This window comes from Vulpes vulpes, chromosome 14 (assembly GCF_048418805.1).
Source record: "Vulpes vulpes isolate BD-2025 chromosome 14, VulVul3, whole genome shotgun sequence".
In the NCBI taxonomy this organism is placed as follows: domain Eukaryota; kingdom Metazoa; phylum Chordata; class Mammalia; order Carnivora; family Canidae; genus Vulpes; species Vulpes vulpes.
This window is the reverse complement of record NC_132793.1, coordinates 16,272,917-16,557,610: the sequence shown is the minus strand read 5'-3', so window position 1 is coordinate 16,557,610 and position 284,694 is coordinate 16,272,917. Positions and strand designations below refer to the sequence as shown.

Below are 284,694 nucleotides of genomic sequence, written 5' to 3'. Positions count from 1 at the left end.
TTAAAAATCTTTTAAATTTTTTCGCTACAGAAAATTGTAAACATATTCAACAGTACACAGAAAATATAATAAGCCCCCACGTGCCCACCACCCAGCTTCAATAATTATCGATTTATGGCTGATCTGGTTTCAATTGTATCCCACCCACCTCCCCCTCCTGCATTATTTTGAAGCAAATCTCAAACAGTATATAATTTCCTCTGTAAATATTATGTAGCATACACTGTTTTAAAATAAAATTTTACAACCAGGGAGACTGTGACAAGCTGCAAATAATAAGGAGTTTGCCACAAGCCTGTGGGGGAGGGAGGTGGGAGACACTTTCTAATTGATTGAGAAATGCAAGTCACTACCCCATCTTCCAACCAAACTCCAGGCTGGGTGACAGTCACCAGCCATGAAGATAAGGCAGCCCTGCCTTCCGCCATCTACTGTGATCAAGGGAAATAAATTGGACAGAGCTAGGGGCAAGGAAAGGGGCTGCTTAATGTAATTCAAGACAGCAAAGGAGACAGACAATGAGTTTTGGAAAGTCATGTGAATACTGGCATAAGATGCGCCAGGGCAGTGGGCAATGCCCGGCTTCTCTCTCTAATAACCAGGGTCACAGGAAGAAAGGAGAAGCAAGCTGCCATCATGCAACCAGACCCTTTCTTCCATCTTCTTCCCTTCTGTCCCCTCCAGAACCCCAAAGACATCCCCCTCCAAATTCTCCTACCCATGGGAGAAATAAGAAAGAGAAGAGCCATGTAGGGGCTCAGGAATCGCAGTGTAAGCAGGAAGCTTCCCCAGAGGTCAGACCCAGCCAGTCCGTGGACCTGGTTGCATGGAGACAGGTTAGCTGGATTAAGGATATCGTGCTCTAACAGCCAGCTGTGTATGTCAGCTTGGCTGGGCTGGAGTACCCAGTTGACTCAGGCAATCAACGATCTAGATGTTGCTGTGGAGGTGTTTTGTAGATGTGGTTAACATCTACAACCAGGTGGCTTTAGGTAAAGGAGATTATCCTCCATGATGTAAGTGGGTTTCATCTAATCAATTGAAAGGCCTTCAGAACAAAACAGGTTTCTCGGTGGGGTGGGGGGAGACATTCTGCCTCAAGACCATGGCATGAGCGCCTGCCTGAGTCCCCAGCCTGCTGGCCTGCTCCCCAATGTCAGACATGCCAGGCCCCCAAATCACAGGGGCCAATTCCTTGAAATAAATTTAGGTATATAAGTATGTATCTGAATGTATGGATTGATAGTTCATTTATTTTTTTATTTTTTAAGATTTTATTTATTTAATCATGAAAGACACAGAGAGAGGGGTGGGGGCACAGGCAGAGGGAGAAGCAGGCTCCATGCAGGGAGCCCAAGGTGGGACTCGATCCAGGGACCCCAGCATCATGCCCTGGGTCAAAGGCGGCTCTAAACCACTGAGCCACCTGGGCTGCCCCGTTAGTTCATTTAATCCTCACAATAGCCCCATGAGAGCAGGTACTATTGTCCCTGTTTTTCGGATGGAGACAGTAAAGTACAGAGAGGTTGGGATCACTGTGAGCCTGTAGCAAGGAACTAACTGGAGCCTGGGAGCACAGGTGAGGGAGGGAGGCTTTTGCAGCTTCCCAGCAGACCTACGTGAGATACAGTCCAGTTCACCCCACTGGAGGTGAGAAGACACCTCCGGGGAAAGGGAGTGGATAGGAAGAAAACCCAGAAAGCCAAAGCAGATTGCACTTTCCAACCCCACTGTGGCAGCATCAACAAAGCCTGGAGCAATCCCAGTGAGTTATCCCACCACGTGTCTGTGTTACCACAACGAACGTCTTGGTGCAGCCCATCTTTCTGTTTTCCCCTCCACACTGTCCCTCCCCTTGTCTCCAACTCACGTGCTTCAGGAGTCACTAATTCAATCGGAGATACCTGCGTTGCTGGGGCAGAGAGAGGCGGTGAAGACGCCCCTAAAGTGGGCAGATGTTCCACGGCAGCCAAGGAGTCTGCTTCAGGAGCCACATCCACGGGTCTCTCCCTGGACTATGGTCCAGGCTGCTTCTCAGCTCCAGCTCCAGTCCGGGGCCCCAGCTGTGCCTGTGGATGTGTCCCCCTCCGCTCCCTGGAAAACATACGTGACTGTTTCATGATCCAGACGCCAGTGGCCTGACGAGGTACACATGGAGCTAACCCACAGAGATGAGTCAGAGGAAGGATTCCTTTGGCAAGACCAACCCCCCCAAGAGAGGCCCTGGGGCCTGGGGGTGGGGGTTCTCTAAATAATGGGGTCTGCCTGCTGGAGTAACTCTGCAATACATTCCAGCTTTCCAGAATCTAGAAGAGCTGGACGCCTTGGAGGCAAAGGAACTTGTTTTCTTTTTATTTTATTATTTTTTTAAGATTTTATTTATTTATTCATGAGAGACACAAAGAGAGAGGCAGAGGGAGAAACAGGCTCCATATAGGGAGCCTGATGTGGGACTCGATCCGGGTCTCCAGGATCACGCCCTCGGCAGAAGGCAGTCTAAACCTCTGAGCCACCCAGGGATCCCAGGAACTTGTTTTCTTAAGGGGAAGCATCACCTACACATGATCTTCAAGCTCATGAGAAAAGCCCAGTTTGGGGACCTCAGGGAAACCCCAACACAACACAGGCCTCGGTGAACAAGGGGAATGCAGCCCAGGAAGCTGAGGGCTCTCCTGTTGGTGAGCTTACACGCTGGGGTTGAGCTTTGGTAAGTGTTCCCTGCCTCCCCACTGAGTCCTGGGGGGGGGTGGGGGGGGGGTTGGGGCTCACACCAGGAGCTAGGGAATCCTGCAGAACTGTTCCCTTTGCAGCTTCTCTCCGCTCCAGCTTTGCCCTTAGGCTCTCCTCACCATCCATCTCAACCGTGCCCTCTCTGCGTCCCACCCAGCATCCTCCTCTCTTGGACTCGAATCCAGAAGCCACCTGGATGGGCTCATCACAGTTAGGCAGATGGTGCCACATAGGGTCTGTTAGCAGGAGGGTGTCCCCAGGGAACGGGGAGCTCCCAGGGCTCCCCACCTGAGGCAACCTGTGCCTGACATCCTCCCTCCCCCTCCCCTGGGTGTCCCCCCTTCACCTCCCCACCTCCCCCACCTCTGACATTCACAGGGTTCACCCTAAGCCAGGCACTGCTCTGGGTGCTGGAGAAACGGGGATGAACAAGACACACCCGGCCCAGGCCCTTCCAGAGAATCCAGTCTATTCATTCATTCAGCCACCAACCATTGCTAGAACACCTACTACGTACCTGGCCCCGTTCAGGTGCTAGGGACACAGAAGTGAACAAGCAGAACAAAAACCCCTGCCCCCGTGGAGTTTACATTCTAGATAAAACACTAAAGAAGTCATTACAAAAAATTTTAACAACAAATGTGTAGTAGCCGCTACAGGGGAGAGTTCAGGATGTTAAGAAAGCATGTAGGCAAATACCTCACCTGGGGAGACGCCTGGGTGGCTCGGTCAGTTAAGTGTGTGACTCTTGGTTTCGGCTCAGGTCACAGTTTCCGGGTGGTGAGTTCGAGTACCGAGTAGGCTGGTGCTGAGCGCAGAGCCTGCTTGAGACACCCTCTCCCCCACTCCCTTGGCCCCTCTCTACTCACACGTGCACACACGTGTGCTCACACGTGCACACACACATGCATGCTCTCTCTCTTTAAAAAAAAAATCTGGTGACCCCTTAGGAACCACGTTAACTGAAGTCTCACGGAGGGCGGGGAATCAGCTAGAAGGGTGAGGGTGAGGAGGAGTGTTTCCGACAGAGACTACAGACATACAATAAAGGCTAATTCAGAACTGAAGAAAAACCAGTGTGAGAGAGAGAAGGGGGACACAATCAAGCCCAAGGACAAGCCTTAGCTACTGCAGACGGCCTAGGCCTAGTGCGAGGGATCTGAGTGGACCCTGAAAACAAGACCTCAGGCCTGTTTTTTTTGTTTTTGTTTTTGTTTTTTACCATGTGCGCTAGGTGATGCAGGTCTCCAGAAAGTGTGGAGGCTGCTGCCATACAGGAGAATGAGACAAGGAGGTGATTAGCTAAAGAAAAGAAAGAATTGTTCCAGGCCAGGACATCATCTTTTCTTAGAGAAGGGAAATCAGGGTATTTGTCTTACAGATGACCTCACTGAGCTCAAGAGATTTCAGATTGACAGCTAAAAGGTCACATTGCTAGGATGGGTTGAAATTGTGATGAAGTCTTGGTTTCCTGTCCCGGGGAGCTAGTGACTCCATTTGGGGCTTTTCTGTTTTAACCAGATTACTTCTCTCAAGACCCTATCCCAAATACGGTTACATTCTGAGGTACTGGGGGACAGGATTTCAACATGAATTTCAGGAAGACCATTCAACCCATAATTCTAAGAAAAGTATGGTAGGGAGTGGGAGTTTTCATGGTCTTTCGTGAAAGGCAACTCCTTTCAACCGTTTAGGCTCAGTCTGATTGTTTGCTTGTCTGGGCCATGCTTTACAGAAAGGACAGTGTGGTCGGAGACTCCAGTTCCCAGTGATGAAGATCCAACCCCACAGACCTTTCTGCCTCAGACCTCAGCCAAGGGAGGAACTAAAGTTTTCATATTCAAAACTGGATTTGCCTTGTGGGGGGTGTCAAGCCAAAAAACAAGACGGACGACCAAGCCAAAGATCAGGAAAAGGAAGGGTTTTACTCGCAAACAGTAAAGGGGGGGGATACTTTTGGGGGGGGTATTTCCCAAAGCAAAGTCTCCTTGAACAACAAAACTGGAGAAATTTTACAATGGGATGTGTCTGTATTCATGAAGGGGCTCACCCAGTGGGAAATTCAGCATGGAATTGGGGTAAAAGTCATCTTAAGAGGACAGAGTGCAAGTCAAGTCGTGAACACCCAGCAAGGGTCAGTATCATCAATTCTCTGGCTTTAGTTGGTCGGTATCTGAATGCTCCAAGGGGCTTAGATCCTGTAGTCAACTCGAGAATGTGCATTAGGTCAGTCTTTACTTCTGAGCCAACAGCAGGAGATATACCACTGATTTATTGCCCTGGATATGATTAGGCTATCTCCTGGCCTGATATGGGATGTGTGCCCTTAAGCATTCTTTTGTTCCCCTAAAATCATCATGTGCTGGGGTCTATTCTTCTGCAATTTCAGCTTTGTCTCTTCTTTCTTTGTCCAGGGACCCCTAACTCCTTCTGCTCACAGGCTGGGCTAGCTACAAAACTTTCAAACCAGTGAAGTCTAAGGAAGCAGAGCAGATTGTCAGTTTTCCAAATATGTCTGGAACTTTATCTACCTTCTGACTATCTCCTCTCAGAGGTCCTCGGATCTGGACCTCAGTCACCCAGGAGACTTTTTAAAATACAGATTGCCTGGCCCTACTCTTGGTGGCTCTGTGGCAAGACCTCGGACCTGTAGTTTTACCGTGTGCCCCAGGTGATGCAGGTCTCCAGAAAGTGTGGAGGCTGCTGCCATACAGGCCCTTTCTTCCACTAAGCCTGAAGATAAACATGTCCTCAGGGCTCTGGAACCCAGCGGTTCTGATCTGTGGGAAACTGGCACAATTCCTAGCCCTTGATTATCTCACTAAATTGTCGAAAGATGGATTCTGATTTCCATTTCTATTCCTGCCTCTCAGCTCTGATTACTTCAGCAAGAGCCTTTCAATTGCCCCATTCTTTTCTTTCTTAAAGAACAGCCTCTAACTTCAATTTATATATATATATATACAGCTATTTCCCACATTCTGGAAGCTTTGTGCTTCCCTTCCTACCTCCAGGAAGAGTTTAGGAAAAGATTTTATTTCTCCTCCTTTTGATTCCTTTAAGTCAAGAGAGACAGCCTCACATCCCATTGATCAAACCTTTTTTAATGTAGTTAGAGATGGCCACTGGTGAGTAACTGAGCTACCAATTTGAATTGGCCCCATGGCTGATGCTGGCGGCTCCCTGACCATGGACCTCCACACACCAAAGGCTGCTTAGGGCAAACCCAGCAACTCACCTCCCATGGCTGCAGGTACAGGCAAGGCCAGCAAGCAGCACAAATCAGAAGTCTCTAGGAGTTCCTATCCTCAGAAGCAGCCGCCAACCAATTGGCACACCAGGGGTTGGTGGATAAATGCACCAGCTTTCCTGTTTCTCCCCTGGGATGACTCCAAGGTACATTCTACACTGGATCCCAGAGTTCCCCACCTGAAATGAGTAGTGGTTGCTCACAGTGGTAACCTGTCCAAGGACACATCCCTTACTGACCTCCTGCCCTTCCCTGTCTCACGGCCTCCATTCCCTACCAGGGGTTTTCTGGGATCACCTCCCAAGGAAATGACTTGTACTCCAATCTTTGTCTCGACCTCTCACCAAAAGGAACACAAAGGAAGACAGGCACTATCCTAAGCTGTTCTTCTTGTGCTAGATCACAGCTCTTTCTCAAGAACTCAAACCCAAGACAGTACTCTGCTTTGAATTTTATTACAGGATATTTAAGGTACAACATCAGAGACCATAGCAGGTCTTTTTCTGGCCATGCTAACTTCAATCCTGTAACTCAGTCTGAATGTTTGTCTAAGACTTTCGACCAAATGGGGCTTGAAGTTCAAATTATCAGCACCCACAAACTCATTTCAACCAACAAAGACCAAAACAGAATTTCTGGATATGGGATTGTAAAGTGGTGCATCCACTTTGGAAAATAGTCTGGCAGGTTACCATATGAGCCAGCCATTCCATCCCAAGGTCTATACTCAAGAGAACTGAAAATCTATGTCCATATAGAACTTGTACATGAATGTTCTGTACCAAAAAGTAAGAACACGGGCAGCCCCGGTGGCTCAGCGGTTTAGCACCACCTTCAGCTCAGGGCGTGATCCTGGAGACCCGGGATTGAGTCCCATGTCAGGCTCCCTGCATGGAGCCTGCTTCTCCCTCTGCCTGTGTCTCTGCCTCTTTCTCTCTCTCTCTGTGTATTCTCATGAATAAATAAATAAAATCTTTTTTAAAAAAAGTAAGAACAACCCAAACACCCATCAACTCAGATGATGAATGGATAACACGTGGTCTACCCATACAATGGAATGAATGCTAGTCATCCAAAAACGAGTGACGTGCTGATGCATGCTACAACATGGATAACCCTTGAAAACATCATGCTAAGTGAAAGCAGCCAGTCACAAAAGGCTACATAATGTATGATTCAATTTATATGAAATCTCCAGAATAGACAAACTCACAGAGACAGAAGGTAAATGAGTGGTAACCAAGGATGTATGAGAAGTGACTGCTAACAGGTACAGGGTTTCTTTGAGAGGTGATGAAAACGTTCTAAAATTAGACACTGGTGACGGTTGCAAAACAACTCTGTGAAAATGTAAAAAACCATTGAATTGTATTCTTTTATGAGATTAATTTTTATTTTATGTGAATTATAATTAACAAAGTGGTTATGTATTTAAGATGGAGTGTGTGTGTGTGTGAAGACCCTTTGAACCTGTACCTCTAAATTTTGTACAACTTTCTAATTTTCCTGAAGTATTTTTTCACAGCCATGTTACAACCTCAAAAGAACATGAAACTAGAAGTCTGTCCATGAGTCTTGGTGTTGGCAAAACTAAATTCCAAGCAGAGGCTGGACCTGTGAGTGCCAGCGGGCAGCAGAAAGGACACAGCTGGATCTGGGTGCAGATCCTAGTGCAGCCACCTGCTGCTTCTGTGAGCTCAGCAGGTGATGCCTCATACAGGGTTTTAAAAACATTAAATGAGATGAATCTATATGAAAATATGTCTCAGCCAGGCAGAAATGAGTCTTCTTAAAGCAACATTTGGGAGAAAGGTTGCTCACCCATTTGCTCATTCAAGGCATCTGAATCTTGACCACGAGGACCAGCTGGCTCAGATGTCCCTCTGTACCAAAGCTGGAGGGACTCTTTAACCCAGGGATTTTTAAGGTCACAAAATAATTCATTCAAAAGAACCAAGGTCATTCCCTGGGGTGAGAATGTAATTAATTCAGTATGTAATCTCAACATCATGGTGTTCAACCACCTATAAAAATCTTGAACAAAGTCTGCAAAATCATCCCCACTTCACAGAAAAGAAATAGAGTCTTGGAGAAATCAAATGAGTGACTCCAGGTCAAGCAGAACCTGGTATTGCTGGGATTTGAACCCATATCTTCAGCCATATACCACATACATAGGCAGAAGTCAGACAGGGCCAGAGCTTGTGTGGAATCAAGCTAAGCAAATCAAGGGAGCAAGCATGAGGAAAAAGTCAGGGCTACATCCAGAGTTGCTTCCTCTACCAGGGAGAGAGTGAGCAAGGACACCTGAAATGACCATTGGAGGGAAGCCTAGAATGACCAACCATTCAGATTGGGACCAAAGAGCAAGTTTCCCATAGAATGCACACAATAGCCCTGCTCTGTGGTGATCATAAAATAAGTGTGTGCAGATGAGGAATGACATGACTCACAAAGACACAGAGCTTGTACCTTGTGGAGGAGGTGGGGGCAGGATTCAAACCTATGCCTATATGACTCCAAGTCCTATGCTCTTTGCCCCTTGATACCTATTTGGTAAACAACTTAAAAGAAAAAAAAAATTTTGAACTTAGATGGAGTGGAAAGGACTGGAGTATGGCCCCAAAAGTAGCAGTTGCTTTTCAACCTGTAACTTGTCTGTTCTTAGCTATGATGTGGAAATAAAACCCATGCCATTGAGTTACTATAAGGAGTAATGAGCTAACTGACATAAAGCACCTAACAGATGCTTAGCACATAGTACATAGCCTAAGTGTTGACTCCTTTTCCTCCATAGGAAGTTTGGTGGTCTAAAGTTAATAGCCTGCCCCCCAGTATAAATGTAAAGACAGAGAGGCACTGTTGCAGCACCCAGATATTACAAGACAGGGTAGGCCCTTGGGGAACATCCAATCTTATCCAGTAGATGACAGCCTGACAAACTGAGGCTCCAAGAGAGGCGACAGCTTGCCCATGGTCATCCACCAAGATGGTTTGGTCAATCAGAAGAAGAGCTATTCCATATTCCCAAGACTTCCCTCAACTATGGGGAGCAAAAATAATTTCTCCCCCAGTAATCCTTGTCAACACTTAATAAAAACACTTCTCTGGCATAAATGTTAAAATTGCCTAAATATGGCTAACTCTTGGATAATGCTGGTTAATCCTGGCTAATGTTTGATTCTCTAAAGCATCTTTTCCCATCAATAAACTTTTTTTGTGGGAAACTCTCATTTGCCTTGTGTTTCTTATGGAAATGTGATTTGTACATACATCCTTTCTGCATAAATATTTAGCTCATCATTGTGCTGCACAAATTCCCTGCAAATTAGGTGGAAATCAGCCTCAGCTGACAGAAGCATCTATACTCATCCAGGGGAAAATCATTATTATTTAGAACTTATTAAGCCCCAACAGTAAGTACTGGATGGGCCTAGGAACTTCAATAAATATTGAATGCAAATGTAAGCCAGATGCTTGAGCTGAGATTGTTCTTGTAATTTCTGCCCTCCAGGTAACAGCAAAGATTGAGGAAAGAAAATGGGTCACAGCTTGGCTCTGCTAATTGCAAGCTATTTCAACCAGAGCAAATCACTAAGTAACCCCTCATCTATAAAATGGGTCCAAATACCCCGGTCTCATAGGGTTTTTTATTATAAAGATTAAATGAGATTGTATGCACCAAATACCCTGCATGAGGCCTGGCACATAGCAGATGTTCAATAAATGCTCATTTCTAACAAACTAATGAACCCTAAGAGGGCGAGTGGAATAGCTCACAAGTAGGTAGCTCACAAGGTGGTTACAGTTGTATCCTATCCCAGTGCTGCAGACATAATTGCTCCCATCTCAACTATTTGAAGGTTACAGTTAATTCCACCAATATGATATAAAACTAAGTCAAGAACCAGTTTTTAGATAGCTTGGAATATTTATACAAATTGCATCATTAAACGTTGTAGCCAATGCTGTCACTGTCCTGTCCTTCCCCCTTGGATGTTTCATTGTGCCCCAGTGATTTACATCTGTCAGAGTCTGTATCTCTGTGCCTGAGGGCTCTGGTTCCAGAAACCATGGGAAGCTGCCTGCTACCATGTGGCAGACCAGATGTGCCAGGGAATGGACCCTCCCGGGAGTTGCCCTGAACCAATGACTAGTGGAGGTGTATAAATACCCCAAGTCCCTCACCTCTGGCATGTGGATCATCACGAGACATGTGTTTCCCCACATCAACCCTCACAGTTGCTGATTCAATAACATTGTATTGACTTTTCTTCCCTGTTTTGCTTCCCCACCTGTGTGACCCCCCCAAGGAAAGTTTCTTCACTTAGATCTTGTCTTACAATCTAGGAGAACTCTGAAGGAGTTTAAGACATGCCACCCCCAAAGTATGCTGCTCTGGCATATGGATTACTTTGAGCTGAGGATATTTGAGAACTAGCACATGCAGAAAGGGTTCTCTGATTCCCCCCACCCCACCCCTTGTATCTAAAACCAGACCATCAGACTTCCTGTGAGAGGGTTGCCCTTCCTGAACCAGAAAGAACAAAACATCCATATCATCAGAGATTGGGAATCAACACTGAAATAGATCTATAACAGCAAACACATTAAAATAATCCTTACCCTCCTCTAGTTTCCCCCATACATCTTCTAGCTACTACCCCACTTAGGTAACCCCTAGTCCAAACCCCTTTGTCTTGCCATTTCTTCACAAATTTATCATTTCTTTGTCTAAAAGGTGTAAGAGCTCCCTATTCTGGTCACTTGGTCAAGCCTTCATTCTCTTGTGAAGGCCCACACACATGTGTAAACACAATAAAACTTGTACACCTTTCTCCTAGTCTATCCTTCTTAGGCCAGCCAAAGACACTAAAAGGGTAGTGGAGAATTTTTCCTCCCCTACGACCCAAACTAAGTCATGTCTGTGCCAGGTTCTCAGTGCTGGGCCCAAAGCTCATGATCAAACCAAGTACAATATGGTAATAAAAATAGCTTCCATTCCCTGGAAGCCGGCCCTCCAGAAGTCCAGGCTCATATACCCCATTGCATACAGCTAGAGGAATTGCTCTTTTCAACCGCAAATAATAATAGCAACAATTAACATTAGTGAATGCTTACTTAGTGCAAGGTACTGCTCTGATCTGTGACTCCCCCGCCTAAAATCTTGCACTTCCAATGGGATTTAGGATAAAGCCTCCAAGTCCTTGCTTGATCCTTTTAGAGCCCTCTATGATCTGGCCCTTCCTTTGCACCACTGTTCCTTCTCTCACCATTTCCTCTGACAGATCAAATCCCAAAAGGTCTCTTCTTGACCAATAATTATTGAACAATTTTGGGGTCAGTTTTCTGCTTTTATCTTTCCATGGAAAACAGAGATAAACACAGCCAATGATTCATTTAAGCAGTGAAAACAGATTTTATCAGTACCTACTGACAGGAGGGGAAAGTGCTGAGCTCTATTCTGATCTGTGCAAAGGTGACTGGACATATAAAAGGAGAATGAGAAAAAGTGGGAAGGGGATGTTGGTCTATGTGATACCCACCTGAGTTTGCCAACTGGTGCCTGCCAAAGTCAGGTTCCTACCCTCCTACACAAGCTGGGAGATAGGGGCCTAACTCCAGGAGTTGTTTGAAACAAAAAACAAATTCACTTGGCAGCCTTGATTTTTTCTCAAGCAGTCAGTTTCATGGGTCTAGGGTTATGCTAAGGATGTGTCCTTCAACTGTTATAAATTTACAAGCCAAGGTTGAGGCCTAGTCAAGAAAAGGATTCAGAGGAGTTTGGTTGGACCTTGGTCAAGGAGAGAATCTTTGTCAGTGACATTGAATAGCCATCTGTGCCAACTCCCCATCCTCACCCTCAACTGTTCTCACCCACCCCAACTGCCACCCATCATCTTCCTAGGTCCTTAGTCCAAATCCCTTCCCCATCAAGAGGAAGGCTTTCCTCTTCTGGGCCTTACTGGGGCACCTGCAATGATGAGTATGAGATTAAGGGTAGTTCTGTTTATCCTTTTTAATAATCCACAGGTTCTTCAGAAGGAGACCTCTCCCCCCATCTCCTCCAAGACATGGTGCACAACCCAAAATACAGTAGGTGCTCAATGAATGTTTGTTGAGTTAATTAATGAAGCCCTCCAGTCTTAATCACAAATACATGGGATGCTTCCTTCAAACCACCACCACCCCACCCCTGGGACCTGCAGTTGATTGGACAATTACTTCAGTGCTGGAACAAATCACCCTCAGGCGCTCGATAAAACTATTCAATGAGCGTTGCTGACAAAGTTGCTGATTGTACTGCTTTGACCCTGAAAGTAATTACATGCACCAGCATCCATCTGCCGGTGGGGTGGCCTAGAAGGGGGTCCTCACCTCCATGAAGCTGTCTTCTAAATAAACTCAAAAGAGCATACATCGTCACTTCCCCAGGATCACTGTCACTTGTTAGGAAATCAGAGGGCAAGTAAGAAGAGCAATCTGCAATACAAGCATCTCCCCAGGCCTCAGCTATGCACCCTCCATCATCTCCATCTCAGATACCAAACACTGTGAACCCCCTCCCCTCTGAGAAGTCAGCAGGCTGGCCCTGATCAAATGACTGCTCTGCTCTCAGCCCATCACTATCACTTCCACACACCAGGCATAAAACACTGGAAGTCAGCCTCCATGCTTGTCTCTCATCACCTACCCATCTATCATCCACTCTTTCCACAGCACCTATTGTTCCTAGTAGATGAAACCCGTAAGTGCTGGGTTTACACTAATGAACAAGAGAGGCATGGTCCCTGCCTTCTTGGAGCTCACAGTCTAGAGAAGGAAATGGGAATTAACCAAATAGACACACAATATGTTCAAGTTAAATTTAAATTAAACACATGTATTATTTGCTGAGTTCTTTGTCAGGCCCTGTAGGAGAGGAAAGTAGCAAGGGGTAGGAGGTCATTGACCAAGATACCTCACTGTTCCCCTCAGCTTGACTATACTCTAGACAGTCTCCTCCTGACTATAGGCCCCTGACTTCTCTTTTTTTACAGAGTTTACTTTAGAAAACTTTCAATTGTGAGTTCTTTCTCTGCTGCTTTGGGATGTAAGTCTTCTCCCAGCCACCTGCCAGTTTTACAAGCCTGTTATGTCTTTCCAAAGGACCTGGGTGCCATCCTTCAGAAATGAAATCACTAAGAAAGAGAATGCCCCATCATCCACTCTCTGGAGAAGGGTAGGAGCCTAACTTTGACAAGCACCAATGAGCAAACACAAACCAACGCCCTCCATTACTTTTCCATTACCTTAAAAACCATCCTCCCTTTTGCTTCATAGACTTGAGGGCCAGTCTCTCTCCCCTATTGCAATAGTCTTACATGAAATCTTACTTGACTCTTTAACTCCGTCCAGTGCACTGTTTCTTTGGCATCACATAGAAATGAATTGGACATGGATGCTGCCCCCAAAGAATTTAAAGTCTGATTAGGAAGATAAGTCAAACCTTTCAAAATTGTAGTAAATTCTATGAAAAAAAAAAACAGAGGAAGCCATGAGAGGTTATAACAAGGGAAACAATTCAGATAAGCAGGGGAATCAAGGAAGAACTCTCTGAGAAGTGATCACTAAGCCAGGACACATGGTCTAGGCAGAGGGACTAGGAGCCATCAAGGCCTTTGGATTAAACATTCAGCTTCAGATACATTAAATCCCTGTCTCCATCAAGCTCTGTTGTATTTGCACACGTATCTCTTCTTTCACTTACCAAAGCACAGCTCTGACTGTGGGCTCCCCCAGCTCGGCAGTTGTCCATGAATCCCAGTACTGCCTGAAGGAAGTTCATAGCTCTTAACTTCCATAGCTTTAGGGCCAGACTGTGTTTGATCTGGCTACTGTTACCCCTCCAACCATGGGAGAGAAAGCATCTGAGAGAAACACAAGCTTCCGGGAGGTGACAGAGGAGGGAGCTTCTTGCAGAGGCACCCCGAAGGCAACCCAGAAAGGATGAATGATTGAGAGTCAACTCTCACAGTTGAAGGACTAATAGGAGGAAAAGCTGTTCTTTCCCAGTGGGCCAAAAATCCAGTTATTTGGCCTTATTCTGTGACATAGGACCTTAAGCAATAAAGAAACACAAGATCAGTCACTGCTGAGCATATTTCTGAAGCAAAAGACATGCCTGGTGCCTGGCTGTGCCCTGGGATTTCACTAGCCCTACAGCCCTTCCGTCCTCCCATTTCCAACTGTTCCTCCACCCCTTCTGATGGAGAAGGAACATAGAGATCCCCTTTCCACTGGGATAGGGCTGGGGACTTGACGCTATTGCATTTGGACACCCAGAAAAGCCTGATTTCTGCCTCTCTGCAGGATTCCTCAGGGAGCTCTCATCAGAGAAGAGTCACCAAACAGGGCACACCCTGCTCCGCTGTGATGAACTGGACCTCTGCCCGCTCCACAGAGCCCAGAACTCCAAGGACCCAAGGCTGGACCCCAGCGGTCAGGCTCACAACTGGTGGAAATTCTGCTTCCCTTAAAGCTCTAGGGACAGTGAGCTGGCAGGGTGGGCAGACTGGCCTGGAAGCACCCCTCAGGAAGGAAGGGGTAACTTCTGTGCACAACCCATGTGACCTCCTGCACAGGTCCCCATGATCCAATCACTGTTGCAAACTGTCACCTATCAGATAGTGGACTCCTCCTCCTCCCTGAAGGTAGCAGGATCACCTCTCCATCACCTCTGATCCTTCCTTTCCAGCTATCTCATCCTCCTGGCCCTGCGTACAGGATTGTCTCAGTCAGACCTTCCTCCTGGGTCATGCTCTCCAACCCAGGGCCAAAGCCTTTGTCCCTTCATCCCCCAAACACCATCTTTTCTTCACCTCTAGGCCCAGTACCTGCTTATATCTCTGAGCTCTTGCAAGGGCCCAAGCACTCGGCTCCTTCTCTGTCTAGGAGCTTCCTAAAGCCAGGCCCACAGGCCAGCAAGTGTCTTGGCAGGGACTCTTGCTTCTGTGATGAGCTCTATCTGCATCCCATCAAGGGCGATGAGTTACTGTGGAGATGGGAGCAGGGCTTTCTTCTTTAATCCAATTAAGCCACATGCTGACTGTGATACTTTTCTCCACTATCTAAGACAGCAGGTACCTTTGCAATGACTTCCCCTCTGCTGAGGCTGCATGCCAGCCACTGGAGGCCGGGAGTCTCTGAGAGATACTGCTGAGGCTGTGGAATCACAAAGGCAATGTGATGGGGGAGGGGACAGGCCAGGGAGGTAGAGGACTGACCAAGGAGCACCTGAGATGAAGATTGGCCAGGAGTGTCAGGGCAAATCACATCTGGGAGCCAGCTGAGATGGGATTTTGTAACCCCCTGGAACCTGTGAGTATGAACTTAACTGGAAAAAAGGGTCTTTGTCAATACAATTAAACATCTTGAGATGAGATTATCCAGATTACTTAGAACGACCTAAATCCAATAACAAGTGTCCTTTTAAGAAATACACTGAGAGGAAAGGAAAAGGCCATGTGAACTCAGAGGCAGAACCTGGAAGGATGCAGCCATGGGCCAAGGAACACCAACAGCCACCAGAAGCTGGAAGAATCGAGGAAGGATTCCCCCCTGGAGCCTTCAGAGGGAGCAGGGCACTGCAGTGCCTTGATTTCAGACTTCTAACCTCGAGAACTGTGAGAGAAGAGATTTCTGTATTTTAACCCACCCAATTTCTGATAATTTGTTACAGCTACCACGGGACACTGATATAGCCACCACCTCCCATCCCCTTCTTGGTTAAGTGTTACTCCTGGGGTCAACTCGACAGCATTTCCAGCCTGCATCACCAGAAGCTGAGTGCCCTCCTGCAGCCAGAGAAAGACCTCAGGCAGAGAGACAGCTGTGCTTGCAGTAGGAGGCCATCCTACATGCAGCAGTGCCCACTGAAATGGCAGGTGACTTCTGGGGTAGAGAGAGGTTGGTGGGGAAGGAGGGTACTGACAGCCCCTCCACCCAGTGGCTGGATTTGGATCTGGGTTACATCTGGTCCATCTAACTATGCATCAGGAAGCAGGCTCCTCCTTAGAATCAGAGCCTCAGGTGGGAAAAGAAACTCACATTAGGATGTGCCAGCTGTGTGGCCCCATCCACATTCCCTCATACATGTCCTTCCAATGCCCCTGTAACATACAGAGGCCAGAATAATGGCCCCCAAAGAATTCTGGTCCTAATCCCCAGAATCCCCATGAATATGTGGCTCACATGGCAAGAGGGACTTTGCAGATGTGATTACGTTGAAGGTCACGAGATAGAAGACTGTCCTGGATTGCCCAGGCGGGCTCCAGTGTGAAAGGAGGCAGGAGGGTCTGGGCGTCAGAATCAGAGGTGAAGATGCTATCCCGCTGTCTTTGAAGGTACAGGAAAGGGCTGGAGCCAAGAACTGCAGACAGCCTCTAGCAGCTGGACAAGGCCAGAGGAAAAACTCTCCTACAACCTCCTCACACCTTGGTTTTAGCCTGATGAGACCCATCCCAGACTTCTGGCCTCCAGAGCTGCAGGATAATAAATTTGCATTGTTTAAGCCACTGAATTTGTGGTAATCTACACAGCACAAGGACACATGCATTTCACAGACATGAAGAAACCTTGAGATAAGCCCATGGGCTGTGAGGAACAGGATGGAGCTAGCCTCAGAGGCTCCCCCGGACTCAGCAGGACACCCTTTCGGAGATGTTGCTCACCACTGTGTCTGACTCCAGCAGAGTCCTCGGGGCATGGCAGGTCACAGGTGTCGTCCACCTCATTTGATGGAATTGTGTTACGTTGCTTTGTACACTTCATCACACCTAACAGTGTTTTGCACAGACTAGTTGTTTAAAAATACTTAATCAAATGGTTAAATGTTTGGTCAATTGAGTGAATGAAACCGTTTCTCCTCGTGGTTCACTCCTTTGCTCTCTCTGCTTCCTCCTCCCACCCCGAGTCCAGCCACCTGCCTCTGAGCTCATTGCCGAGAGAGGACACAGGACGTCCTACCGGCTGAGTGGAGACAGAGACCCCTGCCTGCCTGGGTCTCCACAAGCCCTTGGGACAGAAACAAAATGTTTGAGAGGAGCCTGGCCCCAAATGCCCTTCTCCTCCCCACCAGCCATGCAGATAACTTCCTCTGGGACTGAGAGAGAGAGGCCTGCACGATGCAGTAGGGAAAGGGTCCTGCTCCCCAGGGAGGCGGCAGGAGCCTGGGAAAGGAAGGTGGAGGGAAAGACAAGTCAGGGGGCTCTAGTAGCCTAGAGTGCTGGGCCCCCCACGTGTGATGGGGTATTTAAGATAGAATAAGGCAGAGGCACCTGGGTGACTCAGTGGTTGAGCATCTACCTTTGGCTCAGGGCGTGATCTCAGGGTCCTGGGATCGAGTCCCACATTGGGCTCCCTGCAGGGAGCCTGCTTCTCCCTCTCCCTATGTCTCTGCCTCTTTCTGTGTCTCTCATGAGCAAATAAATTCTTTAAAAAAAAAAAAAAAGACAGAACAAGGCAGTTTTTGGGTAACATGCTGAGTGCTCTATGATTGTCATCAGAGCTGGGGGCTAGGCCAGCATGATCCCAGGGTAGCAAGTGAGGGAGTCTTGGACTGGGCCACCAAAGGCAGTCCTCTCCTGCTAAGGCCAAGGAGGCAATCTGGTTGGGATTCCAAACCATAAGGACACCTAAAGGTGCCAGCTGCTGGTGGCTGAGCTGACCCTACCCTGCGGAGACCAGCCACAAGCTCCTACCTGTCTCTGAGGTGGCATTTGGGTCTCAGAGGCAGCTAGGAGCACTTGCTTCTCATGGTAACCCCAGCCTCATGTCCTCAGCCAAGGGAGCAAGGGGGAGGGGGGGCCCCAGGAGGCAAGGAGGGGGGTTAGCAGTCATCAGCCACAAGGACATCCATGCCCCCGGAACAGGCTTCTCACGAGGGTCCCTGGCAGCAGTGTGGCCACAGTGACAGGGGGTCCTTCCATACTCCTCCACACACACACAGGATGGCAGCGGGAGAGAAGAGAAGCCTCCTGAAACAACCAAGGAATACTTTAGAGGGGCTTTATTACCAGCAAGAGGCCCAGAAGGGGCTGACACTAGAATGATTTCATTGTCTGCAGAAGGGGTGATCTCATTTCACAGCACTGGAGAGAGGTTTTCGGGTTACATTTGTGATAAAGCATCTTATGGGGAGGAAACAAAATGAGAGTGAACTTGAATGTAATAATAAGCAATGTTTTTGAGTTTTGTATCATGAGCAGAATTGGACCAACGCAAAACACAAACCAGGAATAATAAGCCCTCCCTCTCCGGGTCAACCTGTGTATTAAATAGATATTGTGCACAAGCAACCCACCAGAGCCCATTATACAGTCAGTATAACTACGTAGGAGAGGATCATTTTTTGACAACCCCCCCCCCTCCGCTCTACAGCAGAATTACTTCTGGTAATAATCATGGAATAACCACTAATAATCTCTATTTCCCTGACTCACCCTTTAGTTTTTAAAATGACTAACAATCGTCAACTTACATACAAAGGAAAAATTTTGATGTTACACATGTTATTCAGATTCAGTAAAATATGTACTGTAGGAATTAAAATTTGCACTTGCCAAGCGAAAATTTTCCCTCTCACAGTGCACAGCCCATTTCACCATTCTAAATCTTAAACATGAATAAAAGCTCCCAGTGGTCCTACAGAATGATAGAATCAGTCACTGAAGAGCCCTTCATCATTTAATTACTGAGCTATCACTGCTGATATTAAGCCAACTGTTTAAATGCAGGAATATGCATACCGCAGGCATCAGAGACCCGAATTGAGCCCAAAGTAAACTTAGATGATTCTGGGTCATAAGGTAATTGCCCTCAAAATGGACATGTGGAGCTGAGCCCATGTATAGAGGGATGACTGTAACAGGGACTTGTTTGAATTAGCGTCTGTATAAAACACAATGTTTAAGAAAGGGTGGTTGAAATATGCTACTTTGAAGCTTACACCTACATTATTAAAACTCAACAGTGAGCACAGCCATTGAGATAGTAGATCAACTGAATATTTCAAGGAGAAGGAGTGTTTCACCATCAATATGGCTTGGAATCATTATAGTTTTTATATTTCACTACAGATAATGCTCCTTGTTATTGCCTGTACCTCGGGCAGCACAAACCTCCTCATACACTGTTGGTGACCGGAGCCCCTTCCAGTCTTCAGGGGATTTTCTACTTCAAAAAGTGAAAATAAGGCACTTAGGTGGCTCAGTCCATTAAGAGTCTGCCTTTGGCTCAGATCATGATCCCAGAGTCCTGGGATTGAGTCCCACAACAGGCTCCCTGCTCAGCAGGGTGTCTGCTTCTCCCTCTCCCTCTGTCCCTCCTCCCCACTCATGCTCTCTCTCTCTCTCAAATAAATATATAAAATCTTTTTTTTTAGTGAAAATAGGTGAATCCCTGGGTGGCTTAGCGGTTTGGCGCCTGCCTTTGGCCTAGGGCGCAATCCTGGAGTCCCAGGATCGAGTCACACGTCAGGCTCCCAGCATGGAGCCTGCTTCTCCCTCCTCCTGTGTCTCTGCCTCTTTCTCTCTCTCTGTGTCTATCATAAATAAATAATTAAATAAATCTTAAAAAAAGTGAAAATAGTTCACATTTATTGAGTGTCTGCCATTGTTCTAAGAGCTTCACATGTATTAACTCACTAACCATAAAGTGTCATCACTCCCATTTTACAGATGACAACACTGACACACTCAGAGGCTTAGGTATGGCATATGGAAGTACTTTGTATGCTGTACATGCCGTACAAATATTACTAGGTTTGGCAGTCATAACAGTAAAGATTTCATACATTCGGTCATGATACTGGACCAGAAATATCAAGGAGAAAAAGGAAGGTAGATGTTTATGAGGCTGTTAACAACCTGGACAAAATTCCACAGCCAGATTCAACAGCGCCAACATTCTGTTACCCAAAGGGAGCCTGTGAAGACAGCAAACAGTGTGACCGTGTTTCCTGATGCCAAGCAGCCAGGTGCTAGAGAAGAAATTCAGCTCACAATCAGGGCAATTGTGAAGCTGCAGAGAAGTGGCCTCAGTGTTCCCCAGGCTCCCCAAGTCCCACACCCCAGAGCAGGTTGCACAGGGATTGTTGGCTCTGTAGCATAGCCAGAGGGGGGAACTGTGAGCAGCAAGTCACCACAAAGCTGTCCACAGAGAGGCCAAACACAACCCTTGGGCTAAGTACAAGGTGATCTAGAAAATCCACGAGGAAAAAAATAATAAATAATAAATAATAAATAATAAAAAAAAGAAAACCCATGAGCCTCTCAATAGAGGCAGAGAAATAGAATAAAGTTCTTCTTTACAAAAGCACATTTAGTGCACACATAGGGTAGGTCCATCTTGTCCCTTGTTGGCTTTCATTTATTTAATGCCCGGCCCCTAAAGCCACTCTTCTCTGCCCACTAGTGAGTACTGCATAGAAACAGTTACTTAGCAGGATGGGGGTGCAGAGAGAGGTAGCCACGATGAGGACCAGAGCTAGAGGCCCCAAGCTACCTACAGTTGACACTGGGAGCAGCTAGGCAATCCTGAGGTGGGGCTCATCCTGGAAGGTCACACAGGCCACCCTTCCATCGAGCACTAGAGTCGTCCTGAAGTGGTCCTGCTTGCATGTCTCCAAGGACAGGGCCCTCACTACTGCTCAAGGTAGCCCATGGACATCTCAGATGGTGAGAAAAGGGAGACTATTGCCCAAGTGCTCCATGCTGCCCCCTGTCTCCATATGCAAGCCACACCTGTGGTGGGGAAGGTTTTTCCAAGAACGTGCTTGCTGAAGCACCATGTCACCCACCATGACCCATCCTCCCCAGTCAAAACTGAATCCTCCTTTTTCCACATGGCCCAGGCTTTGTTATCGGCACCCACATCTGTCTGTGTTTCAGTCTGTTTTATAAATACCTGCCTCCTCCATTTGACTGTGAGTTCCTTGAAGGCATAAACTGAGGTTTTTTTCCTTGACTTCTGATCCAAATAGATGCTTCAAAATCCTTTTGTTAAAAAACACAGTTCTTGGGTCACCTGAGTGGCTCAGTGGTTGAGCATCTGCCTTTGGTTCAGGTCATGATCCCACGGTCCTGGGATCAAGTCCCACATTGGGCTCCCTGCATGGAGCCTGCTTCTCCCTCTGCCTGTGTCTCTGCCTCTCTCTCTGTGTCTCTCACAAACAAATAAATAAAATCTTTTTAAAAATGCAGTTCTTTAACAACGATCACCAAGTTCCCTTGGCCTACTTGTGCTGGCTCTCTCTCTCTCTCTCTCTCTCTCTCCCAGCCATGTAACTAAACCAAAGAGAGGGCCCTCACTTCTGGGCTGCGCATACCCCACAGGGCCTCAGTCACCTCACTTTACATACTCTCATCCCAATGCAATTCCCATTTTCCCTCCACCCCCAGAGAAGGGGAGCTCAAAGCAATGGTTTTGGGATCTCAAGTCAGCTTTCTTATCCAGTCCTCTGTTCCCTGGTTCTCAAACCTGACCATGCATCAGAATCCTCTGGGGGGCTCATTACATCACAGATTGCTGGACCCCACCTTCAGAGTTTCCAATTCAGTGAGTCTGGCATAAGACTTGAGAATTTGCACTCTAACAAGTTTTCAGATCATGCTGATGCTTCTGGTCCAGGGATCTCACTTAGAAACATGGCAGCACAGCACTTCACTGAGGACAGTCCTTGAAGGACACTCCCAGCCAGAGGAATGGCTTGCATGTGGGGTAGGGGTAATGGAGTCTTGGACAATATTCTCCCTTTCTCACCATCCAAGACGTCTGCAAGCTGTTTCAGGCAGCACTGAGCACCCTGGAGGGATACAAGCAGAGACTATGACTATATCACACACACACACACACACACACACACACAGAGCATTTCCACTCATGCTTTATCTAACCTGTGTTTGTATGCCTCCAGCAACAAGATGCTCACTGCTTGTCAAGTTAGACTATCCTGTGTTCAGTTATTTCTTACGTTGAGTGACTTGTCACCTCCTACCTCAAGTTGCTAAATAATATAGGATGCCCAGTTAAATTTGAATTTCTGATAAGCGCTGGCTAACTTTTTAGTGTAACTTATGTCCCATTCAACCGTAATTATTTTTGTTTGCTAAATCTGGCAACCCATACTCTTACCCATCAGGTCTCCAGGTACCTGAGCTAAATGCCTGTCAGTCCTGAAGCAGCCAGATGAGCGCAGTCTCAGATGAAGCCACTTCCTCTACTTCTCAAACACCATTTAAGCCAAAGCCATAAGCAGAGTCAGCCTTAGGAAACACACTTGGCCAGAGCTGTGTTTGGAGCCCAGGTCTTATAGCTGGTCCAGGGCTGGGTTGCTGTTGGGAAAAAAAAAAAATGAACCTTCCACCTGGGCTCCCCACGTGAGGGCCTCCTTGCCTTTGAAGCAGATTGCCAACACCTGCTCATCCATCCACAGCTACACTGTAGGCAAAAGTTAGAGCCTAGACTAAAACCTGCTTCTTCTGCTTTCCACGCAGCAGCCTTTTCACTAATTCAAGAATCATTTACTACGATCACCCCAGGATCTCTGTTAAGTGGCGGAAGGGTCTTCCTGTGCAAGTCTTGTCATTTTAAAACTTCACATACCATGGATCTGAAGACTCCTGCCCGCTTTGTGATATCCCTCTTAGAGACCATCCAGCCCAACCACCTCACAGAAGACCAGAGAGAGAAAGGGACCCACCCGAGCTCAAATTCAAGTTGACAGCAGAGCTAGATAAGAACCTAAGGCTCCTGATCTGAGTTCAGACCTTGTCCTACCCTGCCAGGACTCCCGCCAACCAAAAGGGAACTACTGGCAAATTAAAACCGCAGAGGTATACCATTTTTCTCCCAGGGAGCTAACAACAATAAAAAATTCTGACAATATCAAGCGTTGGAGAGGATGTGGAGAAAATTGTATTCCCCGATACTGCTGTTAGGAATGTAAATCGTTAGAGAGACTTTGGAGAGCAATTGGCAACAGCTAGTAAAATGGAAAGTGCACGTACTGTACAACACAATGATTCCACTGCCCGTGACATGCCCCGAAGAAACACTGCCACATGTGCCGGATGAGAGCCAGGGCAGGGGTGCTTATTGCAGCACGGTTTGTTATGGTGAAAAATTGGAAACAATCTAAATATGCACCAAGGTGAAAACGGGAGACAAAACATGGCCTCTCCACACGACAGACTACCTTGCAGCAGTTAGGATGAATGGATTAGAGAGAAATTTTTCAACAACAATAGAGGTCAAAGGTAACCTTATGTGAAAAAGCCAGGTGTAAAGGGACCCAGAGAAAATTTATGTAAATATTGAAATGCACTTCCACGAAACAATGCCATGTCCCTATTATTTATAATACATCACATATGTATATAAAAATACAAAGGTTTCAAAACAATTTCTTTTAAAAGGCTTGCCCAGAAGGAAACACAGCTATTCACGAAAGTCACGATAGCGGTTGATTCTTGGGAAAGGGGTAAAGAATAAAATCTGAGGATGCCAGTCAAAGGGTGCTTCAACTTTGCAATGTTTTATCTTTCATTAAAAATATACTTGAAGTAAATAAAACAAGACGTTCACAGCCATTATCCCAGCAGTAAGCATGCTAATTCATTACTCTTGTATTTTTATTTTGTTCTAATTTCTCAAAGAAAAATAAAACACTATTCTGAGGCACTGCTCTGCTCCCCACCCCCAACCTACGTGACTGACCAAATGCAAGTTTCTCAGATTTCAATAATTCATGGCCTGAGGCAGGGCGTGAGGGCAGAAGGGTTCCGTCCTTATGGGAGAACTGAAGAATGTACTCAGTTTGGGCTAAAGTCTCCCTCCCTCCATCCTGACTACAGATGACCTTGAGTTTGAATGAAAGGAGTGAGGGTTTAATGTACTGGATGCTTCTCCCAGTCTACTTTAGGGAGATGGAAGGAAATGCTCACCCGGTTCAATAATTTATCAGAACCTAAGCACAATGAAATGAAGAACCTTCCATGGGCATGGGCTGTGAGTCCAGCCGCAGCTCTCCGAGACCACTGTCTGGTTGGTTTGAAGTGAGGGGCTCATCTCAGCTTGAGGATGGAAAGGGGGAGCATGATCCTCATTGATGGGAGAGGTAAGACCCTGGTAAGCACACAGATCACAATGGGGAGCTCGTTACACAGAAGTCTTGAGTCAGCAGGTCTAGTGGGAGGGAAGGTAGGGACCTAAGGGCAGTGCTGAGATATTGCATTTCTATCATGATCCCATGTTGTTGGTGTGAGTGGTCCACAGGCCACACTTGGAGTAGTGAGTCTCCGCGCTACCCACTGGCTACTGCCACTTGCTCCTTCTGCTTCATCATCCTACTTGCAAATAAAAGCTTGAGCAGGGTGTCTGATGGTACTGAGGGTCAGGAGAACCAGAAACACCTAACTCCTGCCTTCAGTCCCAAGGGAGATGGCTAGTGGGGAACCAGAGCACCCCTTGTTAGAGGCCATGGGTTCTGTGAAGAGAAGAAGGGACATGGTTGGAGCACAAGGCTTGGCTGGGGTGACCAACTGTCCCAGTTTGCCAAAGATTTCCAGGGCTAAGACCAGAAAAATCTCAGGCAAACCAGGATATGTTGGTCACCCTAACAAAACCCCACTTGGAAGACTAATTCATGGTTATAGAAATGAGAAAGTGGTTCTCTCTGGGATGAGGAGGGGATGGAGGATAAATGGCTCATCTGGCTCAGCTGCCATCTAGATGGCTACCTCCCACCCCTACTCAGGTCACTCCTGGCCATTGGGCCACAATCATTGGCTTTTTGAGGCCTGGGTCCCAAACAGCCCTGGTTATTCCTATCTGGAAAAAAAAAAAAAAAAAAAAAAACTAACACCTTCTCCAGCATTCAGTTCCTGAAGGAAGCTGGGGGAGATGTGGGGGGAAGAGAATCTTTCCTGAAATAAAAAAGGCAAACCTAAGTTTAAATTCTAGCAGAGCCATCCTCTGTGAGCCATGTGTCTCAAGGCCAGCTAATCCACCCACTGGGTCTCAGCTTCCTCATCTGTGAAATGGGGATAGAAATGGCTTCACCTCACGACTGTGGTGAAGATTTAATGAGATAATATGAGAAAAGAGTCCAGCTCTCAGATGGGCAGCCTGTGGTCACTGTTTCCCAATCTCTCCATCCCACAGGGTTTGGTGGCACCGAGGGGGCCATGCATGAGCGATAACACTTGCTCAGCAGGACTCTTCCTCCAGCTTCCATCTTCATGCTTCTGCTGCCCTTCTGTTTCCAGGAGAAGTGTGAAGGTCTCAAGTCCCATCAGCTGTTCTTGTGATTCAGCCTTGGGCAGTAAGTGCAGAAATATCACAGGCAGAGCCTGTTCCGGTGACATTTCAAATCCACAGTATCTTTTACGTCCCCTTGCAGGCTGTGTCTGGTCAGCATCCATTGCTCAAAAACTCCATCGGGGCATTTCTGTCTCTGTTTCAAGGGTACTTACTCATTCCACTTCCCCGGGGGGAAGGCGCTTGAGAACAGAGCACTATTCCATGCCTAATCTGATTTAATCCCCCCAGCCACACTGCCAAGAAGGGAACAAATGCTCAGAGAGATCAAATCAACTGCCCAAACTTACCCAGCTGGTTTATGGAAGCGACAGGATTTGAACCCAGGACCTCCTGGCTCATGAGGAATTCAATTGACCACACCTGTCACTGCCTTGGTCATTACCACCACACAGCTTCTGGCTTTCTCTAGCCTGACCTACCTTCCACCACACTCCTCTTTCCCATACCTGCTCCCTGTGCCCTCAGGAACCCCTCTTCGAAGTAAATAAACTCATGTCCACACTCAACCATTTCACCAAATGCTCAGTAACTACCCCTTTGGTCTTGGCTGAAGTTCTATGTCCCTCAGGACCCCATGTGCCCTGCAGCCCTCTCCCCTCCTCCACGTACACACACCTTGGGGTTCAAATCTAGGGTAAGCATCCTCCCTGTTCGTCACCACCACTCCTGGGCGAGGCTTTCCTGCCCCCAGGTAAAGCTGTTTCTTCAAACTCTCTCCTTCCCTCCTCATCGCTGCCATCCCTCCTCCTGAAGACTCTCTCCTCTCCCGCACAGACTCAGTCTGCGTCTCCACCCTAAGTCCTGGCGCCTTCTAGAACAGGGTTTCTCAGCTGTGGCACTACTGACATTTTGAGCCAGATAACTCTTCGTTGTGGAGACCATCCTGTAGGAAGTTTAGCAGCATCCCTGGCCTCCACCCACAAGAGGCCAGAAGCACGTCCCCCCAGTTATGACAAACAAAATGTCTCTAAACATTGTCTAATGTCCTCCAGGGGGACAGAATCACCCCCAAGTGAGAACCACTGGTCTAGAGCAACATCAGCATCTGGACCCGAGGCCCAGTGCCTTCAACCACTCCAGTCTGAGCAACACCACTTCATTCTGTTCCGTTCCTCTCCTGGAGCAACCACCTGCCTTCTCCACTGCCCAGAACCACCCGGGAAGCAGGGCCAAGTGTGAGGACTGGACCATCCTCAGCGACTCCAGCCTCCTTTCTAGCACTTCCCCCAGTCTGAAATGAACTGTGATTTGTTAATATTCTTTCCCCTTTGCCCATTCTCCTTTCTGCCCCTTCCACTAGGATACAAATTCCTTGAAAGCAAGAACCCAACTACTCTCTTCACTGTTCTATCCCTGATACCAGCAGAGGGCCGGGCACAGAACACATTTATGGAAAGAAGGAGGAATGGAAAGGAGGTAAGGAAGGAAGAGTGGGGTGGGGCAGAGGACGAAAAATAATCCCGAAGGGGAGAACACTGCAGAAGGCAGGAGGTATTGATCAGATGTAGCAACAAGAGTCAAATGTGACATCTGTGCCTTGAAACAATCTGTAGCTAATAAAAAGGATAATGTATCTCTAGATTCATTGACATGGAAATATCCCTAATAAAGCTGACTATTTATATGCCCATCTGTGTATTTATGCCCAAAGAAATATCTGAAAGAATGCTCACTAAAAGGTTGAATATTTTTATCTCTGAACAATGAGATTTCAGGGGGAATTTTGCTTTCCCCTTTTTTTTTTAAAGATTTTATTTATTTATTCATGAGAATACATAGAGAGGAGAGAGAGAGGTAGAGACACAGGCAGAGGGAGAAGCAGGTTCCACGCAGGGAGCCCGACATGGGATTCAATCCCGGTCTCCAGGATCAGGCCCTGGGCTGTAGGCAGCGCCAAACCGCTGAGCCACCAGGGCTGCCCCCTTGCTTTCCCTTTTATTTCAATTTCCTACAATAAGAATTATCCTTACAAAAAAAAAAAAAAAAGAATTATTCTTCCCAGCAGAAAATTTGATAAATCATTGTTTTCAAAAAATGTATTGTAAGATGGGGAAAATCTCATAGTAAAAGTTTAGGTGGAAAGTGAGATATACAAAGAAGTTGCTTACTGTACATGATCTATAGCCCAATTAGAACAGCTTTTTAATTTGTGTATGGAAAGTACTGAAAAAAAAAGCGCAGGAGGAAATCCACCACATTCCAACAACAGCGGTTCTGAGATACCAGTGGCAGAGATAAGATCCCTTTATCATTTCTCCTTTACATAAAGTCTTCATTTTCCAAACCCTGTAGTGCAGCGCTGTCCAGTATGGTAGGAAGTAGTTACTGGCACTTGAGATGTGTCACACATGATATGACCGAGGCCTGGATTTTTTTTATTTGATTTTATTCTTTGAAATTAACTTTTCCATAGCCTCACATGCCTAGTGGCTACTGTATTTGTGAGCAGAGCTTTAACATGAGCAAATATCTTTTATACTTAGAAAAAGAGCACTGCATGTTATTTCTAAATTGATAAATAAAAACTCAGAACAGAAAATCCAAATGCTACCCCAATGTCTGGCCCAGTTCCAGCACAATGCTGTGTTCTGCATCTGTTTATTATAAGATCTGAATGCCCCATCCAAACTTTCTTGGCAGATGTATCATTTTTTTACACTTTTTAAAAAACTGAAGGATGATTTCTTCATTTCTTATTCAGTATTTGAAAGTGAGGCAGAGTCAATGAACTCACACATATTCCAGAAACTGACTTCCTCAGACCTTAACAGAAGGTACTTAAGTGCACAGATGTTTGCTGGTTTTAAAAAGAGGCCTTTGCTGCGTCTGAAAAAACATTCTCCCTAATTTTTCGCTCAATTTGTTTTAAGTTGGTAATGAAATCTGTGAATCTGCGCTCCCTTTCTTCAGGAAAAATGGAATTTTGATCTCTTTTAAAAATCAGAACGCAAGGGGATAATGGAGAAATCAGTCTCAATGGCACATTTCGTGTTCGTTTCAGAGCTGTGATGTAAACATGATGATGCTACGCTTTTGGGGTCTTTGAGATTTTTGCCACAAGCACAGCAGCTCAGGTGGATTACTGCCTAATGCATGCTTCTTTGGTAGATTTTTGTTAACAAATTGCATGTCTGCTCGTTTGAAATAAAATCATGAAGTTTGTTAACGTCTTTGTATGAAGACGGTACCAATTCTGCTTGCCCAGGGGAGGAAGACTTTGTACTAATCACCCCATGCTCTCCTGCAGTAAAGAGCCAAAGGAGCGACAAAAGCGCACATCGAAGGTGCTCTTACCATGTGGCGACTAGTCACACGCAAAAGAGGTTTGAATAAGTGTCTGCTCTTAGAGGCCAGAGTAGAGAACAGAGGGAAGTGCTGCTTGGCCTCTGGTTTCACGAAATAAATCATAACGAAATAAAGCACTGAACATTTGTGTTGTATTCACTATCTTAATGCGTGGACTTCTGTAGATTTTGCATTCAAAGATGCAGGACAGGCTAATGAACAAAAAGAAAGTCCTCCAAATCGCACCACCCAGAGACGAAAATCATCCGCTTTTGGAAACCATTCATCCACACCTCTATTCCAGCAGCCCTCGACTGGGGGCAATTTTGCCCCCAGGGTACACTTGGCAACATCTAGAGACATATTTGGTTATCACAGCCAGAAGGGAGTGTTCCTGGCACTTGGTGGGTAGAGGCCAGAGACGCTGCTAAACATCCTACAATGCACAGGACAGCCCCACACCCCACACAAAGAATTTTCCAGCTCAAATGTCAGTAGCGCTGAGGCAGAGAAACCCTTCTTTACATATATGGATGTGTAGCTCTTGATCATTACATAATTGAGTTCACACTCTGCCAGCTGTTTGCCATCCTGCAAGAACATATGTATTGCTTCTGGTCAAGCACTGCCCATTCCCTAGAGAGGGGCTTGTTTAATTTTTTACCAGACCTCTGTAAGAGAAGGGAATATTACAGATTTTATCGCTGGAGAGACTGCAGCTCAGAGAGGTGAAGTGTCTTGCCCAAGGTTGCACAGTAGGTAGTCGCAGTACTGAGTCAGAAGTCCAAGCCTGAGGGATTCCCAACCCCACCTTTCCCACCATCTGCAGCTTTACTCCCTTTTTCACCCCAGGATCCAGTTTACAAAGGACTGAGAGTAAGACCCTTGAACCATTCTTCCAGAAGCTAAAGGAGACAGGGCTTTAATCTTAGTGCACATCGTTCAAGTGATTCTGTTATCTAAATCCTCTCAATAGTCTAATTTATATTTTCATCAATATGATCTGTCAAGAATTAAAAGAACACTTTCGAGTTCCTCACTAGTTGCTTTTCTGTCAATTTCTAGTTGGCATGTCCAACTCCATTTCTGTATATATTTATAAGCTACATTACATTCATAGCTGTCATCTTGGTTGTGGATTAAACCCTCCATCAGTTTGTCAAGTGACCTGCTTAGTCTCATTGAATAATGTCTATCTTGAATTGTTCCTCTTTTTTTTTTGAGAGAGAGGGTAAGCAGGGGATGGGGCAGGGGGGAGGGAGAGAATCTCTAGCAGACTACACACCCAGCACAGAGCCCCATGTGGGGCTCGATCTTTCAACCCTGAGATCATGACCTGAGCCTAAATCAAGAGTTGGACTTTTAACCAACTGAGCCATAATTGCGGGGGGGGGGGTGACAAATCTCCCTTCTTCTCCTAGCAGTGTTGTGATCTCTGTCTTCTTTCTGTCTGCATTTGGTTGGTGTATCTGTGATTATTGTGCCTTAATTATTCAATTTCAGGTATGTGCGTTGATGTTGCATATAGTTGGATTGCAGTTGAATTTACCCAATCTGAGAGTCATTTTCTTTAATGAATAGATTTTTTAAAATTTATACGTACTTTTGTAACATATCTTTGATCTTTTTTTTTAAGATTTTATTTATTTATTCATGAGAGACACAGAGACAGAGAGGGGCAGAGACACAGGCAGAGGGAGAAGCAAGCTCCATGCAGGGAGCCTGAGATGGGACTTGATCCCAGGACTCCAGGATCACACCCTGGGCTGAAGGCGGCACTAAACCGCTGAGCCACCTGGGCTGCCCCATATCTTTGATCTTAACTCCATTTTCTTGTTTTATATTTTATATACTTCTGTTCTATCTTTTTTCCTCATTTTTCCTACCTTCTGCTAATTTGGTAAACAGAATAGTTTTAGTTGGCTGTGGTCTGAATGTTTGTGTCCCCTCAGAATACATATGTTGAAATCCTAATGTGATGGCTTTAGGAGGTAGAGCCTTTGAGAGAAGCCTAAATCAGGAGGGTAGAGCCCCAGGGGAACGGGATCAGCGCTCTGATAAAAGAGACCCTGCAGAGCTCCCTGTCACCGTGTGAGGACACAGTGAGAAGTCTGTCCTCCACAACCCAGAAGAGGCCACTCACCAGAATCCCACCCCTGCTGGCACTGCGATCTCTGACTTCTACCTTCAGAACCATAAGAAATAAATGTCTGTTGTTTACAAGCTACCCAGTCTGTGGCATTTTGTTATAGCAGCCCAACCAGACTAAGACTCGTTTTCTAATTTTTCCTACCTTATGCTAATTTGATAAACAGAATGTTTTTAGTTCTGCTCATGATTATTTTTATATCTTTAAATAACATGCTTTAACTTCCATGTCTGAAGATTCTAAATTCAGAAACTAAAAAAATAGCAGTTGATTCCCTTTCTGAGAGATAAGAAAATCCCTTCCCTCCTGCATCCTCACTGTCTCTTCACCCTCTGCTTCTGGTCTTCAGTGGTAGGCTCTGGCGGGGTGGGGGGGTTGTCTTGGTCCTTTTTTAGTACAATTATGGAGTTATTTTTGTTATGTATATATTTTCTAAAATTATAATAGCTACATTCTTACAAAATTGTATTTAAAATTACATCTTATAAAAATTTCATAATTGTCCCATGGTCAATTAATTTAATTTTACATAGAAAGAGTTACAAAATATTACCACCGTGCAGTGCAACAGTTTTCCTTTCCAGGAATATTCTAGATGCTTTTTTCTCCAGCTCCTCGTTTCAATTCAACTCTTGGTTGACTGAAGCACATTTTCAAAATTGCTTCCCACTCCCTTCCTGCTGCCCTGCCCCCAGAAGGACATACTGATGATACACTTCCTAAACCCTCGCATATTTGAATCACATGTAAATATCCACCACTATAGGGCATTTCGGGTGCCATCTTTTTTCCTTCAGTTGCTTCCAATGCTTTATTTTCTCCCAGATTCCAGAACACACTATCAGAGTGGAAGAGCTAAGGCCACCTGATTTTTATTTTCTTTGAAGGCCACCTGCTTCTTCTGCCTGAATCTTCATCAGAGTTTTTCTTTATCCTTGAAACACAAGGGTTTCATCCCAGTATGTGTTTTATACTCTTAGTATAACTCTTAGTTTTGTTTTTTTTTATCCCCATTCAGTTTACTTAGCAACCCTTTTTGAGCTGGAAATACCTATCTACCTTTGCTTTGGGAATCTTTTCTTTTATTTCCTCTTTGAATATTGTTTCATTGATACTTATTCTACTTCTTGCTGTCCATGAGCACAAATGTCCCTATGCCAGCTATAGACTTCTTCCTTCTCCAGATCTCAGTGTATGGGTCAGGATCAGGGCAGGAGACTAGAACTATGCTGATAATTCAAGTAACTTAATGTGAATAATTGTTAAGTGGTGTAAAAGAACTAAGTGCTTGAAAAAGGCAAAAAGAGAATATTATAGACCTAGCAACTCCAGGGAGTAACTACCACCTTGAGGGCTGGGAGAGCAAAGGGAAGAAGTTGGTATTACTAAAACTTAGTTTGGAGGAAGGGCTCTGCAAGCTTGAAGATCAGCCCTCTGAGGATCCACCCCTGCTGAGCTGTGCTGATAGCTCTGAGCTCAGGGATGGGGCCCTTGAGGTTGGGAACAGAACTTATGTTTTCTGTGCTCTAAGCCAAGCATCTAACGTCCCCTGCCAAGGCCTGGAACCATGACAGGTCCTATACAGAGATACTTCGAGGCCACGATTCCCAACATAGATGCACATTGAAATCACCTGGGGAATATTAAAAAAATAATGATGCATGGATTCTATCCCTTGAAATTCAGGTTAACTGGTCTGGATGCTGCTGAGAATTGAATTTTAAAAGCTCCCCAGATGATTCTAATGTGTAGCCAAGGTTGAGGACCCCTGGCCTAGAGTTATCTGTGCATAAGACCCGTTACCACCTCTGAGAAAAATGGTAAGATTCATGTTCACGGTCCTGGTTCTATGGATCGAATTATGATAATCACCTAAGAAAGCTTTTTAAAACAGGTGATGCCTCTCCTTTCCCCACCCTGCCCTCAGAAATCCTGATTTAATTCATTTGAGTTGGGGCCCACATTAGAATTTTTAAATCCCAGGGAGTTATAATGTGCAACCAGGGGTTAGGTAGAGGAAAGACCCATAATGCTTATTTCTCCTGGTGGGAGTTTTGATGGCTAGATAAGACATCATAAGGAGGCATAAATTTCTAATATCATGTTAGCATTGAGAATGCTAGGTTGCTGGGAGAAGTCTAACAATTAGATGACTTTAATAGGGAGCCTCTTCACTATGACATGTCAGAAATGGGGATAAACTCAGACACACACAGTGAAGAGGACAGCATTAGGAGAAAATTATGAATACAGGATGAAAAGATAAATTTCAACTTCCTTTAATATAATCGCAAGTTGGCTTTGGGCCACATTATCTTCAGTCAGTAGTTTTTGGAGCAGCAGCATTAGCATCACCTGCTATCTCACTAGAAATGCCAATTCTTGGGCCCCACCCCAGACCTACTGAGTCAGAAACTCTGGAGGTAGGGCCCAGCCATCTGTGCTTTAACAAGTCTTCTAAATGATTATCATTCTCAAATTTGAGATTCAGTTTCCAAAGGAGTGACATCTGGAAAAGTCACACTAGAAAAAAACAAAATGCTAAAATGCCTGTGTCCTCCTATGTCCCAGAAGGGAACATAGGTACCTTCAGTATACACTATAGAGAGTAGCCTACCCTCCCTCTGATAGACCAAATGCATCACCATAGCAATGTGGATGCTCCTGGTGGGTCTCAGACATTCCCCACAAGAAGATCTTTTCTTAATAAACTGAAGAATTTGTACAAAAAATCAGACTGCTATGCCCTTTGTCCTTTGCCTGCCTATGACAACCAGTGCCATCTCTTTGCCTTTTCCTTTGGCATGCTGAGAACTTATTTTTGTCTAATCCCACTATATCCTCTCAAATCAGTGCAGAGTCCTCCCAGATCCTGACAACAGATCAGCTGATGGTCCTACTGCTGTGAATTTTGTTCCTTTAGCAATGCTTTCATTAATGCCTCTATCAAATTTGGATTTTGGAGGGCCACATCAAACTATTGACACTAATTGATCTCAGAATAAAATAAAGCTCCTGATTTATTTTCCATGGGTAATTCTAAGCTATGTACTTTCTGTACATTTCAGCTACTTGATAATTTAGATTCAGGTATATAACCTCATAACATCTCCTGAGATATTAGCATGTCATTGTTTCTTGATTCAACTGTGACCAGCTAGCAGACTTTGTTGGTATTGAGGTGACCCACTGTTCTGGTTTACCTGGGAATGAGGAGTTTCTCAGAAGGCAGAACTTTCAAGACTAAACCCAAGAAAACCCCATGGAGCAGCTTTTAACCAGTAAAAACAGGATCTGGTGGGTAAACCAGCAAGCTTGCCTCTTGGTGAGAGAGGTAGGCAGCCTCCAAGACGGCTCCCCATGACCCCAACTCTTGGCATTGAGGCCATTATGTGATCTCCTTTTGAGGGTGGGCTAGACCAAGTGACTCAATTCTAATACAGTAAAGTAATGGGTTATCACCTCTGAGATGAGGTTACAAAAAGACTGAGACTTCAAACTTGCTGGCTTTCTCTCTCATTTTCTCCCTTGCTGTCTCTAAGAGAAGCCAATTGCCATGTTGAAAGATACCCTAAAAACAGGTCCACATGGCAAGGAATTTATGTCTCCATAACAGTTGTTATGGATCGAATTGTGTCCTCCCCGCCAAAAGAGATATGTTGAAATCCTAATCTCTAATACCTCAGAATGTGATTTTATTTGGAAATAGGGTCATTGCAGATGTGATTCGTTAGATGACATCATACTGGAGTAGAGTAGATTCTTAATCCAATAGGGCTGGTGTCCTTAAAAGAAGAGGGGGGACATGAGGACACAGACATACAAGGGATGAAAGTCACATGAAGGCAGAGGCAGACTGCAGCTGTAAGCCAAGAAATACCAAGGATTGCACCATCACCAGAAGCATTACCAGGCTACCTTGAATATACCATGAATTTTTGTAACCTTCCTCGGGTCCTTTGCACAAGCTACCCCTCTTACTATGTGTCCTCTCCATTATCTTCCCCCCTTTCCTGCTAATCCTTCCATTTCCCCTGGGTGACCAACCATCTAGGTTTGCCCAGGCATGAGGAGTTTCTTGAGACACAAAACTCACAGCATTAAAACCAGGAAAATCCAAGCTAACTGGGATGAGTTCGTCACCCCAGCTGAGATGCCTTTCTTTCCACAACAGCTGCTTAGATTCCAAGGACAACAAATATCTACCTGAGGAAGGCTCTTGCCTGTTCCACTCCTGCGGTTTCTCCACACTTTCTACCTCAATCAGCTAGTCACTGAGAGCTACTGTTAATTAACAATGTATTATAGACCAGAACTAATTGCAATCAATATTTTATTAATTCTCAAACAAAAGGTTGTCTTCAATTAACCAAGTGTGAAAAAGTTGATTATTGTGGTTTGCACATACGCCCATAGTCACCACCACCAATTAGCAGGCTTGTGCCCCAAAAGCACTCATTAGCGCATGCAATGATGACATATCAACAAAAATAAACAGCTATGCTGCTGTGGCATTGCTTTTCTAAATTCCACCAAGGACAGGGAAGGCAACACAGTACTATTTATGAGGAATTGTAAAAGCAATTGTTACACATTATGACATGAAACACAACCACATTTTCAAAGTGTTTGCTAACTGTGCAATCTTCTATAGGAGAAGTACCATATCTGGAGATGCCACCATATTTTATATGCCGTTGGCATGCCATGAATGTTTGTTAAATAAAGTTGTTGAATGTTAGAGCTACAGAGGTTCTCAGAACTAATTCTGTGTGATCATAAGCCTCAGAAAAATGAACTCTTTGCCAGAGTAGCACAGCTGTGACATAGAACTAGGACCAGGGACTCATTCTAGAACATGAGTTCTCAACCTCAGCATTGCTGACATTTTGGGTTGGATCTTTTTTTTTTTTTTAAGGTTTATTTTTTATTTTTTTGAAAGAGAGAAAGAGAGTGCAAGCAGTGGGGAGGGGCAGCAGAAGAGGGAGAGAATCTCAAGCAGACTTCCTGCTGAATACGGGGCTTAACCTCACCTGGGGGTCAACCCCAGAACCTTGAGATCATGACCTGAGCCAAAGCTAAAAGTCAAATGCTTGCCGGACTGAGCCACCCAGGCATCCTGGTTTAGATCATTCTTTGTTGTGGGGGCTAGGATGTTTAGCATCCTTGGCCTCTACCCACTAGATGTCAGTAGCAGCCCCTCACCCAATCATGACAACCAGATTATCCCCAGACATTGCCAAATGTTCCCTGGTTGGGGTGAGGGTGGATTGGGAAGGGGAGCAGAATCGCCCTTACTTGAGAACCTTTGTGAATGTAGACCTGTGGTTCTCAAAGTGTGATCCCCAACCAGCAGCATCAGCATCATTGGAAGCTTGCTAAAAATACAAATTTGGGAGGCCCCACCCTCAACCCATTTACTCAGAAACTCCGGGGGTGGGTCCTAGTAGTAAGATTTCTAGGAGGCTCTGATGCTCCTTCAAGTTTGAGACAGTGGTGTCAATGGTATCTTACCTTCACAAGGTGAAAGTTTTAGGAGTGAAAGTTTTCCTCGTCCCTGTTTCATAGATGAGGAAACTGAGGCAGAAGAGCTCCTGTGCCTCTCCCAGGCTCGGATTTCCTCCTGACTTAGTAACAGCAGCAAGAGATTTGAACCTCACTCAGTATGACACCAGGGATCACTGTTTCCGCTCTACCATGTCTCCTTAAAGATGGCAGCAGGGAGTGATAGAAGCCTGGATTAGGATGCCATCTGTCTCTTTCAGACCATGAGCAACACAAAGGCCAGGCCACCAGCCCCAGACCGCTTTGTGGTTGCTGTGTTCTTTGGGGTCTAAGGCAATGAAGACAAGTGTCAGAGCCTGGAGAGGCATGTAAAACCTGACTAAAGTTACTGAGACCAAACTGAGCACCCGAGGAGAAAGGCACTGACAGGTATCTCCAGACCCTCTCCCATGTCAGCATTCTGAACAAACTTGTGTTGAAAATATATTTCACCAACCCAGCTCACCAATGGTCTTTTGTGGGAGCCTTTGCCACCATTCCCCTGGCTACTACAGAAGAACCATTTCATATAGTGTGACCTCACTCCCCTGACAGCTGGGTACTTGCCCTAAGTTGAGCCCTTCCCTGAGATTTTGCACTTGGCCCTAACTGAGAATTGAACTTACCCCTTCCTGGAGATTGAAACAGTGATATTTCAAGTTCTGGAGCTAATGGGCTTCATGTGTTCTACTACTACACTATTACTAGCATGTAGGTGTCATTCACTTACAAACAAGGAGACCCAAATCAAATAAGCAAGACTTAAATACAAAAGAGAAAATCCCTTTTACAACCAGGACTAACCAAAGGGGAGGGTAATATTTTTCACAACATTCAGGAGACAAAAGGGAAACATACTACTGTAAACTTCACCTGTAATTCAGGGAGGTTTGTTCTGGAAAGTTCCCTCCTATATTTTCCATGGCCTATGGTTTCTGAAGATGGTTCAGATGTTCCTGGAAAAAACAGACTCATGACAGACCCCTTGGCCCCAAAAGTTATCCTTGGATCTCCCCAACATCCCCAGCAGTGATACTTAGACTGATAGCAAAATTTCACATAGAAAGGAGGAAGGGAAAATATGAGTCAAAGGGACTACAAGTTACAAAAGGAAGAAAGCTGGTTCAACAGATGAGGAAGTACAGGAGTGATGGGGAAATCAGAAGCAAAATATTTGCTACAACAGCTATGACTCCAGGCATCTCTGCTTCAGTGGGAAGCCTAAATTCACCCTCTCCACACCCAATATGCACATTTGTATAGCCAACAACAAAAAGTGTCTGTGGCAGAGAGACATGGCATCAATGATTTTTGCTAGATGGTAGGATGAAGGGATGGAGGATGGATGGATAGGTAGATTGATGGATGGATGGAGGGTGGGTGGATGGATGGATGCATGGATGGATGGATCCATGGAGGACGGATGGATGGATGGTGGATGGATGGATTGATGATGGATAGATGCATGCATTATGGATGGATGGATGGATGGATGGATGGATGGTAGATGGATGGATTGATGATGGAGGGATGCATGGATGATGGATGGAATGGTGGGTGGAAGGATGGATGTACGGATGGATGAACAAATGCTGAATGAGGGCATGTTAAAACTCTAGAGGCAGAATTAAGAGCACCCAGCTGAGGTGAGGCAATACATCAGGCTGATAGATCTCTTGGGTAATGGAACAAGTGGCTGTGAGTGGTGTAGAGAGAATACTGAATAGAAGGACAAAGACTGGCCTTTGCCCTGACCTGCTGTGTGACTCTGAGCCACTTCCTGCACCTCACTGAGTCTCATTTCCCCATGAACACAAATATATAGGGCCGTCCTCGCTCTCCCTCTCTCTGGTTCCTTCCATCTCCCAGATCCGAGGAATCTTCATGAGGTTGGGGTGTCCCCAAACTGTTAAAGCAGATGCATGTTCCAGGCCCTCCGCAGAGCAGGTCTCACTGCCCATCTGTCAGTCCTGTTTACAGAGCGACACCAAGATGGGTGGGCAGTTGGGAGGTCTCCAACTTCTCTGAGAACATCTCTGCAGATGCTTCTGTAAAGGGTGAGACGTGGGCCTTGTAGCAAGTGAGAAGTTTGGAGTGCTGCCACTCGGTCCTGCCTGTCCCCACGCTCACCAGCCAGGCACCATCCCCTGAATGCAAAGCACTGATCACTCCCCATGGGCGTTCTGGGTCTTTCCATGAGATGAGGGGGCCCTGGCCCTGCCCAGGTGTCAAAGGATACTTCCTAGAACCATTGGAATGATGGTGTTGATGAAAATGGTGCAACCATACAGCCTGTGGGGTAGTACCCCTTTGTCCCAATTTAGTGTACTTCCTGCTACCCACTGCCCAGGGCACCGTCAAGTCTCTTTTACAAAAAGATTCCTCAGTCCCCATGTAATCAGCTGACACAAATGTATACTGGTGAGGGGCTCTCAATTCTATATTCTACATTCTCTTGTAAACCCAGCCAGAACATCTTGGTGCAGATCATTAACAAATAATTTCCTTTTATCACCAGTCACTATGTCCTAGGTGCTGTGCCAGTGTTCTTCAATTTAATGCTCACAGTGACTGTGCAGGAGGCAGTCTCTCCCCAGTATAATATTGAAGAGTAGACTGAGGCTCAGAGAGGCTGTTAACCAGACCAAGACACATCATGAACCAGTGGCAGGATTGAGATGAGAATTTTGGTGCATATGCAGACCTTGTGCCCTGACCGCTGGGCAACACTGCTTCCCAGCACAGCCCAGAGCTTAACATCAAAGACCCTCTGGCTGCAGCCTCACTAAACCTTTTGCAGTCTGGCATCTCCCCATACCTCTGTTCACCCCCTTTCGTCTTCTCTAAATACTGCAGGCTCTATTCATGGGCCCCCTCTGCCATGAAGACTTTTTAACCCTTCCAAACCCCCAAGGTAAAATGAACTCATCTATTCTGCATGACCCCATTGGCCATGCAGGTACACCTATCACAGGAAACATTTCCACCATTGTGTGTATGCCAATCTCAGCCTTCCGGCTCCCCGGCTTCCAGGAAGTATGGTCCTTGCCTTATCCGTTTGCTTGCCCAGGGTCTAGCTCAGTGCTAGGCACATGGAAGGTCTCAGCAGATATTGAATGAAGAACCAAATGGACCAAAAAACCTTATCAGAAATCCAATTTCAAGCTAGTCAGGAGAGCAAGTTCCGAAGGCAGGGAGGCCTGGCACATGGCACGGGCTTGCTCATAACAACTTACTTCATGATGAAAGAAAAATGAACAAATGAATGATGAGCACGGCTGAGCACTGACATACTGATTCTATTGAATCAGGCAACCAGATGCAATCATAGGATTTAGAAATGGAAACATCAGGTACTTTCTAGTAAATTGACCATTAACTCTAAGGTCCCTATTATAAGCTACATGTCTGTGCCTCCTTACCCCTAAGTTCATATGTTAAAATTCTAATCCCAATGTGATGACATTTGGAGCTGGGGCATTTGGGAGGTTTGATCATGAGGGTGGAGTTCTCAAGAATGGAATTGGTGTCCGTATAAGAAGAGGGCTGATGGCTAGCTAGTTCTTCCTCCACCACCGGAGGGTACAATGAGAAGCTGGCAGTCTGCGACCCAGAAGAGGCCTGTCACCAGAGCTTGACCATGCTGGCACCCTGATCTCAGACTTCTCAGCTTCCACAACTCTGAGAAATAAATGTCTGTTGTTTATATGCTGCTCAGCCTATGGTACTTCATCATAGCAGCCCAAATTGACTGAACCATCTCAGAGTAACTTTTTAAACCTTAAACCATCCTTCTGAGACAAGAGGCCTTCAAAACGCAATAAGAAAATAAGCCTCCATTCAAAAGCTTGACAATAAAAGGATATTAGTCACTCCACATTGCAACCAGACTTGGCCTAATTCTGGAGGGCTAATGAAATCCTCAAAATAAAGTTTGAACATATAAAGTCTTTTTAGAGTAGAGTTCCCCCAGAAGGGGCCCTGAGACCTGGGTTCAAGTGCAAGTGTTTCTTTTGGGAGGCAGCCCCGGGAGGCACCAGCAGGGGCAGGAGAGGAAAGACAGTGAAGGGACAGAAGCCAATGAACAGTGTGTTATCCATCCAGTTGTCACTGTGGACAGCCAGAGCTTGCTCCTACAGGGGCCTCTGGGAGACAATACAGACTCACCTCTGAACTGACCCACCTAAGGGCAAAGGGAGCTGGGTGGTTATTCCCCAATTCCCATCCACCAAGCCTACTCCCAGGAGCATTTACCCCCCGCATCTCCAGCCTGCCCACGCATCCAGGCTGATAGCCCTTGAATGGAGAGACGCCAGTGCCTGCAGGAGGACAACCCTCAGTGTACTCAGGGAACGAGTCATCCACACAGTCTGCTACAAAGCCCAAGGGAAGAACTGCACATAACAGCAGGGTTGGTCTCCAACTGACAAATTAACAGGTATCAGAACCTCATGTAAACTAAGCCAGAAAGTAGGGCCCTGAGACAAAAGGAAGCTCTGGGCAGAGGAGAAGCTAGAACCTTCCATCTGCCTCCTCTCCTCCTCTCTTTCCTTTGGAGCGTACATGTCTGCCTTTCGTCTGCTCTCCCTCCCCGACCTGGAATCTATTTTCTCCTCAGGCTTCCTTCCTCTTCCCCCTCAATATCTTCCACCCACCCCTCCTGTCCCTATTTTTCCCATCTCTTAAGAGCCCATAACATGAAAGCAAAGTATCTTGCTTAATATTTGTTTACTTGGGAACAGTGAGTTTTATGTACACTGTTCTTAATTAAAATCTCAGCAAGTTTCTATTTGTGGATGGAGAGGCATTCTGCCCAAGAAGGGGGGCTTTGAAATCTTGGCATCTTCTTACCCATGCACCCCCAGCACTTGGAATGAACACTTGGGATTTCAGCCTTTCATTTGGGGCCCATGAAGCTATTCATGTTCTCAGCAACACCAATTATTGGCAATTTCACTGTGTGAGGGAAGTGAATTTCCTTCCAGACATGCTGTAGTGGCGCTTCATCACTGCTTCATCTGTGTGGGTGGCCCGTTAGATAAATGCTCATCCGAAGTGTCAGGCAGGGTATCTATAGTGAAGCACTTGGTCTCCACCCAAACCATAGTCTGGAGTAGCTGCTCTTCCTTGTCATTTTTGGGGGTCCCTGCTAAAGGACTGCATCAAGAAAGGAAGTTTCCCATTGTCTTCCAGACTCCTCTTCCCATCCAATTCATTCTCTAGCTGCCCTTCCTCAAGATCACTCAAGTGTCACCTCCTCCGAGAAGGCTTCCCTGGCTTCCTCAAGCTGGCAGGCATTCTCTCCTCTATGCTCCCTGAACTTCGGACTACTTGCTTACATGGCATGCCCCAGAGTGTAGTGTCTGCTCACCAGGCTGTGGGCCCATAGAGGACAGAGTCCCCATCCTGGTCAGCTAGTCTCACTGGGGATTCAGCAAAGAGTACAAGCTTGGTAAATGTTAGATGGATGGATGAATGTGATGGATGAAATGAATGCTGGGACTTACTAGAGCCTGAGGCCAACTTGTAGGAAATCATGGGCTGACAGTCAGTGAGAAATGTAAGGAATCCAGAGGTCAGGAAGCCCAGTGTTTTCCCCCCTGGAATGGGAAAGGAGGGCAGAGGACTAAACCTCTCCCACATGGAACCAGGAACCATGGAACCAACACTCCACTACTGTTGATTTTACACATTGAGGTTCTGGAAATGGAGTTCCACTTCTTTAAAAAGTTGGAAAACTATCATTCTACAGTTCCAACTGCTGCATTTTTTTAGAGGGAGTATGACTTAACTCCAGGGAGGCTGGTCTGGAACCTAGATTTACTGACTCCTGGTCCAATGCTCACTCAGGTCAATAGGACAGCCAAGCCCACTCAGAGATGTGGGTTTGCTTTTAAGTGGGGGTCTTGCACCTGGAGGCCTAGACATAGGGGACATCCCGCATCCCTGAGAGGAGAGTCTGGGATGAGGAACAGCCAGCAGTGGAGGTGTGGGGCAGCAAGGCTGATACTCCTGAGCAGAGTGGGAGTAGGAATGAGGCCTCCAGGTGTGGCTGAAGACCAGAGGGGATGGGATCAGGACCTGAGATCAAGGCAGGTAGGGTGGGAGGGGACCCGAGGCCAGGACAAGGCCCCCCTCCCCCTGCCCAGGCAGATGGACCAGGGGTGGCCACAGCCCTGAACGATGGAGGTCAGGAGGTCAGGAGCTGCTGGGAACACGCAGGGAAAGGGGAAAATCCACGTTGGACCCAGGCTCCACCCTCCCCACACCTTGCCCTGTACGGAAGAGCAGAAACCCCAGAGGCCTCTGGGAGGCTGGGGATGTTGAGGGCCTTTCCAGTGGCTCAGAGCCCTGGAGCAGCAGCCAAAAAGCAGAGGGGTGGCAGCGCCATCTCCTGGCCCCTTCCGGGAGTGCAGCTCACGCCCAGCCAGCCTCAGGCCCCAGGCAGTAGAGGTTGGGGGCAGAGGCGAGGCTGCGCTCAAAGAGCCGTTTACTGTTCCTTTTTCTGCATGTTATTATGGAAAACCTCAAACATATTCAAAAGTAGCGAGGATTGTAGTCACGAAGTCCCAGATACCCATCACTCTACTTCCCCAAATCTTACCCTTCTTCCATTTGCCCCTTCCAAATTATCTCAAAGCAAATTCCAAGCAACACATCATTTCACCCCTAAGTGTGTTCTTATGTCTCTCTAAAATAATTAAGTACTTTAACAATGTAACTGCAATACCACTATCTCACAAAAAAGTAATATAATTCCTTAATAGCAAATATCCAATTATCTCATGAATTCATAAATGTTTTTCTACAGTGTATTCAACAGAATCCTAATAAAGTCTACATATTGTAACTGGTTCAATGTCTTTTGAGTCTTTTTTTTTCCCCAAACAACAGCCATTTATTATCGCTCACTAGTCTTTGAGTTTTGACTAGGCGGTTCTTCTGCCCCACATGGTTTTGGTTGGAACACTTCGCTACACTCAGCTGGGGTACCTGAGTTCTCTTTCCTGGGGTCTCTCCATTTGGCTTTTCTCCTTAGCAGCATAGTGAGTGGGAGGTTTTTTTTTAATCTATAGGTTTCTCTCCCATTTGGGGTTTTTTGTGGGGTTTTTTTTTTGGGGGGGGTGAAGGGTAGGTTTTGGTTGGTTTGTTTTACTTGAAGTTCATTTGTTGAAAAAACCTAGTCATTTGTCCCAACATTTCCCACAGTTGGGATTTTGTTGGTTTCACCTCTGTGGTATCATTTAACATGTTCCTCAGATTTCTGAGTTGTAAATTTTGTCAGTTGAAATTGAATCCAGAGGTTTATTCGGATTCTATCCTGATCTGTTGTTCAGTCTGCTATCAGGAGGCAGGTGGCATCAACTGATTTCTCATCTCATGATGTCAGCAACCACTCATAATCATTACCTAGGTCTGTTATTTCACTGGAGATTGCAGAACTCTGTTATGTTAATTCCATCATTCACTGTTTACTTTTAAATCCAAAATTCATTATTGATTCAGAATTACTTCCCACAACGAAATGGGCTCCTTGGGAGAAAATCCACTCCTGGACCCTGGGACAAGTCTTCCTCTTTTTCTAGAACTGTACCATACAGTGAGGCTACTGAACACTTGAAAGGTGGCCAGTCCAAATTTGAGATGTGCTATACATGTAGAATATATTTCCAGTTTCAAAGACTCGGTATGAAAAAGTAATGTTAAATATCCCATTCATAATTTTATATGATTTGAATGTTGAAATAATATTTTGAACAGATCGGGTTGAATGAAACACGTTATTAAAATTTTTATTTTACCTGTTCCTTTTTACTTTTTGAATGTGGCTCCTAGAAAATTTTAAATTATATACACAGCTCACATTTATGGCTCACGTTCTATTTCTGTTGATAGCGCTGGTCTAGGATCTAGTTGTCTCGGTGAATTCATTAACTCTTCTTTGAGCTCTTCCTATGTGTCAGGCACTGTTCAGAAAATATGGCAGTGAACAAAATAGACAAAGCTCCTGCCCTCATGGGGCTTGGATTCCAGAAGGAAGAAACATACAATTAGCAAATCTCAAGCACACCGGGTGGCAAAAAAAATCCTGTTGAGGTCAGGAAGAGATTAAGGGGGAGCTTCTGCTAAGGAGATCTTTGATCAGGAAACCTAAAGAGACAAAGAGTGACCTTTGTGCACATATGTGTGAAGAAGTCCAGACAGACCTTGAAGGAGAAAGGACAGATCTTGCAAAACCAATGGAAGGACTTTGATAAGGTTTTATCTTTCTTTTCTATTCTAGGAATTCTATTCTAGGAATCACCAGCTTGGAGCCAGGCCTTTTCACTATTCTGGAAGTAGCAGCCATACCCTCCCCATGTTTACAAAAACCTCTATTGACATGAAAGTCTCTTACATCTGTTTCTATTTGGCTCTTACTGAAGACTGTAGGCTCATGAGGAAAGGGAGCCTCATACTCCACTGAATGGATGAGGAATTGGGCCTCAGAGAGGTGACATGATTTGCCACAGGTGACACAACTATCAGTGGTATTGGAGGGGTTGAGTCTCAACAGTGGACTCCATGTGCAGTGCTCCTGCTACTCTACCTATCATGGAATTTAGAGTAGATCTTAGGTGTATCAGTCTATCACTCATACCTATAATTGTTTGAATGTTTCTTCAATGATTGCAATTTAGGCTATGTCCAGTTTTTCTGCTGGTGTGACAATATGGTAGTGAGCGTCCTGGTACTGGCAATGCAGTGCTCAAGGTCTGAGCTAGAATCCCACCACCATTGTGAACAAAGTTACTAAAGCTTGCTAAACATCAATATCCCCTTCATATAACAGGGTAATAATATCATCATCATGAGATACTAAGTAAATGATTGGATGGATGAATAATGATGGTGGTGGTGGTGATAATGATGATGATGATGATGATGATGATGGTATGGTGATGGTGGTGATGATGGTGATGGTGGTGATGATGATGGTGATGATGGTGATGGTGGTGATGAAAATGGTGATGATGGTGATGATGATGATGGCAATGACATCTGGTCTACCTGCCAATTATGTTCCCTATTAGGTGTTCTGGTTTACATGCCAGGCTCTGGTGACTTTTGCTGGTCTGAGGCAGCATCTCTGCACATAGCATATCCTGGGACGTCCAAGAAATTTAACCAATTTAGGCTCAGAATTAAGCCTCTGGTGAACTCACCCAGGTCCTATGCTCTTCTCTATTTACACTTAGTTCTCTGAGTACCAGCTTTAAATATACTGATGGCTCCCTGGTTTATCTGTCTACTTATGAATCTATCCCACAGTGGGATAGATTCATACATCCATCCTATTCACTCAGTCTTTAAAAATACCCCAAATCATCTCGGATTCTCTAGTCCGAGTTCTTACCATCTCTCTTGCTCTTCCAACTTCCTTATTGAACATTTAACTTGTTTGCATTAAATCTTCCTGTTTATGGTAAATACTTTTCTTTTTTCTCCTTTTTAAAAGTTTTTATTTAAATTCTAGTTAGTTAACATACAGTGTAATTTAATTTCAGGTGTACAATTCAGTGATTCAACACTTATATACAACACCTGGTGCTCATCACAACAAGTGCCCTCCTTAATCCCCATCACCTACTTCATCCTTTCCCCCACTGACCTCCCTTCTAGTAACTACCATGTGTTCTCTATAGTTAAAAGTCTATTTCTTGGTTGTTTCTTTTTCCCCCCTTGTTTTGTTTCTGATAAATACCTTTTAACCTATGCATTTCCCTCTAGATACTGCTATAGTCTATTCTCCCAAATTTTGACATGTTGTACTTAATTGCTTAGTTCCTGTAATTTCATCATTAAGCCATAGGTTACTGAGTAGTATATTAGTTTCCGGATATAAGAGAATTTGTCAGTTATCTTTGTTGATTTTATTGCATATGGTCAGAAAAAGAGCCTAATTGTTATTGATCTTTTGAAATATATTTGGCTTACTTTAAAGGTCAATTTTTATAAATATCCCACATGTGCTTGGAAATATTGGCTAATTATAAGATTAAGAGTTCTGTGTATGTGTATTAGCTTGCTGATTATTTGTCTGCTTGATTGGTTTTTGTGACAGATTAACTAAAAAATAAATTATTTATTTATTTCTCTAATTCTGCAAGTTGGCATTTTATGTATTTTGAAGTTACATTTTTTTTTTTAATGAAAATACATTCTCCTGGTGGTTACTTGAAAATATGTTATGGCACTGTGGTTTGCACTGGATTCTGTTTGTCAAATCTTAGGGCTGCTACTATTAGTGTTACTATAGCTTTCTTTTGGTTCATATTTGTTTGATATATACTTTTTAATTATTTTATCTTTAATCTCTACATCCTTTTAAGTGTTTGCTTGTAAATAATATACTTCTGGATCTTGTTTTGCCTATCCAAGCTTAGATTCTCCATCTTTTGATTGGTAACTTCAACCTATTTATCTTTATTATGAATAGTGTTATATTGGCCTCATTTTTTGCTGTCTTATTTCGTATTTTCCATTTATTGTGCTTTATTTTTGTTTCTCTTTTTCTCCTTTGTTGTTTCCTAATTTTCTTTTGTCCACCAGCTGGTGAATAAATAAACTGTGGTACATCTACACAGTGGAATTCTACTCAGCCATAAAAAAGAACAGACTACTGATAAATGCAAAAACCAAGCAACTTTTAAAAGCCTTGCTTTTAAGTGAAAGAAGCCAGACTCAAGTGTTTCCTTTTATAAGACATTCTGGAAAAGACCAGATTTTAGGGACAGAAAATAGATAAGTGGTTGTTAGAGCTGGGAAGTAGGAGGAGAGGTTGACTTGAAAGTGCCAAGGGGGAATGTTTTTGGATGATGGAGATATTCTGTATCTTGATCTTCATCATGGTTTCATGGTTCTATGTATTTGTCAAAATTCATAGAAATGTGTACTTCAAAAAAGGTAAATTTTACCAGCAGAAATTGGGGAGGCCCTGTCCTGCCAGCAGTGTGACAGGGTCAATTTCAGGACCTCCGTGCCTCTCTAGCTTTGCATACACACACAGAAAATCACCCTTAGACTCTAGAAACAGGACCTCCATGCCTTGTATCCTACCTTACTTTTTTTAAGATTTTAAAATTTTATTTAGAGAGAGAGTGAGTGAACACCTGGGGGAGGGGCAGAGGGAGAGAATTTCAAGCAGACTCTGTGCTGAGCATGGAGCTCAACATGGGGCTCAATCTCACAATCCCAAGATCATTACCTGAGCCAAATCAAGAGATGAAGGCTTAACCGAGCTGCCCAGGTACCCCCTTGTACCCTTACTTTGGAGGGACATTCTCTGGCCTTCCAATGGCCAATGTTCCCTCACAGGATAAGTCTAAAGGAGCAAGAGAATGTGCCTCCTATAGCCCCCACCCTTTCCTTGGTCAGGCTGCAGTTCCTCAAGACCCCAGAATTCCCTGCCTAAATGCCTATTTCCAGGACCTACTGCAATTCTTCTCTGGGTCCTTCCTCCTAGGGGTGGACTGTCCCCATTGTGTGCACTCTTAGCCTCAAAAGGCCAGAAGGAGGTTATTTGCAGGGGGATGAGGAGGTGGGGAAGATTGGGACATGGAGAGTGGAGTGATTGCCCTCATGGAGACCCCTCTGGGTCAAAGCAGGTGCTAGGAAGAGAAAAGGAGGCTCAAGACCAGAGCCTCCATTTGTATTTTGCCCCAGACCTCTCAAATGCTGGGCTTGCACACAAACATCATAACACTGATCCCTACCCCTCCCCTTTCCCTGTGGGGTTGGTGATAAAACATGGGCAGCAAAAACAATCATTGCTGGAGGCCTAATTATGGCAAGCAGCCTGGTAGTGCTGTATATAGACTCTGCTTTGGGGAAAATGTGCTGATTTATGCAGTTCCCAACATTTAAAGGTGGAGACCAGACTGTGGCTGAATCAGATCTGATCACTCTCTGGGACAAATTGCACCCTGAACCGCTGAGCACAAGTTTGTGAAGGATCGTCTAGCTCTCCTTTCCCTGCCTATACTGGCTTCACCTGGGGTTCTGTGGGTTCTGTGAGCCAAAGTCTCAAGTTGGCCCACAGGTACTGAAGTCTGTCATTACGAGCACCTGCTCTGTGCCAGCCTCTAGGGAAATGGAAGCACTTCAAACCAAGGCCTCTGGGAGTTCAAGCCTAGTGAGCTCAGACCCTCTTGGCATGAAGGCTGTCCAGCTGTGAAAGATTATATAAATGGCACCAAAGCCCCCTCCCATCTCACACCTGCACCTTCTTGCTCTGTTCCTTGGAATGCTTTCCCACTCTTATGCGGGGCTCAGTCAGATGACTTGTTTTGGCCTATAGGGTATCAGCAAATATGATGCAAGCAAAGGTTTGAAAGGCTCTTGGGCAGTGGGGCTTGTCCTCTTTAGCACCCCTTGGAAGATACCATGTGAGTATTCAGGCCAGAGAATGAAAAACAGTCCAGGGCCATGGGGAGAGAGAGCCCTGACCATCATCTCAGACATCCCAAATGAGGCCATCATAAGCCAGCCAGCCCTGGTTAGCCACGGGCATGCTGCAGATCGCAGGTGAGCCCAGCCTAGTCCGGAAGACCATCCAGCTGAGTTCTGCCCAAACTGCCAAACTACAGACCTTGAGTTCAATGGATGGTGGTTGTTTTCAGCCCTCCACAGCAAAGGAGAGGGCTGAGCCAGACATAGCAGGATGAGTGGGATTTACCAGGTGGATAAATGAGAAAAGGTAAACCAGGCAAAGGGAACAGCATAAGCAAAGGTATGTGGGCATGAAGGACTCTGTTTTTAGAGAAGGGAGTCTCCCAAGGGTAACTAGTCAGAGGGTCTCCGGACAGAAGGGGCTGGAGAGTTAAGCAGACGCCTTGCTGAAGGGACCTCAGTGCTAAGTGTGGGAGTTTGGACTTAATCCAGAGAACAGTGGGAAGGCACTGGAGGAATCTGAGCAAGAGGAGGCCAAGGTGAGGTATTTTGCAAATGTCACTTTGGCAGCCATGAGGGGAATCAGATGCCCACCTTCCACTTCCAGCAAGGGACCACCAGTACCACCAGCCTTTATAGGGTGTCAGGCAGTAGCCATTCCTCCTTCCTCCCCTCACCTCTGGCCTCAGACAGGAGCTGTTGCTGAGGTCCCAAGACAAACTCATTTGAAATAAACCAAAAGAAGTTTCTGGAAACTAATTTCCATGTCTGAGATAACAGCAGTGCTGCTTCAAGGTTAGTGACAGGCACACTGGAGTCTCAGAATCAGCAACAGGGGGACAGTTGTAGATAGAACACAGCTTCATAAAATCCTTCCTTTTTGGAGTTGGAGGGCCAACTGGCCCAGCCCCCTCCAAAGTAGGTCCCTATCACACACCCTTTTTTACATACCTTCAGTGACAGGGTGCTCAGCACTTTGCCTGCCCAAAGTTCTTCATCTCAGGCTTGTTACACTCATGCCTCCTGCCTCTGCCCACAGCAGCCTTCAGGGGTGACAAGATGCCTACCCAAAACCCCATTTGTCTTTTCTCCAGCTTGTACATGATTCTGGAGGGATTTGACTTGCACAGGATGGGAAGGAGCAGCACTTATTCATCCCCAAACCACATTTCTATCAGTGTAGCTAAATAAGCTTTCATGGCCCTCACATCAGTCCACCCTCCATCGCCTCCAGGATCCCCTCTCCAGATAAGGTAGGGGTTTGTATATCCTTCTATTATAGCTGAATTGCAATTCTTTACCTACGTGACAAGATGATTAAAAAACAGACCCTAGAGCAAATTCATCTCTGTCCCCACCCCACAGCACGAGGTCTGCAGTAGGGCCTCATCAAAGGTCCCAAGACAAATGTCTGCAGAATGACTGAGCCTATTCCCTAGAGAGTAAGGGCTACTGGATGGATCCCAGGGAGCAAAACAGCCTAGTCCTAAATATACGGGCTTAGGATCTTCACTGCTTGGGTTCTAGTCCAACGGCCCACCCCACTTAGGCCCACAGTTCCCAAACAGTGTGCCAAGACACCCCTGGGCACTGCGGCAAATGCACAGAGGTAAATGGGTTATTTACACATTAGAGAGAAACACAGCGATGTGTGTTGGACACCCACTAACTACAGCTCACGGTGGTCACAGTGTCAACACTAATTTGTGCTACATTCCCTCTAATGACATCACATCTTTTCAGAGCCGAGTTTTCAGTGATTACAGGGATAAAAAGCAAACACCATGTGAAAATCAATGTAGAACAAGAAATGAGGACAGCCACATGCCATCTGATTCTAAGTTCTGAAAAGTTGTGCAGTGCCTGTTAGGCACACATATCCCATTGCTACATAATGTCGATTATTTCAGATGGAATAAAATTGTTATCTTTCAATTTATGAGAGTTATTTTTTCAAATGGCTACTAAGCTGTTATGACATAACTGTTTTTAAGTTGTTTGGACCTAACTACTTCATAAACAAGGCTACTAGATGTTTCTTTCGGCCTCTGGGCACTTGAAAAACTTACTGAAACGCTAAGATACTGGGAACAGAGAAATTGTGGGAATCTCTGTGTTAAGCAATTTACTTGGTCCTCAGTTCCCCTAAGTATAAATGGGGGACCACAATAATATAAGGTGTTGATAGGATTAATTGAGGTTATATGCAGTATTTGGAATGGTGCTGGTATGTGACAACTGCTGTATACATGTTATTATTACATAGGCCACATCAGTGGTTGGCAAGATTATAGGGGAAATGTGTAAAACTCAACAGAAATCTATTTTCTAACATTCTCTTCTTTGGGGGGGCCCAGGTGGCTCAGTCAGTTAAGCATCTGCCCCTTGATTTTGGCTCAGGTCATGATCTCAGCATTGTGAGATCCAGCCCCTGCTTGAGATTCTCTCTCCTCTGCCCCTCTCCCTTCCCTCTTCTCTCCCTCTCTAAAAAAAAACAAAAACACAAACCATTCTCTTCTTTTTTTTTTTAACATTCTCTTATTAATAACCATATACCATGTACTTTGACATTCATTACAGAGAGCACTGAACTGGGAGTCAGAAAGAGATGTGTTCTAGCAGCAGCTCAGCTTTGAAACCCAGAACAAGGCACCTCTTTTCCCTAAGCCTGTTTCCTTCTCTGTATGTTACTGGTGCACTAGAGACCTGGAGTTGAGGGAGGGGGAGTTAAGACTCTTTCTCCAAGTGTACAAACACCTACAGGGACCAGACCACAAATGAAAATATACCTCCTGTACAATAAACAGTGCAAATATCAGGAAGTGGGTGATTAATAGTGCACAATTGATATGCTAATTACCAACCATCCTTATTAGCTTGTTGCTGCAAGATCCCCCAGGCCCTGGAGGCTGGAATCTGAAAGAAAAGAGTTTCTCAGCTTAGTCTGAGTTGAAGGTAATTAAGCACGTCAGAGCTACAAAACCACATGCTTCAAACTGATTCAGACCTTTCACTAAATTAGACCATCTCAGAATGTGTAGGAATAGTGAGGTTTTGCCAGCTGTATAATCAGTTCCGTATTCAATTCCTTAAATAGAGATTTATTGATTAGCCAACCTACTGTTTTTAAAATGTAGTTTTGCCTTTGAAAAAAAAATAAATAAATAAAGCTTTCCTTTAAAAAAGATCTCAGTTTTCATCAGATCAAATTTCCTTTGCCTTTTGCCTCTAGGGTTCCTTGAGATTCTGATTTTTTTTTTCGAATGCTAAGTTATTCCTTTATTAGATAGTCATTGAAATCGACCTCATTCCCATAGAGGAATGATTATGGGCACAGAAAATGCATTCATTCCTTTTACAAGGCTGGTGGCTGACAGAAGTGATTCTGCTGGTGGCTTCAATGGAAATGTTGCGTTTCATAAAACCAGCACTGAGATTGTTATAAAGCTGATTTTGGCATGTTTTCCTAAATTAAAAAAAATGAAAATGGAAAAAAATGGTTTCTCTTGCATGAGGGCTCTACATGTAGAAATAGGACTTAGAGATCTAAACTCCCCCTACCTGCCCTGCTCCCCAGCTAATGAAGATGGGTGTCACTTTCTGACCTCACACCCCTGCTCCCTTGCCTCTCAGGTCTGTCTCTGAGCCTGGAGCAGAAAGCAGACTGACCCACCGTTCCCAGATCCTCCCTATGGGCACAAGATATCATGACCTAAGCATGGTTCGACTCCACAAAACAAATGTTTACCTTTTTGGCTTTTAAAAAATTGCTTTACCTCATCCCTGAGACTGATCCCATGACCTCAAGCACACCTCTGGTAGAAGGGAAGGCCTCCCACAGGTAGAGAGGGATGGAGTCAGGACCAAAATCATCCTTTCCACAGGCTGCTAGAACCATCTAGCCCAGGTTCAACCCTTGCTCTGCCACTTACTAGCTGTGTGACTCTGAGCAAATCACTTACCCTTTCTGTGCTTTGCTTTTCTCATCTGCCCAGTGGAAGTAACAATTGAGAATCAAATGACAATATTTGTCAAGTGCTTAGAAAAGGGGCAGGCATGCATTAAAGGATGAAAGAAAACTGCTGGGGTTTTGTCTTGTGTTTGGCCAAAAGATGGCCTCCTGCCCTTATGCAGCCCCTCCATTCTTGTCCTTCTGCCCTCCTGCCCACCCTGCACCTCCTCCACGCCTACACGCTTGCACACCTGTACCTCCTGCACACCTATACCTCCTGCCTTCCTGTCCACCTGCACTCCTGCCCTCCTGCACCTCCTCCACTCTTACACACCTGTACCTCCTGCCCTTCTGCACACCTGTACCTCCTGCATACCTGTACCTCCTGCACACCTGCCTTCCTACACACCTGTACCTCAGGACAGTCTACTTCCCCGATGAGCTCACAGCTCACATTCTAACTTTCAGCCTCTCCTGCCTTCCACTCCAGACAAAAGTCTGTCAGGCCTTGACATGGCTCAACAAACTTGACTTGTTCTAGTCTGTCCTCTTATCTTTTCCACAATGACTATTTCAGACCCACCTCTCCCACCAAACCTCTGACCCTCACTCTCAGCCTATTTTTCCATCTTCGTAATGAAAATAATGCCATCAAATAGAACCCCCTCAACCTCCTTCCATACCCCTCACCCTGTCCTGTCCCCGGCCACGTGCCCTAACTCCCCTACCCACCCACCTCCCTGCCAAAGTGGAAAATATCCCATCATTTATCCATCTGAGGCTGGTTCTCATCCCTGGTAGGGCCTGATACCACAGTTGTGTGGGTTGTGCACTGCACAAGAGCTTCCTGCCAAGGTGCCAGTAGGAACTAAAACCCAACTCACCTTTCTAAGTCTCGCATCCTTGCATGAGATGTCCAGATAGGCATGGCTTTTTTAATTCATCCACCCAGAGTGGCCCATTTTTCAAATGTGAGCAAAAATATCATAGGCAAGTGGGAACCTTGCCCCTGAGCCCAAAACCAACACCCCTGCTCTTTCAGAGCCCTTTCTCACCCAATCACCTCTTTTTTTTTTTTTTTTTTTTTTTTTTTAATGAGAGTCACAGAGAGAGGGAGAGAGGCAGAGACACAGGCAGAGGGAGAAGCAGGCTCCATGCACCGGGAGCCCTACGTGGGATTCGATCCTGGGTCTCCAGGATCGCGCCCTGGGCCAAAGGCAGGCGCTAAACCGCCGCGCCACCCAGGGATCCCCAATCACCTCTTTATTATTAGCCTCTCCCTCCCTACCAGTTTCTAATGTTGCTTTCAGGGCTATCATGAGCAGAGGGTAATGTTACAAAAAATTGGCCAACACTTGGAAATGGGGCAAAGAAATTACCGTGTTCCTTCAGTGCGGGTGTTGCCAGGCAGTTCCCTCACCTCCCATTATCTGATTTTCTAGGGACTGTGCTGTCCAGTACAGTAGCCGTTAGCTTTATGTGGCTACTGAGCATTTAAAAGGTGGTTAGTCTGAGTTGAGATGTGCTGTGTCACATACATACTGGATTTCAAGGACTTAGTACCAGAAGAAAATTTCCTTTGTCCATTTTCATCAGGAAGACATAAAAATTACAATTACACCTAATATTAGAGCTTCCAAAAGCATCAAAATTTAACAGAATCTAACACTCCTTTCTCAGAGACTGATGGAACAACTGAATTTTTTCAATCATTAAAAATGTAGATGATTTGAACAATCTATAATGTAAACCACCTGATATAATTTGTATTAATAGAATACTATACCCAACAATAGCACAATACACATTTTTTTCAAATGCTCATGGTACATTTACCAAGATAGACTGTATCCTGGGCCATTAACCAAGTCTCAATAAAATTAAATCGAAGTAACATAGAATACATTTTTCTGACTATGACTTTTAAATTTTAAATCATTAGCAATTTAAATGACTGAGGGAATGAATGAATAAAATTATTAGCAATTAGATATATAGAAAAAACAAATGTTTGGATATGAAGCAACAAACTCATAATCATTGGGTCAATGAAGAAATCATAAGGGGAACTTTAAGACAGGTTCATATAAATAATAAAAATACATCAGAATTTGTGGAATGCAGCTGAAGCAGTGTTTAGGCGGTTTTTCAAAATCTAAATATTTATGCTAGAAAATAAAATAGATGTAAAATAAATTACCTAAGTTTCCACCTCAAGAAGCTAGAAAAAAAAAAAGCTAGAAAAAGAAAAACCAAGCAAACTCAAAGGTAGTAGAAACAGATTTTTTTTTAACATTGCAGAAGTCATCAAAATAGAAAATGAGCAATAGAGTTAAATTAACAAAGCCAAAAGCTATTTCTCTGAAAAGATTGATAAAATTAATCAACCTTAGGGGGCACCTGGCTGGCTCAGTCAGTGGAGACTACAACTCTTGATCTCAGGGTGTAAGTTCGAACCCCACACTTGGTGTAGAGATGGTTTAAAAATCAAATCTTTAAAAAAATCAATAAGCCCTAGCTTGACTAAAGAAGAAAAAGAACACAAGTTACCAATGTCAGAAATGAAAGAGGAGACAACCTTACAAATCTTACAGATATTAAGGGAATAATAATGGAATATTATAAATAAGTTTATGCTAAAAATTATTTTTACAATCTACATAAAATAGGCAAAGTCCTTGGAAAAAAACAACTTACCAAAATTGATTTAAAAAATAATAAAACAGAAAATCTAAATTGCCAGAGAGCTAATAATAAATTGAATCCATAATCTAAAGCCTAACCACAAAGAAACCTGCATGTGGTTTCACCAGTGGGTTTTATTAAAAAGTTAGAAAAATTTAGAAATTGGAAAAAGAGAACGCTTCCTAATTCATTTTAGGAGACCAACACAACCCTCGTGACAAACCCTAAAAGAAACTATGGGGAAAAAATATCCAGACCAATCCCCTTCGTGAATACAGACACAAAATCCTTAATAAAATATTAGCAAATAGAATTCAACAACATATATCAAAAGCAAAAGACATCATAACCAAGTTGGGTGTATTCTGGGAATCTAAACTTGGTTTAGCTTACATAGAGCCAATCAATGTAATTAACCATATTAACAGACTAAAAAAATTACTTATTTAAGTAGATGCAGGAAAATCATTTGAAAAAAAATAAATCAGGGACACCTAGGTGGCTCAGCGGTTGAATATCTGCCTTAGGCTCAGGATGTGATCCTGGGGTGCTGGGATCGAGTACCCCATTGGGCTCTTCTCAGGGAGTCTGTTTCTCCCTCTGCCTATGTCTCTGCCTCTCTCTCTGTCTCTCATGAATAAAAAAAACTTAAAAAAAAAAAGGAAAAGAAAAAATAAATCAACAGCCATTCATTAAAAGTTAAAAAAAAAAAAAAAAGGCTTCTAAGGGTGCCTGGGTGGCTCAGTCGGTTAAGTATCTGCCTTTGGCTCAGGTCATGATCTAGGATCAAGCCCCGCATCGGGCTCCCTATTCAGGGGGGAGTCTGCTTCTCCCTCTCCCTCTGTGTACTTTCTGTCTCTGTCTGTCTGTCTGTCTCTCTCTCTCTTTCTCTGAAGTAAATAAATATATCTTTAAAAAATTAAATAAAAACTTCTACATCAAAAACCACAAAACATTACTGAAAGAAATTAAAGAAGACCTAACTACATGGAAAGGCATACCAAACTTATCGATCGGAATATTCAACGTCTTTCAGATGTCCATTATCTATACATTTAATGCATTCTCAACCAGAATTTGATGAGTCCGTTGTGTAGAATTTGACAAGCTGATTCTAAAATTTATGTGGAAATGCAAAGGACCTAGAAATATCCAAACAATCTTGAATAAGGACAAATTGAAAGGACTAAGCAGCCTGACTTAAATGGCAATGTACTATGATGCCCCAGTAACTGAGGCATTGCAGTGCTGGCAGAGGGATAAACACATCAGTGGAACAGAACAGAGAACCCAGAAACATATCCTCACCTACAGCTTCCTTTGATTTTCGGTGAATGCACCAAAGTTATCCAAAATGAAAAGAAATGTGTTGTTTTTTTTTAAGATTTTATTATTTATGAGAGAGAGAGAGAGAATGAGAGAGCAAGCATGGGAGGAGGAGCAGAGGAAGAGGGACAAGCAGACTCCCTGCTGAGCAGGGAGATGGATGCAAGGCTTGAACTCAGGACCCTGAGATCATGACCTGAGCTGAAATCAAGAGTCAGACACTCAACCAACTGAACCACCCAGGTACCCCTATCTTATAAAACTAACCACACACCTACCCTATGATAGCCATCCCACTCTGGTGCATTCATTTAAGAGAAAGGAAAGCCAATGTCTAACAAAAGACTTATATACAAATGTTCACAGCAGCTTTACTCATGATAATCAAAAGTGGAAACCAACTCAGAAGAATGGATAAACCCACTGTGATATATTCATAAAAGAGAATAGTACTGAGCCATGAAAAGGTACATGAATATAAATAAACCTCAAAAATACTATGCAAAAAAAAAAATACTATGCAGCATGAAAGGACACATTGGTAACTGATTTCATTTACATGAAATTCTAGAACAAACAAAACTAATACAGTATAAAAAACCCAGAGCAGTGCTTTTATTCAGGAAATGGGATAGGGGTTGATTGAGAAGGGGCCTGAGGGAACTCTGGGGTAGATAGGAATATCTATAACTTAACTGGGACTTGGGATATATAGCAGCATGCATTTATCAGAACCCGTTGAAAGGTGCTCTTAATTGTACAATCTACTTTATAAAAATTGTATCTGAGGGGATCCCTGGGTGGCGCAGCGGTTTAGCGCCTGCCTTTGGCCCAGGGCGTGATCCTGGAGACCCGGGATCGAATCCCACATCAGGCTCCCGGTGCATGGAGCCGGCTTCTCCCTCTGCCTGTGTCTCTGCCTCTCTCTCTCTCTCTCTCTCTGTGTGTGACTATCATAAATAAATAAAAATTTTTAAAAAATTGTATCTGAAAAGAAATCTATAAACAAATATTGAAGCTAAAGTTAATAATATGCATGCTAAAATGTTTAGAGGTAAAGTGTACTGATATGCATAACTTCCTTTGAAATGCACCAAAAATAAGATGGATTAATGAAAGATGATTTAGCAAATGATAGGCAAATACAACAAAGTTTCATTGTAAATACAGGTGATGGAAATATCAGTGTAAAATGTATAATCCTTTCAACTTGTTCATATATTTGAAACTTTTTATAATAAAGTTTTAGGGGAAAAAATACATATATTTATATTCTTCAACTCAGCAATTTCATTCCCAGGAATCTATCCCATAGAAATAAAAATACCAGTCTATGAGAATATATGTATAAGAATGTTTATTGCAATGTTGTCTCTAGTGAACAAGAACTAGAAATGAAATGAATATCCATCAGTAGGGGTTCACCTCAATAAAGGGCAGCACATCCATACCATGGACTATTACATGGCCATTAAAAAGAATGAATCAGAGGTGACAATGAATCAGTCAGTTAAGCACCTGCCTTCAACTCAGGTCACAATCCCAAGGTCCTGGGATTGAGCCCCTTGTCAAGTCTCATGTCTGGCTCCAGAGTCAGTGGGGAGACTGCTTCAAGATTCTCTCTCCCTCTGCCCCTCCCCCTACTCACTCTCTAAAATAAATAAATATTTTATATATATGTATATATATGTGTATACATATACACACACATACACATATGTATACACATATATACATATATATTATATATATATGGTGCCTGAGTAGCTCAGTCAGTTAAGTATCTGCCTTCTGCTCAGGTCATGATCCCAAAGTCCTGGGAAGCAGCCCCAGTCAGACTCCCTGGCCGTGGGAAGCCTGCTTCTCCTTCTGCCTCTAACTCTCTCTCTCTCAAGATAAATAAAACTTTTAAAAAAAGAGAGAGAGAGAGAGAATGAATCAGAGCTCCTCCTGATAGTGTAAAGGAATTTCACTGAGATACAGTTGACGGAGAAAAGCAAGTGTGAATACGATCTTTTTAAAAACAATCACACACACATACACACACACACACACACACATACACACCCTGCATGGGATTACATATGTAAAGAGAAAAATATAGAACATATGTTAAATGGTTAACACAGCTTCTGAAAAGAGAGTAAAATAAGCACTTGAGTCCTGATGTGGAGTTAAAGGGGGAAATCTATGGTAAAAACAACATGTGTGTGATCCCATTTCAGTTGAAGTTTCTATATGGATGCAGTGTGTGATACCCAAAGAGATGCATAGAAGGCTGGGCGCCACCATGTTAGCAGTGGTCATTTCAGGGTGGCAGGGCCCCAGATGACTCTTCTTCCCTTCTTTTTGTTGGAAGGAAGCAAAGCAGGGAGGGAAGGAGAAATTTGCTATCTACACTGTTGCTACATCCTCACCTCCTATTCACTCCTCAAACCACTCAAACCCCTACTCATGCCATGTCCTCATATTATGTGACCTCCCTGAGCATTTTACACAGTTGACCCTGTCTCCTTGAAACACTCCCTTTCATCAACCTCCATGACACCCCTCTCCCCACTCCTGCCTCTTTGGTCATCATTCCTCAATCAATTTTGTGAAATCTTCCTTTTCCCATCCTTCCCACCATCCTCCTCTGGATGTTGTCCTCAGACCCTTCCTTTTCTCAACTTAATTGCTATCTATATAACAATGTCTCCGAAGTATCCTTCTTGAGCTCTGACAAGATAGCTCTATTTTGATGTCCCATGGGTTCATCAGACTCAGCACAGCCAAAATTAACTTTATCATCTTTCCCCAAAAAAACTGCTTCTCATCCTGCAGGTGGATCTCAAGAAACAGCAGACATGGCTGCCCATACAGTGGCTCAAGCCATAAGCTTGGGTGTTACTCACTCTCTCTCAGCCCCACAGCCAATCAATCACCAAGTGCTATCAAGTCTATCTCTTGGGTTTCTATCCCATCCATCCTCCTGTCTGCCCCTCCACTTGGTCCAAGTACCATTTATCTCTCTTCTAAATGGCTGAAGCTGCCTGTTAACTTTCTGTTCACTGCCTCCCATTCATCCTCCAGAGAAGCCAAAGAGATCTTTCTAAACCACAAATCTGATCCTATCACTTCCACATCGCTTTCTACTTAAGACTCTGAGGGTTTCCCATTGTTCTCAAGACTAAGCTCAATGATATATTGGCTTAAGTATATGTTCAGCCTCCACCAAAACTCACCACTTCCAGCCCCTTGCCTCTGTCTTCACCTCGTACTTAAGGAGGGAGAGTATTGTTGTGGTCAAGCTCAAAGTCTAGGGGACTAAGCTAGTGGATGGTGCAGATTGAAAACTCACCTTTGGCAGAAGTGAGGATGTCTTTCCCTCCTCAGAAAACTATTTGCTAGCTGGCTAAAGAAGTCAGAGAGGGCAGGCTGCTTCTCCTAGGGTGACAGCCTGCCCTCTCATGCATCCCTCTGTCACTCCCAAAAGGTCAGGGCTTGGGTGGGGATTGGGGTATTGACTATTGTGAAGAAAAGCCTGGAGAAAAGCCAGATTTTCTTTAGCTTTCAAAAGTTTCGCCCCCTCACCTTCTTATTAACATCCCCTATTTTAATTCCTGACCCCTCAATATCAGAGCTTGGGACCAAGCCCAGAGTATTCCTTTGCTAGGGACTGTCCTCTACACATACACAGCACAGCACTGGGCACGATAACTGTTTAATTAGATCTTATTAACAGAGTGTACAAAACACCTTTCCCCCTTGGATCTGAGCTCATGAGCCAGCAGATGAGTCTGAATAGGCTGCAAAAATTGAAGTAAGGAGAAGGGAGAGTGTGAGGCTGGTCAGAGAGGCCCACTCCCCTTAGAGGTACCCCATAAAGTGGCCATGCACTACCTTCAAGGTCCACCTGCAGCTTAGGTCCTGGCCCTGCACATCACTCACTGTGTCACCGTGGCCTCAGTCTCCTCCTGTGTGAAGACAAGGAGATGTACCCAGAGCCTGGCAAATGGGTGGTGGGCATTACAGGGCTCCTGTGTGAGTCTAGCTTTCCAGAAGATCCCAACTTGAATGCTTCCTAAAGAACAGTGGGCCATTCTCTTTCTCTAGTAACTTCCACATTTACATATAAATTGCTACCTAATGGCTCTGCCCTCCTTTATCTTAGCTCCAGGTTCTAATGAGCTGGAAAAATGGTCCTGTGTGAGGAATAATGAAGCTTCCAGGCTGAGGAAGAAAGACAGTGGTTCTTCCCTCACTGTGCGGTTGGGAAGGCAAGAAGGGAAGAAAGGGGGAACCGATGCCCCTTCCCCATTGGGACACATGTCCCCATGTCCCAGAGAAGAGGAAAAGAGCATTTTTGTATCAGTTTTCAACATAGTAGAAAATCAAGCATGAAAATATGTGAAATCCACAACACAGTTTGTGAAAAGTGAGTCATAATTCTATTTGTTCTGCGTGGTGTGCACATCGCAAATTTTTCATCCAGACAGAAACTAAAAATAAAGATGAACCAGGAGCGCCATCTGGGGTGAGGTCTGTCACTACTTCTGCTGCTCAGATTCAGAGATCTCTGCAGACCTGTGGGGATATGGAAGAGATGGTATGAAGTTCCTCCCCTCCAACCCATACACACATACATATGCACACCCACACATATGTGCATGCACAGTTGCACACATACATATACGTGCATGCACATGCACACACCTACCTATATGCACACATGCATGCATACACACACACACACACACAACCAGGTGCCCAGCCCCTCTTAAAGTCATTTCTATCGAATCTCCACAGCCTGTGAAGTTCAGATTCCCATTTAGAGATTGAGGAAATGAAGACTCCCCTAGCTAAGCAACGGACAGAACTGGGATTCAAACCCAGGTCTGCGTGATTCTAAGTCCCAGGCTCATTTACATTTCACCACTGAATGTGGCCACTGGAGCAGAGGTTCTTAACTGAGGTGGGTGGATAGAATGCAGCAGCTCCACGGATGAAAAAACTTGCATCTTTATTTTCTCCCTACTTCTAACCAAAACTTAGCATTTCTTCCGAATCTGAATGTGGCAACAAATCTGTACCTGTGACTTTGTCACCAATGGAATCACATTTTCATATATTTCATATGTTGCTGATATCTCAAAATGTCACTTATGTTTATCACAATTTGAAAATGTCAGTAGTTATTAGACCTACTGCAAGATCTTGTCATTTCATGTGTTCACAAAGAAGTGTTGTGGTAGCCAGGTGGCTCCCGGAAAATAAAGCTCTGCTGTGCAGCATTTGCTAATTCCCATGGTGTAAATAGTTCTACCACTGCCAATTTCAAGGATGACTATGTTTAACAATTGGTTTGCAAATTTCCTGAAAATTTAATGATTGGTGCTTAAAAGCAGGGACAAGATGGCTCCAGCACACCACTGGCAATGGAGTGGGTTTACCTGGGTTTGTCATCCTCCCTATAAGTACTTGTCTTTCCTAAAACTCCCTTTGGCCTTTGGTATAGTAATGTCAATAATAACAATAATAGATTTGAAATATATATATTAAATCCTTAGTCTAAGCACTTAACATAACCAATATCATTTAGTCCATCAACAACCCTTTAAGACAGATATTATTGAAGTGGCCCTCAGTGGAAGCAGGGAGATGTGATTTTACCCCTTAGGGACATTTGGCAATATCTGAAGACATTTTTGATTGTCATAACTGGGTTCACTGCTGGCATCTAGTGGGTAGATGCTGCTAACTATCCTATAATGCATAGGACACACACACCACTCAACAAAGAATTATCTAGCTCTAAATGTCATTAGTGCTGGGGAGTTCAGAAATCTTGCATTACTATCAGTCCCATTTTTGAGGTGGGAAAACTGCAGCCCACAGAAATTAATGTGCCCAAGTTCACAGAGCTATCATACAGTAAGTTATCTGCAAATTCTAATTTCTACTCCCTTACTGCCTCACTAGATATAGGGAAAGGAGCTTACTAGAAAGAAAGCAGCCTGCTGGGGTTAGTCTTGGCAATGGGTGCCTCACAGAGGCTCAAGCACTATATGTTGGAGGATCTAAGCCCAGCTGCTTCTAAAGAGAAGGAGACTTGACCCCAGAAATGATTCCCAAGGTGAGTCAACCAGATGGCCCACTGGGCTGCTTGCAAAGTTCATTTAAGATAATAAAATGGACAGGGGAGGTGAGGATCACTCTGCCACAAATATGTACTAAACATCTACTATGTGCCAGCACTACTCTAGGTGCTGCAGATAGCATAGGGAACAAAACAAAAGTGGCTCTTTCTCTCATGGAGTGTACAATCTGAAGGAACAGAAAAATAAATTTTAAAATGGATTTAAAAATTACAGTTCATGACAGATGCTATCAAGGAAGCAAGTGAGATGCTATGATAAATAATTTTAGGAAGACTTTCTTTAGATAGGGTAGTCAAGGAAGACTTCCCTGAAGAGGTGACATGTGAGCTAAGACTTGAAAGATGAGAAGCCAGCCATGGGAAGAGAGGAGAGAAGAAGCAACAATTCAGAGGGATTAGCAGGAGGTGATGGGACAGAGGAGGGAAATAGGTTGATGTGTTCTAGTCATCAAAAGGAGGTCACTGTGACTGGGGCACATAGGACAGAAGGGAGGAGAAATTCAGGACCTAAGAGTTAGATATCAGCAGATCCAGCCACCCTTCTGTGTGGAGGACTCAGGACAGGTCTGACAAACTAAGCCCCAAGCTCTGAGGACTCAGCAAGTGCATAGACCTGGGGTGTGGGGGAGGGAAACTCTAGGTACCTAGACTGGCATCTGGCACATTCTAAGAGCTCTCTTACCCAACTTTCTTAACCCTTAACATGTTTGCTAACCAAGGATTCCCAGATGCTGGAACCCAGGACCCAAACTCATGAGTGTGTTTATGTGTGTGTATATGTATATGTGGGTGTATAATAATAGTGATTACCAAATAGTCAAATGGCATTGGGAAAATCTTCAGCTCCAAAATCAATCACAGCACTAGAAATCAACACACTTGGCTCGCTGCTGAGAAACTTGCATTAGTAGTCATTTGTGGGGCACTTGGGTGGCTTAGGCAGTTGAGCGTCGGACTCTTGGCTCAGGTCATGATCTCATGGTTGTGAGTTCAAGCATCGCATTGGGCTCTGTGCTGAGCCTACTTAAAAAAATTCATTTGTGTAGCCACAGCCCACTTATGCCTAATCACTATGCTGTTCAATAGCAGCAGGATGGGCTGGTGCTCCAGAGCTGAGTGAACTTTGCTGAGCATGTTAACAAATTTAGTACTAAGTTCTGTTTATGGAAGCCCAGAACTCTGGAACAAGGAGGCTCAGCTCACAGGACAGGGGACAGCAGGAGGCTGGGGAGGCAGGGCAGTGGAGGAGGGAGAGGAGGAAACAGGCACAGAGTGAGCCTGCAGTCTACGCCAGCTGCTCTGCAAAGCCTCACTGCACCCCCATTATTCTATTGAATGCTCGCAACAATTCATGTGGGTCCTATTTCCCCCGTTTCCATTCCAGGATTTTAGACTCAAGTCCAGGAGTAGAACCCAGGGCCCCCTCTTCCTCACTCAAGTTCCCACCAGAAGTTGGGATTTCACTGCCAGTGATTCAAGGACCTACTTTATCCACTCAGAACTTAAATAAAAGAGCAGAGCAGTTCCTTAAGCCTGATGTGGGGAGGTAATGTGAAAGGGGAGAACTTGCCAAAACTCTCCAGAAATAGTGAATGCCCAGGAGGTGAGCAAAGGTATTGAGAACTGGGGAACCTATTTGCCTGCATAAAAGAGATAATGTTTTTGAAACTATCAGACGGATCCATCTATACTGCATCTTCATGAATCATGATGTTCTGTGTCTCCTTACCCCACCACTCCTCGACCCACTGGATCAAGGACATTTATTACTTTTAAGAGGAGTGCAGAGACCATCTGCAATCAAAAGATCATAGTTTAGCTTTGAGGCTATACAGAGACAGTAGTCTTAAGACCTAGCCTGAGAGAAAAAAGTTTCTTAATTCCAGAACCTACCCTACAAATTAAGGGAAGTGTGGAAGTCTAAGCCCAAAGTTAGATAAGCTGTCATGTGATAGGATTAGGGAAATGAGGTCAGGGAGGTGCCCATCCTGTGAGAAGATAGTGGTCTCTTCCAGACCTGGGGGTGAAAACAAGAAAGAAGGAGACTCAGAGAGAATATGAATTAGAAAAAGACACTGCCTGGTGTCAGAGACTCATGCCCCTACCTCCCTCGAACTCAGCCCCAAAAATGGGAAGGTAAGGAAATTGCACTCCCAGTAGGGGAGGGAAAAAGACAAGATCAGAGGGGTCATTGCTTCACTGAAGCTCTAAAAGGACACTGTGCCTTTTGATTCCCCCCAAGCCCACTTGGACCAGCCAAGATAGTAAAGAAATAGCAGGAGGCTTCGGGTATCTGTCAGAACACCATCACAAAAGCAGAGCCTCTGCAAGTTCTACAGGAATAAGGCATTTCATGCTCAAGGAGAACTTACATGGATGTGGGAGGACCTGGACCTCGGGAAGGAAAGGAAGGGAGAGGGCCAGAGAAATAGCCACTATCTTGTCTGCCACAGCACTGACCTGAGTGAACATATCATAGTTTGCAGAGAAATACAAGAAACCATTCTTGTCTGCAAAGGGAGACCACAAATGGGGACCTCTTTTGTGCAGGATTCATGGCAATGAAGATGGAGAAAAGAGAGCAAATTTGAAAGATGCATGGAGGTGGGTCTGAAAGATCATAATGGTGCAGCTGGGGATAGTGCCAGAAGGAGCCCCAGATTCCTGGCTTGAGCCACTGAGTGGACTAAGTGCAATCTACCAAGATAGGGCCAGTGTAGGGCCAGGACTACGGTGAGATGAAGTGCTTGCCTCAGCCACCACACACAAGGGTGTTGCCAAAAACCCTCAGTAATCAAGATAAATGTTTTAATGCAGTAATTTTTAATCGAAATTAATGCAAAACAAAATCCATGATGAACACGATCGGTATTACTGATTTTTCCTTTTGCTTTGGGCTTCAATATGGCTCAGCTTAAAATTTAAAATTCAAGTACTTTGTTCATCATGGATTTTTTTTTTGCATTCACTTCTTTTTTAAAAAAATACTTTATTAAAATTATTTGACAGCTGTGGGGTTTGGTGCCCTCTTAAATGTTGAACCACTTGCTCTAGTTCCAGCCCTGAGGAGCGGGTCTGAGAAGAGGTCAATTAAGATGCAGTCTTGGATGCATGCTGGAATTAAATGGGATGGCAGATGTTAAGTGCCTGGACCAGAGTGGGTCTTCAGTACATGTTGTAATGGACCCGTTGGTGCCTGGCTTGAATCATCCAAGGCCTTACCATTCCAGGGACCCCAGCTGTCAATGGGCATTCCTGCCCCAGAACTGTCCTGGCCGCCATGTAAGATATGGCAGGAGGCCTGGGTAATGAACACCCCTATGGCAGCCCTTAACCAACCATCCACTGGAGCCCGTATGTAGATATCCCAGGTCCCTTGGCTCTTAGATGTGTTAATTTTGAGATTAGATAGATAGATCGATCGCCATCGATCACCATTTCCAGAGTCCCCAGGGGAGATTAAGCTCCATCACCCACAGTGTTACTGGCTTGACAACACTCATCTAAGCTCTGTCCCCACCCCCACTTCACTTCCCTACCTTCCTACTGATGTTTCCCAGGATCACCTCTCAAGTAAATTTCATGTACTCCAATCTTTTTCTCAGGGCCTGCATCTAGGGCAACCAAACCAAGACAAATGTGTGTCTTTCCTTCCCTTGCCCTTTTCTCTGTGGAAACATAGAATGTTCTGCACATACTCAGAAGTCTCAGCGTGCCCTTGAAGGAGAAACCCCTGACTCCAGCACTCTCCCTGGAGGGAAGTCAGTAGGGGTAATTATCAGCCAGCACTAGGAGGCCTCCATCTAAAATGGGCTGTCTGTGTTTCTGTAATCTCTGCACCTAGAGTTGAAAAATAATTGGCAGACACCTTTCCTGGCCATTAATTCTTTACAGCAGACACTGAGCCCTTAGGGCAAAAACTGATTGTCTGCAGTTACTGCCAGCCTGGCCCTGAATTCAGAACAAGGAGCGTGACTTTCCTCTCACCCTCTCTACAGACAGTCTTCTCTTTCCTCCACCCACCCCTGAAGCCCAAGAAAAGCTGTTTGCGTAGACTGGAGAAGACAAGAGCTAGCCCTCAATCCAGAGGCATGAGACTAAGGGTTGAAAGCCGTGGTGAAAATCATGAAACGTGGGGACACGATTCACGCTTTCTTTTTAGAGAATATTTGTCCAGCCTCTGCACTTTTCCCTGCCATCACCAGCGATACCCACAACGATCTCGTGCACCAAGTACTATGTCTCTGCCAGTTTTATAGGCTCAGAGGCTCAGAGAGAGGAAGTTAAGTGATAGAGTTTCTCCTTGTCCAAACTGCAATCAGGCTCCTCCAGACCCTTTTTCCAACTAGGCCCTGACTTCGGGGATTCTATGTTCATTTCCGTTGATACATATAATCTTAGCAAGAATCCTGCTAAAGTTGAACAGGATCCCTCACCGTTAATATCTTATCCTCCTCAATGTCCAACTACATCCCCCATCCTCCACCCCCCACCCCAGGTCTGGCTAACCACCCTGGCCTGCCTTCAGCAAGAGTCCTGTTAGCTCACTTTAACCAGAATCCCCCTTACTCCTAGTGTTTCCTTTTTTTTTTCTTTTAAGATTTTATTTATTTATTCATGAGAGACACAGAGAGAGAGAGGCAGAGAGAGGTAGAGAGAGAAGGAGGCTCCATGCAGGGAGCCCAATGTGGGACCCGATCCCGGGACTCCAGGATCACACCCTGGGCTGAAGTCAGGCGCTCAACTGTTGAGTCACCCAGGCGTCCCTCCTGGTGTTTCCTCTTAGTAATATCCCATCCACTGACCACCCCTTGCTCTTCAGCTATAAATTACTTGTCCTTGTTGTGTTGGGAGGTGACCTCAATTTCTCTCCCCTACCACACACCCCACACCAGTCACCTCCACACCTACCCCCATGCGCCCCCTGAATTAAGTTTAGTTCTTAACAAATGTCATGAACAATTTTCCCTCCAAATAGGTCACATAAGGAAGACGTTGATTTAGACCCCGGTCTGTTTTTGATTCCAAAGGCCTTTTTCTTCCCTGTGTCATATGTTGTCTGTCTTCCGTAAACATTTCTTGAGCACCTACTACGCGCCAAACCCTATGGTGAGCCCCGAGGAAGACAGAAAAATAGTAAGAAATATTTTTTTCTGGACCCCTGGGTGGCTCGGTGGTTGAGCATCTGCCTTTGGCTTGGGTCATGATCCCAGGGTCCTGGGATAGAGTTCTGCATTGGGCTCCCCACAGGGAGCCTGCTTCCCCCTCTGCCCATGTCTCTGCCTCTCTCTGTGTCTCTCATGAATGAATAAATAAAATCTTTAAAAAAAATTTTTTTTCCTCCAAGAGGGAGAAATAAAATCTTCTCCTATTCTGCCCATTCCCTACCCCAGGGGTCAATGCCTTTTTTTATAGTATTGACAGACAGCCACAGGGGGAGATTTGAATAGGTACCCACAAAGCCAGACTATTGACTGCCTGACCCTTTACAGAGAAAGGTTGCCCTGCCCTGGTCTACAACACACCAGGCACTGAAGATACACTTACTCAACTCAACTCAACTCTAAGAGGCTCTATTAGAAACGACAAATACGGGATCCCTGGGTGGCGCAGCGGTTTGGCGCCTGCCTTTGGCCCAGGGCGCGATCCTGGAGACCCGGGATCGAATCCCACGTCGGGCTCCCGGTGCATGGAGCCTGCTTCTCCCTCTGCCTGTGTCTCTGCCTCTCTCTCTCTCTCTGTATGACTATCATAAATAAATAATAAAAAAAATATTAAAATGTTAAAAAAAAAAAAAAGAAACGACAAATACCCACCATTTGCTTCAACGTGGATGGAACTGGAGGGTATTATGCTGAGTGAAGTAAGTCAATCGGAGAAGGACAAACAGTGTATGTTCTCATTCATTTGGGGAATATAAATAATAGTCAAAGGGAATATAAAGGAAGGGAAAAGAAATGTGTGGGAAATATCAGGAAGGGAGACAGAACATAAAGACTCCTAACTCTGGGAAACGAACTAGGGGTGGTGGAAGGGGAGGAGGGTGGGGGGTGGGGTGAATGGGTGACAGGCACTGAGGGGGACACTTGACGGGATGAGCACTGGGTGTTATTCTGTATGTTGGTAAATTGAACACCAATAAAAATTATTTAAAAAAAAAAAACTCTAGGAGGCTCATCCTACGATTGATTACATCCATTTTACAGATGAGGAATGAGGCTCAAGGACAGGAGATTTGTCACACTGCTGGAAAAGTATAAAGTTGGATAATCCCAAAGCCCTCCACACTCCCCTTGTAGATGTCCCTTCCCTGCTCCAAATCACGTCCAAAATGTTAATAGTCAAAGTTTTGAAACACTGACAGTGACACTGGAAACAGCCCACAACCCCACATCAGGAGTGAGCCACCCGGCAGGAGACTCCACCAGACTGATCTCAGAGCTGCAGTCCGTCTGGTCTCCTATTGGATGTTTTCCTCCAGCTGGATCTAGAGGCCTTTCATGTGATAAACAGGCATTCATGTGCTAATCTGCAATCTGAGGCAGGGTAATTATTTCTGTTGGTTATATTATGGAACCTTTGTGGGAAGGGCAGAGTGACAACCCTGAGGGAAGACGACTAGGGGGCCAGCTGGAGTGGGCTGCACAACAGAAGTGGCCCCAGGTCAGTTGACTAGAAGCGTGTATCCATAAATTCTGATCAGGAGAAGATGCTGTGAAAGCAGAATTGCAAGGAGAGGCAGGTTGAGCTGAGTTGCTGCTCTGTTATCTCAACACTCCCCTCCACAAGCCAAAGTTGAACACCTTTGCTGGGAATACCTGCATTTCTCCGCCCAGGGCTTGATTTCTAGCTGTAGGAGACCTTGGCCACACGAAGCTGGAAGTAGCCTCGACCAACACAGCTGGCCCACTGATACATAGATAATGCAGCTTCCTCCCGCCTTGGTCTGAGGTGTGTTCTGCTGGCTCCCAGAGTCCCCAGGGGACGTAAACTGCAGACGTCACCACTGTCATCAGCCCAATCATGCACCCTTTCCTGGCTTTCTTCCCTTCCCCGCCATGTCTTCTTCTCCCAGAGGACAGGAAGATTTCCTGCGACCACCTCCCAGATAAACTACTTGCACTTTCATCCTGTCTTACGATTTGCTTCCAGAGGAATCCAAACCAAAGTAAGCCCCAAGAGCTCATCATGCCTTCTCACTTCAGCTTCTCATATGACTGATCTCTACCTAAGCCCTGGGAGCTAGGATCAGCTAGGATCAGTTTTTCAGAGGTGGAGACTGAGGTGCTCATAGAGATTAGGCAGTCAGAACCCCAACCCGCCAGAGATTGGCAGGAGCCAGAGGCTCAACAAAGGTTCCTGGTGGGAAGGGATTTGAGCTTGTCTTCTCAACCACAGATTGAAACTGTTCCAGACCCAGGCTGAGCCCCAACTTTACAGCCTATTCTGCTCCAGCTCCTGCTCACCTCTCCCCTATAGCCATTCCCCCAGAATCCTCCATCAGTGAAAACAGCTGGAATGGGGTCAGAAGTTACTTCTAGAATCAACGTGTCATAAAAGATAGAGAACTCAGAGTTCTTAGCTTGTAACAAGTCGATAAAAATGATCTCCATGGCTACCTTGGGGGAATAAATGGTGTGGATTAAATTTGCATTTATTAAACAGTAATAGCCAACATTTATTAGTGCCTACTGTGGTGCCTCTCCCAATCAGATGGGGACTCCCAAATGTAGGGCATGGGCAGTGAAAGCCACCCATAGCAGAACAAAGGAGATAGAAGTTTACTGAACACTCGGCAATGGAGGTGAGGGGACAGGCCAGCAGAGGAGAGGCCCCAGCAAGGAAGGAGTGGATGGGTCTTTAAAGGAGGGTGTCTCTAAAGAAGGGTGAGGAGGTGTGGGAATGCATGGAATTTCCCTTTTCTGTACCGGTGCCTGGTTGTAAGTAGCCCATTGATCAGTTAGGGCCCTGACTGATGATATTGTGAGGTGGGTCCTGATGGTCCTGTCTGGATTCAGCACTGGGGGTCACTGTGGGCCCTTTTGTCTTGTTCTATATTTCATTGCTCAAGTCTGTTGCCTAACAGCAGCCTCTATACCTACTATGTGCTAGGCGCTATTCTAAAAGCTTTACAATAATATAACTTTTTAAAATGCTCACTCTTGGGGTGCCTGGTGGTTCAGCTGGTTGAGCATCTGTCTTCAGCTCAGGTCATGATCTCAGGATCCTGGGATCAAGCTCCCCCACCCCCCCTTAGGCTTCCTACTCGGTGGGGAGTCTGCTTCTCCCTCTACCTCCACCTGATGCTCCCCTGCTTGTGGTCTCTCTCTGTCAAATAAATAAAATGCTCACTCTTTGAGACAGAAACTATTATTTTTTTCCATTTTACGAACAAGGAAACCCAGGCACAGGTTAAGAAATGTGTCTAAGGTCACACAGCAAGCAGGTGATGGAACTGGAAACAGAACCCACGCAATCTGGCTCCAGAGATATGCTTTTAATCCTTGTTAAAAGATGGACAAATGCAGAAACTAATAGAACATTGTATGTTAATTATATTCCATTTTTCAAAAAAAGAGTAAAAAAAACGAATGAAGGCATATTAAACACTGTAAGAGTTTGAGTAAAACCCTATTTGAGTCTGGCAGCATGAAGCCAACAGTGGTTAGGGGTGATCCTCCCACAGGTTAGACTGGAAGACATACGGAAAAGGTGGGGAAACAAAAAAGGAAATTATTTGGTGGACAGTAGCCTAAAGCCTGATTGGCTTTCTGAGACAGCTGTTCCCTAGTGTTTACCTCATTTGGGAACGCCTTCTTGACTGTGGTTGGTTATCCTTTGGGTTTCGATTTCTTAGCCTTAATGTATTTACAGGGTTGGGTTTTGGTTTGCTCACATGGGCCACCAAAATCTTAGAGCCACTTCCAACATAAACTCCTGCTGAATTGATTTAATACCACCTCCATTAACCTGTGCCTGTGGCAGAAAGTGAGGCTACAGATTGTTCCTTTGTAGTTCTGAGTAGTAGTCCATTTTGCAAATATGCCACCTTTTGTTTACCCATTCACCTGTTAGATATTTGGGCTGTTTCCAGTTTGGAACTCATGGCTAGAGCCATGAATATTCCTGTCCAAGATTTTTCTGGTTTGTGCAAAGGTTTTCATTAATTTATTTTTAATTACTGAGTAATACATGAATGCATTTTTCTTTTCTTTTTTTTTTTTTTTTTTTTTAGTTTATTTGAGAAAGAGAGTGCATGAGCAGAGGGAGGGGCAGAGGGAGAGGAGGAAGGAGCTCAGCCTGGGGCCTGACATGGTGTTCTATCTCACAATCCCAAGGTTATGACTTGAGCCAAAACCAAGAGTCAGATGCTTAACCAACTGAGCCACCCAGGCATCTCAAAAGCATTCCTTCTCTTATCAAAACAATACAGAAGGTAAGGCAGCCTGGGTGGCTCAGCAGTTTAGCGCTGCCTTGGGCCCAGGGTGTGATCCTGGAGATGGAGACGGAGACGGAGTCCTTCATCGGGCTCTTTGCAGGGAGCCTGCTTCTCCCTCTGCCTGTGTCTCTGAGGCCTCTCTCTCTGTGTGTCTTCCATGAATAAATAAATAAAATCTTAAAAAATAAAATAAAATCTAAGAAAACAAAACAACACAGAAGGTAAAAAAGCAAGGCTCCCTCACATCTTGCATTGGCAATGCTTCCCAAACTTTAACATGCACACAAATCCTCTTGAGAATCTTGTTTAAATGTTCATTTTGATTCACAAGGTGGGGTAGAGACTGAGATTCTGTGTGTCTCACAAGCTCTCAGGGATGCTGACAGGGGCGGGGACTCCCCAGACCACAATTTGAGTAATAGAAGGGCCCAAGCCAGTATTTCTCAAAGCATGGTCACCTGACCATCTGGATCAAGAGTCACACTGGAAGATGCTGAACATGCACATTCTGAGGCCCTGCCCTGCACCCAGTGACTATTCCTCTGAGGGGTGGAGCTCATATACCTTCATATTTAAGTGGTGCTCGCCAACGTCTGAGGACCACTGCTTTGGGTGTACAGTTTTCAGAAGGGCTGATTGGGTCTGTCTTGTTCCTGGTTAGCCCCCGAGACTAGCACAGTGCCTGGGCCATGCCTTTTTTTTTTTTTTTTTTTTTAAGACATATTTTCTCTCACTCTGCTAGGATGTGGGTTCTACACCCTGGGCACACCCCTGGATGCTCTCTGGGATATTGCAGTTCCACCTGACCCTCCGTCCTATGATATTAGAGGGCCACCATTTGATGATGCAGCTTTTGCTGCAGAATAAAGGCTGTAGTGATAAGCATGAGCATGTGCAAAGCATTCAGGAATATGTTTCAGCCTAAACTTGTCCAAATAACAACATGTAGAACTAATGATGGGTAAAATGTCTGCAAGCCACAGCCCAGTGTCTGGCAAAAGAACAGAAACCCACAGGCACCAGCTCAGGGGGGGGGAGATCTGGGAGGAGAGCCCAGCATTGCCTCCCACTGGACTCTGACAAGCATCGAGACCACAGTATACCCTAAAGTATGCCATGGTTTCTGCAGTATTTGTCTTCAGAGTTTCCCCATGGCCTCATGCTCTTCACCTGACCTGTGGCCAACTACGACTTTCCTCCTCAACACTTCTGTCTCCCAGCTGCCCCAGGAACTGAGCCTATCTGCCTATAAGCACTGAGTTTCCATTCTGCTACCTCATCTATTTCCATTCTCAAGGCAAACAGTATTTGCCACAAATGGGCTATTCCAGAATCCCAATTTGGTTCCATGCAGCAAGAGAGGTAGGGCTGAGTGAGGAATTACACACCAGCCACCCCATCTATGCCAACAGCTCTTAACTGGTGTGGAGAATAGCAGGCAAGTGCAGGCAAGACCAGGGGGGCAAGGTTAGCTCTGAAGGCCACAGCTGAAGAAAGCCACAAATGAGTCTGACCACAGGCTGGTCAGCAACAGCCAGGATGACAAACAGACTTGAAAGCAGTTCCCAGGAGAGATGTTTGGAGGACTGCAGGCATTCAGCCAGAAGAGAGGACTTGAACATCTGGAAGACCTAGGTGTGGTGGTCATTTGAACAGCCTCAGGAACACAACCAGGACCAGTGACTAGACAATTCAAGGGAGCGATATTTTATTCTCTATAAAGAATTTACTCAAAATGAGAGATGTCTGAGAATGGACTTGGGTGTCTTGTTAGGCAGTGAACTCTCCATCACAGGAGACATTCAAGTAAGGGCCAGAAAACCTCTGGGTGAATAAGGTCTTGACAATCAGAAGATTTAGATTCAGGGACCTTCAAAGACCTCTCTCTGAGCTTCATTGAGACTTAGATGAGGCATCAAGTGGAATTTGTCCATCACTGTAGTCAAGCCAGTGGCCACCAGATGGCAACAGAGCCCCATCTTCCCAGTCAAGGAGCGCTTCGTTTTTAGAAACCTAATTGGAAAACAAAACCAAAATAAATAGTTAACTGATTTAGACAAAATGACTCTCATAGGCAAAGATTATGAATCAAATTCTCAAAAGCTTTAGTCCTCAACACAACCCAGAGGGCTCCAGGTCAAGTAAGTTACAAATTTTTTTGAGAGTGAGCATCCTTTTTTTACAAAAATTTCCATTGGAAAAAAAAAAATTTCCATTGAAGTACAACAAACATATAGTAAGGTACACAAATCATAAGTGTATAGCTCAATGAATTCTCACAAACAGGGCACACGTGTGTAACAAGAAACAAAGTATTATCAGAACTCCAGAAGCCCCCTTTCTAGTCACCATCCCCCATCTGACTTCTAAATCCATAGACTAGTTTCACTTGTTTTTCAGTTTTACAGACAGGGAATCAGATGGCATGGATTTCTCTGGGTCTTGCTTAGACGGTTACGGGATGAGATCCACTGATTTTGCTGTGTGTTGTAGTTCCATCTTGTTGCTGTGCAGTAGTGTGTGGTGTGAATAAACCACAACTGATTTGTCCATTCTCTTGTTGATGTGCATTTTAGTGATTTCCAGTTTGAGGGCTGCTATATATAATGCTGCTATGAATTTCTAGTACATTCCTTATGAAGAGCATATGTACACATTTTCTTACTGAATTACTAGGTCACAAGGCTAGATGCTAGCTAGCACACTTTCAGCCTTAGACAGCTTTAGTAGACATCACCATACAGTTTTCAAAGTGACTGCACTGTGACCTTCCCACTGACAATGTATGAGAATTCCTGTGGCTCTCTGGCCACACCAGAATCTTTGATCTGCATAAGTTTGGGTGAAAGAAATGGGGGATCTGGAATGAGCATCCCTGCGGATGGTCTGAGCATCTGGGCAGCAGACGTGAGTGGGCTTGAGCCAGAAGGAAGAGGAATCTATCCCATCAGCACGCCCTGATGAGCCCTTCAGCAATGGTATCTGCGGAATGGAGAACTTCACTCCTCGAGCTCAGAACAATTGCCAGAGCAGTGTTCTCACTGAGCCCTCACCGCATGGCTGGCACTTTCCTCAGCGCTGGGGATGGAACAGAGAGGAAGCAGACATCATACCTTTGCTAACTAATGAAGCTCACGTTCTAGCGGGGGTGGGCATGGACAGTAAATAAATGTATGTAAAGTAATGAAAGTTCTGTAAAGAAAAATGAGAGTGTAGAGGAGGAGTGCTATTTTATTATTTTTTATTTTTAAAGATTTTACTTATTTATTCATGAGAGACACAGAGAGAGGCAGAGACCCAGGCAGAGGGAGAAGCAGGCTCCATGCAGGGAACCCGACATGGGACTCGATCCTGGGACTCCAAGATCACGCCCTAGGCCAAAGGCAGGTGCTAAAGCACTGAGCCACTCAGGCATCTCCAGGAGTGCTATTTTAAAATGCAGACTACAAGGTGATGCACCTGAGCCCTATGAGGATGTCTGCTATCAGATAGACAAGAGACAACAAGCCTTGGTGAGGACACAGACAAAAGGGCACTCTTTGCACTGTTGATGGGAAGGCAAATTGGTGCAGCCGCTGTGAGGGTGAGAAAATGAAGAGATTTGGGTCAAATGGTACAAACTCACAGCTATAAGATGAATAAGCCCTGGGTATCTAATGTACAGCATGGTGACTATAATTAACAATTAATAACACTGTATTAACATTGTATTAACAACTGGAAAAATGTTTAGAGTGGATCCTAAGTGTTATCACCCCACACACAAAAATGGTAATTACATGAGAGGATGGAGGTCTTAACTAACCTTATTGCAGAAATAATTTTGCAACATATGTGTTGAAGCATCACATATTCTCCCTTAAACTTACATATGCTGTTTGTTAATAATATCCCAACAAAGCTGGGGAAAAATAAAATATAAAAGTGTAAAATAAAATAAGTGGTCAGAGTAATGATAAGTTGAGTTTGAACAGAAACCAGATAGGAGGAAACAAACCACAGGAAAAGAGAGCTGCAGGTACAGGGAGCCATTCAATGCAAAGGCCCTGTGGTGGGTGTGTGCTTGGCACATTCAAGGCACAGTAAGAGGCAGGTAGAAGGAGTTAGGAATGCTGAGAGAAAGTTAGCAGAAATATGATTATGTCGGACCTACCCTCACTGATGCTCAAAGATAACCACAAACCCAACCCAACATGTACATATAAACTCATAAAGTGTTGGGGCTTGAGGGGTTGAGGTGGTTATTGTGGTTTATTTAAAATGCAATCATCCATATATTATCACTAGCCTTTCTTACTTAACAATATCATAGGTATCTTTGTAAGTCCGTAACAAGGATTGGGGTAGGCAAACTTTTCCTGTGAAGATCCAGCTAGTAAATATTTGAGACTCTGTGGGCAGACAATCTCTGTTGTAGCTGCTCAATACTGCTGCTGTTCAGTCCAGAGCAGACATGGACTACACCTGAGTGAGTGCGTATGGCTATGTTCCAACAGAATTTTACTTACCAGATAGGTGGCAGGCCAGATTTGGCCTAAGGTGGTGGTTTACAAACTCTGACACATAGCTGCCCTGTTATATTCCCAATGCCAAGAGCAGTGGCTGGTGCATAGTAGGCAACCAATAAATATTTGCTAAATGAATAAATCTAATATTTTTTTTAGTGGTTACAGAGTATTTCATTGCTAGATTATCATCCTAGGGCCTAAGATTTTACAAACTAATCCTCTTATCAAAAAGATTTCTATGCGGGATACCTGGGTGGTTCAGGGGTTTAGCGCCTGCCTTCAGCCCAGGGCCTGATCCTGGAGATCCAGGATGGAGTACCACATCAGGCTCCCTGCATGGAGCCTGCTTCTCCCTCTGCCTGTGTCTCTGCCTCTCTCTCTATGTCTATCATGAATAAATAAATAAAATATTTTTTTAAAAAGGGAGCTTGGGGGATCCCTGGGTGGCGCAGCGGTTTGGCGCCTGCCTTTGGCCCAGGGCGCGATCCTGGAGACCCGGGATTGAATCCCACATCGGGCTCCCGGTGCATGGAGCCTGCTTCTCCCTCTGCCTGTGTCTCTGCCTCTCTCTCTCTCTGTGACTATCATAAATAAATAAAGATTTAAAAAAAATGTTAAAAAGGGAGCTTGGATTATTTTGGCGACAATTCAATATTGCAGTTGGAAGGTATCTTTAATCTCATCACTTCTGAGGCTCTTTCAATCCTCTGCTTCCCATCTCTTTCAAACTATGCCCCTGAAAATTTCCATTCCTGAATTGTATCTCTGCAGCAATCCCTGCTACATTCACTCCACTCCATGTAAACACACTTGAGTTGCCATGTTCACCCAAATCCATTTGGGATGACAGCTTCTGGAATGTTAAAATTTTCAGACATTGTACAGCAAAACTTATCAGAATCCAGTTTATACCCACTTCAAATCACATAGTACTTGGAACTGAAAACCACAGTACGTGCCCTAAACTGTCCTTTACAATCTGAATAATTGTGGATTCAAAGTTATAAACTCCCTTCTGGAGCAGACTAAGGTCACTCTCTCTCTTTCTCCTGCTAACAGATTTCTGCAGTTACCTTCACAATTTTAGAATGAGCAGTAGAGTGATCTTTATCTGCCACAATTGTACATATCTAAAGAAATGAGCTCCTATGCTATACATACATCTATCATTTCTCCTTTGAGTTGTTCTTCCAAAATATCAACAGAGGTGAATTAGGACATCAAGACTTCACAGAAGGCACAGATGGCCCAACACTCCCTTCAGTGATGATACTTGAGACTGTCTCCTCTTCTGTAGCTGGTGCATTAGGGTTTTTTTTGTTAAGAGTAGCCAATGGTGGGGGGATCCCTGGGTGGCTCAGCAGTTTAGCGCCTGCCTTCAGCCCTGGGGTCCCAGGATCGAGTCCAACATTGGGCTCCCTGCATGGAGCCTGCTTCTCCCTCTGCCTGTGTCTCTGCCTCTGTGTGTGTGTGTGTGTGTGTGTGTGTGTGTGTCATGAATAAATATATAAAATCTTAAAAAAAAAAAAAAAGAGTAGCCAATGGGGGCTGGGGTGGTGCCTGGCTGGCTCAGTTAGTGGAGTGTGTGACTCGATCTCAGGATCTTGAGTTTGAGCTCCACGTTGGCCGTAGAGGTTACTTAAAAAAAGAAGAAGAAAGAGTAGCCTTTGGGCTCTGGGAAGAGAGGTGACAGGAAGCAGAGATGACATCAGCTGCATCTTTCTCTTCAGGCACATGAACTACAAAGAGTGGAGGCGACACTCCATTCCCCATCCTTTAATAAGTACTACACCATTACCTTCCCAAAAGTAACGTTCAGTCCAACCAGCACTGTATCAGTGCCATTTCCTAATTCACCTCTTGCCCATGATGAATTTTAACGATTTAAAAAATATTGACAATTTGATGAGTGAAAAAGTCTCACTGTTCAATTCTCTTTTCCCTGAGTATATCCCACGAATTTTTAAAGATCTACCTTACATTGTATTTATGGAGCTTTAAGCACAGACAGTAATAACCTTTACCACTAGATGCCAGTATTAACACTTCTCCTCTGGTTGGACAACCAGCTAGTCTCCAGACTTTGCCAAAAGTCCCCTGGAGAGCAAAATCGCCCTCTTTCCACCAGCTGAAGAATATCAAGGTTGGACACTCAAAAAGAGCTGGAATATTCGGGAATACCTGAACAGCCAGTGTTATCTCACTGATACTGTCTCCTCTCTTGGCTTCTGTGACCCGGTGCTCTCCGTTCCTTCCCCACCTCTCTGCTCCCTCATTCCCAGTCTCCTTTCCTGTAGTCAAGTCTCAGAATACACGAGGGCCTTCTGCTCTCCACTTAAACTTACCCCTTCGGAGTTTTCATGTAGTTCTCTAGGGAATCCCTGGGTGGCTCAGCGGTTTGTCTCCTGCCTTTGGCTCAGAGCGTGATCCTGGATCCCGGGATCGAATCCCACATCAGGCTCCCTGCTTTTCCCTCTGCCTGTGTCTCTGTGTCTCTCATGAATAAATAAAAATCTTTTAAAATAAATAGGGCAGCCCAGGCTGGCCCTGCGGTTTAGCGCCGCCTTCAGCCCGGGGTGTGATCCTGGACCTCAGGATCGAGTCCCACGTCGGGCTTCCTGCATGGAGCCTGCTTCTCCCTCTGCGTGTCTCTCTCTCTCTGAATAAATAAATAAATCTTTAATAAAGACAAATAAATAAGCAACTCTAGTGATACACTAAAAAAAAAAGATGTAAATTTCTGCCACATAGAACAGGTGCCTTCCCACCTGTTGGGGGAAGAGATGGCGCTGGGACACACCGGACTCTCCATCCCAGGGAGAAAAAGAGCGCACGTCTGCTGGAGGGCTGTCAGGTCTTGCTCGACCTTTGGGGCCAGAGGCTCTCTTTGCGAGCACGCACGGCGAGCGTGGAATGACCACGTACACAGGAATCTACAGGTGACCCCAGCGGCCAGCGCTCCCAGCCGCGGGGCGGTCGAGGCTGATAACGGCTCTGAGTGAAGCCACCAGGGATGGAGGCCAGTAGGGCTGTGCGCTCGCAACACCATCCCGGCCGGGCCACCGCGACCGCGGAGCTCCAGCGGGCGATCCCGCGAAACCAGCGAACCAACAGTATCGGAGCGCGCGCTCCCAGCCAAGCGGAGCGTGAACCCACGGCGGGGGGGGGGGGGGGGGGGAGGAGCTGCCCCGCTCTCAGGAGCCAATCAGAGGCCACGGAGGCCTATTACGACAACCTCAGGAACCAATGAAAAGCGAGAGCCCCCCCCAGCCTGCCTCCCGAGCGCCTGTCCCGGGAGGATCACCGGAAGAAGTTTTTTAGAAAGTGCAAATTAGGAGACAAGTCCGTGGCTCCGCGGCGGGGCGCTGCGTTTACAAAGATGGGTGTTGAGAACCGTGTGAGCGAGCAGAACCGCGCCTCCCCGAAACTCGCGGGCGGTGGGATCGCAAGTCACCCCCAAGCCCAGGGCTCCAGCGCGGGAGGGTACGTGCTGCGCGCTGACGTCACGCGCCGGCCCCGCCCCCCGCCCGCCCGCCCTTATAGCGTAGCCCTGGCGCGCGCGCACCATTGTGTGGCTGGACTCGGCCGCCGCTGCGGTGTGAGGCGCGTGTTCGGGCTCTCGCCGTCGCCGCACCCGCACCGCGGCTTTCGCCTTGCGGCCCGCCGTTCGATAGCCAGCCTCTGGGGCCCCTGCCCGCCACGAACATGCCGCGCGTCTACATAGGACGCCTGAGCTACAACGTCCGGGAGAAGGACATCCAGCGCTTTTTCAGTGGCTATGGCCGCCTCCTCGAAATAGACCTCAAAAATGGGTGAGTCGGGCCTGGGCGCCCGCTTCCGCCCGCAGCGCCCTGGGTCTGGCGGCAGCGGGGCCCGCCGGACGGAAGAGGGCCAAGGCCGCGGCGCCGCGTGGCAGGGCCGCCAAGATGGCGGCGGCGCGGGGCCGCGGGAGCGCGCGCGGGGGGGGGGTGGGAGCGCGCGCGTGCGCGGCCCCGGCCTAACGACGCCCGCCGGGCCCCGGCCCTCGCACCGCCCCCAGGTACGGCTTCGTGGAGTTCGAGGACTCCCGCGACGCCGACGACGCCGTTTACGAGCTGAACGGCAAAGAGCTCTGCGGCGAGCGCGTGATCGTGGAGCACGCCCGGGGCCCGCGCCGTGACCGCGACGGCTACAGCTACGGAAGCCGCAGTGAGTCCCACCCCCCGCGCGCTCCGCGTCCTTGGGACCCTGGGGGGTGGGCGCAGGCCAGGGTGGGCGGGGTGGGGCCTCCCAACCCGGGCAGGCGTGGCGACGCGGGTCCTTTGACTGCAGTGTCCCCGGGCCCCGCTGCCTTCACGCCTGCCCGGGGCAGCCACGGGACGCCGGAGCGCGGGGATTGGGTTGTGGGTTTTGCCTAGCGAGGGTTGGGGTGTTTGGCGGGGGGAGGGTTCTTTAATTTTATCCTTTTAGTTTTTGGTTTTTGCTAGGTTGGGAGGGGGGTGGTTTGAGCCCCTGTCAGCACTGTCGTGGGCTCTGCCCACGGAGGAAGTGAGGCATGGTTGTATTCGTTGTATCCCCCTCGCTTACCTGACAGTGCCTTAGCTAGAAACGTGAATGTGTTAGCGTAGAAGTGTAAGGGCAGGCCGGGTGGAGGGTGGGGCGGGGCGGGGTGGAGGGCTGGGTAGGGTCAGGGGAGGGGTTTAAAGTTTAGGTCTTAGAGTTATTAAAATTGGCGGGGGCCAAAGAAAATTTCGAAGTAATGTGGTATAGTACCACAAAGTATACTTAAATAAGCTTTATGCTATATTTGAAATAGTTGGGGCATGTTCTTGGGAGGAGGCGGGAGGGGTTTGGTTATGTGAAATGTTTGATGTTGAAATTGTTGCATGTTGAATTCAAACTTTTTAACAAGTCCTTGATGTTTCAATTTGAAAGTGACCAATGGGGCTGAGGCTGTGTCCACTGAGGCTAAGATGACTGCCTTTCCTGATTGGCCTTGGCTTTTCCATACATTGTGTGACCCTTGCCCTATGACCCTTTGGCTGACCTTACCGGAAGCCATGACGACAGCAGCCTTTTGCCATTAGACGCAGGGTGATGGTGAGGATTCCAAGGGTTAGACAAAACTGGTTAATCTGAACTAGGTGACTGTTACCTTGCGTGTTTTGTGGCCAAACCACCACCAAAAACCTCACACTGTGATGTAAGTACTTAGTGTAACTAGTAAACATTTTTGTAAAATGTAGAAATGCATGTAATCAGTTAAGTTTTATATTTTACAATGTTCTGTAAAATAAAACTTAGCGAGGTAAATTGAATAAAGGAGCAGTCACTCTCTAACAGATTGTAGGAGAAGTTTAGTTGGATTTAGTCTATTTGACTTGCCCTTAATTTAATTTATGGCAAATCACAACTGTATCGAAGGTTTAGCAATATAATAGCAAAGTCCTACTCCAGTAAATAAAAGTTGATATGTTTGTACTAACTTTCAAAAAACATGCATCCCTATCATTACAAAGCATCTAATTATTCTCTTCATGTGATAAAGGTGGTGGAGGTGGATACAGCAGTCGGAGAACCTCTGGCAGAGACAAATATGGACCACCTGTTCGTACAGAATTCAGGCTTATTGTAGAAAATCTTTCTAGTCGTTGCAGTTGGCAAGATTTAAAGGTATGTGCTGTAACTTGAGATAAAGATGATACGGCAGATGTTTAAAAGTTAGGCCTTTGTTTTACTTTATCTCTAAGAATCAAGTACAGTATGTAGATCTCTACATTTCTAGGTTTAACCCTTCTTGTTGCTCTTTTAGGATTTCATGAGACAAGCAGGTGAAGTAACCTATGCGGATGCTCATAAAGAACGCACAAACGAGGGCGTGATTGAATTCCGTTCCTACTCTGACATGAAGCGTGCTTTGGATAAACTGGATGGTACAGAAATAAATGGCAGAAATATTAGGCTCATTGAGGATAAACCACGAACGAGCCATAGGCGGTCTTACTCTGGAAGCAGATCAAGGTAATTGAAGAATTGGGAGAGGAAGGAAACAGTATCTGCCAAGAGCAAAGAAAAATCAAATGGCAGTATTTGACTTGATTCTTAGTTGAAATTAGTTCAATATTTAGTCTTTTTTTATAGTAAACAATTACATTTTGTGTATTTTTTTGGTAAACAACATAAAAGAGCTGTGAGATGTATTGAGATTAAGATTTTTGTATTGTTTCTGGTTATAGGTCACGGTCTAGAAGAAGGTCACGAAGTAGGAGTCGTAGGAGCAGCCGCAGTAGATCTCGAAGTATCTCAAAAAGTCGCTCCCGGTAAGTAATAAGTTGTAAGGTCATTTTTCTGAATGTTACTGCACTTGTATGTTCTGCCAAGGTACTGAAAAAAAATCCGGCTCTTCTTGTCCAGATCCAGGTCTCGGAGCAAAGGTCGATCACGTTCTCGATCAAAAGGCAGGAAATCTAGATCAAAAAGCAAATCTAAGCCCAAGTCTGATCGGGGCTCCCGTTCGCGCTCTCGAAGCAGATCTAAGGAGTATGAGAAATCTCGAAGCAGGTCTCGCTCTCGATCTCGTTCCCCCAAAGAAAATGGAAAAGGTGATATAAAGTCAAAGTCTAGATCAAGAAGCCAGTCTCGTTCAAATTCTCCCCTTCCTGCTCCACCCTCAAAAGCACGTTCTGTGTCCCCTCCACCAAAAAGAGCTTCAAGATCCCGTTCTAGATCTCGTTCAAAGTCCAGGTCACGGTCCAGATCGAGTTCCAGAGATTAACCTAGAACTCTACATTCTTTGCACACTATTATGGAACACTTTCCTACTTGCTTAGGCAGTTACTCTTCCATGTTTGTACTTGGCCTCTTCTGCAAGAGGAATCTCCTGAAAATGGGGGCACACAGAAATTTGATTTGTGGCCAAATTTGATGGAAAAAAAAATGAGGTTCTAAGGAAATGGTGGCATGAAGACCCTCTCCCTTCTTTGTAGAATTAAGATAACTTTGATTTTATAGCGTTTGAGCTAAAATAACTTTTGTAAAGATTAAGCTCATTTAGATTTTTTTTAAGTATTTCAGCAGGATCTGCTGCAGGGGTTTTGTTGTTTTGTTTGCTTACTTTTAAATTAACCGTTTCAAGCTTTGAATACCTAAGGCTTTAGAGGGAGATCCCGATTTTCAATTATGTTGGCTTTTTATAAAGCTTGAGTTATGTAAGATTTCAATAAAAATTTGCTACCAAGATGATTGCCTTATTGAATAGGTCACTATCAAATTCCTTTAAATATTGATAATTTGCTTTTTGTGAAAACAAAATGTAAATTCTACGTAAATGTAAAAGAAGGCAAGCCTCAGACCAGCAATAAATTATTCAATTTGGATAACATTTTGTGCTGTTAATCAAATTTGCCAAAGTCCTATCTGCCCCTTTGAGTTAAGTTAAAAATAAAAAGTATTTTGTAGTCAATTACATGATTTTGCTTAAATTGGTAGATTTTAAATGAAACTTTTCAAACAAATTCGATTGAACTCTTGAAGTAGTTCTTACAACTTGGGATCCCATTTAGCCTAGTTATCCCACTTTCTGGAAGTGGTTAGTGTGATAAGTGTTTTGTTAGAGTATGGTTCTATGGTCTTTAATGTTTGTTATATAAAAATGGAAGTAGCCTTTCTTCAATTGGAAATTTAGCATATTCTTGTTCAAAGTGGAAAAGCAAATACTGCATTTTCTAAGCTGGCAGATCATTACATTTAACAGGCACTTATCAAGTTGCTTGGTAAATCAATTGCTGATTAAAATTCTACCCAACAATCAGTCTTTGTAGTTGATGAGGTTATGTGATAATTGGTTAGATCATTCTTGTAACTTTTCCAACATATGGTTGGTTTGAAAAGAATTTACATGGGTAAACCCTAAACTTTCTGTACTTTCTTATGAAGTGTAATAATATGCTGTGGAAGCCAAATTACACTGCAAATTCATAGGCGTTACTGGGTAACCAGTTAGTTCATATATCTATAGGCCTCATTAGTGGAAATTGCAGTTTAAGAAATGAATTACTTTATCTTTTGTTCAAGTACTTTAATTTCATTTAAAAGCACTCATTAACCTTGGTTTGAAACCAAGATGTAGGTTGACTCAGCTTTTTTATTTTCTAGGAGCTGTCACTGTGAGGTATCAAGGGCTGGGTTGTACTATATAGGAGGGCATGGTGGTACGGTGTTCATCATGCCACAGGTGTGACTAGAAAGCATGGTAATCTAGAGTTGGTTTGTGGGTTCAAGTATTCCAGAAGGCACCTGATAAAATGAGGATGCTTGAAAAAAAATTGAGTAAAAGATTTAAGGTGTCAGAGTAGTTTGGCATACTTGATAATGAGTGAAAAGACTTGTTTTTGAGAAATTTTTGGGCTTCCTATTATAAAATCTTAGAGCTTACTGTTAGGACTACAGTGCCCCAAAAGGTTGATGCTTCATCCATGACCTTATTTTCTTCTAAATGTAAATATTCATCTGAAAAATGGGGTTTTTTGGATTTGAGAGTAGACACTGGTGTCTGCAATCCTAGTTCATTATTTTGCTTTACTTGAAAGAACAGAAATTACAACTCTTACCTGAAGAGGCGCATCTCCAGCTGCCTTTCAAAATTTGGTTTGAGAATTGGCTTTGACCAAAGTTCTCTTGTTTTCAGGGAAAAAACAAAAGCTTTTAAAACCACAGCCTTTTAAAAAGGAAGAGGGGGGAATATCACAGTGTGAAATTTGACTTTGTAATCATCCTTCAACTGGGTTTTCTTGTGTTAGTGTAACATAACATGATCATAGGCAGGTTTTGTCTACACTGTTAGCTGCCCCCAAAGTGGGTATTTGGTAGGTAAAAGCCTGCACCCATAAGTTTTCTGATAATAGCAAAGACCAACTTACTGAAATTCTAATCCTAGTCCTTACCTGTGGACCTCTACATCATTAGATATGCTAAAGCACTAGAACACCGGCCTACTTGAGAACAGAGTTGACTGAAATGTTTAGTTCCTTGCTAACTTTGGAGTAGAATCTGAGAGTCTACAACATGCCACGTGTACATCTGTGGCTAGAGTATGAAACTGAGAGCAAAAAGAAGCAAGCAGCATCTTGATTCCCCTTCCTTTACCTGATAGTGTTGATTGACACGCCATAGTGCCTTTAAGGCCAGTTTGAGTCCTACCAGTTCCTGTGATTTATGTTCCAGTCCTGTGTTGTTAATTACCTTCATCTTGGTATCTTCCCCACTTTGTTAACCCATTTTTTGCTTTATTTCCTCAATAAAATGCTTACTGAGGGAAAGGCTTGTTTTGAATTTATTGTGTATTCCCACTTAATGCCAGATATTTGGCAGATGGTTTTTTGAACTAAACTTGCCACTGACAAGCCATTCCTGACTTGCATAGGAGAAAAAGGTCTTGTTTTCAGTTCCTCAAGACCTGTGTTGAGGATCAGCATAGTGAATGGTTTATCTTTGGCAAGTCATTAACTGTTGTGCTTGAATGTTACCCATTAAACGGTAAGAGTGAGCCAGGAGTTGGGATGGTAGGGTGCCTGGCTAGCTCAGTGGAAATGTGACTCTTGATCTCAAGGTAGTAGGTTGGAGCCCCAGGTTGGGTGTAGAGAACACTTTAATAGTTTTCAAAAAATAAAGGTTAATATGTGGAAGGTACTTAGAACAGTGCCATAATAAGAACTATCTGCTACTGTGAAGGATAAAGCATACTAAATCTTTTTTGTCTTGTCCCGCTTTTTTTCACATTAAATTTATTTACCTGTTATAACAAATTGAACATTATCCATAACAGTTATTTCTCAGGAAAACTAGGAAACTTTAATCACCTTTTCCTTCACCTAATTTCCTTAATTTAGACTTTGAGCACTCTAAACTTTGGCAGTTCACGTTTAGGAAACTTCACATTTGTATTTACCTTACTTACGGAAAATGTTTATCCGACTTTAATTTCAGTCCTATGGCAGTTGAATGTTTTGTTCTTATGTTTTGACTTAATTTTAATTAAGAAAGTAATATATTCTTGAGAACAAAGTATCTTTCCTTAGAGCTCACTGATTAAGGTGGCTGCTGTTAACAGTACCTGTTTCTGCCCAGACTTTTGGTCCTAAAACCTATTCCTTCCAACAAGCTGTTCTTACCATGAGTGGTGTTCTGCAACTTTTTACTTAAAACCTAGAGATCTGCTATTTTAAATTCCTGAGTAGTATACTCCTGAGTGGATATATATATAGTAGGTACGTTTTTTCAGTACCAACATTGTTCTATCAAAGTAATCTCTGGGCTTGTAACTAAAATACTACAATCTCTGGGCTTGTAATTAAAAATACTACATTGAATATTCCTATCAAACAATAAGAATATAGAGTTTTTACATAGTTTAGTACCTTGTGATTCTCAATTTACACATTAAAGTTTGAATTTAAGGGATCCCTGGGTGGCGCAGCGGTTTGGTGCCTGCCTTTGGCCCAGGGCGCGATCCTGGAGACCCGGGATCGAATCCCACGTCGGGCTCCCGGTGCATGGAGCCTGCTTCTCCCTCTGCCTGTGTCTCTGCCTCTCTCTCTATCTCTCTGTGACTATCATAAATAAATAAAAATTTAAAAAAAAATTTAAAAAAAAAAGTTTGAATTTAAGGCAATACAAAGTCTTGAATAAGATGGATCTATGTTAGGCACTACATATGCTTCTATTTGCTAAAAGGATGAGTTGATGGGATTGTGCATTTGATCTTCTAGGTCCTCAATAGCTTGTTTAGATTTGCTTGATGATGTTACAACAGCCCACAGATGGGCCCCCATTAAAGTACTTAATAAGTGATCAGCTTTTTTTTTTTTTTTTAAGAATTATCTATTTTATTTTTTAAGATTTTATTTATTCATGAGAGACCAACAGAGAGGCAGAGACCCAGGCAGAGGGAGAAACAGGCTCCATGCAGGGAGCCTGATGTGGGACTGGATCCTGGGACTCCAGGATCACACCTTGGGCCAAAGGCAGGCACTAAACCACTCCATCCGGGGACCCCAAGAATTATCTCTTTTAGAGCATGCACGTATATGTGAGGGGAAGAGAAAATCCCCCAGCAGACTCCATGCTGGGCGCAGAGCCCAATTTGAGTCAATCCCAGGAACCTGTGATCATGACTTGAGCCAAAATCATGAGTCAGGGCGGCCCAGGTGGCTTAGTGGTTTGGTGCCACCTTCGGCCCAGGGCATGATCCTGGGGACCTGGGATCGAGTCCTGTGTCAGGCTCCCTGCACGGAGCCTGCTTCTCCCTCTGTTTCTGCCTCTCTCTGTGTCTCTCATGAATAAATAAATTAAAAAACGAATCCTGAGTCAGCCGCTTAACTGAGCTATCCAGGTACCTCAGTGATTAACTTTCTGGGCTTAAAGAGAAAGAATGGGGATCCCTGGGTGGCCCAGCGGTTTGGTGCCTGCCTTTGGCCTGGGGCATGATCCTGGAGTCCCAGGATCCCTACATGGGGCCTGCTTTTCCCTCTGCCTGTGTCTCTGCCTCTATCTCATGAATGGATAAATAAAATCTTTAAAAGAAAAAAAAAGGAATCATGGTTCCTTCAAAAGTCAGAAGATAAAATATAAAAGGGTTTTAACAGGCAAAATTCCACCTTTGACCCCTTGGAGGAAGCCAAAATGGCTAGTTTTTTGTGCATCCTTCTGGAGAGGACATCTGGAAAAATAGATACTCCCCAGATAGTTTTAGCATATACTTGAATTTTACAAGGGCAAGTAATAGTATTGCAGCTCTTAACACTAGGAAACGATTTGTAATTAAATCTTTGTTTACTGTTAATGTCCATCTATTTATACTTATTTTGATTATTTCTTTTTAAAAAAATTTATGTATTCATGAGAGACATACAGAGAGGCAGGCTCCATGCAGGAAACCCAATGCGGGACTCCCGTCACGCTCTGAGCCAAAGGCAGACGCTCAACCTCTGAGCCACCCAGGCGTCCCTATTTTGATTATTTCTAAGGAAGTCGTAGAATTAAGATTTTTAAGCAGGGGTAGGATTTAAATCCTGGTTCAGTTCCTAGAAGTCCTAAAGCGTTAAAAAAAAATGTGTTATTTTGATAATAGGAAAATCCCCTACAAAAAGCTGTATATCGTCTTCACGCTCTCTTAATTATTTCTATAATTGTTTCATTTACATATTTTTTTCCTCAATCATGAAAGTAAGTCTTGCTGTTTTATCCCTAAAACCTATTTCCTAGGAATGGGACATTCTCTTCATGTAATTACAGTGCCTACTGAAAATAGCATCAATAAAGTAGTTTCTAATCCATGGTCCATAGTTCTGTTTCATTAATTGTCCATCAATGTCCTTTATATTAGCCAGGATCATTTGCCACACTTTGTTGTCTGTTCTTTGGTCTCGTTTAATCTGGACCAGGTCCTCAGCCTTTTTCTTGACTGTGTCATTTTTGAAGAGTAGAGGACAATTATTTAGAGAATTTCCCTCATTTGGGTTTGCCTGATGTCTTCTCATTACTGCATTTTTAGCAGGAATATCATGAGAATGAGACAGGACTGTCAGTGCATCATGTCTAGTCATTTTGTAATAACCTGTAAATTCGTATTTCCTGTGAGAGTCGTAAATAAGGTTAAAGTTCTTGTTTTTAGGGAGAGAGCCAGTCATTTCCAAATTTAAGAGCTGCTGAAGGGAGTTCTGTTGGCACTAGATTGTACTCCATTACCATTCAAAGTAGGAGAGTGGATAAAAGATCAAATAGAAAAGAACTCTGTCCTAATTCAGGAAACAGCGCCCTCTAGTATTGTGGGGATAAATGCTGTTATCAAAGCACTTGGCAGTCACTCCTTAAAGATTAGCTGCTCTTAGTAAAACATTCTATAAATCGCCAAACCTTAAAACTCTTCTAGCCAGTTGAGGAAAGGGTAGACAAAGCAGAGTTGCTGAATATGGTGCTCAAGTATTAAAGTGGCCACTACTATCACTATTCTAAACAGTCTTGAGTGTACTATTTAAATACATTGCTGTTCCTTTGATTTTACAAGATTGTAGACAGCAGCTAGAAGAATAGTATGATGAGCCTACTGGATACTACATGCTTCCTCTCCAGGTAATTTTGAAAGAACCCTAGACACTCAAGCGGAAGGTAGTTCACTGTACACCTCTAAAAGACATCTTAAGTCTCCTTAATCTCTTGTTCTTTGCAGTATATTTGTTGAAGGTCATGAGTAGTTTCTCAGTCTTGATTTTGCTAATTCCATCCTCCTGATACCATTTAGCATGTTCTAGACCTGAGAACAGTGCTTCTCAAATTGTGCCTGGACCAGTAACCTCAGCATCATCTGGGAATTTGTTTAAAATGTAGTTTCTTAAGCCTGACCTTAGATCACTGAATCAGAAACTAAGTGGAGCCCAGCCACAGGTGTTCCAAGTGATTCTGGTGCATGCTCAAATTTGAGACCCATTTTAGAGGCTTTTATCAGATTCTGGTGGGGGGAGATGTTCTTCCCAAAAAATACACGGGTATTTTTTATCATTGGCAGCCATTGATGATCTTTGCCTAGATTCATTAAACCATGAACCCATGATTGATTTTTTTATATATAAATTTATTTTTTATTGTTCAATTTGCCAACATATAGAATAACACCCAGTGCTCATCCCGTCAAGTGCCCACCTCAGTGCCCGTCACCCAGTCACGCCCACCCCCAACCCCCCCGCCCACCTCCCCTTCCACCACCCCTATAACCCATGATTTGAAACACATTTTTCAGTCCATGGCAGTTTTCCTTATTGGTGTTACCTTGTTCTACCTTTAGTCAGTGGAAGTCCATGCAAGTTGCCTCTTGAGTTCCTTCAGAGCAGCCCTAAAATAATCTTACCCCAGTTTCCTTGCTTTCTAGTATGGTATGATTTTCAGGTTCAACTTTCTAGTCCCACACCTGCTCCAACAAGCCCTGGTTATCTGTATTGAAAGGGTATTTAGCAAGCACAATCTGGGCCCTTGGGTGTTCATTGCTTCTAGTTGGGTCTTTCTCAGTCCCCTTCCAGATCAGACTACTTTCTGCTCTTGTGAAGGGCTTGCATGCTAAACATCCCCTCAGCTGACTTGGTGCAGCAGTGAAGCCACTAGCCATCTCTCTCTTCTTCCTGTATTCTGGTTGGTCAGGGTCCCTCTTACAGAGTGAAGCCTGCTAGTAAGAGACAGCATTACAGAGAAACTTTACTCAGAGCAGAGCAAGTAGTGTGTGGACACCCTGCCCTAATAGATGTTCAGCTGAATTCTGGGTCAGTTCTGGCAAAGGAGTGAGGAAACTTTAACATCCCTGTAAGAACCTCTTCTGCTTCTTCAGAGAGTTTAAAGCAAATAATGTGGCCTCTTGCTCTGGATAACAGGAATAGAGGGAAACTCAGAGTCTAAATTGCAGTGTGATTGTAAAGTACACAACAGCGTTATAATTGGAATGAGGAAATAAGATCTTAACAGCTTTCGTCCACCTTTGGATGACATTCTCCTGCAGACCTAGTAAGAACTCAAGCATGGATAGCTGTGGCTGTGACTTAGTAATAAGCTGATCAGCGTAATACCCTGAGTCATAATGTCCAAACTCACATTCAATAAACACTTATTAAAGGCCTTGCCAGGGGCGCCTGAGTGGCTCAGTCGGTTAAGAGTGTCATTGGCTGAGGTCATGACCCCAGGGTCTGGGGATGAAGTGCTGCATCAGGCTCCTTGCTCACCAGGGAGCCTGTTTCTTCCTCTCCCTCTGCCTGCTGCTCCTCCTGCTTGTGTTCTCTTTGTCAAATGAAGAAAATCTAATAAGTACATGCATGCCTTGCCAGATTCTTTTGTAGATCCACATATATTTGTATACCCAACCCTCCCTTCATTAGCAGAATACCTCCTGTCCCTTGATTTTGGCCAGTAGAACTTTGGCAGGTATGACCTATTTAGTAGACTAGATATTACCCTCCCCTCCCCCAAAGATGCCTATCTTTCAACCCTATAACCTGGGAATATATTACCTTTCGTGGTAAAAGGAACTTTGAAATGTGACTAAATTAAAGTCACATGTTCTGGGAAGACTATCCTGGGTTATCCTTATAGGCCCAGTGTAATCACAATAGGAAGCTTGGGAGGTAAAAAGGTCAGAAAAAGTTGATGTGAAAACCAGCAAAATCAGATTAGAAGATACTACCCTACCAGCCTTGAAGACAGAAGGGACTGCTAGGCAATAAAAGTAAATTCTCTACAGCCTCTGGAGGAAGCACAGCTCTACCCACAGCTTGACCTTGTGAAGGTCCTCTCCAGGCTAAACCTCCCCTCAGCTCGTTTGGACTTCTGACCTCTACAACTGTAAGTACATTTTTATTTGAAGCCACTAATTTATGGAAATTAGTGCAGCCATGGGAGACATGCAGCATGACTACAGGCTTAAAGAGTACTGGCACACTAGGCTTGGTCTTTGGCATCTCAGCCATCACCATGAGAATAAAAGCATCAGGCTGTTAGTCCTAGGAGATGAGACAGGTGGGGCCAAGCTGGCTGTTAGCCTCGGCCACCTACAGCTTAAAACAGCTCACCCTAAATCCACCAACCTGCAGATGTATGAAAAAGAAAAACTTAGGAGGTTATTTCATTTTTGCCTAACAGATAAATACTTGACATTTGGCCCCTCCCATACCACCACCCCTCCATTCTCTGCCTGTTCTAAGCCCCAGGGAGCTAACTTCCATTGGCTCTATCCACACACTGCTTTGCCCTTTGATTTCTGATTAGGTTCAGCCATTAGGGATCTGCAATAGGATATGGGAGAAATTAAGATTGGAGTACTTTGGGACACCTGGGTGGCTCAGCGGTTGAGCGTCTGCCTTCAGCTCAGGGCGTGATCCTGGGGTCCTGGGATCCAGTCCACATGGGGCTCCCTGCATGGAGCCTGCTTCTCCCTCTGCCTGTGTCTCTCATGAATAAATAAAATCTTTTTAATAAAAAAAAAAGATTGGAATACTTTCAACAACTCCCTGTGCAGTTCAGGCGGGTGGTGGCCCTCATCGGAAGGGCATAGTGCCTTCTACATGTTGTTCCTCTTTAAGCACTGTCTCCCCAGCCCCCGTGGTCTTTTGTTAACAATTGTGATTTTCCAACCACCTGCCCACACCTTTAAAAACACCATCTATTAAATTCTCTTCAAAGTGTGTGCTAGGTTTCCTGTCATGACCCTAATATAACAAATATTTCCTATTTCAATAAAGTATAAAACCTTACACTTACTTGATGTTGCTCAAGCAAAGTTGTAAAAGTTGGCTTTTTTCATTTGCTCATCAAAGCCAGGAAGAGGTTCTTGAGTTAACAAGTACACCAAAGAACTTTATTTTTGCCTCTCAGTAGATAAACTTCTAAGGGCGATACCCACGCACTCTGCCACCCCCATAATGGCCAACATTGCCCAAGTACCTGCCTTGTATCAGAAAGCCAATGTAATGTGTTCCTTAAGTGGAAGAAGGGAGATTGGAAGGAAGTCCCTAGCAACCCCATTCCAAACAGCTGATTATGGGATATGAAGTGCTATGGACTGAATGTTCATATCTCCCCCTAAATTCATGTTGAAGCCCAATCTCCAGTGTGATAGTATTTGGAGGCAGGGATTCTGGGAGGTAATTAGGACATGAAGGTGGAGCCCTCACGAATGAATTAGCACTCTTATAAAAGACCCCAGAAAGTTCCCTTGCCCCTTCTGCCATGTGAGGACACAGCAAGGAGATGGCTGGCTGTAAAGACAGGAAGTAGGCCTTCACTAGACATGAAATCTGCAGCACCTTAATCCTGGATTTTCTGGCCTCCAGAACTGTGAGAAATAAGTTTCTGTTGTAAGCCATCTAGTCTAGTCTATGGTGGTCTCTTCTAGCAGCCCAAATGCAGTAGGATATGTAGGTGTCTGATAAATGAAATTAGAAGATGGCCTGGAGCAGATAGAGCCAAAGCAAAGCAACATAATGGCTTGTACAGAGACCTCAGGTTCTTGGACCACCTTTCCTGAGTGATGTTTTCCCCCCCACTGACAAGCTAATTCTTTGAGAAGAAAGTCCTTGGTACTGGGAAATAAAATACCTTGAGACCCAATTTGGGCTTCTGGCCTCCGGAACTACAAGGTAATAAATTTATGCTGTTTTAAGTCACTAATTTGTTCAACAACAGAATATGAACATATCTTGATTCTTTTTTTTTTTTTTAAAGATTTATTTATTTGTTTATGATAGACATAGAGAGAAGCAGAGACACAGGAGGGAGAAGCAGGCTCCATGCCGGGAGCCCAATGTGGGACTCCATCCGGGGACTCCAGGACCGCGCCCCCTGGGCCAAAGGCAGGCGCTAAATCCCTGAGCCACCCAGGGATACCCGTGATTGAGTGATTCTTTTTTGTTAGGTTCCTCAGTGTCTTCCTAAGTGGAATTTTACCAGTATGTTGAGGACAAGGTTCCAATATTTAGCAGCCTGGAGTTAAGGGAAATAGCTGAGACTCTGGCCCTCACTGAAACAAATTCTAGCAGTTACAAACATAAGGTTTCATTCCCAAAATCAAATAAAAATTTTGTCAATATCTGATGTTCTGGGTAATGTAAACCCATGCCCTGGGGGAGAGCAGGACCTGAAGCTGATTCTATTTGGAAACTTGGGTCTCCCTTGCCTTTCCCCCTATGGAGCCCACACCTGGAGGTGTCCAGTCTATACTGGTTTCAGTTTCTATTCCCAGTATCAACTGGACTTAAGATCCCATCTCCTGCCATTAAGTGTGCGATGAAACCGAAGTCCCTATGACCACCTCAGGACAAGCCAGACACCAGGCCACCTCCCTCCCTATTGCTCTGTTTCCCTCTTTTTGTTTCTGACTCCTGCTGGTTACCTTTTCTTGCAAATTCAGCCATGACTTTACTCTTCTTCCTTTGCTTGCTTTTTTCTTGTAATATTTTACACAGGATTTTGGGGGTGTTTATGCTAGAAGGGGCTCCCTATTAGTAAAATCTGTCATGTTGGAACCAGAAGTGTTTCCACACTGAACACAAAGGGCACATTTTATGATTTTCCTAAAATACATAGACTGCCCCAATGGTGAATTAAATTCTGTAAAAATAGGTGTGGGCTGCTTAAAACAGTTTTCCCAGTGCTTCTATTAACATTTCAAATTTAGACCCACTCAGGTAGAAGATTAACTTGGAGAAGACAACTGAGAGCTATTGAGTTGCAGAAGAGGGGTCTGTCACCAGAGGGAAGAACTGGACTTGCTCCCATGCTCCTGAGAGCATACTGGAGCAGCAGAACAAATGCTGGCTATGAGAGAGACAACTTCCCCCAGAAAACACCAGCTTAGAAGGAGCTCTCCATTCCTGACGTCCCCATCAGGCAAGCAAGACCATCGAAAGTATCAGGACCACCTGTTCATACTGTTAACCGGCAGAACAATCATGTCTCAGCAACTCATGTTGGTTGGTTCCTACATCCTGCTAGCTCAGATTCCACTTGTCTGTCTGAATCACTGTCTGCAAGATGCATTTGTAATTGAGAAGCCATGTGTTTGTGTAGTTTCATCACTTTCTTGTAATCCGAACACCTAAAATAAACCTTTTGGAAAATCTAGAACAAGCAGTCTGGGTAGAGAGGAGAGAAAAAAAAGAGTGGATGGTTGTGTGTGTATCGGTGTGTATAAAGAGACTTCCATTGTTATGGCAACCAGCGTCCTCAACTGATGCAGTTCTGTTCCCAATAATATGAGACGTGATTAAAAATTGACATTGCAGCAAGGAAGAACACATGTAATGCGTTGGCGTGGCAACCAGAATAAAGTCTGCATAAATTTAAACCTGACAATCAGAATTTGGGGGAATTTGCCTGCAATTAATTAGGAATCCTTTTTTCATCTGAACTGGAAGTGGGAAGCCTGGAGGTCTGACCCGTGGCCATGACCTTAGGTCAAATGGACCTCAGTGTCCTTTTCCGTTAAAATAAGGGATTAGGTTAAATCTTTTCGGCGGCGGGGGGGGGGGGGGGGGGGGGGGGGCTCGGGTCTAAGCTATACTAAGAGTTGCCCTGTTTTCATCCGCATGCAAGATATTGTTAGCAGGTATTTATTGAGCACCCACTCAGTGTCCAGCTAGGCACTAAGGATACAGAAACTCTTGGAGCTTGCAGTCTTCCAACCTCTCCAATCACACAGATCTATGTGAAGCTACAGCTTGTGATGTTTGTAAATAGGTATTTTGTGCTGTAAGAACCAGCAACAGAGAAATGACTGACGCGCAGAGAAGCAGTGACTTGCTCAGGGCAACACGACGGGAACCGTGGCCACGAAGTAGGTAAGTCTTTACAAATGGAGAAATGGAGCGCCAGGAGGATACGGTGATGTCGTCCGGGTCACACCTGCAGCCGTGGCCATAGGGTCGTCTAAACGCAGGCGCGGCTGATGCTGCCCTTTACGCCTGGTGGGGTCGGAATCGGAGCCCCTTCGCGGGGGGCGGGGGGTGTGGCGGCGGCGCGGGAAGGCGACCGGGCCGCTGTGCGTGCGGGAGCGCGGCCCCCTCTTTTGTCACTGAGCACGCAGCGGGGGCCCAGCGGGCGCTCCCTCCGGCCCGGCGGGTCCCGCGGCCCGCGGCGCGCTGCCGGCCGTGGATGCATCTCCACCCGCCTCGCCCGCGCGGCGGCCCGGCTGCAGGGGGAGAGGCCCCCGGGCCCCCGCGGCCCGGCCCGCGCCCCGCGATCCGGCTCGGCGCGCGCTCGGCGCCCCGCGCCCTGCAGGGAGACGGGCCCGCCCCCTGTGCGCGCAGGCGCGCGGCGCGCGGGGCTCGGGAGGCAGCTCGGCGCCGGGCGGCCGCGGGCGGGCCTCGCAGGTAGGGAGTCCGCGGCGGGGATCGGCCCGGGGTGCGGAAGGCCGCCCGCCCGCCCGCCGCCCGCCCGCCGCCCGCCCGTGCCTGGTGCCCGGTGCGCGGTGCCCGGTGCGCGGCCCGTGGCGAGCGCCGCCGGCGGGGGGCGCGGGCTGGGGAGGGGGCGCGGGGAGCGGAGCGGAGGGGTCCGCGCGGAGGGGCGCGGGCGGGGCGGGGGCTGCGGGGGGCGACCGCGGGCGCGGGAGGCGGCGGCTCGGCTGGTAGCGAAATGCAGTCGATTAAGAGTTTTTCATTAATACGACGGAGGGCGTAGAGGGCGGGCTTCGGGGTTTCTTGGGAAATGGGTCATTTGGCAAACTTTCTTTTTCCTAGCGCTGATTTCCGATTTTTGTAACGGGAAATGGGATTATTACTATTTTGCCACAAAGAGAAAGAATAAAAAGAATTCCGCCATTTTGGGTCTTTAAAAAAGTAACCGTTGCGCGGAGCCGACGGGCCCGTGGGCGCCGCGCCCGCCGCCCTGGGTGCTGGTCCCGGAGGGTCCCGGCCCGGAGCCCGCCCGCCCGCCCGCTCCCGCCGCCCGGCCGCCGCCGCGGGGGGCAGGCCCCAAGTTTGTGGCGCTCAGTGGCGCTGGGGGTCTGCGTGTGTGTTGGGGTGCGCTCGGGGCGGGGAGGTGCCTGGGCGCCAGCTCCCCACCCCCGACACCGAGAGCCAGGGCTTCGGGGGAGCGTCTGCTGTATTCGAGGCCTTGAACAGCAAGCAGCTGGGAGGAACCTTAGCAGAGAAACGACGAGAAGATAAACAGGGACATGCTCGTTCAACAAATATTTACTGAGCATATGCTATGTGCCCGGCAGCCGCGCTGGGCCCGGGACCCAATGGCTGTTTTAGGTCAGGTTCCCTGGAACCAGACTCGGAGAGGGAGATGTGGGCGCAGGTTTACTGGAGTGCCCTTGGGAATATCACCTGTAGGACAGCGAAGATGGCAATGTGGTTGGCAGAAGTTGGGGCAGCCAGTGTAGTCCCAACAGAGGCCTCAGCCAGTCCCAAGGGAAGCTCTGGAGGCGACAGGGCCCTGCTGAGATACACCAAATTGAGGCCAGGGGGGCGAGGCCTTTATTCCCCTTATCAACTAGTCAGACAGGATGGCTGCTTCCAGGAGAGGGCACTTGGGCGAGGCAGCTCCCCTGGCTGAGGGCAGTTCCCAGGGAAGCTGACAACCTTCAGGGCAGCAGAGATGTCCCACTTTATCCCCTCCTCGCCTAGCCTCTGAGCAGCACAGCCAGGGAGATCGTATTTTAATCCCAAAGGCAAGAATGGCTAGACCTTTTATGGATTCAGTACCATCGTTTCTTATTTTGTTGACTACTTTTTACTCCCAGCTCTCTGATTCATTCATTTGGTGACGGTGACGATTTGTTGAGTGCAGCCTCTCTGTCAGGCTTTTTGCACATCAACTGCTTTGTCGGGTCTCATGGGGGAGACAGACAAGTTAATGCATAGTTAGACTGTGGTGGAGTGGAGCACAGCCCAGGGGATGATTAACTTTGGGGGTGGATTCTGGGAAGGCTTCAAAGAAGAGGTGTCACTCAAGGCGGATCTCGGAGGATGATTAGGATTTTTGCAGACCTATGGGATGTGGAAAGGAACAATATACGCAGAGGACACATTAATGGGTTTCTGAGGGTGTGACCAGGTTGTAGGGATAGGAGTGGATGGGTTCCTGGGACCTGGCTTAGGCCTGGGAGCCATTTGAGACTGGTTGTGCCACTGTGTGTGTACCAAGTGAGACAATGTTTATCAAAATGCTGCTTGAGCTGGAAACACAAGGGGAGGCAGCAGGAGAGGAAGAGTGAATTCAGATCACAGAGAAAGCAGTTATAGGCCTCAGAAGAATGCATGGTCTAGCTGGGGAGGAAGAGCACAGAAACAGTAGGTGCTGCTAGCCAGAAGCCCGCAAGTACTTGTGTTGGGTCCCAACATCACAGATGCACTGGATCCTCTTTCTTCCTGCATATTCAAGGACTTGTCTTCTAGAATTATTCTCTTCCCCCTGCACTGTCCGTTTTTTTCCTCTCCAGAGGCTCATTTTCATCAGGTAAAAACTTGCTGTACCATCTCCTATTTAAAAACAGACCAACAAACACCCACACCCCTTCCAGTGATGTGAGACCACATCACTCTCCAAACATGTCCCCCAGTTCCATGCTCTCCTCCTTCACAGCACAACTCCTTGAGAGAATTGCTCATCCCATTGTTTCCACTTCCCTTGCTCCCATTGTCTATGAAGAGCAATCCTTTTTGTCAGTTTCCCCTGCTAGAACATAGAGTCTGTAGCAGAGGTATTTGTTTTGTTCACTGACAAATCTGCATTGCCTAGAATAGTACCTAGCACATAGCAGGTGCCCAACAAATACTGAGCTAATCCATGATCTGTCTCTAGAACCTACTCAGATCTGTTTTTTTGTATCCACAGCTCCTCAGAAGTGGCTCCTGTTAGGGTTTCTAAGGACCTCCTTATTGCCCCAGTGGTCAGCTCTCAGCCCTCCCCTGACTTGATCTGTCAGTGGCATTTCGCACCATTGAGCAGTCCCACTGTCCTGAAAACTTCCATCGTGTGTCCTCCAGAAGCTCAGACTCTTCTGGATCCCCTCTGACCTGACAGCAGGCTCTTTTACCAGATCTTCCTCTTCCCAACCTATAAATCTTGGTGAGCTCCAAAGCTCCTGCCTTTTTCTTTATACTCAGTTCTGTGGATTTAAAAGCCAGCTTTACACGATGGCTCTCAAATTTACATCTCCAGCCCAACGTTACCCCTTATTTCTCCAATATTTGCTTCACGAGAGCACTCTGTCTTGTTTGAGACTGTATTCCCAGAGCACAGAATGGAGCTGACACTTTGTTGGCCCTCCAGTGTTTGCTGAAACAACAGACTTGCACAGCAGGGCAGTCCCCTCAGCCAGCCTTCCTGGACACACCTGAAACATGTGAGAGGTTTTGAAACAGGAACAGAGTTCTTCCAGGAGTAACCACACACTCACTCTTAGTGACTGCCAAGGTTTTGAATAAAGAGATTGACTCTGGGATGCCTGGGTGGCTCAATGGTTGGGCGTCTGCCTTTGGCTCAGGGCATGATCCCAGTTTAGGGATCTAGTCCCACATCAGGATCCCTGTGAGGAGCCTGCTTCTCCCTCCGCCTGTGTCTCTGCCTCTCTCTCTGTGTGTCTCTCATGAATAAATAAATAAAAAATCTAAAAAAAAAAAAAAAGATTGGGTATTTAAAAGAACTTAAAGTGGTACATCAGCTGTACAAAGCAAAATAATTAGAATTGAAATTCAGGGAATTCTACTTTATAAAATTCTAACGAGAAACACCTTGGTTTGAGTGTTGCCTTCATTAATCAGGTTTTCTACTTAGCCTTTGCCTTCCTGATTATGTATAATATAAAGGATGGACTCTATATTTTAGGGAGGAAAAGCTGGAAAATAAATGTGCACAAGAAAGACCAGCAGGAGGGAGGGGGGTTGGAGAGATAGCAACCTGTCCAAGCCGACTTTGCCAGCAAGCAGCTTCCACTTTATCGTTACCCACCAGAAGCTACCAAACCCCCTGGAATTTCTGTTAAAAGGGAGTAGATTGGTGTTTGTTGAAGGCCTGCTGCTACCAAGACCACATGTTTTTCCCATGTGATCTTCACCAGAACGCTTTGAGGTAGATATCATTACTGCATTTATTTTACACACAAAGAAACTGAGGCTCAGGTCGGGTAAGCTACTTACTCAGCATCAGAGGTGTTAAGTGCTGGAGCTGAGATTCACACTGTCCTAAGTCTGTCTTGAGCAGAGTCCATGTTTTCCTTTAACCTGTATGCCAGAAGCCATTTTCAAGTATTGCTAACACCTTAAAGCAACCAGGTATCAATCACACATACAGAGCTTTTTATTAAGTTGAAATTACTGAAATCCAACACATTTATTTAGCACCTGCTGTGTGCAGATACTGTTCTAGGGGCTGGCTATATAGCAGTGAACAAGACAGATACAAGTCTTTGCCTTCATGGAACTTCCATTTCAATGGGGATGACCAATCAAACTCTATTAAGTAAATGAAGATTGTTATTGGTTATAATGAAGGATGCAATGGAAATCAACACAGTAGTAGGATAAGCAGTGGTGGAGTGGGTGAGGGGTGTGCTGCTTTAAACCGACTGGCCAGGAAAGACCTCTTCTGAGGTGACCGCTGAACCAGGGTGTGGAGGATTGGAAGTGGACAGCCAGGCCAGAGCTTGGGGAGGAACATTCTAAGCAGAGGGAAGAACAAGGATCAAGGGCTCTGAGGTGGGAATGTTTGTTAATCAGTAGAAGGAAACTAGTATTTGTTGGGGGTGGAGAACAGAGGAAGAGTGGTGGAGAATGGAGTCCAAGAGGAAGACAGGGGTCATATTCTTTTTTTTTTTTTTTTTTTTTTAAGATTTTACTTATTTATTTATGAGACAGACACAGAGACACAGGCAGAGGGAGAAGCAGGCTCCATGCAGGGAGCCTGACATGGGACTCGATCCCGGGTCTCCAGGATACCCCGCTGGGCCAAAGGCAGGTGCTAAACCACTGAGCCACTGGGCTGCCCCAGGGATCAGAATCTATAGGGTAAAGCACTTTGACAAGGGCAGTGGACAGCTATGAAAGAATCTAGATAGGGAAATTATGTGATTTGGTTTACATTTTTTAAGCTTTCTCTTACCAGAGAGTAGACTGTGGGGGGCAAAAGAGGAAGAAGGGAGATGAGGTAGGAGGTGGTTTCTGAAGTCCAAGGAGAGCTGATAGCAGTTGGGACTAGCATGGCAGCAAGGAGCTGGACAGAAGTCAGACTTTGAGATGTGTTTTGAAGATGCAGCCGACAGGCCAATTTTAATATATGTTAAGTTTTACCGTCCAATACAGTGACTATGGGCACCATGGCTATTTAAATTTAAGATTGAAAAATTCAGCTCTTTTACACGAGCCACTTTTCGTAACCACATGTGGCTAGTGGCTACTCTGTTGGACAATGTAGGCATGAGACATTCCCATCATTACAGAAAATTCTCCTGGACAGTGCTGGTAAGGCATTAGGACAGTGGCCAATACATTTAGGGAGTTAAGTAAATGATAAATATTAACTATACTTGTTATGTCATTAGTTCTTTTTCTCCCCATGTATTTACTTGCTCAGCCACATCTTTATTAAATACCTCTTTTGCCCTTGCTTTATTATACTAAAGTCATGCACTACCTGGGTTCTCAAACAAAAGAATGTGATTGCGGAGGATCACCTCCCAGGAAAATGGACCTTACGAGTGAAAGAGAACCCGACCTGATACTTGAGGGCTCTAAACCCCCACAGGAAGAAGAGATTGATTCTCGTGGAGCTGGGGGTAGGGGTTCAGAAGAGAGGAATTTGGACTTAGCCTGGGCTACCATGACTGCTAGCCAGATAGAACCTTGACCTGAGACGTACTCCCCAGAGTCAGTTCTGTATATCACAGTTTACAGAGCACCCTCACCCATGCCCATCTTCCAGAGTCTGGGGGAGATGCAGGGCCTGGCAAGAGCCCTTGCCTGGGTGACCTGGTTACAGCCAGGAGCCAGACTTCATGTTATTCTCCTAAGACACCCTGCTTTCCTTAGGGCTGAGGGTTTCGTCTGCAGGTTGCCAGCATGAGGGTGACCAGCTCCTCCTCAAAGCCCCCTCCCTCCTTGATCATCGTGGGGGTTGTGTTCAGCTTGCAGGCCTACCAGGATGGAGGGGAATGCTGAAATGGAGATGCTGAGGACACTGAAGGGGCCCTCCACAGGAGAGGTCAACGTGCACCTGGTGGCCAGAGACAGCCCAGGTTCCGGCTCTCACCTGCCGGCTACCGCCTTCATCATCCCAGGTGGGCCAAGCCAGGGGCCCCGGGGGGGCGGGGGAGGAGCATCCCCATACCTGCCTGAGCAGGTGTGGATCCCGGGAAGGACGTACTTTCACCTGCCTACACACATGCATGGGGCGGGGCCACGAGGCTCACCTGTGCCATGTCTGTCTATTTGTTCGCAGCCGGCTCAGCCACCCTTGGTCTGCCCAACAGTGCCCTGGATGTTTCCTGTTTTCCGCGGGAGCCGATCCATGTGGGCGCCCCGGAGCGCGTGGCGGGCAGCCTACCTGTCACGGCCACCGTTCTGCCGCAGCTGAGCGCGGAGCCTGCGGCCAGCGCCAGCGCCAGCGCCGCCACCGTGCGGCTCCTGGAGTGGACCGAGGCCACGGCCCCGCCTCCTGGGAGCGGCCTGCGGGTCGGTGTCTGCGGGGATTGGCGGGGGGCGGGGCCGCGGGGCGGGGCTAGCGGGGGGCGGGGCCGCGGGGGCGGGGCGGGGCGGCGCCCGCGAGGAGGCCCCGGGGGCGGCTCCGGGTGAGGGAGTCGAGCGGCGTCGCTTGCGTGGAGGCGCTCGGAGCCTGGCGGGCTGCTGGGGGCGCGGCCTGCGCGAGGCACCCCGAGCCGAGCCGTGCGGCGTGAGGCGGCGGGCGGGGACCCTGCCGCTCGGAGGCGGGCCGAAGGGGGCGGGAGTCCCGGCCTCAGACCCTCCCACGCTCCAGTTCCGGATAAGCGAGTACGCGCCGCTGAACATGGTGGGAGCGGAGCAGCCCCCGAGCCCCGAGCTGCGGCCGGAAGGTGTGGCCGAATGTGAAGACCGCGAGGCCCCGGCGGGAGGTGGCGATGCGGGCACCCAGCCGCCGGGTAGGACCCCGCCGCCGGGTAGGACCCTCCAGGCCCCAGGCTGGGGCCCTGCCCGGGTGCGGGGGGCCGGGCCCCCTGAGGGGTCCCCACGGGCGGGGCGCGTGTTGGGGAGGGGAGGATGGGTGGCTGGCCTGGGTTCTGCAGGTCCCCCCAGGGGTTGTCCTGAGGGGAGAAGCCCGAGGGGGCGTGGGCTCCGAGGTGGGCGGAGCCTGAGCGTGGCTGTGATGGACGCGAGGCCTGAGGCCCCTCTGGCCCCCACAGCGGACCTCCCCCAGGATCCTCCAGAAGACCCTCCGCAGAACCCCCCGGAAGAGGAAGGCACCTGTCAGTGCCAGGAGTGTGGACCTCAGCAAAGTGCAGGTCCAGATGCTGCTTCCTCCAAAGATGACTGCCCGCAGCTGTTCCAAGAGCGGTGAGGGGGAGGGGATCGCACCCCGCTTGCTCTGCCTTGGGGTGGGGGGCATTCACCATCCCTGCTCAGGGCCCAGGAGAGGGACTGGGTGGTGCAGGGTGGAGGTTCTCTCTCTCAGGCCTTCTGTCCCTCAGGTCAGTCATAGTGGAGAACTCCTCAGGCCAGAACTCCTGCACCAGCACTTCTGAGCTTCTCAAACCCATGAAGAAGAGGAAGCGCAGGGAATACCACAGCCCATCAGAGGAGGAGTCAGAGCCTGAGGCCCTGGTAGGAAGAGGGCAGTGGGGAGGGGAAGGGGAGGCTAGAGGCTACATGCCGATGCCCACTGTCCTCTCCGTTAATCCAGGTGGTAGGGCCAGGCCAGAGGAGATACATGATGAGTCAGTCATCGTATTTTAGGGTCCCATTTTGATCCAGGTCCTGTACTTGGTTAGAGGAAAATGATTAAATCACCCTTTTGCTTTTCTGGGGCTCCCATCTCTGTCTAGTGTCAGGGCTAAGTCACATTCACATAAACCGGTACCCAAGTAGATGTGTAGGCAGATGGAAAGCTCCATCACTGGATCCAGTCTCGAGGCCAGAGGCAGAGCATGAAAGTTCCAGTGGGCAAGTAAAATCAACACACAGCAGGTCTGAAGAATGAGGAGGATTACAGTCAGACTGTGTAACTAGGGGCTGTATGCTCATGTGAGTTTGCACCCACGTGGTAGGAGGTTGTCTGCTGGAGCTGTGTTCCTGCTGGTAGCCTAGAAGGAATTCCACTTGGTTGGGACAGTACATCATGTGACCAAACAGCCAGGCAGGGGCCTGGAATAAAGTCTGGGGCTTCACCTCAACCCATGAGGACAGGAATCAGGCTCGCCTTCCTACAGGAGAAGCAAGAAGAAGGAAAGGATCCAGAGGGACAACCGACTGCTAGCACCCCAGAAAGTGAGGAGTGGAACAACAGCCAGCCTGGTATGGTGGCCTCTGTGTATATGTGTGTGTGTGTGTGTGTGTGTGTATGTTGATGTGATCAGTGTGTATACACTTTTGGAGGTGTGAGGCTGAGAGTAAGGGTTATGTATGTGTTGGTGTGTTGTACATATATAGATGAGTATAAATTTGTGTGTGAGAGAGAGACAATGTTTCTGGTTTATGCGTTAGCATATGTGTATTTGGGGGAAATATATCATGTATTTGTTTATCCTCTGTTATCCAGTTGTGAATAGGCCTCACTCTCAGGTTCAGAATCCAAAGATTAAAACAGTTTTTGGTAGCACATGGCATTGCTTCCCTTTGGTGGTATGAGCAAGTTTGTACTGGTCATTGGACTGACCTTGCTAGTTGAGGCCCCATTCTGGCCTTTTGGTTCTAAGAAAGGGAACAGAGGCCATTCAATAGTCAGTTCTGGCCCTCAGGCCTTCTCGAATCTAGTCAACTATTGCTATCTAGTCAACTATTGCTGACTAGATAGTCTAGACTAGATAGTCTAGTCAACTATCTAGTCAACTATTGCTAACGTTTATCACACTTGTAATCATCTAGGTACTCTATAACAGCTTGTTGAATGTCTATCTTCCTCCCTCAAAACAATTTATTTTATTAATCATTGCATCCCTGGTGCTTAGCTCAGCGACTAGTGTTGAATAGACTCTCAAATGTTTGATCAGTACATGAATGCATGAGTTGCATGTTGGTAATTCCTCTCAGACCATGGCTCAGTTGCAAGAATCTTAGAGAGAGCCAGAGGGTGAGGTGAGTTCCTACGACATTCTGCCTTGATGGATCCAGTACCAGCCAGAGGAACCCAGTCTGTGTCCTGGGCTTCAAACTCTTTAGTGCCTGTTAGAAATTTTGCTCATCACAACCAAACCAGATTTTCATTACTGTCTCTCACCCAAGGCTCTCACATCAGAAGCAAAAGTATAGCTCTCATAGGAGACAGTGTCTAACCACTCAACTGCTTTGTCTTACTTAGGGAAATAGATTCATGAACCATCATTCTTTTAGCTGGGTCCTGTTGACCAGTACACAATTATCTTTTGATTCATACCTTTTGCCATCTCAACTGTGAACATAGGTGTGTCATTGGTTTCTGGATATTTCCCCCTTTTGTCTTTTTTCCTTTTTTCAAGGGAAGATACTCTATCCGTTGACAGAAATTTGCATTTATGGCTAATTTTTTTTCCACTTGTTTTTGGGGTATTTTGGCAGAAGAATCTAGCATGAGGGATGGAGGTAGCAGGGTTGCTTTAGTGTCCTATGTGTGGAAAACCTGTGTTTATAGTTTATGTCTATACTCTGTTTGGCAGTTGGATGGCTAGCTGCTGGGTTCATGTTGTAAGGGAGGACATATCTAGTTCTGATGGAATGTTCCAAGAGTTTGAGAGTTAGAGCTGTTCAAAAAAAAAAAAAAAAAAGTTAGAGCTGTATAACTCATGTATGTACTCAGCCTCTCTCTCTCTCTCTCTCTCTCTCTCTCTCTCTCTCTCTCGTATGTATCTGCTTTGTCTTTTCAATGACCGCTTTGTGTGAGGATTTATTTTCTTACCATGGTAAAAGTCTTCACAATATATTTAGTCATTAATAGCAATTCTGATATTCTTGTGTCACCTCTCATTCTGCCCACATCCACATCAGGTATCTGTGGTGGCATTCTTCAGGGTCAACTTGTTAGAGCCTTTTCAGATTCAGAGCAGTCCTCCAAGCATCCTGTTCTGTCTCCCTATAGTTACCTTAGACATAGATTTTTGCCCATTCTCTCTCTCTCTCTCTCTCTTTTTTTTTAAGATTTATTTATTTATTTTAGAGAGTGGGAGGGGCAGAGGGAGAAGGCCAGAAAGAATCTAAAGCAGACTTCCTGCTTTAGATTGGGCAGAGCCCAATACAGGGCTCGATCTTATGACCCTGAGATCATGACCTGAGCTGAATTCAAGAGTCGGATGCTTAACCAACTGAACCACCCAGGCACCCCACATTTTACCCATTTTTTTTTTTTTTTTTTCATTTTTACCCGTTCTTAATTGGGTTGTTTATCTTCTTATTGTTAATTCTTTGTATATTCTGCATATAAGTCCTTTGTCAGTTGTATGTGTTACAAATATTTTCCCCTAGTCTATGGCTTGCTTTTTCCTTTCTAAATGGTGTTTTTTAAGGAGGAAAATGTTTTCATTTTGATCATGCCCACTTTATCCATTTTTTGCAGTTAGTAATTCTTACATATCTTTACAAAGTACAGTTTTTTTAACAGCTTTATGGAGATGTAATTGATGTACCATGTAATTCACCCATTTGACTTGTAGGATTCAGTGGTTTTTAGTGTATTCACAGAATTGTGCAGCCATCACCACAATTAATTTTAAAACATTTCCATCATTCCAAAAAGAAACCCTGTACCTATTCCCTCCAGACCACCCATCTTCCTGTAGTCCTAGGCGACCCCAGGTTTATTTTTTGTGGATATGGATTTGCCTATTTTGAATATTTCACATAAATGGGATCAGATAATAATACATGGCCATGTGTGACTGGCTTCTTTCACTTAGCACAGCATTTTATTTATTTATTTTTTAAAGATTTTATTTATTTATACATGAGAGAGAGGCAGAGACAGGCAGAGGGAGAAGTAGGCTCCACACAGGGAGCCCAACATGGGACTCGATCCTGGGTCTCCAGGATCAGGCCCTGGGCTGAAGGCAGCGCCAAACCACTGGGCCACCAGGGCTGCCCTAGCACAGCATTTTCAAGGTTTATCCACATTGTAGCATGCATCAGTACCTCATTCCTTTTTATTGCTGAATGTTATTCCATTGTATGGATGCATCGCACTTTATTTTATCAATCAGTGGGTGTATGGGTTGCTTCCACTTTTTTCTCCTGCGGGGAACCTGGTGTGGGACTCAATCCCAGGACACTGGGATTGTGACCTAAACTAAACTAAAGAACTAAAGGCAGATGCTCAACTGCTGAGCTACCCAGGTGGCGCTCATTGTGGTTGTTGATTTGCATTTCCCTGATGGCTAATGATGTTGAGCATCTTTTCATGTGCTTATTGGCCATTTATGTATTTTCTTTGGAAAAATATTTATTCAGAGCCGTGCCACTTTTTAATTACATATAAGAAACACATTTTATATTAAAATATGAGGAGTGCCATATGGAATTGGGCAACAAATTGTTGTGATTCAATGTGTGTGTGATTCAATATAAGTCATTAATCAGTATATCTCTTATAAATGCCTTCTTAATCAAGGTCCCTAATCTAAATTTACATTCAAAATTCTGTGAACTGTTTATTTTCCTGGGGAGATGGTCCATGGCTTCTGTTAGGTTTTCAGAAAGGTCCATTTATACTTACTAGAAACTGAAGGCCAGGTAAAGAGTAGACCATAGCATTATGGAGCCCAGCCTCGTGAGTTTGGTGTTCCCAGGCATGGATCCATATAAGGTATATGTTGAACACAAATAGCGGTCTCTTGATTAAGTTTTCTGTTTTAAAATGAACTGATTATGAATTGGCTAGCCATGCTGTGGAAGAGGTGAAGACAGACATATATCTGTAGCAAAGGACCCAGCACATGGCTGGCACCCTGCTGTTTGTGATTGGTTATTCCCGAACCATGGCATTCTGCTCTTCTCTTTACATTTTCTGCCTCTACTGAAGACCTTGTAGTGAAAAGTCTGACTAGAACCAATAATTTGCAGATTATCTCTACCTAAATGACTGAAGCAATGCTGAAGAAACTTCCTTTTTTTTTTTTTCTGAAGGAACTTCCTAAGAGAGTGAACAGAAAAAGAGAAAATGGGAGGGAATGACTGTCATTCCAGGGATTCACCACTGAGTAGCTGGGTTTAGGGGAGGGAAAGAAGAATCACTGCCAACAAGAGAAGAGGAAAATCCAGCTAAGAGAGCTCAGCAAGACGAAGATGCTCAGCTGGAAGGGGAGTTGTAGCACATGGAGATCAAGAGAGTTGAGGAATGAGTCATTGGACTGTGGCCCTGGGGTCTCAAGAGAACAGTTTCACTAGTGTGCAGACGTAGGCATGAACTGAGTGATTAAGAAGGAAATGTATCAGAAGGATGTAAAGTTGTTCATAATACTCCCCTTTTTTTAAAATTTTTTTATTTATTTATGATAGTCACACAGAGAGAGAGAGAGGCAGAGACACAGGCAGAGGGAGAAGCAGGCTCCATGCACCGGGAGCCCGACATGGGATCCGATCCCGGGTCTCCAGGATCGCGCCCTGGGCCAAAGGCAGGCACCAAACCGCTGCGCCACCTAGGGATCCCTCCCCTTATCTTTTTAAAGTCTGTGGGATATGTAGATATTCTCTTTTTTATTTCTTTAATACTATGTGTGTTTTCTCTGTTTCTTTTCTTTCCAGCTTTATTGAGATCTAAGAGTTCAGGGACGCCTGGGTGGCCCAGTGGTTGAGTGTCTGCCTTTGGCTCAGGTTGTGATCCTGGGATCATGGGATCAATTCCCATATCGGGCCCCCTTCATGGAGCCTGTTTCTCCCTCTGCCTGTATCTCTGCGTCTCTCTCTGTGTCTTTCATGAATAAATAAAATCTTTTTTAAAAAAATAAGAGTTCAGACAAGCAAAACACAATAGACACACTTAGAGGGCTCACAGTCTGGTGTCAGGGAGAGATATATGAACAGGTAGTTATTATGCAATAGTAGAGTAAGTGTTCTGTTTAAGGTATGTAGGTGCAAAGGACTGTCACGGAACAAACTGCCTCATGTAGCCGAGGAAGGCTTCATGGAGTAGATGTGGTGACATTCTATCTATGCATGCACCCACACATCCATGCATCCAGGCATCCATACATTCAGTCATCCATACATCCATGCATGCGTATATCCATCCTTCTAGTCATTTATTTAACAAACATTTGGTGGTCATCTTTCTTTGTAAAACCTTGTGCTAGGTGCCAGAGCTGGGTCTTGAAGGATGAAAGAGGATAGGAGGATGGGACAGGGTGGGGGCAGGATCTCTGAAGCAGAGGGTTTAGAATGTGCAAAGGCACAGAAGCACACAGGGGCATGGAAATGCATGATTAGGCTAGTTCATGGAGACCTTTGTATGCTGCAGAAAGGTGTTTTGAGTTTTTGTATTTTTTTATTGTAAATCAGAAGCCATCCTAGACTTTAAAGCAAAGAAATAAACCAGTTTTATTTTAGAGCTATTCTGGTAATAGACTGAATCTGAGGCAGAGAGGTCAGTCCAGAGGCTCTTGGACCAGGCCCAAAGCAAAATGAACAGTGAGCATGGAGAGGTGGGGATAGATTCAAGAGCCAGCTAGAAGTTGGAGTCGGCAGGACTCAGGGACTAAAGGATCCTAGGGGAGAAAAATGAGACATAAAGGATCCCTCCCAAATTCCTGGCCTATGTGGCTGGTTGAATAGATGCTGGTACCACAGACTGAAATAGACTATCCGAGAAGGCCACAAGCTTTGGTGGAAAAGTTACAAGTTTGGTTTGGGACAGCTTGAGCTAGCTGAAGAAAGTGCTAGCCAAGAGCTTCTAGTCTAAGGAAGCAGGAATAAGCAAAGGAACACTTCTGGAAGTCAAGAGAGGATCAGGGGAGCCTTTGGGTGGCTCAGTGGTTGAGCGTCTGTCTTCGGCTCAGGGCGTGATCCTGGAGTCCCAGGATCAGGTCCCACGTTAGGCTCCCTGCATAGAGCCTGTTTCTCCCTGTGCCTCTGTTCTCTGCCTCTCTCTCTCTCTCTCTCTCTCTCTCTCTCTCTTACTTGAATAAATAAATAAAATCTTAAAAAAAAAAAAAAAAGGATCAGTCCACAGGGAGACTATACCATACCTTGGGACACACTGTAAAAAGGTGCCCTTTCTGAGTAGACCCAATGAGAAAAAAGGCAACCTTTCTTTGTAGTAGACTCAGCCACGTGGCTCGGATGCAGGTTTCACTCAGGAGAGAGGATAGTGGGAAGTCATGTGGTGTAGGTTGGTGTGTCAGTGTAAGTTTCTGAGAGAGTCTGATGACTTGGTTGATAAGTGAATGAAGAAAATCCTTGCTTTGGCCCAGCCGGGTCAGATGATTGGGCTCTGGAGGCTCTCAGTACAGTGACCAGGGAACTTAGGCAGCTCCTAGGGAGATGCTTCTAGCCACTTAGGTTCCAACCAAAGAAAAAAGCGTCTTCCTGAATCACTCCACTGAATCACTTCCTGACAGATCACTCCACATCTGAATGATCTAGGGCAGTAGCCGAGTGAGCCACAGCACGGCTGAGGAAGACTCCAGATAAGACAGGCTTAGTTAGAGCTCTAGAAAGACCAGAAACACAAGACCAGTACTTTGCATTGTGTGAGGATCTTTTACTCACAGCATCTCATTTACTCCTCCCAGTGACTTTCTGGTAGATGCAGTTGTCTGCATACTGCAGATGACAAAATTGAGGCATAGAAATTACTAGAAGAAGCTGGAAAAGAAAAAAAAAAAAAGAAGCTGGAGCTGTTTACCCAAGGGATATGAATTGACTTTGGCAAGAAGTTGCCTCTTCATTATCTATGGCTGCTCAGGCTGACCTTATGAGCCTAACCTTACATGTTGCCAGGTATTCTAGTTTTTAAAGGATGATTCTCTTCAGTGCTGGAGGCCAGGTCTCCATCACAGCTAAGCTGAAGTTCCTGCAGGGGAATTGGTCTCCCCTTCCCCAGGACCTGGAGACTCCAAGGTCTGTAGGCCCTGACTGTAGTGTGTGCACACGTGTGTGTGTGTGTGTGTGTGTGTGTGTGTGTGTGTGTGTGTGTGTCTGGGAGGGCCATAGAATCCATCTCTATTCTGTGGGCATGCTGAGCACACATACAGATATTCATGTCTCTCTGTGTTGAGAGGAATAAAAATTGAAAAACAAGAGTTTCTAATTTCTTTGTGATCTTGCTCCTCCATTTCTTCCTCCTCCCATGTTTTCTCTTTCATTTCTCTTTTCCTCTTCTCTCCCATGAGCTTGGTTGGCACTGCAATTAAGTCCTCTGGCTCAGGACTTGTCATTCAGCTTTGTCAGAGAACAGGGTCCCTCTGTGGCTGAGATTTTGTGACCTCAGTTATGCGCTCTACAAATTTTGCTGACAGTGGCCTGGGGATGAGGGTGGGGTAGACAGGATTTGCTGCGGCCTCACTGGAGACTGAGGCTTGCTGGAGGTCAGAGCCCCTGTGTCTGGTGCCATCTTCGCTGGGAGCGCCGGGGGCAGCATGCAATCATAGACAAAGGTTTGTTTTGGAGGTAAGGTAGAGTTGAGTCAGGGACACTGAGAAGAATAGTCTATCAGGAGCAGTCCTGGGGTCAGTTTGTCTGTCTCCTGTCCACAGCATCAGGGGAGAAGAAGGAAGGCTGGTCATGGGAGTCCTACCTCGAGGAGCAGAAGGCTGTCACTGCCCCTGTCAGCCTCTTCCAGGACGTGAGTCGGATAATTTCTACCTGGGAAGAGCTTGTATACCCAGTCCAGGAACTCAGCGCCACACTCAGGCCTTCTGGTGTATTGTGTGTCTGATATCCCTCAAAACCCTGGCAGAATGGAAGAGGGAGAGGCTGGTTAGGGTCCCAGAGAGAAAAGGGCCCACTCTGAGAGGCTTTCAGGATAGGAGGAAGTAAAGAGGTGGGAGTTGTGAATCCTGTACCTTCTACTCCGTTCTGTACGCTGATCTTCCCATGACTTGGGTGAGAGGGAGCCCCAAGTCCAGCCCTGACTTAGCCCACATTTTTCAGAGGACCTGGGAGCTAGTCTGTCCTGTTCTGGATCCCTCCACTAAAGATCCCCAAATAAGTGACCCCTTCGGTCATACCAGGCGGGTGGGGCCTAAAGGCAGCTCCTTCACCCCAAGCTCACCAGGCAAGGATAAGGCTGGATGGAGGCTGGGTCCTCTCCAATCTGTGCGTTGACAGTACCAGGCAGTCACTCATAATAAGAATGGCTTCAGACCGGGCATGAAGTTGGAAGGCATCGACCCTCAACACCCGTCCATGTACTTCATCCTCACCGTGGCCGAGGTGAGCTGAGGCGTGCACCCACATCCCGGCGCTGTCTCTCTTGGTAGACTGATGGGGACGGCTGGGGGCACTGAGGGCCTGGCTTAGATGAGGGAGACACTTCCCTGCCCTCAGGAAGTACATAGTCTGTAGGGGGTTATGGTGAGACACACAGAAAGCTAAAAAAAAAAAGGAACTCAAACCAAAGTATTGGGCATGATGACATTATGGAATGGTGTATCCTTCAGTGCTGAGGGAGTCTGAGGAGGAGAGATCCTGAGGGCAGGGATGATGGTGTGTGTGTCCACCCAAGGTCTTGTCCCCTAGGGGCTCACTGTGAGAATCAGCGCGATAAACACATCAGTGACATTCCATGGTGGGGGGTGAGAGGGGGCAGGAGGAGAGGTGTGAGCAGAGCAGCACCAAGGACGCAGGAGGAGCTTCTAGAGGAAAGGCCTCCTGCCAAGTCTTGAGGGATAAGTTGTGGATAAGTAGGGAATTCCAAGCAGAAGCAGAAAAGTATGGGGGCATGGAACAAGGCGCCAAGTTCAGGGAGCTGCCATCAGCTTGGTGAGGTCAGAGCAGTGTGTGAGTAGAGAGCCTTGAGAGATGGTAGCAGAAGGAAAGGTCCTCAGGGGCCCTGACCAGGTCTGAGCCTTGGTAGGTGCCCTTGGGGTTCTGATCCAGAACTCAGGGCTCAGGAGTATGTGATCTGTCCCCAGTGCAGGATGGGAGAGCATGGAGCCAGGTGCAGGATGGGGGAAGAGTGGTGGGTTGGGGAACCTGCTAGCATTCAGGACCCTTGAGACCACCATGCTGGGCCAGGAGAGGTGGGGGAAAGGGAGTGGGTGGGTGTGTGCTGGCATCAGAGTCCCTGTGATTCCCCGTCGTGGGGTTAGGTGTGTGGCTACCGCCTACGTCTGCACTTTGATGGGTATTCTGAGTGTCATGACTTCTGGATCAATGCCAACTCCCCTGACATTCACCCCGCTGGCTGGTTTGAGAAGACTGGGCACAAACTGCAGCCCCCCAAAGGTAAGGCCTAGCTGGGTTGCTCAAGTGAGGCAGCGAGCCCTCAGATCTTCCCTTCCTACCCATGGGTCCCCTTCCCTATTCCCCATTCCATGACTAGCCTCTCTTCATCGAATCCCACTATGACTAGGCCCCAGGGCTTTTGCTTTGCCCTTGCCCTTTGAGTGTCTACCAAAGTTAGGTCCCACCTCTGCAGGGTTTCCCTGGGCAGCTTCTTGAGGGTTGGGAGGTCCTTGGGCCTTCCTCAGTGTGGGGTGTCCTGGCCACGGCCCAGCCTCTGTCTGCACGGCACTCTCTTCTTCCCCCCTGAGGGGCCTAGGTTACAAGGAGGAGGAGTTCAGCTGGAGCCAGTATCTGCGCAGCACAAGAGCTCAGGCCGCCCCCAAGCACCTGTTTGTGAGCCAGAGCCATGTGAGTGCCCCTGAGTGGACACCCACCTTCTAGGACAGAAGCCCTGTGGCTGGCCAGGCTGACTCATCAGAAGAGAGATCACCTATCAGTGCTCTCAGCTTTATTTTGATCTCTTATCCCAAAGGCAAGGGGCGTTCTGGGCAGGCCAAGGGCCAGAGGGGAGCTGGTTATAGGTTCCTCCCAGTTTTCCCCGCCACCCTATCACAGAGCACCCCCTGTGAGTCCCTGGCCCACCATCACCATGCTGTGCCAACAGGGGCACCTACTCGCCCTCCGAGGTCTGGCTCCAGGGACCATACCTACAGCTTCCCAGGTGGCTGGTGGCATTCTGGTCTTCTATCTGCCCATGGGACAGGAAATGCAGACTTCTAAGTCAGACTGTGTAAACTCTGGTCCCACCATTGACTAGCACTGTGGTCTTGGGCAAATTATTTTATAAAATGGTCATGATCATAACCTCTCCATTTCGTAGTCAAGGTCATGAAAGGTGATAGCTTTTGAAGCTCTTGCCTGACAGACACTCTTCCTCCCCTCTCGCCGCCTCACGGCAGCTCCTCCTTCCCCAGTGCCCCACCATTGACCCAGCTACCTCAGTGTACACTAGGCCAGGCTTGTCTGGGGAGGAGAGGCTCTCTGGGCGAATGTGTAGCTTCCTGCTTGTCACTCATTTTCCACCACAGTGAGGTGTCTTCTGAGCACACCTTGGAGGTCACAAGTTCCCAAGTGTCTCAGGGCTGGGCGTTGTGACACTGTCCTGGAGAGACCCTCTTTTTCCCCTATCCTCCCCGCTCGACTCCCCTACCACAGGCATGTTTTCTAGAGAAACCACTCCTTCCTGTGCCAGTGGGTTCTGGGTTAGTGCTAGCCAGCCTGGGCCTGGTCATGGCAGCCCTTCTTCTTGCCCCCAGAATCCTCCACCCCTGGGTTTCCAGGTGGGCATGAAACTGGAAGCTGTTGACCGCATGAACCCATCCCTCGTCTGTGTGGCCAGCGTGACAGACGTGGTGGACAGCCGCTTCCTGGTGCACTTTGACAACTGGGATGATACTTACGACTACTGGTAGTGTATGGGCCCAGACTTGGCCTGGGGGCGAGGGGGAGAGGAGGTGGCAGGAGCGGGAGGCAGTACTTTCAGACCTCAGGCACTACGGAGCCCCTTCCTGGTCCTGATGTTGATAATTGCTCCAGGGCATTGCTGACTGTCCTGTTGCTTTGCTCTGTATCATAAGAAACACAATGTAATATTAAATGTTTCATCTAAAAGTACCAAGATTAGGATTAGGACGAGCAAACCCCCATGATTCATGATTTTCCCTCAGATGCTATGGTAGTCCTAGAGTCTAGCTAATGCTGCCATTTTCTGACTTTTTTTTTTAATCAGCTGTCTGTGTAGCAATCACTAAGTAATAGAATGAGGGTGGGCACTGAAGCCATGCGGTCATAGTCCTCAGTGTCACTCGAGACAGTGAAGTGTTCTTGGTTTCAGGTGTGATCCCAGCAGCCCTTACATCCACCCGGTGGGCTGGTGCCAGAAGCAAGGAAAGCCCCTCACCCCTCCACAAGGTGACCCTGCACCTGACAACATGCCCTTCCCTGGGCCTGGCCCCACAGCCCCTCCTCCCTTCTCTTACCACTACCTTGTTAGCTGGGTCCTTAGGATCTGGGTAAGGGGACAGATGTGTCCTAGAGCCTCATCTTGGCTTGGGAGTTGAGGAACCTTTGATGTTAGGAGAGACCTGTCAACCCAGGACTGTGTTGAGGTATAAAGGAAGAAAGTTAAAGGACCCCTACTCAGCACAGGAGGAGTCCAAAGCAAAGAAACCCTGTCCTTTCCTTTTGGAAAGTTACAGCGGCCCATATAGAGTTGTTTCAGATGGGGCTGGGGTTGGGGCTGGGGCTGGAGTAGCAGGGCCAAGAAGGGGAATGGGGGCAGGCTTCCTAGACAGCCCTGTGAACTGTGTGGGGGTGATGTGCTTGGCTCTGGCTAGCACCCCTCTACCTCAGGCGCCTCTGCCAGCAGCTGGCTCTGGTGGTGCTGGTTGGGGATTCTCCAGGCTCCCAGTCCTGTCTGGGGACAGAGAGCGCTCCCCTAGTGTGCCGGGGTGCCTAGACATTGTTCTCATCCTTTCCTCCAGACTACCCGGACCCTGATAGCTTCTGTTGGGAAAAATACCTGGAGGAAACTGGGGCCTCTGCTGTGCCCACCTGGGCCTTCAAGGTGGTGAGTCAGCTCTCTGCTCCCAGAGCTGACCTCTGGGAAGGCATGGAGCATTCAGCCAGCCAAATGGAGTGCTCCCGCTTTGGCAGGCCACAGTTTCTGAGGCACAGCACTTGAGCTCTCTTCTTGGGGCCCCAGTTCTACTGAGCTGGGCCTTGGCCTGAAGGCTGCTGTCCTCCTGCAGCGACCCCCACACAGCTTCCTGGTCAACATGAAACTGGAGGCCGTGGACCGCAGGAACCCAGCCCTCATTCGTGTGGCCAGCGTGGAGGATGTGGAGGACCATCGCATAAAGGTGGCTCCGGGCCCCTTGGGCAGGGGGAGTGGACAGGCTGTTTGGGCGCGAGTTCTGTAGACTGGATAGAGGTCAAGGGCATGGCATAAGCCAGAAATAAGGGAGGCCCAAGGTTGTAAGGAAGAGAAGTCTACACTCGCTGCAGGTTGTAGGGAAGAAAGGTCTGCACTTGGAGCTGAAGATCTTGGGTCTTGCTCTAGCTTCATCTGTGACTTATATTTGTGGGCTTGGACCAGTCATTTCTCCTCTCTGAGCCTATCAGATGGGCCTAATGACCCTTGTCCTGTGCATGGACTGATGGGAGATGCCAGTAACTTAAATGAGTGAAGCTCTCAGAAAATATGGTGGCTTAGGCGGATTATTGTGAGGCTGGTGTGTTGGTTCTTCCAGTCCAGGAGGTTGCTTCTGACAGGCCCCAGGGATAGGGAGAGCCTCTTGGAGTCTGGAGGACCTCCTGGCTGAGCTGGGCTCCATGAGGAACACCTGACCTCCAACAACCTTTCCTCCCCAGCTCCACTTTGATGGCTGGAGTCATGCCTATGACTTCTGGATTGACGCCGACCACCCAGACATCCACCCTGCAGGCTGGTGCTCCAAGACAGGGCATCCCCTGCAGCCTCCTCTCCGTATGTACCCTAAGGGCACTCTGACCCTTTCCTACTGATGTCCGACCCTGCCCCATGAGCTCTTACCATCCCACCCCTCTAGCTTGCCCAGGGAATTCTTTTTTTTTTTTTTTAATTTTTTTTTAATTTAATTTTATTTATTTATGATAGGCACACAGTGAGAGAGAGAGAGAGGCAAAGACATAGGCAGAGGGAGAAGCAGGCTCCATGCCCCGGGAGCCTGACGTGGGATTCGATCCCGAGTCTCCAGGATCGCGCCCTGGGCCAAAGGCAGGCGCCAAACCGCTGCGCCACCCAGGGATCCCTTTTTTTTTTTTTTTTTAATTAATTTTTATTGGTGTTCAATTTACCAACATACAGAAAAACACCCAGTGCTCATCCCGTCAAGTGTACACCTCAGTGCCCGTCACCCATTCCCCTCCAACACCCGCCCTCCTCCCCCCTTCCACCACCCCTAGTTCGTTTCCCCGAGTTAGGAGTCTTTATGTTCTGTCTCCCTTCCTGATATTTCCCAACATTTCTTCTCCCTTCCTTTATATTCCCTTTCACTATTATTTATATTCCCCAAATGAATGAGAACATACACTGCTTGTCCTTCTCCGATTGACTTATTTCACTCAGCATAATACCCTCCAGTTCCATCCACGTTGAAGCAAATGGTGGGTATTTGTCGTTTCTAATTGCTGAGTAATATTCCATTGTATACATAAACCACATCTTCTTTATCCATTCATCTTTCGATGGACACCGAGGCTCCTTCCACAGTTTGGCTATTGTGGCCATTGCTGATAGAAACATCGGGGTGCAGGTGTCCCGACGTTTCATTGCATCTGAATCTTTGGGGTAAATCCCCAACAGTGCAATTGCTGGGTCGTAGGGCAGGTCTATTTTTAACTCTTTGAGGAACCTCCACACAGTTTTCCAGAGTGGCTGCACCAGTTCACATTCCCACCAACAGTGTAAGAGGGTTCCCTTTTCTGCGCATCCTCTCCAACATTTGTTGTTTCCTGCCTTGTTAATTTTCCCCATTCTCACTGGTGTGAGGTGGTATCTCATTGTGGTTTTGATTTGTATTTCCCTGATTTGCCCAGGGAATTCTAACTGTCATGCACAGGTGGGCTCTAGTGCCCACCGTGAGCTCTGGGATCCCCCATCCCCCTGCCTCAGTGCTCTCTGCTACACTGACCTGTGCTTCTGGCTACCCCAATTGTTGGGTTCAGAGTGCTGAGATGTGCAAGGGTAGGCTCACTTAGCATGTGCCTGGGAGGGAGTTCTCTCAGCATCTAGCAGAGCTACACAGAGCAGACAATATGTTTGCTAAGGAAACAGGGTTCCCTTAAGTAAAAAATCCTGGTCCCCGGAGGTGGGATGGGAAGTCAGGTCATTGGACCACTCAGCTCCAAGTCACATGGGGTGTTGATCCTTCTTGATTATTCTCCAAACATGAGTCAGGCCTAAAGAAAGTTACCAGAGAAAGAAACAAGAAGGCAGACAGAGTAACATACTTGTGGCTGATGAGGCTTCTAAGCTACAGCTGTGCCCACACCGACTCTGAGTTGATCTTCTCCCTGAGGGTTTTCCTCTCAGAGACAGAGGGCGGCCTGGGGTTTCAGCAAAGGGTATGAGAGCCAAGCCCTTATTCCCCAGAGAGGGGCAGATACACAGGAGCCAGAAATGACATCACAGCCTAGGTGAGGGCCCCTTTATCTGGGGAGCTAGCTTCTAGTACCGACTGACCTTCCCTGCCCTCCCCCCCCTAAACCCTGACCCAGGACCCTATGCTAACTCTCCTTCCTGCTCCCCCAGGACCCAGAGAGCCCAGCTCTGCCTCGCCCGGGGGCTGTCCCCCTCTCAGCTATCGCAGCCTGCCACAGACGAGGACCTCCAAGTACAGCTTTCACCACCGGTGAGTGAAGGGCTCCTGCTGAGAGACCCTCGGGCATTGCTGGGGGTGCAGGATGCTCTTTCACAGCTCCAGAGTGCTGCCAGTCAGGCTTCCCAAAAACACACTCTCCGAATGGGGCTTGTTCTCCATCGGGAACAAGCAGATTCAGCCCAATATAAGCCTTCTTCTTCTTCCTCTTCCTAGGAAGTGCCCGACTCCTGGTTGTGATGGCTCTGGCCATGTCACAGGCAAGTTCACAGCTCACCATTGCCTCTCGGGCTGCCCGCTGGCTGAGAGGAACCAGAGTCGGCTGAAGGCGGAGTTATCGGACGCAGAGGCCTCGGCCCGTAAGAGGAACCTCTCGGGCTTCTCCCTAAGGAAGAAGCCTCGCCATCATGGCCGGTGCGGAGGGCAAGGGTGCAGGGCCTCGTGTCCTCTTGGGCCAGGCCAGGCACTGATTCCCTGCCACGGACCCGGTCCCTCTCTCTCCAGGATTGGACGCCCTCCAAAGTATCGGAAGATCCCACAAGAAGATTTCCCCAGTAAGTCCTGACTCATCTACTATCCTGTGCCCTCCACCAAGTGTTCCCAGTGAGTGCTTAGTAATTGGTGGAATTGAGTCACCGGGGGGACCCAGAGGGGCAGCCAGAAGGGAGGCTGCCTCTTCTTTTCATATATGCAAAACATAGAGCAGTGGCGATAGCACAGGAGCCACCTCAGATTCCAGTCCCACTTCACTGAGACCCTGTCGTGAGCCTGCAGGAGACATGGAGCCTCTTTGGGCTTGGGCTCTCCGCTCTGCGGCAGGAGGGTGCCCCCCAGCTCTGCTCCTCTCAATTTTTGGCCTCCTGGAAGGGAGGCCTTGGCTTTCATTTTTTAGCTGTATGACCTTAAGCAGTCACTTAATATCTCCGAGTCTCAGTCTCATTTGAAGACACGAACAATATTTCCGCCAGATGTCAAGTACCTGAAATACTAGCACTTAGCAATACTGTTTACTGAGCACCTACCGTGGGCCAAGCAGTGTTACTGGTGCTTTCCATACACTGTTGCCAACCCTCACAGGTATCCTGTAATGTGGATACCCTTCTATTCTTCTGAGAAAAGAGGAATGGGAACTCAGAGGGTGAAGTCACTTGCCTATGGTCATTCGCCTAGTACGGGGCAGAGCTGGGATTCAGACTCAGGTCTGACTTGTGCTCTGCACTGCTGGTGTAACAGACTGGAAACGCCTAACCTGAATGTCATTTGACCCCTCGATCTCCTTTGTCTTAGCTCAGGTGCCACAACCAAGTACCACAGACTTGGTGGCTTAACCACAGCAATTTATTTTCTCACGCTTCCTGAAAGTCCAAGATCAAGGTATCCGCAGGGTTGGTTTCTTCTGAGACCTCGCGCCTTGGCTTGCAGGTGGCTGCTTTCTCGCAGTGTCCTCACATCGTCTGCCCCCTATGCATGTGTACCCCCACTGTCTCTCTATGCATGTCCAACATTCCTTTTCTTGTAAGGACACCAGATTAGATGAGAGCCCACCCTAATGGCCTCATTTTAACTTACTTACCTGTTAAAAGACCCTGTCTCCCAATACAGGTGACCCTTGAACAACAGGGGTTTGAACCACAAGTGTCCACTTATGTGTGGATTTTTTATAGCACAGTACCATAAATGTATTTTCTTTATGCTTTTCTTGTAACATTTTCTCTAGCTTTATTCTAGGAATACAGTATATAACCCATATAACATACAAAATATATGTTAATTGACTGTTTATGTTATTGGTAAGACTTCTAGTCAACAGGCAGCTACTAGTAGTGAAGTTTTGGGGGGAGTCAAAATCATACGTAGATTTTTGCTTGCATTGGGTATTGGTGTCTCTAACCCCCACATCAAAGATTGACTCTGCAGTCTCATTTAGAGGTACTGAATGGGTGAGCAAGGTGGGGCCCAGATGAAGCATCTCTCCTGCTAGACTTTCAGGGTTACGGCTTCAAATATGAATTTGGGGGGAACCCATTTGAGCCCATAGCATGCTCCCAAGGAGGGACACAGTGACTGAGGCTCCACTGGGTGACATTCGCCTCACATCTTCAGCCCCTGGTATAGGGCCTGATACACAGCAGGAACGCTAGGGTTCTTGCCTTAGTTGAGTTGAATGCACATTGTCTTAGGGCTGGAAGAGACCATGAGAGATCACCGGGTTCATTGCATAGTTTGTGGGCAGGACTTAAGCTAGTCCAGTTCTTCAGGAATAGTCTCGGCAACCTGGACAGTATATAGCTTGATGGTTAAAAGCACAGCCCCAAAGTCAGATGGCCTTTTATGGACTGTGAGACCTTAGGCAGGTGACCCCCTCTCTAAGCCTCCACTTGCTCATCTGTGCAACACTGATAATATGTCCACCTCAAATAAGCCTCCCAAAGGCTTAAATGAGAAAGTCAGATAAAGGGCTTAGTACCAGTACCTAGTAGTATTGTGAGCCCTGTCTGTGGCTGACCTGCTCTTGCTGCCATTCTGTACTCCTCTTGGTGGAAACAGAATGCACTTCCTGCAGCTTCAGGCTTGAGTGAGGAGGTGCTTGGCCAACCTCTGGGCCCTCAGTATGAGGACTCTTGGGGATGGACTGCAGTGAGCACCTCTTCTACCCTACCCAGGGATACCTGGCCAGCTTCCCTTCTAGGACCAGATTCCGGCCACCAGAGGGCGCCTGCCTCTGTGTTCATTCCAGAAGTATCTTGAGAACTTGAGAAATTTAGTCTTTCCAGAGACTGAGGCTGTGGCCCAGAGAGGGTGAGGAACGACTTACCTGATGATGATGATGATGATGATGATGATGATGATAATGCTATAGACGGAATGTGTCTCCCCACAAATTCACATGTAAAACCAAATCCCTAACGTAATGGTATTTGGAGGTGTGGCTTTGGGGAGGTAATGAGGTCATGAGTGTGGAGCCTTCACAAATAGGATTAGTGCCCTTCTAAAAGAGACCCTGGAGAGCTCCATAGCTCCTTCCACCGAATGAGGACCCAGCGAGAAATTGACTGTCTGTTAACCAGGAAGTGGACCTCCACCATATACCAAATCTGCTGGTGCCTTGATCTTGGACTTCCCAGCCTCCAGAACTGTGAGGAATACATTTCCATTGTTTATAAGCCAAAACAAAACAAAAAACCAACAGCTTCTGACCTGCCCCTAGTTGGCTTGAAGTTCGATAAGACATACTGACTAGAAGAGCTCCCATCCTGTGCTCTGGGGAAGAAAGATAAGGAGCAAAGCTCCTACAGCCTTCTGGCCTTGTCCCCTGAGACTTCTTACCTGGTACGTGGAGAACTAGGAAACTGGACTTCAGAGACAGGAAGCCAAACCTGAGGCCAGGAGATGAAGTGCTAGTGGTGGAAGCTGTTAGGGGAGGTTTTGCCTGTGTCGCAGGCAAGGCTGAGAGCGAGCTGAGCTGTGCACAGTAGCAGGCTCCTTGTGGTGCTGAAGGCTGGGCTCTTTGGGGTCTGATGAGCAGAGGTGGCAGCAAGTAGGAGGAGCTACAGAGAATAGCACATGGGGCTGCTAATACTAGGATCCCCAAGGCTCTGAAGGCAGCAGGGAAAAGGCTGAGGCTATGGACCAAAGGATCAGGGGAGGACAGTCTGTGACGAGCTGGGGTGAGGGGCAAGGGGCCTGTGAACTGCAGCCATGTGTCTAGAACTAATGCCCACTGAAGAGAAAGAGGCAGCTCCCTTGGACCCTTGGCAGATAGAGGCAGGGCAAGTCCCATGGGACACTGACCACGTGGCCCAAGGCCAGCCAAGGCTGGGAAGGTAGGCAGGGGCCAGGCTTGTCAGCGGCCAAAGGTAGTTGACCTGCAGGCGTACGAGTGCCAGGCCTGGCCAAGGGGAAGGCCCAGCAGAGCAGCGTCACTCATGAGATCATAGAGCAGCCGAGGCTGGAGGCCGGGAGCCAGGCCTGCAGGAACAGATCAGGAAGCAGAGGGGCAGGCAGCATGGAGTTGGCGAGTGGGTCAGGGATCCCCTTCCAGATGCCAGGGGGAGCAGACCAGGCTGGGGTGGGAGCAGGGGAGAGGAATGGAGCTGGAGGCAGTGGCAGCGACTGGCAGGGTGGGTTCCCACACAGAATCACCCTGATGCCATGACAGTTGGTCAGGGCTCAACGGAAGAGGAGGGCAAACCAGATGGGCTTCTGCTGCCAGGGCTGAGCTTGTTGCCTGTTAGAGGCCATTCTGATGCAAGGTATCTAAAGAATGGTCAGAGAATGGTGATGTGGCCTCAGAGAAATGGGGCTGGGGTCTGTCTTCACAGCTAACTCCTGAGAGTCTGTAAAGCAAGGGACTCCCTTAACCGGGAGGAGCGAGTGGTGGGTGAGGAGTCACGTCTCCCTCCCTCTTGGCTCTGCAAGACTCTCAGAAGGGGGCCTTGGTCCTCCCAAGTGGTGTGGGTCTGAGCTTAGTCCTCGACATCAGTGTGCCAGCCTCAGCCTCTGCCTCTGCCTCCAGCACTGACTGCCGATGCCATGCACCAGTCCCTCTTCATGTCAGCCCTGTCGGCTCACCCTGACCGCTCCCTCTCTGTGTGCTGGGAGCAGCACTGCAAGCTCCTGCCGGGAGTGGCGGGCATCTCGGCCTCGACAGTTGCCAAGTGGACCATTGATGAGGTGAGAGTGAGGACCTGTCCTCCTTCCTCTCCCCTACTTTGGCCTCTTTCAGCACACCCTGGTGGGAGGGCTTAGGAAAGGCCCTCTTCAAGCAGAGGTGGACACTGCTCCTGACGCTATCTGCTGCTCATCCCTCCTATCCACGGTCCCTCTTGGGGCCCAGCAGAGGCTGAGAGACGGTTTGATAGACCTACCCTGATGGATGGGGAGAGGGATGTGCTGCTAGTTTGCATGAAAGTCTAGCAGGAGAGATGCTTCACCTGGGCCCCCCCTTGCTCACCCAGCAGCAGACACACAAGGATCCTCTTAGGCTAATAAGAAAAAGCAACACTGTCAAAGCCTAGAGAGCACCAAGGCCACATGGGCCCACCTTTCCCCTACACTCCCAAGTCCCTGTCCCCTTGGCAACATGTCTTCTTTGGTTTCCAAGGTCTTCAGCTTCGTTCAGACCCTGACCGGCTGTGAGGACCAGGCACGACTCTTCAAAGATGAGGTGAGGTGCAAGTGCAGAGTGGGGACAGAAGGGTCACTCACTGAGACGACAGGGAGCAGATGCCCTCGCCAGCGCTGCCCCCTGCTAGGGAGGGCCCTCTCTTATCTTGCCTGCGGGAGACTGGTCATAGTGACCCACGTCTCTGGGAAAAATCTGGTATGGACCGTGGCCCAGCTTGCCAACCCTCTGTGTTCAGATCACCTCAGGCAGGAAAATGCCTCTTGGAGACAGGGCTCCATTCCCTCCTCTGCTCTCTACCCAGCTTGTTTTCCAAACCTAGCTCACTAGGGACAGTAAGTTAAAGTGTGTCTTGAATGGCACAGGTATGCCTTTTACTGCAGGATCCTAACATATGCTTAATACCAAGACCCAGAAGGTTACCAAGGTTACGAAGCAGTGAGTTGTACATAAAAGAACCCTAGCTTTACATACAGTGTGGGTATGATTCCCAGTTCTGCTAGTTTACTATGGGCTCTTTACTATGTCTTAGTCTGCATCTTCTTATCTATAAAATGGAGATAAAACAGGTATAATGAGGGTTGTAATGATGACAACCTTGCAGGGCCATTGTGAGCATTGGAAATGAGGAATGGCTCATTGGGCCAGAATGCCTAGGATAATTATATCGCTAGCCTACCATAGAATAATCTACAAATCATATCGCTATATAAGAATGCCTGGTACAGTGGGGGCTCAGTGGTGGTTCTGACTCTCAACAGTCATCCTTAAGTAAAAAACTTTATTGTGACTCTCCTAATTTACACAGTTTGAAAGTGGAAGGGAACTTGGGAGTTTGTTTAGATCTTCCTTCCAAAAAATACATGCATGCATCCCCCTTCACCAGGAGAGCGGAGTCTCAGCTCCTCCTACATGCCCCCACAGGTCAGGCGCCCATGAGAAAGAAGTCTGCTCCTCTTCCCCTAGAAGACTCTCTTTTTCCAGACCCAGCACAGCCATTTCTTCCTAGTATCCTTGTGTGGTGGCGCTCACAGTCTACCCCATCCTGGGCGCTTGCCTCCTGGGCTGGTGATCTTACTGTAACATATGTGTTCAGAGCTGTCCCCCGGTTTCAGATGCCTTCTGACCAGCACAGAGCACACTGGTTGTGTTCTCCCCTACATTCTTTTTGGTTTTGTTTATAAAAGGAGCAGTTTTATATATAGTTTTATAGAGCAGTTTTAGATTCACAGCAAAATTGAGAGGAAGGTGCAGGATTTCCCATATACCCCCCACTCCCTGGTTATCGATTGCACTCACCAGAGTGGCACATTTGTTATAATTGTTGAATCGATACCCCAGTGTTTTTTAACAGAGATGAACATGTACATGGAGCAAAATGCCCACATCTTAAAAGTACAGTTCCACAAGTTCTGTGAGACATATACACCCTGTTCAAGATATAAAACATGTCCATCATACCAGAAAGTTCTTTCTTGGCCCCTTTGTTAGTCCCTGCCCTCATGGGCAAGCCTGTCCTAATTTCTAGAGCCATAGGTTTGTTTTACCTGTTCTTAAACTTGACATAAATGGAAGTGCAGCTTTTATTCTTCGGTGTCTGTCTCTTTTCACTCAGTGTCATGTTTTCGAGGCCCGTCTGTGTTGTCGTGTATCCCAGTAGCTCGTTCATTTGTACTGCTGAGTGGTGCTCCATTTTATGAGGAGCCCACAGTTCTGTTAATGGGTATTTGGATTCTTTTCTCTTCCCCTACATACAAACCCTAGATTTTTGTTCCTCAGCAAAAATGAAGTTTGCACTAGCTTCATGATAGCCACATCAGACCAGTTTGGAGGTCAGGGAAGTCCCCAAGTGCCTTTTATATCAATTATCCATTACAGTCTAATTACACTTTCCAGTTTGTTACTTGTACCACTGGGTTTTATTTTTTTTTTATTAACCTAATGTAAAACTTTACATTTATCCCTATTAAATGTTATTTTGTTGATTTCATAGTCTCATTGTTTTAAATCTTGATTCTGTCATCTGTGGTATTAGTAAGCCTTTCCAGTCTCATACAGCTTGTCATTTGATAACTAAGCCATGCCTTCACTGCACATGTTTAATGAGATAGAACCATGTGGTGCCCATTAGAGGTCCTCCCTCCATGACAGCAGTCATAGATCAGTGCCTTCTGAGTGCAGTTGTTCAGCCGGCCACAGAAGCACGTGACACTTTTTCCCTCCAGCACTCTCCCCATATCAGAAGAAGGGCATCGTGTGTCCCCCCCCCCCCCCCCCCCCGCCGCCGCCCCGGCAGAGCGTCTGCTGCTTATCCCCAATGCACCATGGTCTGTGGTACAAGAGCAGTGACCAAAAAGGGCATAGGGTGACCGCCAGCATAAAATGGAGTCTTGGTGGGGAATAGGACTTTTATGAGGGCTGAGGATGACCTTTCCAAGGGCATCCGCTCCCCTGGGATGAACCCTGCTCCAGGGAGCGGCCTTTGTCAGGCTGGATAGATGCATTCAGACACACAGGTGCTGGGCAGTCATTAGGGGGATGTCTCATGAGTGAGAAATTAGGGCAAAGTGGATGGATGGCCTTGTGGGTCGTCAGTCTGTCCAGTCTGGTGGTCATCACTGATGGTCCTAAAGAAGGTCTGCCTAGATTCAGAAGAAATCCCTGTCTAGCCCTCTCTCCCTGCTAGTTAAGGATAGCTCAGAGGTGATAGTGTGGATGTCACTAGCAGCTGCCCGTTGCCACGCCCCTGCCCTGCCCTGCCTCAGGGCTCTGTGGAGGAGCACCAGGGCAGGGGTGTTGAGGCCAATGTCAGGGAGGGCCTGCAAGACATTATGCACCTGCCACCAAAGTCAGACTGGGCAGCAGAAAGAGGAAAAAGCATGAGTGTGAACATGGGGGAGCCAGTTCTCTGTCCTTCTCTGTCCCCATCGCTATCTTCCTTTTTTCCTTTCTCCCGCCTCCTCTCTCCTTTTCCTTCCTCTTCCCATCTCTGTCCTCCTCCCCTCCCCCCACACATCCTGAACTCCGATCTCGTGCTCCCCTGCACACCCCACCTCTCCTCTCCGTCACCCCTTCCCATGGCCCTCTCCGCCTTCTCCGCTTTCCACCTCCCTCCTCCGACCCCTCAGATGATTGACGGCGAGGCCTTCCTTTTGCTGACACAGGCGGACATTGTGAAGATCATGAGCGTGAAGCTGGGGCCAGCCTTGAAGATCTATAACGCCATTCTCATGTTCAAAAACGCCGATGACACCTTAAAGTGAGTGGCTCAGGGCTGGGCTCACTGCCAGCCCGAGCTGGGCCTCCCTCCGCAGCTGATGCTTCTTTCCTGACTTGAGTTCCTCATATCCCACCCATACCCCCACCACCCTCTACATCTTACCAGGGGGAGGTCCTCCTCCTCTTGGCTCCTTCCTGCGAGGTACGTGGGAGTCCTTGCCCCTCCTGAGTCCTGGGCTCATCTGCCACCAGGCACACCAGTGAGGGTGTGACTGGGCTGGGGGAACATTACTGGTGGAGTGGATTGGAGGGGCCCTGCCTCTGGCAGCCCCACATCCCCAGCTGACCTGTTTGATCACCAAAGGGTCTTTTTCTTAGTGGTTAAGGACAGTCTGGTAGAATGGGAGTCCTCCGGTTGGAGGCTCATTTCTCTTGGGCCTCTCTCCGTGCTTTTCTTTCCTTGGCTCCGACCCAGAAGTGACCCAGCCACAAACATATTTACTCATTCTGATGTCTGGTTTCCTGGGCAGGGCCCCCAGCCATGGCCCACCCAGACCCAACTGGCTCCTCCCCATTAGATGGGTGAGCTTCAGAAGCAGGTTGTCGTAGGATCCGCTGGGAGTCTCTGGCTGCTTTTCTCCCTTTTGCCCAAAAATGGGGGATTCTGAGCCAAGATGCCTGCCTAAGCATGCCCCGTTCTGGATCAGCTACCATTTTAGTGGCCCATGCCAAGCCCTGTTTCCAGCAGAGTAGGTGGTGAGAGCCTGTTTTACCCATGCAGAGAAGATCCCCATTCACCCTTCCTATATCAAGTGTGGGGAAAGGGTATGTCAGACAATCTTGGATCTTTGGCCAGAGGGGCAGCTCCAGCAGGCATGGTGGCCCTTAAAGCTGGGCTTAGCATCCTTCCCTGCAGCCATGGATCTCAGCCAAGGTAGTGCCCATGGGGTGGGGACCCCATGCCTGCCAGGCCTCTTGCCATGGGAATGTGCTACTCTGTCCAGCACACGTACCTCACAACATCACATTCGACTTGTCCCTTAAATGTCTTGCTCTTGAGGAGTCTTACGAAGCTCACTTGAAATTGGGAGTTGGGAAAGTGAATTCTTCAATCTTTTTGTTTGCTGCGTCCTGTAAGCCTTTCTTAACTATTGTCCATCTGTCTTGCACTGCCAGCCAGGTGCCTGCTGGGGCTCTGGGACTTCAACCTTTTCTGTCCAAGTAGGGGCCTAGGCTTCACCGAGCCACTGCCTAACCAGCCAGGGTGGGGCTGAGGCAGAGGGCCCGGCAGCAGCTGGCTGCATGTGGAGGTGAAGAGCAGCTGCCAAGGCCCTGTGGCCCCAGGTGCTGACACAGGCCCACAGGGTGCAGAGCCAGGCCCCTTCCCTCAGTCACGTGATGTGTTTGTGCACACAGTGTCCTCAGAAGTGTTTGACAGGTGCATCCATGAGGCTCAGTGTTGGGAAAATGTCAAGGGCTATTGTTAAAATACAAAGCTTTATCTTTCCCATAGAAGTGGGATACCCAAAGCTCTATTGATTTCCTGCCACAGCCCAATAGGGGACCCTGTCTCACCTGGGCCCAAACAGCTTTGCTTTGTGCAGGGGCAGCCATCTAGCCGCCCCGCTGAACTCCTGCAGGGCTTCAAATGTTCCTTCCCTTTTGGCCGGTAGGGGCAGCTCTGAGCACACAACCTCCCTGGGCAGAAAGGCTCGGGTTTACGGAGATTGCTTTGATGCCTCCTTGGCCAAGAGTAAGGAGGAACAAGTAGGAGCCTCTCCAACTTGGTCACTGGGGTGATGGCAAAACTCACCAGCTCCTTGGCCTTGTCTGTTCCTCTTGGAAACGGAGGAGAAACTGGCCTTGTGGAGTGAGGAGAAGGCAGCAAGCATGTGCGGTTGTGCTGCAGGACCTCCCCACGCCTAAGGAGCCAGGCAGGGACAGCTTTGTGGCATGGGTCTGCCAGCCACACTTCTAATGCTGGCCTGCTGGAAAGGCAGGATGGACTAAGGGCCTGGAGAGAAGGGCACTCAGGCCTCCGAACTTGGACACCTTAGCACTTTCTGCACCAATGTCAAACTGTGGCAAGAAACCATAAGAAAGAGGTCCATCCTGTCCGCAGCTGAGATCTCCACACCTGAACCTGGGGGCACAGTGGAGAGAGGGACTTGGCATCAATGATGCGCCATGTGCCTCTACCCTGCCCTCAGTAGCAGATGCTGCTTACACTTTGGCCCAAGGAGCTGTGCCCAGCCCTTGTCTGGCCAGGGCTTCGGTCTATGAGGACCTTTCTATTTAGTTTCTGAAGCAGAGAGAATGATCCCAGAGTTTGAAAATGAAGCCTGTTTGCACTTTCATTCACATGGCACTTTTGTGGAATTGTTTTTGTACTCTCCGTGTGGGGATGCCTGTGTGTTCTTTCAGAGAATCCTCTGGCTTAAGGTAAAGTGACTCTTGACTCTTGAGGGAGAAAAATTTATAAACTGTGGTGTTTTGTCAGTGTGTTGAAACAACATAAATAAACTTGGAACATCTGGATGATATGCAGTCAGAGTCTGTTTCTATTTTCTTGGTAAAACATCCAGAAAACACAAAATGAATAACAATAGGGCCATTACTGAAGAGAATAAAGCATTCTCTTTTGTAGTTAAGGGGGTCCTTATTCTATTTTAAAGATAAGAAACAAAGGATAAAGATAAATGCGTATACTTGTCTACGCTGAGAAATAGAAACAATGGGAACCCCCTGAGAACAGTGTGCAAAGGGCCTGACCCTTGACTATTTATAAATGGACAGGGGCAGAAAATTAAATGAAGCCCTCCAGTATTTAAAATAACATCAAACTTTCAGGTGGAGAAGTGTCAAGCTGAACAGTTAGACTTCGAGTTTCCCAGATATTGGGAGCAAATGGAAAAGTGGCAGAAATGCTGTTTGATCCCATAAACCCCTTTCTTGTCAATATGCTTCATTTCTTTGCCCTGCTCTTCCAGACTACTCAGCTAGAATACCAACCGTGGAGCTGTCCAAGCCCATCCTCTCCACCTCTACCAGAGGTGCTCACCTGGCTAAGCGGATCCGTGCTATGGTTGATTGAGTCTCTGACTTCAGTGTGGACCCCCAGGGCTGCCTGGGAAGCAGCAGCTGGGTTTTTTAAGGAGTTACCTCTGATTTCCCATTTCACGCATCTCCAACCTCCTGCCCTATTACCTTCGGTGTTGTCTCACTATACGTGTTCATCGTCTATATCACAGAGAAAAATGGAACTCCTCAGAAGGAATACCCCCATCTTCCTGCCACCTCATCTGCCAGCCTCCTCCCACCCATATCCATCCTTCCTTCTTTCCTTACTCATCACAGTAGAGGCATTGATCCTTCCACCTGTAGAAGCTATTCCTCCACCAGCTATGGCTGTTCTAAAAGGAAAAGAAACTGAGAGGCAAGAAGGCTTTTGGAAATTTAAAATTGATTGCAGAGATAATTCAACACATGGGTTGAAAGATAATGTGGATATTGCCCAGAAAGTAGAATAAAAAGACAAGCAAATGAAAAATAGGAAATAATAAGAAATTAGAGGACAGCTGGAGGTCGAATATACAACTAACAGAAATGCCAGTAAGAGAGAATACAGAGGGCAGCCCAGGTGGCTCAGCAGTTTAGCGCCTGCCTTTGGCCCAGGGCATGATCCTGGAGACCCAGGATCGAGTCCCACATCAGGCTCCCTGTGGAGAGCCTGCTTCTCCCTCTGCCTGTGTCTCTACCTCTCTCCCTCTCTCTGTGTCTCTCAGGAATAAATAAATCTTAAAAAAAAAAAAAAAAACAGAGAAATTATATATTTTTCAAAAACTTAAAAGAAAGTAAACTTCACAGAGTTGAAAGATACTAGTCTCTAAACTAAAAGGCTACACACTGCCCAACACAATAGGTGTAGAAGGAATGACACCAAGCTACAGTATCATGAATATCAGAATAATGAGAACAAAGAAGATTTAAAAGCTTCCAGAGGGAATAACAAGTCTCATCCAAAAGAACATGAATCAGTAGCACTGAACTTCTCAATAGCAATAGTAGAAGCAAGAAAGTGAAGCAACACCTTCACAATTCCAAAGGAAAATTATTTCCATGCTAGACTTCTGTACCCAGCCAAATTGTCAATCAAATGTGAAGGGAAAACATTTTCAAACATACAAAGTTTCAAAATTTTATCACCTGTGAACCTTTCCTCAGAAAGCCACTGGAGGATGTGTTCCATCAAAATGAAAGAATAAGTCAAAAAAGAGGAAGAGGGATCCCTGGGTGGCGCAGCGGTTTGGCGCCTGCCTTTGGCCCAGGGCGCGATCCTGGAGACCCGAGATCGAATCCCACATCAGGCTCCCGGTGCATGGAGCCTGCTTCTCCCTCTGCCTGTGTCTCTGCCTCTCTCTCTCTCTGTGACTATCATAAATAAATAAAAATTAAAAAAAAAAAAACCAAAAAAACAAAAAAAAAAAAACAAAAAAGAGGAAGATCCTAAAAATGTAAGGGTAGTTTAAAGTCAGGGGGCACCTGGGTGGCTCAGTGGTTGAGCGTCTGCCTTCGGCTCAGGGCGTGGTCCCAGAGTACTGGGATTGAGTCCCGCATTGGGCTCCCTCCAGGGAGCCTGCTTCTCCCTCTGCCTCTCTCTGTGTCTTTCATGAATAAATAAATAAAATCTTAGAAAAGAAAAGAAATGTAGTGCACCACATCTCTAGAATGAAAGGGGGGGGGGGGGACATAATCTCAATTGGTGCAGAAAAAGCATCTGTGAAAATCCAAAACCATTTCATAGTAAAAACAGAAAACTAGAAAATAGAGGGAACTTTCTCAACATGATAAAAGGCATCTACAAAAAACCCACAGCTAATGATATACTCAATGGTAAAAGACTTTCTCCCTAAGATTGGAACAAGACATGGAAACCCTCTTTCACCACTACTTTTCAGTATTGTATTGGAAGTTCTCGCCAGAGCAATTAGATAAGAGAAATAGATAAAGGGCACCCAAATGGGAATAGAATAAGTAAAACTACCTCTATTCATGGATGGTATGATCTCAAAAATCCACGAACAATCTGCTAATGCTAATAATTTAAGCAAAGTTGCAGGGTATAAGATTAAGACACAAAAATCAAGTCACTTGTGTTTCTATAATACCCGGAACAAACAATCCAAAAAAGAAAGCAAGAGGGATCCCTGGGTGGTGCAGCAGTTTGGCGCCTGCCTTTGGCCCGGGGCGTGATCCTGGAGACCCGGGATTGAATCCCACGTAGGGCTCCCTGCATGGAGCCTGCTTCTCCCTCTGCCTACTATCATGAATAAATAAATAAAATCTTTAAAAAAAATAAAACACAACAACAAAAAAAAATAAAAAAAAAATAAAACAAACAAAAAAAGACAAAAAGGAAAGCAAGAAAGCAATTCTACTTACAACAGCATCTAAAGGAATAAAATATCTAGGAATAAATTTAAAGAAAGAGGTGAAGGGCTTATATACTAAAAGCTACAAACCATTACTGAAAGAAAGAAGATGTAAATAAATGGAAAGACATCTGTGTTCATGAATAGGAAGACTTAAGATGATTAACATGTCAACACTACCCAAAGTGACCTACAGATTCAAACCCTATAAAAATGCCAATGGCCTTTTTTGCAGGAATGGAAAAGCTTATCCTCATATCCATATGAAATAGCAAAAGGACCCCAAAAGCCAAAACAGTCTTGAAAAAGAACGAAGTTGGAGGACTGAGATTTTTAACCTCAAAACCTGCTACAAATACAAAGTAATCAAAATAGTGTGATAGAGGCCCAAGGACAGACATAAAAAGCAACTGAAGAGAATTGAGAGTCCAAAAATAACCCCAAACATCCATGGCCAATTGACTTTTTGAAAAGAATGCTCATTTAATGGGTAAAGAACAGTCTCTTCATCAAATGGTGCTGGGATCGCCACATGTGAAAATAATGCAGTTAGATCCCTTCTTTATACCATATAAAAAACAAACTCAAAATGAGTCAATGACCTAAATATAAGAGCTAAAACTGTAAAACCCTAAGAATAAAACATACAAGTAAATCTCTATGACTTTGGAATTGACAGTGAAGTCTTGAGGTGACACCAAAAGCACAAGCAACAACAACAAAAAAAAAACAAGTTGAAGTTCATCAAAATTAAAAACTAATGTGAATCAAAGGATTTTATCAAGAAAGTGAGAAAATACTTGCAAAGTATTTGCAAAATACTTTGAAAAGTAAAAAGGAGAGGAAATACTTGCAAATTGTCTATCTGACAAGGGTTCAATATCCAGAATATATAGCTCTTAAAAACCAAACAACAAAAAGACAACCCCACCACCACCAAAATGGGCAGAGGACTTGCCCAGACCTTTCTCTAAAGAAGATGTACAGATACCAACAAACACATGAAAAGATGCTCAGCAGCATGTGTCATTAGAGAAATGCCAGTCAAAACCACAATGAGCTAGCACCTCACACCCACCAGGATAGCTGTCCTCACAAAAGTGGAAAATAATCATTGTTGGCAAGGGTATGGAGAAACTACTGGTTGGAATGTAACAGGCTGGAAAACGGATTGGCTGCTTGAGAGGTTTGCTTTCTCAAAAAGCTAAGCCTAGAATTACCACATTACTCAGAATTCCCACTCCTAAGTATATATGTGAAAGATGTGAAAACAGATACTTGTTGCCAGTGTTCACTGCAGCGTTATTCACAATAGCCAAGAAGTTGAAAGAACCCAAGTGTCTGTCGACAGATGACTGGGTAGACAAAATGTAGTCTATCCATACAACAGAATATTATTATTCAGCCGTAAAAAAGGATTAAACAACATGAAAGACCTTGAAGGCATGATGGTAAGTGGACTAAGCCAGGCACACAAAAGGACAAATAATGCATGAGTTCACTTATAAGAAATATTTAGAATAGGCAGGTTCATAGAGACCGAAAGGAGGTTGGAGGTTACCACGGGCTGGGAGGAGGGGGAATGGACCTGCAGGTGTGAGAGGGAGGGTGTGTGCAGGTAGGGGAAATGGTGGGAGTGTGAGCGGGGGACCCAACAAAGCACAGAAAGTGAGCTGAATGTCAAGGTGGAGGGAATATTCATGGAGGTGGGTTCCCATTGGTTCAGGCTCTGGCTCCCCTTCTCATCCCTGAGAACATGTCTTTTTGTATGATGTTTTGCACCCAAACATCAGAGTCCAGCCAGCCAGCGTCAGAGGAAGGGACCAGGAGGGTGGCTGGAGAAGAAGGAGGAAGAGGAAAAAGAGAAGGAGGAGGATGGGGAGGAGATGCACCTCTGCAGCCTTGCTTCAGGGGTGGCCTCGCTTTCTGCAGCATCATGGAGGGGAAGGGCAAATTTAAAGCACTGCTGATAGCCATGTTGGTTGGTACAACTTTTTTTTTTTTAAATTTTTTTATTTATTTATGATAGTCACACACACAGAGAGAGAGAGAGAGAGAGAGAGAGAGAGAGGCAGAGACACAGGCAGAGGGAGAAGCAGGCTCCATGCACTAGGAGCCCGATGTGGGATTCGATCCCGGGTCTCCAGGATCGCGCCCTGGGCCAAAGGCAGGTGCCAAACCGCTGCGCCACCCAGGGATCCCTTTTTTTTTTTTTTTTTTTTTTTTTTTTTTTTTTTTTTTTTATGATAGTCACACAGAGAGAGAGAGAGAGAGAGAGAGAGAGAGAGTTTGGTACAACTTTTTATAGTACTTTGGTAGATAGGTCAAAATTAACCCAGCACTCCCCACTGCAGGAGTTTATCAGACAGAAGCAGGAGCCCAAGGCCACAGGATATTACTACCATGATGTTCTCCGCGGCTTTGTTGGAATTATTGTGAAATTGGTAGCAGCCTAAATGTCCAAAAGCAAAGGGACAGTAAAGAGGGAACAGAGACGGGGAAGTTAATCCCATGTTATATAATATGATGCAGATATTTAAAAAAAAAAACTGAATCTCTCCGTGTTGGCATGGAAAGATGTGCGTGAGAGAAAGTGAGTTGCTAAACAATAGGTATAGTGTGGCCCATTTTTCTGGGAAAACAGTATGAGATCTGTAGATTGGGTGGTAGACAAAGGTCTGGAAGGATGGTCCCTGTTTAGTTAATGGCAGTTACTTCTGGCAATGAGACTGAAGATGGGTTAGAAGAGAAGCTTTCATTTTTATTCCACATTCTTCTGTACGCTGGCCTTTTTCACTACGGTTTATGCAATACCGTCATGGCAGAGTTTAAAGATTGGCTTTTGGAACACAGGGGAAGAGGAGCCTGGTGGAGCTGAAGCAGGGCAGCTCAGGAAAGGGGCAGGACCCAGGGCTTGGCCCCGATTTGCTCTGTGCACTCTGGCCAGCCTGGGCCCTTCTTCGGACAGAGGCCAAGTCTTTGCCCGTGTGCGTGTGTCGGTGGAGGTGGGGAGTGGGGCACGCAGGGGTCCTCCAGGGCACACTAGGATGATTGAGAAGTTGCTGATGTCCCAGTGCAAAGGCAGTGGAGGAGGCAGCGTGAGAGTCAGACCCTATTGCAGCGGGCAGGGACTCTCCATCTGGACAGCTTGGGGTCAACCAGGAGCAAGCCTTCCTTCTGTGCGAGCCGGGCAGGGCTGAGTCCTGGTTCCTGAGCCAGGGCTGTAGAGGGCAGCGAGGAGCACAGGGCTCAGCTCAGCCGTGGTTCTCCTCCCAGGATGGTTCCCCTGAGCGGAGCTCAGCACAAGAGCTTGCTGGAGAGTCAGGCAATGAGACTGGCTCCGGACAGAGGGACCCATCCATCCCCGCAGGTGTCCAGGGAAGTGCCAACTTCAGAGGCTGGCGGTGCTGCCCCTGGAAGGGCCAGAGGGGACAGTTGTGGGACACAAGCCCTTTCCATGGTCTGTCCTCTGGGCACTCTGGGATTGGGGTGGGATTCAGCTGATGGAGTCAGGGAAGGCCGTGTGGGACATCAGCATTGGGGCCGGGCCTGGGGGGCAGGGTGGGAGGCACTTCAGAAAATGGAAATGTGACAGTGTTGACAGGGACCTCAGAAACCCTGCCTGTGAGGTAGGACACCTGCCATCCTCACCAGCCCATGTGACGCTCGGGGAGCTGGAGTCGCTCACCCAAGGTCACACAACTTGAATTGTGCAGTAGCTCTTAAAGTTCAGAGGGTCCCCTGGGCAGGGCCCGTCTAGAAGCCAGTGGGGACAGCCAGGCGTCATGATTCAGGGCCAGGGTTAATTAGTAACCAGAAGGCCCTGCAGCCACCTCCCAGCTGATTTGGGAGCCAAGCGAGTGGGTGACAGGTCGCTCCTGACTGGGAAGGTTGTCCTGCGCGTCAGTGCTGGGTTTTGGTTCAGAGGGACCATGCAGAGAGGCAGGAGGGCAGAGCTGTTCCCTGGGTTGCTCCCCAGGGCCTGAGCTGGGACCCAGAGTTTTCAGGTGAGAGGCTCAGGCATGAGCAGGACCCCTGCCGGCCGGCCTGTTGGGCTGCCGCACTGCCTTCCTTTCGGGCTACCAGTCTCCTCCGTTTCCTTCCTAGTACCCTCTTCCCTAATTCCCTTCCTTCTTCCTTCCTAAGTGGTTCTGCTTCCCTCTCTCCCTCCCTCCCTTCCTGACTTCTTTCCCTCCTTCCCATCCTTCCCTCTTAGTTACCACTCTGCCTCCTGAGCCACCTAATCTCCTTTCCTCCTAACTAAGACATTCACACCCTTTCTTCCCACTAACTTCATTCCTTCCTTTTCTAAATTTCTAACCTCTTCCTGAAATTCCAGGCCATGGGCTTTGGAGTCAGACTGCCTGGGTTCAAATCCAAGTTGTATTGTTTATTAGCTCGGTGTCTTGATTAAGCCACTTCACCTCTCTGTGCCTCAGTTTCTTCCCCCTTAAAGCAGGTATAATGATGGCTTCTAACCCCTGGTGCTATGGAGCAAAATAAGACCAAGCTGGCACTTGGTTGCTCTGTCATTGGTATGTCATTGGTGTGAGCTAGGCAGGCAGGCATGTAAATGAGTAAATTACAGTAGGGTGAAGACCGGTGATACAGCAGCAGCGGACACAGAGAAGGGGACATGAGTTTATGGAATCGGGGGCAGGAAGTGGTCTAGCAAGGCTTCTGGGGAAAGCAAATGAGGGCAGATGCAAAGGGCTAGCTGAGCAGACCAGAATGGTCAGGTCAGTGCTCCAAGGAGAGGGAACTGTGTAACCCCAACCCCCGCTGCATTCAGCAGGCCCAGGGAGGTGTGAGCAGGTCTGTGTCGTGATGGGGCAGAGACATGCATGCCTAGGCTGGGGCAATCAGGAGGAGGGTCAGGATTCTGGGCTTAGGGAGGAACCTGAACCACGTCCTGGGAGTTCACAGGGATCTCTGTAGGGTCTGAATAATAGAAGGTATTGATGCCCAGCCTTTGGCCAGAAGATCAGAAGATAATGATACAGGCCAAAAAGAAGCATAGGAGCTGCAAGCTTCTCAGGTGTAGGAGTCCCAGCCAAGGTGATGGGAATATGGTGGTGGGCAATGCACATGTCAAAGTTCTCCTCAGGCCTTAGTACCTAAGTATTAAGTGAACATTAACACCTTGAGACATTTTACACAAAGGTATAAAGATAAAAATTAGTCTAACCCACTGTCACCTTGGGTCATAACTGTCCAGCCCTTTTTGGTGACTATGCACAAATGTATATGTGCATGGATGTCTTTATTTTCTTATAAAGATGGTATCCCTGGTACACCTACCATTTTGAAATGTCCTTTTTTTTTTTTTTTTTTGCTTGACATTATATCCCACATATAGTCCCATTCTGATTTACAAAACCTTATTAATCATTTTTCAATTGGGCAATTTTCCATTTTATATATGTACTATCACTGATCTTATCAACTCATTCCTGATTCATTAGTCAAATATGTACTGAGCACCAATCATATTCTAAGTCTTTAGGTGCTGGGGATTCAATAGTGAACAAGAAAAGTCTTTGCCCTCGTGAAGCCAATGTTCTAGTTTAAGACAGAAAATAAAGAGTTGATAAAGTGCCAGAGTGGTATGTGTTACGAAGTAAGACACAAAGTAGAAAAAGTGGACAGGGAGTGGGCAGAAGTGGTGTTGCACAGTGATCAACCATCCTGCTCTGCCTCAGGACCGAGAGTCTCACATCCCAGGAAACCCTCGGTCCCAGACAAACCAGGTCAATCAGTCACTCAGAATCAGAAAAGGCCTCTCTGAGAGGTGACATTCGAGCAGAGACCTCTGTAATGTTCATGGAAGCCAGCCATGCAGAAGTCTGGGGAAGAGCATTCTAGACCGAGGGGAAAGCAAGTGCCAGGAGCAGGAGGCTAGAGGGCACCCTGTGTGTTTGAGCGACAGCAAGAATGCCAGAGAGGTTGGAGTGTAGCAAGAGGGAGAACACAGGGACTGAGGTGGAGACGGTGACAGGAGTCAGGTCACACGAAATCTTGCAGACCGTGGTAGACTTTGGATTTTAATCCTAGATGTGATAGGAAGCAACTGGAGTTTTTGAGCAGCCAGGTAACATGATCCAACTTCCTGAGTGGAGGAACACTGTAGAGGGTTACAATAAAAATCAGCAGACAGTAGGGAAGCTATTGCAATAACCCATGCAAGTGGGGACAGTGGCTTAGGCAGGGACATTGTAGCAGCACTGGTGAGTAGCAGTGCTTTCTGGATTCAATTTGAAATCTCATAGGATTTCATGGTGGACTAGAGGTGGGTGAAGGTGCCATGTTTCTAGATTGAATTCCAAGTTGCTAGCTTGAACTTTTCAGCGTGGGGTAGAGAGATGACTGAGGGAGGAATGGGCTTTTTGTACTTTTGGACTTGTTACGAGTGAGGAGCTCCCAGGCACCCGACCAGTGAACTGCCGAGGGAGTGGTTAGATATATAAACCCGGATTTAGTGCAGGACAGAGTCAGAACTAGGGAGGCAGGGTTGGCAATTGTCGAGCATTACTGGTACTTAAAGCCACGGACCCACTGTGATTGGCTCAGAAACAAGTGTAGATCAGGGTGTGAGGACTGAACCCTGGCACAGGCCCAGAAGTTAGTGACAAAAGAAGAGGCAGATCCAGCAGAAGAGATGAAGAAAGAGCAGTTGGTGAGGTGGAAGGAGAACCAGGAGCCCCAGGAGCCAAGCAGGAAGGAGGGGTGGGGCCGAGCAACGGAGCGAGCTGGGGCCAAGCAATGGATCGCTGGCTCTGGAACGCCGGAGTCACAAGCCCACGGTCCTGGTGGGGTGCTGGGGTTGAAGCCTCTTCGGAATGGGTTCAAGAGAGAAAAGGAGAAGAGTGGAAACTGAGTCCAGACAGCTTTTTCAAGGAGTTTAACTCAAAGGGGGGACAGAGAAGTGGAACCGTACCTACAGAGAGATGTAAGGTCAAGGGAGGGAGCCTCACAGCCAGCCAGTGTCCTTGGTCCGAAGTGCGCCAAGTGGGGCATTTCAGGGATGATTACCGTCACCGTCACTATTATTCTCCTGTTCTAAACAGTGCTGCTGAATAAAGGCCCCATCGGGGTCTTGTTATTGAAAAGAAATGTCCTTGTTCTGGGTATGTGTTTTGTCAACATGACATCCTGCCCATCTGTGTGTTGGTTCAACATTTCTATTTTGTTGAAAGATGGAAGGCTCTGATTTTGTTCACTTGGGTTTGTTCTGCTGCCACCCCCAAGTCCCCTGCTCTTCGGAGCCAAGAGAGAACTCCTGAGGCCACTGGGCTCAGCTCCCTCCCTGGCCAACCCTCTTAGCCCCAGCCCCCACGGATCCCCCCACTGTGGTGAATTGCAGAGGTCTAAGTGTGGCATATGGTAGCCATACAGAAAGTTCCAGAAAGGCAAGGACTGTGTCAGGGCCTTTCAATTCATTCATTCCCCAGAACACCCCTCACGAGCTCCTGGGGAGAGGAAGGGACCCCAGGAGTACCTAATTATTGCACCATGCAGTCAGGCCTTCATGAGCCAGGGTGCTGGCCGGGACCTTGACTTACACAGTTGGAGAGCTGTGGGCTCACCAGTCCTGCCCTGGAGACAGTGGGCCAGAGCCCTGGAGAGGTCAGCAAGGAAGAGCCCCAAGGGCCAAGTGCTCAGCAGTCAAGGACTAAGGCTGGCTGGACTGGGCCGGACACCTGTGCCCCGAAACACCTGTAGATTCCTGGAAGACAAAGTGCTCTGAGCTGCTACAGTTGAAGTCTCTGGAACCTTATGGTGGTCTGTCTACACCAGGCCTGGGTAGGCCCTAGGGAGCAGGCCCCCACACACATACACACACTGAAATACACCAATATTAACAGACACACAACAACCTATATCTACACATGTGGTTACACATTTATTAACAGACACCTATACTCATCTGCAGACACACATGTAGACACCCACACGCAGGCTCACACGAATGCGTGTAACACGTGAACATATATAAAGACACACTGGCACGTTGACTCAGTACACAGAAGCCCATCTGTACGCACAGTGAGAACAGTTACAGATGCATAGACACACTGACAAGATTAAATACACGGGGGACACCTGGGTGGCTCAGCAGTTGAGCGTCTGTCTGCCTTCAGCTCAGGGCGTGATCCTGGGATCTGGGACCGAGCCTCCTTGTGGGGAGCCCGCTTCTCCCTCTGTCTATGTCTCTGCCTCTCTGTGTGTCTCTCATGAATAAATAAATAAAATCTTAAAAAAAAAAAGATTAAATACATGGTCACACTGAGGCACACAAATAAGCAGAATACGTGCAGTTGTCTGCACATGGACTCACACACTGACACAAAAGCCTTGCCATGTGGGGATGTGCTGCTATAACAGACACACAGAAGCTCATCTGTGCACGCAACACCTGTACACACACGCCCCCCACACTGCCTGAGCCACACATTTGCACACATCCTGATGGCCCCAAGCGTCAGCAGGGCATTCCTGCAGCTGTTGCCCACCCCCTTCCACTCACCCCCAGGGGCAGGCGATGTCCCCGAGGGAACAGAGGTCTCTGGTCCCGTCTTAAGCTCTGCTGGGTCCCCGTGACATCACCGGCCCCCCTAGCTGCTGCTGCTGCTGCTGCTGCTGCTGCTGCTGCTGCTGCTGCTGAGAGTTCTGAGCTGGGTGCTGGGGCCGGGCCGGCACCAGGCACAGACACTTCGGCCCTTGTTGGGAGAACAGAGAGAGGCTCTCTTGTCCACGGCCTGACCCTCCGGCTCCAACTGCTGGTTCTTTCAGTGGCCTCTCCTCAGGCTGCGCAGGTACGTGGGGCTGGGGAGCCAGGGCCTGGCGAAGGGGTCTGCAGGGTCAGCCCAGCAAGGGGGTGTGGCAGGCTGTGGGCCCTCTGGGGGCCACAGACCATGGGCACTGCCTGAAGCCAGGCTGCACTTCCTCCTCAGGCAGTTCTGCAGCTCATTCTCTCAAGACGCCACAGGGCTGGGCCTCTTGGAGCAGCCGGGGATGGGGGATTCCCTCCTTTCCCCTGTGGTCACTTTGCCAGCACCTGAGAAGGACATGGGGTGGTTGCTCTAGGATCCTCCCTTGGAAAGATGGTTGGTTTTTACCCCCGAGAGGCAAGGCTGCAGCCCAGGCTCCACAGCAGGTCAAGGCTGCGGTCTTGGAATGTACGGTAACCACAGCCTCCATGAGCAACTGGCTTACTGGGTTCTTAGGTGGGATCTCAGTTCTTAGCCTTGGCCTTCCAAGCAGGAGTGTGCTGTCGGTATCCTGAGCCAGGGCCTGGACACACCAGCCTCCTTCACCCTGCAGGCCAGGAGCAGGAAAGACACTGTGCTCCTCGCTGCATAGACCAGCTGGTCACACTTTTTTACTGTTGGATCTGACACAGACACTAGCCAGGCTTGGGTCATCTCTTCATGGCTCTGACCCAAGACCCCCAGGGCAGCTGCCATTCCAGAAGCATTAAGTGGAAGTCCTTGTGTCGGGGAGATAATAGTCAGTACAACACAGATCCCAGCTCAGGGCTTTCCACAGGAATTCAAGGTTGCAATATGCCTGTCTGGGAGCCTGTGGAGACCAACCTTCCAGCCCTGGACCTCCCGAGCTGCCCTGGCTCACAGGGGTTTTGCTGTCCTGGCTGTCCCCAACCCTTGAAAAGATTCAACCTGGGAGGGATACTCCTGGCCATGCTGGCTGGTTCTCTCTTGAGATGTTTGATTAGAGAGGTTGGGTCCAAGGTGTGCCAGTTCTTGTCCCATGCAGGGGTTACTGGCCTTGGGTAGGAGATGCGCAGACTGTGGCAGGTGCATGGGGTTGGGGGGGGAGCAGAGAGTGCAGGAGTGTGTCTAAAGCCCTTCCTTCCCCAACAGCAGTTCTCTCGTGACTGGTCCCCCTGTGTCCCTACAGCTCACCTGATCACTGTTACAGAATGGACTCTAGCCGGGCAGGGACCCCTAGCCCTCAGGTGAGTGGGTCTCCTTCCCCCACCCACCACCAGGGGGCTCACTTCCTCTGCCAGGGGAAATCTGGAAGCACAGGCCAGCCTGGTGGGCCCACCTAGAGCAGGACTTGAGGGCCGACAGGGACAGGGGTGACCCTGAGCTCATGGAAGTGGGCCAGTGGGCCGTTTGTATGGTAAACAGGGCACAGAGTTGGGCAAGAACTTCAAGAAAATGGGGTGTTAGGAGAAGCAGATGAGACAGTGAATGGTTGGTAGACAGGTGGAAGGAAGGAAGGAGGAAACAGACAGGCTAGTAGAGAAAGGAGCAGGACCCAGGCCATGGGATAGGGGGCTGTGGAGGATCCTAACACACATTACTGCTGATCTTTACTAACTTTTCTGTAAATGTCTTTAGCCCTCAAGGGCCAATGGGAACATCAACCTGGGACCTTCAGCCAACCCAAAGTGAGTTCTGGTCTCTCACACAACTTCCCTCCCTGGCTCCCTTCATACCTGGCTCCCCTCTCCTTAGGAATAAAATCCAAGCTCTCTGGTCTACCTTCAAGACCCTCTGCCACCTGGGACCCGGGACGGTCTCCCAACTTTATCTCCCACTAATTCCTCCCCCCTTTACTCATGCTGAGCCACATGCCTGAAATGCTCCTCCAAAGTCTGCATTGTTAGTATTCCCCACCCTTCAGGCCCTTCTCAGGCTTAGGGGCCAGATCTCTTGTCTTCTTATGCAATTGTGTCTTGTCTTCTCCCCAAGTTGCCCGTTGGTTACTCAACTGTGGATCCCCAGGGGCAGGGGCCTGTCCTACAAGCCCTCTTGGCTGGGAGAACATGGCATGCTTCAGTGGTGGTGAGGAGGCTTGTTTCTTGGAAAGCTCCCTCTCTTCCCCAGCTTCAAAGTTAAACAGAAGCCTGGATTTGATCTCAGGAGCCAGGTTTCCCAAGTTCACAAATGCTGACCTGTGTTCTTACCCCTTCCCTGCAGTGCCCGGCCCACTGACTTTGACTTCTTGAAAGTCATTGGCAAAGGGAGCTACGGGAAGGTGAGTGACACAGTGAGGTTGGGAGGTCTGGATCTTCCCTTCTCTGGGCCTCTTCTACCCCTTGCCTGTCACTGGCATGTGCAAAGTGGGATCTCACAACCTGTGAAACCATGAATGCAGGGCAGAGCTGGGGGCTGATTGAGAAATCCGAACCTCAGAGGAGTTGTCCCCTGTGGGGCCTTGCATTTGTGCTTCTGCTCAGGTCCTACTGGCCAAACACAAGTCTGATGGGATGTTCTACGCAGTGAAGGTGCTGCAGAAAAAGTCCATCTTAAAGAAGAAAGAGGTACCAGAGTTTATGCTCAGGCATTTCCCCTCTTGCTTCTCGACACCAGCCTAAGGTGGTTTCCCAACTCTGAAGGACCCCTGGAGCCAGGTGTCACAGTGGTCATAGCAGAAGACCAGGGGCAGCTGAGGGTGCTGAGCCTTCTCAAAGAAACTGGGCCAACCAGCTCACCCATCGGGCCTTTGGGAGGGCCCCATCCCAGCCCTCTGCCTTCCCCTGGAAAATTCAGGGTTCTGTGGTAGATAAGCCCTCTGCCCTTTCTAGCTGCCAGCCTCCCTTGTCTGTGTGGTGTTGGAGGCACACTTCATACTCTCCAAAGGCCCCTCAAGCCATAGCCATGCTGGAGTTCTAGATTCTTCAGCTGACTTGAGTCTCTTTAATTCCAACCCCCTGGGGGGGATAGAGCAGGTCCTGAGAGAGAAATGAATATCAATCAGAGGACTCAGGCAAGGGAATTAATGTTAACAAGGACATCATGAGGGCAGATAGGGAAGGTCTTTATGAAGGAGGTGGCATGGCAGCTGGCCTTGAATGTAGGGCATCCAGTCAAGAAATACAGTATGAACAAAAGCACAAACGTAGCTCCTTTTATGCAGTAATCACATATGCTTTTCTTATCACTCCGGGGGAAGGGATAGAGGTTCCTGACCTGGGGGCCAGAGCTGAATCTCCATGGCTGGGGACGAGGCTGACCATTCACTGTCCTAGCCACTGGGCAAGGAGCCTGGCTCTGAGGGCAATAAGGAGCCACAGTGGGTATTTGGGCAGGGGCACAAGAAGGTCCTGAACAAGGCACAGCCCCCACATGTGAGGCCATGTGGGCTGTGCCAGGGTAAAAGGGGGCTGTCGTGGGTTGTGATGTGGTCCCCTGCCTATGACTCCACAGCAAAGCCACATCATGGCCGAGCGCAGTGTGCTGCTGAAGAACGTACAGCACCCCTTCCTTGTGGGCCTGCGTTACTCCTTCCAGACGCCTGAGAAGCTCTACTTCGTGCTCGACTATGTCAACGGGGGAGAGGTGGGTGGACCCAAAGGGAGGCTCCCCTGGACTGGCTCTTCCATGCCCATTGTGTGCCAGGTTCTGGATTGATCGCACCTCATCCTCACAACAGACCCATTTTGTAGCTGAAACACCAAGGCTCAGGAGGTAACTCACTTGCTTGAGCCCATCCAGCCTGTACCTGACAGAGCCAGGATTTGAATACAAGTCCATTTGGCTCCCGGCCACAACATTTCTTGACTGCCCCCACGCAAAGCTGCCCAGACTCACTTCAGTGCACGTGGGCAAGGTCAGTATTAGTGGAGCTCTGCAGTCAAGATTTCCAATGCTCCCATTTTATACCACTGGGTAGGGGTGATTGGTCCCTGTGGCAAACAGAGACCTGAGGCCTCCCGGTGACTAGAAGCACAACGGGGGTAAGCTGGGTCCCACTCTGGAATTCACTCTGTCTCTCTGGGCAAGTGACCACAGATTGAACTCCTGTGACCTCATGACATTTGGCCTGATGCCAAGAGGGGAGTTTTTGCTCTGGATCCCTAAGTCCCCTGGTAGAGGTAAAGGCCTTCCCAAGGACAAGAAAATAGACCAAAACAATTGGCCCACTGGCAGATCAAGGCTGGGTTCGGTTTGACAACTATGAGCATCTTATTGCCCAAGTGGGCAAAACACATCGTTGAATGACTGGGGTTCAAATAGCAGCTCTGCCAGTTATGAGCTATATGGCCTTGGGCAAGTCACCTGGCCCCTCCCAGTTTCTTCTTACGTGAAACTGGCATCATATTTGATACCTTAGAGGTAGTCATGAGGACTAAATGATATAAGATATATGAAAGGGTCTGCTTCGAGCCTGGAACCCAGTAGCTGCTCAATCCATGCAATCAATCTCTCCTGCTAACACTTTGGACACCCGCAACTGCTCTGTAGGGTGTGGGACAGCATCCCCCCCCCCCCCGCTCCTTTTTTTAAAGTAGGCTCCACACCTAGCACAGAGCTCAATGTGGGACTTGAACTCACAATCCCAAGATCAAGGCTTGAGCTAAGATCAAGAGTCAGAGGCTTAAAAAAAAAAAAAAAGTCAGAGGCTTAACTGCCTGAGCTCCCCAGGTACCCCAAGCATGATCTTTCCATCTGAGTACACTGCAGCTCAGAGAGGGGGTGACTTGGCCAGCTGCCCCATATCCTGCACTCCAGGAGCTGGAGCGCCCCACCTTGAGACCCTCTCTTATACACCTCCCCCCTTCCAGCTGTTCTTCCACCTGCAGCGGGAGCGCCGGTTCCTGGAGCCCCGGGCCCGGTTCTACGCTGCTGAGGTGGCCAGCGCCATCGGCTACCTGCACTCCCTCAACGTCATTTACAGGTGAGGCCCACCTGTGGCTCAGAGCCAGGCCTGGCCCTTTGCCACAAATGCCAGGGGTTGTGCAGACCTCTAGGTCCTGGTGAACTTGGTCCTTGGCCTGAGGAGGACAGCCCAGCAGTGGGAGCAGAGTGGGAGCTTCCTTTCTGGGATGGAGCGCCCATTCTCCCTGGGCTCTCCCTCTACATTTCTGTGAGCCTCCATGAATAGTCCTCCTGCCAGGACCCTGGGTTCTTGCTCTCCTCACTAAGTGGCTGAGACAGCACAGTGGTCTTTTCTCTTGTTTTCTGCAGAGACCTAAAACCAGAGAACATCCTCTTGGACTGCCAGGTTGGTGTATGTGTATGCATGGCTGCACGTATGTGCTGTGTGCTTATGAGTGTGAGTGTGTAAGCATTGTACATGCATGCATATGGGTAGGGATGCATTCAAGTATGCGTGTGCCCATGTGCCCATGCACACACATGTAAATGTATATCGTGTGCCCATATGCGTGCATGTGTGTGTATACGAGGTCTGTGGGGGAGGGGTGGAGGCAAGTGGATGCTCTTGGACTTTGTAGTCTCTCCATGTCTTAGACTGGGTTCCCTGGAAACAGATGGGGTGTTGAGTGCAGATGGTTATTGGGGAATACTCTTAAAAGATCCAGTTTTAAGGGGGTGAGGAGGCAGGATTCGGCAGAGGAGGGAGCCCACCTGCATCGCGGTTGCAAATGAGGAGGCCTCAGCTGATCATCCAGGGATGAGGAGGGCTCAGGCTGGGATGACTCTTCAGAACTGTTCCAAATTGAGGCAAGGAAGTGAGGCTTTTGTGCCCTCGCATTGACCTGTCCTTCGTTGTGGATTTCCCCTTGGGAGGGGCGTAATTTTGAGTGAGGGTAATGTCCCAGAAGTGGGAGGATGGACATGACAACTCCTAAAGAGGGGATCTGAGCAGAGCCCCACAGTATCCACTCACTCCACAACCTCTACCAGCCACCCTCCTGCTCAGCTGCCACGAGATATGGTGCTTTCTAAAATATCAGCCCTCTGTCAAGGGAGCCACCACCACCAGGGCACTCCAGCAAGGACATTCATGGAGCTGCCACTGTTGTAGGGCATGGGTCTGAGTCTGTGATAAGCTGGGGAGGGGGGCAGACAGTGGAATGCCCTCTCCCCACCTTGTCATTTGTTCTGCTCCTGGCTTCCCATCTAGGAGCTAGAGGTCTCTAAGTAGAGCCTATAGCCTGTGCCAAAGGCCTAAGGCTCCACAGATGCTGCCCTGGGGTGTGGCATCTGGGCTTTGGGGTTAGCCCTGGCCATACCTTTAGCTTAGACCACCTTCCAGCCTCCACCCACCCTCCTCTGCAGGGACACGTGGTACTGACGGACTTTGGCCTCTGCAAGGAGGGTGTAGAGCCTGAGGAGACCACATCCACATTCTGTGGCACCCCTGAGGTAAGCCAAACCTTGTAGGAGAGGTCAGAGGTCAGGCCATGAGTGGTTGAGCTTAACCTCCTGCTTAGAGCCAACCCCTTACACCAATGTCGGGGAGGCTCACTCCGGTCCCCCAAGCCCTTGCCCTGAACTGGCTGTGCACTCTACCTTGGTTTTCTCATCTGTGTAATGGAGGCAGCAGTTCTGGGGGCTGGTGCCAGCCAGCAGCTGGTAAAGCTCTGCAGCAATGCAATCCTACAGAAATCGAAATAGCCATTCCGACCATATATTCAATGTAAAATTTCCCAGCAGCCACATTTAAAAAGTAAAAAGAGGGACACCTGGGTAGCTCACTGGTTGAGCAACTGCCTTCAGCTCAGGGCATGATCCCAGGCCCGGGGATGGAGTCCCACATCGGGCTCCCTGTGAGGAGACTGCTTCTCCCTCTATGTCTCCACCTCTCTCTCTCTCTCTCTCTCTGTTTCTCATGAATAAATAAATAAAATCTTAAAAAAAAAAAAAAGTAAAAAGAAACAGGTGGAATGGGAACCCTGGATGGCGCAGCGGTTTAGCGCCTGTCTTTGGCCCAGGGCGCGATCCTGGAGACCCGGGATCGAATCCCACATCGGGCTCCCGGTGCATGGAGCCTGCTTCTCCCTCTGCCTGTGTCTCTGCCTCTCTCTCTCTCTGTGTGACTATCATAAATAAATAAAATTAAAAAAAAAAAAGAAACAGGTGGAATGCATTTTAGTAATATATTTTAACTATCCCAATATACACAAATATTGTCATTTCTTTTTTTTTAAAGATTTTTTATTTTATTTATTCATGAGAGACAGAGAGAGAGAGAGAGAGAGGCGGAGACACAGGCAGAGGGAGAAGCAGGCCCCATGCAGGGAGCCCGATGTGGGGACTCGATCCTGAGTCTCCAGGATCACACCCCTGGCTGAAGGTGGTGCTAAACTGCTGAGCCACCCAGGCTGCCCAAAATATCGTCATTTCAACATACAATCAATATAAAATTACTGAGATAGTTTATTCTTTTTTTCTAATTAAGTCTTTGAAATCCAGAGCATATTTTATACTTATAATTCACCTCAGCTGAGATCAATCTCACTTCAAGTATTCAGTAGACACCTGTGATGAGTGGCTGCCATATTGGACAGCCTGCCCTACAGGGTGAAGTTCATGTGCAACAGAAGGGGTTGGCCTGACAGTTAAGATGAGGGCTTGCAAGTGTAAAACACTGGTTCACTCCCGTCTTCCAGTTGCCAAGAGCCTGGAGGGCTAAAATGTGTGGGTCTCAGCAGTAATTCATACATGTCTCTATGTCCTGCCAAGGCCTCCCTGTAGCCTTGTGGTTAAAACCTTTCCTTGGACTCCCACCAGTGTCGACTCTTGGACCTTGGACTCAAAGGGGTTCCCAGTTCACAGATATCTGGGTGGGGGCTGGGAGGCAGAGGTTGCAGGACTGGGAAGCTGCTCCTGATCTGGCATGAGACAGGACTTTTAGCTGCTCTGTTCTCCATACATTTGAAAATCTGGATCTCAGATCTCAGCTGGGACTCCTCCATCTGATTTTGGGGCAGCTGATGGACAGGTGATCTCTCTGAGCAGGAGCCATTGTCTATGTCTGTGTATGGCAGGGTGTCCGCTGGACAGAGCTGGTATCCCAAAACCTGACAGCCCAGCCATCCCTTCCTTGGGCATTGCCAGGGGTGAGGAGTGGGGCATATGACACCCTGGATTATGTAGGAGACGTATATCCCCAACATGTCAGCTCTTCAATAACTCAGCTCCTGTGATGCCAGGAAGCACAGACAAGAGTACCCATGGCTGCTCCCATTGCTCCAGGCCTACAGACATATTACAATCACATAGATTAGCACATAGACTTAATATAGCCCCCAGGGAGGGATCCTGCAAGCCCATTTTATGGAGGAGGAAATCAAGGTCCTCGAAGGTCATATGAGCCCTACATAGGGCTCAGGTCTAGGTAACTTCCTGCCCTTCTTCAGACCTACAGAGTCTCTCAAAATGACCACTTTCCTCAGTGGCAGAGATGCCAGACTCAGGGGTCACCAAGCCATTGGGTTTGGCAGAAAGCACAGGTCTGCCTCAGGTCCTCTTTTTGTTGGAAGGCACAGCTCTGTGGCATGCATTCATGTGTCATTATGAACTCAGGTGTCACTGCCTCTTTCCTGATTCCTGATTCCCTATCCATTTCTGTTACTGAACTTTCCAGTACAAGTATGTGCCACATTTGCTTTCACTTCACCATTAGTCTCCCCAGTGCACTGTGAGTACTCACAGGGCTTTCCTGTTCCCAGGATACCAATTGGATGCTTTTGTCCAAATTATATAAAGGTACTCCCTTGGGCACATTAAGTAGAAAAAGGTACTCTATTAAACATGAATAAAGTTGCCAGATATAGCCCTATACTAGGGTTATGGCTTGGTGAGTTGATCACAACCAGGCTTGCATCTCCCTATATCCTTTTGGCTGGCACTTTTTTTTGTTGTTGTTTTAAGATTTTATTTGTTTATTCGAGAGAGAGAGAGAGAGAGAGGCAGAGACACAGGCAGAGGGAGAAGCAGGCTCCATGCAGGGAGCCCGACGTGGGACTCGATCCCGGGTCTCCAGGATCACACCCTGGGCTGCAGGCGGCGCTAAACTGCTATACCGCCAGGGCTGCTGTATGGTGCACAACATATACAACTGTACAAGGCAGTCCTGCCTGATCTCCCCTATGTCCCCAGCACATTGGCAAAGGGTCATGCACAGAGCAGGCCTTTACAAATGGATGCTGATTGAACATATGCACAGCCAAGTGAATATCACAGTAGAATCAATCCCTGGTGATCTTTTCTTCTGAGTGCCCTGTTTATAAATGGGAAGACTGAGGCTGAGTGTCTTTCAGATAAGTGTGTTTCTCCACAACAGTACTTGGCCCCAGAAGTGCTTCGTAAAGAGCCTTATGATCGGGCGGTGGACTGGTGGTGCTTGGGGGCAGTTCTCTACGAGATGCTGCAAGGCCTGGTGAGTGGGGTGTGGCCATCTGCAAGGGACATGTGGCTCTAGGAAGAGACAGGGGTGGATCTCTCCCTTGTGTGGCCTCCTCAGACTCCTCGAGGAACTGAATGAGCCATTTTTCTACCCAAGCTCAAAAAGATGATGTGAGGATTATGTATATTTTTTCAATAATGTTAGTTCAGTGCTTTACAACACACCATCTCATATGTTACTCCTCTGACACCTAGAAATGGCTTTTGGAGGCTGCCACTATGGGAAATGGAGTTGTTCTTATTTACTGAGAGGGAAACTGAGGCCCAGAAATGTTAGACTCACCACAGCCTAGGCGTTGCTCTGGGGTGGCTTTGCCAACAGAGTGTGGGGGGTATGAAAGAACAGGCTCTATGGAGTCAGGAAAAGGAAAAGCCAGAGGAAGAGGTGGGATGAAGAGCCTCAGGAAAGAGTGAGCTCTGGGCATGGTTTGCGGCCTGGTTCTCTTCCTGGCCATGTGGCTTAATCCCTCTGAGCCTTGTCTTATCCAACAAATTACTGCCTGTCTTTGAGGAAGACTGTGAGGCTGGGCTGGAATGGTGACGGGAAAAGTGTTTACTTTGTAAAGTGAAGAGTTGGTGCCCAAGCTGGGTTAAGAGGGGTGGGAGAGGGGATGCTCCTAGGAGGTCCCTTCTCAGCCTTCCCAGCAGCCCTCTCCCGGGTGCCGGAAGCCAAGGTCTCTGTCTCTCTCCAGTCTGCAGTGTGAACCATTGCACAAGATGCCGTCTGGCCGAGTCTTCCATTACCTGGCTTTGCTCCCAGAAAGGTCTCTTTTGCTGAGACCTTTCTCCCCTTTAGCATGAATGAGCCTCCAGCTTCTCTCTCCCTCTCTCATCAGCCACCGTTCTACAGCCAAGACATGTCCCAGATGTACGAGAACATACTGTACCAGCCACTACAGATCCCCGGGGGCCAGACTGTGGCTGCCTGTGACCTCCTGCAAGGCCTTCTCCACAAGGACCAGAGGCAGCGGCTGGGCTCCAAATCAGACTTTGTAGGTGAATTGGCAGTGGAGCACTGATCCCTGATGGGGGCGCTCTGCTTCCTGCAGCCGTAGCTTAGAGGCACAGTGATGTGTATCCCCCTGCCCTCTAAAACCAGGCATTGCTAGCTCCTTTACTTAGAAATTCGCGGCTGCTACTGCTTAATTACTGCCTTCAATCTAGTTATTTTATTCGACCAATATTTACTGAGCAAGGCACTGAGCTGGGTTCTAGCAATTCAATGCACTGGGTCTTTGCCCTTATTAAGTTGATTGGGGGAGGACAGTCAACAAACATTATGGTATATAATTTTTGCAGGTATCAAGAAATAAGTGAACAATGAGCCAAAATAGACCATAATGGGAGGGAGTAAATTTACACTGGTGTGGTGTGGGAGATCCGCTCTGAGGAGATGACAATGTGGGGTACAGCATGTGCAAAAGTCCTGTGGCAGGAATAAGAAGAGTGGTACATTTTGGCAGATTTTGAGCAGGGATGTGGCAAGACCCAATTTCAGTCTGAAGAAGTTCCTCTGGTTTCTGTGCAGAGAGAGGACTGGACTTGTTTTTTTGCCAGCACCAGGTTGGGCATTTGGGACATAAGAGATGAATAATTCACTGTCCATTCCTGTAATGAGTTCATGATTTTATAAAAATTAAAGTAGCACTTGAAAAATAATCTTACATTCACTATTTAACAAAATATCATTTGAATTTATAAAAGGAAGACCGTAATACGTTTCTCCCTGGAAGTTAGCTTTCTCTTCTTGTAGAGTGGCTGTGATGTACAGACTATGAGACAGACTACCTGGGTTCAGATCCTTCCTCCACCTTACTAGTCCTTCCTAGTTGTAGAAACTTGGGCAAATTGTATAACCTCTGTAAGCTTCAGTATGTCCTCTGTAATAATAGCACCTGGCTCACAGCTGCCATAAAGATCACATGAATTAATATATGCAAAACACTTAGGCCAGTGCCTGGCACATAGTAAGTGCTTTTTAAGTGCTTGTGCCTACAGCCCCGCATGCCAGAAACCATGAAGTATAACAACATTTGGCACATCCAATGCATCCCTGGCCAGCTTAAAGAGGGGAACTTTCATGAACACTAGTCCTCTTCTAAAAAAAAAAAAAAAAAAAAAAAAAGACTAATCCCCTTCTTCCAAGTGGAAATTTGCATCTCAAAAACATATGTATGATTTTTCAAATAAGATATACATTCCTATAGATCAAAATTCAAGGGATATTAAGAAAAAGTTCCTCTAGTCACTCAGATCCTTAATGTAGAGGACACCAGTGTTATCCATTTCTTGGATACTCAAGATATTTTGGATCTGGCTTTTCAACAAGCACTCAGGACATGGAGGGTGGTGGTTATGATGTAGGGAGCTAGGGAATCATTCCTTGCAAAACACAGATAGAGGGTCCTGCTGGAATAGGAGGAACTTGATGCTGACATTGGCTTAGATTAGGAAAGATGTAGTGAATCAGGCCCAGGGCTGAGTCCTAAATTTTGGGTCTCCAGGAACGTATAGCTCTTCTTGGAGGTTTACTTCCCTTATCTTCCTTATTGAGTTGATGTGGTCTATTTCTCTGGTTTGAATTCCAGAAGAATTAAGATGCACTGAGGCAGGTGGGTGGGGTGGGGAGATCCCCTGGGAACCTCAAAGGCAGGTTCTGCTATCTTCTTCACTGGTATGCCACCAAAGTGTCCCATGGTGTTGGTAAAGAATGGGCGCTCGGTAAATAGTTGAGGAATAAATGAATGCTATGGGGAAGAAGGGCTTGGGTTCTAGGTGATGGAGAAGGGAAGAGCCCTGGCTGCAGAACAGCTCTTTGTTCCAAGAAACCAGCTGGGAGTACTTTCCTAGTAAAGGTTTGAGGGCTTGACAGCCAGTTGGCAGTACAGTTGGAGCTCGCAGACATGGGGGTCAGGGGGTGAAGAGGTGGGGAGGAGTGTTATGAGAGGGCTCCTTGTGATCACCACCTTCTTCCAACAGCTTGAGATAAAGAACCATGTATTCTTCAGCCCCATAAACTGGGATGATTTGTACCACAAGAGGCTGACTCCACCCTTCAACCCAAACGTGGTAAGATATCACTCACTGTGTACCAGATTCTGGATTTCTGGGGCTGGTGGAAGCTTGGAGGGGATCTGGGCCAACTCTCTTTCTACAGGTGGGAAAACCAAGGGCCACATGGTAAGCTGGAGGCAGAATGGGGTCTAGATCCCAGAAGTCCTGACTGCCAGTCCAGCTCTGTGTGATGAGCCATGCTGCCGGCCACCCCCTTCATTTTTAGCACCAATAACCCTTATTGCAGAGTCCTTTACACTCTTTAAAGCACTCTGTAGGGACACCTCGCTGGCTCAGGCAGTGGAGCAGGAGACTCTTGATCTCAGAGTTTTATTTATTTTTAAAGATTTTATTTATTCATGAAAAACACAGAGAGGGGCAGAGACATAGGCAGAGGGAGAAGCAGGCTCCATGCAGGGATCCTGACGTGGGACTTGATTCTGGGACTCCAGGATCACACCCTGGGCCGAAGGCAGGTGCTAAACCACTGAGCCACCCAGGATCCCCTATAAGTATCATTTTAAATGGTTACATAATATTTCAATCCTCTGTGTTGGTGACATAATTTATTCAATCATGCTCCTAATGGTGCATTTAGGTTATTACCATTCTTTCTTTATCATAAAAGTACTAATGAACACCTTTAAGTGTGTATCTTTGCCCAGAGTTCTGATTATTTCCTTAAGATGGATCCCAGGTAGGGAATTACCAGGTCTAAGAATGTGAACATTTTTAGTTTAGTTTTTTTTTTCAACTTTAAGTACTCTCCTTGAACTCAAGACCCTGGGGTCAAGAGTCACCCCCCCCCCCCCCGGAGTGAGCCAGCCAGGCACTCCCTAGGCTCTTGATTCCTGCCTTAACTGTGTGGTGGGGAGTAAAATCAACTTCCTCCCAGCAGGGTCTGCTGGAGATTTTTCATCTTCCTCTCTGCAATCTGTGCAGTTGTTACTGTTTGTAACTGCAATTTTTTTAGGTAAAAAATGGCATCTCATATAGTCTTCTATTTCTTCTATGGTGAAGGTGGTTAGTGTTTAATCAGTGGTGTTAATGAGTGCTAATATTAATTAGCAGTGGGCATATATGCATGAAAGGAGCCCCCTTTGAAGCAGACATTAGAGGTACTTTCACCAACCTACAGAGTGGCAGTGTCAAGCTGCTCCCATCCATGTAGTCTGCACATCTCAACACTGCCAATATTTGCTATTTACACCTTGACTTTTGCCAATTACCTGCTTGTGAACCCATCTTGGAGTACCAGATTCTTGACAATACTTGTCAGATAGGATACACTCAGTCCAGGTAGCTGAAAAGTGTCTTTCTCTGGGGGTGTAAAAAAGACCCTGAGGATAATATTGAATGTACACCCTTGAGGAGAGAATAACACAAAAAATACTAGACAGTGAGGTAATAGAATGAAGTGAGTGGACTTTAAAGTCAGACACACTGGGGGTAGGGACGCCTGGGTGGCTCAGTGGTTGAGCATCTGCCTTTGGCTTGGGGTGTGATCCTGAGATCTGGGATTGAGCCTGCTTCTCCCTCTGCCTATGTCTCTGCCTCTCTCTCTCTCTCTCTCTCTCTCTCTGTCTGTCTTTCATGAATAAATAAATAAATCTTAAAAAAAAAAGACATGCTGGGGGTAGATTCCTGGTTCTGCCACCTACCCCTGTGAGATCTTGCATAAGTATCTTTAGCATCGATATCACTTGTCTTGTCTAGGACCACACAGATAACAAGAGCCAGGGCCAGGATCTAGATACTATGGTCTTAGAATTCTGAACCCTGAGCTGGGACCACTATGCCCTGTGACCTTTTTGAGAAGCTAGAAACCATGGTCTGTTTGGTTACATAACATAAGACTTGCATACTCAAGCCGATAAGCAGATGCTTCCATTTGCTCATCTGCTTACTTCAGAAAACCCAGGTGGCTTAGTATTCTCCAGAGACTGTGCCTTCTTCACAAAGAGGCTGATTCTGTTAGCTTGTGGTACATAACAACACTCCCCCCACCCCTGCCCCAAACTGGGTGGCTAAAAAACAATTCTGTATTTCACCCCAGTTCTGTGGGTCAGTTGGGTGAGGTTTTTGGCCTGGGCCAGGCCAGCTGGTCTCTGCTGGGTTCTCTCATGTCAGTGGTATAGAACTGCCTCACTCAGATGTATGGCAGTTGGCCAGCAGCCAGGGCAACTGGGTTCTCCTCCTGGGGCCTCTCATACTCCAGCAGGCTTGCCTGGCCATATGGTGGCCTAGGGTTCCAAGCTCAGGAGGGGACAACCACCCACAATGTGTGATTTTCAAGCCTTTGTTTGCTTCACATCTGGTAACGTCCCATTGTCCTAAACAAGTCAGATGGCTAAACCATAGTAAAGGTGTGGAGAGAGATTCCACCTCTCGATGGCAAATGGAGGATTTGTGACCATTTTTACAACCTCACACACAGGTCTTCCTCCAAAACTTCAAAACCGTGAAAGCAGCCAGCCAGTTACCCTATTTTATCTTCTTCATAAGGAATCAACACCCCGGATAGCCTATTTGTCTAATTATCAGTCCTCTCACCCTTTGCATAATTTAGGCTGCTTGAAAGCAGGACTCACTCTATTTTGTTCTCCTTTATTCCCAGTGCCATGAACAGTGCCTGGTAGGCATTCAGTAAAATGTATGTTGACTAGACTTGCTTGATGGTTGGCATGGTGCAGGCAGGGTGCCAGGTTAGATATGTGTTTAGTGGGCCACATGGAATAAAATGACTACTGTAAACACATGCGTAAGTGGCAGCCAAAGGCAGGTGCCCACGAGGCACTTGGAGGGGAGGCCTGACATCCCTCTCAGGATTTGTGGGGTCTTCCAGTAGCTCTGACCCCCCTCCCCATGTTTCCATCTCACCGTTGGTCTCTATTCACAGGCAGGACCTGCTGACTTGAAACACTTTGACCCAGAGTTCACCCAGGAAGCTGTTTCAAAGTCCATTGGCTGCACTCCTGACACTGTGGCCGGGAGCTCTGGCGCCTCAAGTGCATTCCTGGGATTTTCCTACGCACCAGAGGACGAGGCCATCTTGGACTACTAGAAGAGAAGCGCTCGTGTAACTGCTGAAGACAGCTGGTATCTCTAAGGAATTACCTTCCTTACCCTCTGCTGCTAGTAACAGAGACTCAAAGTAACAATGGCTTAATAAGGTTGCATATATTTTTCCAGCACATAAAGGAAGAATGTTGTTAGGTGGTCCAAGGCTGGTTCAACAGGTCTTCAGATAATCAGAGGCTTTCTATATCTCTGCTCTGCCATCCTTGGCAATTGGTTTCCAATATTAGGATTGCTGCATTGCCACAAAGTGGTTACTGGAGCTCTAGCCACTGCTTCTGTGTCCTGGGCGAGGAAAAAGGACACAAGGAGGACAGAGCAAAGTAGCACCTTTACAGAGCTTCCCCAGAAGCCCCCACCAGTGGCTTCTGCTTGTTAGCCACCCTCCCTACCTGCAATGGAGGTTGGGATATGTGGTTTATTAGCTGGACACATGACTACCCCTAAAAACGTGCGCTCTATATTAAATGCGAAGGGGGAAACGTTGGGTAGGCAACCAGCATTTCTCTCCCAAAGGACCTCTTGGTGTTTAGATTTTTATCTTAATGTGTAAAATGAGAGATGTAATAAGCCTATAGGCTATTCACCCAACATGCTCTTCTTTTTCTCTGTTGATGGTATCTTTCTTTGTTGTGGGTGGTATTGGGCATTTATTAGGTTTGTTTGCCTGGCATCTGAACCCTTTCCTATGTCCAGAAGATCTCCTAGCTCATGAGGCCTTGATGAGGGGTAGTAATTACCTCTACTTACAGTAGCTGAAAATGCTAGATACTGACTTTCCCAGTATCCTCTGCTGCTAGGGCCAGGCATGTGGCCCAGGGATGCACCTGTACCAGATTCTGACTCAAGAAAGGGACTAGAAGCTTTCATGTGGTATCTGTGTAACAGTACCCACAAAATCAAGTAGGTTGGATCATGTGGCCTTATTTCAATGGCAAAGTGGTCTTTTTTTTCTAAAGATTTTATTTATTTATTCATGAGACACACACAGAGAGAGGCACAGACATAGGCAGAGGGAGAAGCAGACTTCCTGTGGGGAGCCTAATTCAGAACTCGATCCCAGGACCCCAGGATCACGCCCTGAGCTGAAGGCAGATACTCAACCACTGAGCCACCTAGGCATCCCAAAGTGGTTTTTTCCCCCCAAGAATCTGTGGTTCATTAGCTACTTCATGGCAGGCTTGTGGCTTTTGGCTTGTGGACAAGGAGAGAACTTTAGTGTGTGCTGACAATTTGATTGCCTTTTCCTCTTAACCCCACTCTTTCTCTTCCATTTTTTTTTTTTTTCTCAGCTCCCTGCCCAGGAGTAATGGGGGATGAAGCTGGAAGACCATGGAAGACACACCAGTGGCACTAATACTGACCAACTGGAGATCCAAGCTGGGTCAGGAAGAGTTACTGTTATGCTTTGACATGTGCTGAGAACTTTCAAAAAAACAAAACAAAACACTCTTCTTTGGTTTCCATCACAACAGCATCTGTTAACTGACAAATATGGAACATGATGAAGGAGAGGCCCAAATTCCCCCAAATTCCCAAAGCAAAAAGTGAGAGTGTAATTGTCAGAAACGATAGTACTGTCAAAAGTACACAACCCACTATGGGTTGTGAAACACGCAATGATTCTATTGTTCTAAGACTAAAGTCACAAAATTTTCATCAGGATAGAAAATAAAAATGAAGAACTATGATGTTGATCATACTTCATCTATGTTTATTAAGCATGTTCTGATCTTTACATGCATTATCTACAATTCTCACAATAAATCAGCATTTAGAAATTATTAACCTCACTTTACAGATAAGAAACATTCATTCTGAGAGATTAAGCAACTTGCCCAAGGTCACCAGCTGGTTCAAGGCACAGCCGGGAATTGAACTTATTAGCTGCTGATTGTAAAACCGGTGCTCTTCCACAGGCTCCAGTAGTGGAAGAAGCGCTCTGAGCAGGTGCTCCTTTAATTTTCTAGCAAACACTGACCCTACATCAGGCAGAAGGAACTCCAGACCTGTCCAAACCCTCAAGTGGCACAGCCCACGCCCTCTGCAAAAGGAATACATCATTTCCATTTTTCGTGATTTTAGGCCAAAATACAGCATCCTCTCGAAGAGAGTTCTCACCCCCTTCTCCACTTTTCAGCTTTGCAGTGACAGGAGTTGTGTACAGGTAGCAAGAGTTGTGTGTTTCAAGCTCCTAAAACTCCTACTACCGTGTCCGTGTTGAAGATTGGAACAAACCGAGGTGTAAACCCGCATTGCCGGATGGGTCTGCTCCCGGGTTTGAAGGGGGCGAGGGAATGGCACTGCGGTCCGCAGGCTCTCAGAGCAGGCAGGGCGCTCCCCTGGAGCGAAGGGAGGCCTGTTTGTGGGTACCAGCGCTTCCGAGACGCCGAATCCCTTCTACACAAGGCGCGGAGCTGCACACGCAGGGTCCGGAGTCCGGACACGTCCAGCCGGTCCCACCCGCAAGGCTCCACCCCCCGTTCTTCCCCCCGTTCTTCCCCCCGTTCTCCCCGCCGCTCTACGTCTGCGCCTGCGCCTGCGCCTGCGCCCCTCCGTTCTCTCCCCTCCCCCCCCCGTTCTCCCCGCCGCTCTACGTCTGCGCCTGCGCCTGCGCCCCTCCGTTCTCTCCCCTCCCCCCCGTTCGCCCCGCCGCTCTGCGCCTGCGCCTCTCCGCTCTTCCCCTCCCCCCCGTTCGCCCCACCGCTCTACGCCTGCGCCTGCGCCTGCGCTCTTGGGGTCGAGGCTGGGGCGTCCCCCACCCCCACCGGAAGCCTCCATTCTTCTCCCTCGGGGTGGAGCGAAGTTTGGGCCCTAGGGTCCTACCATTCTTATTAGTCTTTAATAATACTTGATATTAAGGACGAAACAATACGGGCTTGTCTTTGGCATAGAGTTAATTCATGTTCTGTTTGGATTTACCCCTTATCCGACATAGTGGTACAGCCCCGGGTTAGCCCCGCCTACCGCCCCCCAGCCCCGGGGCGCCCAAGGCAGAATGACGTCTTCTGTTGTGTCGTCATCACGTTGCTCCGGGGGTGGGTCCAGCTCCCAGTGCGCGCCGGCCCGACGCACCGCCTCGCCTGCGCCGTTGCTAAGAGACCTTGGATGTCTGGCCGCGGGATGCTGGGCGGCGCCGGGTGAAGATGGTGGTCACTGGGCCTCAGGTAAGAGGGGCTTCGACTGTGATGAGCCGGCCGGGTCGTCGGGGCGGCCTGGAAGCTGGCGAGGCGCTCGCAGGCCTGTTCCTTGGGCCTCCGGGCCAGTCTTGTGGAAAATCAAGGTCCGCTGGGGCCGCCGATACAGGCCCGGATCCCGAGCCTCACACTGGGTTCAAAGCCGCCTGCGACTGGGCGGAGTTTTAGTCATGAAAGAACATTGGACCAGGAATCCTAACATCTTAGTCTCATCCCCTTTTCCTAGGAATCCTGCTTCTTGGAATTTGTCCTACAGCAAAAATAACGGCAAAAGCAAAAGTTTGTAAATTCCAGTGTGTCTGTGATGGCAAAAGCATTGAAAAGATGCCCGTAAAGGCGGTGGTTGAGTTTATTATGGCACAACCACGCAATAGGGCGTGCAGCCACTGACCTGACCATGAGGACTTTTCTTTCAGGAAACTAGGAAAGGCTGGATACAGTATTGTATATACACACTGGGAAGACAAGCGTATGCATGGATGGTTGGAACGTGAAAAGATGGTGGTGTTGTGATCATTAGCTTTTTTATTTTTTTTTTAAGCTGACAAAGTGATTTTCAAGTTCAACTGGAATAAAAAAATATATGAGACTAGGCAGAAAATTCTAATAAGTAAGGGTAATAAAGAGGATTAGCTCTGCAGCACCACCAGATAGTATAACATATTATAAAGTTGTAATAATTAAAATAGTATGGAGCTTACATGCAGATAGAATGTAATGGAATTCAGGGACGCCTGAGTGGCTCAGTGGTTGAGCGGCTGCCTTTGGCTCAGGTCATGATCCTGGGGCCTGGGATCGAGTCCCACATCAGGCTCCCTGCAGGGAGTCCGCTTCTCTCTCTGCCTCTCTCTCTGTGTCTCTCATGAATACATAAATAAAATATTTTTTAAAAAAGAGAATGTAATGTAATTCAGAATAGATGCAAATACAAATGCTTATAAGGATTTTTTTTTTTTATGTAGTCAAGGTGGTATTACACATCATCATCGACAAGGTGGTTTGGTGTCAGGCAGATTTTGTTAGTAATTAAAAAACAAAAAAAACAATAATGAAACCCATTTTGATCACCAAAACAAATTCCAAATAGGTCAAAATTTAAATCTTAAAAACTAACATAACAAAGTACTAGAAGAAAGCATTGTTGTATGTATTTGTAATTTAGCACAGGAAAAACTCTTGTAAATATGTCATGCAATCCAGAAGCCAGGAAGGAAAAGATTAATACTTTTGACTCTGTAAAATTTAAAACCTGTATGTCCTGCAAAATTCCACCAAACCAAACCCAAAAAGCTACTCGAAGTTAAGTCTAAAGACAAGTTCATTTATGAAAGTATTTAATGATCAGTTAGAAAAATATTCAACCCAATGGAAAAACTAACAGAACATGAGCAAGAAAATCAGAGGAAATAAAAGTGGCCAATATGCGTAGTGAAAGATGGCTATATTAGTGATTTGAAAGTGCAAATTAAAACAGTGAGGGCCTGGGTTTTTTTTTTTTTTTTTTTTTTTTTTTGTGCCTATTTTATTAGTAAAGATGAAAAGGATTGGAAATAGGATTATATGGAAACAAATGCATTAGTGTTATGACTAATGTTATGGAAGTAAAAAATACAATTTTTGGAGGGCAATTTGAAAATAATTTACTTAGCCATTCATCAGGTAGGAATTTATTCTACAAATATGGAAGGTGCAGAAAAACATCATGTTTAAGAATGATGTTTGTAGCATTGTTTTCCTAACAAAAATTTTGAGGAAAAAATGCTCATCTATACAACTGGTTAAATTATGGTACATCCATAAATGCAATTTGTGCAGCACTTTTTAAAAACGTGGTAGAGGGATCCCTGGGTGGTGCAGCGGTTTAGCACCTGCCTTTGGCCCAGGGCGGGATCCTGGAGACCTGGGATCGAATCCCGCGTCAGGCTCCTGGTGCATGGAGCCTGCTTCTCCCTCTGCCTGTGTCTCTGCCTCTCTCTCTGTGTGACTATCATAAATAAATAAAAAAATTAAAAACGTGGTAGATGCATATGTTCTGACATGGAAAGATAGAAGGTTAGGTGAAAAAAATTTATTGCAGAATAGTGCAAATGATAGGATCCTATATCATAAAAAATTTTTAAGTTAACATATGTATAAAAAATCTAGAAGACTATATACCCCACACTTAATAGTAGTTAGCAGTGAGAAATCAAGTGGGAAGCATGGTCTAAGGGCATAAAGGTTGGGTGATGGCCAGGTAGGGTTGTGAGAACCGGTTGGTGGGAAGGCCGGGACAAGAAATGAGCCAAAAGCCAGAGTTAGCCTTATGTTTCTGTAGCTGTGATTATGCATTTCATTCTCAACCTTTGAGAATCGTAGGGTTTTCATAGTTAGGTTGCAGCTGTATGCCCTCTCTTGATAAATTAGAAGAGTATTTATTCCATTTAGGGTCTTTTGTAATATTTTTTATTGTTTCTTTTTTTTTTTGATGCTTTCTTTTCCCCATAAGGTAACCATGGAGAAAGAGCTTCGGAGCACCATTCTTTTCAATGCATATAAGAAAGAAGTATTCACCACCAACAATGGCTATAAATCCATGCAGAAAAGACTTCGGAGTAATTGGAAGATTCAGAGGTGACCATGTATTTGTTTTCCCTTCTGAATAATGATAATAATAACCTGCTGGTAATATTGGAAAGTCTTTATTTTCTTATGTAAGTGATTATTAGGTAGGAGGAGTTCAATTTAAAGATTGTTCAAAAATGACTCAATGATTATAAAAACATCTCTTTTGAAAATTGGCAATTAGCATATTAAGTTGTCTCTCACATAATAAATCAAAAAAGTATCCTTAGTATACATATATAGCTTTTTTGATTTTAATTTTATTTTTATTTTAATTTAATTTTATTTTTTTTTTAAGATTTATTTATTTATTTATTCAGAGAGAGCGAGAGAGAGGCAGAGACACAGGTAGAGGGAGAAGCAGGCTCCATGCAGGAAGCCCGACGTGGGACTCGATCCCGGATCTCCAGGATCACACCCCGGGCTTCAGGTGGCGCTAAACTGCTGCACCACCGGGGCTGCCCTATAGCTTTTTTTAAAATAAGATTTTGTTTATTTGAGAGAGAGAGCATGAACAGGGGGAAGGAGAAGAAGGAGAAGGAGAAGCAGGCTCCCCTGGGCTCGATCTCAGGACCCTGAGATCATGACCCCGCTGAAGGCAGAGGCTTAACTGACTGAGTACCCCGGCGCCCTCATAAACAACTTTTTAAGAGGTTAGAGTCTTTCTCCCTATTTTAACTTGGTCAGTACTTCAGTTTAGGGACAGGAAAGATGAGAATACCTCTGTCTTTGTGTGTGTAACTGGTTATTCTCAATGGGTAAGGATATGTAATCATACCAGCTAATTGGCAGAGCTGATTGAATTAGTAGTTGGAGGACTCTGTACTCTTGGATGGTTTAATTTGGTCATCTTGGCCTATAGGAAGTATTTGAGCAGAGGATGATCTAGGATAAGCCAATAGAGGGGATTCTCACTTTGGGAGAGAGGCTGCACCAGGTACCTCTAAATTTCTTCATTTCTGGGTCTCTGTGGCCTATGGTTCCATATAGTCTAGAGACTAAAATAATTCATAAATTGGCTTAAATTATGGATCTAACTTTTAAAATCATATTTCTAGCTTAAAAGATGAAATCACATCTGAAAAGCTAATTGGAGTGAAACTGTGGATTACAGCTGGGCCAAGGGAAAAATTTACTGCAGCTGAGGTAAGAAATATCGAAAAAGAAGAAATGCAGTAAGATGGTTAGATGTGTGGGCTCTGAAATTCTGGATTTAAAATCCTCTTTACCGGGCAGTCCCGGTGGCGCAGCGGTTTAGCACCGCCTGAAGCCTAGGGCATGATCCTGGAGACCTGGGATCGAGTTCCACATTGGGCTCCCTGCGTGGAGCCTGCTTCTCCCTCTGCCTGTGTCTCTGCCTCTGTCTCTCTCTCTCTCTCTCTCTGTCTCTATGAATAAATAAATAAATTATTTAAAAAAATAAATAAAATCCTCTTTATCATATACTGTGTTGCCTTTAGGTAATCACTTTCATCTCATTCTTCATCATAGAGTTGTTGAGATCATTAACTAAGATAATGCATATAAAGTGCCAGACACATAGTTGAGGCTAATTAAATACTAGCCATACTTATTTGCCATATTTTTGCTTTGAAAACAGGAAAATTCCTTTTAAAATGAAGCTGTTTTTAATTCTGTTTCATAGAATAGACAAAAAATGATAAATATAAGACTCAGACAAGTATTGGCAGAGATGTAGAGAAATTGAAACCCATGTGCACTATGGGCCGAAGGGTAAAATGGTGCAGCCATTATATAAAACAGAATGGCATTCCTTCAAAAAATTTAAAGTAGAATTAACATAATGATCCAGCAATCCCACTTCTAGATATAGATCCAAAAGAATTGAAAGCAGAATCTCAAAGCGATATTTGTACATTGATGTATATAGCAGCATTATTCACAATAGCCAAAAGGTAGAAACAACCCAAGTCTACCAAACAGGTGAGTGGATAAATAAAATGTGGTAGATACATACAGTAAATGATTATGCAGCCTTAAAAAGGTAGGCAGTTCTGATATATGCTACAAGATGGGTGAATATTGACATTAATCCTAAATGAAAGGAGCCAGTTACAGAAAGGCCAATAATATATGATTCCATTTATATGATGTACATAGAATAGTGAAATTCATGTAAAGTTAGAATTGTGGTTGCCAGGGGCTAGGGCGAGGAAGGAAATAGGGAGTTGTTTAATAGATATCGAGCTTCAGTTTTGCAAGATGAAAAGAGTTCTGGAGATGCAGGGTGGTGATGGTTGCACAATAATGAAATTGTACTTAACTACTGAATTGTCTGCTTAAAAATGGTTAAGTTGGTAAATGTTATGTGTACTTTACTACAACTAAACAGAAACCCCAAAAGATAGCAAGAGCCTTTCTAGTAGAGACTTGGAAGTGCTTTGGTTTTCAGGAAGGGATGTGGGGAGTAGGGAGGTCAGGCAGGGTCGGACCAGTGTGGTCCTTAGATGGGGGCAGTCCTGGGTCTTCTGCTCTGACTTGGGGTGGGGACATAAGGAAGATGTCTACAGGGAAGCATTTCTATTATTTTTTGTTGTTGTTGTCCTGACTGCAAGGCCACCTTATCTGAGAAGAGCATCAAAAGAGATACAACTGATTAGATTAATTGAGAGAAGGAGCAGGAATTCCTATTAAGAACATGGAGGTGGCAAGCTGCCCCCACCCAGTGAAAGCCTGAGGGAAATGGACACACAGTGGGCAGTGACCTGCAAAAGAATACTATATTCTTTGTTGGTTTTTAGCCTCACACTCCAATAGTTTCTCCCCTGCTACCTCCCTTCTCTGCCTAGTGAAGACTGAGAGAGGTGACCCAATCTTTGCTGAGAAGCAAGCAGCCTCAGGAAAGCCAGAGCATCTGGAAGGAGGGTTAGAAACTGGTGCCTGGTCCTTTTCCCAAGAGGGAATGGGCGCTAGGTCAACCTAACTTCAGGTTCTTAGGGATGGAAGGCAATGTCTTCTAAAAGATAGAATCCCTTGAGAGGCATATTTATCCTAATAAAATGTTCTCCCGCCATACCATACCCTGGCACCATGCCTTCTCTTTAGAGGTGGAGTGAGGTAGGAGAGAAAGGCAGAAAAACTTTTAACTTCTAAAAACCAACATTCCCTTGTGTTTTTATTCCACGAAGCTGATCCAAATGATCACCAGAGGTCTTCCTCCTGGCAGAGATCACTCCTTCCTGGGCACTGTTGCTGGCTTCTTAGGATCAGTAAAGGGGTTAGTTCACCCCACACAGACTATATGAACCCTCTTTGATGTTGTCCTCCAGAAACTTCTATGACAAGACATCACATGTGTGATATTAGATTTGAGAATCAGGGGCGCCTGGGTGGTTCAGTTGGTTAAGCATCTGCCTTTGGCTCAGGTCATGATCCCAGGGTCCTGGGACTGAGTCCCATGTCAGGCTCCCTGCTTGGCGGGGAGTCTGCTTCTTCCTTTCCTTCTGTCCCTCCTTTCTGCTCGTGCTCTCTCTTAACTAACTAAAAAAAATTTTTTTTGAAGATTTTTAAAAAAATTATTTATTTATTTATTCATGAGAGACACAGAGAGAGAGGCAGAGACACAGGCAGAGGGAGAAGCAGGCTCCATGCAGGGAGCCCGATGTGGGACTCAGTCCCAGGACCCTGGAATCACAACCTGAGCCAAAGGCAGATGCTCAACCGCTGAGTCACTCAGGTACCCCAATAAATAAAATCTTAAAAAAAAAAGATGTGCGAATCAAGCTAGAAGTTAGACTGAATTTAGTTTTACTTTGTTCCCACCTCAGCCAAGTTGGCTTACACATTTGCTTGATGATGGTATTCACTTACCACCAGTTAGCCCAGACCATACTTCCTAACCCTGTCAGATCAACACCTATATTATTTTTTTTTTAATATTTTTTTTCTTTATTTATTTATGATAGTCACAGAGAGAGAGAGAGAGAGAGGCAGAGACACAGGCAGAGGGAGGAGCAGGCTCCATGCACCGGGAGCCCAATGTGGGATTGGATCCCAGGTCTCCAGGATCGCGCCCTGGGCCAAAGGCAGGCACCAAACCACTGCGCCACCCAGGGATCCCCTATATTATTTTTTTTAAAGAGTTAATTTATTTAGCTTATGTGAGAGAGAGTGCAAGTAGAGGGAGAGGGAGAGAATCTTAAACAGACTCTCGCTGAGCACAGAGCCCAATGTGGGGCTGGCTCAATCCCATGACCCCGAGATCATGACTTGAGCTGAAACCAAGAGCCAGGTGCCTAATTGACTGAGCCATGCAGGCACGACTATCTATATTATAAATGTACCTTTATTCTGAACTGAAAATCCTGGTTATTATAACCCACCACCATTAAAAAAAGTGTCTTAACTCTAATGTAAAAAAGGAAAGGGACGATGACTTATAAAAGAATATGTGTACTTCACATTGTCATTGTTTGGGCATATAAGCACTAGAAGAATGTATATTTCCATTTGTTAATGCTTGAGCATACATACACTAACTAGTGCACTTCTTTATATTTGACCTTTTGAAAAAAGGCTAAAAATAGGTATGTAGGCTCTTCATGAATGAGACAGTCTTGTGCAGAGTCCAAGATCCGTGAAGTTATATCTCATTTGGGAGCAAGCCCCCTTGGTGATGTTAGTTGTTATACTATGTTTTCCACATTTAGGGGCTGGAGGAGAGAAGGATAGGGAGTGTGCCAGAGAAAGAGGCTTTGCTGTTAGCAGAGCTGGTCAGGCCAGTGGTTTCCAAAGTGAGATGTATATAGTGAATCACTGAGGTGCCAGAAGGAAATTTTATTTTTCGTATCTTTATTACCCTTCAAAATTCTCCTTTTTGGGAAGATATTTTATAATTATATAAATATACATAACTTTATTTACGTATCAGAGTGTGTGTTCACATACTTTTCTGATGAGATGCTTGAGGGAAGTTGAAAGACTATTGAAAGACTATTGGTCTAGACCACTCAGCCCAAGTTTTCTCAGGCTGGGTCAACGAGACCAGTTGGGAGATTTTTTTCCCCTCCCCAGCTTTGTGAAAGTGAGACAGCTTCCCAGGAAATAAGCAGATAACCTGCATTTCTCACTGCGCATTGATCAGTCAATGACTGGAACAGAACTCCTCCCTGGGAGTAGTTTGCTATGCCTTCATCCTGATGTCCTTGGCTGGCAGTGAAGGGAAGATGTGGTCTGGAGCAATCGTTTTCAGTCAGGGCTGATTTTGTCTCCGCTAGGTTGAGACTGGGACTGCTGCTCAATGATCTGTGAGCTTCCTTTAGTTAGTGTTTCCAGTTTTGGTTTGCTTTCCAGATAGACAATGTGGAAAATGTCAGTTCAGTTTGAGTATTTTGGAACTTTATGCTTAAATACAAGGTTGGAAATCTACGTTGAGAGTAACTTTTATATTATCTTATATACATTTATATTTACGTGTCTTATAGATTCGTGTATTTTTCAGCTAGTTAAGGACTTTCAAGTATATTCATATATTGTTTTTTTCCTTTATGTAGTTTGAAGTCCTGAAGAAATACCTTGATGGAGGTGGTGATATCCTTGTGATGCTAGGAGAGGGTGGGGAATCCAGATTTGACACCAATATTAACTTTCTCCTAGAAGAATATGGAATCATGGTTAATAATGGTAATTATTATTATTATTATTATTATTGTTATTATTTTAATAGAGGCAGTTGTTTCCTATTTATTATTCATATTGTAGCTCCCTGGTCCTAATAGTACAATGGAAAGAGCCCTGGGCTGAAGGTGCATGGTCCAGCATTCTGACCTCAGTGGTAGTCTGAGCTTTCTGGGGCTAGGCTTCTTCCATGTATAAAATGGGAGGAATTGGAATAGAATCCCAGGGTTCCTTGAGGGGCAAAGTTTATATGTGTTTATAATATCAGACTTACTTCTAGTCTAATATGCAACTTCCTCCCTTTCTCCCTTAAAGATGCTGTGGTTAGAAATGTATATTATAAGTATTTCCATCCTAAAGAAGCTCTAGTTTCCAACGGAGTACTGAATAGGTAAGCATGTTGAAAGCAGAAATGTTTTATAAATGATTCCTTTTATAAACGATTCCCTTCCTTTTTTGCTCTTTTGTTTTATTTTACTATGTTAAAATTTATTTATTATAATACTTCTCATTCTTCAAATTACATTCCTTCTATCTTTTGAAATCTTATTCCACATTCATCTTTTTTGTCAGAATGCAGTTGCAAGTGTAGAAAACCCTGTTCTCTCTATGGGAATAAATAATAATGAGACTATTGATTCACGTAATTGAAAAGCCCAGATATAGGGCAGGCTTTGAGTGTGGATTGACTGAAAATTCATGGTGTTGTCAGGGCTCCAGTTCCATTGCTCTGTAGTTCTCTTGGCCTTGCTCTCCCGTTTTAGCAGTTCCCAAATTTATATCTGCATGCCTCACTATCTAGGACAAGAGAGCCTTGCTTGATCTCACCATTCCCAGCAGGAGTAGTCCTGAGATTTGCTGTTTGGCTGGCCTAGGCCACATGCCCATCCTGAACTGGTCCCTATGGCAGAGGGCATAGTATGCCCTGATGGTATAGCTAGGTCATAGTCTCTACCCCTGGAACCTGGAGTGAAGTCAATTTTTTCTGTTTCATTAGATCTTAAAAGATAAATTAGGGCTTTGGAGAAGTAGTAAATGAATACATGAGAGAAGCAACATCAGGTGTCCTCTGTGAGCTTTTCCTTATATTCAGAATTTTTCATTTCACACTTGAATTGTGTATGCCAGGCATACTGCTGGATCTGATGATACAGAGTCTGAAACATAGGACTAGAATGTGGTTCTAGTCTAGAATGTGGTCTAGAGGGATGCCGGGGTGGCTGAGTGGTTAAGCATCTGTCTGCCTTTGGCTCAGAGTGTGGTCCTGGGGTACTGGGATTGAGGGTCCCCGTCCCCCCGCCATCGGGCTCTCTGCAGGGGACTTGCTTTTCCCTCTGCCTATGTCTCTGCCTTTCTGTGTGTTTCTTATGAGTAAATTGATAAAATCTTAAAGAAAAAATAGAATATGGTCTAGGATATTGATCCTTTCCTCAGGACTCAAAGAACTGATCCTCATATTAAAATGTTAACTATTGGGCAGCCCGCGTGGCTCAGTGGTTTAGCGCCACCTTCAGCCCAGGGTGTGGTCCTGGAGACCTGGGATTGAGTCCCATGTCAGGCTCCATGCAGGGAGCCTGTTTCTCCCTCTGCCTGTGTCTCTGCCTCTCTGTGTGTGTCTCTTATGAATTAATAAATAAAAAATCTTTAAAAAAATAAAAATAAAACAAAATGTTAACTATTGCAAGCTATACAAAGAGGTATAGGTGTGTAGGTGTACCTTTATTTAAATTTTAAGAATTATATTTTGAACAAATCTGCAAAATCCTTGCAGTTCATATTTACTATTAATATTGGAGTGTGAAATTCCTAAAATTTTTTGGTTTACTGTTTAAATTTTTTTCTTCAAGGGAAATTAGCCGAGCTGCAGGGAAGGCTGTGCCTGGAATCATTGATGAGGAGAGCAATGGAAACAACTCTCAGTAAGTGTGTTTTCCAAGACTACCTAAAGAAGATGTATTTGTCATTTTGAAGAGTTTTCTTTTTCAAAGTGAAAAATTTTCATTTCTGATTATAAAAGTTATTCTCACCAAAAAAAAGAAAAAAAAACTATTGGAACAGTTCAAAAGGAAGAAAATAGAAGTTCTCCACTGTAAATGCATGCTCTTCCCCCCCCCCCCCAATAATTATTCTTAACAGTATTTAGATTTCTAGATTTTTTTTTTTAAGATTTTATTTATTTATTCATGATAGTCACAGAGAGAGAGACAGAGAGGCAGAGACACAGACAGAGGGAGAAGCAGGCTCCATGCAGAGAGCCCGACGTGGGATTCGATCCTGGGTCTCCAGGATCGCGCCCCGGGCCAAAGGCAGGCGCCAAACCACTGCGCCACCCAGGGATCCCTAGATTTTTTTTTATATAAAAATATAGATAGGCACCATATCCTTTTAAATGACTAAATTGGAATTCTCCTAATTTATCTAACCAGTCTCCTATTGTTGAACATTTGGGTCATTTATGATATTTTGCTTTAGTAGTTAAACCTAACATTTATTGAGCACATACCGTATCACAGGCGTGTGTGTGTGTGTGTGTGTGTGAGAGAGAGAGAGAGAAAGAGAGAGAGAGAGAGAGAGACAGGCATTTTTACCTCACTTAATCATCGCAGTAACACACCAAGGTTATAGATAAGATAACAAGTTTAATTGCCCAAGCTCACTTGACTAATAAGTGTCAGAACTTAGTTTCAAACCTAGGCAGTCTGGTCTGGGGCCTGTATTGTTATTCTGCTCCATATTGTTTTTATAAACAGTTTTATACTTGTTACTATAAATAAAGCACATAGTGAATGTCTTTGTACAATTTTTGTGCATTTATGCTAATATTTTAGTAAGGCTAGATTCTTTTTCTTTTTTAAAAGATTTTATTTATTTATTCATGAGAGACACACACACAACACAGAAAGAGAGGCAGAGACACAGGCAGAGGGAGAAGCAGGCTCCACACAGGGAGCCCGACATGGGACTTGATCCCGGGTCTCCAGGATCACGCCCTGGGCTAAAGGTGGCGCTAAATCTCTAAGCCACCGGGGCTGCCTGGTTCTTTTTTTTTTTTTTAAAGATTTAATTAGGGCAGCCCAGGTGGCCCAGCGGTTTAGTGCCGCCTTCAGCTCAGGTTGTGATCCTGGAGACCTGGGAGTGAGTCCCATGTCAGGCCCCCTACAGGGAGCCTGCTTCTCCCTCTGCCTGTGTCTCTGGAGTGTCTCTCTCTCTCTCTCTCTCTCTTTCTCTCTTTGTGTGTCTCATGAATAAATAAATAAAATCTTTGAAAAGAAAAGAAAAGGAAAGAAAAGGAAAGAAAGAAAGAAAGAAAGAAAGAAAGAAAGAAAGAAAGAAAGAAAGAAAAGAAAGATTTAATTATTTATTTGAGAGACACAGAGAGAGAGGCAGAGACATAGGTAGAGGGAGAAGCAAGCTCCATGCAGGGAGCCCAATGTAGGACTCAATCCCAGGACTCCAGGATCCCACCCTGAGCCGAAGGCAGACGCTCAAGGCTCAACCACTGAGCCACCCAGGGGTCCCTAGTAAGGCTAGATTCTTAGCATTAGAATCTCTGAGTCAAACGTTTGTTTTCCAATTGTCGCATTGCCAAATGTGGTATATTGCTAAATTGCCCTCCAGGTAGTTTGTAGCACTTACTGTCCCTCTGAACTTGCTCCCTTTTCTTCTCTTCTCTTGTCAGCAGGGAGTATTCTAGTGTTATCTCTTTTTTTAATTTGCATTTATTCGATTATTAAGTGGGATGGCCTTTATTTTTTATTTTTTTAAAGATTTATTTATTTATGATAGACAGAGAGAGAGAGAGAGAGAGAGAGAGAGAGGCAGAGACACAGGAGGAGGGAGAGGCAGGCTCCATGTCGGGAGCCCGACGTGGGACTCAATCCCAGGACTCCAGGATCGCGCCCTGGGCCAAAGGCAGGCGCTAAACCGCTGAGCCACCCAGGGATCCCCTGGGATGGCCTTTAAAGTCTATTGGCTGATTGTATTTCTTCTGTGAATTTCGTGTTCACTATTTTTTGCCCATTTTTCTATTAATGGTTTCTCTTTTATTTATTTATAAGACCTACATGTGTTGTAAATATTTTTTCTGGTTTATTTTTCTCTTTTGAGCTATTTCACCTCATAGGAGTTGAACATTGTAATACATTAAAGCATATTATAAAAGTGTAGTAATGAAAATAATGTGGTACTAATGCAGAAATAGTGAGAAATAAGTAGATTAGAATCAGACTCAACATATATATATGAAAGATGAGGATTGTTTATAGTAAAAGTGACTTTTCAAATTATTAGAGAATGGATGGCATAATTGTGACTAATCATTTCAAAAAACATTTTCATTTCGTAGCACACTCCTAAAATATATTTCAGATGGATTAAAATTTTAAATGTTAAAAAACTGAAACCATAAAAGTACTAAAAAATAGGTGAATATTTTATAATCCTTAAAGTAGGGAAGATTTTTCTTAGGATGAAATCAAGGGGGGGATCCCTGGGTGGCTCAGCGGTTTAGCGCCTGCCTTTGGCCCAGGGCACGATCCTGGAGTCCCACGTCAGGCTCCCAGCATGGAGCCTGCTTCTCCCTCCTCCTGTGTCTCTGCCTCTCTCTCTCTCTCTCTCTCTCTCTCTGATAAATAAATAAATAAATCTTAAAAAAAAAAAAAAATCAAGGGAAAGTCATAAAGGGGAAAAACGTGTAGCAACATACATCATAGAGTTAAACATTTTTGACATTCAAGAATCATAATCTTATTTATTTATTTATTTATTTATTTATTTATTTATTTATTTATTTATTTATTTAAAATAGGCTCCATGCCCAGTGTGGAGCCCAGTTTAACTCTTTTTTTAAATAAAGTTTTTAATTTTAATTCCAGTATAATTAACATATAGTGTCATATTAATTTCATGTGTACAGTATAGTGATTTAGCACTTCTTTGCAATCCTTGGTGTGCTTGTTGATAAGTGTCCTCTTTAATCCCCATCATCTGTTTCACCCATCCTCCCACCACTTATTATCTAATTCTTAAGCTTTGTGTCAGCTTATACGGTTGGTGTAGGTAAAAGAACTGTGGACTTGGAGGTAGAAGTTTTTATTTTCATGTCTTACTTGGCAGGGTGGCCCAGGCAAGTTACTCTTAGCTCCTGTTTTGATGTCTGTGTAATGAAGACAAAATGAATCTTACATAGTCGTTGGGAAACTCCAGTGAGGCCATACTTATAAAAGTGCTTTGCAGGCTACATGACATAGTACCTTACCTGCTTTTGTGTTATTACGTCCTTGGTAATTGTGGTGAAAGGCAAATAGCTGGTTGATTGTTCCCTGGGTCATCCTGGAAGCAGCAGTTTCTGGGTGAGCCTTGAGATGTGGAGAACTAGTCCTGCTTTGTGTTTTGAAAAATCTTGACCTGTTGAAGTCTGAGGTTCTTATTTATCCCATTTTCTCTCATGTCCCTTTTCTGTCTCACTCAGCTGTAGCCACACTGACTTTGTTTCAGTTCCTTAAATATGCTAAGCTCATTCCCATCTTAGGGCCCATACATATGTGTTCCCCATCCCAGGAATACACTTTCCCAGCTATTCACCCCCTCCCCCCTTCTTACTCATTTACATGTGGTTTGGAAAAATCTGCCTTATGCTTAAAGACTTATCAAAATGTCAGTCTGATTGGGACTCCTGGGTGGCTCAGTGGTTGAGCGTCTGCCTTCAGCTCAGGGCCTGATCCTGGGATCTGGGATCTAATCCAGCATTGGGATTTTTGCAGGGAGCTTGCTTCTCCCTCTGCCTGTCTCTCTCCCTCTCTCTCTCTCTCTCTCTCTCTCTCTCTCTGTCTCATGAGTAAATAAATCTTTAAAAAATATCAATCTGATTGATTTCTTAGTGATAATAAAAGAAATAGAGGAGTGTAAATAATAGCTGACAGTTTTCATCATATGACTCAAGTGTCCATTCTCCCTCCTTGAGGATCATCTCCTTGGAGTGCATTCGGGGAAAGTGCGAGGCCCTGACATCCATGTAACTATTTCTCCCACATCATGTTTCTTCCTCCATGGCAGCTGCTCATTTCTTTCTGCTTCTGGTCTGGGACCATGGCCTCTAGTCCCCTTTCCTGGGCTCTTGCTGGGGCAGGGCAGAAGGCAGAAGAGGGAAAATAGAGAACGTGGGGCAGGTGCCATTTCTCACCCACGATATGGCACAGAAGTCAGAGAAGTAGGTTAGACTTGACGGAAGTGAGGGGGAAACTAACTCTGGAAGAAAATCATTTTAAACTTAGGATAAAAAGAACTTTCTCATGTTCTAAGAGAAAGGAAAATTCACATTGTCTTTAGGGAGCTCTTCATGAGTGCATCCTCCCCATACTAGTTTCTAACTTTTTGCTTTGTTATAAGATCCCTGTTTCTCTCCATTCAGAGAACACTTCTTTCAGTTACCTTTGCAGAGCTCCATCTTTGTTTTTTTGTTTTTGTTTTTGTTTTTTTTTTTTTAGAGCTCCATCTTTGAATAAAACCTTAGCCCCTCCAGCAGAGCTTGGCCACACCCCAGGGTCTGCACCCCACCCTTACCCCTCCATCCCACACCCTTTTTAGGAGTCTATTGCTAAGTGTTTGTTAAGTTTTTTTTTTTTTTTTTTAACAGTGTATTGCTTTATTGAGGGGGGGTTGGGAGGCAAGACACCATGGTGAGGAACAAAATCAAATAAAGGAAGTACAAGTACAGGAAGCAATAATGTTAAAATAGTAATACACAAAATGGATAACTGCAATCATTTTCTTAAGAGGACTTGACTTGTGGAAGATAAACTTTAATTGCTGTTGCAAAAAACATCTGTATGAAGTAGAAACTGGTTTCAGTAATATTAGTAGAGAATATGTTCTAGAAAGTGGAGGTAACTGGATGTGGGGAAGGAGTGGGGAAGGAGACCAAGGCAGGCGTATATAGAAGTGTCCCATGTCAGGGCTCTATTTTTTTTTTTTTTTTTAAGATTTTATTTATTTCTTGTGGGGAAGGAGTGGGGAAGGAGACCAAGGCAGGCGTATATAGAAGTGTCCCATGTCAGGGCTCTATTTTTTTTTTTTTTTTTTTAAGATTTTATTTATTTCTTCATGAGAGACACACTGAGGCAGAGACATAGGCAGAGGGAGAAGGCTTCCTGCCAGGAGCCCAATGTGGGACTTGATCTCAGGACCCCAGGGTCACAATCTGATGCTCCACCGCTGAGCCAACTGGGCGCCTCAGGGCTCTATTCACATAAGTACTCAACGGGTAATGTGGCCTTTTAATGATAGCCATTCATATCTGGAGATGATACCATTCAGCTTTGGAAGGAAGAGGAAAATGTTTACCTGGAAGACATTGTCATACAGAGCAGGCTCATTTATAGCTCTAGTTCATCTCTTAGATGAGGGCCCCTCTTCTTCCTCCTCCTCCAAGGGCTTTCTTCAGTTCTTCCAATTACAATCATTTACACATATGACTGTAAGCTGTTAATTTGCATTCAGATTTTTTAAACACTTTATTAAACTAGTAGTTAGAGTTATACCAAATTTTGAGTCAACAAAGCTTAGAGAAATTTTGTGGATTTTATTTTTTGTGTTTACGATGAGATACCACCTCACACCTGTCATAATGGCTAAAATTAACACACAGGAAACAACAGATGGTGGTGAGGATGCAGAGAAAGGAGAACCTTTTTATGCTATTAGTGGGAATGCAAACTGGTGCAGCCATTCTGAAAAAACAGTATGGAGTTTCCTCAAAAAGTTAAAAATAGAACTACTTTATGACCCAACAGGGTCATGCACTACCAGGTATTTATCCAAAGAATACAAAAGTGACTGATTCAAAGAGGTGCTGGTTTCATGACACTCAGTGTGGCAGTCTGTTGTTTATAGCAGCATTATCAGCAATAGCCAAACTATGGAGAGAGCCCAAATGCGGTCGATTGACCAATAAATGGATAAAGTTGTGGTATATATATGTACAATGGAATATTGCTTGCCATCAGAAAGAGTGAAATCTTGCTATTTGCTGTTGATATGGATGGAGGTAGAGTGTTTTATGTTAATAAGTCTTTGAAAGAATGCCAAATACTGTATGATTTCACTTATATGTAGAATATAGGAAACAAAACAGATGAACATGGGAAGATGAAAAAGAGAGGGAGGCAAACCATAAGAGACTCTTAATGGTAAAGAACAAACTAAGGGGTAATAGAAAGAGGTGGGTGGGGCATGGGCCTTAAGGAAAGCCTTGTTATGGTGAGCACTGGGTATTGTATGTAAGTCCTGAGTCACTAAATTCTACTCCTAAAACCAATATTACACTGTATGTTAACTAACCAAAATTTAAATAAAAAATTGAAAAAAAAAAAAAAAAAAGGAGTAAAAGACATCCTTATCACCAGAGATAGGGACTTTGAATTTGAGAAAGCTATAGAAATAAACTTTGCTACGTTTTTTTACTATTCTACTACCTCAGCCCAGATTCCACTTAGAATTCCTTATTAACTAAAGCTCCCAAATACCGGTTTTCTTTATCCTGTCAATTCCTCACACATTTATTGTCTCTGTATAAAAGGTATAAAAACCTGCCTGCCTTGGTCATTTCTTTGGGTCTCAATTTCATTATTGAGCCTCCTTGTGTATGTAATAAAATTTGGATTTTTACTCCTGACCAAAACCCCCCCAAAAATTGTGTTTGATCTTGAATTGTTCAAGAAGCACTGAAATTATCTTTAAAATTTTTTTATTCATTTTTTAAAAATTTGAATGTTTCTTTAATTTCTTACAGGGCTCTCACCTTTGTCTATCCTTTTGGTGCCACATTGAGTGTCATGAAACCAGCAGTGGCTGTTCTGTCCACAGGCTCTGTCTGTTTCCCACTTAACAGACCCATTCTGGCTTTCTATCACTCGAAGGTACAGCCTTTTTTAGATGTGGGTGTATACATTATTTTTATTATTGAAATAATAAAAACTGTTTCCAGAGGGGTTTCATATGTTTTCTCGCTGGTCTTTACAACAGCCTTGTGAGGTAGTATTTTAATAAATTATGCTTTATTTATGAGGAAACAGCAAATTGTCCAGTAATCAGTGGACTTAAGACCTAAACCTAGCTCTTATCATTCTTTTTTTTTTTTTTTTAAAGATTTTGTTTATTTATTCATGAGAGACACACAGAGAAGAGAGAGAGGCAGAGACACAGGCAGAGGGAGAAGCAGGTTCCATGCAGAGAGCCTGATGTGGGACACGATCCCGGGTCTCCAGGATCAGGCCCTGGGCTGAAGGCAGCGCTAAACCGCTGAGCCACCGGGGCTGCCCTAGCTCTTATCATTCTAAATCCAAATCTATTCCATGGTAGCATGAGGCTACCTATATTATAACTGTCTATGAGTACAGACTCTCACCCTTAGAGTAAGAGAATCCATTCAGGGAAAGGGTGAGTTAACACACTATACCAAAATGCACAGAATTGTGCTGCTGTTAATTTAGTTTGTCCCAGAGCAACATATCAGAAGACTAGTTGCTCAGTTCTCATCTCAGAAACCCCACAAAATGTGGGAGCAGGTGGTCTCGGAGGACATAGCCCCCTCTCATTGTGACCCTACTTATCCACTGCCAGATGTGGGACTTGAGCTCATGATCCTGAGATTAAGACCTGAGATCAAGAGTTGGATGCTCAACTGAGTGAGCCACCCAGGTACCCCATCCACTGCTTTTTAATTCATGTTTTGCTGAATTCACCTTCATTTGTCTACCAAGACTTATAATTCATGACCTGACCTCTCATTTTTTCTCTAGTTCTCACATCTATTTTTCTTCGTGGGATTTAGGTATTACTTTTTCTTTTTTCTTTTTTCTTTTTTTTTTTAATTTTTATTTATTTATGATAGTCACACAGAGAGAGAGAGAGGCAGAGACACAGGCAGAGGGAGAAGCAGGCTCCATGCGCTGGGAGCCCGATGTGGGATTCGATCCCGGGTCTCCAGGATCGCGCCCTGGGCCAAAGGCAGGCGCCAAACCGCTGCGCCACCCAGGGATCCCGGTATTACTTTTTCTTCCCATATTTAAAAGCTCTGACATCGTTTTATTAGGAAGTAGATAAATATCTATGCTGTATTTGAAAGATGATATTTAGTTATTATGGTATTAGTTTCTCCCCAAAAAACTGGAAATACTGTTTTTAAATTAGAGTAAAGTATTAAATGATTCAAGATGTGGAAATAATTGGTTTACATAAAATGTCAGTTTTAGTCACAAAAGTAATGAGACAACTATCCTAAGGGGTCTCTGGTAGTGTAATACTAGAACTATAATTATTTTTAATTTTTTATATTTTTTTAATTTATTTTTTTAGAGAGGATGGGAGAGGGAGAATCTCAAGCAGTCTCCATGCTCAGCATGGAGCCTGATGTGGGAAGGGGCTCGATCTCACAACCCTGAGAGAATGACCTGAGCTGAAAACAAGAGCTAGATGCTTAACTGAGCCACCAAGACACCCCTATTATTTTTTAGTTTTTAACTGTGCACAGAGATTTTACCTGGCTTCATCAGTGGATTTTTATGAAACATCCATTAGGTACAGAATTCTGTACTATGATGATTCTCCTAGAACTCCTGAGATTATCATCTGCCCATTGCCTAGCTATTTAAAGCCTGTTTTCTTTTCCTAAGAAGCTTTTATTTTAAACATTTTATATATTTATTTTGAGAGAGAGAGCACCTATAAGTGGTGGGAGGAGCACAGGGATAGGGGAGACTTTCAAGCAGACTCCTTGTTAAGCACAGGAGCCTGATGCAGGAGATCCCAGGACTGCAGATCAGGAGATCATGATCTGAACTGAAATTAAGAGTTGGATGCTCAGCCATTCAATTGACTGAGCCCTCCAGGCACCCCTCCTAACAAGCTTTTAGTCTTGCCTTATAAACACAGTCTTTTAGAGAGGTGTTTGCCTATCACTTTTAAGTTTGTGAAATAAACCAGTGATGCCTGAGAGGGCCCACTCCCACACTCCTGGAAACCCCCGGTGGGATAAGGCTAGCCTGGGGTTGGGGTGTGTGCTCCGCTTCCTTGCCCTGGGCCATTGCCTTCTTGGGCCTGTCATGATCCTATCTAGGTCTTAGTTTGCTAGGATAAGCTCATTAATACGGAAAGAACAAAAGCAGTCCATGGTATATATATTATTATTTAACTGAAATAAATTATAGACAAAAGCTAGAAAAGGAAGCTGAAGACAGTGGTAGAATCTCTGTCCAGAAGAAAAGGATTAAAGAAAGATCTATGGGGCAGCCCAGGTGGCCCAGTGGTTTAGCACTGCCTTCGGCCCAGGGGGTGATCCTGGAGACCCGGGTCGAGTCCCAGTCAGGCTCCCTGCATGGAGCCTGCTTCTCCCTCTGCCTGTGTCTCTGTCTCTGTCTCTGTCTCTCTCTCTCTGTCTCTCATGAATAAATAAATAAAAATATTTTTTAAAAAATAAAGGAAGGTCTATAGTCTATTTGAGATAAATGAGGTAGGGGAAAAAAAGAATATTAAAGAAAAAATATAGACCTAATTGTGGAGAGTAGTGAAAATTCACTTCTTTACTTACATATGTGGGTTCAAATCGCACGCTTGAATTCATTCAGCACTCTTCATCGTTCTGTGGGATTCCACCAAATTCCCTTCCTGTTCTCAGTAACTGATGTGCTTTCAATGGTTATGTTATGCTAATAGTGTTATTTTTCCTGTGAACCATTTGCTTTTAATGTGGCACAAGTCACAGTTTGTTTTGCAAGTCTTGTTTTATTTATGGAATTTGTGTATCTCTTGACATCTCTGGCTTGAGAATAATCCATTCCTAGCACATCACAGCAGTGCCTATTCTCTGTATGTGGTGTTGCTAGAAAAACTGAATTTATTTTTCGTTTTAACGTTTCACTGTTTTTCTCATTACAAAAGTAATTTATGCTCTATTATAGAAAAATTGAAAAATACAGAGATGAAAGGGGAAAAAAGTATCTCTCAGTACAAAACTGACATTTTGATCATTTTTTTCCATTTTTTTCTTGCAGCTCATGTTTGTTTATTTGCCTCACGGTTTAAGTTAGAGTGGCTGAATAATTTATGGCTTCCTTTTTTTTTTTTTTTTGACCTCATGTTAACAACAACGACAAAAAGCAACAAAAGCACCTCATGTTATGACAGAAGCTTTCTTTCAGGTTACTGAAAACTCTTTATAACATAACTTCACCACTGGAGGAGGTTCCCTTATTCTTTTTTTTTTAACTTTTTTTTTTTTTTTTAATTTTTATTTATTTATGATAGTCACAGAGAGAGAGAGAGAGGCAGAGACATAGGCAGAGGGAGAAGCAGGCTCTATGCACCGGGAGCCCGATGTGGGATTCGATCCCGGGTCTCCAGGATCGCGCCCTGGGCCAAAGGCAGGCGCCAAACCGCTGCGCCACCCAGGGATCCCGGTTCCCTTATTCTTAACTACTTTTTCTGTGGCTGAACATTTCAATTTATTTCTAACTTTGTGTGATTATGACTGTGAAATTGTCCATAGAGTTTTGTATGCTTTGTTGATAACGTTGACTGTTTCAGCAATGTGTGAAAGAACTTATTTCACTGAAACCTGGCTGACGCTGTTTGCAGTCATCTTTTTCATATTAATCTAATAGGCAAAAATACATTGTTTTGATTTTTTTTATTGTTTTGATTTTTTAAATTACTAATTAAATGTTTTTCTTGTTAACTAGTTATTTCTTTTGTGATTTTTCTTTTTTTTTCCATTTTTGAGAGAGAGAGGAGAGGGGCAGAGGCAGAGGGAGAGCGAGAATCCATGCTGGGTATGGAGTCTGACGTGGAGCTCCATCTCATGAACCCGACATCATGACCTGAGTCGATGTTAAGAGTTGAACACTTAACCCAAGCGCCCTCTTCTGTGACCTTTCATGCTTGGGGATTAGTTTTTTATTTGGATGTTAAGTAGTGTCTTTTGATTCTCATAAAATATCTTTAAATCTTTACAGATTACCTTTGTATAATCTTCATTTATAAGTTAACTGGGAAAATGCTGTAGAACCAATTCACATTGCTTTTGTTAAAGTCAAATAGAAAGTTATAGAAGTATCTAAAATGAGAAGCAGTTGAGAATATGGTTGCTATCATAGTTGATATTTCTAGATCTTTAAAATCCTGATGTGAATTGGCACTTAGTATGGATAGTTGCTCGCATGATTCTGATGATAAGTTTTTGGGGCCTAGGATGCATTTTGGGTGGTGCATTTTGGGATCTGAGTATCTGACACTGCTTTTTCATCAACAGAACCAAGGTGGGAAGCTGGCAGTCCTTGGCTCATGTCATATGTTCAGTGACCAATATTTGGATAAAGAAGAAAACAGCAAAATCATGGTAGGTTCTTCTCTTTCATTACATTAATGTATATTGTGTATGATTTTCATGTTATTAAAAAAAAATACTGCTAAGGTAATCTATTCATTTAAAATCAGATCTTCGGGGATCCCTGGGTGGCTCAGCGGTTTGGTGCCTGCCTTTGGCCCAGGGTACCATCCTGGAGTCCTGGGATCGAGTCCCACATCGGGCTCCCTGCATGGAGTCTGCTTCTCCCTCTGCCTGTGTCTCTGCCCCTCTCTCTCTCTCTCTCTGTGTGTGTGTCTATCATAAATAAATAAATAAATAAATAAATAAATAAATAAATAAATAAATCTTTAAAAAAAAAATCAGATCTTCAGGGACATCTGGCTGGCTGGTTCAATCAGAACATAGGACTTTTGATCTTGGGGTCATGAGTTCCAGCCTCACATTGGGTATAGAGATTACTAAAGAAAAACAAAACCAAACAACAACACCTCACAAACTTTAGAAAAATAAAAGATAAAACCTGCTCTTCAGAACTCATTATATGTCTGGCACTAAGAATACAGTTGAGTCAGGAATAGGGCCTCATTTGAAAACATTTATAGTACATTGAGAAGCAGCATGAGAGACAGAGATGTAAATTTAGAAGGATGTGGTGAATGTTTTTAAGCATGCCATCTTGATGTGGAAGCCAATCCTGGAGGAGAGGTGAGGAGCAGGCTCAACCAGGGCCTCACATGTAAAGCCTAGGAGCTTGAACTTCCTGCAGAAAGCTATGGAGAGCCCTTGTAGAGTGTCCAGCAAACTTGGGCATAGTCAGATCTGTGTTTCAAAAAGACTCCTCTCTTAGGCATGTGGAAGGTGAGAGGGAGGAGGCAGCCTGGAGCCAGTTAGGAGGTTGGCAGAGTCAGCCATCCAAGAGAAGATGGGGAACTGAGTGAAGATAGTGAAGGCAGGAATGAGGGAAGGGACCAGCTGGCACAAATTGTATTGGGAGCGCTTATGACAGAACTGGTCACTGGTTGATGTGGGAAATGAGGTGAAAGCACTGCAGTTGCCTATCAGCATAATGTGAAGGAAACATGTCTTTTGAAGAATGACAGATGGCACATACCAGAGCTGGACATTGGTGTGATTCTGGTGACTCACTTGCCAGAGAAAGAAGGTCCTATTGAACCTTTTCATTAATGAACAAATTCCCTCAGCCCTTTAAGGCTGTATTATATTGAGAGATTGATTAAGATCTTGTTTCTGCAGAATCCACATGAAATTCTAGTGTCCCTAGACACATTCTAGGGGCGTCTAGATAGAGTCTACTCTGCAAATTTAGACTGTCATCACATTTAAGGAGGGGTGGTTTTGGGAATATGAGCAAGTTTTAATACATTTTGGCCTGTAATTAGAGCTGAAAGTACCTTAAGATAAATGCTCAATTTCCAATAGTAAAAGTGGCATTAGGGTTAGGAAAACTTTGACATTTTCATATGATTTCACCAAGACAGAAGTGGCTACTGTTTTTTGAAACACTGCTGTATAGTATCCTTCCTTTTATCATTTTTTCCTGATTGATTTAATTTTCTAGTTCTGCCTTGGTTTTCTCAAGTAACCAAGTGTCTAATTCTGTGTTTATCTTTTAAACCCAGGATGTTGTTTTCCAGTGGCTCACAACGGGAGACATCAATCTAAACCAGATCGATGCTGAGGACCCAGAGGTAGGGACTGTGAATCATTAAAAAACTTTAAAGGCAAAAATTTGGGTTCAGTCTCTCAGCACCGCTTCCAACAGTTTCAAAGGCATATGTATCTCTTACTTTATCTGTAAGACAGATGGAAAGAAGTGATGCTTTGGGAGGTGATGAAGGTCACATTATAAGAAATAATAAATTATGCAATTGGTTGGGATGGGAACCTCATTCTATGTATATGCTCCCTGGGCAAACTTTCAAAATCATTATCTGTAGAGAAGTAATTCTTTCAGAAATATGAAGGATATAAAAATAAGTTTTCATGAATAAACAAAGATCATCAGAATTTAAGTTTTAAACTATAATTTTGGTGTTTTGAGGAACAACAGTCCTAAAGGCATTAGGATCCTACTTATCAGATGATAGTGAGATCAGCATGGGATTAGGGCCAGTAACCTGCTTCCAAGTCTTGTTCTACTCTGACCCTTGGACCTTAAGCAGGCTATTTGTGACCTTTTTTCATCCTGATTTTCTCATCTGTGAAGTGGGAATACTAGTACCTGTGCTCCCTGTCTCACAGGATGATTGTGAGGCCTCATTTAGTAGAAGTATACTTACTTGTTAAATTAAAAGGTGTAGGAAGTAATATAGCTGTCAGAATTTTTTAAATTCTTATATTTATTATATACAGGCCCCATGTATCATATACCTTCACATAAATCAACTTATGCAATCCTGACAGTAGCCTTGGGAAGGAGAGGGTCTTATTCTCATTTTAGAGTTGAGGGAATGGAAATTCCCCAAGATTGCAGTATGCCCAAAAAACAATTGACTGCAGAGTTTGCCCCAATCCAGCTCTCATTCAAAATCTGCTTGTTCTATAATTGCTTCTCTTTCTTTCTTTTCTTTTTCTTTCTTTTTTTTTTTTTTTTTTTTTTAAGATTTATTCATTCATTTGAGAGAGAGAGATATCATGCACAGGCGAGAAGGGCAGAGAGAGAGAGAGAGAGAGTCCTAAATAGACTCCCCGCTGAGCACAGAGCCCCATGCAGATCTCAGAGACCACAACCGCAGCCGAAATCTAGAGTCAGATGTTAACTGACTGAGCCACTTGGGCGCGCTGCTTCTCTGTGTCTTAAACTCTGAAGTGTCAGGAAAATGATTTCCTTGCTGTGGGAAACAGGGAGTGGGTGAGAAGAGAGTCAGAAATGGTGGCCTACTGCCAGCTTCCTCCGTCAGCTGAGGATGTGGCCTCCCCAGGCCTGACTTGGGTTAGGAAACAGGAACCCCATGTCTAAAATATCGCCTCATATGGAAACATGAAATGTATATTTTGCTTAAATTCCTCCTGAAAAGTGATGTAAGCCCCCCAAGTAAAAGAATTGGAGGATAGTCAGAATTCGCTTTTCAGATCTCACAGGATCCAACTCTTGAGTGGATGGTGACCTTGTCAGCTGCCAATCCTAATTAGCCTGAGGGGAGCCAAAGGAAGCAGCGCTAAGACATGAGGCATCTGCTCCTGGTCTTTGTGGCCGCCTTGCTCCTCCCAAGTTTCTGTCATTCCTATTTTCTAGGTGAGGAAATGGAAGTAAGTACACTCCTCAAGGTCCCTGCCAAGATTGATACCTGGCCAGTCATTCATTACTAATGTCTGTGTTGGGCTGATTCTGGAGACTGTGCCTTTTCTGCCACTCTCTTGTTTACTGTGTTCCACCTGTGACACCAGACTGGTTCAGAAAGGAAGTGTCAGTAGGGCGCCAGAGGAGGGTGGTGCTTCGCTGAGGCCTTTCTCTAAAAGCACGTGATTTCGTGAATCTTCTGCACAGGAGACCTGGTGCAAATGTTGTGTTGTAAGGCTTTGGAAAGGAAAATGCTGGACCCAGTCACACCACAAAGTAAGAAATTCTGAAAATCCAGAGTTCCTATGATTTCAGATCAAATTTTATGTTGGAATGGGTTTCAGACCCAAATGGCGGTTGTTTCAAATGAGACTTTATAAAATGGTAGCTCAGTAGAGAGCTAAGAGGATTTCTGTGACAAGTTTTAACCTCCAAATCTGCCAGGAAATCATGAAAAGCAGTGATCTTGGGGGAGTACTCTTATGTTTCTGTTTGGATGTCTAAGGCCTTGATGGTTTCCTGAACTAGGATTGTGCAGACATGTGAACCAGCCTCAGGACCTTTGGGACTGCTGGGCTCTCACCTTACCCATCTTTCTGCTGCACTTGGGTGTGTATCGTGACACGGTTCGCACCTCTGCTGCTGTTCTCACCTTCAACCCCCATCTTGTTAGTAGGGTGAAGCCTCTGACACAGACAGATATTGCAGGGAAAAGCAGTTGTTTATTTATATTCTTTTCCTGTTTCTTAAATTAAAAAAAAGTTTAAAGATCAGGGAAGGTTTTGACTCTTGGGATATAGAAAAAAGTGAGTCTGTCTGCATAGACTTATTTCTGTGATGCTCAGGCATGTCTCCTCCCATGCTGGCAGTGGAAGATGTAGAACATACTGTCGCAGGGACCTCCAATTAGGAATAAACTTCATGCATTTAAAGTTAAATGTAGGGCAGCCCATGTGGCTCAGCAGTTTAGCACCGCCTTCAGCCCAGGGCATGATCCTGGAGACCCGGAATCGAGTCCCATGTCGGGCTCCCTGCATGGAGCCTGCTTTTCCCTCTGCTGTGTCTCTGTCTCTGTCTCTCTCTCCGTGTCTCTCATGCATAAATAAATAAAATCTTTCAAAAAAAAAAAAGTAAAGTTAAATGTACTTTTTGAGTAGGTAATGCATTCGCAGTTTGGAATTCAAAAGCATACACATTGCCTGACTACTTTGTTCCCCTCTCCAGTGACAGTAATCTTAGCTGTTTCTTGTATGTTCTGACAAAGATATTTTATACATATATAAGTAAATAAATGTGTGCATGGATCTCATTCCCTCTTGTTTTGCACAAATGGTACTGTATATACTATGTGTGTTCACCACCACCTAATTTTTAAAATTCGCAATATGTCTGAGATGTTTCCTTATTTCTAAAGAGCTTTCTTTTTATTTTTGTTTGTTTTGTTTTTTTAAGACTGTATTTTCCATTGTTTGTACTGTAGAATATTTAACCAGTCTCCTATTGATGGACGTTTAGGCTTTCCTGGTCTTTTACGGTTACGAGCACAGAGCATGTGTCATCATTAAGGGCTCTCAGCAGTGCTGGAAGCATGTCCTTGGCTAGGTGAGAGGGGTTGGGATCTAGTGTCTGAGTGGAAGGGTCATCTGTTCTGGGCTCATAGGCCGTTCACACCTGTAGGAAGAGAGGAAGCCAAGTGTCTGGCCTCGAAGTTGGTGGGTGGAGTCAGCTGTAGTGGGAGCTTGTGGACTGTCATTTATGATTGTTTCTATTTTCTCACTGAGGTAGAAAATAAGGTCATCAGCCCCAGAATTAAGAAAGGGAAAGTTGTTTGAGATGGCTGAAGTGACAAAAGGAGGGCATTGCCGAGAATAATGACTGCTGAACACTCAAGATCAGTGATCATGAAATTAAAAGGAGGCAGTCAGCGTGCTTGTTTCTCCAGCTGTGCTCAGTACTGCATGAGGAATTACAGAGTTGGATTTAGCCAGCATTGCAGTTTAGCCAAGTGACTTTTGTTCCTCTTTTCACATGAAGTGGCTTATTTAAGGTTTAGTTTCTAGTGACCAGGAACAGATTTAGATGAAATTTTTACTCTTGCTGTGCTGTGTGAACCCTCTTGTGGCTTTCAGATTTCTGACTACATGATGCTGCCCGACACAGCCACCCTGTCAGAGCGGCTTCGAGTGTGTCTCCAGGAGGGCGATGAGAATCCAAGAGACTTTACCACTCTCTTCGACCTGTCCATTTACCAGCTGGATACCACTTCCCTCCCCAATGTCATCAAGTCAGTACCTATACCTCTCGGAGCTGCTCTGCACTCCATTCTGAGCATTTGGTTTAAAAATGTGAGCCTGGGGACAGAGGTTAGGGTCATGGCATATGTGGTATGTAAAACAAGTTCTCAGATCTGTGATGAAGTCGACAGAGATAGCTGGGAAAATTGGGGTGGGAGGTGATGGAGAGGAAACTGCCAGCAATTGTTAGTCGCCTGTTGTGTTCTAGGCTCATATTAGGCACTTATGGTGACCAACTTGTTCTGGTTTGCCTGGGACTTTCCTGGTTTCAGCACCCAGGATCTCATGCCCCAGGAACCCCCAGTAAACTGAGTTGGGTGGGCAAGGTGGCCTGCAGGGACCACACATTGTTACTTCACTTCATATTTCATTTGTCCTCTGAATCACCTGCCACATTTTCACCTGAGGAAGGCAGTTCAGGGGGTCAGGTATTCTCCCAAGGTGGGAGCCTGAATGCTTTCCAGACCTGGGCTTGTCCCTCTTTGATTGCCTGCTCATCATTGTCCATTCCTAATAATAGGCAGAGACACTGGCATGGCATCTACGTCTGGATGAACCAAAGGCTGAGTTCAGCCTTCCGGCTGCTCTCTTTATGTTAAAGTTCTCCAAATACTGACTGAGCTCCTCCTGTGCCAGGCACTGTGTCCAAAGTTAATGGTTTTTTAGAGGTGATGGATGGAGGCTGTGAGGCAGGGTTACCATATTGATACTAAGTGTGAAATAAAACCTGGAGACTATGGCCATAATGAAGAGAGAATTTGACTCGGACTCTGGTGATCAGGGAAGGCTTGATGAAAGAGGGGCTCTTTTAGCCAGCCATTGATTATCTCAACAAGCGTTTCTGGGGGCCTGTGTTTGCCTGGCATGATGCTGGGTGCTGCACCATCAGGGGTGCAGAGGCTTCAGGAGTTGGCAGGGATGCCCAGAGAAAGTTGGGCAATGAGTTGCTTCTATGAGCAAAGCCCGCACGTATAGGTGTGTCCAGGTAAGTTTATTCCTAATTGCCCTTTGAACTGCATGTAGCATTGGCTTCCAACGCCAACTTAGTAATAGTTGAAAACTTGGTCCTCTGAAGTCCCCTGCAATAATTTGTTCTGTGTTCTCCAGCCAGCACTTGAGACACGCCTGAGCATTACAGAGCCTGAGCATTACAGAAACGAGAAGCCAGGGCAAACAGCCAGAGGCTCAGGGCAAAGGCTGGATTTGTGAATGGATGCTAGAAAAGACCTCTAAAAGAGGGTCATGATTGAATCTGTGTTTTCTGAAACCAGACAAAATGATACCTTGTAGCAGTTTATACAATGAATGTGAAAATAGAAAAAATAGAAGTGAAGAAACCAGCTAGGAGACTGTTAACAGCAGATTGGAGGCTTGAGAGGCGGGATGGTGGGAGCAGTCGCTGTGGTTTCAAGAGATGTTTGGTAAGAAAGAATCAGGAGCCTTGGAAGTCTATATGGTCAGACCAGAGACAGGGTTTTCCCCCTTGGGAAGCTTTGCTCCAGGTGGAACTGCTGCGTGGCACTCAGGATGTGGGGAGAGGAGAGAGAAATGAGTTCTGCTCCACCTCCATCTGATGTGGCTGAGAGGTTGCCTGTGAAGAGTGCAGGTGGAACTACCAGTATAGATGCTGAAGCAGACTAGATAAGGTGATTAGAGAAGTGGGGGGAGGGGCTGGAGATGCTCAGGGACAGCACTGGAGTGGGGTTGGGCTAGAGACTGGGCCTCACAGCTGCCCTGGCTTTTGAGGCAGGAGAGGAGGCGGGCCTTTGCCAAGCTAGGGAAAAGCAGTAGAAGGGCAGGGGAGTGTGAGCCGCAGCAGAGTCCCTCGAAGCCAGGGGACGGAAAAGGACTGGAAAGCAGGGCGGTCTGGAGATGGGCCTGGGGCTCTTCCTCCTCTGTAGTCTGTGCTTTTCTCAGAATAACAAGGCACATCAGGCTGCTACACTAGCCAGTTACAGTCAAACCAGCTTCAGCCTTTAGCCTCTGTGTCCTTCTCTTCTGATGCGGTTTAGATCAGGTCATTGTGACTGTTCTTCAGCGTTGAATGCAGGATTATTTTAGTTATTTTAGTGCCAGCAGAGTCAAGTAGTAGATATTTTGGAGCTTGGAGGACTCTTTTAATTGTATTTGTCTTTCATTCCATAGCAAAGGACAGTAGTTACAAGCCAGTTTCTATATGGTGCTCCTAGGTAATCGTATTTGCCAGTTACAACTTTTGAATGCAGTGTCTTTTCTCTGAGTAAAAATTCAATTAGTCTTTATTTATGTCATCTGTAGAATGTTATTCTGAAATAACTTCATTTGTCCTGTTATGCCCAAGATTGTGAATCCGAGAAACCACCAAGGAGTCGACACTGATGCAAATGCACGAGGGTTTATTTGCAAGCTCGAGCTTGGGTCCAAGAATACCCGACACAGCAGAGCAGGGACTTGGACCCCGAGGCTAAGAAGCATAGCAGTTTTTTTTTTTTAAAACATTTTATTTATTTATTCATAGAGACACAGAGAGAGAGAGAGAGGCAGAGACACAGGCAGAGGGAGAAGCAGGTTCCATGCAAGGAGCTTGATGCGGGACTCGATCCTGGGTCTCCAGGATCACGCCCTGGGCTGGAGGCAGCGCTAAACCCACTGAACCACCAGGGCTGCCCAGCATAGCAGTTTTATAGGGGCCCATGGCCAATGAGATTGTAACACACACAGAAATTTGCACAGTCACATAGATCCACACGCAGGTGGCCAATTGAATTACATTTTACCCTATAGTATCCACCTATTACTCTGGTCAGAATTGGCGCGTAGTTTTGGTGGGCAAAAGGCAGGGTTACACATTTTTTTATGACCTAGTTTCTGGTAAGGGTATGCTCAGCGGCTTGACTACGGTGGGGGTGTGCCTTAAGCAATAAGCCAGTTTTTGGTAAGGGTTATACATGAGATGGTGGGTGTAGCACGAAATGTAGTTAGTCCTGCTCTGCTTGTCCAGGGGCAGGGGATTTTTGTTAAATTTCCTGGGTCCCACAGTCCATCTGGTATTTATTGATGCCTGTAGGGGTGAGATGGAGACAGTGTGGAGTCCTTGCCTTCTGGGTTCAGGGGCTGATGATTTGGGGACTGAGACCCAGAGTGAGGAGTGAGGTGCTACAGGTCAGGCCAGAGTGTTTTGGAAATAGCTTTCCGAAATTAGGTTTTCTTGTTTTATCTATTTATTCATGAGACACAGAGGGAGGCAGAGACACAGGCAGAGGAAGAAGCAGGCTCCTCACAAGGAGCCCGATGTGGGAGTGGATCCCGGATCCCAGGATCAGCCCTGAGCCAAAGGCAGATGCTCAGCTGCCGAGCCACTCAGGCGTCCTGGGTTTTCTTGGTTTTAAGATTAGTTTCTCCACTCATCCCCTATCCCCATCAGGCATGCACGTTGGTTAATAGGAAGATTTGGGCAGTTGATGAGCTGAGCAAGAAAGGGAAGAGGCAACGGAATTTGTTTTATTATTCACACGGGTCTTCAGTATAGCTGACTCCATCTGGGGACAGAAAGAAAGTCTTGGCTGGGATGGCAGAGGCCAGGCTTGGCAGCAGGATTCTTTGTGTGCCAGTGGTGGTACCTTTAGCTTAGATACTGCCCCTAGCGACATTCTGCCTGCAGTATAGACCAAGTGCTTGGTTCCCTGGTTGGCAGGGATTGGCTGGCTCAGAGTTCCAATCTTGCCATTGTCCCTTTTTAACCAGGTGACCTTGGGAAGCTATTTCATCTCTATACCTCTGCTTCCTCTTCTATAAAAGATTATACCCACTGTCTAGGGTTGTTTTGAGCATTAAGTGAGATAAGTTTCAGTGCCTAGCACAGGGTCAGGCATTATATGTGGCATGTAACAGGTACTCATGTAACTAACTGTTCACTCCATAGGGATCTTCTGCACTGCTAAGCTTTTCCCCAGGCACCTGGGAATAGTGGAGGAGATGATGGCAATAAGCTCACCGAATGGCTTTCTGTGGTCACAGACCTCTTTCCTTTCTAAAATCACCCATCCATAGAAGCAGGCATGAACTTTGTTCACACCTGTTGGCATTTCCTTGTTCAACTTAATTTTAAAAGGTCACAAATGGGGGCTCCTGGGTGGCTCAGTGGTTAGGCGTCTGCCTATGGCTCGGGATTGTGGTCTCAGGGTTCTGGGATCAAGCCTGGCACCTGGCTTCCTGTTCTGCAGGGAGTCTGCTTCTCCCTGTCCCCCTGCCCCTCCCTACCATGTTCTCTCTCTCAAGTAAACAAAATCTTTTTAAAAAATAAAAAATAGGGGCAGCCCTGGTGGCTTAGCGCTGCCTTCGGCCCAGGGTGTGATCCTGGAGACCCGGGATCGAGTTCCACGTCGGGCTCCCCGGTGCATGGAGCCTGCTTCTCCCTCTGCCTGTGTCTCTGCCTCTCTCTCTCTCTCTCTCTCTCTGTGTGTGTGTGACTATCATAAATAAAAATTAAAAAAAAAAAGAACTTTCCCTTCAGTTCTCAATATAGTCATACCATATGATACACTAGAGAAGATTTATGAAAGGATCATTACATGTAACAATGTATTTTGTGTTTTTCTACGAAAGTGTTGAACCACCTGATTTGATGGAAAAAAGCACAGTGCAGTCAGTTAGATTTGCTTTGCCACAGTGTCTCACTGACCCCTCCTTTTTGTCTTCTTATTAACACAGGGCCCATGAACAGCTGAACGTGAAACATGAACCTCTCCAGCTCATCCAACCTCAGTTTGAGACGCCACTGCCAGCCCTTCAGCCAGCGGTGAGTAGGTGTGCCTGGGGGATCCTGCTACAGAACCCAACTCTTTGCCCTTACCTTGCCAACTGGGCCACCACATGGGTCTTTCCTCCAAACGTGTATACATATGTATACCCTAAATGTATGGCACGTCTCATGAAATCATGTTTCTCTGGCTCTGAACTTGCAAAGACCAAACCATTATTCTGTAAGGCCTTCCACTGGTTGTAGCTCCCAACTGAGAAATCAAGAGCATGGACTTTTGTGGCTGTTAAAAGCATTTCCCACCTTGTGTAGTTGGAAGGCATATATGGTATGAGAAATCCTGGGTGAAATGGAGGAAAGGCTGTGCACTGCTGCTTTCTAGCTAGCAGGTGCTCAGATTCATAGCACAGTCTGTAGCCTAGGGGTGGGCACACGTGCACAGGTTACTTTCAACATTCCAGTCAGCAGGAACTCAACTTACCTTCAAAACCATCCTATCCCACCACATTCTGGAATGTTATGAGCTGCTTGGCTTCATTTTGGTAGCTTTTGAAATTGGCCATGGTGGAAGATTTACATTGCAGAAAATGACAAAGGCTATAGAGCAGGCCTATGTTCTATTGTCTTGGAAACTTGGAAACATTTCTCAGCACACCACTGACTCATACCTGCAAATTCTGGCACCAGGTTTAGCACTTTCTACATGAATCTACATCTGGTTCCCCAATTTTTGTCCTTTACGAACTCAAGGTTAAATGAGAAACACATTGTACAGTCAAGTATTCAGCACAAATAAGCCTAATCAGCCCCAAACTTTTGTCCTTGCTCAAGTTAATGCACACTGGTATGTCAGTTTGATTGATTTAGATTGATTTAGCAGTGCTTTAGTTTAATGCTGGCTCTGCTTAGTTGTTTATAATGGACTAGTTGTCTCGCTTGATATGGTCTAATGGGTTAGGGCAGAAGGAGGTGATGGGCATTTAGGTGGTTCATCCCAGGGAGGAGCTGAGTTTGGCCTCTCGTTTCCCTTCCATCTTATCACTGCCAGTTATGGCACGTGTTCTTTTATGAAAGACCTTATTTCCTTTCAGGTTTTCCCTCCCAGTTTCAGAGAATTACCACCTCCTCCACTGGAGCTATTTGACTTAGATGAGACGTTTTCTTCTGAGAAGGCCCGCCTTGCTCAGATTACTAATAAATGTAAGTTTGGCAAAGTTTTTGTTTGTTTTCTTTTGTAAGTTTTACTTAATTGTGAACTTAGGAGATTTTTCATGAGAGAAAGCTAGAGTTTGTTCAGGGAGAATAAAATATGAATGGTGGTGTAAAATGATAGTTTCTGTTTGTTTCATGTAAGTGATGTTGATTGTTTTTCTCGGGCCAGTTCAGTGAGTTAGAACATGGTACAAAGCAGAGGCTGAGGGGGCCTGGGTGGCTCCGTGGTTGAGCAACTACCTTTGTTTGGCTCAGGGAGTGATCCTGGGGTCCTGGGATTGTGTCCTGCATCAGGTTCCCCCTGGGGAGTCTGCTTCTCCCTCTGCCTATGTCTCTGCCTCTCTCTGTGTCTCTCATGAATAAATAAATAATATTTATTCAAAAAAAAAAAAAAAAAAAAAAGCAGAAGCCAAGGTCTTACCTTTAATTGCTGTAGGTCCTTAGTTGTGTCCTATTGAGTAACTGGAGGATGGATTCTGACCCTGGCTGCCACTTAGCAAATCTAGGTCATTGGTCATAGGAGCAGTTTAAATAAGAAAACTCAGTCAGGGCCAAAAGAATTATAGAGACTTCAAACTGGAAGGGATCCTGGAGAGAGTTATGTGTGCCCACCTTGATATGTGGATCATGAGGTGAGGTCCCAGGCCACACGGCTGTATGGTGAGTGGTTCTTCTGACTCTGGGCCCACTGCTCCTTCTGACATGCCTTGCCTCCTACATAGCAAATGGGCCTGTGCACATGTGCTTAGAGGCATAAAATTAATCCATTTTGAGGCAGTGACCCTACTCCTGGGAATCTAATCTAAAGAGATGAATGAAGGTAGGTATACAGATGACTGCATATTATTTAAGATTGGGAATCAAAATTATTTAAACATTGGGCTTAATGTTCACTAGCAGAGAAATGATAGTAAATTGTGTCACATTCATTCAATGGGATGACATGTCAATTATATTTTTATTTTTTTAAAGATTATTTATTTATTTGTTTGTTTGTTTATTTATTTATTCATTCATGAGAGACACAGAGAGGCAGAGACATAGTCAGAAGGAGAAGCAGGCTCTCTGGGGAGCCCAATGCGGGACTCGATCCCAGGACCCTGGGATCATGACCTGTGTCAAAGGCAGACGCTTAACCACTGAGCCACCCAGGCACCCCACAACATGTCATTATAAAAAAGGTTTCTGAAGTCCAGACAGTGACCCACACGTCCCATTGAGAGTGTTTCTGGTTCTAAATCCCAAGACAGGGACAGCCACTCTTGCAATGATACTTTCATCCTGCCTGTCCCCCATGCCTTGGCCCCGACCCAGAGAAAATGCCTGGGTGTGACTCCAAATTAAGTGAGAATCTTTTTTTTTTTTTTTTTTTTTAAGTGAGAATCCTAAGTGAAGGAAGGCAAGATAGAAAATTGCATGTTAAAAAAAAAAAGGGATCCCTGGGTGGCGCAGCGGTTTAGCTAGCGCCTGCCTTTGGCCCAGGGCGCGATCCTGGGGACCCGGGATCAAATCCCACGTCGGGCTCCCGGTGCATGGAGCCTGCTTCGCCCTCTGCCTATGTCTCTGCCTCTCTCTCTCTCTGTCTGTGACTATCATAAATAAAATAAAAAATTAAAAAAAAAATTGCATGTTCAGTAGGATCCTAAGGATGTGAACATCTTTATGTGCCCACAGACCAGGAAGGAGTATGCAGAAATGAAAACAGTTCAATGTAAAGCACCTTCACTGCATCTCTCTTTTGTGTCAGGCATTGTGGTAGATGCTAAGCAGTCAAAAATTAGCAAGACATAGTGATTAAGAATAACAGACCTGGAAAAAACAAAAAAAAGAATAACAGACCTGGGATGCCTGGGTGCCTCAATGGTTGAGTGTCTGCCTTCGGCTCACGGTGTGATCCTAGGATCTGGGATTGAGTCCCACGTGGGGCTCCTTACAGGGAACCTACTTCTCCCTCTGCCTATGTCTCTGCCTTTCTCTTTGTGTCTCTCATAAATAAATAAGGTATTAAAAAAAAGTAACAGACCTGTGAAGGGTCAGATGCTTTGATCCAACATATGTTTCTAGCAATTTATCCTATAGAGATCCTTATAGAAATGTGAAACAAAAAATATAGCTATAGAGATATTAATTGTAGCCCTTCCCCCTGATCATGCTCTCTCTCTCTCTCTCTCACTCACTTTCTATCTCAAATAAATAAAATCTTTTTTTTTTTTAAGATTTTATTTATTTATTCATGAGGGACACAGAGACAGAGAGGCAGAGACTTAGGCAGAGGGAGAAGCAGGCTCCATGCAGGGAGCCCAATCTGGGACTCCATCCCGGCACTCCAGGATTACGCCCTCGGCCGAAGGCAGTACTAAGCCACTGAGCCACCCAGGCATCTCTCAAATAAATAAAATCTTAAAAAAAAAATAAATAAGAAATAAATGAAATACAGTGTTAATAAATAAATCAAATATATCTGTTATAAGAAAGATACAGAGCATAAGCTTTGACTTGAGATGTCCATGATGTTAAATGATGAAAGCAATTTACAGAACTATTATAGTTTGATCCCATTGTTTACACATATGTAAATATGTAGGTGCACATGGCAGTAATTACCTTAGGTTGTATTGGTGGGGACAGAGTTAGAGCAGGAGATTTGTAGCTATATGGTTTGAATATTTTAATAAAAACTTACATTTCTATCATAACCTTAAAAAATATACATCAGAAGAGGAAACAAAGAAAAGAATTATAGTCTAGTATAAGAAGGGATGTAATGGCTATCCATCTTTGATATTGGGCTGCTGGGGATGGCTGCACAGAGATACGGTATGGATGGAAGTATGAGTGTTTTTTTTCTTTAATTTCCTTTTCTATAATATTGCTTTAATAAATGCTATTTAATACCCATATGCCCTTCTCCTAATGGTCCTTGCTGCATTCAGAAAAAATGGTAATTTGATTTCCTACTAGTTCTTCCTGTTCTTTGTAATGTAGAAATTCTGGATCTGGGAGTAGGAGAGCCAGAACCAGTCCAGCTTTATTTCAATTACAAGTGTCACATTTTTGTCCTAATTTATAAAAGCAGCACATCAGAGATCTCTTTAGTTTATTATTGTTTAAATCCTGTGGTCACATCACCCTAGGAAAAGGTGAGTGATGTTGAGAGGTATAGGAACCTGACAAAGGCATACCTAAACCACAGTGAGTCTGAACTGGGGGAAGGATGGGAAATAAAGGCTCATCTGATTGCCACCACTGTGCCTAGGTACTGAAGAAGATCTGGAATTCTATGTCAGAAAGTGTGGTGACATTCTTGGAGTAACCAGTAAACTACCAAAAGACCAACAAGATGCCAAACATATTCTTGAGCATATCTTCTTCCAAGTGGTGGAGTTCAAGAAATTGAACCAGGTAGAGTCTAGAAAGCCCACTGAAGTGGGAGCCCTTTCAGTGGTGGTATCTTTCCTAAACTGGACTTCTTAGGTTTTATGCCATCCATTCATTCTGCAAATACTCATTAAGTATCTATTAGGTAAACAAAACAGACAACAATCCCTGCACTTATAGAACTCATGTTCTAGCTGGAGGAACTAGACAGTAGACATAAATATATAAGTAAATCATATAATATATAGTATAAGATGATGGCATTAAAAAGGTAGAGCAGGGATCAAGTGTGCTGAATGTGGCAGTTATTAAATAGGGAGGGTGGTTAGAGTAGGTCCCACTATAAAGTTGACACTGGAGCAAAACCTGAAAGTGTTGAGGGATTTCACCATGCCGATAGTTGGGAGACAAGTGTCCCACACAGAGGGAAGACCTGTGCAAAGACCCTCAGGCTGGGCTTTCCCTGCCTGACATGTTTGAGGCATAACAGTGATGTCAGTGTGGGTAGAGACCTGGGAAAAGTATAGAGAAGCTGGCCACAAGGTCAACACCTTATGTCAGAAATCATCTTTCTGGATTGAGGACCAAGGACTTTAAAATTATGTCTGGTCTTCATTTGGTTTATTCAACCAGTTGGTAAATGGGCATTTATATACTACTGATGGGAGAATAAATTTGTCTCACTTTTCTGGTGATCTGTTTTATAATATTGTTCAAAAGCCCCGAAAATGTAGGTACCTTTGACATAGTAATTCTAATCCTTAGCATTTGTCTTAATAGTATAATCCTAAATGTGTATAGATTTACCAACCAGGATGCTCAGTGTAGTACTGTTTTATTTTTTTTATTTTTTTTTATTTATTTTATTTATTTTTATTTTTTTAATTTTTTTTTTTAGTACTGTTTTAATAGAAGAAAAATCTTCATCAGTAGGGAACTGGTTAAGTACCTAGGGTGTAGCCATAACATTAAAAATGTTCAGAAGAATGTTTAAGGACTTGGGAAGAAGACATTCAGGATATAGTAAATGGGGTTGCAGGGGCAAAAGTTATAAAACAGTGTAAGGGTCCATTTTTCATATATATGTGTATGTACATTCATACCATATATGCCATTCAGTCATTCCACATACATACATACATGCTTAGGATTTTAGATGCTGAGTGGAAAGGTTAGATACTCTACTGGCAGGGGCTGGCTCTGCTGGATACTCATGGTGCTAGATGTTGAGGGCATTGGAGTGAACAAGATGGATGCAGCCTTTGCTGTCTCTTTCTGAGCCACGTTCTGTAGGGGGGACAGGAATATTATAGGGGAGTTGCAGTGCTCGAGATAAAGTGCCATCAAGGGAACCCAGAAGGGAGTTGATGTAACTGCTGGGGCACTGAAATGTGGGATGGGGCTCAGGTACATTCTCAGTACTTACCTTACTGGCAAGGCAGAGACAGCCCCTCAGTCCAAGGTAAGAAGTCTTCTGCGGTCTTTGCATTGGTGCCTTCAACTGTATTTGCTCCCTACTCCTTGTGGTGGATGGTGGGCAGTAGTCAAAAGCCCTGTCCTTAGAGTGAAAACTTGGATCCTTCAGCTGGATCCAGCCTTCAAGCCAGAGATTACTTATGTGTTCCAATTAATGATGATTCAGAATCTTAATCACAGTGCAAAACACCAGAGTTCACATCTCATGCTTTTTACTGAAATACTAAAATTCTATCTTATTCTCTCATCCAGGAACATGACATTGATACAAGTGAACCAGCATTCCAGAACAATTTCTGAGAATCATGCCTCTTGAAGCATCTTCTGCCTAATTCTCTTTGTAAACTATTTTTGAATTGTTTTTCAAATCCTTACAAAATTGTCTATATACTCTTTACCCCAAGTTATAGGCCTGTGCATCTCCTGTAGTGACTACATAGGTATAACATGTCTAAAAAGATCCTTATGTAAGATATGTTCCATTTTTAAAATTAAATCTGACTGAACCTGTACTTTTATAATTTGAGTCTTGCATTGAAGTCTTTTCTTCAGACTCTAGTTCTGAATTTGAGTCTCCTTTATCAAAGGCATAAATGTCAAGCTTATGAATATTGTTGAGCTTTTGGACTAGCTCAGAAGGATGTAAAACAAACTTAACCCAGTCTGTTTGCCCATGTGCCTAATGAAAAAGGTAAAATAGTAGATCAGTACCTTCCTTACATGGATGACTTACCTCTTCATCTCCCAGCTGTCCACAGGACACAACCATTTGGAGGCTGTCGGCTCTACCCACACTTTGTCACCCTCCTCTGAGCTCCTGAAGCACTGAATTCTGTCATCATTTTGGGTTATAATGTGATCATCTGTCCAAGGACAATGGGAGACTGACTGTACCTGCTTGAATGTGGGGCAGCTGAGGTGGATATGTATAGCAGTCTACTGGATATATTGGGAATCAGCGTTGGGGAACCCTGAAAGCCAGATAGAAGATTGCAGAACTACTGCCAGTGTGTAAGGGATGCAGTGCAGTGGAAACAGCTTAGCTTGTGGGTTCTATAAAGATGGGAACTATGGAAGGAAGGCCATGAGAGGGTGTGATATAACCTCAAGAGGAAGTAATGAGGATGTGAACTAAAGTGCTGTTGTAGGAGAGGTGGCATTTAAAATTTTTTTTTTCAAAATTTATTAGGGAGAGGGAGAGAAAAATTCCTAAGCAGACTTTGAACTGAGCACGAGCCTGACTGGAGCTCACAATCCTGAGATCATGACCTGCTGAAATCAAGTCAGACACCGGAGTCACCCAGGTGCCTGGAAAGGTGGCATTCTGATAGATTTGGTACAATGATTGAGGGTCAGATAGGCAAGATTTTGAGCCTAATATCCTGGGAAGCAATAGAGCTACTGGAAGATGGGGAGTCTGAGGGGCGAGCTGTTTTGGAGCATACAAGGTCCGGTTGAGATGATGGCCATCATACCAGTGGAAATAACCAGTAAATAGAAATTTCTGAGGTTTAGAAGAGAGATCCAGTCTCAAGATCTTAGTTCATATGCAGTTGATAATTGAAGTCATGAGAATAGTCTATCAAGGAATTAATACTTTTATAAATTTAAAAATCGGGGATCCCTGGGTGGCTCAGCGGTTTAGCTCCTGCCTTTGGCCCAGGGTGCGATCCTGGAGTCCTGGGATCGAGTCCCACGTCGGGCTCCCGGCATGGAGCCTGCTTCTCCCTCCTCCTGTGTCTCTGCCTCTCTCTCTCTATGTCTATCATAAATAAATAAATAAATCTTTAAAAAAAAAAAAAGAAATTTAAAAATCTTGGGAAAAAAGGCTCACATCCTGAATTTCAAATGATTTATTCATGTGAAAGCTCTGTTCACAGGCTTCCATTCTCTCACACACTCAAGCCCTATTGTAGGGCTTATTCAAAGTAGCCAAGGCAGGGGATCCCAAGGTGGCTCAGTGGTTTAGCGCCTGCCTTTGGCCCAGGGTGCGATCCTGGAGTCCTGGGATTGAGTCCCGCGTCGCGCTCCCAGCATGGAGCCTGCTTCTCCCTCTGCCTGTGTCTCTGCCTGTGTCTCTGCCTCTCTCTCTCTCTATCATGAATTAAAAAAAAAAAAAAAAAAAAATCAAAGTAGCCAAGCCAGAGCCATCTTGGGGGAAGGGGGAAACCACTTTGTTCAGAGGACAGAATTTGAAGGCCTGCTGAAAGAAGACCAGTTATAGAACAACAGGAGTGTTGTGACAATGTATTTGGAATACATTCCAAAATGTATACTCAACAATTATCTTCCAGCCCATATCCTTTTCTCTTAAACTGTGGGTTTGATGCTCCTGCTCTTGAGAGGTAAGGTCTATGTTCCTTCCCTCTGAATTTGGCACTGTAGTGGAAATGACACTATGTGACGTCTGAAGCTAGTTCATTGAAGGTTATATAGCTTTTGCCTGGTTCTCTTGGGACACTCACCTTTAGAGCCACAAGCCAACAACGCAAGAAGTCTGAGGCCACTTGGACAGACTGTGATAGGCCATGTTTAGGTGTTCTGGCCAACAGCTAGAGGTCCCAACTTATACAAGCATCACCTGCTAAACATGTGAATGAAGACGCTTCCAAATGCTTCTTGTCCCCAGCAAGTCACTCCTAGCCTTTAAGTTGTCCCAGCTGAGGCCCCAGACATCATGGAGCAGTTAAGCTGTCCCTGCACCTTTCTTAATCCCTGACCCACAGAATGCACAAACATAATGAATTTTAAGCCACTAATTTGGAAGAGTTATGCAGCAGTAGATGACTAAAACACATACCTGCAATTTTAGAAAGAACCTTTTTTTTTTTTTTTTTTTTTTAAAGATATCTTTATTTATTCATGAGAGACAGCAAGAGAAGCAGAGACATAGGCTGAGGGAGAATCCGGCTCCCTGCAAGGAGCCTGATGTGGGACTTGATGCCAGGACCCCGGGATCATGCCCTGGGCCAAAGGCAGACACTCAACTGCTGAGGCACCCAGGCGACCCTAAAAAGAACTTTTTGGATCTGAATCTAATCCAACTTCATTTCCCGAAAGGGACAGAGGCCCAGAGAGACCTAGGAGCAGAGGAATACTGACAGCCTACCTACTAACCTGGAGCTATTCCCATTAAACTGACGGGAGAAAGTGCTTTGAAAGGGGGCAAAGCCTGTCATGCCATGGATCATGTGGCTTTTTCCCTTTATCTATGGATGACTTATGGCAAGGATGCAGGTTTTTCCCCGATTTCTTATGGAAAATTTGAAACGTTAAAAAAATTAACATATTACCATACATGCTTTATATGTGTGTATAGTTTACTGAATACTTCAGTGTTAAATTTCAGACATTACATACTTTCTTATATACCTTATCATACCATTATATTATAGAACTATAATATAGCATTATTCCACCTTATTCATAATATAAGATAATGCTTATTCAGACGTTCCCTAATTGTCCCCAAAATGTGTTTTATAGATGTTTTTTCAAGTCAGAAGCCAGTGATAGTTCTCACATTGGACTTGTCTTTTTTTCAGGCTCTTTTAAATTTTTTAAAGATTTTATTTAAAAAAAAATAAAGATTTTATTTATTCATGAAAGACACACACACACACAGAGGCAGAGACACAGGCAGAGGGAGAAGCAGGCTCCATGCAGGGAGCCTGACGTGGGACTCGATCCTGGGACTCCAGGATCACGCCCTGGGCTGAAGGCAGGTGCTAAACCCCTGAGCCATGCAGGGATCCCTTTTTTTTTTTTTTTTTAAGGTGATTTTTTTTTTTAAATTTTTATTTATTTATGATAGTCACAGAGAGAGAGAGAAAGAGGCAGAGACACAGGCAGAGGGAGAAGCAGGCTCCATGCACCGGGAGCCCGACGTGGGATTCGATCCCGGGTCTCCAGGATCGCGCCCTGGGCCAAAGGCAGGCGCCAAACCGCTGCGCCGCTCAGGGATCCCGATCCCTTTTTTTAGTCTCTTTAAATCCCAGTCTCCCTGTGTTTTTTCCTTTCTTCTTCTTTTTTTTTTAATGACTTTTTTTTGACAACTAAATTAGGTGTCCCACATTCTGGATATTTTGATGATTTTATTATGGTGTCTATTATCCCATTATCTTCTTTCCTTCAAATGCAAAGTTAGGCTTAAAAGCTTGATTAGCTTTGAATTAGACATTTTTGGCAAGAATATCTTCTAGCTGATGCTGTGTATGTTAGACTGGTCCTCTATTAATGCAATTAAGTTCAATAGACCGGTTAAGGTAGTGAGCAGGGGTGTTTTTAAATTCAAACATGAAAAGTTAACAGACTTGAACAAGTATTTCAACTTCACTCTTAAAACACACACAGACACAAACACTCAGAAAGTGATGGTTATCAGTCCTTGCTGGTAACAGCGTAAAAACAACTGCTGGAGGTTTTATTTGTTGAACTCCAATAGGTCTCTGATCAGAGAAACAGGAGTGTCCACGCGAAGGGGAGACAGTGTTGTTGGGAACGAGGGTCTCTGCTCTCCCCAAGACCAAGAAGGAGAATTTGTGGTTCTTATGATTCACACATCTACGATGTGGCTTTTGCTAAACCATTTGTTTATAAAACCAAATATGAGAGGTTTTACTCAAACTCCGTGCCCCAATGAAATTTTAAAAATTAAGTAGAAACCCAAGTAGTGCCTAGGCACGGAACCGAGGGATGTTGAAAAGAATCCGCCCTCTTTGGCCACTCAGTTCCCCTTTCTAAGACCGATGTTACCAATTTCTCCCCCAGGCTTCCACAGAAAGTATCTTCAAAAAGAGTAACAAATCTTGCTAATACCAGGTTTTGCCACGCAGCCCACCGCCTTTATCTATCCTGGCGCCCTGCTCCCGCAGCTCACGAGGTAATCGGGGAGAGAAAGGAACTTGTTGGAGTCGCAAATGGTTACAAGCCGCGCGAAGGGATCCCGCAGCGTCGGGGGCCTGACGGCGTCGCCGCCGTCCTCGGGGAGTCAGGCCGCCGGGCCGGGCCGACCCCCACCTGGCCTGCTCCCTCTCCGGCCCTGGCCTCTCCCTTCACCCGTCCTCCGCACGACCCGAAACGGCAGGCGTCGGGGGAAGCCTCCCGGCGACGACACCCCCGACTGCGCGGCGCCGGCGGGACCGCGCGCGACGTACGAGCGCGGGGCAAGGCAGCCGGGCTCCAGGCCTCCGAGCGCAGGCGCCCCTGGTGACGTCAGGCGGCGCGACTCCCGCCATGCTCCGCGCGGCGCGGGGGACGGGGCGCTCGCCGGGTGGTCCGTCGGCCTCGCTCTCCCGGCGGCCCGGACTGCCCCGAGGGCTCCTGAGGCCGGCCGCGGCCCTCGCTCCGGTTCACAGCGGCGGCCACGGACTGCCAGCTGCACTCCAAAGCCTGACCTTTCCTCCGTCTTCACAGAAGAGGGTGGTAATGGCGCCGCACGCCCTGCGCGGCCGCGGGGCCTGGCCGGGCTGGGGAGGTGGTTTCCACCGCCGCGGGACAAGGTTTCGGCGTCCCTGCGAGTCGTCCCCGGCTCGGTTCCCGGACAAGTGGTCGCACCGCCAAAGGAGGCTAAGCTCGTGAAAGCTGATGCCCTGAAGGCCCGGGGCGGAGGTCAGGGTGTGGACTGGACGCGGCGCAGGCGAAGCAGCCCAGGCCTCTGGCGCTCATCCCCGAGGCTCCTCCCCTTACAGGAACGCTGGAAACTTGCTTTAGGTGGTTCCTAACCGTACGGGAGAGCTTGGTCCTGGTCTCGGGGAGTCGAAGCGTGAATGTCGTGCACGCAGGAGACTGTAAAGCGGTATTTATTAAGCAAAGATGCAGAGAAAGCTCAGGTGAGAGGGGCCCCGACAGGGTTGCCACTGAGGGCTTGTAGGGTTGGTCTTTTATTGAAAGCCCGCCAGGGAGCCCAGATCCTTTAAAAAAAAAATTAATTAATTTAAAAAGATATTTTGTTTTATTTATTCATGAGACACGGAGAGAGAGGCAGAGGCATAGGCCGAGGGAGAAGCCCGCCCCACGCAGGGAGCCTGACGCGGGACTCCATCCCAGGACCCCGGGATCACGCCCTGGGCTGAAGGCAGGAGCTACACCTCTGAGCCACCCGGGCTCCCCCAAATCCTTTCAATATTAATCTATTGATACCATCATTAAGTAAGGACCCGTGATAACATCTTTAATGGGCTTACTTCCTTTCTCGGGTCCAGTGATTCCTTGTTAGTCACAAGGAACTGTTTGTTAAAACAAGACCCCACCTCTGGCACCTGGGACCGGATGGTCTGGTTTATTTATCTCTGGTTTACTTTCATCTCCACATTTTCGGGATTTTTGTGAGCCTAGTTCCATGGCCCCCTGCCTAGCCTCATTTGTCCCTAACTCCCTAAGAGACCGAATTCTGGACCCATGTAGTTGCATAAAGGAGGACACAGCAGGGGCTGGCATGATCTGGACAAACCCAGGCAGATCATGTTTAGTTGGTTCCCCTCTTTTCTGGTCAGTAACCCCATACCCCTCCCTGTGATCAAAGAGGGACCTTTAGAATATTACAAATAGAACATTATCATTCATTCCCCCATAATTCCTCTTGTCCCTTTGTAATCCTTTCTCTGCAACCCATTTTTTGCTTTAATTGGTTCTGTTATGCAATTTCTACAGTTGTATGTAAATGACATCATATGGTATCTACTCGGACATAATTATTTTGGGATCCATATTGTATCAGCAATTGCTTTTTATTGTTTGGTAGTATTCCACTGTATGGATATATTTATTTTATAATTATCATTTGTTTATTCGGTCATCTGTTGATGGACATTTGGGTTGTTTCCATTTTGGGCCTATTACAAATAAAATTATGAAAAACTCGTGTGAACACATGTGCTCATTTTTCTTGGCTCCGTGTGACTGGATGGTTTTGATTTTCATTTCCCTGATGACATGGTATTGAGCATCTTTTTGTGTTGCCCCTGGATATATTTTGGAGGTAGAGTTTTGAGGGTACAGCTGATACTATTTGCAGAAAGATCAGGTAAGTGATGTGAGAGAAGACTCAAAAATGACTGCAACTCTGCAACTCTGGCCAATCCCTGAGGACTTAATATTTCTTCTTCCTAGCATGCACTGGCTGTTCCCTCTGCCTGAAGTGTTATTCCCCTTATTGGCTACCTTGCAAATTCCCAAATCACCAAAGTCTGAATAACCTTTATGGTGGGCATCCACAGTGTGCAGTTTGTCTTTACCTTTATAGATTTAATTTTCTGTTCACTCATTTCCCTGTTAGCTGATGAGCTTTTGGAGAGTTTTTGTCCATGCAACTCCTCTACCTATCAAGTAGTTCATGTGGAGAAGGGTGGAGGTTTCCTTCTGGGGTTGTGTTTCATAGCCTCGGGGACAAGAAGACAGCAGTCGTCACTGCCTTAAGGCAGGCCTGCTCAGGCCACCCAATTAAACTCTTTAAATATCCTGCTGGCTGTTGAGCTGGCCCCGGATTAGGACACCCAAGGTCATTCTCTTCCTTTGTGTCCCTTACAAATTTTAAGTCCTCCCAGTAGGATGACTTAAGGCTGGGGCACTGGGTAGTCTAGAATAACAAGGATGGGGTCTTTATTCTTTTCAAAGTAGTTTCCTCTTAAGACAGGGGCCCCTTGTCCCTGCCTTTCTTCTGAGTAGCCTTCATTATTAACGTAACACAACTAAAACTAAAGTAGTACTTCTATGGGCTAGGAATTATTCTCAATGGTTTACACATTTATTTAATCGTACAACCACCCTAGTAGGTGGGTGTAGTGATTAAGAGCATAGGCTCTCGGACGCCTGGGTGGCTCAGTTGGTTAAGCTCTGCCTTTGGCTCAGGTCATGATCCCAGGATTCTGGGATGGAGCCCTGTCAGCAACTCTGCTCAGTGGGGAGTCTGCTTCTCTCTCTGCCCCTCTCCCTCTGCTATTCGCTCCCTGCTTGTGCTCACTTCCTCTCTCTCTTAAAATAAATATAAAATCTCTAAAAAATACAGACTAGGGGTGCCTGCCTGGGTGGCTCGGTGGTTGAGCATCTGCCTTTGGCTCCAGTGGTAATCCTGGGGTCCTGGGATTGAGTCCCACATTGGGCTCCCCAGAGGGAGCCTGCTTCTCCCTCTGCCTATGTCAATGCCTCTCTCTCTGTCTCTCGTGAATAAATAAATAAGTTTAAAAAACCTAAAAGGTATAGACTCAAACTAGATAGCCTAGGCTCAGGTTTGAATCCCTGCTTTGCCATTTGCCTGGAGTAGTATGGGGAAGGGGAAGGGAGAGAGCTGGTCTCTCATTATCACCATTCGCCAAAAGAGGATTATACTAATAGTACCTCACAGTGTTGTGATGAGGAGTAAATGAATTAAAATGATTTTATAAAGCCTACAGAGGGCAGCCCTGGTGGCGCAGCAGTTTAGCACCAACTGCAGCCTGGGGTGTGATCCTGGAAATCTGGGATCGAGTCCTGCATCTGGTTTCCTGCATGGAGCCTGCTTCTCCCTCTGCCTGTGTCTCTGCCTCTCTCTCTCTCTCTCTCTGTGTCTCAATAAATAAATAAAATCTTAAAAAAAAAAAAAAAAAGCCTACAGAATAGTGGCTGGCGCATAATAAAAGCAAAGTTTTTGATAAATCATCTTCTAGTTTTTACCTATGAGAAGACAGGCATAGAGAGGTAATTTACCTAAGATCACACAACTAGTAAATGATGGGGCTGGGAATCATAACCCCAGGAAGTCAGGCTTCAGAGCCTGCACTCTTAAATATCATGCTCTAGCAATGAAGAAGGGATGTCCACATGAATTACTTTATGAAGGAAGTGGGTGGGGGGAAGACCTGAATTAACTGATGTGGAAGTTTCTGGCAGTTAAGATGTCAGTGTTCCTTTTGCTGTGGTAAATGGAAATTTGCAGCAAACGGCTAGTCTGTCCCCAGGTGATCAGGAAGGTGGCCGCCTCCTCAGATTTCAGGAAGGGGTATCTAAGATCCAAGCAGGGACTAAGAGGCTGGGATTCAACCACACTTCCCCAGGCACCTGTCTGGCAGTTCATTTACTTTCCTTTCAGCAGTCCTCCCTAGGGGGGCCTCCTGTGACATGACTCTTGGGAGGTACTTGGCAAATGGAAACTTAAAATGGAAAATCCTTGCTAGGCCTCTAGGAGTTTAAACACGTGGACCTCAGCGTGCCCATAGTTCAGAGAGGAAAACAGCAGTCCAGGAGCAGCAGATCAGCAGGTTGAGCAAATCAAGTCGTGGCCAGGGAGATTGGAATTCGGTGGGAGCGGTTGGGAAGCTTTCCGGGCCAGGTAATGGCCCACGCAAAGACAAGGAGACTAGGGGCGGGGGGGTGGGGGGTGGTGGTGGTGGTGGTGGTGGTGGTGGATCTGCTGAATCCTATAAACCTGATTATGGAGTATTTTACCCTGAGGGAGAAAAAGGTTTTAAGTTCTGGAGAGGAAAGACCGATTTGCATTTTAGGAAGCTCACTGGGGCTGCCTGCCGGGGGTTGAGCCGTAGAATTCGAGTCCGGAGAGGAAGCAGGGAGACACAGCTCTGGTCTATAGGGTAGGGGCCCAGTTTAGGGTGTGGGCTGTAGGGACGGAGGAGCGGCTTGGAGCGGCGTGGGGGCTTTTGCATGCACAGGCGGTTTCCCCGGCCTGAGTCTCCCGTCCCTGTATCTCACTCTTTCCTCCGTCTTTGCTGGGTGGGCAACTCCTGGGCCGCCCGGACCCACACTTGGCTGGCCTGGGTCGGGCTCAGTCAAATGGCGGGCGGCTCAACTCGGTAAGTCCCCGAACCAGTCGCAGCCACCGCGGACCCGCCCGGCTTCAGGATTCCGGGCCACCGCCGCTCCCGCCGGTCCCCAGGCCCCGCCCCCAGCCCGCAGGCCCCGCCCCCAGCCCGCAGGCCCCGCCCCCGCCCGCAGGCCCCGCCCCCGCGCACGTCCGCCCGCCCGCGCGCCAGGCCCGGGCGGCGCCGTCGCGCTTGGCGGGAGATAGAAAAGTGCTTCTGTGCGCGCCGGCGGCCGCCAAGTGCCTGCGAGCAGCGGCGGGATCTGTGGCTACGCTGACGCCTCCCGGCGCGGCCCCGGGGCCCGGAGCGGCCCGAACAGCTGCACCCTGACCCCGGCCCGGCTCCCGCTCCGGGCTCGGCCGGCGGGCGGGCGAGCGCGGCGCGGCCCGGGCCGGGGGGATGTCTCGGCGGACGCGCGGGTGAGCGGCGCCGGGCGGCCGAGGGCTTCCCCATCCCCCTCCACCCCGACCTCTGCCCCCCCCGCACCCACACCCCGCGTTGCCGCGGCCCCCCGGGCGGGGCGGGCCTTCCGCGGGCTTTGCCGAGTCCGGGGTCGCCCGAGGCAGGGTGCGCGCGCGGAGCCGGGGGGCTCTTGGGGGCCCTCGCTCCGCTCCCCGGGCTTGCTTGGGCCTCGGAGCCGGGGCGGGCGGGTCTCCTGGGACCGGGGCCAAGCCCTGCATGATGTCATTTTGTCTCCCGCCTAATTGCGGGGTGGGGGTGGGACGGCGGTGTCAGCTGCTAGGGCCTTTACCGAGGAGGGAGGCGACCCCTGGAGAGGGAAAGTGATTCTTCCTCCAAGCCGCAGCGAGGGAGAAGCCAAAGCCTGGAGGACTTTTAGGTCACACTTACTTGGGTTCCTTTTTGGCGGTGGGCGTTTCTCCTCAAACATTCCGGGAAGTACAGAGCACCCCAAACCTTCTCCGGCCTGAGGGGGGGAGGAGAGTCTTTTGTGTGCCCCACCCCCACCCCCCACCCCCCACCAGGGTGCCGGGCCCCAGCTTGGTTTAGTTGCAGAGACCTGTCTTCCTGTTCTATCTACATGAGGAGTTGGGGGCTGTTGAAGGTGAGGGGAAGAGAGCCAGAGGCCTATCGAGACTGCCCTGGGGCCGAGGCAGGAACTGCAGTCTCCATTTTACTTACTCTGGAGAGCAAGTGGCAGAGTGGAGCCTGGAACCTGGTCTGTGGGTCCCAGGCCTCTGTCTTACAGCCTGCCTTACCCCTGTGTGCCTGGGGCCTGACCCCTGGGAGGCAGAGGACAAAGGGGGCCTGCCTACCCTGTTCCCTCCCTGGATGGGTGCTGCCCAGGTAACCTAACGCCCCCTTCCCACCGTGTCCCCCTTCCCAGGGGGAGCGTGTAGACTTACACTCTGGCTGCTGGCTTTCCCCACAGTTCCTCTCCGCAAGGAAGCCTCTGATCCCTGGGCAGTGGCCAGGGTGCCTGGCACAGGGTCTGTCTTCCTCAGGCCACCACCATCTCCCAGGGCAGCTCTCATTCCCGGGAGTTTTCTGGTCAGGCACTTAGTGGACCCTGTTCTGATTTTGGTGCAGGAAATGTTATTACAGGGAATGACAAGTCCCAGAGAACCCCCAGATTCTCTGCCACTTTCCTCCTGGGGCTCCGTGGCTCCATGTGAGAGCTGGTCTCTGTGCGCTGGCACCCCACAGCCCTTAGCACCCCACAGCCCTCAGCTCACTTCTCGGCCACTATCTGTAACACTCTCGCGTCTGCACCAGCGCCCCACTTCCCGCTCTGCTTCTGACTCACCCGGCCTGGAGCAGAGCCCAGAACATGGAAGGGCATAGAAAGGGTGTGTTGGACCTCAGGGTAGTTGCCACCACTGACTTGGCCTCTGCTTTCTCAGCTGGGATTACAGGGTGAGGGTTGGAGGTGCAGGTCTGGTGGGTGCCTGGCTTTGCGGACTTGGCAGGTGGCATAACCTCCGTTAGCCTCAGTGTCCACATCTGTTAAAGTGGAGAATGGGGATGCGTGTGAAGTAGATGGTTAGCTCCATGTTGATGATAGCAGTGTATTTTGTATACCGTGTATCTCACAGAATTCTTCCAGCTGAGTTGCTTGTCCCCATTACAGTATTGGAGCACCAGAGTGTTCACACAGACACCGTTTCATCCTTGAAGGAACATTTACTGACCTTCTATTGGAGCTGGGTGCCTGAGAACCAAAGATGGTTTCTATCACAAAGAAGTCTGGGGGCAGGTGATTTTTAAAGCCAGCTTCATGGGCGCCTGGTGGCTCAGTAGGTTAAAGCATCTGCCTTTGGCCCAGGTCATGATCCCAGGATCCTGAGATCAAGCCCTGTGTCCAGCTTCCTGCTCAGTGGAGAGCCTGCTTCTCCCTCTCCCTCTGTCCCCCCCCCCCCCCCCCCCCCAGCTCATGCTCACTCTGGTCTATCTCAAAGAACTAAAGCTAGCTTCTTTCTGTTTATTATAGAGCTTGTACCTCCTACTTTGTGATGGTGGAGGACGGCATGAATGGGATCAGGGATGACAGAAAAAGACTGAATTCTGTCTCCTTCTGTGACCTATATATTGCTGAGTTTAGACACTGTTCATCCCTTCCTTTTCTACTTCTAAAAGATTTACTTTCTTTTTTTTTTAAATTTATTTATTCATGAGAGACAGAGAAAGAGAGGCAGAGACACAGGCAGAGGGAGAAGCAGGCTCCATGCAGGGAGCCCGGAGGTGGGACACGATCCCTAGACTCCAGGACTACACCTGGGGCTGAAGGCAGATGCTAAACCACTGAGCCAGCCAGGGATCCCGAAGATTTACTTTAATTAGCATTTCTTATCAACCTGTAGGCAGCAGCATTGTATGTTTATTTGGTAATTTGAATATTCGGTCATTTCCTGAGCCAACATTTCTTAAGGCCTTTGGGGCAATCCCCCAAAGCCCTGCGGATGTGGAGGTGGAGCTGACCTCTGTCCCTGTTTAGGGGACAAGCACTTGCTGCATTAGGGCCTTTATTCCTAGAGACAGGAGGATTTCCAAGGTGTAGGAGTACAGGAGTGACCAGAGGAAGATGCTAAACTTTGGAGTAGGGGAAAGGAAGAGAGACATGAAAGGAAGTCCTTGTCCTTTTGGAACAAGGCTTGTGCTTTGCCTTGTGCTTGTTTGGAGATGGCTTTTCCCACTTACAGACACCTGACTTAGGAATGTATCTGACGGGTTACCTGAGGCATTCTCAGTACACGGAGTTGGGAGCTTCCTCCTGAGCACCTGACATTCCTGGAGGGGGAGTGTGTGATTTCCATTTTTGTAATCATTAAATAAACCTGATAAATAGGAAGATTTTGGAGGAACTTGAAAAATTGCCTGTTAGAAAGTAGCATCCAGAAGTCAAAGCTGCTTGTATTTTTATTTTTCTCTCCATAAACCATGCCTGTATGTAGGCAAAGATTGGAAAATGGACATAGTTACCGAGGTTATATATTTAAAATGTTATTCCCAGAAAACTAATATTTCTTGGAATCCTGATGCTTGAGGATTGTATATATCATCAGATTTAATCCTTAAAATATCCATAAAACTTAAAAAGTTCTGCTCTTGAAAATATTAAATGGGTGTGTGGTTTTGAATATCATAATATTCTTGGTGAAATCTTAACTTTTTATCTTACAGCTTTGAAATTATTAGGGTGTTTGTGAAAATAAAAGGATTAAAAAAATAAGTATAGCCCGTAACCCTAATTCATTAAAGAATTTAAAAAAGAGGAGGGTGGGCATATCAAAAGTAGAAAATAAAAGGCTGCCTCCCCCAAGCCTTTCCCTAGAGATCACTGGCCACTGCCCACATGCTGTCCAACCATCACGTAGCACTGTGTGAAGACACATGGCCTTGACCCTTACTTAGCTTGCTCTCCCTACAGTGAGGAGCTGGATGAGCTGCACTACCAGGACACAGATTCAGATGTGCCAGAGCAGAGGGACAGCAAGTGCAAGGTCAAATGGACCCACGAGGAGGTGAGTGACACAGAGACATCTTGGGGGAAGGGGGGTTGATGGCAGTTGAGGGGCTTGTCAGAGAACTGAGCCTGGGGTGTGTCTGATGCCCTGATGGGTGTGATGAAGAGGAAGAGCCAGCGAAAGAGGTGGATGGGTCCTCTGTTTTCCCCAATGCCTCAGAGCATTTTCGGGGATACTCCATATTGAGGACTCTTGGAAGTTGGTGTATTCTACATCATGGGCATTAATTGTGCTTCTTGTCCTTTAACTGCTAGGGTGCTTAGCCTAACTTGCCGTCTCCTCTTTACTATTATTATTATTATTTTGTTATATTTATATATAGAGAGAGCGTGTGTGTGGAAGAGGGAGAGGGAGAAAGAATCTCAAACAGGCCTCAGTCCCAATGCCGGGCTCCATCTCAGACTCAGATCATGACCTAAGCTGAAATCGAGAGTTGGTTGCTTAACCGACTGAGCTACTGAGGCGCCCCTTCCCTTCTGTTTATTATAATTAAAAAAAATTAATTGTGTCTTGAGACATCAAGCTCTGAATTTCCTTTATATTGTTTAATCAGCTTCATGGAAGTATAATTTATGTACAGTCAAATGTACCAATTTAAAGTGAACAGTTGGAAGCACCACCTTGATTATCCCAGAAAGTTCCTTGTGGTTCATCTTCCCTGGCTTTGGGCAATTGCTGATGCCTCTTTGTCTTGTCTGTTCTTGAATGTCCTGTAATTGAAATCCTGCCACTGTGCTCTTTTCTATCTGGCTTCTTTAGCTTAATGAAATAGTTGCTTGATTCAGCAATCTGTTCATTTTTACTGCTGAATAGCATTCAGCATGTATATGTATGTTGTACCCATGTATATGGGTATACAACAATATATTTCACTTGGGCATTTGGGCTGGTTTCAGGTTTTTTTTTTTTTTAAGATTTTTAAATTTATTTATTCATTAGAGAGAAAGAGAGGCAGAGACACAGACAGAGGGAGAGGCAGGCTCCACGCAGGGAGCCCTACGCGAGCCCTTCGCGGGACTCGATCCCGGGTCTCCAGGATCACGCCCTGGGGCTGAAGGTGGCGCTAAACCACTGAGCCACCCTGGCTGCCCTGGTTTCAGTTTTTGACTATTGTAGATAGATCTGCTGGGAAGATTCTTGCATAAATCTTTTTTTTTTTTTTTTGAGGATTATATTTTCATTTCTCTAGGGGAGATACTTAATGTATGGTCATGGGGTAGGTGTATGTTTAGTTTTATAGAAAGTACCAGACCTTTTTCTAAATTGTTTGTTCCATTCTAGAGTCCTGCTGGTCTTATCTTTATATTTGGCCTCTTTTTTACCTGGATATGTTACTTTAGGTTTTTTTTTTTTTCTTTTGCTTAGCGTATGGGTTGTAAAACTTTTTAAAATCATGAGTACTAAGCCAGCTTTTCTGTTCATCTCACTGTGGACCAGGAACTGCATTCAGCTCTTGTGGACAAAGAAGAACAAATGAGCTAGGGTACCCACCCCAGAACCACTCTCTGCTTGGGGTGGGGAGAGATTGCCCAGGCCTAAGGACATGCTGTGGTGATTCCCAGTGCTGGCAGGATCAGTGTTCGTGTGTGCTCACCATTTTATCTCTCCTTCCTTGTGCTAAGGCTCACAGCACATAGGAGGCACTGGGTTATTGAAATACCTTTAAGTATTTTGGTTACTGTTATTGTTGCCTGAAGTGGTTAGGGAAAATTGCATGGATAAGAATTTGGAAATCAAGTCAGAGAAGAGTGCAGAATGGTGGGTTGTGTTAGAATAGGAAATGGGTGAGTAGAATAGAATAAGTTGTAGGTAGGGGCACCTGGGTGGCTTAGTAGGTTAAGCGCTGCCTTTGGCTCAAGTCATGATCTCAGGGTCCTGGGATCAAGTTTTGCATCAGGCTCTGGCAGTGGGGAGTCTGCTTCTTCCTCTCCCTCTGCCCCTTCTCCCTGGTTGTGCTTGCATATTCTCTTTTTCTGTGTCAAATAAATTCTTTTTTAAATATTTTTTTCATTTATTTGAGAGAGAGAGCACAAGCAGGGGGTTGATCCCAGGACCCTGAGACCATGACCTGAGCTGAAGGCAGATGCTTAATTGACTGAGCCACCCAGGTGCCCAATAAACAAAATCTTTAAAAAAAAAAAAAAAAAAAAAAAAGGTTGTAGGTAGAGAAAAGCAAATAGAGGGGCCCTTGGTTTGGCTGAAGGGAAAGGTCCTTGAAGGGAAAAAGTAGTTGATGTGGACAAAAAGATTGACTGGGCCAAATCCTGGAAGGCCTAGAATGTCCAGCTCAGTGGTGTAGGCTTGTTCACCTGGCAAAGTAGAGCCATTGAAGGTTTTTAAAGCAGAGGAGTGACCTAAACATTGCTGGGCTTCAGAGGAACTAATCTGCGTGTAGAAGAGATTTAGGGGCAGCCTGGGGCTGAGAGTCTAGTGGTGCCCAGAGAGTGGGGGAGGTTGCTGTACCAGGCAGCTGTGCAGAGATTAGGGCAGGGATGGAGGTGAAAGGTGGAGAAGGCCCTTGGGGTCTGGGAGGAGATGGAGACAATTCTGCAAAGTATTCTTGCCAGTTGTCAGGATGACTGCCAGGTAGGGACATGGGGACGTGGGAGGAGGCAGGTGTTGGGCTGGCCAGGCCGGGTGGCAGAGGAGGGCAGCGTGTCCGGAGCTGGCTCAGCTACAAGGTTTATGGGGGACTTGGTCCAGCTGGTGCTGGCCTGCACTTGAGAGTTCGAATTTCTGTAATGGCTTTTTTTTTTTTCTCCTGTCCAAGTGTGTGTGTGTGTGTGTGTGTGTGTGTGTGTGTGTGTGTGTTAAAAAACAGAGAACATTAAATTTATCATCATAACCACTTTTAAGTGTACAGTTCAGAAGTGTTGAGTGTATTCTCATTGCGATAGATCTTTAGAACTACTTGATCTTGTAAAACTGAATCTCTGTACCCACCAAGGACAAATTCCTCATCACCCTTCCCCCTAGCCCTTGGCAACCATCTTTCTATGTTTTTATGATTTTGCCTACTTTAGATATTTTGTATGACTGAATCATAAAATATTTTTCCTTTTGTTTCTGGTATATCTCACCTATGTCCTTGAGGTTCATCCCTGTCGTATCTTCTAACAGAATTTCTTTTTAAGGCTGAGTAACATTCCATTGTATGGATGTACTATATTTTCTTTATACATATATCTATATAAAATGTAAAAAATCAGTTTGAGGAGTACTTGGCATGCAGTGAACTACAACGACTTACAGTACAATTCAGTGAGTATCGTTAGGTGTATTACCTTGAAAGTACCAGCACCATCACGTTCTAGAACATTTCAGTTAACTTCTTAACATTCCTTGCTCTCCTTTGGTGTCCATCCCCCCTCCCTCCTTCACTTCTGCCCTCAGACAACCATTGACTATCTTTTTGTCCTTACAGCTTTGCTGACATTTTCTAGAATGTCATGTGCATGGAATCATCTTTTGTGCCTGGCTTCTTTTTTTTTTTTTTTTTTTTTTTAATTTTTAAATTTTATTTATTTTTTATGATAGTCACAGAGAGAGAGAGAGAGAGAGGCAGAGACACAGACAGAGGGAGAAGCAGGCTCCATGCACCGGGAGCCTGACGTGGGATTTGATCCCGGGTCTCCAGGATCGCGCCCTGGGCCAAAGGCAGGCGCCAAACCGCTGCGCCACCCAGGGATCCCCTGTGCCTGGCTTCTTTCACTCATGATACCAAGATTACATGTTGTTGCAGGAGTCAGTGGTTTATTTTCAGGAGACTATTTTAACACTTACTGTTCTGACCACAGTTCCCGTCTCCTGTGCCGCGTCACTGCCATCTCTGGCCTGGGGGCCTCTTTGTGGCCTCCTTTCCTCCATTCTGCCCTCTTACAGAAGCTGTTAAGGTTAAGGTCCTAATAAGCACGTTGGACTGTGACCACCCACTGCTCAAATGCATCAGTGGCTTTATATGATGCAGAAACCTGAGTCAGTCTTGTGTGTGGGCCAGCCCATGCTTTGCCGTCCCCAATCATCCTGCATCCCTCACCCCCCTTGCTTCTTGCATTCTAGCTGCACTAGGCTTCCTTTGATCCTGTGTCTTGGTCTTCCTGAAGAAGCAGTCACTGCATACCTCTCCACTGGCCCTCAGCCAGCCACGAAGTGGCTTTTCTGTGGGAGCCTCTGATTAGCTCCCTCTGGACCATGATTCCCATAAGATGGGGCAGGTCTGTTGTTGCCTGTTGCTGGGTCTGTAGTACCTGGCACATAGTAGGTACTCCCTTCATGACTGCATGTGTGAATGAGGCTGTCCTTTGGCTGGTCCTCCCTCATGATGGGCTGCTTTCTGCATATGTGTGGGCTGAGCTCTCTCTTTATGGCATTGGCAGGACGAGCAGCTGAGGACCCTGGTAAGGCAGTTTGGACAGCAAGACTGGAAATTCCTGGCCAGCCACTTTCCTGTGAGTGCAGCCCCTTGGTGGCCCCCTCCCCTGGAGATGAGGGTTGTGGGTGACAAGACAGTGTGCTGGGGACAGACTTTTCTGCCAAGGAGAAGAGGGTGTTCCTAACCATGCTGCCCCGTGACCCAAATAAAGAACCTTCCTAGGCCATTTCTTCCTAAGCCAGAATTCGAGTGCCCTTGTCATAAGCATCTCCACACAGCAGCCTCAGTAGGCCTGGTGGTCTTTAGTGTGCCATCTGGAGCCTGTGACAGTGGCACATTTGCATTAGTCTCAACAGTGAGGTTGAAACCAAGAGGAAGTGATACTTAGAGCAGGCTTCCTGCCGAGGTCCCCCCCAGAGCAGCTGAAGCCTCCTGGGGATGCAGGTCCCCCATGTCCCCACCCCTAGGACTGCAGGTGTCTGGTAGGGAGGGGATGTGGCAGGACCTGCTGTCTGGTTTATTCCCTGAGTCACTCGGCACCTTGGGTCACATCAGCAGACTCTTCCTACCCCATCCCTCACCTTCCCTGTTTCCATGAGATCTGAAACTTTCAGGGAAATAATGCTTTCCTGAGGCAAGGAAAGATTCCTGACATACACCACAAAGCTTTTATAGGAATTTATGGTTCCTGATGGTTGTCTCTTTGTGAGGGGAGGATGAGGAGGGGAAACTTCCTACAGGGAAAGCATGTGCGTTCCAACCTGTGGGAGTATAGTGTGTGGTGGGTGAAGGAAACAAGAAAAAACCTGTGTGAGATAGGCCTGGCCCCTTGAACCCAGTGCTTAGCCAGGGTCCAAGGCTGCTCTCCTAGGAATCCTCACAGGTTCCTGTCCTCTTCCCAGAACCGCACAGACCAGCAGTGCCAGTACCGGTGGCTGAGGGTCTTGAATCCAGACCTCGTCAAAGGGCCATGGACCAAAGAGGAGGACCAAAAGGTAACTATCGGCACGCGGTGGGCCTTCACCCACCCCAGTGAATCAAGGGATGGTGAGGCTGGCTGGGGGTTGGCAAGGGTGTCAGCCAGCCCTCTCAGGGCTGTGGTGAGATGAGGCTTATGTGGAGGGAAGGTGCTGTGATGGGGATGAGGGAGGGGCGGGTTCCCCTGGCTTTACAGAGGCCTTTTTCAAGGTCATCGAGCTGGTCAAAAAGTACGGCACAAAGCAGTGGACGCTGATCGCCAAGCACCTGAAGGGCCGGCTGGGGAAGCAGTGCCGTGAGCGCTGGCACAACCATCTCAACCCCGAGGTAAAGAAGTCCTGCTGGACTGAGGAGGAGGACCGCATCATCTGTGAGGCCCACAAGGTGCTTGGCAACCGCTGGGCTGAGATCGCCAAGATGCTGCCAGGGAGGTGAGCTGCCGTCTGGGGGCCAGGACAGGCGTGGATGTTCCTAGGAAGTGAGGGCATCCACTGGGCTATTGGGGGGGATAGTCCAAGAGCCAGTCCGATTTCTTAGCAGTTGTCACTTTTCCCAGAGATGAATGAATCCTTCAGATTCTTGCCTGGGGGTGCCCGTGCCTGATTATATAGGCAGTTTGGGATCAGGACAGGGAGTACACTTTGTGTACAGATTTTCATTTGGTCCCCATTGGAGCCAGGGTTGCCTGGTCCTTTTTCTCTAGAGAATAAACTTCTCTTCTCCTACATGCAAGATCAGGGCCAGGATCTAGATATTCAAACCCACTGCTTTTTTCCCCCCTGCTCCTTGCTGTGCCTGGTCCCTCTAAGAGCCTCTTGGGGTTCTAAGGAAGTATTTGGAAGACTTGGCTCCATTCTTGCCAGAATCTTCCTCTAGAGTCAACTCCCCTCTCCTAAATTGCTTATTGTTCCTCTTAAGTGCTGTCCATCTTCCGGAAACTTACGAAAATCTCTTACTTGTTTCTTATCTGTGGCTGTTTGCTACTCTGTTCACTTTGTCCTTGTGCATTTCCCCCTTACTCAGTTTTTTTTTTTTTTTTTTTTTTTAAGATTTTATTCATTTATTCGTGAGAGACAGAGAGAGTGTGTGTGTCAGGGACATAGGCAGAGGGAGAAGCAGGCTCCATGCAGGGAGCCCGATGTGGGACTCGATCCTGGGACTCCAGGATCACACCCTGGGCTGAAGGCAGGCCCAAACCTCTGAGCCACCCAGGGATCCCCTCAGTTTTATTTTTATTAAAAGATTTTATTTATTTAGTCATGAGAGACAGGCAGAGACACAGGCAGAGGGAGAAGCAGGCTCCATGCAGGGAACCTGATGTGGGACTCGATCCCAGGACTCCAGGATCACACCCTGGGCCAAAGGCAGACACCCAACTGCTGAGCCACCCAGGCACCCCATTTTTATTTTTAATCCTTGGTCATGACACTGTCATCTTGGAGGGAGAGGAGACAAAATGCCAGATGGTGTATCTCCTCTGAAGTCTGAAATAGTCTAGATTCAAAACTCAAACCTGAGTGTGTCATCCTTTTGGTGCTTCTCCTAGCACTTGGGTTAGAGGCCTGGGTCTCTTTCCCTTTGTGACCTGCTTGCACTGGCTGATGCCACCAGCCTGGCAGAGACATAGGCAGAGGTAGAAGCAGGCTCCATGCAGGGAACCCGATGTGGGACTCGATCCCAGGACCCAGGATCACACCCTGAGCCAAAGGTGGATGCTCAATCGCTGAGCCACCCAGGGGTCCCACTGCTTTGGGCTTCTGTACTACTATACTACTCTATACTGCTGTACTACTCTGCTGTCCTATACTTTTGTTGTGCTGTATTAGTCTATACTTTTATACTAATCTATTGTCATGTGTGCTTTATTACTATACTGTATGCTTCTGTAATACTGTGCTCCCCTGTTCTTCCACAGTACTCTGCTCTCATGAGCTGCTTACTGCTACACTGCTGTATGCTTCTCTAGTACTATGCTACTCTGTTACTTCTAAACTATGGCATGCTGCTATATACTTTACATTTCTATTCTCCTGTAGTATTCTATGTTTTCATACCATTGTACACCTTTTACTGCTCTGCTGTTCTGTCTTTTTGGACCAGTCTGCTTTTCTGTTCCTTTACTTCTCTACACTTCCATACTGCTGTTACTCTGTGCTTATACTACTGTATATGTGTCTCTTCAGTTAATCTTAAATAAGTGGTGGAGTATGAAGTAGTCTCCTGTTTCTCCAGATAAAGTAGCTGAGGCTCACAGTGACCCATTTCACACGGCCTGTCCACTTAGCTCTGCCCTTTGGCCATTGTGCCCTCTGAGAGGAGGAGCAGGGCTTGCATTCAAGATCACTGTGAGCTTCAAAGTGGAGCTCAGCAGCGAGGGGTTTGCTTCTAGTTTCTACAGGTGCAAAGTGAGCGGAAAAAGGACTCAGCGCTTCAAACACATTTTGGTTATATGATTTTACGCGTAGGCTGAATAATACCTTTGCTTATTTGCTGAGGTTAGTGGAAATACATATAAATTGTTGAGGGCTGGAAACACGTGGGACTTTACCTTAGAGCTAAGAGACTGTAGAATCTAGGTGGCTCAGTCAGCTGAGTGCCTGACTGTTAATCTCAGGTCAGGTTTTGATCTCTGAGTTGAGTTCAGGCCTTGCATTGGGCTCTATGCTGGGTATGAAGTCTACTTAAAAGAAAAAGAGAGAAAGAGACCGTAGAGTCATCACGTTGAACCCTTGTTTACAAAAGTGGGAACTGGGCTCAGGGAGGTTAGTGAGATATACATGTGGCACCTGGGCTGCAGAGTTGAAAGGCCTCCTCTGGGTCCCCACAGGACAGACAATGCTGTGAAGAATCACTGGAACTCCACCATCAAAAGGAAGGTGGACACGGGTGGCTTCCTGAGTGAGTCCAAAGACTGCAAGCCCCCTGTGTACTTGCTGCTGGAGCTTGAAGACAAGGAAGGCTGCCAGAGCGCCCGCCCCGTGGAAGAGCAGGTGAGATGGCCACCCGAGGCCACTAGCCCAGGGCTTGGCTCTAGATTTGCGGGGTTGCATATTTATCCTGGACCATCTCATTTAACACCTGTTCTTTCCTTCTCATCTTCACCACAGCTGTTCATGACTTCTGCCATGGGGTCTCCTGTGGGCTACATTTCTCACTAGGCCCTTCCTTGTCCCGTAATTCTGCACAGACCTGACACTTGTCTGCCCGCAGGTGAAGGATGACAGAGCAAGCTGACATACAAAATGGAGGATTGGATTGAAGAGGTCCTAAGCCTCCTCTGTTTTCATCAGCAGCTTCCTTCCAACCTATTGCCCTTTCCAGGCTTTTCATACTAAACGCATGTTTGCAATTAAAAAAAAAATCATTTATGTATTTATTAAGGTATAATTCACACACCATAAAATCCATTATATTTAGTATACAGTTTTTTGTTTTGTTTTGTTTTTTTAAGATTTTATTTATTCAAGAGAGATGCAGAGAGAGAGAGAGAGAGAGGCAGAGCCATAGGCTGAGGGAGAAGCAGGCTCCCTGCAAGGAGCCAGATGTGGAACTCGATCCCGGATCCTAGGATCATGCCCTGGGCCAAAGGCAGACGCTCAACTGCTGAGCTACCCAGGCATCCCTAGTGGACAGTTCTGAGTCAGGCTGAAAACATACTGTCCTGTACCAACCACACTGATATACAGACATTTCTGTCAACAGCAACCCTCCCCCCCGCCCCTGCCCCGTATTCCCTTGTCTTCCTTTTTGTCAGCACTCTTCCCTCCTCCCAGGCACCCCTTCTCTGTTTTCTGTATAATTCCATATGGTTTATGAAATTATATGGTATTACATTTGCAATTGTAAAAATGGAACCAATACACAGATGTTAACATCTCCCATCCCACACCTTGGAGCAAAACTTTTATTGATATTTTTAAACTATTTCTCTAACGATTTATTCTTTAAAAATAAGGATTTGGGTCCCTGGCTGGCTCACATGCTCATGACTGATCTCAGTGTTAATCAGTTCGAGCCCCACATTGGGTGTAGGGATTACAAAAATAAAAAAATGTGAAAAAAAAAAGATTTGGGGCACCTGGGTGGCTCAGTTGGTTAAAAGTATCTGCTTTCAGCTCAGGTCATGATGCCAGGGTCCTGGGTTCGAGCCCCAAATTGGGCTCCCTGCTCATGCTCTCACTCACTCTTGCTTGCTCTCTCTCAAGACGAATACATTTTTAAAAAATCTTTAAAGAGGGATCCCTGGGTGTCGCAGCGGTTTGGCGCCTGCCTTTGGCCCGGGGTGTGATCCTGGAGACCCGGGATCAAATCCCACATCGGGCTCCTGGTGCATGGAGCCTGCTTCTCCTCTGCCTGTGTCTCTGCCTCTCTCTCTCTCTCTGACTATCATAAGTAAATAAAAAAAAAAAAAAAAAAAATCTTTAAAGAGATTTGAAGGAAAAAAAAAAGACTTGAAGGAAATGTGTCAAGGAATGAAGATTTGACAATGCTGAGTCATGGTATAGGTAACACATTTCCCTTGTGCTCTGTTCCAGTCTGTTCTATGGTTGTAAATTAGTGAATAGTCTCTTTTAATGCTCCCCCTTCCCTTTTCTTGCTAGCTAGGTAGAAGTTGTATGTTGCTCCAGTTCTGTGATGCTCCACTAGAGCTTTACATAATGTTTTTGTTTCTGTTTCTTGATTTTTCAGCCTGTCTCTTGATTCCCTAGTACGAATGCCCCTGTGGAGTAACAAACAGTAGGGAAAGATCTAGAAAATAAAATTGACTTCTTCCCCAGTGGGGACTCCCCACACATTCCTTAACCAGAAGAGTATTTCTCACATTTTTTTTTTTTTGAAAGATTTTATTTATTTATTCATGAGAGACACACAGAGAAAGGCAGAGACACAGGCAGAGGGAGAAGCAGGCTCCCCACAGGGATTCTGCTGCGGGACTCGATCTCTGTCTCCAGGATCATGCCCTTGGCCTAAGGTGGTGCTAAACCTCTGAGCCACCTGGGCTGTCCCTTTCTCATACTTGTGTATCTAAGTAACTTGTTATCAAGCCTCTTATTTCTGGTTGAAGAAAAAGCATACTTTCCACAAAGAAACGGGCATTAGCAGACAATGAAATCACCTTTTGGAGAGGGGAAGTGGATAGACCTTCCTCAGTTCTCTGGAAATCCTTCTTGGCTGAAAGGCAGTTTATTGATTTAGCTTTTGCCTCTGGCACTTTGCATCTGGAGCGCTGACCTGAATGAGCCCAGACCCCGGCCATGAGCTCACCCCGGCTGTAAGCTCCAGAGGTCAGGTAGCATGTTGTTATCAGCCTCATTTCATCTCTAGCATCATTTTCATGGTTCTTTTATGCTGTTTAATTATGGCTATATCTAATATTTAAAATTAGAAACAAAACTTTAGGGGCGCCTGGGTGGCTCAGTCAGTTAAACGTCTGCCTTCAGCTCTCAAGTCATGATCCCAGGGTCCTGGGTCAAGCCTCGTGTCAAGCTCTCTGCTCATGGGAAGCCTCCTTCTCCCTGCTCATGCCCTCTCTCACTATATCTTTCTCTCTCAAATAAATAGATAACATTAAAAAAAAACCAACCTAATGACCATGCTTATTGCTAAAATCACTCTCATGTGCTCACTTGTTTTAGAAATTCCTGGAGATGGGTTGAGACACATTCTTGAAAAACTTTTCATACATCTTGCTAGACTGCCTGCCAGAAAAGGTTTGCCTATGATTTTGTGTATGGACTACTTCCTGTTTCCCCACTCACTAGTCAGTGCTTTTAATTATAATTATTGTCCCTCTACTTCAGAAGCAATACATGATCATTGTAAAGAGTTACAAAGTTACTTTACAGTACTGAATATTGCAGAAGACGGAGCCTGCTAATCTCAGCTGCCAGAGAGAACCAATATATTTAATGTGTTTGCCAACATTTATTACTAAGGGCAGTAAGTTTAAAATGAGATTATGGTGTAACTTACTGCCTTATAGCTTCTTCTTAAATCTTTTCCATGTCATTTTGCTCATACAGATCTTTACACCATTCTTGAATCTGTCACATCTTGTCATAACCTGCTCATGGACATCTGTTACCATTTCTGTTAAGATGCTACAGTGAACATCATTGTTCAGATTCTTTGTGCGTGTACTTATTGATGTGGGTTAATTTTATGGATGTAGCGTGAGTGTGTCAAGTGGTTGGGACATGTGAAATTTTCACAGGCATGACTAAATTGCCATTCAAGTGGTAGTACCATTTTGTCCTGTCAGCAACACATGGCATTACCTCTTTTCGTGCACTGTTGTCACCACTAGCTGAGATTATATAAAGGAAATCTTTTCCAGGGTTCCCTAGGTGGCTCAGTTGGTGAAGCGTCCGACTCTTGATTTCTGCTCAGGTCATGATCTCAGGGTCATGAGATTGAGCCCTGCATGGGGATCTCTCATTCATTCATTCATTCATTCATTCATTTATTTTAAAGATTTTATTTATTTATTCACGAGAGACACAGAGAGAGAGAGAGGCAGAGACACAGGCAGAGGGAGAAGCAGGCTCCATGCAGGGAGCCTGACATGGGACTCGATCCCGGGTCTCCAGGATCACACCCTGGGCTGCAGGCTGCGCTAAACCGCTGTGCCACCGGGACTGCCCTCTCTTTCCTTTAAAAAAAAAAAAAAGCGACCAATTTTATGAGTAACAATGGAGTATCACTTGGGTTTGATTTCTTTTACTATTGGTAAAGTTGACTTTTTTCTTTATTGATTGGCCTTTGCCCCCTTTTTTTTCTTTACTGTATTCACAAACTTTTTACTTCTATATTAAGGATCTTACACTTCTGTTGTATAGTAACTTCTTTTTCTCAGCTTGGGAAACTTGGATTTTCTTCATCACTTGACTTTATAAAACTGTAGTTTATAGATAGTAAAGTTCACCCTTTCAGTAGATAGTTCTGTGTGTTTTGACAAATGTAACGAACACCACAGTCAAGGTGGAGGGCGTTTCCATCACCACCTAAAATTCCCAAGCCCCCAGCCCTCTGGCAACCACTTCTGTTTTCTGTATCTATGTGGTTTTATGTTACTACGGATATCCTATAAATGGAATCATACAGTCTTGTACTCTTTTGTGATTGCTTCCTTTCACTTAGGTATTAGCGCATTAAGATTCATCCATGTGACTGCGTCTGTCAGTGATTTGTTCCTTTTTACTGCTGAGTGATAGTCTGTTGTATGGGAGTACCACTCTTTATTGTTTACCAGCTGAAGGACGTTGTTTCTAGTTCTGTTTCCAAATAAAGCTGTTATGAGCATCTGTGTACAGGGTTTTGTGTGAACATAAGTTTTCATTTCTCTTGGGTAAACATCTAGGAATGGGATTGCTGGGTCGTATGGTAAGTATATTCTGAATTCTAAATGAAATCACCAAGCCATTTTTCAACACGGCTGTTTCTAAAGTAGGATTCCCACATTCGAACCTTTAAATAGCGTTTATGGCATTCTTCCCCTTTCTCTGATTGTCGCGGTTATAAGTTTTCAATCAAATCTGTTCTTTTTATGTCCTTTTCTTCCTTTGCTTGCATCACAAACCATTTCCATTCCATTCACCTGACGACAATAGCATAATAGCCATGGTGCAGGTTGGGTGCTGTTCACATTGTTGCTGATCTTCAGAGCACCCCTGCCTGGTGAGCCTTTAGGGTCCTCATTTTGCCAGCAAGAAAGCTGACCTGCACACAGGTCATACAGATTCCTCAAGGTCGGCTAGCAAAAATGGCTAAGCTCTGGCTGAATCCAGAGCCCGTGTCCTCTCCCTTCCACTGTTGTTGCCCCCTCATTGGTGTGGGATTGCACTCCTTGCCCTCAAGAAGGCCCTGTGGATCATATGTGCCATTTTTTTCTTCCTCATTTTTTGGAAGATTTTATTTATTTGAGAGAGAGAGTGACAGAAAACACAAGCCAGGCAGGAGAGGGAAAAGCAGACTCCCTGCTGAACAGGGAGCCCTATCTGGGGCTCCATCCCAGGACCTCGGGGTCATGACCTTAGCCGAAGGCAGGCGCTTAGCTGACTGAGCCACCCAGGCGGCCCCACATGTGCTGTTTTCAAGGCTGCACTGGGGTTTGTAAGGTTAATGTGTCAGGCTTAGTTCTAGGGTTCTGCCAGGAGAGCTGTTATCCCAAATGATTTTCATTTGTTTTCTTTCTGTCTGTCACAAAATTAGTATACACTCATTTTCCAAACATTTATTTTGAAATAATATTAAGCATATAGAAAAGTTACAAGGATATATATATATTTTTTTTTAGTGTTTTTTATTTTTAAGTAATCTTTACACCCAACATGGAGTTCGAACTCACAACCCTGAGATCAAGAGTTGTACACTCCACTGACTGAGCCAGCCAGGTGCCTCTAGATTCATTAGTTTTTAACATTTGCCAGATTTGCTTTATCTTTCTTTTTTTTTTTTAATTTTTATTTATTTATGATAGTCCGAGAGAGAGAGAGAGAGAGAGAGAGAGAGAGGCAGAGACCTAGACAGAGGGAGAAGCAGGCTCCATGCACTGGGAGCCAGACGTGGGATTTGATCCCGGGTCTCCAGGATTGCGCCCTGGGCCAAAGGCAGGCGCTAAACCGCTGCGCCACCCAGGGATCCCTACTTTATCTTTCTGTATATAGATGCTACTCTTTTATCTGAGCCATTTGAGAGTTGGTTACATGTGTTTACCTCTCCATCCCTTAATACGGAGTCTGTATTTCCTAAGAATAAGGGCCTTGGTTTACATACTCACAGCATGCTAATGTCCAATTCAGAGCTTTTAGCACTGATTTAGGACTTCTAACAGGTGTCCTAAATATTCCATTTTCCTGCCCATGATCCAGTCTAGGACTAGACTTCGCACTTAGTTATCATTTGTTTTGTCTACTTTTATCTGAATAGCCCGTTAGCCTTTCTTAACCTTTCACGATGCTGATATCTTTGAAGTGTAAGATAATGCCAGTTATTTTATATTTTATATTTCTCTCTCTCTCTCTTTCTCTGTAAGTAGGCACCATGTCCAGTGTGGAGCCCAGTGCAGGGCTTTGAACTCACAATCCTGAAATCAAGACCTAAGCTGAGATCAAGAGTTGGATGCTTAACTGACTGAACCACCCAGGCACCTCATCTGTGTCTCAATTTAGGTTCATTTGAGTTTCCTTATTAGATCAGGTTGTACATTTTAACTATTTTATTTACAAACTTTTTTTGTGTTAAGCAACCTCTATGCCTGATGTAGGCTTGAACTCATGACTCCGAGATCAGGAGTTGCACACTCTTCAGACTGAGCCAACCAGGTGCCCCAGGTTGTGCATTTTTAGCTAGAATACTATACAATGTGTATCTTATAACCAGAATACTATGAACAGTGTGCCCTTGTGTCCAACAGGGAAGTCTTACGACCAATTGGCCCCCAGCACTTCCTGCCATGAAAGAAGAGGAAAGCAGTGAGGAGGAGGCCACGGCAGCCACTACTTCTAAGGAGCAGGGAGCTGTCCCTGCAGACCTGGGTGGAGTGCGAACACCAGAGCCCTTGGAAGACTTCCCTAAACGTGAAGACCAGGAGGGTTCTTCGCCAGAAACCAGCCTGCCCTACAAGTGGGTGGTGGAGGCCGCAAACCTCCTCATCCCTGCCGTGGGGTCCAGCCTCTCAGAAGCCCTGGACTTGATCGAGTCGGTAATGTTGGTTATAGCACCTCAGAGTGGGCCCAGAGCACCCGCCAACTGGGAGTGCTTCTCTCGTGGGTGGGCATCCTTCTCTTCACTCCCTCCTGCTGTCATTTCCTGAGCTGGTGCTGAGTGCCCCACTGGGAGCCAGGGCCTGGGGACACAGATAGTTCCACATTGTCCCTGCCATCAGCAACTCCTGACTCCTGCTCTGCAGTTTAGGTAGGGTGGGAGGATTCCCTAGAGGAGGTGGCACTGCACTGAGACCTTGAGGATGACGAGGGGAGGGCATTTAAAGCCCATAACCCAGCATAGCAGAGCATGGTGCTTGTGGCACCAGATTTAGGGCTGGGGCTGGAGTGCCGAGTCGGGTTTGCTAATTCAGTAACACTGTCTCTGAGGCTGCAGTGGCTGTGGATTGTACGTCGTGGGAGAGAGCTCCTCGCTGGGGGCTGCATCTCTTGATGTGACATCCCAGCTCCTTGCTGTGTCAGCCAGGCCTGCCGTGTGGAGCAGTTTTCAGGAGGTGATAGGTGAGAGGCCTGGCAACTAGGGACAGCAGAATCCCCCCAGAATTCAGGGGGAGACACCCCACAGTGACTTTCCTCCTTGGACTTCCCCATCCTTGCTAAGAATAACAATACTGTTTATTGACCAACTAACTAATGCCAGGCTCTAGGCTTAATGTATAATCCATACAGCATCTTGTGAGGTATATCCTTTCTCTGTTTTGTAGATGAGACTGAGGCTCAGGGAGGCTAAGTAGTGTCTCCACAGTCACAGTGAGTAAGGTTGGTGGTCTTCACTGTCTTGACCAGCCTCTTGCCTCCAGAGGCTGGGATTGTCCCAGCTGTAGGGTCTAGCTGTGGTATCCCCTCTACTCTGAGAAATTTCAGAGTGGCATGAGAAACGGGTCTGATTTATTTATCAATGCATTAAATAAATATCTCTGACGCTGCCATGTACAGTTTCTGATTCAGGCCCTAAAGGGAGAGTTGGATGAGAGTAGGACCCACGCTGTGCCTGGCACTGTTGGCATTTCATGGTGTTACCAGCCTTCATCCTCAGACTTTTCTGCTGCTTCTTCAACTTGATAGGCACAGAGAGGGCGAGAGGGGAGCTCAGTTTTACTGAATTCCTACTGGCATACAGTACTGCCCAAGCTGGCCTCACCCTTATGAACGAACTGCCCAGGTTTTCGAGAGTCCCAAGGACCAGCAGCCATCATAAGCATCTGGGTCTACTCAGGGCCAGACCTCCTGGGACCAAAGCAGAAGCCTCTGTCTACAGCAGCCCTGTGGCTGGGTGGTAATTTATTGGCCAAAGGAGAGAAGACTTGTCATGACTCAAAATTGCTCCCAGAAACAGCAACCTTGGGCAGATTGCATCCTCTCTGGCCTGGAAAGGAAGAAAGTAATGCTTGTCTGACAAGGTTCTTGTGGGGTGGGAAACAGTTTAGGTGAAGTGGCCACAGAGGATCCATGACTGATAGGTGCATGGAGCACATTCTCTAGAACTGTGGCCTAAGCCATGGGACCTAAGCCTGGTCACACAACCTCGGGCCTAAGACTTCATTTCTAGGAGTCTGTGTCAAGGAAGTTCCCAAAAATGCAGTAGAATATTTGTATCCAAGATGCTCATGAAGATGTTATTTTTAATTTTTAAAAAGTTAGGGGAAGGGTGCCTTGGGTGGCTCAGAGGTTGAGCGTCTGCCTTTGGTTCAGGTCATGATCCAGGGGTCCTGGGATTGAGTTCTGCATCAGGCTACCCTCTCTCTTTCTCTCTCTCATGAATAAATAAAGTCTTTAACAAAAAATTAGGGGAAAAAATAATGTTCAACAGAAGAGGGGAATAGTTAAGTAACTGATGCATTCATATGATCAAATATTTTGCAGTCGTAAAACTTGTTATAAAAGTTGGAAATTTTTGACATGATAACAGATTTATTAATGGTAAACATCTAACTCATAGGTAATAGAATTAAGTACTATTATTGTAAATAGAAAAACAGGATATCGAAATGATTTTTTTTAAGGCTAAAAACATGCAGAATCCTATCATAGGGATATGTGTAAGTGGTAAAATGAAAGAAATGTGTAAGGATGGTAAATACTGAGTTCAGGCAGAGGGTGTGAACAAGGGGAGGTAGGCATGGGGCTTCACCAATTAGGTTTTATTTCCTAGGCTCCTTGACGGGTATGAGTTTTCTTTCTTTGTACTTTTTGTATATCATATGTGTTGCTTTTAAAAAATAACAGCCATATGCGCAGTATGACTTCAGGTATGTTTGCAGATAGAGATATACAGATGTAGAAGAATCATCAAGAAAACATTCATGGTGATGACTCCTGGGCTGTGGATTCCTCCCTAATGCTTGTGTATTGTCCTTTAATGAATGAGTCTTCTTGTGTCTGCTGGGAGAGCAGAGTGATTGCAGTTGTTCCTAACCCCCCTCTCTGGGCAGGACCCTGATGCTTGGTGTGACCTGAGTAAATTTGACCTGCCTGAGGAGCCGTCTGCAGAGGGCAGCATCAGCAGCAGCCCGGTGCAGCCATCACCATCACAGCAGCAGCAGACGCTGCCATCCCGTCAGCCTGCTGCCACAGTACCCAGTGTGACCGAGTACCGCCTGGACGGCCACACCATCTCAGACCTGAGCCGGAGCAGTCGGGGCGAGCTGATCCCCATTTCCCCCAGCACTGAAGTGGGGGGCTTGGGCATTGGCACACCGCCTTCGGTGCTTAAGCGGCAGAAAAAAAGGCGTGTTGCCCTGTCCCCTGTCACAGAGAATAGCGCCAGTCTGTCCTTCCTAGACTCCTGTAACAGCCTCACCCCCAAGAGCACACCTGTCAAGACCCTGCCCTTCTCACCCTCCCAGGTGTGTGGACCCCAACCCAACTCCTTGCTGGGTTTGGTATACAGATTCCCAGTGCCTGGTACAGGGCCTGGCACATAGGCACATATCATTCAGCAAGTCTGCTGAGCATCTGCTGTGTGTGAGGCACTGGGCTAGGTGCTAGGATGTAGAAGTGAGCAAAAACAGGGCTGGGTCTGTTCTCATGAAGCTTATGCTCTGGTGGGAAGACCAGTTAATAGGAAAAACTGCAAATAAATATGACACCTGGTACACAGGAGAAGGCTTACAGAGCCACGAGAGAGCATCTAGTCTGGGGGGAAGTTGTTATCCTGGAAGGCTTCCATGAGGTGGAGGGAATGCTTAGCTGGGGAATAGGTGGTGACTGGGCAAAGAAGATTGGGGACTCAGTATTTGCTAAAAGAATCTCTTTATTGTGCACCTACTCATAGCAGATTTATGTCCCTGGGGTGCAGCAGTGAAGGTGACATAACCCTGCCCTTGATGAACGTAGTGAATGCTGGGGGCAGGCTTGTAATTTTTTGAACAGAATGTGGTGTGGAAAGTGCTGTGGTCGTTGGGAGCTTGCTGTGACCTGGGTGCTACTTCCTGGGGCTCTATTTGTAATGAAAGTACTTTTAGGGAGAGCTGAGGAGAGGCCCTGTCTTCCCTCCAGGTCAGGGAGGCATTCAGAGCTTCCAAGAGCGATGTTTGAGCTGGGTTTTGTCAGCTTAAACAAAGGCATGGAGATGAGGCTGCAGAGTACGTAGTGTAAAGTCCAGAGCCAGGGTGGTGAGGAGGTTGGGGGATGGGGTAGGGGCTTTGAAGGGCCTTAGGTGTAACAAAGGTATGTGCTGCCCAGGGGGCTGAGCTGGTGGTGGGGCTATGGGAGGGTAGACTGTCAGGCAGGGAAGAGGGCAGATCTGGAGTTCCCCCATCCTCAGATCAGAAGAGGGTGAGTTGAGGCTTTGGGTTTTACTACATCTGCTCTTTTCCCTGATGATGTGGGACAGAGGAAGCCCCAGAGGAGGCATGTTTTATAAAGGAGGCTACTCCCGTCTATCCAGGGATTGAGGTCAGGCCCATGTTGGGTGATTAGTAGTATTTTTCTGTGAGAGGTTCAGTTTTTTCATAGTCTCTCATGGTTGTAGATGACTGGCTGTCTCCTCTTTGTGTCTTCACGTAGTCTCCCTTTGTGTGTCTGTGTCCTAATCTCTTCTCTTATAATCTCACCTTCTCATAGAGTCTTCTAAAGTTACCAGCCATGTTGGTTGATGGCCCACCCTTATGACCTAGTTTTACCTTACTCCTCCCTTAGGAGGCTCTGTCTCCAAATACAGTCATGTTCTGAGGTCCTATGGATTAGGGTTTTGACATAGGGATTTGGGATTGGGAGGACACCACACCGTTCAGCCCATAGCAGGCCCCAAGTAAGGGCAGCTGACAAGAGGAGGATGGGGAGCCCCAAGCCACCGAACAAACAGCCCAGGGTGACAGTGAACCTGAGGGCTGCACATGGCCCTGGGCTCCCTGGGGCACCTTTAAGGCAGAGAGTGGGAGGGTAGTGCCATTCACTTTGCTCAGATCTGGATTTGTGTCCCATCTCTAATGCCCATCCTGAGAACCTTTATCTCTGGAACCCTCAGCTTTCTTATCTGTAAGATGGTGTGTCGTGATGGCACCTACCTCACAGAAGATGTGTTAAACTACATGGAATTATTGGCGTGAATGCCTAGTGAATTAGTGTGAATTATTGGTGTGAATCCCTAGTGTGAGCAGTTGCGTTACAGTGTTCACTTCACCACCACCATTGTCATTACCCCTGTCCACAGGTCATATGAGAGCTAGTCTTCTGAAAAGGAGCTGCCCCCAGGCTGCCAGCTCTCCCTGCCCTGACTGTAGGGTCAGCAGGGCTGTGAGCGTGGGCTTGGGGGATAGCCCTCCCCCAGCCTCACAAAAGCCAGGGCTGGGGGGCAGTGATAGTCCCGGGGTTCTATGGGAACCTTGCTCGTGGATCCTGTTGATCTGTCCTAGTCTTCATTCTAGGGAGTGCTCCCAGGTCAGGAGTGGGACTTCTGTCCGAGAACAGCTGTGTTGGGGGGTGGAGGGGCATCCAGGGTCTCACCTGACTCCTGCAGGTTGTCACTTTGTCTTGTTTCCATCCTCTTCCCTGGCAGTTTCTGAACTTCTGGAACAAACAGGACACACTGGAGCTGGAGAGCCCCTCACTGACGTCCACCCCGGTGTGCAGCCAGAAGGTGGTCGTTACTACACCCCTGCACCGTGATAAGACGCCCCTGCATCAGAAACATGCAGCGTGAGTGGTGTGCCCGCCCATTCCCTGCTGGTCCTGGAGCTTGAGCCTTGCCCCCCTCCCCTAGCCAGGACTGGGATCCCCTTTGGAAAAACACCTGAGACCGTTTCAAGATGGCAGCCTCCTTCATGCCACCATGCCTCTTTGTGCCAGGACAGTCCGGCACTTCATCCTTTCTGGTCCTCATTTTCAGTTTGTAATTTGAAGGTTTTCTAATCTCAGGACTAGAGTCCAAATAGCCATGAAAAGAATCTCCCCATCTTGTGCAAGTCTCAAGTGCAAATCCACTGTATTTGAGCAGCCTTAATGTGAAGGACAGAAGTACCCCGGTTCTCCCTGTCTCTCTGGTGCTCAGTCAGGAGGAGGTCAGGCTGTGAGCCTATGAAGCTCCATGTTTCACCTGTACAGGTTGCTTACCTGAGTACTTCTGTGGAAGTGCTGTCACATAAGTGCACTTCCTGTGTCTCCTGACTCTGAATTCCAGGTAGAGATGGTGGCTTACGTGTTCTTCTGCTTGTTACCTTTGTTGCAGGAGAAGCATTGCCTTATTTCCTGAGTAAGGTATGTAATTCAGATATCAGCTGAGAAATGTCAGCCTTTGTAATAACACATAATTTTAGGAAAGGCCTGTGAATCTCCTGGTTAGAAATCAGTCTCTCAATAGTTGACCTAGAGTTTAACAGCTGTATTACATGAGGAATGATTCTTTGTTCAAGCCAGAATTTTTCAAATCTAAGCCTTTAAGCAGATATGCTGGTGCCACGAAAGGCATTGATGGTTCTTTCTCCTTTTCCTTCTTGCCCTTATTACTAATCTGCTACTACTGCTCCAGCCTTTCTGTTTGTTTTTTTTTTTTTTCCACAGGAAGAAACATTTCCATTGCTCCTCATTCTTCTATAGATCCATATTTCCATCTGGTAATATGTTCCTTCTCTCTGAAGGTCATCCTTTAACTTTGTAGTTTGGGTCTGCTGGGGAATCAGGAAAATTTGTATCTGAAAAGTTGCCTAGGTGTCTGAAAGGCCATTTTGCTGGGTATAGAACGCAAGGTTGACAGGTTTTTCCTTTAAGCTTTAAAGATGTTCTCCTGTTCTCTAGTCTGTACTGTTTCATTACTGGTTTTGAAGAAGAGCCTATTTTGATGCACCATGATGGATTGTTCTTTGCTTTTTATGCTTGGCATTCACTGAGCTTCTTGGATTTTGGGTTTTCATCAAATTTGGAAACACTTCAGCTCTTATATCCTTATCTTTAAATATTCTTTCTGGGCCTTCAACCCTAACCCTCTTTAGGGACTCCACAATTACACACATATTAGGCCACATGGATCTGTTCCACAGCTTACTGATGTTATCACTACTGTTTTCATTCTTCTTCCTCTCTATTTTGTTTTGGATGGTTTCTATTGCTCTGTCTTCAAATGACTATTCCTTTTCTCTGGGGCATCTGATCCTTGATAACCTTGTTCAGTGTGTGTTTCATCTCAGGCATTGTGGTTTCTGTCTCCAGATGTTCAGCTGTATCTTCTGAAATATCCTCTGCCTTAACTTTGCTGTCGAAACAAAGTATAATTATAACAACTATCTTAATGTTCTTGTCTGCTGATTTTAGCTTCTGTATCAGTTCTGGGTTAGTTTCCATAGATGGACTTTCCTTCTCATTGTGAGTTTTGCTTGGGTTGTTCCCGCCTGCTTTGCTTCTCTGTGTATGTGTGGTGACATCTGATTGGACGCCAGACATTGTGAATTCCACTTAGTTGAGTGCTGTATTTTTTTTTTTTTTTTTTTTTTTTTTTTTGAGCTCTGTTCTGGGATTCTGGGATATAGTCGAGTTACTTAGAAATAGTTTGATCCTTTGGGTCTTATTTTTAAGATTTTTCAGATGGGACCAGAGCAACGGTTAGTTCAGGACCCTCCAGTGCTGAGGATTTCCAGTCTGGCTGGTGGGATTGAGCTCTGTTTCCAGCCCTGCATGAGCATTAAGTACTGTTTCCTCTGCTCTTTTTGCATCCTTCCCTGATCTCGGGTGGTCTCATTTGTGTGCCCTGATATGCATCTTGCAGTATACTCCTGCCTGTCTGCAGGTATCTGGGGTTCCCTCCTATGTAACTCTCTCTTCTCTAGTGATGCTGTATTGTGCACACTGAGCTGCTATGGTCTCCCTGAACACTTGCCTTGTCTCTTCGATTCCAGGTTACACTGGGTTCTACCTGCGCTTTCCGTCTTGTGCTGTACCTAGGAATCCTCCTCATTTTTGGGTCCCTGCCCTTGACTGTCTGGTGCCCACACTCTTGAAGCACATCGTGTCATCCATGGTGTGTTGCTGTTTTGTTTTTCCAGGCAGGAGAGGAAATCTGGCCCTAATGTCCCATTTTCCTAAGTAGAGATCTGCTGTTTAGTCTTTAAATCCAGATTCTTGTCACAAAGACTGTTTTGGTTTTCCTCTTTTCTCTTTTAGAAAAAAATTTTTTTTTCTTTAAATTTTATTTATTTATGATAGTCACACAGAGAGAGAGAGAGAGAGAGAGAGAGAGGCAGAGACACAGGCAGAGGGAGAAGCAGGCTCCATGCACCGGGAGCCCGACGTGGGATTCGATCCCGGGTCTCCAGGATCGCGCCCTGGGCCAAAGGCAGGCGCCAAACTGCTGCGCCATCCAGGGATCCCAGAAAATTTTTTTTGTATATTTTTTTATTGGCGTTTGATTTGCCAACGTATAGTATAACACCCAGTGCTCATCCTGTCAAGTGCCCCCCTCAGTGCCTGTCACCCAGTCACCCCAACCCCCCGCCCACCTCCCCTTCCGCTACCCTTTGTTTCCCAGAGTTAGGAGTCTCTCATGTTCTGTCTCTCCCTCTCTGATTTTTCCCACTCATTTCCTCTCCTTTCCCCTATAATCTTTTTCACTATTTCTTACATTCCCCATATGAGTGAAACCATGTAATGATTCTCTTTTTCCGATGGACTTACTTCACTCAGCATAATACCCTCCAAGTCCCTCCACGTCAAAGCAAAGGGTGGGTATTTGTCATTTCTAATGGCTGAGTAATAGTCCATTGTATACATAGACCACATTTTCTTTATCCATTCATCTTTCGATGGACACTGAGGCTCCTTCCACAGTTTGGCTATTGTGGACATTGCTGCTATAAACATTGGGGTGCAGGTGTCCTGGCGTTTCACTGCATCTGTATCTTTGGGGCAAATCCCCAGCAGTGCAATTGCTGGGTCGTAGGGCAGATCTATTTTTAACTCTTTGAGGAACCTCCACACAGTTTTCCAGAGTGGCTGCACCAGTTCACATTCCCACCAGCAGTGCAAGAGGGTTCCCCTTTCTCCACATCCTCTCCAACATTTGTTGTTTCCTGTCTTAATTTTCCCCATTCTCACTGGTGTGAGGTGGTATCTCATTGTGGTTTTGATTTGTAAATCAAATCCTGATTTTTCCCTGATGGCAAGTGATGAGGAGCATTTTCTCATGTGCTTGTTGGCCAGGTGTATGTCTTTGGTGAAATTTCTGTTCATGACTTTTTCCCATTTCATGATTGGATTGTTTCTTTGCTGTTGAGTTTAATAATTTCTTTATAGATCTTGGATACTAGCCCTTTATCTGATAGGTCATTTGCAAATATCTTCTCCCATTCTGTAGGTTGTCTTTTAGTTTTGTTGATTGTTTCTTTTGCTGTGCAGAAGCTTTTTATCTTGATTGAGTCCCAATAGTTCATTTTTACTCCTTTTGTTTCCATTGCCTTCATAGATGTATCTTGCAAGAAGATACATCAACAAGAACTTATGGCCTAGTCCACAAAGGGTGTTGCCTGTGTTCGCCTCTAGGATTTTGATGGATTCTTGTCTCACATTTAGATCTTTCATCCATTTTGAGTTTATCTTTGTGTTTGGTGTAAGAGAATGGTCTAGTTTCATTCTTCTGCACGTGGCTGTTCCAATTTTCCCAAAACCATTTATTGAATAGACTGTCCTTTTTCCAGTGGATAGTCTTTCCTGCTTTGTCGAATATTAGTTGACCATAGAGTTGAAGGCCCATTTTTGGGTTCTCTATTCTGTTCCGTTGATCTATGTGTCTGTTTTTGTGCCAGTACCACACTGTCTTGATGATCATAGCTTTGTCGTAGAACTTGAAATCTGACATTGTGATGCCCCTGGCTCTGATTTTCTTTTTCAGTATTCCCCTGGCTATTGGGGTTTTTATCTGCTTCCACACAAATCTTAGGATTATTTGTTCCAACTCTCTGAAGAAAGTCCATGGTATTTTGATAGGAATTGCACTGAACGTGTAAATTGCCCTGGGTAGCATAGACATTTTCACAATATTAATTCTTCTAATCCATGAGCATGGAATATTTCCATCTCTTTGCGTCTTCCTCAATTTCTTTCAGAAGTGTTCTGTAGTTTTTAGGGTATAGATCCTTTACCTCTTTGGTTAGGTTTATTCTTAGGTATCTTATGCTTTTGGGTGCAATTTTAAATGAGATTGACTCCTTAATTTCTCTTTCTTCAGTCTCGCTGTTAGTGTATAGAAATGCCACTGGTTTCTGGTCATTGATTTTGTATCCTGTCACATTGCTAAATTGCTATATGAATTCTAGAAAAAATATGGAACACTTCACGAATTTGCGTGTCATCCTTGTACAGGTGCCATGCTAATCTCTGTATCGTTCCAATTTTAGTGTATGTGCTGCGGAAGCGAGCACTCTCTTAGAAATTCTTTTTGACATCTGCAAGACTTTTTTTCTTTTTTTTTTTTAAATTTACTTATTCATGAGAGACATAGGCAGAGGGAGAACCAGGCTCCATGCAGAAAACCGATGTGGGACTCGATCCTGGGACTCCAGGATCACGCCCTGAGCTGAAGGCAGATACTTAACTACTGAGCCACCCAGGCATCCCTGACATATGCAAGACTTAAGGCAACAGTTAATTGGACTTCATTCCAAATTTGACTGGTTTCCTTACCCACTGATTTTATATCGCACCTTTCCTAATTTTTTACCTCCACAAAAGTTAGCAGTTTATTGGAAGGGACAGCTCATTAACAAATAAACAAAACACATTCAGTGTGTGATGTGATATTTCTGATGGTGATAGAAACCGTGAGGGGGAGTTATACCAGTGTGCGTGGGGAGCACAGAGTCATGGTGAGGAGTTTCTTAGGAGGATGTCAGGGATGGCCCTTCAGGGAGGGAAAGCCATGCAGAATTCTGAGAAAAAGGAATTCCAGGCAGGTCAAACTATGAACGCAAAGGATAAAAGCATGCTTTTTATGTTGTGAAGTATAGAAATAAGGCCACTAAGTTTGGAGCGAATAGGGTGTAGAGCATGGTAGATGAGAGGAGTCCAGGGTCCCCAGGGCTGTGTGTCAGTGGGGATGGGCCATGTGGAGCTGTTAACCCCCTAAGATTTTACTGGCTCATAAAGCACAAACCTTCCCTGGTTTTAAAATTTGACTGTTTTCTGGGTTAGATGGAATGCTTTTTTGAGTTGTTCCCAGAGGAGGCTGTGAGCAAGGAGAGCATAATGCCTGTGCCATCTGATGTCTGGGCTGTCTACTGTTTTTCAGCAACAGGAGCTGGATCTAGAAGTCTTGAGGGAGAATAGCTATGACCCCAAACCATGGGCTCTGTTTTGTTTTCTTAGGTGTTTATGTTACAGAGAAATCTGATGCCTAATCTACTGTTAATCCTTTGTAGCAAACCTTTTCTTTCTCCTTGGATCGTTGTAGGGCTTTGGTTTGGTTTTGACTTTGTTTTTTTTTTTTTTAAAGATTTTATTTATTTATTCATAGAGACACACAGAGAGAGAGAGGCACAGGCAGAGGGAGAAGCAGGCTCCATGCAGGGAGCCCGACGTGGGACTCAATCCAGGGTCTCCAGGATCACACCCTGGGCTGCAGGCAGCGCCAAACCGCTGTGCCACCCGGGGCTGCCCTTGTTTTTGTATTTAAGATTTTATTTATTTGACAGAGAGAGTGAGCCCAAGCAAGAGGGAGAAGCAAGCTCCCCACTGAGCAGGGAGCCCAATGTGGGCCTGTATCCCAGACTGCAGGATCTGAGCTGATGGCAGACGGTGAACCGACTGAGCCACCTAGGCACCCCTTGATTTTGGTTTTTGTGTTGTTTTTTTTTTTTTTTTTCCAATTAATCCTGAAATTTGCCAAGCTAGATATAGGTGTGCTCTTCATTGACTCCCACCACTCCGATTTTCAAACTCGAGACTCAAACTTTGAGCTAAGAAAATGCAGGTTTTTTTGTTTCCCTGGCAGTCTGCCCCTTACTTCTACCTGTAGGTCTTCCCTCCTACAGTCTCATCAGTTGCTCCATCTCTGTTCACCTTTATCTTCCTGTTCACTGTCCTAAGCCCCTCCAAGCTCTGAGAACGCCCTGGGACTGTCTTCTGATTCACAGTTTGCTCTTGCACTTTCCCACCTGCTGAGTCCTTCTGCTTACAGAGCTGCATTTTTTTCCATCTCAAGCCATCTTTCAACTTTGCTGTTGAAGTTGGCCTCCCTTGGTGTTCCTTTTTTTTTTTTTTTTAGATTTATTTATTTATTCATGAAAGCCACAGGCTGAGAGAGAGAGAAGACATAGAGGGAGTAGCAGGCTCCTCGCGGGGGGCCCGATGTGAAACTCGATCCCATGTTTCTTGTCTGCTAAAGGTTTCCCTCCCCATTTGTGTCCCCACTGTGATCGTTTTGAGGGGACTCAGGAAGAGGATACGCTAAGCATGTGTGTGGGCCTCACTATCTCACATCATGTGGCTATTGCCACACAGTCTCTGGAGAGAGTTTGGGGAAAGGACTTAGTCTTTCTGGATTCTTGCCTTGTTCTCCTGCCCTTCTCTTGCTGGGCCTGCAGTGTGGCTGTGGCCTGCCTAGTTTGTGAAAAGTCATCATTAATCGGCTAATGACTGAGCAACATCCTCAACCATTCTTCCACCTGGCTGGGCTCCAGGACCTTCTTAGACTATGTCCTGTTCTTTCCTGTTTCTGAGGCTGGCCTTCTAAGCCCCTGATGAAGACCCTTGTGGGTATAAACGTAGGTAGGGGAGTGCCATGGGAAGAGATCATATGCCCAGGGTTTCCTCTTTGCTGCTGAGGCCAAAGGTCAGGTGGAGGACAGTGGGAGTCATGGGCAACCTGTAGTGAGTAGTGTCTTGTTTCCTATCCCGTTGCTAAGCCTCCTTCTTTGCCTGGTAGGTTTGTAACTCCAGATCAGAAGTACTCCATGGACAACACTCCCCACACGCCAACCCCATTCAAGAATGCCCTGGAGAAGTATGGACCACTAAAGCCCCTGGTATGTTGTGTAGCCAAGTGGGTGTGCCCCGTGGGTGTCTTGGGTCCATGTAGCCATGTATGGGTCATAGAGCTCTTTACCTTTGAGATCTCAGTGGACTCTCCCAACAGCCCTGAGAAGTTGCAAATATCTCCATTGTATAAATGGGGAGGTCTGAGGCCAAGTCACTTACCGATTCATCAGCCATCTCCAGGCACCTACAGCGTGCCAGGTGGGCACTAGCTGGTGCTGGAGACGCAGTGGCATTCTGGGGCAGCTCAGTGTGAGGGTGGCCATGATAGTAAACACATGGGCGCACAAATAACTCAGTACTTCCAGTGCACTGCCCGCACCGGGGAGAAATTGGGTGGGTGCTGGCATGGAGAGGGACTGGCTTGGGTGCTGTGGTGAATTGCTCCTCACACTGAAGACTTTGACTGACTGCCAGTGCTTTATAAGACCTGGAGAAGCCAAGTTGGTGGGCGTGAGGGTCTGGTGAGAAGGCGCCTTCCTGGCAATGGGCAAACCAACCTTCTCCCCACTCCTCCCATTGGGATGGTTCATGTTTTCCCCAGTGAGAACAGAGAGCTGGCACTGTGGGCTTTCTGAAGCAGAGGCAGGTGTTTTAGAAATGAATTGAAGGTGAGAGAAAGGTTAAAGCATTTGGCCTCTAAACAGGGTCTGTGGCATGTCCCCCTGCGACCTTGCCGCCACTTTGTGGGGTTCTCTTGCTGTGGTCTCTCTAGCCCTGGGATGGAGCTGATGAGCTGCTGGAGTTGATGAGCCCCGTGAGGCACTGGTTAACACAGCCCTCTCTTGTTCAGGTGGGGATATGGTTCCCAGACACTGAGATACTGGCATGTTTTCCAGACAGCTTTGAGAGGGTGCATCTGACCTTGGCAACAAAAATTAAAGCTTTTAGAGGGACATCTTAGGGTTGCTGTCCCCTGTACCTGCTGCTCTTTCTCTTTTCTGGTTGCTGCCACCTGAGGCTGAAGAGATTGCCTAGAACCCCACAGGCCCCAGAACAGAAAGTGAAATCCAGAGTCCCGATTGAAGTAGTTTGGGCTTGAGCGTGTCCAGGTTCTGATTCCACAGCTGTGTGAATTTGGGCCAGGCGCTTGCTTGCTCTGGCTTCCATTTCTACTCTGTGGAATAGGACAGCTGTTGCACGGGGTTGTGTGAGGGTCGCTATGGTGATATGGGGACACTCCTGGCTCAGGACGGCCCTCAGTGAGTTGAGGTCAGTGTCTGCTTGTCCGAGGCAGGATAGTTAATGGTGACAGATGAGTGTAAGGTCAGTGTCCTGGCCCCGGACCTCCTTCCTGTGTTGCCTAGGACAATGGGCTGTGGTGGGGTCCTAGAGCCTGGCTGTGGAGCCTCATGTGGGCTGCCCCCACCCCCAGCCCCAGACCCCACACCTGGAAGAGGACTTGAAAGAGGTGCTGCGCTCTGAGGCTGGCATCGAGCTCATCATTGAGGATGAAGTGAGGCCTGAGAAGCAGAAGAGGAAGGCTGGGGTGAGTGGCCGGTGGGGCAGCAGATCCCCTTACTGCCAGCCTGGGCAGTTTGGGCAAAAGAAGGTGGAACCATAGGATGATGGGAGATGGAGGGGTGGGGTGAGTCTGGGAAAAGCAAGGGTCTGGAGAAGGTGGAGCTGTAGCCTGTGCATTTTGTTCCCCAGAGTGGTTATCAATGAAACCCACCAAAGTGAGGTCCTGGGGGTTGGGACCCTCCCATTACCTTCTGTGAGCTGGTCCCTTACATAAGCAGCATTTTGTTTGGACCCTTCTAAAGTAGGCTATGGGCTGGATGCGGTCGATAGGATGGTGATAGAGACCCAGCTGTGGTCACTTGTTCCTGGATTTGAGGGGGTAGACGCAGATACTAGACAAACACACCAGGGGCCTTCTCAATGCACACAGCATTAAAGGAGTAAATAGAAAGGGACACAAAGAGAAGATTCCAAGGGAGGTGCTCAGACGCGGTCAGCCACACATCTGGACCCTTGAGCCATGTGGGGGATGGTTGGTTCAGGTGAGGTAGAAGGCTGGTGGGGAACAGCAGTCAAGGACACCTGGGTGTACAAAGTATGGGGCGGGGTGGCGAGGACTGTCCCAGGCCAGCCCAGAAGCCACATTCGTGGTGCACCATGCGTGTGGTTTCCTGAAAGCAGGTGGATTCTATGTTCCCCTTTTCTGTAGATGCTTTCTTTTGGGGGAGAGGTAAAAAGATGGGATTGTCCCAGAGGGATGCGGGGATGGTGAGCAGTCAGTCTGGGAGGGGCTCACTGGGCAGGGGCCCCTGGGTGGTGTATAGGTTCAGAGAACTTGACTGACAGCCCTCCCTGGCCTCTCCATGTCAGATGGTGGTTCTGAGCCATGGCAGCACCTATTTAGGGCATACTGCTGGGTTGGGGGGTGAGTTATTTAGTCCCAGAGCTTCACCCAGTATTGGAGCTGACCCCTGACCTATTTATTGGAGGCACAGGTGTGGGGCAGGGTATTCCTGTAACAGGCCCGTGTTCCTCAGGTTTTATGTATGTGTTTCTCGTCTGCAGGTGGGTACTTGAGGTGTAACTTGGATGATTCTCTCCTGGGCCTGTTTAGGGGTGCGTTTGGTGTGGTAGAGGCTTGGGAACTATGCATGATCCATTTGGGAATGAGGAGTGGGTCTCTGGGTGGACGCATTTGTGTCCTGGCTCCCTGTGGTTGCATCTGGCAGGATGGTTTGCCCTGGGTGCTAAATCTGATGGGGCCAGGGTCCTCTGGTCCTCATGCATACACCCACCCCTCCCTTCCCCCAAACCTCATCAGCTGGGGGCCCAGCTCAAAGGTTCCACTGCATCAGGGTATAGACCTGTGACCAGGGTAGTTGGGACAGGCATCCCCAAAGTGCTAGTAGTGACCTAGAGGAATCCCAGCTGTCTGCTCTGTCTCCCTCCTCCCCACCCCTAGCTGCGGCGGAGCCCCATCAAGAAGGTCCGCAAGTCCCTGGCTCTTGACATCGTGGATGAGGATGTGAAGCTGGTGATGTCTACACTGCCCAAGGTGCTGTCCTTGGTAAGGGGTCAGAGAGAAGCTGCCCTGGCTCCCCCTGCCCAGAACTGCATAAGGCACCTCTGCCTCAGGGAGGATAGAATCTCCCTGGAGGCCCTCTGGCTTTGGAACCCTTTAGCTGTGAGGGGTCCCTGGCACTGGAGTGGTCTGGGGTTCTTGGATGGGGCTCTGGGTGTCAGGCTCAGCTGTAAGGGGCTGATGGAGAAATTGGGGCTGGGCACCCACCCCTTGTTTCAGTCAAGGCAGCTATGCATGTGTCTTTCACAGAAGGGTTTATTGCATTGCTAGAGTTACATTGCTGGAACACGTTTGAAAACCATGGATCTGGGTCCCCAGCACCTTCTGTCATATTCTACTCTCATAGGGGTGATGTGGAGAGGGTTGGTGATGTGCACGGCCAGGTGGTTGGGGCACATCAGCCCTGGGAACGGTGCTGTCTAGTTCCAGGCTGAGCTCAGGAACGGGGCTGTTGCCTACACAGAGCCTGCCCTCAGGAAAGCACACCACACTGTTGATCCCTCCCAGCTGACAGTGGGGGGGTTTTGCCCAGTGGGAGGCAGTGAGAGGGGTGGTGGGAGGCATGAGACAAAGGATTGCCTGATCAGATCCTACACATCTGAGGATTTAGGACTGCTGCAGCCATAGCCCTCGCAGAGAAGCATCACTGGGCAGGGAGCCCCAGCAGGCTGGGGACTTCATGCTGTGTAGCCAGACCTGCAACACACCTGCAACTGGGCATGTAAAATACTTGCTCAGTAGTAAAGCTCTGGCAAGTACTTTAGAGCACAGGATTTGGGGTGGAGTGGACCTTGCAAAGTCCTAATGCTGGCTCTTGCTCTTTGGGATCTCTTAGTTTACCCAAACCTCAGGTTCTTGCCTTTGCCTTTCACTGTACTGAGCCCAGTGACTCTTTACCTTTAGGGTAAAGGTCAGGCAGAGCCCGGAGGCTGGATGGGTGGTGGGTGCTTTGTGTAGCTATATGTGTGTGCTGGTTGATGCCAGCATCTGACTGCTCGTAGAGATTTCTAGTCCTAGGAGAAACTAGAGCACCCCCACCCTGCCTGAGGCTGTGGTGGGAGAGGCCATGTCCATGTAAAAGGGGAGCAGCATTACTGGGCATCTATTAGATGTCAGTCTCTGAAACGGGCACTTTACAGAGAATTCCCCATCTGGAAGGGGACACAGGCTTAGAGAAGTTACTGTCCTGCCCCAAATCCTATAGCCCAGAGGTGGAGGTGATGGGATGTGACTGGTTTCCTTCTTTCCCATCATGCTTATGGCAGAAGGGTGAGTCTGGCTTGGTTTTTGTTGTAGCCCACAAATGTCCTGTCAAGTTCCTCTAGCCTCATGGTGTCGGGCATCAAAGAGGACACCAGTCTGCTCAACGAGGGCTTCCTGCAGGCCAAACCGGAGAAGCCAGTGGCTGCCCAGAAGCCTCGAAGCCACTTTCCAACACCTGCCCCTGTGAGTGCTGGCCACCAATGTCCTATTACCCTTGGGGACTTTGCTTATTTGTTGCCCCTGTCCAGATGCCCTTCTGAGACTCTGCTTGACTAGTTTACACTTCAGATCTCAGTCTGGACACCGCTCCCTTGGGGAGGGATCCCATGTGCTAGAGCCTCCACCCCCCCTTTTAAGATTTTATTTATTCATTCATGAGACACAGAGAGGCAGAGACACAGGCAGAGGGAGAAGCAGGCTCCCCACAGAGAGCCTGATGTGGGACACGATCCCTGGACCTTGGGATCACACCCTGAGCTGAAGGCAGATGCCCAGCTGCTGAGGCACCCAGGCGCCCCCCCCTGCCTGTGAGCCCTTTTATGGTGTCGCCTCACTTGTAATTAAGTCATGGTCTCCGTTTTAAGTTGCTTAGCACATGTCTGTCCTCAGGGGTAGGGGCTGCCCTGGCTGCTCATACCTCATTGTCTATATTGCATGAATTTCTTATTGCTCCTTCCCACTAGCCTGCTTGGCTGTAACTTTTCCTCATGAGGAGGCTGGCACCACATGGGCAGGGGCACAGCCATGTTGCCAGTCCAACCTCTTTGCTGTATACCTAAGGAAGCCCTGAAACAAGAGTCACTTCTCCAGGGCCACTGGGGAGTTGGAGGGACCACAAGAAGACTTGTGGCTTGAAAACCGAGAGTTGTAGAAATGCCCCCTACTCCTCCTGGCCATGCTCACATCACAGCATTTGCTGGGAGCTTGCTGCCCCTGCCTGGATGGTAACTCTCTTGCCTCCTCCCAGATGACCAGCGCCTGGAAGACGGTGGCCTGCGGGGGGACCAGGGACCAGATCTTCATGCAAGAGAAAGCCCGGCAGCTCCTGGGTCGCTTGAAGCCCAGCCACACGTCTCGGACCCTCATCTTGTCCTGAGGGGCTTGGTGGTCACGAGCTCATTCTTATGTTTACAGGGGGCTGGAGGGACTGAGGTTGGTCTGTGAGTCTGAAAATCACACTTGGATGGCCACCTGCAGGGAGCCTTCTGCCACCAGCCCCTCCTCAGACTGCTCAGGTGGAGGCAGAGCAGGGCCACCCACTGCCTTGTCTCCGAGTCCAGCTGTGGCTGCGGTGGTTCCTGGTGCTAACAGAACAAAGTCCCACCCCTGGGCCTGCCTGGTCCTCTCCCCGGTGCCACAGGGAGTCCCCTTAGCTCCTCCTGAGCCCTGCTTGGGTCTGGCCTCATCTCAGACCCCTGCTTAGAACAGGGGATGTGGCCAGCATGCTCCTTCCCTCTACCTGTTAGTACATTTTCTTGAAAGAATAAAATTCCCTTTTTCCTTAATGCTGTTGTAGACTCTACCTTTCTCCTGTTTGTGGTTTCCTGGTTGCTGGGTTGGTGCCCTGGTGACTGTCACAGGGGCCTTGAGGGATATGGAGATCTGGATCCTCATCCTCAGAGCACAGCCCAGGGCTGGGGCTCTGCACACTTTCCCCCAAAAGGTCCAGTGTGCTGGGGGCAGTTTGATCACCTAGTGGCTGTCTCAAAGTTCTGAGGATTCTTGGGTGTTAGCAGGGAGGGGAAGGTGCATCAGGACCCTGCTTGGCCATGGATGGCTGACCTGGCCTGCCATGGGCCTAGACGCCAGGTGAGACTGGTAAACAAGGAGTGACTGGCAGCTGGCCAGAATTTCCTGACCACAGTGCCTCAACTTGCCAAGGCCATGGCAGCAATCAGACCCTGGGCTCCAGTCCACCTGGTCAGGGTGCAGTGGGCCAACTGGCACTTGGCTGAAAGCTAGGCACTGAAGTGGGGTAGGTGCCAGGTTTGAGAAGGTGTAGACTAGACAGGGAGGTATTCAGCGGGGGGGTGGGGGGGTGGGCTCAGGATTTGGCATGTGGGGGGCCATGTCTGGGGGCCATTTGGCATGTGGCCATGTCTGGGGGCTGGATGGGTACTTGGCTATCTTTAGATTCTGCTTTAGTGCCTCTGGTTCCCAAGAGAGACTTAAGGACAGATCCTCTTGCTGGGAGTCCCCTCTAAAGAAGACTGGGAGTTAGGACACTAGGGTTCAGGTCTAGTGAACCCTGCCCTGCTGAACTTGCACAGGGCAAGTTGTCCTGTCAGCATGGCAGAGACCCACCTCACCCCCTGCTCTGGGTGGCCCTCGACCCATTTCACAAAGTTGTGCTCAGTTTGAGCCTGGCTAAGTTCTGGTTCCTGCTCCAGAGCCAAGGCCTGGGAATGAGACCAGGGACTAGGGCTCCCACTGCTTCCTTGCAGCTTGTGTAGCCGAGCCAGTCTCAGTCTAGCTGGGCCATACCTGCCACATGCCCTTGTGCCTATGCTGATTTCCTGACCTGGACCCCTGTCCTCTATCCCTTGGTGACCTACAGGGCCCCGGCTCCATCACTGACTATTCCTTACAGTGCTGTCAGCATTGATGGTTGATTCCAGTGAGGGTTGGGGAACAGGGGATCTTCATCTCCAGGATTCACAGACAACTCAGTCTATAGAACACCAGCATTAAAGTCGGATACAGCAAGCCTCTGGGACAACCCACCCTGGAGCTGATCATAGGCTCCTAGGGATGATTCCTAGGCATGTGGTCAGTGGCTGCACCTCAGTGAGCTGGCCTATAACCCACCAGAGGCTTTCTGCCAGAGCTTGCTCCAGACTGCCTCTCCCACAAACACCCAAAGCTTGTCCTGAGGCTCTTTCCTGTCCTTGGGAGGCAGCCCTGCTAACTGCAAACCTGTTAACTTGCCACCTCCCATGAGCTCTGCACTGGAGCTGTTCTCTGCTTCCTGCATTAAATGAACAGGCATCCATCATCCATCAAGAACCCCCCCCCCCCCCCCCCCCCCGTGCCTGGCGTGGTTCTGGTGCTGAGGATACAGGAATTAACCCCAAGACTCTCCCCAAACCACTTTATGCTCACAGGGTTTAGATTCTAGAGAGGACAGATAAGCTATAAGCCAACATCCATATGCAACATGCCAGAGGTAAGGGGCTCGGGAGAAAGAGGAATAATGGATGGCATGGGGGCCCCGCGGCCTGCTAGGAGGAAGCTCCCCGGAGGCCTGAGTGAGAAGGCTGGCCGCAGCCCCCGGCCACCGTGGGAGCAAGAGAGAGCCCGAGTGGGTGCTGACAGCCGGTGTGGTCCCGGAGTGTGGGGGCACACGGTGCTCCAGTGGGCGCAACTCGGGCCGTCCCGGTGGATCCAGGGCCCAGTGTTTCGTGGGCCGGTGTGACAAGCAAGCCGAGCCCGGTGCAGAGGTGCTGAGCACCGAGTTCAGGGAGGGGGCGCGGAAGACGACGGTGGGCGGGAAAGGCGGGGTTCAGTGAGGGTGGCAGGGGGTGAGCGTTCTGACAAGATCCAGACTGGCCTGGCATCTGCGGGCCAACCCGGCCTGCCGGAGAAGCGGAGGGGGCGGAGGCAGAGCCCGCGCCCGAGGATCCCGCAACGGCCCCTAAACGAGGGATGAGGAGCCCGGGACCGCTGCTCCCGGAAGCCCCGCCCCGCCCAGGCCACGTGACATCCCTTCGCCAATGGGAGTCCCTTAATGAGCGCGAGAAGGATTGTGGGGGAGCCCGCCGAGGGAGGCGGGAATGGCCGGGTGCGCTAACGGGCTCCCGGCGCCTGGGCGAGGCCCTTCTCAGCCTCCCAGGCTCACCGGGTCCGGCCCAGTCCAGAAGAGCCGCCCGGGTGAGCACGGACTCCTGAGAAGTAGGAACTTGGTACTGTTTGCAGTCCCACTAAGGTTTTGGAGGTGGTTTGTTGAGACGGATGCTGTCCCCGGGGATTGGGGCGCATGCGTACTTGCGTGGTCAGGACGCATGCATCGGGGTCACGGAGCGGGAGGCCTCGACCGGGGGGACGTGTGTTTAGGTATGGGGCATCTGTAGGCCGTTTGAGATCTGTAGGACATTTATTTGCTTTTTATTTATTTGCATTTTAAATATATATATATATATATATATATATATATATATATATATATATATATATATTTTTTTTTTTTTTTTTAAGATTTTACTTATTTATTCATGAGAGGCAGAGACACAGGCAGAGGAAGAAGCAGGCTCCATGCAAGGGAGCCCAACGTAGGACTCGACCCCGGGACTCCAGGATCAGGCCCTGGGCGGAAGGCGGGCGCTAAACCGCTGAGCCACCCAGGGATCCCCGAGGTGTTGCATTTCTAACGAGTTTCCCCGATCATGCGGAGTTGGGGATTGCACTTTGAGTGGCAGGGATTAATGGCACTAAAATCATTCCATTACTCAGAATCAATGAGATGTCTGGGGCCATTGCTCTCTGTTCTTCCTCGGTCTCTGCAGCGTCTCAGTTTCCCTCCAAGAATATGCCAGTTCTGGCATACTCAGGACAGCCTGTGGTTTCCATGGTGATAGCCATCTGGGTCTCTTTCACCTGCCCGCGTTTCTCCGGCAGTGGGACATCCACTTGGGAAGGGCCTGTCTAGTTGCAGTTACACCTGTGGTGTACTGGCTTATGGTGTGACTCATGTTTGTGTGTAACTTCCAAGAGAGCAAGGCTGATACCTGCCATGTTCATGGCTTTGTCCCCAGCACTCATCAGTTCCTGACACACAGTAATGCTCAACAAGTATTTCTGGAATGAATATGAAAACCAGGAGGGATCAGTGATGCTCTGGCCACTGTCGGGCTTTCATGAGCTAAGGATCTCTTGTTGAACTCAAAGTGAGTTTTCCTCTTGCCAAGACCAAGGGAGGACCTGAATATCTGTGTGACCATAGAGACTGACCTAAAAGCATCCGTGGTCCAAGAGTTGTATGTGCATCCTGACAGACGCCCCTCCCTTCCACTCCAGCCATCCAGACACAGCTCCTCAGGAGCCCAGAGGCCCTTCCCAGAGTCATGCTCCACCTCTTCCCAGATGCAGGCCTCCTTGTCCCAGGCTGGACTGTGTCCTCCATCAGTACTCACCTGTGCTGAGTGCCCCAGGGATGAAAGTGACTCTGAAGGCCCTATTCTCGGTCTCTGCTCATGACTGGTCATCCCAGATCCCTTCTACATACCTGTTTTCTGTTTTTTCTTTTTATTGTGGTTAAATACATAACAGAGTTTACCATCTTAACCTTTTCTAAGTGTACGATTCAGCCATGTTAGCTATATGCACATTGTCATGCAACAGATCCTAGAATTTTTTCAGCTTCCAAAATTTCAACTGTACTCGTTAAACAACTCCTCATTTCCCTTTCCCCTAGTCTCCAGAAACTTCCATTTCACCTTCCATTTCTATGAATTTGACTACACTATCTTGTATAAAGTGGAATCATACAGTATTGTTTTGTGACCGCAGATTTAAGTAACATGATATCCTCAAGGTTCATCCCTTTTGTAGCTTCGGTCAGAATTTCCTTCCTTTTTAGGGCTGAATGATATTCCACTGCATGTATAGATCACATTTACCATTCATCTTTCTGTGAGTGGACACTAGAGTCCCAGGACTAGGTGGAAACAATAGATAAGACAACCCTTTTGTCTATAGTGAATAATGCTGCTATCAACATGGGTGTGCAAGTATCTCGAGATCCTGCTTTCAGTCCTTGTGATGGTATACTGGGAAGTGGAATTGATGGATCATATGGTAATACTGTTGTTGTTTTTTAAAGATATCATTTATTTATTCATGAGAGACACATACACAGAGAGAGAGAGAGGGGCAGAGACACAGGCAGAGAGAGAAGCAGGCTCCATACAGGGAGTCTGATGTGGGACTCGATCCCGGGTCTCCAGGATCACGCCCTGGGCCGAAGGCAGGCGCTAAATCGCTGAGCCACCCAGGGATCCCTGGTAATATTGCTTTTAATTTTAGTTGTTTTAATTTTGTTTGATTAGGTATTTGGTATTTCCAGGAAAAGCTGTATGCTGGGCTACTAAAGCTTTTGCAGCAATGACGTGACTTTGTCACCATCTGGTGGCCATTGGTGTATTTGCAGCAGCAGGTAAGGTGGGCCATAGCAATTTCTTGTAGGTCTTAGAAAAGTTCTTGAAGCATTTTTCAGTCTTCAGGCTTTCTCTTCAGCATCCTCATCAAACAATTGTCTGGCCTTTACTTGAACACCTCTACTTATTGGGAGAGCTGACTTTATTACTCAGCAGCCAGCTCCATTGTTGGACAGCAATTGTGAAGAAAAAGATTCTTTATTCAGAGAAAAAAGTCCTCCCTCCGTTATAAAAAAAGTAGGAATGACTAAGGTGCATGGGAAGCTGGTCTGTGGGGAAATCAGGGTCCCAGGACAGGTCATTGATAGGCCAGGATTACCTGGAGAGTTTGACTACCAGAATTAGCCACTGTCTCAGCAGACCCTAGCATGAATCAGTTCTGTCCTGCTTCCACAGATCACCAAGTCTCTGATTTAGTAATGATAGTGATTCAACTCTCTCTAAGATGGATTTTATGTTTCCACTTTGGCCATGTGTGTTCTATAGTAATTAAAGCTGAGTTTCGATGTGAATTAAGAATCAAACTTTTCACTGATGTATATCAGTGGCCTCAGCCGGCCAGGATGAAAGTGTTTTACCTGTATGTTAACTAGGGCTGCCCTGGAGGTATCTAGGTTAAATGCCCTGGAGGTATACATCAAATGGAACAGTCTGACAAAGACAAGTGTAAAGTGTGAGTCACAAATGCCCTTCAGAAAGGCACAATTGAGAATATGTCTCCTCTCTCTGGGAAAGAGTCCCTGCACCCTCTCCAGAAAGCAGCCCAGCCTGGTATCCAGGTGCTCAGTAAATGTCTCATTCCATCATGAAGTGATGTAGCAGTGAGAAAAGCCTTGGGCAGCTCTGACCAGACGGTGGGGGAAGCTTTAGCATTTTTAAATGTTGATTTCTCTCTTGTGTTCCCTGTGGTCAGGGAACATACTCTGTGTGGTTTCATCTCTTCAAAATTTGTCAAAACTTGCTTTATGGGCAAGCATACCATCAATTTTATAATTTGTTATGCATCTGAAAAGAATGTGTAGTCTGTAGGCGTTGGGGGCATTTTTGGCATATTCTAATCCTATTGTCTAAACATCCAATATCCTGTTTTTTTTTTTAAGATTTTATTTATTTATTCATGAGAGACACAGAGAGAGAGAGAGAGAGAGGCAGAGACATAGGCAGAGGGAGAAGCAGGCTCCACACTGGAAGCCTGATGTGGGACTCGATCCCAGGACTGTGGGATCACACCCTGAGCCAAAGGCAGATGCTCAACCACTGAGCCACCCAGGCGTCCCTAATATCCTGGGTTTTTGTCTGAATTTCGTAAACCTAGATTAGTCAGCCTCCAACTAATGCATGGTAGTAAGACTGTTGTTTCAAGCTGATGAATGTTGGAGTGGTTTTTTTACTCAGCATTATTGTGGCAGTAACTAGCTGATACACAAGGTAGACTTGTATTCACTAGAGAGCTCTGGAAAATGGGCAGTGCACCGTGGGCTCAACTGGGTAGAGGAGGAATTTAGCAGACCTGGAGTTCCCAGAACTGGGCTGGACATGAGTGTGATGAAGGGTTCTAGAATCTAGAACCATATGACTATGCCTGTGTCTTGATTGTCCCCCAGGACATAGGGCTAGCTTTCTATTGCTCTTCTGACTTTGGGTCAGACAGACCTGGATGTGAATCCCAACCTAGCTGTTACTGGCTATGTCTCTTCCCTGCTCGGAGCCTTGGAATCCTCATGATAAAATGGCGGAGAATCTGTAACCTTTCAGAGTTGTTGAAGGGGCTAGAGAGAGCACTGGCACACACTTGGGGCTCAAAAGTAGGGGCTCTTAAGATGTTTCTACAAAATGCTTTGTCATTCCTTTCTCATGCTCAAGAAACCCTGCAAAGGAGGAGTTTGTATAGAGTTCCAGGCTTCAGTAGAGAGTTCCAAGGGGAAGTTACTAGGTAGGGGTTGAGGGCAGGGCTTGAACCAGTGTCGACTTGTAGGATTGCACTTTAAGGTGCCCTGTTCTGTGTCATCATGTGCTTCATAGTTATCAGCTGGGGAAGCAGTGTAATGCAGGAGAAGCACAGGTGTTAGGAACAGGTTCAGTTTTTTTTTTTAAGATTTATTTTAGAGTTGGAGGGAGAGAGAGAAAGAGAGAGAGAACACATGTGCATGAGAGAGCAGGGGGAAGGGCAGAGGGAGAAGCAGAGAAGCAGACTGCATGCTGCTTGGGGAGCCTGACATGGGGCTTGGTCTCACAACCCTGATACCATGACCTGAGCTGAGATCAATAGTTGGATGCTTAACCGACTGAGTCACCCAGGCACCCCAGGATGGGTTCAGTTTTTAAAGACTTTCGTAAAAGTTCAACATACAGAGAGCAAAATGCACAAGTCTCAAGTGAGCAGCTGGATGAATTCCCACAAAGTGAACAGAGTCATGTAATCAGCACCTACATCAAGAAATAGAACATGACCAGCACCCCAGAAACACCTCTCCCCACCCTATAAGGGTAACCACCATCCTGACTTCAAACACCATAGATTTGTTTTGCTTTTTTTTTATTTTAAATTTTTTAATTTATTTTTTAAAGAGTTATTTTTAAATAATTTCTACACCCAATGTGGGTCTCAAACTTACAACCTCTAGATCAGGAGTCCCATGTTCTACCAATCGAGTCAGCCAGGTGCCCCTGTTTTGCCTTTTTTTTTTTTTTAAAAAAAAAACATTGTGTAAATTGAATTTCATATTGCATAGGATTTTCCTATGTTGATTTGGGTAGTTACAATTCGTTTATCCTCCTGACTATATAGTATTCTGTTATATGATTTTTGCAGAATTTACCCATTCTGCAGAAGGACATGGGAAAGTTTCTGCATTGGCTATTATATAGAGCTATTGTGAACATCTTGTTCTAATCTTTTGGTGAGCTCATGTACACATTGCTGGTTTATACATAGCTAGACTGGAATTGCTGGGGTTGGGTTCACATTCATTAGGCCACTTGCTACTTATGAGCTTTGTGAACCAAGGCAGGTTATGTAGCTTCTGAGATTCATTTTTCATATCTGTATATTGGAAATAAAAATAGTTGCCCCTCTTGTCACAGATTTTTTAAAAATAATTTTATTTATTAGAGATGCTCTCTAATAGTGGGGAGGGACAGAGGGAAAAGGAGGAGAAGCAGGTGAAGCAGGCTCCCCACTGATCAGGGAGCCTGACATGGGGCTTGATCCCAGGACCCTGGGATTATGAACTGAGCCTAAGGCAGATGCTTAACTGACTGAGCCACTCAGGTGCCTGTGTCATCACAGATTTTAATAAAATAATATCTACAAGGCACCTGGTCCTAATGTAGCTCCCCTTTCTTTCCTCCTTCCTCTGTCATCCCAGAGCCCCCTCTACCCTAGGGGGCTCTTCTACTAGGCTCCCCCTTTGCCAGGAGTCTTAAACATGAACCTGGAAAGCTTGCCTGCTGCCCACGGCTGGTGGGTGCTTTTCCCTGGCTATGATCTCTCTTTTGTGACTCAGCCACAGGTGTCCACCCAACACTAACTTGCTGTGGTCAACATCACCACTAACAAATGTTTTTATGATGATCTTGGTGAGCATGTGGCTTGCAGTCGATGTTCTCTGGAGACTGGGCCAGGAGAGGCAAGGAATGAGGACTGAAGAGAGCGAATAGCTAGCTGAAATCCAGCCCAGGAATTTATAACATACTCCTTTCTTGCTTGGTTTTGCTTCCCTGATGTCCAGGCAGGAGTTTTTCTTTCTTAAAAGCCCTTGTTAAAAAAAAAAAAAAAAAAAAAAGCCCTTGTATTCCTTATTTTTCCTGTAACACCTCAAGTCAGGCCACGTGGGTCAGTGGACCAACTGGAAAACTTGCCTACGGGGGCTCTGTCAAGATAGAGTTTACTTCTGTCTCTGTGTAATGGCAGCCTGGAGCATTGTGTTGGGAAAGATTCTGAAAGTATCATCCAAGCTCAGGAAAGTGCTGTGATCGATTAGTTATGTCTGTTATATGCATGGGAGGTGGTGATGGCGGCACACATTTCATGTGTTTACCTCTATCTTTGGCTTAAAGGTATTGGTTAGTATTGGTGAGAATAGACATGTATTTGGTTTAGAGAGGTAAGTGGAATGTTTTTTAATAGGTGGGTTAAGTGTGTTTTCATTTATATGACTAGTGACATATGTGGATTGATTTCTACCATTTTTTTTTTTTGTGTTATCACTGTTGTTTTCCCCTTTGTTGAATTCATAGTTTTCTGTAATCTCTTTTTTCTCCTTTTGCCTGGTGTGAATCATAAAAAATATTTCTCTTATTTTAGCGGCTATTTAAAACTTTTTAATATGCATATTTGTTACTGTTTCTGTCCTTCTGAATGATGCCCTTTCCTGGCCTATTTTCATCGAGTTTTATCATTTTAAATGCAAAATTGATGATTTTCTCAGTCAGTTAACTTTGTGTAAATATTTATAAATTCACTTACTCATCATTGTTTTTCTTACTCATTAAATTTTATTTTTGTTAAGTAATGCCGCCTCCATTTCTGCTACTAGTACGTAGCATTAGTTGAGAGCTTCCTGTGTGCTGGACACTGTCCTGATAATCCTACATGTGTTAAATCCCTTAATCTTCCACATTATCTTGGGAATTTGTCATTCCTGCTTTGTGGATGAGGAAACAATCACATAAAGGTTAGGTTATGCCCAAGACCTAGCATTAGTAAAAGGTGGGGCTGGGCTTCAATCCTGGCTGTTGTTGCTCTTTGTGCGTGTTTAAATTTTTTGTTTTGAAATTATTTTAGATTTACAGAAAACTTGCAAAGATAATACAAAGAGTTCCCATATACCCTCTACCTGGATTTCCCTAATGTTAACATCTTATGAAAGCATGGTGCATTTACCAAACTAAGAAGTTTATACCAAAAAAAAAAAAAAAAAAAAAAAAGAAGTTTATACCAGTGCAATACTAGTAACTAACCAGAGACTTTATTTGGATTCACCAGGTTTTCCACTCTTTTTCTATTCTAGGACCCAATTTGGGGTCACACATTGTGTTTAGGATATATACATGTATTAAAAAAAAAAACTTTTTGGCATGGAAGGTTTCAAGTTATATAAAAATGGAGAGAACAGGAAGATTTATCATTCAGCTTCAGTGATTAACTCATGACCAATTTGTTTCATTCACACCCTAAACCATATTACTTTTTTCTTTGTCCTGGTCGCCTATAGTTTACAGATGTATGCCCTATAAATCACCTTATTTCACCTTCCTATACAGCAGTTCTGTAGTTCATGGGCACTTTATTAATCATGGAGTTTCTAAAGCCAACACCTAGAACAACTACTACTACTACTACTACTACTACTACTACTACTCGTAAGAAGAAATCTTTATTTCACACTTTGTAAAAAGAATTAAAGGGCCCAGGGGTGGCAAAATTATGATTACTTAAAAATAATTTAGTTAACATTTCCTCCTGAAAAAGTTTCAAAAGACTTAGTCTTTTGTTGTTTAAAAAAGTGTATTTTACTTTTTTTGCCAGATAATATAGTCACATATATTCACACATAAGAGGTATTGAAGGGTTGCAAGCAACACTCTGTGGCAGATGACCAAAATTGTCTGACACAATATGAGCTTGCTATAGCAAGAAGATCTAACCTATTCCAGTGTTTTCTCCTCCATGAGACCAATTGTTATATAGATTTAAAAAGTGTTCCAGCTGTTGGCTAAAAGTGCAGTTGAGATTTGTGCTTGTTCAGGTTCTTGGGGGAGGGAAGAGTCAGTGCCAATCATCACAAATTGCCTGGCCTTCTGAGGCCGAAGCATTACCACTTCGTCCTAATCTTCAACAGTTAATCCTCTATTACTTTGGGACATTCCATTCTTAGCCTGAATTTCTTACCTATGAAATAGTAACAGAGGGGATCCCTGGGTGGCTCAGCAGTTTGGCGCCTGCCTTTGGCCCAGGGCGCGATCCTGGAGTCCCGGGATCGAGTCCCACGTCGGGCTCCCGGTATGGAGCCTGCTTCTCCCTCCTCCTGTGTCTCTGCCTCTTTCTGTCTCTCTCTCTGTATCTATCATAAATAAAAATAAATAAATCTTAAAAAAAAATAAATAGCAACAGATCAATTTGGTTTGTGAATCCTCTTAGAATTGCAGGTAGCGGGTAGCCCTGGTGGCTCAGTGGTTTAGCGCTGCCTTCAGCCCAGGGCGTGATCCTGGAGACCCCGGGTCGAGTCCCACGTTGGGTTCCTTGCGTAGAGCCTGCTTCTCCCTCTGCCTGTCTCTCTCCCTCTCTCTCTCTCTCTCTCTCTCTCTCTCTCTCTCTGTGTCTCTAATGAATAAATTTTAAAAAATTTACAGGTAGCATTGTGTTGGTGTGTGGTTTTCTGAGGGGAGGGTTTCAAAGCAAAAGGGGGGAGGGTTTTTGATGTTTATGAGACACAGGTGTAAAATAAACCATAGGATTAAACTTTTACTTCTTTGTCACCCTATAGAAAAAATAAAAAGAAAGTATTAAAGGGTCTATAGTAAAGTCACTCCCTTCTGACTTTTTGTCACATAGTTCTCTTCCCTTTGGAGAGCTGATAAGTTTCTAGGGAAGAGACCAGCCAGCTTTTTCTGTAAAGCATCAGATAGGAGACATTGTAGGCTTTGTGGACAGACCCCTGTTCTAGTGTGTCCTTGAAATTTTATGCAAATATAAGCACATATATATTACATGTTCTCTCCCACAACTTTGCAAAAATGATAGCATAGTATACAGAGTATTCCTCTCTTGGCTTTTCTCAGTTAAACCAGATGTTGGCAAACTATGGCCCATGGGCCAAATCCAGCCTGCTACCAGTTTCTGTAAATAGTTACATTAGAACCTGCATTCATTTGTTTACTTATTGTCTGTGGCTGCTTCCATGCCACCAAGGCAGAGCTGAAGAGTTTTGGCAGAGAACATTTGGCTTGTGAAGCCTAAAATGTTTACTCTCTGACCCTTTAGAGAAAAAGTTTCTGGTGTCTGAGTTACACACTATGTTTTAGCCCTTCAAACTAGTACAGAAAGAGCTTCCTCACGCTTTCTCATTGTGACGTTCTATGTCTTTGTATGGCTGCACCATCATTAATTTAATGAGACCCTCCCCTAAGGGATATTTAGACCATTTCTGACTGACCTTTACTGGTATGAAGAACGTGGCAATGAATAGCCTTGTACTTACCTCATTTTCCACAAGTGTGAATATATTCCCAGGATGAATTCCTAGAAGGGGAACTGCTGCTTTTTAGAGTACACTGGTGATTTTTACAGCTAATGTCAGATTGCCCTCCACAGAGCTTTATCAACTTACATTCTCACCAGTGTTATTAAAGTGCCTATTTGCCTCATCTTTGCCAGCAGAATGTTCTGCCAGCCTTTAGATCTTTACCAACTGCTATGTGAAAAAAAAAAAAGGTATCACAAAGGTATCATAGGGTGGTTCACTTTGCATGCTTTTATTCTGGTGAGTTGCATCTTCTTTTAGGTACTTAAGAGGTGAGTGGCTCCTTTTTGCTGCTGGTGGTTTGCTCTCTTGTTCTGAGGGTCTTCTGGGGGGTGGTCAGGGAAGAGGGGTGGGCCTCTCTCTCTGACTGTCTTGTATCGCTTTCACAAACAAGTTTTTGGGGAACAAAAGTCTTAAGGACAAACATGGGATGGCAATTAGTACCATCAACATTCCAGACATCAGAACTGGGGAGCCAGGGGGGCCCTGGAGGGGCATTTCCATTCTGCTCTGAATTTGGAAGGCTAGCTTTCAGGGGGTGCAAGCTGTCCTCTTCCTCCATTGTACTTCTGTTGACACAGGCAGCCTCATGCTCCTCCAGGTTTTTGATGGGGACCACGTGGCAGGCGTTGTATTTGCAACTGGCCATCTTTTTGGCTTTCTTGGGGTTCTTTCTCCTGCAGGATGCCAGGTGGTACTGAAATCTGCTGAGCGGGACTCGATGGTGAGGGTTGTAAGGGCAAATTTCTAAGGCTTCTGGCTCCATGAGAAATTGTTCTTGAAGCAGAGTGGCTCACTTCCCAGAGTCAAAAAGAAATGCCCTTGGTGGAATAACCCTTTGGTAAGGAGGCTGGAGTGTCCTCTGTCCAGAATTGGCCCTTTGAACTTTGTCGACCAAGGTCTTAACAGCTCATGTTTCTTGTGCTCTGCGGCTGCGAGTGCTGGGTTAGGAAAAGGACAGGAGCTGTCAGGGGCAGCTGCACAGAGAGCTGAATTACAAATGGCAGGCGAGACAGAAGAACCATATAAAGCACATGGAAGAGCCAGAAAACCACAGCTGCCCCACAGGAAGGTGAAGAAGGTACATGCCAGCCCCCCTTGACTCTGAGAGCTACACTGTGTGATGTCAAAGAGCAGTCATGAAAGGTCACAATGGGCAGCTTGAGTCATCAGCAAAAGTCTATGTGTTGTCCATCACTTTCAAGGGGCGAGGTGGCTTTGGGGAAAGCTGCCATTCAAAATTGTTGCAGGCATATCTGTTGTCATTTGACTGTTTCTAAACTTATATATTTAATATAATTCCCTATGTATGTGGGGTTAAATCTACTGTATTATTTCATGCTTCCTATCTATTCTTTGGTTTATTTTTTCTCTTTTCTTCCCCAATTTTAAATAGTTTAGAAAAAATATTTCCATTTCCCCCATGATTTTGTAAGTAACACATTCTCTAATCATTTAGTGGTTACTCTACAAATTAAAACATTCATAAATAGCTTACCAAGTTTTAAATTTCATAAAAGTTTCATCCATTTTCCAGGTAATACAGGACTTTTTCTATATTTATTTCCCTCCCTTAATGTTATTATTTTAAGCCTAATTTTTATTTTTATTTATTTTTTTTTAATTTTTTTTTTTAAGCCTAATTTTTAAAAGTTCCTAAGACAGCATTGTTATCGTCATTTGACATGGCCCAAGTTATGGATACCTGTCCTTGTGCTGACTCCTCTGCTACTTGTGTCTCATATCTACCACATGGGATTGCTTTGTTTCTACTAGAAATTTGCCTTTTAGAATGTCCTCATGACAAACTCTTTTGGTTTTGTTTATCTGAAAGTGTCTTTATCTCATCCTCATTCTTGAAGGATGACTTCAGGGAGTATAGTTGTGCTATTTCCTTTCTTCCCACTGAAGCAGAGTTCAGTTTCTTCCAGCTCCCACTCTGGTTGAGAATTCAGGATTCCATTATCTGACTCTTTTCTTTTTTTAAGATTTTATTTATTTATTTGACGGGCGGGGAGAGCACACAGCATCCAGAGGGAGAGGGAGAAGCAGGCTCCCCACTGAGCAAGGAGCCCGATGTTGGGCTTGATCCCAGGACCCCAAGATCATGACCTAAGTTGAAGGAGGGTGCTTAAATCGACAGAGCCACCTAGGCACCCCTACCTAACTTCTCTTCAGGGTAATCTGTTTCTTTTCATATGTCTGTTATTTATTTATTTATTTATTTATTTATTTATTTATTTATTTATTTATTTATATTTATTCATGAGAGACGGGGAGAGAGAGAGAGACAGAGAGGCAGAGACACAGGCAGAGGGAGAAGCAGGCTCCATGCAGGGAGCCTGATGTGGGACTCGATCCTGGGTCTCCGGGATCACACCCTGGGCTGAAGGTAGCGCTAAACCGCTGAGCCACCGGGGCTGCCCCTCATATGTCTGCTTTAAAGAACTTTTCTTTTTTTAAAATTTTTATTTATTTATGATAGTCACACACACACAGAGAGAGAGAGAGAGAGAGAGAGGCAGAGACATAGGCAGAGGGAGAAGCAGGCTCCATGCACCGGGAGCCCGACGTGGGACTCGATCCCAGGTCTCCAGGATCGCGCCCTGGGCCAAAGGCAGCCGCTAAACTGCTGCGCCACCCAGGGATCCCTAAAGAACTTTTCTTTATCTTTGTTTTTCTGCAGTTTCAATATGATGTTGACATGTGGGTCTCTGTTTATTCTTTGTTTTTTTAGACCTCTGGAATCTGTGGATTAGTGTCTTTCATTAGTTTTGGAAAATGTTCAACTGTTGTCTCTTCAAATGCTGCTTCTACCTTATTCTCATACTTTCACTGAAATGATAGATGTCACTTCCACTGACATTTCATTTTCTAAAGTGAGTCTCACACATAAGGTGTGGGGTCAGAGAGGCACATAGGACTATCAGGTATCCACAGGAGGAGGATAGGAGTTTGCCATGAGTCCTCATGACATGAGCCATGTACCTGGCTGGCTTAGTTGGTGGAGTGTGGGACTCTTGATCTTGGGGTTGTGGTTTTCAAACCCCATGTTGGGTGTACAGATTACTTGAAATCTTAAAAAAACAAAAACAAAAACAAAAGAAGGAATTCTAAGAACATCCTGTCTCTCCTTGTCACCGGTATTTGTTTCCCTTTTCTCCAACATATAGAACATACCCCCTTCTCAAGGGAGAAAACCCAAAGTCCTAGTGAGGAGATAAACAACTTGGTCAGTGCTCAATGGGGGCTTCTTGCATTCTGGCAGGAACTTATTCTAGGATGGTGGGCATTCTAGTGCCTCCAAACAACCTGTTGCTGTGAGAAATGAGGGGCTCATAGAATCGTGCTCACTGTACCCGCACTGCTCCCTCCATCCCACCCCCTGCCAGGGATATCTCTTGGTATACTTTGATGAGAAACTATCCTTGGTAAATTGTAACTTCCATACCATTTATGGAACAGAGTGCCCATTTTCTCCAAGCCTGTAGCCCAGTATTAGAGGAGGTATGACATTGGCCCTGCTGGGAGTTAACAAGTTGTTTGGCATCTGCTCTTCCATGACCCCAAATCTTGGCACAGTGTTTGTGGGTGATGCTGACAGCACTTTTTCAATTTCTAGTTCCATAGCCTTTTTCATGCTCATAACCATGGCTGATCCAGGCACCGGGTAATTCAGGCATGTGTAAGTGTGTACATGGAGATGATGAAGAAAGCACTTCACCTGTCATTGAAATCCACATAATAAGAAATGGAGCTTTAGCTCTTATAGGCTTCTTTGTGGCCAAGCACCCATTAGCACAGCAGGCCAACATTTAGTCCATTATATAGAGAGGAAGGCCAGGCTTGATAATGCTTCTAATGGACGTCTTGAATGGTCCTCAAGCCTGCAGCTTTCTGCTAGCTTCTGCTCTGAGCCTGGAACCTGACAAGTTGCTCACCATGGCAACTTGAGAGGAGCAAGGGATACAGACACACCTATCTGAGTGGCACTTCCCGGCCTGTCTGCACCTACCTGACAGATAATGCAAGTGAGGTCAGATTCTGCTCATTCCCCTTCTGCACTTATCATCTTGAGAGATGCTGCCAACAGATGGTAATGCAGGCATGGAGAAGGTCACAGAGCATGCAGGAGCAAAGTTTTCTAAAAATGAACAATTGTGTATCTTGGCCAGCCAAGTCAGCAGTTGTTATTATGGGGTGGGATAGAGCCATTAGAAGATTAGAATCACAAAGTTGGAGACATATCTGACATCAAGACTGGCTTCTCTCAGGGCTGGCATCCCTTCTGGAACATCCCTGGAGGTTGGTCATATGGTGACAAGGAGCTTCCTACTCCCTACAGAGTTCTGCTATAGATTTCTTACACTGAGCTAAACAGACCTGTTTCCTCATACCCCTCAGCCCTCAGTGTGACCTCTGTGTCCTCTGCTCTGGGAACATCCTCCAGGAGGTAGGGATATCCCAAATATGGCAAACTCATGTCATGTATGTGGTCCTGGGGTGGGTGGTCTGCTCTATTTCTGGCTCCCAGTGTCTCCCCACATGTCTAGCAGATAAATGTGGACAGCCTAGGTAGCCCCTCTGAATGCTTGAGCTCTGTTTTGCTGCCTTCTGTGGGCTGCTCCTTGCTCAAGTGGTATGGTCCTCATACCTCATGTGGTATGGTGCTGCTCAAACTATAACATGCATATGAATCACCTGAGACCTTGTTAAGATGCTAGGCTGAAGTTTTGGTTATGTCTGTGAGGTTTATGTGACATGGTTGTGGTAGATTTGTAAGATGAGTTAGAGCACATTTCTGGGTAGTTAAACAGCCTAGGAACATTTTTGGAAAGTTTGAAGAAACTTGTCTACTAAATGCTCTGACTCATACCCTTTTGGGACATAGTTCTATGTCTCTGTTCAACTTGGTTCCATTGTTTTCTACTTCTCTTGGCATTTGTCATTTTTTAAGAAAAGCATACTGTTATGGATTGAATTGTGTCCCTCCCCCCATTCATATGTGGAAGCCGCAACTTCAATGTAATGATATTTGGAGGTGCCTTTAGGGAAGTAATTAAAGTTAAATGAAATCGTAAGGATAGGGCCCTCATCCAATAGGACTAGTGTCCTTATAAGAGGAGAATGAGGGCAGCCCAGGTGGCTCAGCGGTTTAGCGCTGCTTTCAGCCCAGGGCGCGATTCTGGAGACCAGGGATCGAGTCCCACATTGGGCTCCCTGTGTGGAGCCTGTTTCTCCCTCTGCCTGTGTCTCTGCCTCTCTGCCTCTCATGAGTAAATAAATAAAATCTTAAAAAAAAAGAGGAGAATGAGACCCCAGAGATATCTCTCCACAGGAGCAGAGGAGAGGTCATGTGAGGACACAGCAAGGAAGTGGCCATCTGCAAGCCAGGAAGAAAGGTCCCACCGGAAACCAGCCCCAGCAGCACTTTGATCTTGAACATCCAGCCTCCAGAATTGTGAGAAAGTGAACTTTTGTAGTTTAAGTCACCCAATATTTGGTATTTTGTTATACAGTACGAGCAAACTGATGTACATGTGCTCCCCATTGAACATTCCAGGTAAACTAACATACTATGTATATTTAGTATTCTCCTATAATTTAAAAACTCTTCTCTGGTTAAATAGCCTTTCCTTTCCTTTCTTTTTTTTTTTTTTTTTTAATATTTTGTTATTTGGCAGAGAGATTGAGAGAAAGCACAAGTAGGCAGGGTGGCAGTCAGAGGGAGAGGGAGAACCAGACTCCCCCACTGAGCAGGGAGCCCAACACAGGGCTCAGTCTCAGGACCCTGGGATCGTGACCTCAGTCAAAGGCAGACACTTAATCTGAGTTTAACTTATCTGATGCTTAACTGAGCCACCCAGGTGCCCCTCCTTTACTTTTCTAATTTTTATTTTTTATTTTTGTATTCTCTCATGTAGTTCCTGCCCTTCCCTTTATTGGGCTTTTACAAATGTAGATATCTCACAGCTCTTTGCAAGAAGCTGAGTCTTAGATTTATCAGTTCTACTGATTTTTATAGCGTCTAGTTCATTAACTTTTACATTAACTTTTTTTTTAAATTTTTTTTTTTATTTATTTATGATAGTCACACACACAGAGAGAGGCAGAGACACAGGTAGAGGGAGAAGCAGGCTCCATGCACTGGGAGCCCGACGTGGGATTCGATCCCGAGTCTCCAGGATCGCGCCCTGGGCCAAAGGCAGGCGCCAAACCACTGCGCCACCCAGGGATCCCTACATTAACTTTTAATTCTCTCCCTGAATTTATCTTTTTTTTTTAAGATTGTATTTATTCATGAGAGATACAGAGAGAGAGGCAGAGACATAGGCAGAGGAAGAAACAGGCTCCTTGTGGGGAGCCTGATGCAGGACTTGATCCAGGGACTTTGGGATGGTTGGGCAGATAACTCAACCCCTGAGCGACCCAGGCGTCCCTCCCTGAGTTTATCTTGTTTATTTTCTAGCTTCTTGAGTTGGATGCTTCATTTACTTTAAATCTTCCTTGTTTTATAACAAAAACATTTAGAGCTACAGGCAGTATTTGGTTACATTCCATGAGTTTTGCTATGCGCAGATCCAATTGTCATTACATTTGAACGGCCTGTAATTGAAATTTTGTTCCCTACCATGACTTGGGTTCTTTAGGAATAAATTTTCAAGTGATTTAATTTCTTTTATTTATCCTTTTATTTTTAATTTCTGTTATTGCTGCATTGTGGTCAGATTATGTGGCCAAAGGGGATTGCTCATTAGTGTCTCTGAGGTTTTCCTTGTGGCCTAGAATGTCATGAGTTCCAGTCACTTCCTTGCAGATGTTTGAATTAAATGTCTTTTCTGTTTGTGTATATTTATTAACTGAAGCTAGAACACTAGTCCTTCATACTGCTCAGGAAACTGGCATATTATATCCCTCCCTTACAGAGTCACAGTTCATCAACACAATCCAGGAAGTCCTCGATGAAACAGCCTGTGTTGTACCTTTACTTAGCTCAGTGTTCTCAAGCCTCAGTTTCTCTTAACGCCTCTTACTATCAGGAGCAGCCAGTTTTCCATGGAACAAATTTCAGAGAATTCTGTTTGAAGTTTTATTCTATTTCTTGTGGGACAACTATTTATGAAAGGTCCTGTACTCACTTGTCAGGCCCCTCCCTTTGGACCTCTGATACCATCATGAGTCCTGATTTGCTTTTCTGTTCATTTTTACAGAAGGAGGCACTGCAGTGGGGGATGTCTGTGCATCTCTGTAGGATGGTATACCAGTCTCAGTGCAGGTAGGATTTTCTATCCTTTCGCTTTGTTATCTTGGAGGCCCCATTGTCTGAAGCACCCAGTGAAGGAGTGGAGCTATATGGCAGTGACTTCACTGCTGTGCTTAAGGTTTCTCTGTTTGCCCTGGCAGCCCAGAGTTAGCTGGATCCCCTTTCTGCACCTGCCCACAAGACAACCCATATTTCATGCTAACACCAGTGCTGCGGATATGAAGTAGGACTATAGCCTGCAGTGCCATGAGCTAGCCCTCCTGTACTTTTTCAGGAGTAATGTCAGCACTGAGTGTTGATCCCCTCCAGCAGCCCTGTAGCATTGATCCTACTCATTACTGCTTTGAGCTTGTCCAAGAGTCTTGCTGAGGATGTGGCTCTGTCTTCACTTGGGTTCTCCCAGAAGCAGAGCCTGAGGTAAGGATTCAGATGCAAGTAGTTTCTTCAGGAAGTGCAGATAAGCCTGTAGAGAGGAGGGAAATGAGATACAGGTCTGTATGCATGTATGAATATTTAAAAAGAATGAGACAAAAACTGTAATGGTATATTTTCTATATTTTCTAAAGCTTTCAATTCACATATTTTTCCATAGTAAGAAAAACCATAAGTTATATTTAGAAAACATATATGGAAACCAGTAAGGAATTCTAAAGATTAAAGTGTGTGTGGTTAATCTAGCTACCTCAGTGGGCCTCTGAAGGCCTTTGGGAAAATAATGGGAAAAAATGCACAATTCAGAATTGCCCCACCCAAAGAGTCAGGTTGCTAGGGTATGTTTAAATCAACTCCCAAGAGATTCATCTTAGAAAGGCTATTTCACGGGGTTTGTGAGTTCCCTGGCACTTCTAACCTGCCTAGTGTGTGCAGTTCTGGAACCACAAACAATGTGGAGACTGGAGATTACTGGGACACACTGCAAATTGCCATGGATATGGGTCGGGCACTGACTGCTTCTGCCCCATGGTCCCTTCAGCTTACTCACGGATATGTTTCTTCTTACTTGGTACTTATAGCACAGCCAGTTGAACAAATATTTAATGACAACAAAAACCCCTGATTTGTAGCATCTGCCAATTTCTGTGGTAGAAACATTCTCACTATGACCAATTTCAAGCTACCAATGGTTTCACAAGGGGCTGGCAAAATCCATCTCTCTCCCAGCACACCACTTGTTAGTCCTTCACTGGTTGGGCTGTCCTAGCATTATGTCTCACTTGAAGATTTCTAGCATGTGTTCTGAGTTTCTCCGAGGTTTACATACTAATACAGATTTTTCTGTGTTTTTCCTTTGACCATTTCAGCTGGCATCTGGCAAAAAGCAGTTAAGTGTATACCACTGTCAGTCATCTGGAAATCCTTTCACTTTTAACCTTTATGTGGCATTTCACTACATGTGGGCTTTTCGTAAACAGCATTTATGTGAGTATGGGGAGGGAAAGCTGCTGCCCTTTGCTCGCTCTGACATCTCCCCAGGAGGAGCTGTTGACCACATTGGCCAGATTGCAGATTGATAAATCCACTTTTACTTGTCTTCCACATTCCCCATCATGTGGCAGGGTGGGGGTTGTGTGCCATTTTTCCTTTTCTTGGCTCTCATTTTCTGATTTACTTGCTATGGTGTACTGGGTTGCTACCTAAAGTTAAGGACACTCAGTTAAACTTGAATTTCAGGTAAAAGTGATACTTTATTAATGCAAGTATGTCTTAAATCTGCATGGGACATATTTATGCTAAAAATTACTTGATGTTTATCTGAAATTCACATTTATTTTTTAAATTATTTTATTTATTTGACAGAAAGAGAGAGCGCACAAACAGGGGGAGTGGGAGAGGGAGAAGCAGGGAGTCTGATGAGGGGCTTGATCCCAGAACTCTGGGATTATAACCTGGACTGAAGGCAGACATTTAACCAAATGAGCCACCTAGGCACCCCTGAAGTTCACATTTAAATGGGCATCCTATGGGGCACCTGGGTGGCTCAGTTGGTTAAGCATCTGGCTTTGGCTTGGGTCATGATCTCAGGGTCCTGGGATTGAGCCCCACATTAGGCTCCCTGCTCAGTGGGATGTCTGCTTCTCCCTCTCCCTCTGCCTGCTGCTCCCCCTTCTTGTGCTTGCTGTCTGTCTCTGACAAATATATCAATAAAATATTTTTTTTAAAAAAATAAATGGGCATCCTAGATTTTTGCTTGCTGTATCTGGCAACCTGGGTAGTGGTGACTTTGTTCTAATATCCCCTAGAACAGCTGGATTTGGGTTTTCATGGAGCCTTTGGTCAGGGCTCAAGCCTAATCATAGTAATAGGGAAACTTATTTTCCATCTTCTTTTGTTTTTGGAGTATCTGTTCTTGGGCACTGAATAAGGAGGGGTGGGTGGTGGGGCAGGATTTAGTATTTTTGGGTCCTACCATGAAATACCAGGAAAATCTAAGGATTTGGATTTTCATTTTGGATTAATCTGGAGTCTTGAATTTAATCCGTGCACATTTATTGTGGCACCTGTTATGTTTGGTCTTCTTTTTTCTTTTTTTTTTGAGAGAGAGAGAGAGAGCACACACAAGAGGGGGCATGGAGAGGGGCAGAGGGAGAGAGAGAGAGAGAGAGAGGGAGAATCTGAAGCAGTCTCCACAGCCAGCGTGGAGCCCCATGCAGGGCTCAGTCTCATGACCTTAAGATCATGACCTGAGCCGAAACCAAGAGTTGGATGGTTAAACAACTGAGCCACCCAGGTGCTCCAAGATTTTATTTTTAATGAATCTCTATACCTGTTGTGGGGCTTGAACTCACAGCCCCAAGATCAAGAGTTACATGCTCCACCAGCTGAGCCAGCCAGGTGTCCTAGCTGGGCACTGGAGTTGCTCTTATTTATTTAAAAAAGATTTTATTTATTTTAGAGAGCTCACAGAGGGGAGACGGAATGGGGTAGCTGAGTGGGAGAGGGAGAGGGGAAGAAAGAATCTTAACCAGATTCCACACTCAGTGGGAGCCCCATGTGGGGCTCTGTCTCCCAACCCTGAGATCATGACCTGAGCTGAAATCAAGAGTGGAATGCTTAACCAACTGACCCAGGTGCCCCTTTAATTTTTTCTTTAAATGTATGTATATAAAATAACTCATTTAAAAAGAGAAACTCCTGGGGCACCTGGATGACTTAGTTGGTTAAGCATCCCACTCTTGAATTTCAGCTCTTTTCTAAAAAAAAAAAAAAAATCAGGTAGCATATGAGATCTGCAAAATGCTGGAGAGATGTCACCCAAAGAACTGAAATTTGGGAAACACCATGTTTCGTTTACGAAGAGAAAAATTAGTTCCCAGAGAGATCCTGCGAGTCAGGGACTAGCCACAGGTGCCATGTCCCTGAGCAGGCTAGACAGGAGACAAGTGGCCCAGGGGTGCACCATTGGCAAGCTTCCTCTGGGCAGCCTAGCAGCTCAGCGCTGCTGCAACCGCCAGAGGGCAGCACGGCCCCAACTTCTGTGGCAGCTTCTCACGCAGGCCTGGGGGCAGAGGGCTTGACAGGTTCCCCTCCTCCCAAATGCAGGTTCTTCTGGATTCACTTTAGTTTAGGGATCCTCAAATGGAGGTCTGGGACACACTTCCTTCAAAATTAGCTGGATACTTGCTACCAGATTTGGGGGCCCTTCTAGAACCATTGAATCAGTGAACCCTTTGAAGCTCCAGGTGTGTGAGATGGTGTCAGGGTTCAGAGACAAGGTTAGGAGGCCTGGAGAGTTGAAAATTTTTGCTCTATGGAAGTGGGCCCAGTCTTCTAGGGGTGGTGAGTTTGGGGGTGTTGTGTGTGTGTGTTTGTGTGTGTGTGGTGTGGTGGAGGAAGCATAAGTTCATCATATAGAGTAAATAGGATGTAGAGTAGGCGGGCTTGGGCTTGCATTTTAGCCTCATCACTTAACCTGAATGGGTGACGGTTTTGGATTTTGTTTTTGTTTTTCTTTTCTTTCTTTCTTTCTTTCTTTCTTTCTTTCTTTCTTTCTTTCTTTCTTTCTTTTTTAGCATTTATCAACCATATATATTGTTCATTTTCCATCCAAAATAGTAACTAAACTCTTATTTTGTGTGCTAAGTGTGGAGATACAGTGGTAGACAAGACACTGTCCTCACCTTTCTGGAGTTCATGCTTTTGTGGGTGAGTCAGATAATAGCAAATGATCCCACGAGTATAAAATTACAAATTGTAATAGCTTCTTTGAAAGAATAATAATTCAGGGTGTTATGTGAGTGAAGAACTACAGGAATACGTGGGAGGGTGGGAGGGATTCTTCCCTTAGGAAATTATGTTTGAATTGAGATCTGAAGGGTTAGTAGGAAAGTTAACAAGGCGAAGAGTCAGGGGGAAGTGTACTTCAGGTGGGAGACTCTGCTTGTGCAAAGGATGTGAGGTGAGAACCAGCTCTCTGCCTTTGAGAAACTTCAAGAACCTGGCATGGCTGGAGTGCAGGGAGAAGAGGGGAGAGTGGCTGGACGTGGGGTTTGGGCAGTAGACAGGAACCAGAAGCCTTAGGTTTTCAAATTTCTCATCTTCAAAATGGGGCAGTAAAGCTTATCCTGCAAAGATGGTTAAGTGTAATGATGAGTGCAAACATCTAGTCTGGTGCCCAGTACACAAATGGTGTCAGATGTGAGTGAGTGTGGGGAGAGGGCACCTGAATGGGGTGGCACACAGCCTGGTTACAGAGTAAGCTGGGGGAAGTACTGGGCAGGTGCAGGGACTGGAGCTTTCTCAATTAACTGCAGGGACCAACTGAGAAGCATATTTTAACCATGGTGAAAATTACCGTTGGCATCACTCTCTTGTTAAAAACAAAGTGAAATTGGAGAACATGCTGTTGTCTTTAACTAAGCCAAGATGACTAATTATTAGACTCATTTTCTAAAGGTTACCATATACAGGCATGTGATTAGGTAGAGAGAGGAGAGTTTGGAAACTGGATTCATTCTGAAACCCCGTAGATGGGACTCGTGTGAGGTTTCTGTGCATAATGACTGTGAACATTCAGTTTAACTCAGCTGTCACCACAGGTGTGATACAAAACAAAATGTTTTGCAAGAGCTCTAAAGAACATCTTGGGGCAGCTCAGGGCAGGCCTGGAGGGGATCTCTGCCAAATTATAAAGGGTAGGAAAGTGGGAGCTTGTATTGGGTCTGGAGGAAACACCAGACCCTGAGCCATAGTTATGATTTTGACACTTGGTGACCACATGGCCTTGACTAACTTCCTCCTTTCTTTGGGGCTTAGTGTCCCCATCTGGAAAAAGAAGGGCCAGACCTAATGATCGTTAAAGGCCCTTCCAGTTTGTTGCTGTATAATTTTTAATGACGGTGTGATCATGGAACTTTGCTCTGGGACCTTGCTCTTCTCATTGTTATATCCTTAAGGCCAAGACTGGCCCTCATAGAACATCAATAATATTGGTTGAATCAAATGAAGGATTTTTTTTTTTTAAGACTTTAAGTAATTTCTACACCCAACCTGGGACTTGACATCTCAACCCTGGGATCAAGAGTCATGTGTTCTTCTGACTGAGCTAGCCAGGTGCCTCCAAATGAAGGAATGAACTAAACTTTCATTTGATATGCATTTTTGCCCGTGACAGAAACACTTGCTTGCTAAAAGTTTCCTGAGTATATTTTCTGGTTTCTATGCTGAGTATGTTTTGAAGTCATTCACATGGTAGATTCCAACTACCCTATAATTTGATGTTCCTTTTCAGTGTAGAGTCTACATCACTTTCTTGGGTCCCTTCACTTCTTCTTCACTCTCATTACCAACATAAGTTGGATTTATTTTCAGTGCCAGTTTTTCACAAAAAAACAAAGTTTCATCACCTCTTGGGAGTGGCTGGGGACACATAAGGACCAAGAAAGAACAGAGCCCTGTTGGATACACTGGGTGGTGAACTTGGCTCACTCATTGGATAAAGGATTTACCTTCAATACCTTCTATACACAGTTCTGCAGTACACATGATTTGAACTCATTCTTCAGTGAGGTAACAAGTGATCTTGTGTCCCAGTGTTTGAGGATGGCTTACAAAAGGTTATTGTTGACTTCAGTGATTTTCTCAGTCTCTGCTTGAGAGACCTTGGTGTCTCCCAAGCTTCTGTGGCTCATCTCATTCTAAGTTCTTTTTGTTTACTCATAGATCCAGAATCCCAACCACTAGGTTTCTCTCAAAGTCTCAGTCTTTCACTAAGAGAAGAGACATGTCACTAGCTGTTAGGCAGTGAGATGGCTGTGTCTCGTCCCTGAGATAAGCTTTTAGTCATGTCACTTCTTGCCCTTGATTTCTCTCTTTGTTGTGGGAAAGTAGACAGTGGAAAATTAACACCTGAGGTCAGGATTGAAAACTGTTTTGTTTGTTTGTTTGTTTGTTTGTTTGTTTGTTTTTGCGTTTCACAATCATGAAAGATTTCTCTAGCTTCCATGATCTGTGATCTCCCCTCTTCTGACTGCTGGCATTGAGGACTTACTATGTGGACTATGGCCCTTTGTGAGACAAAGGAATGAGCAAGACAGAGCTCTTAGCCCTCAAGAATGTGCAGTCCAGAAGGGAGGTGGGACAGGCGTGACAACACTTCTAGAGTTAAGAAAGGGACATGGATGCCAGGAGAGAGAAGTGAGGGGACTCTGATCATCTGGAATGGGGCCAGGGAATGATGTATAGTATTCATAAAAAGGCACGCACATTAAAATGCAAAATATGGAAAGATACAGTAAGGAAAAGCCCCCCTCATTCCCTCAAAAGCCACCATTCAAACTGTTTTTATGCAGAGTTTCTAGATGGAGAGGTAGATAGAAATACTTTTATAAAATGGAATACTTTTGAAAATAAAATTCATTAAATGTAATTTATTTGACATTAACAGACGAAAAGGAAAGCAGTAAAACCAAAGGAATTTCTGAACCTCGAACAAGTATTCCACCAATGGAATTGTTTCTTAAAAGATCCCACCAAGTTTAATGGGAGATTAGGAAAAATGTGGTGGTTGGAGTCCTGTGGTCTTAAAAATACATGTATATTATCACAAACACAGTTCGCAATGGTAGTCTTCTCAGGTACTTCAATTAATTGAATAATAGACTTTTTGAGAGAGAAAATTATCCATTAGATCAGAAGATGTGGTCCTAGTCTGTGAAAAGTCTGTGACTAACTTTTCCATTCATTCACTGATCCATTTTTCACAGAGCAGTGTACAGCCAGTCCTGTGAGTTTTGACAAATGCACAGTCATGTAATCAAGATGCAGACTGCACCCCTGCCTTCACCCCTACAGATCTCTGTGTCCCTTTGTGGTTGACTCTACCTTCCACACCTGGACTTTGGCAACCACTGATCTGTTTTCTATACCTATAGTTTCACCTTTTCCAGAAAATCACAGAATTCATACAGAAGATAGCCTTTGACTTTTTTTCACTTAGCACAATGCATTTGAGATTAACCATGTTTTGTGTTGCAGTAACTCACTCCTTTTTATTGCTAAATCCATTGTATAGATAGATGCAAACCACAGTTTGTCTACTTATCAGTCGAAGGATGTTTGGGTTGTTTCCAGTTTGGGGCACCTGGAGTAAAGCTGCTCTAAACAGTTGCATACAGCATTTTCTGTGGACATAAACTTTCCTTTGTCATGGGCAAATACCACTGGGAATGGGATTGTCCAGTTGTATGGAGTTTGACTGTATAGGAAACTGCCAAAATGTTTTCCTAGGTGGCTGTAACATCCTGCATCTCCACCAGTAATGTACAAGAGGTCCAGTTGCTCTGTGTCCTTTCTAGCAGTTGGCTTTGTCAATTTACAAAATCTAGTCATTCTAATAGATAGGTAGCAGCATTTCATTGTGGTGTTAATTTACATTTTCCAGAAAAGAACCCTGTGTTCTTAGAATCTTTTGATCTGTGGTCAGACACATTATCCATTGTGCCAATGGCGACTGGGAATCACACGTTCTTAAATGACATGCTTACCCCTTAGTATGGATAGATGGGTGGACTCATTGTTATAAAGAATAGGTCACTAACCTTCTGCTTCCTCCTACCTCATTCCTAGTCTCTGTATTTTCCCATTGCTAAGTTTTAAAACATTTGTATTTCTATGAAATCACAATCTGAACGTTAGTGTAAACCCTAATTTTAGATGGATTCATTGCTCATGCTCAGTCCTTTGCCACGATGTTTCCCTCTCCCTCCCTGAGTTTTTTATTTTCATTTATTTTTTCATTGCTGGATTTTAGTATCAAGTAGTTTTTGTGAGAAAGATTCATAGGCAAGGTACACTCTGAGTTAGTGTACAAACACTCTGGTGTTTGTATCTACTTGTTGCCTTTGTATTTGAACAACATCTATGCAGGATAGAATGATCTTGGCTCACATGTTTTATTTATTTATTTTAAAAAATTTTTTAAAGGTTTTATTTATTAGGGAGAGGAACTTGCAGACTCTGGGCTGACGACAGAGCCCGATGACCTCAGGATCATGACCCAACCAGAGTTGGATACTAAACTGACAGAGTCACCCAGGTGCCTCTTGGCTCACACATGTTTTAATCAAAAACAGCATTTTCCCAAGATCTTCTGGCTTTGGCTAGCACTGAGTAGAAGCTGAATCCAGCCTGCTGCTGCTTCTCCTTTGCAGATGATTAGCTTTTTCTGCCAAAATGCCTAAAGATTTATTACTCAGAGTTTGTTTTCCTTTTTCTAAAAATAATTTCTATTTTAAAAAAGAATAAATGGACATAGTTTAAAAAGTCAAATTGTACTTCCCAGGAAAATTGACTCTCTTCTCTTGCCTTTCTTCATTCTCGCCAACTTCTACCAACTCTTGAAGTGATTTCTTTCAGTTTTATGTTTATTTCTAAATAATAGGGTTACATTCTGTATGCCCTGAGTGACTTTGGGGAAAGGTATTAACTGGTTGATGAGCTTTATTTTGGGGTAAAGTGGCAGGGGTCAAAGTATGCCACTAGGAGACCTCAAATGTTGATGTTTCCAAGCTTTTTCTATCGAGCTGGTTTCTTCTGGGCTAGAGGAGTTGTTTGCTCTCCTGCTTCAGGACACCAGCTGTTCTGGGGCTGAGTAGGGGAAGGACCTCTGTCTCCCACTGTTCAGCATGCACTCTTGGGCTTCATTCTGGTGTCTCCATTACAGTACCTCATACCCTCCTTGGGCAGTGATTGATGTTTTTTTCTGAGCCTCTGCCTTCAACCTTCTCAAGGTTACCTTTTTCTGCTGGGAGGGAGGCACCATCTCGTGGCTTTGCAGGGTGAGGAAAGGAGGGTGGCATTTGACATGCTCGCCTTACAGGCTCTTGGTCACTCCTGTTTCAGCGACTCTTGTACCTCAGCCTTCAGTGGTATTCTGCTTGATTCAGAGTTCTGTGGCTCAAGCCTGTTTTCTCTTTGCAGGTTCTCTCCCTGGCAGACCCTACATAGGGGTCTCAGTTTTTTCTTTTCCTGGGTCAGTTACCACTCATCTGTCATGTTTTATCTTCAAATGTTGATGAGATCTCTCCTCTGCTGTCATGTCTTCTGTTATATTTGGTCTTGAGAATTTATATATTTAAAATATTTGTATTCTTATTATATAGTTTTGTAGCAGAGAGCACTTACGTGTAATTTTCTTCTGGATTTGGGATTATGTTTTCTTCTACACTGGATTCTTTGCCTTTGGGTGATTCTTTTTCTGAGGGTGTTGGTTGGAGTATGTTTGCATAATTTCCATCTGTTTCTTACTTGTGCTCAGGCTTTTCTTTTTGCTGTTAGGACTTTTGGACTCATTTCCTAGCATTATCTGAGACAGATTTATGTACAGGCTTTTAAAAAAAATACCTGGGGCTGTTCTCTCTCTTACTTATGAGATTTTGTTAACACATTATGCTAAGGTACACCTCCTTGGGGAGAAGGATTGCTTTTCTTTGGGAATGTAGGACAGTTAATACTCACTGCCCCCAGCTTTTCTGGGGAGAAGGGCAGCAGTAAAAGTCACACCCAACATCCTGAAATGAATAAATGAAGGTGACAGGGAGAGCCCTGTGTGGCAGCTGGTGGCTGAGTCAGGCTGGTGTGATGAGGGGACAGGATGAGGTCCCCAAAGTCCTTTCCTATTCTCCTTAGTGGCCACCATGAGAGTGAGTAGGTAGGACAAGAGTGGGATGGCCCAGTCTGGAGATGCTGGCAGTGGACGAGTAGCCCTGTGGCTGCTTCTGGAATTCATGTCAGGTTCAGAATTTTGTAGTTGAGAATCTGGCAGTCTCTGACCGGTGGCTAAAGAGTCCAACTCCAATCTGAGGTCAAGTCACCAGGGACTATTTATTGATGTTTCTAGGGAGAAATGAGAAGGAATACATCAATTGAATAAGATGATGTTCGTTTATTACATCCGTGATGTCTTTCAAGGCTTTGAAAAACACCCTCTTTTGTCTAATTAGTCATTGTGACCATGTCTCCATGGAAACCATTATGTTTGTACTCACAATAGACACGTGTGCATCCATTAAAGGGACACAGTTGCCAAATGTGAGCTATGGGCTCAGAGTGGAGTGGCTTTTTACAGCACAATCATCAGGGCTTCTGTAGAAAGTGTCAGAAAACAAGCAAATGGCTGTTCTTTCCATGAAGGGAGACACTGTTGTCAGACCCTGGAGTTAAGGGAGTGTGAAACCAGGAAAACTGAGTGTTCACACTCATGGTGAGGCCCCAAAGGAATAGATTTCTTTCTTTTTCTTTCTTTCTTTCTTTCTTTCTTTCTTTCTTTCTTTCTTTCTTTCTTTCTTTCTTTCTTTCTTTTAAAAACTCATGTCAAGGATTTTTTTTAACCCATTAATTACTGAAGGAACTAGAAAGGTATTAAAAACTAGCTTGGGGGATCCCTGGGTGGCGCAGCGGTTTGGCGCCTGCCTTTGGCCCAGGGCGCGATCCTGGAGACCCGGGATCGAATCCCACGTCGGGCTCCCGGTGCATGGAGCCTGCTTCTCCCTCTGCCTGTGTCTCTGCCTCTCTCTCTCTCTCTCTGTGACTATCATAAATAAATAAAAATTAAAAAAAAAAAAAACTAGCTTGGAAGAAAATCCAGACAGCCGACCTGAATATAGGTCATCAGGAAAGTGGAAATGAGTTGGTTAATAGATACATAATTGGCTTTTTCCTAAGAGGGCTAAGGCCTGTGATAAACTTTAGTTTCTCGTTAAAAAATAATGAGAGCCAACAAGTGCCCAGTGGAGGTAAGTGAGTGCTCTGATGGGAGGCAGAGTGGCTGGGGTAAGGGACTAGAGCAAGGCCATGCTCCCCAGGCCTGGACGGTCTGGAGGGCTACACACAGAGGAGCAGGAGGCTGGCAGGGGACAAGGCTGGGTGGTCAAGGTGGCCTTTGAGTCAGCCACTGCAGGACACAAGAGGGGGTGTACCATGCAGAGACACAGCATGAACAGACAGGGAGGCTGGGAAGCGGGGATTCTGAGAAGCAGCACCATATGTAGGGGTGTGGGCAAGCCCAGCTCACTAGTATCCAGATATTTTCGTCTGTAAACTCATGCACTGGTACATCCTTATTCATAGTCATTACCTCTTGTTTTGCACACAATTATAGTAACCCTAATATTTTTGGCTTTCTGGACATGGTGAATTAGAAATAACAGAAGATCCATTGGTGTGACTGTTGGCAAGCACACTGGCACCAGCAAGTGGAAACAGCTGAGAGCTTCATGGGTCAGGGACTAGAGAAACATAAAAGTAGTCACAAAAGGCTGAGACATAGCATGTTGGGCCATTCATTGTGGGAGCAAAAAACTCTCTACTTATCCCCAGCCTAGCCTACTATTGACTGTACTATTCTTAGCAGTAGCCTTGAATGATACAGGAAAGAGGTTCTTGACGAGAGCGGGAGTTAGAGCCATCAAGTTCTGGTTCAATTCTCCACTCACTGTGGGGCTCCAGGCAAATCACTTATAATAAACCCTTCATCTTAGAGTGATGAGAGGATCACATGAGCTTATGGGGCACATGGTAAATGCTCATTACAAAAGCTACTGTTAGCAGGGAAGTAAATGATGGTCACCTACAGCCCACAACATGGATGAATCTCAAAAACATGGTGGTAAGGGAAAGAAGCCAGGCACAAAAGGAGACCCACTGTATGGTTCTATCTACAGGCAAAACTAATCTGTGATATTAGAGGTCAGGATGGTGGCTATGAAGTATAGTGCCTTTTCTGTTGTAAAGTAGAACAGATGCAGAAATCCACATAAAACAAATGGGCAGCAACCTAGTGGATTGTGGTAAGGCCACTTGAGAAGCTATTGATACAGTCTCCTTCCTCCTGTCAAATGTTTTGCTTCTCAATTTAGGTGTTAGTTCCTCAGGGGTGTTCAATTTGTGAAGTTAAGGGGCTGAATGCCCTTTTCTGTATGCATATTCTGCTACTTCTACAGAAAATATAAGCTGTGATTATGATTATGATTTATTTATTTGAAAGAGAGAGAACATGAATGGGAGGGGCAGAAGGAGAGGGATAGAGAATCCTAAGTAGCACAGAACCTGATGCAGGCTTACTCTCACGACCCTGAGATCATAACCTGAGCTAAAATCAAGAGTTGGTGACTCAGCCCACTATGCCACCCCAACGCCCCTGTAATTATGATTATAAATGTTATTATTGTGCTAACTTCTTTGGACCTCCAGCTCTTCATCTGTACAATGGGGATGATAATCCCTTCTTTGCAGAATTGTTATGAGATATAGTGTTCACAGCACATTCACTCATTGGTCCATTCAGCAAATCTTTACTGAGTGCCTATGGGCCTGAGCACTGTTTTAGAGACTGGTGATAAGCAGTAAGCCAAACAGACAATAATCATGGGGCTTACATGCTAGTGAGGGGGAAGATGCATGCAAGGCATTCACTTGAAGGGACCTATTACATTCCATAGTGCCCTTTGGTTTAGAAAACAAAATCCTAGAACACATCTCCACCTCAGATGATAAAGATTTTTGTTTATTTGGTTTGGTTTTGATTTGGCTCCTCAAATAATTTGCTTCACTTCTTATGAAAGCTTGGTTTGAACCAAGTCAGACCAATGAAGGCATATGTATGCTACACTGAGAATTTCTGACTTTTCTAGAATTTCTGGATACAGTTAAATTGTGAATTGGAGCAAACTATCCTTCATGAGCTACAGTGTTGGGGGCTGAGGGAAGCATATCCCAGCAAAGAAATGCCTTCTCCCTCCTGCTTTGAGTAACTTAGATTTCTGGGCCCTGAACCCTGCAGGCAGGAAAGCGTTAAGAAAGAAATGTGCATTTCCACTGAACAAGAAAATCAACTTAGAAAAGAAATGTGTATTGGAAAATATCTATTTGCCTGCAAAATAATGTAAAAATAATGAGCTCCTATTCCCCTTTGATGTGCAGCGCACGCTTTTAAGGAAAGATTCTGCATTTCTGAGATACTGGGCCTGGCGTGTAATGAAGTGGTTGTTATGGCAACAACTTTCAAAAGCAAGTATTTTCTGAGAGATGTGCTCCACACAGCCAGCGTGAGAGAGGAAAACATGAAAACAGAGACAGGGAGATGAGCTCAACAGAACGCATGAGATGCTGAGTATCTGCTCTGTCTAAGGGGGAGGGAAATATGCCCCTCATCACCACCCTGCCTGGCCTTGTAAACTGCAAGGGAAGCCAGGCCCCTGCCCTGGAATGGGGGATGGTAGGGAGACAGGGAATGGGGGCCAAGGCAGTGCAGTGTCTCTTACCTGGAGATGCAGCCTGCGGCTGGGGGCTACATCACCAACCTCTCTCCACCATCCCCTTCTAGCTGGCCTCCTAGCCTTAGCCTCTACCTCATCAGCTTCTTCCCAGCCCCCATGCTCCAGAGCACCAAAGCCCCCCCCCCCCCCCCCCCCCATTCCAGAGCCCAGTCTCTCACTGACACTTAGCAGAAGGGACCTCCCACTCACTCCACTCCCTGGAATCCCTGGCGGCCCTGCCAGGCCAGTGCCCAGTGTATGCAGAAATGGCACCAAGAGCTGGCATTTGTCATCTTCTCTGTTTTCACATCAACCCGCAGTGCCTAGAACAGTGCCTGGCCCAGAGTGGCTGCTCAGTCTCTATTTTTTGAGTGAATGGATAGTCCTTCTCTGGTGCTATAGCCCTTGTCCCCATTCCACAGATGAGGAAGCTCAGAGATGTTAAGTGACTTGCCCAAGCCTGAAGATAGTGAACAGTGGAGCTGGGCTTGCCCACACCCCTGCATATGGTGCTGCTTCTCAGAATCCCCGCTTCCCAGCCTCCCTGTCTGTTCATGCTGTGTCTCTGCTTGGTACACCCCCTCTTGTGTCCTGCAATGGCTGACTCAAAGGCCACCTCATGATGTTATGAGAAAACCCCGCTAAACTAGATCCTTGGATGTGTCACGGCCCAGGGATGAGGCCTGCCCTACCTGTTGTTAAATCTGGGCTGGGACCACAAGGAACGGCTGCTTTACTCTCCTCACACAGTACCTGGCACAGGGAAAGCATTTGGCAGCCCTTGGTTGAATGAAAGGAACTTTAGAATCCAGATAGTTCTGGAAAATCCTGTTGAATCACTAGCCAGCCTTCTGAGATCCCTGGGGCTACCCTGGCCAAAGCTGAATCCTGCTGCCATCCAGCCCCAGCTCACATTTGTGGATGAGTGTGTGCATGTTAGTGTGTAAATGCATGTATGAATGGCCTCTTTGTAGGGGTTTTGTGCTAAAAGGGTCTGGAGCTACATATGTGTGTGTTAATGCACTGAGGTGAGGGAGATGGGTATGCACAAGGCTTTGAGAGCATTTGCATGTCTGTGTGTGTGTGTGTGAGAGAGAGAGAGAGAGAGAGAGAGAGAGAGAGACAGACAGACAGAGAGAGAGAGAGAGAGAGAGGAAGGAGTGTGCTATAGGGAGACCTGGTATTTTAAGTATGTGTGTAAGTCATGTGTGTGGGGAGAGGGGTGTATACATTCAGGGGCTGCTGCCTTTACCAGGCAGAGGCAGCAGGAGCCCACTGAAGATGGGTTGTATTTTCAGTTTGAAGCTTTGGGCTAACCTGCAACCAGAGAGAAAAGACTGACATCGGACAGTCTTCTGGATCATAAAGTGTGAGAGTTAGAGCTGGAAGCAGCTTTGGAAGTCACGTTCTTCTGTCCCTGTGTTGCAGCTCATGAAAAACAGAGAGGGGAAGTGACCTCCCGAGGTCACACAGCAAATTCAGGAAGAAGCTAGATCTTGGATTTGTACCCAGGTCTGGGCTCCCTCATTGCCCCCAGTCTGCTACCAGATCCCTGAGGAGGAGGGAGAGGGTTAACTGCAGAGTAATTAATATCAGGCACCAGAGTATTATACAATTTCATTCGCACTTTAATTAGGGGAACTTCTTTTTTTTTTAAATAGAAGTCTTTGTTGTGTCAATTAGTTGATTGACTATCACTGGTTTCTAGGTTAGGGAAACTTGATCTGCAGTGAATGAATTTGTTTATCAGGGAAAAGGAGCCAGGGGATGGAAAAAGAAATTCAATTAAGTGTCAGGCTGCTGAGTGACAGGCTGCATTTGATAGGACTTTTAGCTTAATTGCTTGTATTTCATTAAGAGATTTATTTATCAAGAGAATTCTTCATTTTAAAATCTCGGGCCCTGTCTGAGTGGCTTCTGGCTATTTTTCTGCATTGATTGAGGACATAGAAATGTGGACCTGAAGAATTACCTGGGACCTCAGAGACATTCTTATATCTAAGACCCTCCCTCACCCTGGCTGCTGGGGCTGACAGTCCCCTTACCCTTGCCATCCCAAAGTTAGATCCAGAACTTGGAAAGGGTCTGCTTTTCTCTGAAGAGAAGAGTTCCTGTTTCTCTTTAGATTGTCCCATTCTTTGGGATACGAATCCCAAAGAAAGTCAATACCTAAGAGTTTGGCAGCTTTTTGTTTTTTGTTGGTTTCCCCCACAAAACAGGTTTAACTTCACCCGAAGTTAAAGATACATGCAGGCACTTCTAGAAACTAAAGATTACTAAATAGTAAATGACTTTCAAAATAAGCATCCTTAAGAATAAAGTCATCCCTATAAGATTTAATTTAGTTAGAGAAATGATTACTACCAGTTAAGAATGTCAGGCTCCGCAGTGGATGCATTTTAAATCAAATGGGTCTTGTTGTCTTACCGGTAAATAAATCTTACGTGATGACTTACTCGAGCTGTTTTTCCAAAGGCCTCCTGATCTTGTTCATAAGAATTGGCCGATGTATAATCTATAAGAGTTGTAGGGAGTGATCACCTTGTATTATAAATGAGGAAACAGGCTCAGAGAAGGCAAGAGGTTTTTCTAAGGACGCGTCCCCGCCTGGGGGAGAACCAGAATGAGCACCTGTTCTTCAGTGCTCAGGACTGCTCTTACTTGGGCCTACTGCTTATTACATGTCCTTGAACAAGTATCTCCTCCCTCTGGCCAACTGGTAATAGTAAGATTATGTGTCTCACTGGTTTGTTGGGAGTGCGGTATTCCATGCAACGTACTAGGACTATAGTCATTACATATTAATGTATCAGCCATAATTATTATTGTGCCTTCCAGGTAAGATTTCATGTGGAAAGAAAAAAGATTTCTTTTGGGATGGTAGTTTTATGATTTTATTAACACAAATGTGATGTACACATAAGTTGTCTATTAATTTTTGCTGCGCAGCCTGGCTTTGGGATTGGTGACTGATGGCCAGCTGGGCTGCTCTTTCCACGGTGGCTTTGCAGTTCTTGAGGAGACACTGAGCAATCTCTGCACAGTAAGATTTGTTGCACATCAGCAACATTTCAAGCTCCTTGATGTTGTGGACTAGGAGCTTCTGGAAGCCACTGGACAGAATATGCTTTGTTTTCTTGTTGCTTCTGTAACCAATGTTGGGCATGAAGATCTGGCCCTGGAATCTTTTTGTGCCCCCTATTGTTAATGCCTCTGGGTTTCTGCCAGTTGCCCTTAATTTTGACATATCAGTCTGACTGGTGCCAGCTGAACTTCCCGTCCTCTTTTTAGTGATCTTGGGCTTCACCAGAGGTCTGAGGGCAACCATGATGTGGAGTAAGAGATGGCTGCCACCTATGCAGGCAGCACCAAAGAAGAGAGGGGCAGAAAAAAAAAGGTTTCTAATTCTTAAAAATAATTGAGGATCATTGTTCTGTTACATGAATCCTCCCTACCACCACCCCTCACTCCCCATCCTTAAGAAGAAATAATTTGCTTCTACAAATGGGTAGATTCATTCCTAGTCCTTGATGACTGGTGGCGAACCCAGGTTTCCTGTTCCTCAGGCTTTGCCTCTCTCTGGCATTCCCTGGTTCCTGGGTACTTTTATTTTCTTCTCTAGGTAAACATTTATTCATAGTTCTTCCTCCTTCTTTTATTTCTCTCTATCTTCCTTCCCTCCCTGCTTCCTTCCTCCCATCCATCTATCCAACCATCCATCCATGCATCCATCCATCCACCCACCCACTAGAGCACAGGAGCTTCTTCTATAGACGTGTATGCACCAATTTTGCACATTTCTTTCCAACACTGTGTTCAGTGATGTCATCTTGGTAGCTTGAAATCAGCCATGGAGGGAATATTTACACTATGGCAACTGGAGGACAGTATAAGTGAGGGCTTTTTTTGCCTTTTTGGATAACTCTTCCAGTGCACCATTGTATCCATCCCTCCACCCACTTTCTCTCATCCATTTTTTTGTATATTCTGACATCTACCCACCAAGCCATCACACATCCAACCACCCATGCATCCAACATGTATTAAACACTTCTTGTGGGCTAGGCCTTGTGCAAGGTCCACTGGGAGGGCAGAATTGGTAAGAGCCTCTTCCCTGCCCTTGAAGAATTGACAGTTGAGTGGAACAGACACCTTACATCTGCCTCACATTCAAGGACAGTCCTGGACATCATTTCATTTGATCACCATGGTCAGTATTGTTATCTCAGTGTAACAGTTGAGGACATTAAGGCTCAGAGAGGTTAAGTGAATTGACTGAGGTCACACAGCTGGCTGTACCTCATTTGTTTATTTGTATGACAAGGCATGACATTCCCCTCACCAAGCTGCTCAAATCCAGCCGGAATGTCAAGGTGAAAACAGATTTTCAAACTTGTCCTTCAGAAATAAGCCTTCTTAAAAAAAATAAATAGAAAGAAAAGGAAAGAATAGGGAAAGTTATTTTTCCATCTTGCTTAGATGGGGACAGTTTTGAATTTATTTTTTCAGATTGAACAATCGTTCCTCAAATGGATAGTGATAGGTGATCTAAAAAATAATCTTTAAAAACGTCGCCGAGTTGGGCATTTCCTCCGGGTGACATAACTCACTGTGACAGAATGCATTTAAATTCACGGAAAAGAAATTGAAAGGAGTGCAGCGTGGAAGGTGTTTGTGTGGACTGCTAGGTTCTTAACCCTCTCCTTTTACCATGCTCACCCTCTCCCTCTTTGCCGCAGGCTGGTGGGCACTCCTATCCTTCCTCCTGCCCCGCCCCTTTCCTTCCCCTGGGTCTCTTATAGGCATCAAGCCCTCAAACTATTTATTTTGCTGAAGGCAGGTCCTAGGACATGGCCTGCTGATAGACTGTAAGAGAGGGTTGGATTTCCTGATGAGCCGAAGAAAGAGGTGTTCAGGCCAGTTGGAAGCTGATGTTCTCTCTTTCTCTCTGGTTCTTGTCTGTTCCTTCACATGGTTAATGTAGTAACAAGGAGTAGGCTTTGCCTTGGAAAGGCCAGGATGAGGCCAGACAGGGCTCAGAGCCCTGCTGTTCAGCTCAGGGTACTGGATCCATGGAATCTGTGCCACAAAACCTCCTGGTTCGGTAGGTGGCCTGTCTCCAAGAGGCAGAGCTCCTAGGGTTGTTGGCAAAAGTTTTGACGGACAGCATGGTACTCAAGATCCTAAAGTGTCTTTTGTGCGATATTTTCATTGCACTTCCGAAAGCATGTTCTGTTATCTATATACTTATCTCTCTTTTCCTGAATCCTGTTTTCTGTTGTGGCTCTGGCAAAATAAGGCGGCAGGTACCATCTTGAGGAAGAAGAGGCAGATTTGGTGCAAGCAGTGTCTTAGGCCAGATGTTCTAGAATCAGAGCCTGAGATGGGGCCTCTGGTATGTGTGATTTATCCAGGGTGCTCTTGGAAGGGAAGGAGTGCGGGAAGTGGGAGGAGAGGGAGGGCCTGAAGCTAGAGGCCAGCCTCAGCTGAAGCCCATGGGGGGCTCTAGAGCATGAATTGTATCACTGGGTTGATCCCCACTTGAGACAAGGCTACTGGCATTTGTACTCCATGCCAGTTAGCCAGTGGCCACTGGATGTCAGTGGTTGGGGAGAGAGAATAACCTTGTAGGTGAGACAGATGCTGCCAGAGGCAACTCTCCAAGGAAGGGGACACTACTAGCCTTAGCAGCCAAAACTCACCAGATCTGGGGGCTATAGGCTTTGATCTAGTATGGGGGATACGGCTTGGGAGCCAGTGGCATCTCCTAGAGGGAGAACCCCAACAAGACAAGAAAAGGAAGGTGGCTTGTGGGAGGGAGACAGGAAGTAGAGGAGAAGCAAGTATGGCAGCCCATGTGTCTGGACCTTCCCTCTTTGGCCTGGAGATAGATTGGAGAGGCACTGAGCCCTCTAAGAGGCCCCTGCCTTCCTGTCTGGGGCACTAGGAGAAGAATGGCTGTGTAGAAAGACCCCTGAAGGCAGGAGTGCAGCAGGCTGAGGCTTCAAGCCAAGAGTCTATTACAGGGCAGCTGTGGTGAGAAGTTAGGGTTCATAGTGAAGGCTTCTGCCAGGAAGTGCCTGGGGCCATATGGTGCAGCTGCAGTGCTGGTACCAGTTGAGGGAGGGGGTTGAGGTATTCCGAGAAGACACCCACCCTGATATCTGAA

The 284,694-nt window shown here is 46.0% G+C and overlaps 6 protein-coding genes, 2 long non-coding RNA genes, 2 other non-coding genes and 1 pseudogene across 38 annotated transcripts; 7 read left to right on the top strand and 4 right to left on the bottom strand.

Annotated features, from left to right (window-relative positions):
• Positions 1 to 73,984: 73,984 nt before the first annotated feature.
• On the bottom strand, positions 73,985 to 80,348 carry LOC140595352 (uncharacterized). Its single transcript, XR_011996902.1, has 2 exons — positions 79,147 to 80,348; positions 73,985 to 74,306 (listed from the first exon to the last, which is right to left on the bottom strand). It is a non-coding gene; the product is annotated as an uncharacterized lncRNA (long non-coding RNA).
• A 25-nt stretch (positions 80,349 to 80,373) lies between these two features.
• SRSF6 (serine and arginine rich splicing factor 6) lies at positions 80,374 to 86,097 on the top strand. 2 transcript variants are annotated; one of them, XM_072735808.1, is made up of 7 exons: positions 80,480 to 80,613; positions 80,841 to 80,989; positions 81,716 to 81,983; positions 82,329 to 82,453; positions 82,593 to 82,801; positions 83,017 to 83,100; positions 83,195 to 86,097. In XM_072735808.1, exons 1-3 carry the CDS (start codon positions 80,507 to 80,509, stop codon positions 81,865 to 81,867), a joined length of 408 nt encoding a protein of 135 aa, XP_072591909.1. In that variant the 5' UTR covers positions 80,480 to 80,506; the 3' UTR covers positions 81,868 to 81,983; positions 82,329 to 82,453; positions 82,593 to 82,801; positions 83,017 to 83,100; positions 83,195 to 86,097. The 2 variants fall into 2 exon arrangements, with proteins under 2 accessions (XP_072591908.1, XP_072591909.1); XM_072735807.1 differs by lacking the exon at positions 81,716 to 81,983 and having other exon boundaries at positions 80,374 to 80,613.
• A 5,955-nt stretch (positions 86,098 to 92,052) lies between these two features.
• LOC140595353 (uncharacterized) lies at positions 92,053 to 95,431 on the top strand. The gene is made up of 2 exons (XR_011996903.1): positions 92,053 to 92,155; positions 94,986 to 95,431. It is a non-coding gene; the product is annotated as an uncharacterized lncRNA (long non-coding RNA).
• A 1,180-nt stretch (positions 95,432 to 96,611) lies between these two features.
• L3MBTL1 (L3MBTL histone methyl-lysine binding protein 1) lies at positions 96,612 to 130,155 on the top strand. Of its 8 annotated transcripts, none has more exons than XR_011996900.1 (23): positions 96,612 to 96,678; positions 102,435 to 102,587; positions 102,749 to 102,981; positions 103,283 to 103,424; positions 103,686 to 103,836; positions 103,971 to 104,103; positions 104,709 to 104,793; positions 112,152 to 112,240; positions 112,726 to 112,830; positions 113,709 to 113,844; positions 114,161 to 114,252; positions 115,161 to 115,312; positions 115,739 to 115,815; positions 116,388 to 116,473; positions 116,655 to 116,765; positions 117,277 to 117,391; positions 119,198 to 119,297; positions 119,481 to 119,623; positions 119,769 to 119,818; positions 123,781 to 123,938; positions 124,369 to 124,431; positions 127,554 to 127,648; positions 129,282 to 130,155. XR_011996900.1 is itself a non-coding variant. In XM_072735805.1 (23 exons), exons 2-23 carry the CDS (start codon positions 102,452 to 102,454, stop codon positions 129,406 to 129,408), a joined length of 2,634 nt encoding a protein of 877 aa, XP_072591906.1. In that variant the 5' UTR covers positions 96,612 to 96,678; positions 102,435 to 102,451; the 3' UTR covers positions 129,409 to 130,155. The 8 variants fall into 8 exon arrangements, 5 of the variants coding, with proteins under 5 accessions (XP_072591906.1, XP_072591905.1, XP_072591907.1 ...); XM_072735805.1 differs by having other exon boundaries at positions 119,481 to 119,678; XM_072735804.1 differs by having other exon boundaries at positions 119,481 to 119,678; positions 127,518 to 127,648.
• Positions 130,156 to 136,871: 6,716 nt separating this feature from the next.
• On the top strand, positions 136,872 to 159,005 carry SGK2 (serum/glucocorticoid regulated kinase 2). Of its 10 annotated transcripts, none has more exons than XM_072735796.1 (16): positions 136,899 to 137,047; positions 141,660 to 141,856; positions 142,962 to 143,019; positions 143,411 to 143,460; positions 143,765 to 143,857; positions 143,993 to 144,050; positions 144,253 to 144,336; positions 145,223 to 145,354; positions 146,581 to 146,693; positions 146,984 to 147,020; positions 148,040 to 148,126; positions 151,050 to 151,145; positions 152,008 to 152,163; positions 154,151 to 154,240; positions 157,125 to 157,324; positions 158,596 to 159,005. In XM_072735796.1, exons 3-15 carry the CDS (start codon positions 142,984 to 142,986, stop codon positions 157,287 to 157,289), a joined length of 1,197 nt encoding a protein of 398 aa, XP_072591897.1. In that variant the 5' UTR covers positions 136,899 to 137,047; positions 141,660 to 141,856; positions 142,962 to 142,983; the 3' UTR covers positions 157,290 to 157,324; positions 158,596 to 159,005. The 10 variants fall into 10 exon arrangements, with proteins under 10 accessions (XP_072591899.1, XP_025854555.2, XP_072591900.1 ...); XM_025998767.2 differs by having other exon boundaries at positions 136,909 to 137,047; positions 141,574 to 141,856; XM_025998769.2 differs by having other exon boundaries at positions 136,909 to 137,047; positions 141,574 to 141,856; positions 142,925 to 143,019.
• A 1,034-nt stretch (positions 159,006 to 160,039) lies between these two features.
• On the top strand, positions 160,040 to 199,021 carry IFT52 (intraflagellar transport 52). 6 transcript variants are annotated; one of them, XM_025998761.2, is made up of 14 exons: positions 160,040 to 160,470; positions 162,989 to 163,113; positions 164,163 to 164,250; positions 168,618 to 168,747; positions 169,057 to 169,132; positions 170,589 to 170,660; positions 177,530 to 177,656; positions 182,045 to 182,131; positions 183,742 to 183,810; positions 187,532 to 187,686; positions 192,386 to 192,473; positions 193,526 to 193,634; positions 196,903 to 197,048; positions 198,753 to 199,021. In XM_025998761.2, the coding sequence occupies exons 1-14, from the start codon at positions 160,450 to 160,452 to the stop codon at positions 198,798 to 198,800; spliced, it is 1,341 nt and encodes a 446-aa protein (XP_025854546.1). In that variant the 5' UTR covers positions 160,040 to 160,449; the 3' UTR covers positions 198,801 to 199,021. The 6 variants fall into 6 exon arrangements, with proteins under 6 accessions (XP_025854546.1, XP_025854549.1, XP_025854551.1 ...); XM_025998764.2 differs by lacking the exon at positions 164,163 to 164,250 and having other exon boundaries at positions 160,307 to 160,470; XM_025998762.2 differs by lacking the exon at positions 170,589 to 170,660 and having other exon boundaries at positions 160,323 to 160,470.
• A 4,702-nt stretch (positions 199,022 to 203,723) lies between these two features.
• On the top strand, positions 203,724 to 245,619 carry MYBL2 (MYB proto-oncogene like 2). 7 transcript variants are annotated; one of them, XM_072735788.1, is made up of 15 exons: positions 203,724 to 204,331; positions 212,178 to 212,271; positions 216,651 to 216,722; positions 217,549 to 217,641; positions 217,835 to 218,055; positions 220,452 to 220,614; positions 227,040 to 227,327; positions 229,782 to 230,195; positions 232,349 to 232,488; positions 239,696 to 239,795; positions 240,521 to 240,598; positions 241,181 to 241,294; positions 242,732 to 242,836; positions 244,148 to 244,297; positions 245,082 to 245,619. In XM_072735788.1, the coding sequence occupies exons 1-15, from the start codon at positions 204,315 to 204,317 to the stop codon at positions 245,208 to 245,210; spliced, it is 2,178 nt and encodes a 725-aa protein (XP_072591889.1). In that variant the 5' UTR covers positions 203,724 to 204,314; the 3' UTR covers positions 245,211 to 245,619. The 7 variants fall into 7 exon arrangements, with proteins under 7 accessions (XP_072591889.1, XP_072591895.1, XP_072591893.1 ...); XM_072735790.1 differs by lacking the exon at positions 203,724 to 204,331 and adding an exon at positions 208,544 to 208,710 and having other exon boundaries at positions 242,732 to 242,824; XM_072735787.1 differs by lacking the exon at positions 203,724 to 204,331 and adding an exon at positions 208,544 to 208,710.
• On the bottom strand, positions 237,091 to 237,194 carry LOC112920102 (U6 spliceosomal RNA). Its single transcript, XR_003235023.1, has one exon. It is a non-coding gene; the product is annotated as a U6 spliceosomal RNA (small nuclear RNA).
• A 10,224-nt stretch (positions 245,620 to 255,843) lies between the features above and the next one.
• On the top strand, positions 255,844 to 255,969 carry LOC112920112 (small nucleolar RNA SNORA28). The gene has a single exon (XR_003235032.2). It is a non-coding gene; the product is annotated as a small nucleolar RNA SNORA28 (small nucleolar RNA).
• A 1,806-nt stretch (positions 255,970 to 257,775) lies between these two features.
• On the bottom strand, positions 257,776 to 258,276 carry GTSF1L (gametocyte specific factor 1 like). Its single transcript, XM_025998387.1, has one exon. It carries the CDS (start codon positions 258,274 to 258,276, stop codon positions 257,776 to 257,778), a length of 501 nt encoding a protein of 166 aa, XP_025854172.1.
• Positions 258,277 to 281,456: 23,180 nt separating this feature from the next.
• LOC140595257 (large ribosomal subunit protein eL32-like) lies at positions 281,457 to 281,853 on the bottom strand (annotated as a pseudogene).
• Between the last annotated feature and the right edge of the window lie 2,841 nt (positions 281,854 to 284,694).

Excerpts from the sequence above, each read along its gene's own strand:
- SGK2 (XM_072735796.1), top strand. The coding sequence starts at position 142,984 with ATGGACTCTAGCCGGGCAGGGACCCCTAGCCCTCAG. Across the intron at positions 151,146-152,007 it reads ACGAGATGCTGCAAGGCCTG|CCACCGTTCTACAGCCAAGA; the intron begins GTGAGTGGGGTG and ends CTCTCTCATCAG. Across the intron at positions 152,164-154,150 it reads TGGGCTCCAAATCAGACTTT|CTTGAGATAAAGAACCATGT; the intron begins GTAGGTGAATTG and ends TTCTTCCAACAG.
- SRSF6 (XM_072735807.1), top strand. The coding sequence starts at position 80,507 with ATGCCGCGCGTCTACATAGGACGCCTGAGCTACAACGTCCGGGAGAAG. Across the intron at positions 82,454-82,592 it reads GCAGTTGGCAAGATTTAAAG|GATTTCATGAGACAAGCAGG; the intron begins GTATGTGCTGTA and ends TTGCTCTTTTAG. Across the intron at positions 82,802-83,016 it reads TACTCTGGAAGCAGATCAAG|GTCACGGTCTAGAAGAAGGT; the intron begins GTAATTGAAGAA and ends TTCTGGTTATAG.
- GTSF1L (XM_025998387.1), bottom strand. The coding sequence starts at position 258,276 with ATGGAGCCAGAAGCCTTAGAAATTTGCCCTTACAACCCTCACCATCGA.
- IFT52 (XM_025998761.2), top strand. The coding sequence starts at position 160,450 with ATGGTGGTCACTGGGCCTCAG. Across the intron at positions 169,133-170,588 it reads TCCAACGGAGTACTGAATAG|GGAAATTAGCCGAGCTGCAG; the intron begins GTAAGCATGTTG and ends TTTTTCTTCAAG. Across the intron at positions 192,474-193,525 it reads TGCCAGCCCTTCAGCCAGCG|GTTTTCCCTCCCAGTTTCAG; the intron begins GTGAGTAGGTGT and ends ATTTCCTTTCAG.
- L3MBTL1 (XM_072735802.1), top strand. The coding sequence starts at position 102,452 with ATGGAGGGGAATGCTGAAATGGAGATGCTGAGGACACTGAAGGGGCCC. Across the intron at positions 114,253-115,160 it reads TGTTTGTGAGCCAGAGCCAT|AATCCTCCACCCCTGGGTTT; the intron begins GTGAGTGCCCCT and ends TCTTGCCCCCAG. Across the intron at positions 124,432-127,553 it reads CACGACTCTTCAAAGATGAG|GCGGACATTGTGAAGATCAT; the intron begins GTGAGGTGCAAG and ends TTGCTGACACAG.
- MYBL2 (XM_072735787.1), top strand. The coding sequence starts at position 208,691 with ATGTCTCGGCGGACGCGCGG. Across the intron at positions 240,599-241,180 it reads CACAGCCCTCTCTTGTTCAG|CCCCAGACCCCACACCTGGA; the intron begins GTGGGGATATGG and ends CCCCACCCCCAG. Across the intron at positions 244,298-245,081 it reads ACTTTCCAACACCTGCCCCT|ATGACCAGCGCCTGGAAGAC; the intron begins GTGAGTGCTGGC and ends GCCTCCTCCCAG.